General features: G+C 40.2%; 5 protein-coding genes and 2 long non-coding RNA genes across 27 annotated transcripts; 4 read left to right on the forward strand and 3 right to left on the reverse strand.

Moving 5' to 3' along the window:
- Nucleotides 1-18,651: 18,651 nt before the first annotated feature.
- Nucleotides 18,652-22,520, reverse strand: LOC121057091. The gene is made up of 3 exons (XR_005813623.1): nt 22,182-22,520; nt 20,459-20,614; nt 18,652-19,033 (listed from the first exon to the last, which is right to left on the reverse strand). It is a non-coding gene; the product is annotated as an uncharacterized LOC121057091 (long non-coding RNA).
- Nucleotides 22,521-32,874: 10,354 nt separating this feature from the next.
- Nucleotides 32,875-96,389, reverse strand: SPAG9 (sperm associated antigen 9). 12 transcript variants are annotated; one of them, XM_040530769.1, is made up of 33 exons: nt 95,868-96,355; nt 88,968-89,088; nt 77,566-77,636; nt 76,136-76,168; nt 69,062-69,156; nt 64,186-64,339; nt 60,505-60,715; nt 59,670-59,769; nt 58,862-58,983; nt 57,445-57,456; nt 56,321-56,335; nt 55,797-55,854; nt 54,703-54,855; nt 54,569-54,620; nt 54,007-54,137; nt 52,737-52,793; nt 51,698-51,871; nt 50,871-51,000; nt 50,502-50,594; nt 50,041-50,208; nt 49,180-49,351; nt 48,597-48,824; nt 47,823-48,018; nt 46,874-46,996; nt 46,300-46,380; nt 45,752-45,819; nt 44,644-44,792; nt 43,319-43,490; nt 42,197-42,310; nt 40,436-40,474; nt 39,393-39,569; nt 38,460-38,597; nt 32,875-36,520 (listed from the first exon to the last, which is right to left on the reverse strand). In XM_040530769.1, exons 1-33 carry the CDS (start codon nt 96,171-96,173, stop codon nt 36,405-36,407), a joined length of 4,029 nt encoding a protein of 1,342 aa, XP_040386703.1. In that variant the 5' UTR covers nt 96,174-96,355; the 3' UTR covers nt 32,875-36,404. The 12 variants fall into 12 exon arrangements, with proteins under 12 accessions (XP_040386703.1, XP_040386706.1, XP_040386704.1 ...); XM_040530772.1 differs by lacking the exon at nt 76,136-76,168 and having other exon boundaries at nt 95,868-96,357; XM_040530770.1 differs by lacking the exon at nt 56,321-56,335.
- Nucleotides 95,571-109,328, forward strand: LOC121057086 (nucleoside diphosphate kinase). 2 transcript variants are annotated; one of them, XM_040530790.1, is made up of 5 exons: nt 95,571-95,576; nt 107,065-107,223; nt 107,699-107,800; nt 108,548-108,660; nt 109,083-109,328. In XM_040530790.1, the coding sequence occupies exons 2-5, from the start codon at nt 107,095-107,097 to the stop codon at nt 109,198-109,200; spliced, it is 462 nt and encodes a 153-aa protein (XP_040386724.1). In that variant the 5' UTR covers nt 95,571-95,576; nt 107,065-107,094; the 3' UTR covers nt 109,201-109,328. The 2 variants fall into 2 exon arrangements, with proteins under 2 accessions (XP_040386724.1, XP_040386723.1); XM_040530789.1 differs by lacking the exon at nt 95,571-95,576 and adding an exon at nt 106,295-106,779 and having other exon boundaries at nt 107,091-107,223.
- LOC121057089 lies at nt 97,665-118,408 on the forward strand. Its single transcript, XR_005813621.1, has 3 exons — nt 97,665-97,675; nt 110,988-110,994; nt 117,347-118,408. It is a non-coding gene; the product is annotated as an uncharacterized LOC121057089 (long non-coding RNA).
- LOC121057088 (nucleoside diphosphate kinase-like) lies at nt 100,503-105,364 on the forward strand. Of its 3 annotated transcripts, none has more exons than XM_040530792.1 (5): nt 100,503-100,725; nt 102,011-102,143; nt 102,673-102,774; nt 103,552-103,664; nt 103,997-105,364. In XM_040530792.1, the coding sequence occupies exons 2-5, from the start codon at nt 102,015-102,017 to the stop codon at nt 104,112-104,114; spliced, it is 462 nt and encodes a 153-aa protein (XP_040386726.1). In that variant the 5' UTR covers nt 100,503-100,725; nt 102,011-102,014; the 3' UTR covers nt 104,115-105,364. The 3 variants fall into 3 exon arrangements, with proteins under 3 accessions (XP_040386726.1, XP_040386725.1, XP_040386727.1); XM_040530791.1 differs by lacking the exon at nt 100,503-100,725 and adding an exon at nt 100,997-101,242; XM_040530793.1 differs by lacking the exon at nt 100,503-100,725 and adding an exon at nt 101,296-101,372.
- On the reverse strand, nt 109,736-145,049 carry MBTD1 (mbt domain containing 1). Of its 7 annotated transcripts, none has more exons than XM_040530787.1 (18): nt 144,861-145,027; nt 143,233-143,420; nt 139,407-139,520; nt 137,448-137,649; nt 136,617-136,756; nt 135,537-135,651; nt 135,360-135,442; nt 129,638-129,755; nt 128,941-129,075; nt 128,341-128,429; nt 126,943-127,177; nt 125,602-125,657; nt 125,209-125,313; nt 124,238-124,385; nt 121,554-121,636; nt 121,028-121,262; nt 120,311-120,388; nt 109,736-113,740 (listed from the first exon to the last, which is right to left on the reverse strand). In XM_040530787.1, the coding sequence occupies exons 4-18, from the start codon at nt 137,599-137,601 to the stop codon at nt 113,622-113,624; spliced, it is 1,893 nt and encodes a 630-aa protein (XP_040386721.1). In that variant the 5' UTR covers nt 137,602-137,649; nt 139,407-139,520; nt 143,233-143,420; nt 144,861-145,027; the 3' UTR covers nt 109,736-113,621. The 7 variants fall into 7 exon arrangements, with proteins under 7 accessions (XP_040386721.1, XP_040386720.1, XP_040386719.1 ...); XM_040530786.1 differs by lacking the exon at nt 139,407-139,520 and adding an exon at nt 143,754-143,801 and having other exon boundaries at nt 144,861-145,018; XM_040530785.1 differs by lacking the exon at nt 139,407-139,520.
- A 370-nt stretch (nt 145,050-145,419) lies between these two features.
- UTP18 (UTP18 small subunit processome component) lies at nt 145,420-154,727 on the forward strand. The gene is made up of 14 exons (XM_040530154.1): nt 145,420-145,914; nt 146,033-146,160; nt 146,245-146,340; nt 147,030-147,109; nt 147,341-147,426; nt 148,058-148,183; nt 149,004-149,178; nt 149,505-149,605; nt 150,261-150,351; nt 150,621-150,744; nt 151,660-151,834; nt 152,455-152,597; nt 153,447-153,503; nt 154,155-154,727. The coding sequence occupies exons 1-13, from the start codon at nt 145,615-145,617 to the stop codon at nt 153,469-153,471; spliced, it is 1,650 nt and encodes a 549-aa protein (XP_040386088.1). The 5' UTR covers nt 145,420-145,614; the 3' UTR covers nt 153,472-153,503; nt 154,155-154,727.
- The last annotated feature ends 52,288 nt before the right edge of the window (nt 154,728-207,015 follow it).

The following is a 207,015-nucleotide window of genomic DNA, read 5'->3' on the forward strand; positions in this document are numbered from 1 at the left end:
GGAAATTATTCTCCTGATGCTCAACTCTAATCCCCATCTGTCTGTGTTTTTACTTTTCTGCACTTGCAAAGCTCCCTGATCAAAAGGTCTTGAATAGATTCCAGATTTCCAATTTAGTTTGCTTATGCAACCCAAAATATTATGGCAGTCTTTCTTGGGGGCGATTAAGCATATATTTTCAGTTCCTCCAATTCTCTCAGTTCCAAGAGCACTAAAAATGGCATAAAGCTTTAGCTCATTCCATACCATTAGCACCACAAACAACTTTTTTTTTTTTTTTTTTAAGACTTTAAAAAGACAGGAATAGCCAACAGCTTTGCAGAGAAGGAATATATGCTGAAAAAATGCGATTTGTTAAATGTCCCCTGCGCCTTGGCAGAAAAGCAGGCAGTCTATACCGATAGAGCTGCTCAGCCAAGGCAAACAACAGGGGACGAACAGACACAGAGCTGCGCCGTGACCAGGCAGGGCAGATCCCTGAATCCACAAAACTTGAGAGCTCTTTGGATCGAGGCTCTCGCTTTGTCCCATCGTGAGGATGGGCTTCAGCTGCGCTGCTAGGAACGGGTCTGATCTTTCTTGTGGTTTGGACAGTGCTTGGTTCACCCCCATCTGAAAACTGGCACCGACTGCTTTTATTCTTTCTTCTTCCTTCCCATCCTCAGCCCTTCACCTGGTGCTAGGACTATGCGATCACCAGCAGGTTTTGTTTGGGGTAAGAAGGAGAGAGCTTACACTGCAAAATGTGGTTTGTACCCAAAGCACCAATGAATGAACCCAAAGCGTAACTGCAACACCCCCATCCCCACTTCTCAGGATGGTGTCACCCCTTCTGGCCACTGTTCCTATGCTCGTGGCAGCTGTTAAACAACTGCACCACAGCACAGCCCTGGACCAGAAATCCAAAAGGCAGTTTGTCCAAATTCAGGTTGTGGAAGCTGTTATTTAAGGCTGTTGCTGAATCCCAGAAAATACCGACTTCTGGCTCAGCCAGGGCTTGGAGCCTTTCTGCTTTCCAGGATAATTTGATCTGAGAGTCTGAGTGCTGTCAGTCTTACACGTTTCAGAGAAACTCAGCACATGAGATGCCCAGGAACCGATTAGGCAATGGCAGAGGAAGCAATGCAGATCCCAGGCTGTCCACTTTGTGCTGGAATACACTTCAGACCATTTCTGCTGCCTATTTTGATCAGCTGCCAACCTTTTCCCAATAAGCATTCAGAGTGAATTTTCCCTCCAACAATGTCTAGTCTTAAACACACAACTGACAGGCACGCTTGAAACCTTAAAACAGAAAGGGTATTTTAAAAATTGCCACCAAATTTCAGAAATTGCCACCACAAGACCCATGCAGCAAAAGGAACAGCGGCTTGTGTGGCTCAGACATACTCAGCAAAGTGGCTCCACTCGAATCACACGAGCCATTTATTATCTGTGTTTCAGCAACACCCACAGGCTTTGGGGACCTGCACTCTGCGTGTGCAACAACAGCTAAATATAGCGCAAGCAACACTTGGTGCAACCACAAAGCATCACTCACTTGAAAATCATTGCTCCCTTCGCTGCCCTGGAAACTGTCCTTGCAGCCCCAAACCGGGGAGGATGCTGTGGGACAGCCTGTGCTACCAGGGGATGAGCTGCTTTCACTTTACAAAGATTCCTTAAAATATCCTATTGCTGGTAATGTTTTTAGCAGCAGGACAGCTCCAGCAGTGCTAGAAAGTCAAGAGGGTAATCACCCGCCAGAGCTGGTCCGCTTCCAGTTCTGTGGAGCAGCGAAGCATATGCTAAAAATCTCTCATCTCCGTGGTTAAAGCTAAGCAAATTGAAATGCTTTGCTGGGCAGAGGTGGACTTGAGGACACACCTCGCTCCAGGTGGGCACCTAATGAGCTGGTGAAGTTAGAGGGAAGGTAACCAAGTGCTTACACTTCTTGCTGAACTGGGGCCCGAGCGCTACTCAGCCCCCCATCCTCTTAAGCAAGGCATTTTTCACGAACATTTAATTTGACCACATACTCAGAAAATACCATCAAAATAAAAAGTTAAAGAGCTGGGAGCCTTTGGAGAACTGAAATAAATAAATAAGCAACCTGGGAATATCGTTAAACTGCACAAACCGGCAGCAAGCCTTAAAAAGGAACTCCAGCTTACGCTAGCTCAGCGTTTGCACGTAGATGAAAGATGCTCCAGCCCCAGGGACCTGATCCACGACGGCTGCTCCGCACCCCGTGCCACAAACCCTGCCGGGAGGTGGGGTGGGCTCAGCCTCACACCCGTGTCCTTCACCCTTCAGCCCTCCCAGAAGGGGAGGCAGCACACAGGAGGCTAACACACTTGAGGCCAGCCCGCACGACGCAGGAGAGGCCCCGATCAAATGTTGCTGCTCTCAGCGGCGAGCGCCCCGCTTATAAATAATGCCAGATCCAGTTACTCTGTGACCTTTGCTTCTCAGCCCCAGCAAAACCAAGCTTGTCCTGCTCGCACCTCCTCCCCAGGGGAGCAGCCCTGTGTTTTAGGGCTCCCACCCCAATGTGGGGTGACGGTGATGCTCCCATGGTGAACCAGCACCCCAAAAGCCACCATGGGGCAGCAAAGCGGGGGTCTTTGGTGTGCTTTGCTGTGAGATGGGCACCTGTGGGCTCAGCCAGCGTGGAAAAGATTTGATAAATGGGGTTAGTGCCTTCCCAGCACCTTAGCACAAAGTAGTCAGATTTAGATGGAGTCTGCATAAAATGGAGCTGCGCTTTGTAAATCCATTAAAAAAAAATAGCTTTTTTTGAGAACTAACCCAGAGATAAAGCGCACACAGCACGCACAGCACATATAGTGCCCCCTCCCCCTCCCCCGGCTTTCATCAGGAGATTTCCTGGTTCCTCAGACTTTCAAATCTCCGGCCAGGCTGGCAGCATTTCAGACACACTGGGGCTGATTCGCAGCTTGGACGCAAAAACTCAGTGACCTGAAACAAAGGGAGACGTGGCTGCTCCAGCACTCGTCTGAGCCCCAGGCGCTCAGGAGGGCCCGGAATGGCTCCTGCCTGGCCAAAGATCCAAATGTGGGGCCAGGGAGGGGACGGACACACGGTGAGGACACGTGGAGGGAAAGGGCATCCAGGAAAACAAGCTGCGTCCCAACACCTGCCCCAGCACACCCACTGACATACCGTCATCCACACCCCGTGCAGCGTTCCTCAACAGCTTGAGAGGAAAATGTAATTTCTTTAGGAGACTTGCATTTCCTATTAGCTGTAATTGCCCAAATAAATCTCAAGTGCTAGCACAGCTGGTCTTCTGTTGTTTTTTTTGGAGTTTTTTTTTTTTTAAACTCGCCATAAAGTGTTTACTAGCAGGGTTTTTCACAAAATTTGATTTCAAAATTTTATTGGATTAACAATGAAGATGAACAGTGTATGATTCCTTCCCAAGCAATTTGTTGTAAATATTTAAAGGCTTAAAAAAAAAAAAAAAGCTATGTTTGGTATCTCTGAACTGCACAGTGCATTTCTGTCCCTTCACCGGAGCAACATAAACCCACGGATGTTTTTTCACACAGATGAGTGGGGAAAAGTGAACTTTAAGATTTGCTCAGTGCCAGCGTTCCCCAGAGCTGGCTGTAAAACCCCCAGCTCCCACAAACATTCCTGGCAGAGCAAGGGTTTGGAGAAGGCGAGCAAACAGAGCCCCGCGCTGCCAGGGACTCGCATACCCGCAGTATCTGGTGTTATTTACTTCCTCGCAGCACTCGTCAGCTCTGCTAATAGCTGAGCAAAACACTCGAGTATATTTTCATGTTCGCCACTGCAGGAAAATCCCATTTTGAAGACACAGGGGTATCTCATGGGAAAGCTTTTGAGAAACGTGCTGGCTCGAGACAGCCCTGCTTATTTTGGGATACAACACCAGCAGCTCGGTAACTCTTTCTGTACAGGGTGCGGGCTTAAACAGGTCCCCGGTAATCCACTGGCTGTCTTCCCTGCAGCATCCAAATCCAATGAGCAAATGCTAGGCAATAAACTTCTGGGTAAATGGAAAAGCGAAATATCCAAAAAAAGAAAAAAGCTCCCTGCCAGCTCTTGAGGGATTACAGCTTCGCTTCCGTTCTGAAATGTTTCTCGCGACACTGCCAATGCCCAGGGACATTAAATTGGAAAGACAGATAGGCCTTTTAATAGTTTAAGGAAAAGGGGCAGAAATTCTCTTCCCTTATCTGAACTCCTCATTCAAGCGATAATTCCTCATTGAGGGAATAATATAGATATATTTTAGTTGAAGGCTGTGCACACTGTACGTTTCAGTTGATGTTTCCTTCTAGTCAGGGCTTTAGCAATCTGCCTATTTCAGGAACAAAAGCGCCGGGTGAAGCTGGGGTTGCCGGGCATTGATTTGGACACGCAGGTTTCAGAACCGGGCTGTTTGGCAGCCCTGAGTCACCACCGGGCTCAGCCCAAAGCTGGGTGGTGCTGCAGCCATGCCCGCATTTACTGCCCCTGCGCACGCTCTGCTTGTGCTTTGGGCACAAACCCTACCTCGTGCCTCGGGCACAAACCCTTCCTCGTGGGACTCTGAGCACCTGCACAGCCTCCAGCCATGGTAACGTTGAGCTGCTGCTGGACACCGAGCAGCCATCGAGGTACGAACCCGCAGCGTTTGCTCTTGCAGGTTCAAAGCCGTCTTAAATAGCGAGACCGCCAGTGCTATTTGGGACCTCGGAGGGAATCCCAGCTCACCCCTAAAGTATTTTCCTCCCTCACTCGCCCTGACCACCCCGTGACCCCGGGCTGATCGAGCAGGGCTTTGCCAAGGCGGCTGCCAGCAGAGTGCTCCTGCAGTTGTCGCTGCCCGCCCAGAGAGCGGTGATCGCCTGGGGCTCCCCAGGAAGGACGGCGACTTCCACCCCCAAAAATAATGCAGGATCTAAACTGGAGTCCGTGACCATGCTCACTGTCTAAGCCATTATGGTTTTAAAACAGTAACATGACATCAAACAAACAAGAAGACAACCCAAATCACTATTTAATACAAACCTTACTCTGGGTATTTTTCATTCTTATTTTTTTTTTCCATTTCATTCTCCTATTTTCCTCTAAAATAATGATATTCCAGGTCAGACTGTGACTGCTGGAAACACTGCGTGACAATATTTCAGGTAATTTGAAAACGCTCCAGAAAAAAAATAAAGCACTATATAGGACACCGAAGAAAGCTGTGAACCTTCCCATCAAAAAGCCTCCCTCTACTTCTCCCTCTGCGCCCCCCACCCCTCTGAGCCCACCTGCCTCGCCCAGCACAGAGCTGCAGCGGTACAGCCCCACGGGGAGCTACAAGGGACACTTTGCTCCCCTGTGGGCACCAGCTGAGCTGCAGCTGCTCCGGGGACTTTTCACAGACTGGATCAGGCCTCCAGAGCCAAACCCGATGGGCAGTGTCCAAGCAAAATCTGATATTTCCATAGAAAAGGCGCTGACCCCTCCGGTCACCAGTTACAGCACAGACACGCAGGCAGGGGCAGCCCAGAAACCCACCTGCCCCTTCCTGCTGTAACAGGACTTATCAAGAATAGATACAATGGAAAAAAATCCCATACATAACAAACTTTTCCTTTCCTTTCTTCTGGAATTAATTTTCAACACCTTTTGTTGTTGTTTTTGTTTGTTTTTTATTGCTTGATAGCAAAGTCTGAAGTCTGAAAAAAGTTTACGTCTTTAGGTTCATTTGGCTGTAATCTGGTAGCACTCTGGGTCTATCAAAAGCAACAGAAACTTATTTGTGTTTTTCTGTGTTCACAGGAAAAAAATTATACATTTAGATAAACTGAACCATTCTCTTTGAACTTTTCCTTTGTTTGAATTAAATACTGTGGAAGCCAGCACGTTAATCACACTGCAAAATGCACCGAGTTAGCAAGCTCCGATTTTTTGTTTTAATGAGCAAGTGTTCCTTGTGATAACTTGGGGAATTATACTTTCTGAATGGTGGGAAAATACACAATTATGTCACATCCCACCAAACTAAACACACTATTCAGGAAATACGGATATTTTTCCCCCCCAAAAAAATCTTTTTCTTTGCTTATATACTGGAGAACTGTGGTTGGGGATTATAATTCCTTTCAAAGTGTTCTTTCTTAACAATGTTGCTGCTATTCATGTTTCTTTTACAGCATTTTCTGAATTGTTCTAGGTATTTGGATCTCTCTATCTGGAAAATGGATTTTTCTCTCCAGAGTAACACTACCTTAAAATCCTTTCTGTTGGGATGTTACGATGAGGTTCTCTCAACACAACTAGTAATGCCTGGTGGTGCAGTTAATCACCTTGCTATGTTTCCTAGGATAATCGCTGTTCCTGAAAGAGTAAATCACTCGTTTCCATTAACAGCCAAGTGCCTGGTGGGCTGCAGGTTGACTTCCCTCAGATCTTACATGGACAACACAAGCCTCTGCACCGCAAAGGTGCCCCGAGCCTCACAAGAGGCCCGTGGTGCCTGCACCCCAGTCCCAGCCCCCAGGGATGCCAAAGCCCCAGCGGGAAGCAAGGCCAGGTCAGGGCTGCAGGAGGGAGCAGAGCCCCTTTCTGCAAAGCTTCTCGGTGCACCAGCTTGGCACTGTTTGGCCTTCAACCTCTCGGATTCAACTTTTCTGCAAAATTTATTTTGATGGGGATTTTTCTTGTTGCAACAAAAAAGCCATGCCAGCTTCAGGAAAAGCAAAGCCGTTCCAGTCAGGGAAAAAAAAATGTGCAGATTGCAAAACATGGCAAGTTTTTAAGGATGGAACGAGCCCAGATGGATTCTCCTGTTTCATTTGCCAGGAGGAGGAGTGACTCAGAGCTCGTGCGTTTTATGGGAAGTGCTTGGCACGCTGCCGTGGCTGGGGGCCCCAGGGACAGGACCAGGGCCAGAGTGCGATGGCAGAGCCCCCAGCCAGCCACGTCTCAATGACTGGAGACCAAAGAACAGGCCCCGTTGTGCAGAAGTTGAAGGACAAGCATAGCTTTTGTTGCTCATTAGAACCATCTGTTTTTTTCAGAAATCAGCTCCTTGTTTCCTTAGTAACTCCTCTTGGAAGAAGTAAATGCACCTGAGCGTAGCTTAGCAATGTGCAGCGTCTCATCCATTTCCACCCACTCTCAGCATCTCCATAAACTTCCATGTCAGCCCTGCCGCTGCTCGGTACGTGGTCTGATCGCCAGAGGAGTAGGAGCAGCTCGAGCCCGAGAAGCCCGTTAACCAAGGCCGTGGTGAAGAACAGAAATAAACCCGCACCAGGCACCATTGCAAATGTTGCTCCCAAGGGATGGGAGAAATTGTACGCCAAGATGTATGCGCATAAGGCTGCCTACGCCTATGTGTGGGAAGGGGTTTAATGGGGAGCCGAGAAAGAGCCTGCATGTAGGAGGAGAAGAGAGCAGATGTTAGCAGCGCCTTTTTGTTTTCCTGGATGGCATGGCAGCGGGAAGATCGACGGAAAGCTCCCCTTCTGCAGAAATAGGAGCTCGAGGCACAGGCTGCGGGACGTGGCAAGGCTTTGGCCATGCGGCCAGGTCAGGCTCAGGGGCTCTGGCACCAGCATTAGCCACGAGAGGACCGGTGAGACCACACACGGCCCTTCACAGAGCACCAGGCACAGCACGTGCCTTGCTCTGAGGCATCGAACTTGGAAGTGACTTCTCCTTGGGCTTATGGAAGGGCTTCCCCTCACCCTGACCCAGGCACCTGGAGGTGATCACAAATGGCCAGAGGCAGCACTTATAACCAGCGCCTGGTGGGGTCATCGATCAGAAACCCGCTACCAGCTTTCGGAATACCCTGATGGCTTCAGTTCCACTACAGAAACACTGGTGACTTTCCAAAGACTCATCCCTCCCTACAAAACAGCCACGTGCAATGGAAGTACCCACAAATCACCGTGCAGTGCCCAAGGCAGGGAAGGGCTGTACAGCACACATTTGATGCTCACACTGTGCTGCTGGGCTGTATCACCAGGCTGAACACCCGGCATCACGTGCCAGCCCATTTCATAACCCACAACACAAATGGCTGGTGGAGGGCAGTGTCTGGCGAGCTGCAGGTACACCCTGCCCCAGGAGAAGGGGCTGGCAGCTTGGGGAAAACACCAAAATTGGCCCAGAACAGGACCAAGCTGCAGCCCCTGGCGCAGAGTGCAGGACTGGAAGTTAGGAGGGACAAACAACCATTGGGCTTTCCACAAACTCTTCCGCCATTCATTTTGTACCAGAGCAGCTCTTAGAAGCCCTAAAGCCTCATGCCATACTTCACAGAGTCCCCGCTCGAAAGATTTCAGCCTAAGCATCTCCCCGAGCTTCTCAGCGCCCCCACAATGGGTGCCTAGCTCAGAGGGAGGCTGGGGCTGCGTAAATGCCTGGTTGCCAGACACAGAGGCCACTTAGGTGTCATGCTAATGGCCCTGCCCATACTTTTATATATAATTTTCGTTAGCTGGCAGTGGGCGAGCAGCTCAGCTGCCCCATGGGCTCAGTGCAGTGCCTGATCCTGGCCGCATCCGCGCCCTGCTGGTTGTTGCTCTTCTTCCTTTGCAAGGCACAGATACAGGGCCCCTTTAAAGCCTGCATGAATGAGCCTCTCATAAATTCCATATTGGAGAAACTCTGGCTGTATCCTTTGGTCATGAAAAGAAATTAAAGCTGCATATAACATTCAGTACCCTGTAATCCCTCCGCACAGCCTTGTGCCTGCATAAATCAGAGCCTCTCATGAATATTGCACTGTACCTGCAGCTGCCTGACCCACATGGTTAAAAAAGATAAATAAAATGAAAACAAAGCGGCAGTCACGTAAAGGCTTCACAAACAGCACCTGCTTTCTGAGAGCCTGAAAGGTCACAAAACGCAACCTGAGAAGCACACAGCTTTCAGAGCCTTAAAAGGAGGGGAGAGCGTGTTTGTTCTTCCTCTCATGCAGCAGAGAAGGAAGCACGGCGATGCACGGCGAACCCTCTGGCAGGAGCTCTGTGGTCATGCAGAGGGACGAGCCACAGCACCCCGAGGGCAGCACAGAGCAGGGAAGAAATGCTGTTTTATGAGCCTTGGAGGGGGAGCAAGACCCCAGGCCCTTAACTCAACGGGTGAAGGGCTTTTCCCACCAGAACTAACTCACAGGCATCTAGGATTTCAAATTTTGTCTTGATTAAACATAAGGATCTGTTTCATGCCTTTTTTTTTTTTAATCCCAAATCTTACAGGATAAAAATCTAGCTTTTCATCCAGCTCCTGTAGAGAGGCCAGGGACAGTTGCTATTAACAACTTCCCCAGAGACCAACAAAATACATCGTGGTGCCTGGGGTTTTCTGTTGTTTAAACTTCAGTCATGGGCAATGAAAACTGCTGACAAGACATCCCGCTCTGTCCCTTCCATGTTCTCCCTTGTGTTTACTGTCCAGAAAGTCTCCCTCCTTGAATTTGTGTGTGGGAATGGCACAAATGCATAAAAGAAAGGATCACAAGTTCAGCATAGATTCACCTTCTCAGGACTTATCAGAGACCACAGACCAAGCTTGTCACTCTCTGGCCATTTAATTACTTTGCAACCTTTACCAAGGCAGTAGTATGCTCCTGCCTCAGTTTCCCCTGTGGAATAGCAATGCTCTAGCTACCTCAACCTCCCTAGAGCCCACCAAAAGTCCTGGAAGAGATCGGAGTTTTGTCCTGTACAATTTTCTGTAGCAGTCTGTATGTACTTGCTGCATGCTACCTTCCCACCAAATAATGGATTTTTCCTTTAATAACAGTAATTCTCTTTCAGCTCCTTGCTGCCACTCATGCTGCAGCTTCTCCTACATCAACCAGAGACAACACAGCGTTGTGCCCCCCCATCGTTGTACTGCAAAATCCCGTGTCTTAAAGCATTAAGCAAAGGTTTGTATTGCAGCCAATGAACGCTGTTAAAAGGGTATTGAATGCTTTTTCCATTGCCATTAATTGAGTGAAGGGAAAACAGACTCCACTGCTGTCATATCATATCAAAATAATTAGCTCAACTATAAATAGCTCAGCTTACTCACTTCTTTCTTCTCTTTTTTTGTAAGGTCAAGACTGCAGCCAAAAGGAGCAGCAGCACATCCCAGTAGAGCATCCCCATCTTCCACTTGGATTCAGACAAAGCAGGGAGAAAAGGAAGCGCATCTGTAATCAGTGATCCCAAGGCCACACAATTACATCATAATTAGACAAATAATTAGTCACATTTAGATAAGAAGAGGGGGGAAAAGAGTATTAGCAAGCCCACATCTATGCAGATTTACATGAGCTTAATTAACGAGCATTTTCAAATCAATTTTAGCTAAACTGCCTTTGTTTTTGTTGAATGATGCTTCTGCATCGAGTTAAATTATTCTTTAATCACTTCAACATTAAGCACAGCTTCTCCGTGAATAAGATGAGCAGAATAAGCTGTGACACCAAGGCACTTTCTTGACCTTGATTCGGGTTCACGCCCCGGCCTGCTGGGAGCCATGCCCTTGCATTTGCTGCCGCTGACCCTCGTCACCTTGTCACTCGTTAGCGGCTGGCAGGAGCAGCCAGGTGCCTCTACTGCCCAGGGCAGCATCACACCACGGTGCTAGGAGGAGCAATAAGCCTAAGCACTTGGAGCAACACCGAGCACAGTGCAGGCTCCTGGACTTAACAGAACAGACACAGCTGCAAGGCTGAAGGATATTTAGGGCTCGACCCAAACTGCAGCCATGCCCTGTTCCGGTACTTCTCCCACTGTATTAGCCTTGTGATCAGCTCAGAATTATCATTGTATTACAACAATTAGTATCTTCAGTAGCCAAGAGATCAAATCTGGACTTGGAGTGTGTCATTTGTAGATGCGTTCACTAGAAGAGGCCCCTGAAGTTTCTGTGACAGTGCTCGAACAGAGCTGCTTGTGTGCGGATGTTGTTATCCCCTGGAAATCCAGGGTGCTTGGAGGCACTTAGGTACTAAACTCCTTTTGACTGATGTTTATTCTGTGCAGTGCACAGTCTCAGTTCCAGTCCAAGGGCTGCACAACAGCGTATTTAGATCCATGTCTATCCACTGAATGAAACCTGAAATATTCCTTTTCCTCCTTCTAAACTTCCCAACTTGTTGTAGCATCATAAATCACAGAAACCTCACTGTGCTCGCTCGGGGCCTGACTGCAGCGGTGCGGAATGGGGAACTGAAGTCTCTTTCCACTGGTTCTAAGCAAAAGATTTTATGCAGCTTACCAATACACCGAGTTTTCATGGGAGCCAGTGGGAGTTAAATACCCAACTTGAAAAATATATTTGTGCCCAGGCAGGTCTCGGAGGTCTGTAAGTGGATCCTGACCTGCTCACAGATACTTTTCCTGCCGGATCTCACATGCAGCCATATTTTTCCAGATACACTTATCTATCTGCCGTATGTGGCGATATATAACTCTGAAAAAGGCAGAGTAGGTGATTGCCTTTCCCTAGTCAAGTGCAGCAGAAAGGTCAGATTTAATATGAAGCTGAGCGGCAATGAAATGACACAGAAAATGTACAAAAATAGAGTGTAGCCATGCTGAAAGGCAAGCGTGTCTGCTCGTCCGGCTGAAACGCCCAGCAGCACAAACACACCATTCATCTCCACAGAGGCTCTTTATTGCTCCCCACTCTTAGGTTCAGGACACTGGCATCGCTTCCACTGGAGATGCGCTTTCCAGGAGCGCTGGGGATGAAGCAGGTCCCTTCAGACCCCCGGCAGCCCCTGGTGCCACCCAGCACATCGGGGAGCTGCGCTGCGCCTGCGCTGTCCCAGCAAAGGATGTTTTCCCCAGTCCCCCGCTTCTAATGGCTGGGGAGCTGCCGCACGGCTTATGTACAGCCCTACAGCTATTTATTTTAATTTTGGTGGTGTTTTTTTCTAAGCACTGCTGGACTCTTACAAGATGGGCAGATTGTGCACGTAAATGGAAATGAATGCACAACACATTAGCTCCCTGTGTTCGAAGGAATAGTGGCAGTCCCTTCTCGTGCCCTGCATGCAGTGGGATATTTCAGAGCTTCCCTATCTAAATTGCATTATGCTATGCACATTTTTTTCTCAAAGTCACCCCTGAAGTCCACAGCAGATTTCAAGGAGCAGTTCTGACCACTCTCTGTGGTTCAAGCCCCAGATCCTAAGCGCTTACATCAAAGACTCCAGATCAGCCACAGGCCATAGGAGTGCCTTTAAAACTAATTTTACAGCTGACAATGAGCTCCTGCTTTTGCTCGCCTGCCTCATTTGGAGTTCAGGATTCAAAGTGCCTTTCAAAAACATGCTCCATACAGACCTGCTTGAGTTATGGGTAAGGCATCAAGCGGGGAAGTGGTTGTTCTTAAAGCTGAGAGAGGAAACTTTCTGAAGCTATCTATGACATGTAGATACGAAATAATAGAGAATTATTTCTTTTAGGTACAAACTACAACTCAGTCACAGTATGGCTCGTGATAAAGACATTGTGAAAGCTACCAGATGAAACTCTGTGTGCTAAATCTTCTTAATATTGAAGAGAAATGTAACAATTTACTGCCTGTGCTAAAGCCTGGGCTTACAGGAAGCGTATCGCGCCTTGCTTCCCCATATCTGCCTCTGTCTTTTAAATGAGTGCCATGAATCACAGTCGAATAATAATTTTTTTTAAGAAATGCTTCTTTCCTAGGAAATCACATTCAGCCACAGTTTAAAGTAAACTCTGTGCATGCTCCAGACATTTAGAGAATACACTTAAAAGCCAATAGAGATGTGCTTCCTTTATCTACAGGTATTGGGCATGATCCAGTTACCAGGCAGGTCCACACCAGCACTCCCACCATCTCCGGCAGGCCCACAGTGTGTGGCTTACCCGGGGAGTTTTCAAGGAAAAAGAAAAATTACATGTAGAACCACAAAAGCACCATGAGCTAATTCCAGCCAGCTAGAAAGGCAATGCATGATCTAACCCAGTCATCTAGACCTTCCCTACTGAAAGCGTGCTTTCTAGCAGGCCTCTCTGAGCACACATTGCCCGCATCTGAAAGGCAGCACCAGTAACCAAAGAGTCGGTTTCAAACCTCCAAGACCCACGTGAAGTCTGTGCCCTGCAGCCAGTTTGGCAGTCAGAGCTTTAAAAAATAAACCCAGCTACAGAGCGGTGATTTGCATAGCGCATGGTGGCTAAAATTAGCCTGCCTCAACTCCATCTCGAGAGGAAGTCTGACTTGCCACTGCAGCTTCAGGTTTCTTGGCTTTAAAAGCAATGCATAGCATCTGAGGAATACAGACGTGTCTTCTAGGCAGTCCTGCTCCTCTTGGCTGGCGCTGCTCCCCAGCCTGAGGCAGTGCCTACATCTCCAAGCTGTCCTGCAGCACCAGCAAGAGCCTCGTTCTTCCCAACCAGGGAAACCAGAATATGCTGAAACATGTGAATGCCCTCTTTTCAGTATGAAAAGGTTTAGAAGATGATTTATTAAGGAGAGGATGCGTTGCAGGTCACAAGATGGTCTGTCCTGGACACAGGAAGAATAAAACTTCTCTAAGACCTTATCACCACATGAGACAGGGGGGTTCTTGAAGCTTGAGAGAGCAGAAGTGCGGTGAGAGGTGCTCTGCAGAAGACACACATGATGCAAAGTCATTTTAAGAATGGTAGATTAATTTTTGTTAGCTACTGGATTAACTTGAGATACCCCAGCCTGATTCTTAGTCGAGGTCCCACATCATCCTTGCATAACAGTCCATGTTTCTCTGTCATAATTTAATGTTGTTGCAGTGTTGTGATGCAGCTGCCCAAACAACTCACACGCTGTCTCCTTTAATTCTGCAGACGAATGGATGTCCATAGGAGGTTACACAAGTCCACCCTGGATGTCTCTGACCAATGTAAATTATTCAAAAAGTCGATCATCAGCTAAGTGCTAAGCTGTTTTTCATTTCAACTTCAGATGTAGCTATAGCTGCTCCCCCTGAGACATATAAATCATTAATTTAGTTATGTAGTGGGATCACTCAGGACTTGTACTGCCTGGTGCTGCTTGCGCAGGTCCTTTCTCTCCTACTGCACCAACTCTGCCCAGCTGAGCCGTATTTCACACATCCCCACCCAATCTGTGGAGTCGGGGTCTGGGCCCTTGGACCAGGTTTCTTGGGGCTTTTGGCTCCTCTCACCATGAGGTTCCAGATACCTTCAAATCTGAGATCACAGCTACCAGAGCTTTATAGCTGAATGCTTGTATTAAATTTGTGCAAAATAAACTTGCTGCAGCAACAATCCAGTATTGGCTTTTATATTTTACATGAATGTAAGCCAGCATGGCTTTTCATTTTCTGCTGTGTTGTAGAATTGAAAGGTAATGATTCGCTTTTAAAATACAATTAAAATGATTTAGTTACTGCTTTGACTACAATATATACCTTATGGAAGGAGCACAGTGTAAAAGCTCACCGATGGGCTGAGTCCTGGCTGGTTGCAATTAGGAACAGAACAGCCCCATGACATGAAATCTGATGATACACTGAACTTCTGACCTATAGCAGAAATCTGATCGTCACAGCCCAGCTTCTTCTTCATTTCAGCTCTGTTCCAGAAAACAAAAGTCTTCATTCAACATTCAATTTTCCCCACCCTTCACCACTGGAATTTTTATATGATCTGAATTAAATATGCCAGACTTTGAAGGTGAAAGTTGTAAGGGGCCCAGTGAAATCCAGGGTGTCTTTCCATTTCTTTAGCAATTGTCAGTAAGCCTTGTACTGATGTGATGGGGCCCTACAGGAAAATGAGGTTCTTCTGTGTCAAACTTCACTGTGGTTTAAGCAGAATAAAATACTGGATCTAATATTACTGGATTTTTATTTTATTTTTTTCTGGGCTGGAGGCACTCATTGCTTTTTGCCAAAATTAGACACATTCTCTGCTCCAAAATTTAAGACTTAATCCTAAAGTACTTACTCAGGACTTAGGGAAGGAAAAGCTGCTAATATCCAAAGTGAAGTCTGAGCAGAGCACAGACTACCCAAGTTTGGTTACTATGCACCAGTGGCGAGTTGTGGTCAAAGCACCCAATAACCTGGAGTGTGTCACAGCCATGGTGCTGACACCTCCACAGTGTTGTGTGGAGATAATTAGGTCTTAAAAGATGTGCCACCATGCTGGACAGAGTCCAGCTCAGCAGTCCTCCTTATCTGAGTTTCTGCTCAGTTTTAGGCCTGTGCGCTCTTCGCTCAACAATGTCAACAGCCAACCTCCGTGGGCGTCAGGAGTGCACAGGCGGGTGGCTTTACCCACCCATGGCTCTGATAAGCTAAAAACAGATTGAAGGTCTAAGTCAATTACACGTAAGCACGTGATAAAATTCCTTGCTAAACTGGGGCCTAAGTCAGTGTGATCTTAGGGTGGAACTCAAATAAAGGCTCTTGGAGGAGGAAGAACAGGCACAAGAATGGAGCCAAAGGTTCTCCTGGGGTGATGGGCTGGGGTGCGTGGCCAGAGCCCAGGCAAATGGGAAAACAGCGTGATCTGACAGCAGGAGGGATTGTGTGAGTGGCACCGTGGCTGTGGCTTGGGAGGAGGAATTTCCTCATGGGAACATTGCCAGGAGGGTGAGGAAATTGCTTGTTTTTCTAAGCAGAAGCAACTAATAAAGGAGGGGTAGGAACAAAGGTTCTCATCTGTGTTGTAGGCAGTGTCACCGAGACATAGTACTGGTGGTGCTTTGAGTTGTGCTGTTTAAAATAGCTTGCTTTCTTTAGGCTTTTGAAAGCAGGGTGAAGTAATAGAGTTCATCTCTTGCAAGCATCTGTGATAAGCATTCAGGAGGACTATGGCAATGGGTTGTGTAGTGAAGAATAAAAATAGCCCAGGCCTAAGATATCAGTCCCAGATTTCACCTTCAGTTCTGGAGAGTAAGTGTTAGCAAAGTCCAGAAACTAAACACTGGAATTAGTAGAGCTGTGTGTGCAAGAATCCCACTTTACCGTGCAAAGACACGTTAGACAGAGCAAACAATCCATAAAAGACAGAATCAAAGAACCCCCGAAACACTGAGCCCTCCCACTAAGAGGGCCTTGGGGCACTGTGCTGGCCGGAAAGAAGCTTGGAGCTGTGAGGAACAGCTGCTTCTGGAGATACTCCCACTACACAGAGGGAGAGCAGACTTCATGCCTGAAGGATCTCCCTGATTACATCTCCATTTTGCAATCACCATCTACAACTGGTTCAAACATAAAAATGGGAACTTCTGCTCAGAAGAGACGGCAGAGTCTTTACTCCCCTTATATCAGAGAAGTTGTTTTGAACCAGCTCTTCTAGATATATAGCACTTAGAAGAAAGTGTAGCTCTCATGATAAGTCTTGTGTAGGGGTTCTCCGTCAATTTTTATGCCAAGGATCACAAATTAATTAAGAAAATCTTGTCGCTTGGAAACTCTTCTAGTCACAGTTGCATCGAATCACTCTAGCAGTAGCTTGCATGGAAAAATAACATTAGGGATATTTTTATTTTTAGCTGTCTTAATGAAATATAGCAGATGGAAATAAAGAGGAGAAGCCCGTCCTATGTGACTAGCCATCTGTCTGGGGATCAGCAACAAGTACTTCATGGATCACAGCTAGAAAATTACTGGGTAATTAATGTCAGTCTTCAAGCTACCTTACAATTCTTCACTCTCTTTATTCTACTCTGTAAAGTGGATTTCAAATGCCACTCATAACTTACCCGGCCACGAGAGACATGCTTATAGCACCACCCTTAGAGTACTAAACCTCGGGTTGAACACCAGTGGCTGCTGCAATCCCTCCCTCCTTTAGAGGTCTGCAAAGCTGTCAGCGATAACATAGCCATCTACTCAGCATGAGATAAACTACCTGGATCCTCAGGGCTATTCCAGATGATCTAAATTTACCTTTCGGACATGTGTAACCTGCCCTCGGTTCCATGGCACACCAAGCACTAGGACCGCTGGGACCAGCAGAGGACCATCCCCTCTATTAGGCCTGTCATGGAAACCAGGTTATTAACTTGAACACAGGGTAAAGAGCTATTACCCAAAACTAAATTTTGCTAAACTAGATTTTTGTGTTGGGTTTCCTAATGACGTGTAGCTTTTCCAAGTTAGTTAAGTAGCTAGCTAGGAATCTAGCCCTTCAAACTGCTCCAATTACTTCCACGCACTATTCATTTGGAGGAAGCTTGTCATGTTTAATGACATCCTAAACAGACATACAATCCCGAACACTGCTAAAGGTCACAGAGCTCGAGCTCTTGGAGATGAGATACTTATTCAGTGTTGTCATAGCTATCCCCTCTCTGTGCTCACACATGCTGCATTACTGCTGCAGCTTGTTCTCGCTTTCCTTTTTGGGAAAATCGATGCCTTGTCACCAGAAAGTTTGATATTTCACCATTACAGAATATTGGTAATTCTCCTGTAACAGGATATTGTTATAGGACTGTTTTAACCTTGTTTATTACCTCCATACTGCCAGCTCTTACAATTCACTTGATACTGTTTTGGTTATTTTTGTGCTTTGATTTAAGAACACTGTGCTCCAGGACTGCACTTTAAGAAATGCCCCGAGGAGCGGAGCCAAGGGAGTCATTTAGTGGGCTGTGCTGAGCTCTCCGCAGTGGCTTAAGAAATGCCTCCCTTCCTGGAAATCCACTATCTGGTAAAAGTCTACTGTATGGCACAAACACCATTAATTTTCACAGCCCCCTAGACACACCATAACTGAATCTCATGTAGCAGGTGAAAATTGTGTTACTCCTCATGCAGGATGGGAAAGTGACCCCACCCAGATTTAAAAATTGAGAAAATCCCATTTGTAGGCCTAAGTCTTTGGCTATGTCTTCTATTACTTTTGTGTTCATTTTTTTTCTCCTCCTTACTTGTTAAGCAATCTCATTTTGTTGGCATATACCATGTATTTGCAAACACATTTCTGTCCTCTACAAGCCTGCAAGCACATTTGCAAGTGGGGCAACTGTGCCCTGACTCCCTTGTGGTAATGTCACCATCCCATTTGTCCTCCTCCCAGCCCATCCTTGGGGACGGGGGCACCACAGGCTTTATCGCCCAGGACCTTGGGGCTGGCAGCAGAATTGGGATTTCATTAGAACACGGCCATCAATCGGCCACTCCCTTCCAGCTTTCAGCAGACAACCTCTGTAAGGAAATTATTAAAACGAAGCCCCGCTGATCCTCCCGAGCCTCATCCGTGGAGGTGTTAATTGGAGGCACAGCTTGGGTTAGGTGCACACTGGCTTGGGGAGGAACCAAGCATGTCCTGCTTTTTGCAGCACTCTCCAAAAGGCTTCCTGGAGGCTGGAGAGGAGAAGCGAGTGTGCAGAGATGCCTTGTGCCCGCAGAAGTGCGGCCCCTGCTTTCACCCTTCACTGCCCTGCTGGCTGCACTTTGGCAATATGTATGGCCAGAGGACTGAGTCCCCTGGGATTTTATATCCAAATGAAACCAGTAAGCTGGCAGCGCTGGCTCCAGGTCTCTCCCTCCTTCCCCCTCCTCCTAATGTTTCAAGCAGCTGAAGGTTGCACAGAGACCAAGAGGGGGGAGTTCCTTCATGAACTGCAATTAAGCAAAGAAAAACACCAACAAATATAAACAACAACAGCAAGCTAGCAAGTATATTCTGAGGGGACATAAGCTCTTCAGTGTGGTTTCTGTTTTGGCCCCAGGAAGGAGGCTGTGCTGGCTGCCAAACCTTCCCAAACCCACCCAGCTGCATGGCGGTGTCTGGCTGATGGGGAGCACAGGGCTTCAGGGACACGCTCTGCTCCCCGACATATCCCGTTTGCCTTCCAAGGACCATGAGAAGCCTTTGCCGGCTCTTGTGTAGCGTTCCTCTTTCCGCCCGTCTCGGCCCACTGCTGACAGCTCTGCCACCAGCAGCCAGGCAGCACCGAGCCAGGGCCAAAAGCCACCCCTGCTGCCCAGGGAGCAGTAGCGGAGCCTCATCGCTTCGTTCTCGGCTGCCTGGTAGTGACACACAACATTGCTATCCTCCTTCTGCACGCTACCACCCTGCACAAAGAAATCCAAGCCTTTCTATGGCATATTCAACCTGCAGCTCTCCCTCCCTAGCGGGACGTGGCTGGGACTTTCAAAGGAGACCGTTGGGCAGTCGTCCTTCAGGGGATTTGGTAAATAATTCTCAGCCTCTTTTAAAAACTCACAGAATGGCCGTGGAGATAAATTGCAGGTTCTGCACACAGGCAGACTGCTCGAGGTTCATTACAATACCAGTTAAACGTTATTTATCTCATTCATTGTCTCATTCTAGTCACTCATTTCCCCTGAGAAGCCCAAGAGCTGGACACAAGGGCTGGCTGGACACGATTCTCCTTTCAGCTGGCATTCTTAGTTTAGAAATAATCCCTAGAAACATCTTTTTTCCACAGAGTTTTAAGCCAACGGCCAGGGCAAACAAGTACTTATTACAGGAGCTCAGATCCAAAGTTCACCACCATTCTTGGGCAGCTGGATCCAAGGTTTTGGTCTGGCTGAAGAGAGACAAGCACAAGCGGGCTGCGGGGCCTTGCGTGCTCCAGCTCGCCCTCACCACGGGCTGAGCTGAAGAGAACAGAGGTGCTTGGGTACAAAAGCTTTGCTATTACCAGCGGTCAATAAATATACACAGTACTGCTCTCACAGTCTGCTTTCCACAGACCTGCTGTGGTAAAGAGTGATAAAAAATACCTGAGGGGGATATTCTGAGCTCTGTGCTGTAGCTCAGGACCCATGGCCCCGGCCTGCAGGTGGCTGTCACGCCAGGAGGGCAGCTGGTACCTGTCCTGGGCTTTTCTGTGAGAGGCACACATCTCCTGGACCAGTCTCCAGCCAAAAGAGCTGAAACCTCTCTTAAACGACGCATAGCACAGCTTCTCAGGTGCAGGAGAGAGGGAAGAGAAGGAGGCAGAGCTGGCCCTGACCGTTCACATGCTGAGAGCTACAAGTCCCCGGTGTATTTGAAGCCTCAAGGGTTCTGAGGTGCAACAAGTTCCCTGCCAGTGACCTTTTACTGTTAACGTCTGACGATGGTTTTCATTACAGTAATGATAAGAAACCATTAAAGAACCACCCAAGCCCCAGATTTTCTTTCAGTCACACAATGCCAAGAGACATATTTAGAAAAATGACTGCAAGCCTGATCACAAATGTAATTACATGCCAAAAAACTCCATCCTTCTCTTCAGCATTTAAACTCTTTCTTGGCAAAACTTCCCTGTTGAGCTGGGGTGTTTCCCAAATGACAGCAAGTTTGCTGAGCTGTGTTTTCGGATGCCATTCCAATGGGCACATGCGTGAATGCTTTGCTGGATGTCTGTCTCCCACAGTACCTGCCAGCTAAATACCTGGTCACTGCTAGAGCTCACAGCACTCAGGGGCCTGTGGGACAGATCCTGCGTAAGCCAGTGAGAATCAAAAACATAATTTGGCCATTTTTACCTGTCCTTGTCAGATCATCTTCAGTTTCCAAAGCTTCCCACCACCTTTCTTACAACCGGGACGATGACTACGTTCATTAGGCTGGGGGATCGGTGAGTCCAAGCTTCCATCGCTCTTCCTCAGTACTCAGGAATTTTACTCCATGGTAAGTTCAGCCTAAAATAAAAGATGTAACGTGAAAAAGGCAATGAGAGCAGCAGTCTTATCCAAACGCTCTGTGCCCGTGTGTACACACAGCCTGTACCAGCTGTTACGGACTTTGCTTGCTATTGCTCTGGAGGCTGGCACCTCACAGGGTCCTTTCAGTCACCCTTCCAGCCGACAGGGGACACTCACCTAGCAGTACCTGCTGCCTTTCAGGACGTGCGTGGTTTGATTTTACTTATTGATCAAAAATAGCCAACCTGCTTTATTCTCACATCCACTTCAATACTAGGCAGTCAGGTAAGTGCCGCGGCCACCTGAACAGCATCAGAGACCAGCCCAGTCCGGAGGGCTTCTGCGCAATGTCTGTGTGGTGAGAGGAGAGCCCAAGACAGGAGGAAGTCTCTGCTGCTCCCTGTCATGGCTCAGACAACCCCACCATCACCATAGCCCAGACCTAATGCTTTTCACCTTATTTTTTTAATCTCATGAGCAGAAGTTGAAGTTGCCAACCTAGAAAAGCAACATGGAGTCAGTGCTTGCTGCAGCACAGCTCCTGTTTGTCTCACCTGCCTGTTTGGACCTGTTTTCCTTGCCTGGTTTGTGCATGGGGATGTCCTGAGGACTGGCAATCCTCAAAAGAGTGCCTTGCCCAGGGACCTGGTGAACCTCCTTGGACTAATAAAATACAAATACCTTGCCATTGCCACCCAAATTAATGGCTGGGAAGACACAGTGCGTGCATCAAATCACACTTAGCAGTCCCAAGGATCAATCTCCCTGTCTGCACATGGGCTGGGGGAGAAAACAAAGGGTTTAAGTTTTGTCCCCCTTAGGTCGCTGCACCTTGGCCCTCCCACGCCGCCTGCTTTGAGATAAATCTCTCGCACAGGATTTATCGAGAGCCTTCTCTTCCACATGCTGCCTGCAGACAGATCTGTGTGTGTTTGCATGTGTAAGTGCTATACATAACCAGCCTGCACTTTCCAACAAATTAGCAGAAATACCACAGTTTTACATTTGCTGCGATCTGCCTGCCAATCAAGGAGGCTCCCGAGGTCCTTTCTGATATTCATACCAGGATCACAGCCATCCGCTGTTTGCTACTAAAACTTGATTCTCTAGGCACGAAGATTGATGGAAACCTCCAGCTGGTGGCATCTCACAAAGAAACCATGGGCTTGGCCTCACCCCCTGCCTGGAGAGGCTTCAACAGCAGCCAGCAGCAGGGGAGCTAGAGCATAAAAAGTGCAGTAAATAAACCCCATCTTAGCACCAAGGTTGATACAAAAAGCCATAAAAAGCAGGGACAGTAAAAGAGAAAAATGCATGGCAGCCACAAATCCTTGAAGCTGACATGAAAGGATTTTAATTGAAAACGAGTGCCCCAAACTCCCTCTCCTGAAGGTGATCAGCATGCCCTGTCCTAGAAGGATTGTTACTTGCACATACATGCATACGTCAGCTTGTATTCACAGCCCTAAAATGTTCCTGCCAGTTACACACTCCACAGATAACAGCAAGATCTTAGATTCTGCTTCCCCCCAGCCCCTGCTGTTGTTGCATCTACTTGTTTTACCTATCATCCACCCCATCCCCGTCTTTGCCTGAGCATACGCTGCAGGAGGAGAGGTATAAATAAGGTCAGGAACTCATTTCCAGGTAGCCAGATGTGTGGCAGCACCTTGAGCGCATTCCCCACATCTTGGGCTGTCACGGTGCAGGAGAGGACTCCATTTGTGGTGCTCATCACCCAGACACCTGCGTGCTTATATACCTGCTTGAGCCGTTACCTCCCTTTGTTTTGCTTCAGGGCTCCGTGCTTGGTTTACTAAGCTCAGATGAGTGTGGTTACACTGTCCTACGCTGAATCCACGTAGTTAATTTGTGTAGTTACCTCTGAATTCTTGCTGGTTAACTGGTGTTGAATGGACAGTAAAGTAACTGCACCCAGGCACTGCAGTTTATGGAGCTGCATGCATTAAATCGGAATTAGCTGTGTGCCTATTAATGAGGACATCCACCAATAACCCATGCAAATGGCCTTTCTGTCTTACTGCTTTACAAGAAATACCTTGTTATTCTGTAAAATATTGCAGGAGACTCAAGCCTGCCCGTCAGAGCACATAGCTATAGGCCAGCTGCTTGCAGGGAACAGCAGAGCTGCTTTAGCTCTACAAAAATCTTTCGTTCCTCTGCCAAAGCCTTAAATCCCTCTGACGACCTTCAGCTGAACTCCTGGCCTGGCGGGAGGGAAGGAGCTGTGTGGAGGGAGGGGATGGAGCAGGGGACTGGGAGGTGCTGGGAACCCGGGGATGGGGGCGAGCGGCCGGGAGGAGCGGGTACCTGCTGGGAGGGACGGGCACTCTCAGGACAGGTTTTCCTATCTATGTCCATGCTATGTGCCCGCTCTCTAGGGAAGCGGGCACTGGCTATTCCCGGCCCATCCGTCAGCAGCTGGGCGTGAGAGGATTTTCCTTTCCCGGCTCCCTCTTGCCCCTGTGGCCAGGTTTCCTTCTCCTGCCCCGTCCAGCTCCTGGGTCCCTGCCCAAGACACAGAGGAAGAGGAGATGTCTGCTGGGGACGGGCAGGGACACGGTGCTCTTCTGTGCCTGCATCACCCCCTGCTCGCTCTTCTCGCCAGCACCTCTGTGCATCCCATCACCAGTTTGTGCCAGGGGATCACACCAGCACCTCGTTCACAAATGCAGTGTGCCAAGCTGACCCCTCAGCTGTGCAAAACCCCCTAAAACACCCCAAACCCAAACCACTTCTGCATCCCCATCCCTCTGCACTTGCAAGCAGCCCAGGCAGAGACCGCCATTCCCAGCAGTACCTGCACCGGTGCAGGATCTGGCCCAGGACACGGCTCTGGTTTGTGCCCAGCTGCCGCCCCGCTCGGCTTCAGCTGCTCGGCGAGCAAGGCAGCGCCCGGCCCCCCCCGCGGCAGCCCCGTTGTGCCGCACGGAGACAAAAATATTCACCAGCTGCTGCCCACCTGGTGCTGAGACGAGTTTAGGAAACGGCAACGAGAAACTGAAAATAAAAGGCCAAAAAGAGATAGATACGGGCCTCGCACCAGAAGTGAGAGCGCTAAAAATAGCAGTGATGTGATCCATCAGTGCTCTAGGTCGTAATTACTCGCTTGAGTGTCTTTGGGCATGGAGCAAGTGTGTCCAGCAATACGAAACCCGCAGGAGGTGAACAGCCCAGACAGCGCATCCTGGGCTCCCGGCGTGCCACCGCCGAAAATAGAAGACACATGACAGTCCCCCGGGGGGGACAATGCTGGTGGCTGTGCAGTGTCACCCCCTGTGCCCCACCTCGGGGACCACCGGGCTCCATCCACCCCACCACCGTGGTGCAGGACTTTCCCGGGGTGAGCTCCACCAGCACTGGGTGCTTGGCTTGGTTGCGACCCAAGGTTTTGTCCAAACCCTTCCTAGTGCTGGAGGGGGGGGAAGCGGCCACAGCAGTGGGCCTGGATGTGTCCCGTGCCCCCCAGCAAAGCCCCTCGGGTCTCCTGCTCCAGCCCTCCCACCAGCCTCACGTTTGGCAGCGGCAGTCGCAGGGGTGGATCTGGTGGATCAAAATAGCACAGCCAGTTCCAAGGCACCTCTCAAGTCAATTTATGCCTGATATTTAGTTTCTGTAAATATAGGATGTTGTGCATGAGATCAAGTGGAAAGTTTCCTTTTTGATTCCTCCGGAAACAGAATTATTTAACTGAGCTGCTATTCCCTGGAAACATTTGACTCAAACGTTACGACATTGTGATAGAGGAGGAGAAATTGAATGCCACAACAGCAGCCCGCAGCTAATCCATTCTCTCATCTGGGACTGGGAAAGCTCAGACTGGGAGAAGGGCATTTAAAACCAGCCCGGTTCTGAGAGTAGGTAGTATTTAATACCAGAACGAAATAGGCCAGGTTTTAAAAACAAATGTATGACTTAACCCATCGTGATCCTAAACAAAATCAACACAGCTACAAACCATAAAAATCACGGTATCTCATTGCAAAAGCTCATTTCAGCTCTGTTCAGAGCCTTGGGTACCCAGCAAGATGCCATCTCCTTGTCTTTCACCCCCAATACATCTGCCTTAAACCCTGTGCAGCCTCTCCTACCTCTCGGTGTGGATGCCCCTGGGGCTCTCCAGCCTGGCCCAGCAGATGCATGCATCCCATACATCCCTCGGGGTAACGTCACACGGTGGGGAGCGGTGGGGAGCAGATGCTGCCTCCCAGGAGGGGGTGAGCTGAGCACCCAAGGCAAGAAGGCTGTGAACAGCCCAACTCTTTAAAATCCATAGGTATGCTTCTTGCTCTCGCAACTCATCCTGCCTGCCCCAGGTCCCAGTGCTGCAGCATAGAGAACCTACGAGCACACCAGAGGGTGCTGCAGCACCCCAGGGCTGTTTTAGGACTTCAGATTTCATGGGACAGCCAGTACGGTCCTGTCCAGCACAGTCACAGTGCTGGAACCAGGAGAAGACCAGCATCAGCTGCAGGGCCATGGCCAAGGAAGCGTCCCACTGAGGTGGATTTGAGTCAGAAGAACTTTAAAGTCACAATTTTATTTTCTCTCCCTATTTTTGGTTTCAGATTCTTGGATGTCTCCTGCCTACTCCCAAAATGCGTGACAAGGAGTAGGTCTGAGATAGTAACAATATTAAAATGAGTCCAAGTGCAGCATGAGCTGAAAGTTAGCACAAATGCAGAATAAAAGCTCTCAGCAAAAATAACAGCTGAGGAGCAGCCTCAGGAGACCAGGACGCAAGGGAAGGTGGCAGGGAGCCTCGAGGACACGGTAATGTGTATGACGTGCTCTGCTCAGCCCTGCTCAGGCTCAACAACCAAGGAGGCGAAATCCAGAGAGGGATAGAAATGACCAGCAAACACAAGAAACGAGAAGAGAAAGTGAAACAAGCAGGGTCTGCAGATGACCAAGGTAGGTGTGGTAACAGTCTCTAGGAGTTACTGTAAACAAGTAGGGAATAGGACTGTTTTCTGAACACATTATCTATGAAATGGGTAAGAGTGTCCTGCCTTGCTTTGTGCGACCTGAGAAGGCCCAGCTGAAGTGGTGCCCTGCCTGCCAAGCTGCAGCTCACTCCTAATTCCATGGTGAAAAAGCTTCTCAGCTGCTAACATAACCCTCCAGAGCCTGTGTAGGTCCCTCTTCCAGTTCAAATCTCCTGCAGCAAGAACACAGACACCTTTCAGTCAGCTACCACCACATATAATGCCTTCTGGCATCACGGTGAACTGGCCCAATAAAGCCCAGAGGTGGCACCTGAGGAAAGAAAACCAGACCTGATTTCTGGGAAACGCAACTAGAGTAAGAAAGGAACCAACAAACTGTGAAATGCTCGTTTGCCTTGTGCTGATCCTTACCAGAAGTAGGCCTGGGGAGAAGGTGAATCATTTGTGACTTCCAAAATGAAGCGATCTGTGTTAACAACCGCAGTTATTTATTGACTTCTTTGGGGCATGAAGCCTTGTCTATACAAAACACACATTTGTTCTCAGGGATCAGAGTAAAGGCACTGTTCTCGAGCCAGACGTGTGAGAACGGAGCGTTGTAACTGAGATTAACCACAGGATCTGTGGGACAGCACGGGCCTGGGGGAGCAGGGAGAAGAGGGCAAACCAAGGTTAAAACCAAGTGACTCGGTGCCTGCAGGGGTGCCTGCCCTGGGCAGTGCCCATCACACCTGTGCATGGCAAGGAAGAGGCAGGCCAACATCCATCTTCTGGGAAATGAGAGTACACGGGCTTGGGGATAAGTCATTTCATCGAGCCACATACAGGAGAAGGAAGAAAGAAATCAGATGTTTCCCCCCATTTGCCAAAGCTCCTGAAGCTTCATTCGTTGTTGCTGCACTTGTTGTTCGTCTGTGGTAATAAAACACGGCCTCAGACAAGTGCCAGGGGCCCTCAACAAACAACTCAACGTTACTGTGGGGGCAAATCCTACTTCTCTTTTTCCTTCTTGTTCCCTTGATTCAAGGCTTGCAGCTTTCCTAATCCCTAGGGAGTGGAGTGACTTTACGTGCATGCTCTGGAGCTTGCAGGCTCGAAGCTGTCAAGCCCAGGAGTCATTTTTGGCAGGAGTCTCCCTGATGCTCTGAGCACTGGTTGTGGGTATTTTATTCTGTTTTGACTGCTGGAGGCTTACGCAGTTTCCAGCAAGCGTGTAGACCCCAGGGAAAGTTTACAGACAGCTCAACAAGCCGTACAACATTGCTTTGCTTAATTACTATTTATGGATGCTTAAGCATCACCCGCAGCATCCTAAACGTCCCCAAACCATGGTTTCAAAGCCACCCTTCTAGCTGACACGTTGACTGAAGCCTGCCCTGAGAGGCACAATGCATGGCGTGGTCCAGGTGCCCGTCCTCGTGCCATCAGCGCAGCTCTCAGCATTTTGCTCACTTCTGGTGCTCATCCCAGCCCCAAGTGGACCAGGACAGTCCCTGCACAGCTGCTACCAAGAGAAAAGGTTTAGCAATCCCCAAGTGAGTACATTTGATAGAAACATTTCATTACTACTGCAAACACTTCCTAAAGCATCCCAGAAAGCACAGCGCTGTTGGGCAAATAAAGTCTCTAAATAACTCCAAGCTATTAAAAGCCAGTGGGTTCTTGCACCCTCCACAGCCATAAAACCTGCAGAAATAGCGTCTCTGGATGCTGGCGCTATTTAAAGGAAGAGCACAATGCATGTCTTGTTTGTGCCATCGCTGTGTCACCGTATGGTGACGTGGTGCTGGCCAAGTCCCTCAATAAGCACGTGTGCATGGCCGTGCCCCACGCTCTGCTCACCTCCAGCTTTCCCCTCTGAGCATCACCAGGCTTCCTGCAGGCACTGCCAGCACAGGACCGGGGCAGCGTGCCTGCAGGCAGGGCGAGGAGTGCTTCGGAGCCAATATTTGTGTTAAGGGACGATCAATGCTCAGGCTTATTCCAATCACATAGTATTTTGTTGTTGTTGTTTATATTTTTAAACAGAAGCTGTAAAATCCAGGAAACGTGGATTTATGACCTATAAACGACTTAGAGCTACAACCTACTGGCTTATGTAACTTTATTTACTCCGATGGGGCTCCCACCCCAGGTACCTACTAAGCTCATTCTGTGGCATTTCTTTCTTCGGGCTCTGCTAAAAGCACAATGATAGGGGCTGACGGAGGTTTCAGAAATAGGGGCTTACAGACAGGTGGGCAGCTACTGTGAGCAGACAGCGCCGGCGTTCAGCGTGGCTGCAGCACACGAAAAACAAACACGTCAACCTCTGGCCCTGGTGTTTGCTTTGGATGCAAAGTGCTTGCTGTGAGGAATGACAAGAGAGATTTCTTTCTATTTCTATCAAAATCTTTGAAGGGGTAAATTCCCCATGGGGTTGCTGCAGGAGGAGCTGGTCCCAGGGAGGAGGTAACCCAGGGCACTGCAGCTGCTCTGCTGGGGGACCAGGCTGCTCTGCTGGCCGCACCAGGCTTTGCAGCATCATGGAGTTTGTGGTTTTGTTTGTTTTAAAGGAGAAGTGATGAGAGCTGCCCCAGATCAGCAGAGGTGGGGCATGAGATTCGCTTAAAAAGTGTCATTTGTACAAACATGAGAGGAAATTGCAGCAGCCAGGTTGATTAACAAAGACTTCTGTGCCTCTTGCCCAAACACCAACCTTCCCTGGAGGAAGGCATGTGGCACCCTTGGGCCAGTATTTGTGGAGCAGCTGGAGGACAAGAAGAACAGCACCAAAAAGGCTCCAAATCATGCCTTGCTTGAGCTGCAGCTCCTGTGCACCACAGTCAGTTACGGAGATGATCAGGGCCAGAATATGGCACTGAATTGCCACTCACAGGCAGCATGAGCCCAGGTGGTGCCACTCACCTTCCTCCATGAGCTGCAGCCCCTCCTGGGGACCTACATCCTTTCTGGAACAGGAGCCAGTTGCAGCCTGCAGCACGACCACCTCTCTGTTCACAGCTCACTTGCAGCGATTCAGCCGCAGCTTTGGCCCAAAGTTGACATTTGGGGCTTTAGCGCAGGTCCAGGTTGCTATGGTGAAATGACCTTCCCAGCACCCTGAAAAGTTCAGAGATTTGGCTGAGAAACAACTCTTAAAAATGCTTGCAAAAGCCAGACAACCACTTTGCTATTTCAAGCTGACGACAGGTCGTTTTGGCAGCATGTTGGTACCCAAACGGCAAAGCTGTTTCCTTGCCCCTCTTTGCAAGCCTAAAATCTTTACTTTCTCAATAGCAGTAGTACCAGTGGGGAGCATGGGGTGCAGGTTTGCTGGTCGGGCACTGCCAGGGACATTGCTGGTGCCACCTCCCCTCATTTAGACCTTCCCTTGCCACATACAGAAAACCACAGCCCCACAGGAGGTCCAGGACAAGCACCTCGGGCCTGGTGCTCAGCACTGGCAGCTCCCCTGCGGCCCCAGGCCGGGCTGCAGCACCTTCCCTCCCCAGGAGGAACGCAGTACAGCCACATCCCAAAACACAGGAGAGCACTTTTGGTAGGGAGCACCCACACAGTGCTTATTTACAAGCTGAGTCAACCCGACTCTAATGGTTTTGTGGATGCCACCCAACTCACCTCTCTCTTATCCCAGGGATTTTCATTATCTTTTGGGCAATTTTGACAAGAATTCAATTTTCCCTGCCCACGCACGCATCCTGCTGTTCTCTCATTGAGCACATCAATTAGCAGCCAAAAATCTCCTCAGCGCCGTGTCTCTCTGGCATTCAGCCGTAAACACCCTTTCCCACACAATTACCCACCCAAAGCGGTGCCAGCCTTCCCTGGGCATAGCCCTGAGGCCTACGGCCCGGTGAACCTGGGGTCTCTGCTGCCCCAGGGGCTCCAGGATTCAATACAGTCCATGAAGAGGCAGAGCCAGGTCCTCCCGTGGTTCTAGGCTTTGAGGAGGCTGGCTGGGCCTTCTCACCTGACCCCAGGTCTTGTCATCCCCCGAGGTCTCTCTGCCATCCCAGGGAGAAAAACCAGGGCCTGAAGCGAGCAGGGACAGCACCACACGAAGCCCCTGCCTCCACACAGCCCCCAGGGCTCTGGGAGAGGACAGAAGTTAAAGGGCCGTCTCACTCAGTATTTACTGGAGGCAGAGGAACACCCAGAGGCTTCCCAGCTGCTTTTGCACACCAATGAGCTCTCCGATTTCCTGCTTTTTATTCCTGCTAGGCTACAGGCAGCTATACCATCTTCCACAGATCCAGCCCATTCCAGCAGGCAGAGGCTGTTTTCAAGGCCTGAAGGGCAGCAGGCTACAGCATAGCCAACACACCTGGCCCCACTTGCTCTCCTCCAGGCATTTGCCACCCTGATACAGGACATGGGGGCTTTTGGTCTGCCCCAGTGCATCACCTTTTTTTTTTTTTCCTTAACTTTAAAGTAAAGGTAGGCTGATCCTTGCTTTGAAGGGAGTCACCCCCAGGAGCCATGTCTGCAAGCCAGGCCACGGGGTACCACAATGATTACAACTTGGTGCTCTCAAAACCCACACAGGGCCACCACACCAGCCCCCAAGGATGGCCACAGGTCACACACACTGCGCTTGTCCCCATGCACCCATTGCTCCCAGCTGCAGCCTGGGTGAAGAGACCACCAGTCACCACAGCACTGGTCCAGATGCAGGCACCTGGTGGTGGCAGCCCCATCCCCACCAGCACAGAGGGAGGGAGGTTAAAACCCCGACCCCAGCTCTGGTGGCCCCGTGGCCTCTCAGACACAGCACTCCCAGTGCCGGCCCCTCTGCACCAAGGTGGAAGTGAAAAGCAGATGTGGAATCCAGGACAGTTTCCAACCTTCTTTTTTTTCTCCTCGTTTAAGCTCCAGCCCCGAGCCATTAACAAAGCAGGAGCCGCTGGGCACAAACATCTCATGCAGAGAGGGCAGCAGCAGGGGAAGGCAGCAGTCCTTCCCTCGGCCACAGAAGCCACCTGCAAGCCCAAAAGCCTTGGGGCTGTGGGGTGGAGGAGGGCTGAGGTGCTTCTGTTCTTGAAGAGAGGCAAGAGGAGCACCTCCTAATTAAGCCCTGCTCATGCTCCCATGATATTTAAAATAGGAGAAGCATTTTTTTTCCATGCCCCAGCTGCAAGGGGCTGAAGAGGTCCCAGCTCAGGGGCTCCACCACACCGCAGAGCAGCCACACCCGAGGCAGAGAAATCCCCACAACACAACTTAAACCACAACCAAGGGGAAGGCAAGGGCAAGCAATTTTCTGAACCCTTTGATGATCAAATGCCCAAATTCTCCTTTTCTTTTGTTCGACCGCTGACACAAGATCTCCACCCCACCTTGAAGAGCTGCTAGAGGAAACCCAAAACTTGCATGTTGGCAGACAGGCAGGGAGAAGAGCCGTACCCCAGCACAACGACTTCTCCTCCAGGTCTGCATGGAGCCTATGAATTCTTAGAGCACCACCTTGTGTTTAAACACTACACAGGCAGTCCTGAGGGTTCTCATCCCACTTAGTCACAAGCAGCTAATAAACAATCCACATCACACCACCCTGCAAGAGGGTTTCGAAAAGCAGAGAAACAACTCTTCTCAGAATTAGGTTTGTCACTTCAATGTCTTTTAAAGAAGTTAATTGTAACCGGGCAAGATGGCCACAAGTCCTGAATCTGGAGTACGGTCCAAGGCCAAAAAGCCCTCTTCATTCTTCTGCAGAAGATTTGAAGAGGCACTTCTGCCTCAAGAGATGATCATAAAGCTAAATAACATTCACAGACTGTATTGCTCAAACGGCTTTCAAACACATTACAGGATGGTGAAAGGGAAGTGATGGAAGTGATGGCAAAAAGAATGCCTCATTTTGGTTTAACATCCCATTGTAGAAAAAAAAAAGGAAATTCACTCTCTTTCAGTAAGCCTGAGGTTTAATTTCCAGCAAACAAGCACTTTCCAATAAAAAAGCATTCAGGCAAACATTTTCACTTCTTTTGATTATTAACATTTTACATACTATGATTTGAGGTAGGCTGCTTCTTTTTATAGGAGACAGACCACTGAGATTTTTAAAAACCTGCTACAGAAGCTGTGTTTTTCCTGTTATTGTCATGTTCACTGGTGAATGGCTTGGGCATTTACCACAGCTTAAAACTTCAGTTTCCAAATATCATTGATAGAATTGTAAACCACGGTGCTATAAGCACTTTTTAAATAAAAAATCTAAAGAATCAAACTACTTATCCACATGCACAACAGGGCTAGGAGAAGAAAGCTTAAACATTTCCCGAGTAAAGATTTTTTTGATGCTTGTTCATATTTAATACACACTCTTATCAGCACAGTGCACTGACATGCATGTGAACAGATACATCCTGAGAATAAACACTGAAGGATATGTCAGTACATCTGTTCTGGAAAGGCAACAAGGCAGAGATCTTGCAAGAAAATTCCAGTAAACGATCAAAAATAATCTCCGTATATGTTAATACAAGGTATTTGCATCCTAGAGGTAATCAAAAGCAACTTTATGTAGGCTCTTCAACATTGTTTCAGAGAAGCAAGAGTACATCAGCACACACAAGCAAGGGAACAGGGTAGGCAGCAACATGCCACCAGCACACAAGGGGACAAAATGTTGTTGTTGCATAAGGAGGGCTCCATCAGAACCCATTACAACAAAGGTTAACCAAATATTTTCAGTGGCATGGCCACTTGTTACAGACTCAAGATAAAGTGCCGGGACAAACAGGGGTAGAATGTGGCAGATATCCCAGGAAACAACTGAAAACCTGGTTCTAGCCAAGTGCTTTGCTTCTGCAGGAGAAATCGGTCACCCAGCCCTCACTCTTCTGCCTTGTAAATATATCATTTCCTGTGCTGTGCGGTAACTAACCAACATACTTTCGGGCTTAAATGAATGAAGCCAGTTCTTTCGTAAGGTGTTACAAAAATCTGGAAAATAAATTCCAGTGTCAGCAGCTACCTCACCTGAGCTGCAAGTTCAGTGGTTATCCATCCTCTAGTCTTAATCTATGAATCAGCAGGTTTGAAGGCTATATAGGAGATGAAGACAGCATTTAGGATCCAGTCAGTGTACGCAGTTTTTCTTTAGAGTTTTTTGCTTAGAGCCAGTGTGAGATACCAGGATTACAGCAGTTGTGGGATGAATCAAATACATTACCTGTATTTATGATGGCAATATTTACCTGCAAGTATAAAATTATTATGCCTTCTGGTATCATCAAAAGCTTTTGAACTTAACACAAGACCACAAAGAAAACACCAATCAGATGCATGTTTCATATACATATTTATATATATTTCATGTACAAAGTTACATTCTGAACCCCATGGATTCAATAATAGAAATAAATACTGAAATAACTACACTGCTATATGAGCTTTTCTGCTCACAGAAGCCTCAAGTTTTAACAGACAGCAAGTTTAACGCTGTAGTATCCATCTTGGATTACAGAGGCAAGTAAAATTCAGCGTAAAGTGTCCAACAGACAAAACTTTCAAAAATTACAGACCATAAAATGTTTAAAATATGTTTAAAAGATTGAGAAATGTGCATCAACAAAATTAATAAAGGAAACTTAATCTTGTTAGAGGGCGGGAGAGACATTTAGTGTATAGAAAAATGCTTTGAGGTGCAACATAGGTTGTTACAATATGGCATAACCCTGTTAGAAAAAAACATTTAATTTCCCTAAAGAACTGTATTTGAGTTTACCGTGTCTTGTTTTACAGAACAGGGCCTTCACAAGACCCTGTTGAGACAGGGTCACTTACAAGAGTGCTAAGTCAGGTTTAATCCTTTGGTAACTTTTATAATACTCACATGGAAATAAATATTCAGTTACACAGCATTTTAAAAGACACACGTTCTTTAGAACAGTTAGTATAATAAAACAGATTTAACGTTTGTTACTAAGGCAGCCTATGATAAAGTGTCTACGCTCTGCCAGCTCTATCTGATCCAACGCAGGAAGACCTTTACAAGAAATGGACAATGCAGCAGCTTATACAATGCATTTCACCTTTACCATGCAAACACCCTTACCCAGGCAAGTAATGTGCTGCATATTTTGTGCTCGAAATGTTTCCAAACTATTAACAAGCTGTAGCTATCAAAAGATTAGCTCCTATTTATATGATGCTTTAATCATATATGAGTGTATGCATAAACATTCTGGAGACTGATTTTTAGGGGTGTATTGTCATCTCAATGCCTGGGGCTTTCCTTGTTTTACTCACCATTCAAAGTGACCTTAAGTCAGGAGCATATAAATCCCAGTGCACTGTGATGAGAATAAGGATCCATTTAATCTACTGTACCTTAGGACAGGGGATAGTTTTTAGATGAGAAATACAGAGAAGTGCACATGCCTTTTATCTACACCCACAGTGGTACATAGTTAATCTATTATTTTCTTTAAAAACCTGTCTACTTTTGGACAGAAACAGCCGTTGCTGAAAAATCTGCTGAAGTTGGTCCACTGAGGTGACTAAAATGGCACGGTGGACCAGATACATTTGGCAAAAGACCAGGTACACACTTGCCAGATTTTACTGCTCTATTTGACAGCAGTAAAGCCATTCAAAGAAAACTGACCATTAATAATTACAAATAAAATGCTATACAAGAACCAAGGAATGGAATTGTGCGTTTGGTTGTTTTTTTGAGAACACAAGTATGTGACAATTAACCAGTGAGTAAAAGCTTTGGAGACTGTGCTTTCTGAAGAAAAATGAATTTAAGATGGAAGGAGAAGCAATGAAACTGCACCACTCACAGTGAAGATTCTGCACAACTGTAAAAGTTTAGACAGCATTTTTCTTAGACGTCCAATTTCATAAGTTAATTCAGATGTGCTTCAAGTTCAGCATACATTTTTCTACAGGAGATTTAAATAGGTCTCTATAAGAGCATTAAGTCAGTTTAGCTTCTGTATTTGTATAATTTTTAAGAGCTCCCAGACTTTATAATTACGCCAAAGTAGTTTGAGTGACATTAAAGATGAATTTGGAAAGCAAATTATGAACAACAAGCTCTCATCACTTTTGGCATTCTGAAGAGAAAAATACTACCAAGATATTAGACTTCTTTAATAAGGATTTTTTTACTACATAGTTCATGTCCTAAATACATATTTACGAGAGGAACAGCTGTGTACAAAATATGTTGCTTAAAAAGTATTTATACATATAAATCTAACCAATAGACCTGAATGGAGTTTTTCTGGTTTATCAGCTATGATATGCATTTGAAAAAGCTGCCTAAATATATATTTACACAATAGACCTCAGCTAAATGTGTTCATTTAAAAAATTAAGAAAATATATAAACACATGTTTGCCTGATAGACCAGAACTGCTCCTATTGCATAAAAATGTTTAGGCAGTTTTAAAAAAGTGTTTCTACATTTACTCCTCTGAAACTGTTCAGTTCTCTCACATATCAATTTACTAATTCTTCTGCTAATCTGAACAGAACAGTCCCAGCTTTTGGGGGGTAAATGCTGGATGTTTATTAAAACCCCTCAAACCTGTATTTTCTAGCAAATAAATGAAAGAGCAAATCTAGGTTTTAAAATAGTCTGAAGAACAGAAGTCATGAAGTGTTTAACTTAAGTTTGATACTAATGTAGGAAATTCAATGTAAAAGGAAGACAGTCTTCAACTCACACTTATGGTTAAAAAAATAGACAGTGAGTAGACAGAATGTCAGCCTGATATTAGAGTCTCCTGACTTTCAACAATTTCTCAATCCTGCTAACATGGTTAAACTTCTTTTGGGTGGGACTACATGGGGGTATGCAGCTACAAAAAATATACTTTGTACCCTATTATCTGGCACTAAAGTTCCTTTACAATCTCAGTTGGGCAGAATGCATTTTTCCTGTACACTCTCAGTCTTTTCTCATGCTCTACTTGAGGTCTTTAACCTTCACACATGTAGTGCCTCATGAGTTTGACCAGCTAGGCAGAGAAGATCATTCTAGTGCTTAGGACATCAGGAGTTAAGACAAGAAAAAAAAAATGTATCCCCTGGTTCAAGAATTCTGTAATTGTTTTCAAATTTAAATCATCCTAAGGATACCCTTTGGAAACAGTCGTTCACATGTATCCATGTCAGGGAAATGGGAAAACGCTATGCTCAAAATTGCTGATCGAGGGCAGCAGTTCTCAAACTTTAAGGTTCAACAGTGAAAACATGTTGTTTTATTTAAATATTGTCATAATTTCTATACAATCCCTCCCCCCCCCCCCCAATTTTTGATGCAAGTAACAAATTAATCTGTTTACACTACGTAAGCAAGACTTTCCAAGTTTGAAAACAAAAGCTGAAACAGTTTGCTTTAGCCCTCACTGAATATTTGGATGAACCTTGATAATCCATCTGATTAATTTTTTTTTAATACTCTGGGAATAACTTTGCTGTTTTACTTAATGCATTATACAGTGAAATGAAGCTCGGTTGAAATAAAGCCAAACTCAAGTGAGACTACCAAAGAAGTGAACTATATTAGATTGTTGTGGTACAGTAAAACTAATGTCTCGATTGCTTACTATGGTGTGCACACCGGTTTTGAGAAAGTTCTGATTTCATTATACTGTTCCATGTAACAACGTTGCAGTAAAACAGCACAAGATAATTCCTGTATAGTTAAAGGTATGATAGATTTGCAATATAAAGTTAAACAGCAAAGAAATGCTTCATCATGTAGTGAAACATGTTTCACAAAAAAAAAACATGCAGAAGCTTTTTTTTTTCCCTTTTTAGTTTTTAAGGTCTCCAGCTGCATCCTACAGGCTCACTCACTGCCATACATTACTTGCCACACTATCAAGTGACTCCTCTCAGCTTTGGCTACAGAAGGTTCTAGTTGTAGAGCTTCTCCAAGGAGTTCAGATTCTCCACCTTCATCACCTGAAAAACAGCAGCTTTGATTCAGGCAGACAAAAACATTTTAAACACCAAATGAAGCAAAATAAATGACATCTAGATTTACAGCTCACTAAAGACAGTAGTTGCCACATGCTCCTGAAAAAGGAATATTCAGGATCTCAAATATGTAAGTTACAAACTGGAAGTTTGTTGCCTAATTATTTTAAGCCTAGTATTATGACAGTTGCATTCTTGAGACCTAGCTCCATCAGAAATTAACTAGAGTTTTGTGAGTATCTCAACTCTACATATTTCATTACTTCTAGCTCTTCGATGCAAAAAAGAAATGGCCCAACTTGCAAACCTTAAGCATCTTCCAGGAGGAAGTGAAGATGGTTATGCTACAAAGTGCACTAGCATAAACACACAAACCACAAAATGCTCTAGAAATATGAGCAGTAATTGAGCACAAGTAAGACAATACAACATCCACATGTTTGATAAACAGCGGTCCTTTTCTTCTTTTCCTCTTGTTCTAGTTAACCTAGCTTGTCACAACACTGCACACACTGGCACAAGGCATCCTTAAACCTACTCTCCTTTATTACCCTTCAAAAGAGGAGAGCATTTTTACAACTGCATCTAAACTTTGTGATGTGAGCCAACTTGGATCAAAGGTGACAGACTAACCACTAACAAAACCTCATGTAGACAGCAATAAACATCAGTACAGAGGCAGTCTTGTGGTACAGAAGATCAGTTTAATCACATGAAATGGGAACTTACTGACAGCTTCAGGAAGGTTTCAACTCACAATTTGGCTGGGATTCTGGTTAGACTACTTTGCAGCTCTAATGAATCTAAACACAGAATAGACTGAACTTGCTCTTGAGCCAGCTTGCCGCACTGGTGTGGTGAGGGCTGGGTTAATGCAGCTTATACTACACTATGCTTATGTTCAAGTCTTTGCATCATGCCACAAGGACAACAAAACGCACGTTTGGTATGTGGCTATACCAGCTTGCTTAGAACAAGTGCTGAGTTTTCAATACCTTGCTGCAACGTGGCACAGAATTACTAAGTCCTGCCTCCTAGGTAAACTATACCAGGGTTACTAGCAGGAACTTGTTTTGCACTGGGAATAACAGCATTTGGGCTGGCCCTTTTTTTGTGTGTGTGTTTTTTTTGTGTGTGTTTTTTTTTTTGGGGGTGGGGTTGGATTTTTATTGTTGTTTTGAGTAGGTTTTTTTTGCCCCCACCCCCACCCCCCCGAAGATCACTAGAAACAGATTAAGGCAAAAAGGAGTTCAAAATCAGGAGCTGGACTTCCTTTGGGGCACTTTTTTCTCAAACTCTCCCACTGCAGATTCTAAACATTGAATTATAACACTCATTTTGTTACATTTCCCCAAAAGATTCAATTAAAAATAAAAAGGCTTGCACAAGAGATCATTTATTGGCTAGATCATGCAAAAGTGCTGTCCAAAAAAAACAAAAATCAGTGATCAAAATAAGAAGGGCGTCTAAAGATAACAGTGAACTACTCTCTCCCTCTTCCCTCAAACATGAGCAAATCTTGGTTTAAGTGTTGTTCATGTAATACTTAAATATGCAAACTGACCACAAAAGGTCATTTAACTACAGACATTTTTCAGCAGCTTGAGAAAGAAGACCTTAACTTCTCAAAATAAGACTGAATACATAAAAGGTAAGGTGGTACATGACTCCAAAGCAGAGTTTCAAAAATAAACCTTTTCAAACAGTAGTCTCTCAGAGGTCATGGTTTACTGGGAGGAGAAGAGGAAATTGAAGGTGTATATATGAGAATAAAGAGGCTTCTATATACTTAGTAAACATGCACATACTGACTAACCACAGAAATGCACTCCACGATCACAATGGAAGTTTTTATATGGTTAATGACCTTATTTAAGACTTTCAGTATGGAATTATAACTAATTGTAAATTCAGTATTTCTTACCCATTCTGAAGTCAATATATCCCTCTCCACCACTTATCACCAACATTGATTTTAAGGAACTCTGGTTGAAGGACTCTTGGGCTGGTTTATCACCCGTTAGCTCTGTTCCACCACTACTCTGTGGGCAAACCACCTGACCTGTATAAAAACATACAGAACACATTTTTGAGCCCCATCTCACAGAATAAGACCACCTGTAATTTAGTTGTTGGCTGACATACCTAATGCCTAATAATACAGTTAACTTTGGATTCTATTATCTCTACAACGAGCAGCAAAAAAAAAAGCTAGCTATGCTCTGCTTTCACCTCTCTCTAAAGAGATGAAGTCAGGTCAGCTCAGTGCAAGTCAGAATTAAATGCCTCTTGACAGAATTCACAGCACAGGCATGCAGATCTAGAGAATGACACTGAAAGAGACTTAAGGACTTTTTCAGACACAACTGAAATGATTCAGCACATGTCAGCCCATTAAGTAAACTTGTCATTTACTTCCAGCACACCATGTATATGAAGTTGCTGAGAGGGTAATTCCACCAGCACCACAGCTCCTAGAAAACTTAAGCTTTTTCAAACAAGGTTCTTTCTTCTGGGGTCTTCTCCCTTAGTAGTTCCTCATTCCTGCAGGATGTCAGATTCTTAAATCAGACCTTGTTTCAGCTAGCCGTTTACCACCTTCTCAATAGGCAAGTACTCAGTTTCCACAGTACCTTTCCCCAGACAAAAGCAAAAAAAGTAGTCTTTTTTTGGCCAACCCCTTTTTTGCCCCACTAAACAGTACTGCAGTTATGAATCAGAAAAGTCTTACAAAAAGTAAGAAATGTGTTTCCAAAGACAATTTCATACACTTGCTACCTTTGCCTAAAACTCTAGGCTTAAGAAACAAAGGAGGAAAAAAAAAACTTAATTTGAGGAATGACAATAAAAAGCTCACCAGGTACTGCAACAAAGAATTTAACAGCATCACGGTGCCCATGGAAGCAAAGCTGTGCATGTGCCATTGAACAATATGGTATGAAGGTTCCTGGAGTCACTTTGTCACTATTCTCATCTCCATATACACGTATTACGCTCCCTGGACGGTTTCCGGAACCTGCTGCTGCTTTATTAGCTGTAAAAGAAGAAAAGAACTGTTTTCTACTTGAAAGAACAAATTACAGAAATGGTTATTTGTTAAGAAACCTTATGGTACCATCTAAAAGCTAAAGCCAACTTAGATAAAAATGAAACAGGAGGGCAGCAATGCCAATTCAAGACAGAGCTGGAAAGAAAAAAGATTGCATGCTTCGTTATTTTAAGTACATCAGAAAATGGAGCAGGATTCTTATTAGTCTAGCATAAACACCAAATTTTAATATCCTACTTTTGGAAAACAAACAATTTGTGAAAGTTTTATATCTTTCATAGGAAATAAGTACCTCTAATGTATTTCAGTAAGAGCAAATTCAATGTATGTAACATAACTAAAGACACGTTCATTCCAACTAATCATAGGGTATCCCCTTGCAAGTGAAAAAAATCTCTAAAAATAGCCACCTGTGGGCATAAAGAAGCTACCGTATTATAATTGTCTAATTTTTACTGAGAAGTTTTAAAATGCATTAAAACAGAGAAGTACTCATGCTAGACATACAAGCCATCTCCATTCCAAAGACTATCAAAGAAGTGAAAGAAACAGTGATTTGTAACAAGACAGTAAACGATGTGGATTAATGACAAAGTTATAAGATATGGTATCACATTGGCTGGAAGAAAAACAAAGTCTGTATGAAAGTTCAGCTGCAACACAGGATGATATACTAAACTGCTGAGCAGATTGGTGGCCATTTAGCAAACATAAAACTGCTGCAATGCAGTAACTGCAAGTGGAAAAACATTGAGGAACATACAAAGGGTAAATCTATAGGGAGTGGAAAACAGCCTCAAAGTGGCTATTAGAAGCCTGAAAATAGATTTTTGTTCAGGATCTGCACTTACCCCTCAGCCCCAGTAAACGTCCCTGGTGGAGGATTACAGCTAAAGTGAGAAAGGAGGAAAGGGGAAATGGATAGGTACGACAGTAGAGGAGAAGGATTAATGAGAACCCACCATTCTTGTATTTTGGTTTTGATAAGATAGAGCTTAAAATTTTAGCTCCTAAAACAGTAAATATTTAATTACAGAAGATTCAATATAAAGTCAAAGAACAGCATCTTGTTATTAAAGTTTCAGTACAAAATGGACAACAAAAGCACTGTCACCTTCATGTGCTTTATTGCTATAGAGTTTATCATTGATTAGCAATGTTTCCCCTTTCTCTCTTTCCTTGGCAGGAAACTACCGAAGTAATATATAACTACTCTTGTTTTCAAGTGCCCTTTTGAAACAGTATCTGCAGATCTGGAGGGTGCCCTGCTAATGAGACCTAGGGAACTGAGATATGCAATTGATTATGCACGGATGTGACCGTTGTTGAAACCCTGAATATTTATAACAAGGGTTCTCAAACCCACAATCAAGCTATCCACAAATGGTCGTTCCAATTCACGAGCAACTAACAACACTGAAATTAAACCAAGTAACTTTGATAGGGATTTTTTTTTCCCATGTTCACTACGGTTTTAAAACACACTCCTCTGGAAACATTAAAGTACGCTTGATGCAAATTAAGAGCTATAATTTTTGAAAGCATGACTTAAACTATTTCAAATTCCTTGATAGGAAACCTGTCCTTTCCTAGTAGGCTCATGCAATGCAAAAAAAAGACATTTATTGAATGGATGGACAATGTAATGGAACAGTATGAAAAACGCATGTATGTGCTGTTCAACAAAGCAGATACAACATGAAGACCTTTTGCTATTAAGTTACCCTAAAATCTACCCATCAGATTCCACTAGTTTTGATACAAAACACAGTACAATTAAGACTTCGGGTGCTACTTTTTATTTTCTGAAACTTCTGTCCATGTGTTTTATTAGTCTTAGACACAAGTATTGTTTTGTTGTTGTTTGCTTCAAGCAACCAATTTACAGAGAAATTCTTCCAAAGCTTAACCTGTAAGATTCATTTTGCCCTTGAATTCGACCATCATCTTCTCTTATGGTTCAACTGCCCACATCAGAATACTTGCCCCCATTCCCAAGTAGTTTCAGCCTACAACAAGAGTTCAGGGTCTGTTTTTAAGCAGATAGATGGATCTACAGTATTGGAATTTTACCTAGAAGTTGGTGTTCTATTTAATGAATGTGTTTAGAACTCCCAGAGCTTTGAACATGTCCTTAGAAGCAGCTGGTACTAGTGCTGTTCCAGTCCTTTATACAAACTTTGTGAAGAATTCTCAAAAACTATAGCTGAATTGTACTACAACAATACCAACTTGCTCAAATCAAATGGAAAACCTACTCTGGTGATCATATGGCAATCATAACATTAATTACAACACCACGGCTATCTCTTACAAGCAATCAACTCCTACAAACACGGCTAGTACTAAGGCTTCAAGGTGCCTCTTGCATTCAAGCCAGTCCACTTAAATTGAAGCGCAAGCAATTTTGGAGATGGGATTTTTTGCTCAGAATTGTAACCATGGACACAGATTAGGTGCTAAACATTGTGCAGGTCCAATCTGCTACAAACCTGAAAGATTCAGACCTGGCAGTAAAATTTTCTATCCATTATCAAGCATCTGAATAACCTTAATATTATTTTTGCAACTACAGCATATTGCACAGTACTATTCATTTATATTTTACTTACTTTCTGTTAATGGAATGGAGATGATGACACCATTTCCTGTTCCTACCCATAAACGATTACAAGACACCATAAGAGCTGTGATTCTCACAAATGAGAATCCCAGTTTACCAGTACCTAAAAACAAAAGATGCTTTTCATCAAAAATTGTGAGCAAGAATAATTTTACTTCCATAACAGAATCTTAACTTCAACTCCCAACTCATGTTGACAAGTAATTCCCTCCCACTTCACACAAATAAGGCAGAGGAGCACATCCAAGTTGTAAAGGTAAAATAAAAAAAGTTACAGCATTTCTGTGAATTAAGTCATGAATCTATACAGAAAGAAATTAACGTGAACTGTGAGAAAGCACAAAAGATACAACAGCTACACAATGCTGCACAGTAAGTTATTTTGGGGCTTCCAGCGCCATGGAAGCTTTTCAAACAAAAGATGGTGAGCTCACCAGTGTGAAATAGTTTCTCAACCATAAAAATAAATGGTACTGTTTCTTCAAGAAGTGAAGAAGTTTCAAAGACTATCATTAATGCTATGAGGGGAGCAGAAGAAAGCTGTCAAGCTAAAAGGAATGTATGCTACACTAGCCCCGCTTACACTGATGGCATAATAGTTAATTGTGAAGGATTTCCAATGGTCCAATTACCTATATTTGTTACGTAGGTAGTCAAATTGCTCTTATATAAACATAGTGAAAAATCAGAAACCTTATTAGCTTTCACAGCAGTAGGAATTTGCTATTTTGCATTTGTATTGGAAAAGAAACAGCATTTTTTGCAGAAAAGTAATGGGTTCTTCCCACTCAGACTAAAAGAGGCATCATCCTAGTAATACAGTGAAAGATTTTACTTTATCTATTGATTCTTGCCCAAGTACCATTTTTCTCAATAGTTCTGAGTTTTCAGGGACACCTTAGACATCTGGTAGAATCAGACTATACTAGAGACCTATAAGACAGACTTACACTTCTACTTCCAGAATGAAGTTTTCACATCAAACAGGGTTTGACTAGACTTCCACCCACCCATCCAGTTTGTTTGCAATGGGAATTGACTGGCTCATAACAGAATAAGAAAGCTCCAGACATAAAGAGATGTAAGAATGCTACAGTTCTTATCAACTTACCTAGCATTTTGCTTACATAAGGTTCAATGTCCACATCCTGCAGATGCTGATACGTGTGCGCATGATAGAGACGCAGAGTAGAGTCCAAGCGAATAGACACCCATACCCCATCACCCACCCATGCCAGCTGTCTCACTTGGCTTTCTCTTCTTGGGTGTGCATCAAATGACTTCTACAAAAGATTGGATTTTAAATTAGAAAATGAAATGAAGAGTACAAAGGACTTCTCTACTACTCGTACACTGTCAATACCAGCAATTTTCTTAAGTCATCTACTGTTCCCTGATTTGTGAGATTACTAGCAAAAACATTGCTTAGCTTAGGGACAATTACCATGTGATGCTGATAAAGTAATAATAAAAAGGCTGATTCCCTGCCCTGAAGCATGATCTCAAAGCCATAATTTCCTACTACATTCTTATGTAAATAACATTCCCAGCCTACTCTGATTTCCATCTGTTTTATACAGAAGCCTTTTTGGTGTGAGGTCCTCCAGACAATGCACAAAATACATATGCCCCAAAGGTATTTTTCTTCCTAGTTTTGTCAAGCCTTGCTCTTGCATATAAGCTCACCCCTGCAGAATACATGCTATCCACCAGCAAAACAACTCAGTTCTTTATTGCATGAATTCTTTCCATTCAGTTTTCCTACATATGCAACTTGTCACAAAGAACTTATGAATTGGGTGCTTAATGTTTTCAGAAGAGCTAAGCAGTCACCCTGAAAGTCTGGTCCATATCTCAGACCAAGAACCAGAAGCTGAAGTAAAAGCTCAACTACTAATATTGCTAAGAGCTTTCAGAAAACATAGCCAATTCCTGTACTTGCATACATAAAACACTGCAGAAAACAGCTTACACACCTTACATAAACAAAACATTCCTGAACTGGAGAGAGAGTACATTCAAGATTAACACTTACAAACCTCTAGAGAAGGTTCAAACTCTAGAGAAGGTTACAGGGGGTGGAAAACAATGAATATGTAAGTATGCATGAATGTAAAGAATGAGCTGGGAGCTAGCCTTACAAGCCCTGCAAGGATCTACAAGACATTTTCTCGTTTCTGGCCAGGTTGAAATGGAGAACCAAACCCCAAGATAATCACTTTCCACAAATAAAAACTATCTCATCCTACCTTAAACTCTTCCAGAACAATGACAACGACTTAAGAAAATTTAAAACTACTTCCTAAAACAAAGTTGTCTGCCTATTTCTGTGCTGATGAACAAAGAATTGTTCTCCAGAGTTACTCAGGAGTTTGAGCTGTAGCACGAGATAGCTTTAAAACAAAACGTTTATTTGAAACACCATTTTAAACTTGCCTCTATTTTCATGGCCTTCGGTTGAACAACATAGATTTTGTTCCTGTAGCCACACCAGACTTTGTCATGTACCACTGTCATACATCTTATAGAATGATGCGGCCGGCCCAGGTCTAAGAGGTGATAGTTTGTCAAATCCCACTGACCATCTTTAAAAACAGAGGCAAAAAATGAAAAAAAAAAAAAACATAGGTTCCTATAAGTTTAAAAGTAAGTTAAAAGCAAAAATATCTTAAGAGTTTCATTTCTTAAAAGCACTGTAATAATCTGGGTAAGTCAATACAAATTTATGTCTAAGCGCCGCATTAAAGAAAGCAGCTATTAGTTGTATGAACTACCAAACTCCCAACTGCTACTTTGTTTTTATATAATAAGGTTGAACCATGACTCATGTTTAAAACATGTCAAAACATTTTTAAAAACAGCAAGTTACCTAGTGCTAAATGCTTTACTTGGATAGGCATCAGTATATATACATAACAAGCAGCTACCCACACAACACTAGGCACTTGCTGGTTGACTATGCTAAGCATAGAAACATTGGCCAGTGCTTTAAGAATTTAAATATGCCATAAGGGTACTTAAGAGTTAAGTATTTTAACATGTGAAAGAGCATCTGTTAACAGACAGCCAAGTAAATTATAAAGAAACGTAACTATGTGTTGTATAGGTACAGAGGCAGAGGATGCACAGAAGGTGATAGTAACAAAAGCAGTGGGCCAGAGGCTCTCACACTTCATATACCACATTCGATGCTTCATTCACTCTGTAGTCCTTTAAACAATAAAAAGGAACTTTCGAGTCAGAATCTGTGGTGGCAATTTCAAATAGAAGAACCTGGGTGTCTCAGAGCAAGAGGAAGAGAACAGGGGATTCCTAATTGCTGCATTTAAAATTTCCCTGAACTTACACCAAGTGTTATGCTTGGTTAAATAAAGTACTAAAAATCTACATCATACTTGAGATTGCAATTGAAATAAGAGATATTTCTCAATACAATCTGCAAAACAGAGATTGGGGGACCCATTTTCAAAACACTACAAAAGGCATATTTCTTGCAAAAGTACTACTGTAACTTCACTGTTTCAAGACCTAACAGAATGCTTACCAACTCCTCGGTGAAATATTGCTAGTGTTCCATCAGCTAGTGCAACTAATACTATTCCTTTTACATGTCTGGTAAAAGAAAGGAGGTACAAGAATATAAACTATTAGACTGCATTTCTAAAGAAGTATGTTTAAAATAAATTATAAACATTTTAAATATCAGTATACTTTTTATATTTGCATTAGCCTGAGTGTTTTGACTTCTACAATACTGCTCAACAGAACAGACAGTAACAGTGACTCAAAATCTAGTTCAGATAAATTAATATACCAAGCTACAATGCTTGACGGAAACATCGAGGATAACAACCTCTAACTGCTTTGAGTATGCAGCTACAAAGAAACTCAACATTTGAGCGACAGCATTTTCAATATATACAAGATCTCTTAATTTTCCTCACTCGCTAAGCATTTTCCACTGCCCCTCAAAGAATGTGTTCACTTATGGCAGTTGACATTCCCAATACCTAGAGAGGAAATAATAAACTACTTCATATGTACTTTAACAGAAGTTAATTGTAATTTACATGACATTCTTTCAGGACTTACACGATACTGAGAATAGAATCTTTAAGTTTAATGGCATGAATACATTTCCTCCACTGGGCCACTGATGAATGAACATACAGGCTGCAAAGACAAATCAGGAAGGATTAAAAGCACTAAGAAAGGTCTACCAGGCAGGAGAAAAAACAGGTAAAACCCCTATAATTGAAATCCACAATTAAAAAGAAAACACGTTCCACTGAACACTATATAAAGACTGAAAGAAAACTACATTAGCAGGCAGAACAGTTTTTCCAGATACCTAAAACATTACGAAGTTCTTTGTAGATACATCTGCAGTAAAAAAGGCAATATTTTCTAGCATAATATAATATTGAATGGTAAGAACTATCAGACCATTCCTTTCACTACAAAAAGACTTCTCTACAGGTAAGCATTACCTGCCAAAAAGAACTTGCTAATCACTTACAACACTTTCTTTGAAAGTCCTGATGCCCAAATGTAGCCAAGCACACAAGGTTTTAGCTCTTGAGGGCTTTTTGCACTTAATTTTGACTTGAGACAGTTATTAAAATAATTTTTTTTAAATGAATCTAAAAGATTATCGTTTTCTTACCATCCATTCTGTGTTCCAAGCCACATTGTCGGTAAAAGGCTACTCATTTTCTGTGCTTCTTCTCTCACTAGATCTTGCTCATTTGGCAAAATCGCAACATCTTTATATAACTCTGAGTCAGTGCTAAAAAAAACAGTTGAAATACATTGAATAAAGTGCACAGATTATTCAGAGTATAACATGGGTATTTACTTCATTGCTGTTGGCATCTACAGATATTTTTTTAAGTATGTAAAATACTTAAATACAATAACCATACATAAAAGTATGTCAATCATACAGAAACCTAATAACAATGAATTTCTTCAAGCGGACATTTACTTATAAAAGGAAAGTTTAGGTTTCATTCAAGCCTGTTGGTCTCACTGATCTCTCCGGGGCAATGGCAGAAGAGTTGCAACATCAGAGGCATGTAAGAGAAATACTTATAGAAAGGCTGCAACTCCCTGACCTCCCAGTAATATAGTTGTGCCTGTATGCAGGGAGCAAAGATTTCAAGCTCTCAAACTTGCTATCATTTGAAATACTGCTTACTTTCAAGCTTCTCCACTGCTGTAACTACTCAGATTGATTATTCTCAGAAAGGAAACATATTTGAACAACCAGTTGGTCAGGAGAAAACGACAGTTTCACATCAGAACAGGAAATTTCAAAAGGCGTTTCTAGATCAGTGCCATCAAGTCTGTAAGAGAACTTAGTGACAAACTGGTAGACACTCACTACTATATTCTGTAGGTGTGTGTACTCGTGTTCTATGTATTTCACAGATAAAAGACTGTACCTAGATCACCACCTCATGCATGCAGAACATTTTATAACAAGACTACTTACATAAACCTCAATATCCTTTACATGGAAAAAGGTAGTACTTTTGTCACCATGTGATCCTGAAAACATAGTATTTTTATTTTTAAATACATTTTAAGAGGTATAAGTTTCAACTATGTACCTAGGCTGGTACACTGGAGATGCCTCTGTTGTATTCTGTACTCCCAGTGGATCTGTAAAGACATGCTCTGTGTAGACTCCTGTTTGTGCAATATCAGCTGGGTCTTCTCCTGTCCCTGCATTTACTTCTGTTGCTTCTGTTGCCTCCTCTGCAGTTGGAATGTTGTCATCTACTGAATTACTTTCAGTTGCAGTATCTGTGGAACAAAGACTTGAAAAACTGCAAGAGAATTCTGAACTGTTCAAAACAGAGTGTGATACTTAGCATGTAAGTGAAGAGCTGTAACAAGACAATCACAATCCAAGTATCTCATCTAAAAAACCCTCTGATCAGAAACAGAGTAACCTACTGAAGTTTCAGTATCAACAAGGTGTCAAATGCACTTTAAGTAAACAGGTATACTTCAATGTCTATTAAGACTTCGTAGGATAAAGCAAATATCCATATCCTTTGGAGTCATGTGTCAAGAGAAGATCAGCGTTTCAAATACTGGATAACTTAAAAGTTCTCTTTAGACCAGGCATAAGACAGACTTCACTCAAAGGAATTTGAAAGAAGGAACTGTCTACACCTATTTGATACCACTTCCACAAAGTTCTCAGCTCCAATTATGCAACGCAAGTCAGATTTATAAGCCATTTCCCATACAGTACTTGTTTTTATGTCACCACCATTTAAAGGCAGGCTATTGTACTAAATAAACATGCACCATTTGTTCCTCGGCTGCACCTCATGGTGTTTGCCACCCCTGGGATACGTGTATGGTTTTCATACCTGACTGTTTATCTGCCATTGGTGAGCCACCATTTGCATCATGAGCTATAGGTGCTCCTGCAATACCCTCTGCAGTGCAGCCAACCACTGTTATTCCTCCAAGCAAGCTATCAGTTTCCGCAGAGCTGTTGCTAGTCATACTTCCACACAGAGATGACTTGTCCACTTGGCTGGGATCTGCTTCTTGAGACCCTTCTTCTCCTGCAGGATAGTCTGTTTCCCTTGCCCCTGAACAAGATTAAACTTGCATGTTTCTTGTGGGCAAAAAGGAGAGCCACTTTTGTACCGAATAACAAACTATCAATTCCACAAAACAGTGGCACTACAGCACCATTTGTAATACAGCAGACAAAAAACTTGGTCCTAGTTACTGACATCTACCTCTGAGTTAATTTTAGGTCAAGAGCCAATTCTAGAGTGGAACAGTAGAGCAGAAATCCAATAGCTTTCCCTTCAACTAAACATTTCTTATTGCCGTGTTACAGAAATATTTTTATCACACTGATCTTTGATTTTTCCTTGCATAAGAAAATCTGAACAAGATGCACTTAAAAGTAGGAGCTAAAATATCATAAGTCTTTACCTGGTACGCTAGCAATACAAAGCACATGAGAATTGCAAACAATGAAACTGTCCAGAATATTTCCTGGTTGATTAGCATCAATAATGATAACTTTTGTAGCAGAATGTGTGCTAGTACAGATCCAAACCAGACTGGATAATTCTTCCTGATGTTTCAGCTCCTTCTGCTGGTCCTGAAGCAAAATAAAGGCATAACAGACATAAACAACAGAAGGAAAAGGAACAAGAATAAAATGATTGCTGTTGATCTTACATTATCAACTACAGAAATATACTTATCGCATGCGTACATAGCTTTAATGCCATTGTAAAGTTACAGTTACTGACTTGTCCTCTGTGGAGTTTGAGTATTAAAAAAAACATTTTATTCTTGCATAAAAAGAACAAAATAGCTACAACTGCACAATTATACAGCTAAAAAGTATAACGCTAAAAAACAATACTATTTACATGCCAGGTACCATGTTTGGTATCACCACAGATTGAGATGTCCCAATGCACTTCACGCCAAAGTTTTAGTATGATTTCCATTCATTGTGTTAAGTTCATAAACTCATGAAAACTAACACATACTTAAGCATTCTAATTTTTTCCTTCCTCTCCAAAACAGACAGCACTGGCATAAGCAGTGCATCATTTTAATGTAAAATTGACTTACTCCTCATTTACCAACAAGCTGGCACAGAAAATAGAGTCAAAATATTTTAGTTGTTCATTTCAATATCCTAAATATCTTGGGATGATGATTTCCTGAGAGAAGTCTAATAATATATTTGGTAATCAGTTTTTGTAATAATCTACAGATATATGGTAAAGGTGTTTAACTATAAAAACTATTCAACATCCCATATGGTGATCTTACCTTGAGCTCTTGGTCTAGTCTATCTAAGCTACTTTGAGATCCTGTGCGCTGCTTGTTGCCATCTGCATCTGTACCAGTCACATCGTTGTAAAATACGCTAGCACCAACCACAGACCCACCATCTCGCGTTTTCCCTCCTGACAGGTTTACTCCCACAGCACACCACAGCTTGAAAGAAAAATAAATATTTCACTTAAATGTTAAACTAAAGAAAGATAAAGTATGCTAATATCAAAATTATGATCTTTCTGCAGTCCACTTCAAGGAATTCATTAACATTAAAGGCATGTATATTTCCACTGAAGCTTAAGTTCTAATTCATCTATGATTTATTACAACTTATAGAACTTGTTAAATGTATAAGCTTTATTACAGAAAATAATTGAATCTAAAGCTAAAAAAATAATCAAGCTATAGGTCATCCAAAGTACAGTCTTGTATAATACCTCCAAATATCCTACCTTCATAGAGGTATCCTTTTCATCTAAAGGTCTCAGGTAAACAGGTACAGGTAAGTTTTTCATTTTATTGTCACCTTGGCCACCATTTGCTACCTACGCAAAGAAAAAAAAAATCAGAAAAGCTTTGCCCTTTGAAGACATTTACAATCTTCATAATCAGTTGATTAGATTTTGTTAAACATGCTTAAGAGTGTTGCTTTGTGGTTTCCTTTAAAAAACACAAAAATACTGACTTTTAAATGTCAAATTTGAGTACAACAAAAATGCTGGAATCACTCAAACAGCTGTGAAATATCACTGTTCCCTAATCTGTTAGAATTTTCGGGAACAAAGTTGTTACTGTTATACTTGAAAACATAAGCATAATACCTGTTTGTACTTCTGAGGTAAACTCCAGCCAAATGCTTGCACTCTACCATCCTCTTTCTGGACATGTGCTTTCACTTGGCGATACTGTTCTCTTTTCTGCTCTCTGCGTGAGGCTAAACTGGCTTCAGTTCTACAGAAGAATCATTATTAAAAAAACCTGTTACTTATGCTCTTCAAAATTCTGTGTCTATTGAGTTTAATGGAAGTTCCAATGACAAGATCTCTGGAAGTATCAGATTATCAAAGTTTTGCAACATCACCTGTATAACACCAGGCTTCCTGTGGGCTATTTTTAAGGGACCTGGGAAATACATGGCAAAAATCAGGAAGTCTACTATCAGTATCTCTATCGTTAGTATTCTTAAAAAAGAATAACTGCACGGGTTATGCACTTCTACTGGAAGCTGTAAAGTTGTAAACCAAAATGGTGTATTGCCAAAAAGATGCACATGAGAAAAAAAAATACAGATACCAGTTAGCCTAACTCATGTTGTATTTTTCTACTGAATTTCAAGTGATAGTAGTCATACAGCTATTGCTTAGCTACAATGCTTGGGAATAAAAGTGTACTGAATGCTGCCTCCCGTGCCTAAATACACTTTATGGAAGGCGGTGATATTTGCCAAACAAAACACTACTGCCAGCTACCCAGAATAATCATCCACCACTGAGTATTTCAGTTAGCACTATGCTGATTTCTTAAGTATCAACATTCACTTCAGGAGAACATTATACTTCACTTTGCAGCAATGCTGTTTATCTCAGAAGACTAGAAGAGTAATTACTTGATAGATCATATCTAGCATTATAGAACCAAAGTGTCTTACTCTTCACTGAGGAATTCAAAGGCTTTAGATTTGTCACTAGGTAATTGAGATAAGGTGCTGCTTCTTTTCTTGACTGATGGAGTAATATGTGACGTTGGAGCATTGTATTTAACATTGACGGGAGGTTCTGGTTTCTTAGCTGTATTGCTAGATGAGCTGAAGAGCCTGCTAAAACTGGAGTAAGAAAAAAGGAAAAGAAGAAAGATAACAGTTAAGATTTTTAATATACATCCTGACTTTACTGTGCAGGCAAAACACCACACATGCTAGCCTTCTCAAGCCAGTTAAGACTAAAAGTGAAGCCCAACACAGCAGCTACTGCACACTCAGAAATACTCTGAAAGAACAAACACTCATGTCAGTATTAAAAAAATCTTGAAGATTTACTATCCCATTTGTTTATTAAATTTAATGGGATCTTCATCTTGAATGAAGATCTATAAGAAACCAATAAAATTAGGATGTGAATATCACAGCTGGAAGACAGTCTTATGATGCATATTAGTTCATGCACAGTGCATCCTAAAAGCCCCACCGACTCCTAGGCTAGGAAATACATTAGTTATCAGCAAACCACAACATTAAGAGGATTATTTGATAAATAACTTGTCGTGAATAATACCATTTCAGATTTAAAGAGCTTCAAGTTAGAAGGGAAAATTTGACAATCAACTAGACTTCAAAGAAAAACGAAGCTGAAATAATTACAATCCACACAAGCTATTCAAGTTTCTATTTCCATAATAAAAAAGAATCCATTAAAACGTTCAGAACAAGTTCTGGTGCATATTCAGCTAGGAAAGTTACAGCACTTTGGCATTTAACTTCAAAGTGCACAGCCATTCATTAAGTGATGCAGCTTACGATATATTTTGTCTTCAAGAACAGTCTTACCGAGCTGGCATGCTAGGTAACAAGAGGAGAACAATTAAGATATCTCTATCTGCCAAAAGATAATTAGCTAACATATAAAAGTGTGCCAGCTAATTGGTTAGGGTCTTTTATTTATTTTGTTCATGAGTTGTGTTTCAATACTTACAACTGCCAAATACTTGATCTCTTCTTTTCTTGCATGGCTGGATTTTCTCTTGATGCTCTACAAGAGACGAATTTTAAATTTACTGAGTAAGCATTAATAAAAAGGAAAGGAACACAATGTTCAATTTATTTAAAAAAATAGGATAACAGATATTGAAAGTATCAAAGCCTATTTCTTCACATTAGCATTTCTAACCAGAGCGCAAGATTGAAATTCTCACAAGATGAAGCAACACAAACATTTACATTTATTTGCATTGCAAACAACTGGCAAGTACTCTGCAGACAAAAGAAGTCTGTATAATACTTTACAATGAAAACAGCTAGAAAGCAGCAAATCAGAAGGCAGAAGACTTTAAAATGCTTTTTAAAGTATTTTAATCATTGCCTTTATATTTTAAAAAATATTGTTTTTCAACGTATTAGTAAATAAACGATGTAGTGATTGCTCCAGAAGAGAGAGACAAACAGAGGTAAGACAAGAAGATTTCTACAGGAGAGAACAGCTACAAAAAAGCAAGCCATGGCTGCCTGGGAACACACATTTCTCTCTCAGACTCAAAGAGAAAATGGCTCACAGGTATTAAAGACAATGACAAAAACAAATGTCACCATTGTACCTGACCAGCAGGCGGCAGCAAATGACACTTACTACTGGATATAGAACTGACTCGGGGGATGTGGCAAGAATAAGTTGGGGCCGAGTTTCCTTTTTACATCATCCCTTCCAGACAACTCAGTGTTCAGAATGCAAATTAGACCAAATTGCATCTTTACTGGTTAATATTTAACAAACCTTGCAGTTTTCAAATTGTTTCCTCCTGATCTACCAAAATTCTTACACATGAATTACACTCAATCTTGAAGACCAACTGTATTAGTATTTTGGTATCCCAGCTGATAACTGGGAACACTAAGATTTGCACATACATACGCAGTATTTTTTTTTTTTTCCCCTGTACCCCCAAATAATATTACGATTTCAAAGGTTTGTAATTGTTCTAAAGTACATGCATTTCTTCAAGGGATGTTTATTTCACATCACATGAAATAACACATTTTCATGAAGGTTTCATCTAGAACCCATTCTAACAAGGTAAGTTATATGCACGTAACATTAGAACAAACTTATTTGCGGACAAGTAGGGAGACAAGCAGAAGGTTGATTAAGGCCTCAGCCTACTGATCAGATCACTCTGTAGTTAAGATCTTTTTTTCCTTTAAAAAAACTTGTGAAATCTAAAGAGCTCCAAGGATTTTAAGAGTCTTACCTTATCATCTCAGTCCATCGGACAGCTTCCTGAAGTTCCATCAGCCTCTCTTTATACTGATTTCTTTCCATCAGAACACGGGCCATTTCAACACGAGTAAAACGCTTCCGCTGAGCGGTAGGGACATCACTCTGAACACACAAAAAAAGAATGAACAAAGGAGCACAGTACAGCATTGCAGAGTCAGCCTCTGCCTTCAGACAAGAGTCAGTTTACGGCACAATTCCAGATTCCTGAAGGCTCTGAGGCTTTGTAAAATTTGATTTTACCCAGTACCTTCTACCTTCACCTTCCTCTCCTCCCATCCTTTGTAATGTAGTTTAATCTGAATAAAAAGCAGTTCAAGAAGAACGTGACATAGTAAGCAGCAGAGAGGAAAGAAGGAAAGCTAGAGATGGTAAGTCTACTTGTGCTCTTTAGGTCTTCTCTGTTTTAATGTGGTGAAAGTTTGCTACTACTACTTATTAAGCGATAAAGCTTAACTGCACTCACTAAATGCACATGGACTTCTAACAACCAATTCTGAATTATTTATACAAAATACAGATGCACAGACACCTACATCATCATCCTCTTTAGCTTTCTGTCTTGCTTCCTCTGCTTCTGCACGAGCTCTAAATACAAAATAAAAAATAGCCGCATTAGATACCACAATAATTTTTTCCTTCTTTTTCATAACCGTGGTATTTAACTTACTTTTTGAGTTCTTCTTCCAGTTCCTTATTCTTCTCTTCAAGCTTTTGCTTTGCTTGTTTTACAGCCTCCAGTTCACCTTGTAGTACATCCTTCTCACAGGTCAATTCATCCACCTTTGCTATCAAATCATTCTTCACTACATTCAGTGCATTTCTACATAAACATTTAAAACACATCATTACAAGGATTGACTATGGTCTCATAGTTAAGTTAGCTTTATTCTTGAACTTGGAGATTCTCAAACTGAAGTTTCTTACATAAAACTACTATAAAAAGTTAGCTTTCTTCAACAGGCTAAACCCTCCCACAAATCTCAAACACTGACAAAATACATTTGCACCGCTGTATTTGAAAGAAGTAGAGACAACTCAGAACAGTTTGTTTACACGTTGCATTCCTCAACAGGCCTCCAATGGATTAGATTCTGCAGTTACAATTGTGTTTCTAATAAAAGGTATGGAGTTGATCTCATTAGGGCATAGCAACATGCATCCTTACAAGGGAAAGTCATCTTTTGCTCCCAAGGTCTTTAGTTTCTTGAGTACCCATTTAAGCTATGTATTTAGCCAAATCTACCTACAAATGGAAAATATTTATATACCACCAATACTCTTACAAAAGAGCGTATTTCAGATTTTCATGCATGAAGATACAAATTGTTATTGATTTTTTAAATGAGAAGGAGAAAGGAAGACAGCCAGCCATCCATTTCACACAATGTAGTGTCGCATCTTCAGTCCTGATCATGTTACATGCTACTATGGTGTAACTGAATGGTCTCTGCACGTCCCTCACATGGGGTTTCACATCTGCCTCTGTTCCACGTTAAAATCGGAAAACATTCAGAGACTAAATATAAGTCTCCATAGGAAGCATGCCGACAAATTAAGGACAAATCAGATATATGGTTACTTTCCAATGCATGAGTAAAAATGTGCAGCTATGGAGAGCTCTGAGCAGGTATGCTTATCATTTAACACAGAAGTGACAAGAGTTCAGCATTCTTTGATGACAGTTATCTGAGGATTTACTTGGAAGCATAACAAAGTATCAGAGAAGGGCAGGAATTTTTTTACATACACATTCACACTTACTTTGTCTCCAACAGTTGAGTGTTTTCCAAAATAAGGTTTTCTACCTCACGACCCATTCCTTTCCAAAGGAAACAAACACATGAGATTAGCAGATGAAATGGTTATTTTTACAAGCTATGTTTTACTTTATTTGTCTAACAAAAACTGAATGTTAACTATGAAGCTTGGCAGAAGAACTGAGCTATCTGAAGTTTCAGGACCTACCTTCTACAATTAGCTTTCCCCTCCACCTTTTCAACCTGCCTTCAATTGAAGACTAAAAACACCCCTGGCTGACAGCAGGCTAGAGCTACCTCCACCTATTCTATACATATTGAAGATGTTACAGTATTACTAATTAAAAAACAAAAAGAAAAAAAAAATAGCATCATCGGGGAAGTACTAGTCCATTAAAAGTTTAAAATGCTTGGCTGTCTTTTATACCATGTAAGATTCAAAAGCATATAAATGATAGACAAAACGTGCTGAACAAAGCTCAGATTGCAAAAGCCCTGCAGACCTCCCCAGAGCAAATGATACCTTACCAAAGAAATTATGGTCTTTAAAGCCCATGCATTCCATGTAGAGCAAAAACAAGAACAAGAAATATTTCATGTAAGGTGTAGTATGAGTGAAGAGCAATAAAATATTTAGATTTATGAAATAAGAGTGAATTAAAACAAAGCCACCACCAACAATTTGAAGTGAAATGTGATGTGATTAGAAGCAGGATTTACATGAAAGATGTTAAAAAAGAGTTAGGCTCGTCACAACCATTTCTACTGGTTGGACCTCTTACAAAAAAAGAGTAATTTAATAGAAGTTCATCTTGACTTCTGTGAAATAGTTTAGAAGCACAATACTTAGAAATGCTAAACCATTCAGTATAAGATTCAAAGAAATATGCTACTACAAAAAAGTAAACTTAACTCTACGTAACTAATTCAATATTATTTAAAATTCTGGAAATTAGTTTCTTACCCCTACTGTTTGCATGCATAAAGTAGTCAGTTATAGGATTTTTTAAAAGCAACTTTTATAAGAATAATTGCTTTACATCCTGCACAGCAAAATTACTTTCCAATTAAACCTCCCACTGTTATCACATTGATGATAGCAGAAATTATGCTAATTCGAGATCAACACAAGAAAGAAATCTCTAACGGTGGAGGCCTTTTAAAATATTCTACAAGCACAACCTTTCAAGCAACTTTGATAGACTTAAAAGATATTTTGATAACAAAAAATGGTACTTAAACAGGCATGCAAGTCAATTTCCTCTCTTGAAATTCCTCTCTCTGGGTTTAGGATTAAAAATAAATGACATTTAATTCTGAAGGAACTTGGATCACCTGAGGTTACTTTATCAATAACTAGAGAAATTCCTTACACTACAGTCATCAAGGGGTTTTAATCAAATAGATATTGCTTTTTACATGTTTTCAGTATGCATAGATAAAACTAGCTAGGATCACTTCCAACAGGTTTCAGGATCCTTTATAATGCAAGAACAAAAACTAGAAAGCCAAGAGTGCAAGGGCAAAAAAAAATGTTACCAAGCAGGGAAAAAAATGCAGAGAATGTATTTTATGAGAGCAGCAGCCAAGAACGCCTAACTGTAGAAGCAACAGATTTCAAAGAATTTTTTTTAAAAAAGAAGCATACACACCAGAATATTCCCCTGGGTATGCAGCCCAAGAGAAAACAGATTAGAGAATCCCAATTAACTATTTTTACAGATCTCAAAACTAAAAGTAAATGGTCACTTAAAGTGGAGCCAAATGCTTGAAACACACCAACTATCCTGGATGCAGATGTGGTTTTTAAGCACCACAAAGTAGTTCAGACTACGGTTGTATTTAAGTTAAATGGTGATTATGTAGTCAAACTATTAGATCACATTCTGCATAATGTACATTTATAGCAGTATGTTCATTTTCCACATACTGGTATTTATAGCAGGGGTTTTTACCGAAAATGCTAATGAAGACAGTAAAACCTTTGCTACATTATACTAAAAAGTATATTATTTTTGCACACAGAAAAGTATGCATTATAAGGACACCCTGACAGAAATTGGATTTCTTTAAACAATTTATCATTCAGATAAGAGACGGAAGTTGTTATATCTTAATATTTCTCCAGTACCTACATTTTTTTGCACGCAGAATGTGTCATTAGTTGTCCCCGTGACAGGGGGCAAGAGTTTTGGATGAAATATGTTCAGCAAGAATGTGATGGTCCTCACCGCTCAGGATTCAAAGCAGTATAGAATAACATCCATGAAAATACCTCTCTCAGACTAGGCCCATTACTCAAGTGGGAAATACTTGGCAGAAATGTCCCCTACATGATATTAAATAAGTTTCTGGTAGAAAGCAGCCACCAGAAATTCAGACTGCACACACAGTAGTTCTAAATTATTAACAATCTTTATTTCTGGCTTCTGACAGGGCAATTAATGATTTTCTATATGCAATCTAACACATGCACGAGATGCATCTGTATTTTATATGTATTCCATAGTACCAGCTTTCATTAATTCAAAATGAGGCATGCACATTGATATGTCCAAAAATAACTTGTGATAATACTAGACAGTAATTTACAGAAAGATCCATTTTTCCCCCCACATGACCTTTTTGCTCCTGATCAACTCATGTCCCCAAAACCTCCGTTTTCTTCAGTCAGCACACAAGCAGCAGCAAGCCACTTGGTGGGAAGAACACAAGTGTGTTTCTTCCCCTTCCCCTGCTTTTAATTAATAGTTGGATTCTCAAATTACCACTGCTGCATTATACTGCAATTTTCTTACAAACCATAAAATGGTCAAGATGTTATCTGACACAAAGGTTTTATATTATACTATACTCTGTTTCAGTTTTCCCTATAAGTACCTAAAAACATTATGGCTGATAGTATATTTCTTTTTTTTTTTTTTTTTTTGCATAATTCCAATAACCACCTTAGGATGACAGTCAAATATTTTCATGCAAATGACTAACAGTAAGTCTAGTAAGGACAATTAAACACTCCACTAACAAAGAAAACTCCTCTGAACAGGATCTTTAAAGAACCATTCTTACCCAGTAAATCTGCACCTTCATCCACATCTCCAATTAGGCCAGAACCAGCAGACGACAGCTCTTCAAAGAGTGACTCTGTATTACGGTCAAATGCTTTGTTCTCTATGCCTTTGGTAGGAGTACTATTCAAAGAATTAAAACAAACATATCAAAAAAGACAGAAAAAGTCTATTCCCACTCTGAAGAATGCTTTCTCCATTTTTTTTTTTTAACCAATACCTCATTCTTTACCCTATAAAAAGGGAATAAAAAAAATTAGAAGCTTTTCGCTTAAAGCCCTAAATTCTATTTTTATATGTTTTCCTAATGTTACCCTTCATAAGCAAATGCCTGCAAGGAAGCAGACTCAGGCAAAGGCACTCTACCAGCAATGGGATTCTCCCATCAGAATCTGATAAATGCTGTAGCACTTGAGGAGTCAGTCTTAAGTCCAGATTTTAAAGACTGAGTGAAAACACAAGAGGTCAGCTTAGCAAACACTAATATCTTGAAACCCAGATTTGGGGAGAAAAGGCCTCTTGGTACAGACCCTCAAAATATGGAAAGAATATTTAGGTATTATTAAGCCTGCTGTAATATGAAGTACCCTGAACGTTCACTTGAAGTGTAGCGACAGAATGAAGAACTGCTGTTACACTTAAAACCTCCTCAGGAATCTGGGGAAAGAAACAGGGTCACAGAAGTAGGAGATTCATTATATAATGCATGACCTCGGTCTTAAAATTTCAAAACAAGTAAAGAGATCAAAACTGAAGTCTGGTACCTTATAAAATTGGTTTTCCTACTCAAATCACACCACACAGCTTACCTAGAACCCTTATATCCACTGAGATCTTTATCCATATCCAGCTCTGGGGTTGACTCAATGATGGCCTGAACTTCAGATTTTTCTTCATTTTCATTTCCACCTAGGGAAATATCAAGTAGTATGTTTCCATAAATCAAAAATCACTTTAAATTGTGACACACAACATTACAGACATTAATACTGAATTGATCATCAACTTAACAGATTTGTGTTCAGAGACTTATTTAGCAACTAAACAAGATCTATGGATTTTGATACCCTAGCACAAACACTGGAATTTCTAAGCAAGTCTCTCTTATAAATCAAGTGAAATTTAGGAAAGTTGTTGTACAGCAGAAGTTTATTTGAATGCAGTTTTCCAACGCTCTTAGAAGACTTCAGTTTCTTTGGCATCCACACTGAGTAAACACTATTCTTGCCTGTAACTGGATAGCAGTTCCAGTTGCAACTCTCACAAGTAATAGGCAAGAAATCATTTTTTAGAGAAGGCCTCTCTCTAATCACTAAATGGTCATTATTCCTTGCTACTTTTGTATTAGCTACCAAGTAATGTCTACCTCATTTCACGACTTTTTGTGTCTAGATGCGTGTTACTTCTGCTGCTCACAAGGAAATGTCATAAATGACTCCAATTCTAGAAAAATAAGGACTAACACCACCAATAAATAACAGACTTGTATATCTCACCAATACTTCATTCTCGTAAAAATATCAAGCAAAAAACATTTATCACTTCTGGCAGAATTAAGGCATTTCATTAAGGGTTCTGTATAGGTAATTATGATAATAATTCATTTATTCATAATTCATTTACTAAAAAGTAAATGCAGCTCACCAGTGGACACATTTCTTGTCTCTTGAGCTACCTGTACTTCAATATTCTTGCTTACGTCTGGCTTTTCATTCTGCTTATCTGTGCCCTTCGCAAGCCCTTCAACATCTTCCTTCTGAGGAGTTTCAGCAGGCAATGCAGGTACATCTGAAGCAGCTGTGGATGCTGGAGTAGTAGATTTTGAGCCTGCTTGGCTAACATCAGAGAGCTCATCCTAAAATGGATGAATTAGCATTGAAAAATCAACATAAAATATTAGAAGATTCATAGTTGTTTCTAAAGAACAAGTGCCAAAATTCCTCTATTTTTCTGAAGAATAGGCAGATCTAAAGAAATAGGAACAGAAAGAATAACTTAAGCCAGTATTGCCAGATTCATGGCTGTGAATAGCTAATGCTGTGGTTTCACTCCTGTTAAGGAGGTTGTAACTACAAAATACACGTCCTTATTTTAATACTATTTAAAAACCAACAGGTTTATGATGCTTTTCTGTTAAGTATTACACAGCAGTGTGTATTCCCATATTAGAAATCCTCCTAGCTGCACAGTAAATTGCTGACCGTCTTCCCAAAGCTGCTCTAAAATGTGCTTTTCCAAAACTTGTATAATGTCTTAAAATAGCTTCTTAGAGAGTAGATAACTCAAGTACTGATGCAGAACATGCATTTAACTAGTGTAGAACTATAGCATAGAGAACTGTACCAGCATCTTAACCGTGACTTAAACAGTAGCACACCAGTGAACAAGATCTTTCTGTAGATAAAAACACCAACTGGTTATTTAGGCCACTGTTTTCCAAAAGTGTTAGAGAAATATCCTTGGGAAACAGATGAAATACTGAGACTGCTACATGCAAAATGAAGGCAGGAAAGCAAGTCCGGACAAAAAGCTCTTTTATGGTCTTGTTTGTGAATCAGAGGTGAAAGCAAGGCTCCTAGGCATCCCGTGACATCTAACAGCATGCATCTGTTAGCTCAGGAAACCAAAACATGACAAGAAAGAAGGAAGTTTATATTTTGTGAAGCTTTAATTCATTGTACTGCTCGCATCCTTTTTCAAGAAGGAAGTGAAGCTCAATTTTAAGGTTGCTTAAAAAACAAAAAACCTTGCAAACAGACACATTCTTAGATTTGCATTAAGTGCAATATTCATAGCAAGTGCAAGATTACTAGGAGTTGTAACTTCTAAATTTTTTTACTTTTGCTACTTCCTTGCAAAATAAGACTATTTTCTAGGGGCAGGGAGGAAGACACACATTTATGTATATCTGCATAAATGAAAAGCTTGCATCACATAGTAACATCTCCACTTGGAATTTGCAAGTGTTGGAAACAAAACTCTTGCCATCAATACCTTCTTATCAGTTAGGAATTTGATAGCAATTGATTTATTGATCTTGAAATTACCCCAAAAGAGTACATTATTCCACAGCTACTCAAGAAAATGAAACCCAGATTCTAAGGTGTTATATGAGATACTTGGTGTCCATTTCCAAAAAACTACACTATTTACCTATTTGCTTATTGAACTGGTGAAGTTCAGCCACTGGATAATGATTCATACTTCAGCACGTAGTTACAGAAAGCAGGAAATGATACCTCTTACCAAGGGAACCCAGAGATCACACAAACACAGAATAAAGTCTTAAGAGAACCGTTGGCTCTGTTCAAACATCTCTACATCTTTGCATTCCAAAAGCAACCACTAACTGATGCAGTACAGACTGACCACTGACTTTCACACACAAAGCTCAAGAAAAATGTCTTGATAGCAAAAGAAAATAGTGAAGAGAATGGCCCCTTGCTTAGTTTCAGGTAACCCCGTACTTTACATTTCTGACTTAGCTATCTACTGCATTTTTTTTCTTTAGCTAACTCTTAAAAACAATGATCATTAAACTATTGTGAATGTTTGGTCTAAAAACTAATGAAAACAAAATGCAACTCCAAACAGTGCAGAAAAATCAGAATATTTCAAAGACTAAGCATTTGAAAGTCAGTGCTGACTTAGAAAAATAGACCTTTTTGGCAGTGTTGCCAAAAGTCTTCCTGAATACTGCAAAATTAGTTTAAAAATGAGATCATTAACTCTGGAGTAGTTGTGGCTCACCTTCAATACCTTGCAGAAATAAGCAGAAGAGAACGAATGGAACATACACAACTGTACTGAGTAATATTGGAAGACAAGGTAATGTTCCTGCTGTACTGTTCCTTCTGTATTACTACGGATTACCTTGCCTTTTTAGTCCAGGTTTCTCCCTGACACTTACTGTTGTGATACCTTAAGAGGAACTACTGACCAATGAATTGCAAACATACCTGAAAGTAGCAGAACTTTACTAGTACATTGTACTTGTTAAACTATTTGGAGAGAAAAATCAGAATTAAAAGAAAAAATTTCAAATTCTGGATATGACCTCAATATCTCATGTTATCCCACAGGTTCACTTCAGAAATTTTACATTCACAAGTATAAATCTGCTTTGGACCAAAGCTTTGGCTTTATTCTGACTGAATAGGCTTTAAAAGTTAGTTTGCATTATTTTGTAAATTCTTCTAGCAGAATTGAGAGGACCTATACCAAAAAAACTTTTTTTGATGACATATAGTAGCCATTATAATTTTCTAAGGGCACAGGATAGGATCAGAAACTCCCCTTTTTATTCCACCTCCACCTATTCTTAGTCATAACTAATTTGGATTTCAGTCAGCTCTCCTAAAGAGAGCTCTGTCAATTTGTTGAAATCAACTGGCATGGGACAAAGGAAACAGGAAAACTAAGATCCAAGATGGAACAAAGGGAATAGTTTGATAAGTGACATTTTTTAGATTCAAACTCCTGTTGTCACTGATACCTTTTTATAGTTAATCATCACTTATACTTCCTATTACCTCCATATGACCTCTAGATAAAAAAAATCAAGTTCTAGTTGTTTCTGGATTGCTTTTTATTTATTATCAGTTTAGTATTCTTCTGCTGTATATTAAGTTCACTTAGGCGAAGGAATTTCCCCTCAGCTGCACATATCTTCAGAAACAACAGCACATCATGTCTCCTAGAACACCTTGCCAGCATCAGGAGACTGAGGCTTTACACAGCCTGGAGTTCTTCAGCCTGCAGCCCCCTGCTCCTGCTGTGTTCGCGCACCCTAGTCCCAACCACCAGGTTCACCACACTCCCAAACACCACTCCATTTTTCTCCTTTCTGCAGCTTGCTCTATGCCACCTCGCACTGCTGGAACACAGAACAATTGGAGAAATTATAGCCAAGTTACACGTAACGGAAATCACATCACAAGCTAATTTAGGAAAGTTAGGTCACTCAACTCTATGGTATACCACATTATGTGTCTGAGAGAAGGCAGCGGCTGCATTAGAGTACTGCCTGTAGCCAAAGCTTTCCTTCCAAAAGGATATTGAATCAGCAGACCTGTTTACACTACCTACCTACATACCTAGGCTGTAAAGAAAAAGTGACTGGCCTTTGGAAATGGTCCTTGGTCAGAAAAAAACACTCTTGTGAATAAGAGAACTACATTACCACTTGTTTGCAAAATACAAAGCTGTTTAAATGAACGTGATTCAGGGTTCTCTCTCTTCCCTTTCATTTCCATTCTTCTCTCTACTGGCAGCAACCTGTAACCTTTTTATGGGGGGTTTCTCCTAATGCACAAGACAACTCACCTTCAGGCTTGTGTGGGACCGTGGCTGGCTTAGCTCGTGGAATTTCCAGTGCTCTGACCCAGGTGTCTCTCCTGCTTCTCTCTGAGCTTCAGGTGTAAGTAGTGCATCTCCTGGAGGTAATGGGAAGATGCCCAGTGATATTGGACGCTCCTTTCTGTTTGAAAAAGAGACAGATTTTGTCAGTTATTTCAGATGTCACACAGCTTCTTTTCTTGTACACCTCTGAAATCAGCAGGGAAGCAGTAAAATTACAGTTAGAAATGTTCATAGCCTGTTCTCTATTAAACATACAATGCAGCATATGCAGTTTGTATTACAGCACATACTAATTCCCCATATCATGTGATTTGATTAATTGCAGATTGGGCTATTCCCTGGCTTTAGGCAGCAGCATTGATTGCACTGAATCTAATCTATAGCAAACTAACAGAAACATAACACAAACAGCAGTATAAAACAAAAATGTCCACTTCAGAAAAATTACAGTTTTCAGCGGCCACTCAAAATACTTTTTTTTTTTTTTTTTTTTTTACAAGATACACTAACAACTTCAACAGCTATATCATTAATTGAAGCATTTGGGAAAGTCATAAGACATCAACCAAAAGTCCAAATTTAAGGTCACATGAATTAAATTAATTTGTGTAACTGGGTAAAATAAACGGGTCAAGGAATTAAAAGTGTTAAAACTAGCCCAGCTGAAAAGTTTATAGTTTTAACAAAGATCAGTTCAGTACTCTACTTTACTGTAGGGCCACAGAAAAACTTGAAAATAGCAAGAAAAGAGCAGCCAGTGCCATAACATGACTGCTTCCATAAGCAGCAATACTAGCTTAATGTTACATAAACTACAACTTAAGATTTACTTCAACAGCATGGAAGGTAACTTCATCCTAGCTCCTCACTACCTTCGCTAACTTTATCCCTTCTCTACAACAAACAACATTTGGAAGTTCCAAAGCTTTGTATGTTGATCCCTTCCACAAAAGATTCCCAAATCCAATCTTGTTATCAGTGAACAGAAAAAGATTAATTCTTCCTGATAGCAAGAGACAAAAACATTGCGTAGAATGCAATTCATGGGATGCGAGAACCAGCCCTGAAAGGGAAAAATATAAGCCAGACTTAGAATTGAGACAAAACAATGTATTTGTTGAGTTAGAACAATGAAATACAGAAGAAAAAAATGGGACCGTAATCAACTAGTGCAGCTCAAGCAAAGTTTCCAGTATACTGAAGACCAAAAGATAAAAGTGCACACAAGTGATGGCAGAAGACTGTGCTTCATGAGAAAACATTGCCAGTAACTATCCCTACAGAGATAATCCAGACAGTATTATGACCTGAGAAATTTTGTATATTTTAGCATTATAATGAGACAAATCACGTCCTCATCTTTTTTTTAAACCAGGCTTTTCACCAATCAAACATAACTGTGACAGAATTCTATGCAGAATTAGTACCTACTTATAAGTTATATGCAAAACCACAAGAAAGAATGTTAAAAAGCATAGGAAAATTTTCTTTATATTGTAAACCAAGAAAGAAGTTAGTCAAGAAGTAACTGTATTTAGCAATTAATCAGTGAACTCCTTTTGGAAAATTTTGACGTCAGCAAAAATAGCAATATTTGAATAGTAAACAGTTTGGAATGAACCTTCGCAGTACAGAGGCATAAAGATGCTCCCTGTCACAGGAGTCTCAAACTCTCACATTGCTCATATCTTGGTCTTTCATAAATATCATTCCAACTTCAATTGTTAATTCAGGAGTACTTTATCAGCAGCACAAATTAGGCAGCAAAGAAAGTAAAGCAAAATCAACCAGGGTTATAAAATAAAAAGGGTCAGATGGCTTGCATTTCAAAGTTACTGCTCTGATAAGTTTTCATGAAAAAAATAGCCAAAGAGCTAAACAGAATTTGATTCCAGCAGTTACCGCTATTGTAATAGGTGCTGCTTTTCTTTAGATTTCCCACAACTCTAATGCATGCAGGGAACAAAGGACACCACATAAGCTTAAGTTATGATAAAAGCCTGAAAACATTTCATTGGTTAAGAAGTCCGTCAGGGAAAAAAAGGAAAAAAGAATCCCTTCAGTCCAGAAGAAAGCTTATAAAGCATGCATTGTGAAGGGCCCTTTGCTTTGGAAAACGCCTCCTGGAGCAATGGTTCAGAGGAGACATATTTGCTTGCTTTGTAGTCTTCAGAATAGAGAATTGAAACAAAACAGGTACCAGAAAAAGAGTTCTCAGCTGTGAAGTGCTTTTTTGGTGGAATAGTTTTAAATACATTTTATAATGAACCTATTTTGACGTGCTTAAAAATAGTTCAGGTGCATTGCAAGACTGCACAGTAAATTAAGTTTGAAAAGAGGCCTTATTTTGGACATTAAGGCTTATTATGTGGATGCTGGATGCCTGCATTAAAAGAAATTATCTAATTAGACTAAAGCAATCTCAACTTATTTACAGGTTGTTGACTATTCTGAAATAAAGTATTGAAGCATTCACAGGAACCTTTACGATAAACAACCAGATGCTCTGTTTTAACAGCTGGCTAATGTGAAAAATGAGACAATTCTTTTACAACTGGCTTCCTTCCCTATGTTTTTTTGTGTAAAAACCCTATGTTTTTACCTTTTTGATATGAATAATAGACTAAGAAACTAAACTCCAATTCCTGTAATTCCTAAAATATATTACTAGGAAGAGTTGATGGGGGGGGGAAGGGGAAGCTTCCAAAAACACTCAAATCCATTAAATATTTGCCAGGGAAGGAAAAGCACATTACAAAAACATCTTAAACTATCTGACTCCTTAAATACAGGAACTGTAATTAAGTTTTTTGAACCTGAAGTTCAATATTTTGCTGTGCTGCTTTTGTTTTGTTTTTAAGAGTTGGGGGTTATTTATTCTGGGTTTGGGTTTTTTGCTCCTCTTAAACAAATACAGCCTAACTAAATCAGTCTAGATAGTTACACTATTTCTATTTAATATGCACATTTATTTTCATTAATAATAACATGTGGTTTTTAAGCTACTGATGGACTTGAAACCTTTGGAAAAACCCTTCTGTGCTCAGAGACCTAAATTGAAAAGCATACTACCATACAGTGGCTACATGCACAGTGTATCAAGGAGAACATCACATGGCTCTTTCAGAGGACATTTCCCATTTCCAGCATTTTTCACTCTCAAAGTTTGTTTTTGCCCGTTTTTTTTTTTTTAAATTAACTTCACCAATAGTGGAAGTATTTCAAGTTTTCAGGTCAGAAAGCTACATTGTAAGTTTTCCAGTTGCTCTCTTTTTGTAATTATGGCACAAAAGCATATCAAGATTACTTTTGGTAACCATATTCTAATGTATGTCTGGTATTGCTCCAGGCAACTAGGACACAGAACATAACTTGAGGGAGGACAGAGAGCTGGCAGGTTGCCATACAAGTACAGAAGAGAGGAGAGGATAACATTTGGCTGAACAATAGTGAATAGGCTTTAAGAGCTCTAATGCTTAAATAATGAAAGATTTTTTCCCCCCATGAACCAATAAACATTTTTTTTTTAATAGCGTAATCAACTAATTACTATGTATTTGAATAATTATCAATTTGCTGATCTTATGCAATTCTTTAGATTAAAAATGAATGGAATACATTAATACAAGGTCTCAGTCTGCATACATTTATGGCTACACACAGTCAGCCAAGTACCTGACAATACAACAAACATGAGCTTGATCCATGACATTATCACCACAGCTTTTTTTTTTTTTGCAGGTTACCATCAACCAAAACAATAGCTTTTTTAAAAGAACAAAAATACATTAACAGACCTTGTAACTTGCTTAAGCAAAAGGCAGCTGAATTTGAATGTTTAAAAATATTACTATGTCCCAGTCCATAAACATTAAGTTTATAGAAGAATTTGAAATTTATGCACAATTTGCATCTTTAATTTGTCCTTGCTCTTTTTGTTTGACAAGAAAAGAGAAAGCAGAGAAAAAGAAAGAGCAGGAGAAGCTAAGGTTCAGTGGGTCAGAGTACCTGAGTATCCTTGGTAGGTTCTGCGTCAGAGCTGGCACACCAGTAGAAATAGAAAAGTGCACAAGCAGCAAAACAGAGAGAGATACCAAGATAGCCGAATTAATGACCACCGCCCCGCCAACGAAGCCAAATACAAATAGCAGCATGCATCCAGGATTCATGGCGCTGTGCTGGCATGGTGAAACGCCGGAACCAAGAAGGCTACACAGAGACCGAGGGTGTATCTTTGTAGGCAAAGTCTGTCATTCAGCCGCTGCCACAAAAACAATGCCATCAGCAGCAGCTTTCCACTCTTCTGCAGCAGCTCCAAAGCAATGACATCACCTCTCCTCCCCCTCGCACCGAGCCACCGGGCTCCTCGCAGCATCTATGCAGCAACGCAGAGACACAGCCAGCCCAGGAGTTCTTCTCCCCTCCTTCCACGCAGAGTTCATAGGCTAGAAAGCTCAAAATCTGCATAATATATTCACACTGAGCTCTTAGAACAAGTGGGTATCAAGATACACACCATCAACCTGAACACAAAGCAACGGCACGGTATCAATTATTTTGTCACAGCCGCTGACATTTTTTTCCTACCTACCTGAATGTAAACACGAAAAAAAGCTGAAATTGAGATATACTTTGTACATTAGACTTAATGTTTAGCAGTACAACAGCAAAAGCTTTTCTCTACTGATTTCTACGCTATTCTCTTACTGCATTCCAATCATACAACAAATCTTTCTGATTCAGCCAAATCGTTGTTGTAGGATTAAAGAACAAAGTCTTGCAAACACAAACGAATGGATTTTTCTTTCATTTCAGGGTGAGAGCATAATAAATAGCTTACCTAATTCTACTGTGTGTAGTGGATTCTAACTGTTCACCCCCTGTTAGCTGATGAAGTTTGGTTCTTTCCAAGTGCTCCATATAATTGTGAATCATCTGTTTAAAATGACAGAAACAGTAAAATTAATACTATTTACGTTTAGTACAGTTGCATAATTTTTAGCTAATACAGTATAATTTTTCCCTGTAATGCTAAAAATAGGGAAAGCATTCAGAAACATTAAATAGATAAAGAAAGATGTAAAATTATAGTGTGTAAGGCCATAAACCAGCAGAGAATCCCATAATTCAAAAAAAATAGAGAACGTGTGCATTCATGCACAGGAAACATCCTAACAGCATCCAAAGTGCCTGTGGTAAATTCAAAACTCTTGTTTATAAGTGTCATATTCAAATCCATTTTAGGTGCTAAGACCTCTAATTACATCAAAGAGATATTCAAATTTACTATGGCATTTTATTGCCTAATTGCAAAAAATCTGCAAAGGTGAGATAACATACACCTCAAATATTATACAAAATGACTATAAACTAAGAAACCGATTATTTATTTTCTGTGGGCAGAAATACGAAGTCAGCATCTCTTCTTTCTCCCAAGATTTAAATAAACTTAACTTCTCTTATAGAGAATACAGAAAGCTTTAGTTTTGAATCACCTAGATGGACTTCTCATAAAAAGGAGGGAGTGCCTGTGGATTATTAGTCCTTGAGAAGAGCTTTGATCACTTCCTCTCCTTCTGTGAAGAGACAGCCACGGGCCAACATGCTGACTCCTGCAGTCATGACTTATTTAATGAACCCTGATTCCAATCAGCTTAAGGACAATGCTGCTCAGCAGACAACTGATCTGGGTCATGCATGGAGAAAAGTAACAGGTATTGCCACATCACTCTAAAAGGCTAATTTGGACATATATCTTCAGAATGAAAACTAGGAAAGTCTGAAGAGCATTGAAGCCTGAAGAGAAGCCTACATGACTATTTTTAGCATTTCTGTGCTCACATTCAACACTAATAGGGCACTCAGAAAAGGAAAAAAAATCATAGGTATATTGCACAAGAATTCAGTGTAATTTTTTTCTGGGATATATTCAAGCCATGTCAAATGCTTCTTTCTGGAAATTATACCTATTCTGTAAAACCAGAATTTCTTAGAATCACAGAATATCCCAAGTTAGAAGGGATCCAACAAGGACCACCATGTACCATGTCCAATTTGGGTGGATGCATTTTCAGAACAGCTTGATTAACAGATATCTATACAACCAATGTTATATAACCTTTTGTTTGTGAGGACATGTTCAAACTTCAGGACTAAATTCAGCAAGACCTGGAAACCTCCACCTACATGTTTCTGTCAAGTCAGGGTTGATGTGTCCAAGGCTACTAAGACTGGAGTTCAATGCAAACACCAGTTGACAGCACCAGCTACGTATGAATAAATAGTCTAAGATTCTCATATTATGAACTGATTTAAGATATCCTGATTGATAGGTATCATATAAATCAATGTTACATGCCATACAGATCTTTTCCCTGCATTCAATTGAAATACTTTTTTCTGCTTTGAATTGTATTATCTTGCTATTTTTAGAGAAACATTATATAATGTACTTTAACTGCTGTCAAAAGCTTACAAAATTTATCCTCCCAAACGATACAAATGCAGCGTTTTACTACAACCATCTCATTCATTTTCTGAATTATTTTTAAATGCTTGCTTACATGCAGAAGCAAACAAAAAGAACTGAAAGCTCCACCTTCAACTACCCAATGTTTTTTGTTTTTTTCTGTTTCCATCAAGGAATCAAAATCAGGCGTTTCAACATTTCCTGTGCAGAGTTTTACACGGTAACAACTCTATAATTCAAATAAATACAGAAAACCCAGAGAAAAAAAACCAATGTATTAGTTTGAAATGTATATAAGGCCATTCAGTATCGTTTGTGTATCCCCCCATCATAGAAGGGAATTATCATACAAAAGTCAAAGTACCTGGAAAAATGTCGATTTGTAGGGCAGCATTTTTTAAAACTAGTTTTAAACAGAACATCTATTTTTTCTTTTTAAGCCACTGAACAGAAGCTAAGTAACTAGTAGCTTTCCAAGGAACAGTTACCACATGGGAAAAAAGAGTAGGGTCAGGAAAATCTGTCTAACTTCTGTGTTTTTCAAACTGTGTTGTTTAACCTACTTTCTTCCCTCCCCTCAGCCTGGTATTCTTTTGTTTACTGAAATGTCTCATCATATTTATTACCCACATACAGAGGCTAGAGGGCAGGTCAATTTAAAGGACTAAGCAGTTTAGTATTGCTCTGCAGATGAAAATAATGCTGATGGTAAAAGCAGCAAATCCATAGATCTCATGCTTCAGCATAAAGTGTGTGAGCTATAAGAACACAAAAGTAAGATGAGAAAGGCAAACATACGCATCACATGCACACACAATGCAGCACAATCTCCCCACAGATCCAGGCTACAGATGCCTCTGGTGTGCCCAGAGTCAGAAAAAACTATGTAAAGCTGACACACTGCCTTGATCCAGGGTCACAAGCATAAAACCTGACAATATTGGAATATCGTCTGCAAGGAGTTGAATTCCTCATCCTCCTTCCCTATGCACGGGATGAGGGGCTACACAGCTGGTGCCAGAGATCACACAACATGAGACACAGCCCATGGATTCTCAACCTGTAGAAATCCGTATAATCAAAGCCTTGAAATGATAAATGCTGTAATTCACTGAGGAGTTAGCTCAAAGTGCTCCTTTGCAACAAAATTTTGAAGACTCCCTCCAAAACCATTGGGATTTGAACCAGATGACATGCAGCGGCCCTTTCAACCTAAATTACTGAGCCTCAGCATATCCTTGAAGTGCAACATCTTCACCCAAATAAATGTCTCATGAAATAACATGCTAGAAGTCAGAGTGCTCAAAATTCAATCAAGAGTTTTGAGAACACTTAACTATCTCAAGTTTTAATGTTATTGATAACTTCAGAAATGGAGTATCTACTACTCTTACAAAGTTATAGAAAAAGACAGATGATAAATAAAGGACTACAGCTACTCTCTTCTTTCACAGAAGTTGCAGTCAATATTTAATCATTCGTAACCTTCTCCTACTGACAGTGCACTTTGCTGCCTCCAAAGGTCACAAGTATTTTGAATATGACCAATTGCTCCAAAGACAACATAATAAATACCAACCATTCTTCATCATTTTTGTGATTAAATACTTTGCTCAGTTACCATTAGCTGAAGGGATTAAAGAAAGCTCAAAACTTGGAAAGTTAACTTACATAGTTAACAGTATTTCAAAATTCCTATTGGCTCATTTCAGGGCACATGAAGTAGACAACTATAATGACTGTTTGAACACATTACTGTGTCAATACTCAAGTCATTCCCCTCGAACAGAAGCAGCAGCCATCCAATGTCTTTCCATCTCAAAAAACACTCAGTTTTGTTACCGCATACAGCATGTGACAAGTTCTAAAAGTATGAAATATTACAGGTTTTTCTTCCTCAAACTTCTGTGCTCAGTGAAAGATGAACATCCTGGCACTAGTTTGTATTCCTACCCTTACAAACAATCCCTCAATATACACAAGCCTTTTACTTCTTTTGCCACAAACAAAGGTGTACAAATCCATAACCCCAGTCTGGGCATTTTTCTTTAACTGAGTTGAAAGCATCTCCTTTATGCCTTCCTTTCTCTTTCACCTCTCATTCCTTTTTGTGTCAAGGCTACAGCCCCCCGAGGACAGCAGTTGGCAATTCTTTCACTGTCAGACGAGGCTCTGCACAACAGTGCTCACTGTTCAGCCTGCAGATCCAGCCAGGTTTGGCACAAGCAGCTCTTCCCTTTGGGAACGTGTGACCAACTGTGTATATATAGACATTTCTGTGTCCCACATAATCTAGACCTATTAAGGTAATGGACGTTTTTAGAATCTCCTTGATTCAGTACATAAGTCCTAAACATACTTCCATGTAACTCTTTTACCTTTAAGGGTTTGTGATGAGCTTGTCACCTCGGTAACATTCCCACTGATGAACTCGATGCTTCTTTATCCACATAAAAGACGATGTTGCTGGCAGTTACAATAGCATGTAAAGATGCTAAAACCAGGCTTTTACATCAAGGTGCCAATGTTTAGCGTAAGACTTTAGAAAAACGCTGTGTTGAAACAAATACCTGAAGTCTAACCTCAAAGACACCAAGTGTGGTCCCCATGCCTAGCCAAAACTGGAAGCATCCCTCTCCATTTAGCCTTCTCTTCCTGTTTCCCCACACTGTGACCTGCCCAGGACACTTGTTTATCCAACTGAACCTGACAAAGTGCACACCCAATGCCAGGGACAGGCTCACTGTTCTGTCACATTGTATCAGTGCAAAACAGTGAGAAACTTGCATGGCCCAATTATGCTTCATTAAACTAAGCCCATATTCTCTGTGTCAAGAAGAACAATATCGAACCATCTTAGCCTTGTGTTTCCCAAAAGATAAAAAAAGTGCTTGCTTAAGCAGAAGTTTTATTGTGGAAATCTGTGCAGAGAGGTGCTACAGGTGTTAGTCAACTGTCAAGTAAATGCTAAGTAGTGCTTCGCCCTGGTTTCCTGAGTAATAAACATAACAGTCTTTAGACAATTTAGACAAACCTTTAAAAAAAATTGTTGCTACATAGTTGATAGGGCAAAGAAAATATGCCCCTTTACATGCTACTTTAGGGGTTTGCTCTGAGTCACGAGAAGGAGCGCATCACCTCTTTGCAGCACAGGTAAGCAAATTCCAGCAGGTACGTGCAGTTAACAGGTCTGCTCTTATACAGGCAATATAAGAAGTCAATTTTATATTTAATAGAATTGTATTGGAGAAGCTCTAACTGCATACCAGAATTCTTTCCTTACTCTACACAGCAAAGATTAAGAGATTTTTGGATTAGACCATGTCCAACCCTTTAGCTTTTTTAGCACACTGTCATCGTGGCTGCGTGACCATCTCCTGCATCTGGTCTTTTACAGCTCTAGGAAGATGGAAATGATACCTATCTCCAGAAGTTAGACTCCAGGAACTTCTGCTTGCTGCTTTATTGCTCATCCGCTCCGAGTGTTAAAGCACAGCAATATTAGTACAAGACCAAAACCAGCTGTAAGCAGAGCAAAGACAAGGGAGCAGAGCACGTTAGCTAAACACGGAATCACCACAAGGATGTGAGAACATGCTCAGGCTGCATTCATGCATTCTGTTGTGACTGAACAAACCAACATCTCAAGTACCTGCTACAAATGCCTAGCTATGCTCCACCTTCAAATGTGCCAACTAAATGCTGAGGTTATCACGCCCTAACCAATTTAAAATCAAGCCAGTTAGCTCAAGCACAGGCTTAGCAGGGAAGGAAGCTTATGGAATATATGGCACTCACACCCATTAGCTCATCTCCCAGTGTACGTAGAACTGGAAAGACAGACATAGGCTAATTTGACAGAAGGATGAAGAGGGCTAAAGCCTCTTCTGCGAGCTTTAACAAGTCAGGGCAGTCCTGCTGCCTCTGCAGCTGCACAGATGCCCCACTGCCAGGGCAGGCTGGTGCCCTGGGCTGCGACGCAGAGCACCGTCCCTGGCAGGCAGTGCTCTGCAGAGCACTCCTAGCACTTGACAGCATGGCCACGGAGCCTCAGGGAAGTCCAGAGTTAGAAGAGGAAGCCATCCAAGTCTGAAATATTAAGCTGTGATTGAAGAAGCTGGACAGAGGGGGATGAAGGGAAGCAATAGCGAAGCCAGGGAGAATAGAGGAAAAACTGGTAGAAATTAAGATGGCAGAAAATACAGGCAATACAGGCAAGCCGCATCTTTTATGTGACATCTGTCAGAGCAATTCACTGCCAACATCTTAGCTAAAAAAAAAAATAATCTAATGCTCCATTCGTTATTTGGTCAACTGAAAGAAAAACAATTGTCATTTCAGTAAATACCAAAACCAGATCACTTGCAAAGACAATGATGAAGCTGATTCAGAAGGAAAAAAGTATTCCTTCCTAGAAAAAACATCAACGTAAAAAAGGTTTTAGAAATATGTATTGTAACTGAAGTATTTAAACCTGTTCACTTGATAACACTGCTTAAAGTAGGTTGAGTATTTGCCAAAATACCTTGCATTAGGACCTGTAGACCTAAAACATGAAGATTTGTTAGGAGAAGGGGAAGCAGAAAATCACAATGGGGAAGAGGGAAGAATGGGACTATTATCAGTCTCTGCCAGTCCTTAAGTCTCAAACACACACCAGAAATGTGCACTCAAATAATGATCTTCTTCACATACCTCAGACTGTCTCAGAAGTTCACAGATTACAAAATTGGCAATGGTCTTTCTAATTATAACCAAAAATATAGCTACGAGCAAAGATAAGGAATATCTAATTAACTTCCTGAGGGCTGTCACAAGCTGTTAAAAAGACACCTAACCTTTTAAAAACAATCACATTGATGGGAGCTATTCTTTGTCCTTAGTCCTCACTCCAGAGCTGAGCTTTCTCAGCCCACAAATCCATTACCCCGACAACTCTCCATGCTTTATCTTTAATATACTGTTGTATTTCAGTAGATGTCAGCTGATGGCCTGAGAGCTTTGTATGACTTTGTAACATATATACGTCACCTAAAGACAGAGGTCAAAGTCTACATACACAAAAGCAGAAATATCCCACGGCAAGGGTGTTTGTTTTTAGAAATTACATAAAACTTGTTTTTTCTGCACCATCCTGATTTCCTTAGTATTTTGAATTGTAAGAAGTTAGCTAAACAAAGAAAGAGGTGAAACATGAAAAAAAATGCTAAAACAAGGGAACAAATGAAGAACAAAGGCAGCAAGCATGCTGAAAGGAAGCACAGAAAACATGAGACCTGTTTTTAGGAGCACAGAGGTATGGATATACCATATTACATTATAACTCATTTCTTTATGAAGGAAGGACATAGTCACCTCAGTGATAATAAAGCCCAAGGAAACCTCTCCCTACACCAAAGAAAGTGAATGTAAGATGTAAAAGCATTTAATAAATTGGAATCAAACCAGCAGAGGTTGTCCTCCATTTTGGAGCAAAACCTACGTAAAAAGATATTCAGAATGTTCCATTAGCATCTCACTGATTTACTGGTGCCCAATACATTTAGTTACCTCAAACTCTGCAAAAGAAGATTTGATAAAAAATTGTGCCATTTCTATTGTGGTAGTAACTCGTAGGGTCTAACTAAACTAAACCAAGCCTGCGAAGGCACACAGTACTCTGAAGCACTTTCAATTCAAAAGGAAGCAAGCCTTATACAATTAAGCTTTGTCACTTCTTGTTTTACTTAAGTTTCCAGTTTTCAACAGATGCAGCATTCTAAAGTAACTATTTAGTAACAAACATGATCTTAAATACATTAAGATTACAGCAAATACACAAAGATTAAGCAAAGATTAAGATTACAGCAAATACACAATTATAAAAATACAAAAAGTAGAGGTCTTGTCATGCAATACTTGGATGCTATATGCTGGCTGCAGTTCCAAATGACTTTCAGCTGTTGTCAGTATTAAAGCAATTTTAAGATGAGCATGCTAAGTATTAAAGGTAACCAAACCCAACACTGATGCTTGCTTCTCCTTCCCCAGCATCCTTTAAACTACAAATAGTCAATATCACATTCCCCTCTGTTACTAATGTTCCCAAATCAGCCATCTGACCTTTCAAATAAGAAAGGCAAAGCAATCAGGGTAAGGGGAAAAACAAGAACTGTGCTACTGAGTACTTCAGACTGATCAAAATTATTCGGAGAACATAGTGATTTCCTTACTAAAATAAATATACTAACTAGGCAGTAAGCATCCCTGCATGAGAAAAACAGCCTTCAGCTAAAAATCAAAGCACTGCAAGTGCCTTTATGCTATAGAAAGTTCTTTAGCGCTGTGGCTATTTGTTTTTATTTAACTTCATAGACAAAGTCAAACTTGTCCTGTGTTCATCAGCAAGAACTGTTTGTTTGTTTGTTTTTTAACAGCTATCAATAAGTATGGCAAGGTCTTCTGATCACAACATTCAGTAGAAGGACAACTTTTGAAGGTATTTGCTTCTTCAACACCACAAGACCAACACAGAAAAATGCTGGAAAGAGAACTGAAATTGTGATTTTGTTTCTGTTTCTTTGAAGTCTGCTAGTGTGCTTTCAAAAGTTATCTTTAAAATATGAAAAAGCAATTTTTTTTTGTTGTTCTGAAAGTGTGAGAAAGCTATAGAATTGGCAAAGGTATAATCAAATTAACATGGAAAAAAAAACATATGCCTGGATATGAACGAGAAGAAAACCAAATCTCAAGTGACAGCTGGCTACAGCCAACATTAAGAAAACAAATATCCAAGTATCAGGGAATAGATTAAACATCCAGTAATATTCAGTTGCTCGGGATAGGACGTCTTCCTTAGATATACATTTTTATAGTACCTCATTATAATGACCCACCTCTGTATGTCTTGAATGAAGAGCATTGTATTCTTTCTTGAGTTCTGCTTCCCTCTCTTCCAGTCTGCTAACTAGAAGAAAAAAATTGAAAAATGAATTAAAATTATATTCATAAACCTAAAAAAAACTTCTGATTTGTCCAGGATTAGGCAACCAGATCAGAGACAAGAATATTGTTAGCAATGAACAGCAAAGAGCAGAATAGAAAGTACATCAGTTCCTCCTTACCCTCTCATCACTTGAGCTTCCTGAACACACCAACAGGAGCACAATGTTACAAACTGCAGTCCCCATAAGAAAGGCAAAGCACTCTTTTCCCTAGCTGATGCTAGTTCAATGACAGGGGATTTTTATGTTCAAGAACAGCTTGTATCAATCCAGATCTTTTCTGCACATGAACATGCAAAACCCAAGAGGCAGAAGCCACAACATATAGCTACACTCAATCTAGGATGAGAGTTGCAAGCTCCAGTAAAAGTTCTACCTTGCGTTCCTAAAATATGAACGCACATCTCCAGAGGTGTTTAACTGGTAGAAATATAAACAAGGTATTTTGAAATAGCTTCAAGTCATGTGTTGTGGTACAGAAATTAAGGCTTTTATGCTAGCATTCACTCATGTTCCACTGAGGTAATAATAATACAATAATAAATTCAGTGAAAGAAAATATTTGAATACTTGTGTAGGCATTCCAAGATATTAAAGATATGTCTAGCAGATTAAAGTAACATTTCAGAAACTACGTTAATATTAAGAGGAGACGAGCTGGAACAAACTGATTTTTTTCCCCCCTTCAGGAAAAAACTGAAAGAACTTTTTTCCCCATTAAAACAGAAAACACTTTTTGCTGCCAGTCTTAAATGGGAATGACATCTTTTTCTGTGGGTATTTTGTCACATGGTATTTATGTGATATAAGGATGAGTCTCAAATTCTGTAACTGCAGTTCCCTTATTCCACTTGCCATGAAGTAGCTTCCCATACTCCATTTGTTTAAATACCCCTGGGAAACTTAGAATTTATAGTTACTCACCTCCAGAGACTCATTGCCAAACACATTATCTGAAGATGAATGCTAGCATTTTCTTTGGTATTTGCACATTTTGCCATTGCTGACTGGGTATTCTGAAAGTCAGTTCTCATCTCTTTTTGGCTCCATACATCTATACTTTGGCACAGTGCTTTATTGCAAGTAGGTTCCAATCAAAAAACCTTTGCCAGAGTTAAATGCTGGAACCAAAATACACAATTGTCTGTTCACCCAAATCTGTATAAACACTCTGAGCTCCTAATCTAATCTTGCTCTTGTAAGAACAAGAAGTTCCCTGACACAACCTTTTGCACTCTACCTATAAATACCTCACCAAAAATATCAAATCAAACTTTATTTACACTAATGCAAGATTGAATGCTTCCAATTCTGCACCATTTTCAGACTGAACAAAAGCTCTTCGGGTCAAATAACAGGAAGCGATGTAAAAGTGTTTCCACCCCACCATATATTTTACAGCACAATACACACGCCAATGCACAGTTTTGACAGGCAATGCAGGACACAAAAGTGGTATCTAGTGAATGGAAGAATTTAGTTTATTATTTTTAGACAGACATTTTAAACCTCCTCATACAGTTAAAAGGATGCCTATGCTAAGCACCTACAGAAACAAGTGTCAAAATGTGTAATTACAAAGATTGACATAAAAATTTTACCCAGTATCTTAAAATGACAGGCATTCTAGTCAGAAAAAAACTACATCTTGCACCAGACGCCCATCAGAAGCATCCCAGCAGTACCGGGGGGAAGCTGCAGGCCGGGCCGCAGCAGCTCTACCTCCCCATGGCCCCATCAGCGCCTGCAGCCCCGCTTGGCAATGCCCATCTCCGGGCGCCGCACTCGAGTCCCTGCCATCTCTCTGCCCCCCCACAGACCTGGAAGCCTTTCAGCTGTGGAAGACCTGCTTTAGGACAGGCAAACGGCCTGGAAACGATGAAAATGCAAACTGCATTGCTAATTAGCTTCATGTTTTGTGAAACCTGCTCCCTTCCCTAGAAACGGTTTCCAAGTGCCCCGGCAGAGGCCCAGGGGCCCTGCACAGCCCCGCACTGACTAACACGAGCTCCATGCAGATCCCTGCTGCTTCCTGACAGCAACCGAGGCTGCGATTCAAGGCAACCACACCAGGGTTTGGTGGAGACAATGGTGGGGTACCCCCAAACCGCTCGATACACCGGTGTCTGCGCACCGCAACCAACACCGACTCCTGGAGATAAACTTGAGCTGGAAGATTCTGGGAGAATTACTTTATGCAATGTATTTAGTGGAAGTTAAAGTGGTGCTCTAGACATGCTTCTTTCTTCACAGCTGTCCATAACCTTCCTTCATGAAGCCCACAAAAGCACTTCCCATAGTTAGTTACATAGCAAACACTTTCACAAGGGTTGCAGTTCCATAATGAAGCACACTATTTTGTCCTATCATCCAATTTTAATGAGTTCCTGAAATCAAGTCATAGAAAACAGTAGTACATAAATACAGTTACTGAATAGTCAAAGAGGAGATCTTCATAAAAATGCTTATTCGAGATCAGGTTTAATTATGCACGGAAGTCTAAAAAAATATGAGCGCCCTAGAAAGTTGCATTTCTCATTCCTAATTTTCTTCTGGAAGTCATCTCCAGTTTCTTAATGCTCACGTCACACTTCTACAGCTGGCAGTTTCAGCCACACGCAGATGTATGCTCAGTTTATGTACCTCAGATACCATAATAACAGTCCTCAAAACAAGCTTTTCCAATACCAACAGGACAATAAACACTGGAAACTGATTTGACACAGAACATGCTTCCCCAAAGAGATGATCCAAACCAAACATCAGCCAACACAGCACGCTTCCCTTTTCCACTTAAACACCATGGAAGAGATCAGATATTCCCTTGGGATCAGAGATCACCACACTCTTAAACACAGAGGATACCTGCACCTGGTGAAGAACAGCCAGAAAATTTTAGAGGAAGACCATCAGCTTCTGGCCCCCAAACCCTAGAGAAACTAATTAAGTCACTATTAAATACACCTTCCTGTCAGCAGCGAGAGGAAGTTCACAGCAATGAAACAGGAGACAGAAGAAATGCCTTCCAGTGGCACACAGAAGCACATTTAAACTGAATTGTTGTCAGCTCCGTTCTACTCCGCCACACAAAAGAGTGGAAGTCTGGAACCGCTCTGATAACATCCACCCCAAGCAGGAACAGTGCCGGCACTGCCTAACACCGCTGGGTCTGCAAAGAGCCAGCCAGCCAGGGATCCAAGCAAAGGAGTCACATTTTTGTTTAATGTAACAATATTAAAAACACCTCTGATGTTTCCTAAGATGTTGAATTCTTAATGGGTAGTCAAAGTGATGAAATCACTTTGATGATGCACATTGTCTGAATGTTTCAGGGAACAAAGTTAAAAACCCTCTAGCTGTTTAGCACAATCTATCACTGCAACACGTGTGAAGTTTCCTACGTGTTTTGCTATGCAAGAGCATAACCTGAAAGCAAAGTACCCATTGCCTCTGTCATAATGGCTTTATAAAGCCATTATATCCTTGTTACATCATGTGAGATATAATGCAAGTTTATTATAAGATACTACAGGGGCAAAATGTAATACACACTGAAAGAGTGCCACTGCTCACGGCTGCAAGTCTACATTTCAAAAATGGAAAGGTCTTAATATTAAGTCACTGTGGGCTTTGTTGACATTCTACAACAAAAAAGACTCAGCTTTAAAAGTAAGAGCACAAAATGCAAGTACTCTACTATTTTAGGCCACTGTGAAAGCATCCCACTGGCACACCACCACAAATTCATGTTCAAGGTCTGCCTGCAGCCTTCTCCAGCACTATCAATATCCTAACACATTCAATGACCTGAAGTACCAGTCTTAACTGAAGTCCTCTCAAATCAAACCAACTGAATCTAAAAAAAGGAGGTTATACATTAAACTAGACACGCCCCTGGAGTTTCTACCACTTGACAGCATTACGAAGAATTAGGCAGCACAGCTGCCTACCCTGCCTGTTCAAAAATCAGAGCTTACCTCCCAAGTCTGATGGCTTTTACCAAGTTTGGAACACCCTCCATCTGTATGTTGTCCTCTGCCTCAAACTGCTGATAAGCCTGAGGGGGAGAAAGAGAAACAGACCTGCTAGAACGCCAAATCCAACCTGTGTGGCACCTTCAAGAGGAACGGCAAGTTCCTGCTACACAAGCCAGGACGCAGATCCAGCTCACTTGATGAGCCCTTCCTGACACTGAAGCCATCTGAAAGCTCTCCTTGGACAGTTCTCATCCAGATTTGTTCTTAAAAGCAAGTCCCATACCAAAGTTAACTTACAGATCAAGTACAACCAATTCTATGAGCCAGTAGGACCTTATGATCTAGTAAGTTGCTAAAGGACAGATATCAACCATTGCCTGAAACACCAGCACTGAAGCTGCCAAGCAATTATTTAACCCAGAAGTGATACGCCCAGGAAATAATCAGCACAGAAAACAATTTTTTAAAACAAGGGGCAAATTCAATTCCTTGTCAACCAGCATCTTCAAGATCTACTTCTCAGTTCACAAAATAGGACACTAAATCAGGTAACTTAGTTGTCAAGATAATGCTCTACTGATTGCAAATATCAACACACAAAGCTGCAAGGTCTTGTCGCTGCCACCCCTGGACTGTTAAAATACTCACTGTCTCAGCCAAACCTTCAAATCACAGAAATTTATCATCAAAAGCTTGATGTAACTTCAAAAAAAGCTCCTTAAGCTTTCTGCTGCCACCATTTCATTATATTAATGCAGACAGCTGCACTGCCAGGCTCCCTCACAGAGACTGAAGTTCAAATGAACAAGGATACGTACAAGCCAACTTCTATAAAAATCAAGTCAAAAATTGGATCTATCACTAACTTCTCCCTTATTCTCTGGCCAAAATAGTGTTTCACTGAGGAAAGTTTTGAATATTTGTTTTGAAAAGTAATATATTTGCTTATACATTTGGCTACTGAAGCAAGTCACTTTTTCAAAAAAAATCCAAAGTCAACATGAATGCAGAAGACAGCAAACTCGACTCGTGTTTAAAGCCAGACAACCCAGACAACTCAGGAACGTAAGATTTTAAAAAAAAAAGCTTTTAAGGCTTATTTTCTCCATTGCTGCAACATTTACAACAATAGAATTATAATGAAATTCATCACCCAAACCACTGGCATGCCACTCAATTTATAAAATAGATTTACACAAGCAGTTAATTACACGTCAGCAGATTTCAACCTACTCTGACCACTTTTGCTCAGGTATATTAATAGATTAGTTCAAAGCAGACCAATCACTGCTCTTATTTTCTACTCCATTTTGGTTTAGCCTCCAGTCTTGTAGCGTGACTTAGTGCAAACTCCCGAGCTAACTGTACCCTCTGCTCCATCTAGTGGACTACTGATAACCACAACACCAAAACACCAGGTATTGCTATTGCTTCTCAACATAAAGCAGCCCACAGATGCCCATAAAAATTAAGCACTGGAAAATTATTTTAAGAAGGTTAAAAGGAACCATAACTGAAGGTGTAATAGCACTGTTGTTGGTCTTCACCTTTTTCACAGCATAAAGAACTAACAGAGGCGAAATGCACTGCTGGGGGTATAGATGGTAATTCCACACTCGCATTCAAGCGGAAAGGTACCAGATACCTTCAGGTCTGAATTCCCCACAGCAGGAGCTGGTTTGTTTCCTACGTAACAGCAGTGCCTTGTCACAGATGCTCTGGCTGGAGCGGCAGAGCTGGGAAATAAATGTCCCCTCGGTGCAAGAGCAGCCGGAGGGACCCGCATGCCCAAGGAGCTCCTGAAACACCACCAGGCTTGTCACCTCTTCAAGTGACTGAGAAAGGCTTTAGTCAAAAACAAGCGCTCGTTTCTGGCACACTTTGATGCTCACACTCCTCCTCACAGAAGGGTTCTTCAAGTTTAGTAAACGATACCCACGGCACAGTGTAGAAGGAGGGGGAGTATCCGTGCCTTGTCAACAAGCCAACATAGATGAGCAACACTAAGGAGAACCCAGCAAATTAAGGTCCAAATTCATTAATCATGAAATACAGAACTTGATTTGTTCTGTTCCTTTTCTGTTGGAAAAGAGCCTGCTTTCAGTCCTTGAGAAATACATGGGAATAGAGACCTCCCCTGAACAAGCCTTAGCTTCTCATCCCAGCTTCGATGACCTACCAAAAAGCTTTCTTGAATTCCTTAGAAAAACCACTCCAATTGAGCTGTACCTAGAAATAGCATTACCAACAGCTGTATTTCATACCAGTTACTGATATTATCACGTGTGCAGATACTCAAGTCACGAGTGACGTCTCAAACCAATGTTAAGTTTCACAGGTGAAAGTTCATATTAAAGTTCCATTGTTAACTACACACGTCTACATTCAAGTGCTTCTGCAGTGAGGTGTCGGCAGATCTCTAGCACTGGGTGCCTTCAGATTATACATCAAGATGTCCATCTTGGTGTACACTATAATAATGCTGGTATCTGGCAAGCTCAGATGAAAATGAATACCAAACATCTGCAGAAGATTCACAACAGTAACCAGTCCTGTGTTCTCTTGAAATCAGTAAAAGCAATAGCTCTGTTTAGCATAGGAGGAAAACAAATCTGCATGTTTACATCAGCTGCCAAAACATTTGCCTCATATCCCAAATAAAACCTACAGCAAGCGGTATCAATTGCTGCATTATGTCACCTGATGTGGGAAACAGACAACCCAACAGTTGTGGCACAATGTCCACAGCTCTGAAGACAGAGGTTTAATTATATATTTAGTTTTTTTCAAATGAAATCTAACAAGCATACTTAGGAAGTTTATGTTTGATAAACTTATGAGGTATGGAAACATATCTGTGCTTCAGTTGTCCTGTCAAATGTGGCATGATACCTTGGTTATATTTAAGCACTAGGCAGATCCAGAAAAGAAACCAAATCTCTCAATTCCCAGAGCCTACCATCACTATCAGAAAGCACTTGATCCATCCAGATGCCTTTTTTCCCCCCAATTTCTCTTGCAACTAAACCCAACTATCCTTGTTAATAAGTTACCCTGAAAGCAATTCCTCCAGAAATCACATCCCAAAGCTGTTCACTTACGCAATAAGCCACAAGATATACTAGTTGTCTTTTACAAAACAAACAAACCAAGCCACCTGACATTCCCAGAGAGTGATGCAAGGAGGGAAAAGAGTAAACTTCTCTAGCTCCCACAGAATTCGCTGGGGCACCGAGTGAGCACTGCAAGGCTCACACCCCCGTTTAGTAACCAGACCGAGCAATACCCACAGCAACATGGCATGTGCCGTTGTGGAGCTCGGATGGACAAGCAAGGTATGCATTTGTGCTACAAGTTTTTAAACAGCACTGTGAGCCTGATTTTCCAAATTCAAGGTTGAAATTTGAAACCTCTTAACGCTGCAAGCTAGTGGCATTGCTACAATCAAGACTTAAAATAACGTGAAACTGTTAGGCAGTTATCTAAAGCTCTTGATAAAGATGTTCAGGGTTATCAAAGACTAGTGCCAGCCCCAGACACTTGTCTGAAGTGTGAGGGATGGGAAGGGGAAGAGAAGAATTGAAGTGTTAAAGCTTCTAATTTGAAAGAAGAAACACCAGCACGTCCATGCCGGGCCCACCCCTGCAATGTTCACAGGTGCCCTCTGCTGTCGAGAAAAAAATCCAGAAGTCTACTCGAGCAATAAAGCCAAAGACATCTTCTCAGAGTAAAATTTTTCTTAATACTGACAGCAAGAGCTTCTGAAACTGCCTGTACTGACATCGTCCCAAGACGAGTATCATGAAGATAAATCCTGGAGATGTAATTTACTTTAACTTCCACACGCCACAGGGACAGACTTCCCTGTGCTGCCTGCACAGGTAACAATGACAGCTGAGGCCACCAACGCAAGGCTGGAGAGGAGCAGACAACGCAAAATCATGGAGAAAAGCAGCAGTGCAAAATGAGACGAGTAGATGGATGACAGGCCAAAGGGCCACGCCACAGCAGCACATTCCTGCACTCAAATAGAAAGCACAAATCCTTACCCCTTTGCTCTACTTTAAGCAGTCGTAAAGTTTACCAAAATATCCCAGGATGCAACTTGCCACTCCAATTTTCCGGCAGCGGACTTGACTTCGACAACCACCACAACCCACCAAAAACAAGGATCAAGTGCTTTATATTGTGCAAGCGATAACTAGACATGCATCTGCCCCTGCCACTCAGGCTTTCATCATCTACAGCAGCTCAGAACCCTCTCAGCAGTGCCACCAGGCCAAGCTGTCCCCCTCTGCCCCTTCCCCGTTCCTCCGACAAATCCGTTTTGTCATGGTAGGTCACTGGTCCAGGCTGCAGCTGACAGCAAATGTTTAAATTGGTAACATGGTGGGTGGGAAGTGAACCACAATAACGTAGAAACTAGTTGACAGAAACTAAGCTTCCTTTTCCACTTCTGTCATTTCAAATGGCAGACTTACTCCAGCCCAGCTGGTTGAATATGTGGCTATGAATGTAATCCCACGTGATACTTAAGTTGAAAGAAAGATTTTTATTTTTTTTTTTAGTGTGAAGATCACTAAGACTAAGTGTTTTCAAAGCAGTTCATTTTATTTGTAAAGCATTTCAACTGCTGTGAGGAGCAACATTTAAACTCTTTAGCAGAAGGGAGTATCATTTATCCTGCTCAAGGTTTGGATACCATCTAGCAGATGAAATTACCTTCAAAGATGTAGTCCCATGTCTTACTTGGGTTTTATTCTAAAAAAAAAAATCAGTCAATTATTAAAATGCCAATAAGCTCTATTGTGAGATTTTACCGACTTGAACTTCAGTGTTATCTGTAACTTAAGTAAAAGCCTAGATTCTGAGTCAAAATCTTATTGACTTACGTTACTGACAAAAAAAAATACTTATTTTGAGTCAAAACAAACCCATGACTCATTCTTGCTGTCATTCTTCACCAGGAGGCACAAAGTAAGTCACCCAACATCTGAACTCCTGTATCTGTATTGTATTTTGACAGCAAGAATTAAAATATACAAGGCCTAAACCCCTGGGTCTGCATTTAGTTCACAAGACTGACATTTCCATCTTTGACCCAACTCACACCACTGTTCTCAGATGAAAACAAAACACAGACCTCCCACATACTTTTAGGCAGTTCAACAGCAGCCAAACACCAGTGCAGCCACTTGGTGAATCTCTGTGATGTAACATGCACAGAAGTGCTTAAACATAAACCCTAGGTTTGTGCCTGTGGCAAAACTGCATGGCGTCTCACAAAGATGTTTGCCACGCACAAGAGTGCTTTGATTCTGAGACCGGAAAGTGGATTCCTAAGAAAATGGGATGTAAAAAATGGTTAATCTAGTATCTATCACATTCCACTGATAGTAAGTAATCTAGTATCCATCACATTCCACTGATAGTAAGTACAAAGTAATACATGAAGTATTTTCCGATAAACTGATGTTGCTATCTCAGCCTCTGTACTCTGACCCAGAAGAGCCAAGCCAGGTTTCACTTGCTTACTCGCCCTGTGCCAGGCATTGGCACGTCCCATTACCGGTGATAACAGCACCACTGTTTGGAATGTTGGTGTGGTAACAGCTGGCAATACCACAGACCGATTTAAGTGCACAGACAGTACCAGATGTAGAGAAAAAGAAATATAACTAGATGGTTCATATCTGCATCCAGTGAATTCAAGTGACATACTTCTATTTTTGGTGACACAGGACATACAAATTGCCTTGTCTATGGAATAGAAAAGATAATACAGCAAAGTTAGACTTCAAGAATCTGTATACCTGCATGGTTTTCATACCCTAGAAATTCAGATCACTGAAAAATCAGTTCAGTTGCATAATATTCATTAGGTGTTCACAACTGTGTTTACGTCTCCTTTGATCTTACTCTGCATCAGCAGCATTTCAAATATTTGTAACACTTCCATGTTGTCCTAGACAAGCTACCAACCCACATCATAAGCCAAACCCAGTGTTCCGTACAGCTCTGTTGTTTCTCAAAAGTTAGGTATCTACCCTTACTCATAACACTGAAAACCAAACTTCACAGAAGATTATTATAACTTAGGATGAAAAAAGAAAGCTCTAACTTCTTGCATTACAGGCATGGAAGGTGGCTGACAAGAAACAAAGGAGGAAAGAGCAGTGGAAAAGAGCTATTTGACAACTGGCAGCTCGCTTTTAGAAGCTGATCTTATCCCAGCCTGATCAGGCTTGATAACACTGTCACTGCATTTGTGGATGGGTCAGCAATAAACGCTGTATATTAACAGCCAGGCATACTAGTCTTAGGTGAACAGAAATCAGCTCAGAAGCACCTGTCATCAGTTTGACAAAAACACTAATTCACGGTAATTGACATTTCTATACTGTGCCCAAAAATGTTAAATGAAAACACAAAAAAATCAGAACCTTCACTGAACCCTTAGACTCAAAGCAAAAAAAAAAAAAAAAAAAGAATCCATGATTAGCAACATAGCTTTCATTTTCACTTTCAGACTGGGAGTGGGGGAGATGAAATGAGAGAATATTTTTTGTGGTTTTGAGGGGTTTTTTTGTTATTATTTCTTTACCCTTTCCTCAACTACAAGTAGAAAAACTCATGATGAAGTTTTGATCAACCACTGAATCCACCTGGATAAGAAGAAGCAGTCCAGCAAAAAGCTACATTATATTCGTTTTTATAACTTTCCATATTTCAAACAAACTAAACATTGCTGTGTTTTTCCAAAATTTACAAAAATCTTGGTGAATTGCACAGAACATCTCAAAGTAGAAGTACACTTCCTCAACTCATTTTCTGTAAATACTAAATGTCTTAAAAATAATTCTGCAAAGTTTTACAAACGCTAATTAGAATCAGAAGCAGAGGTATTCCTATCCCAGTAACACTTCTAAACCTAAAGACTACATTTATTTTTAGCACAGACAACAGTTTAATAAGACGCAAATTTATTTGTGGGGAAGAAAGTTAGCTTATTCTCTTGTTACCGATTGCAAAATAAGTTCTAAAAGCTCCTGAAAAAGTTGCTAAAGAAGAAGCTAGCACGATTTAAAAGGAAAACAAACAACAAATAAGATGCCAGAAGAATCACATTATAAATCATATGCATGCATCTAATTTTTTTTGCCTTAATTGTAAGGAGAACAAACTTGCACAGGAGTTAAAAGTTATTAAAATGCACACATCAGTACAGATACTCGGCATGTGTGTTAACATTTTACAGAACAAAATTCTAACACACTATTATCACATTAATCACGGTGCAATATGTTTTTTACTTACTTTGATCAGCATAGTTTTTTGCTTTTAGTTCAAGCTGTCGAGTTTGTGATTCTAATGCTTCCACTCTGGTCTGCAAGTCCTTTTTCTCTTGTTCTTGAGAATCTTCAAACTCAATGAATTTCTAGACAGGAAAATATAGTAAAATTAGATTTAAGTTCAAAAAAATTTAAAAGACATAAGCAAAGTTCTTTCACCAAGTAGAAGCAACAGATGCACAGTCATTACTAGATTTGTTTTTAAGTAGAATGACTTTCACTTCAAGCAGCATGTAGGAGACAATACAGAGATCTTCACGGCAAAGAAGGGCACAACTGGGTTCCCAAAATAACACAACTACAGCCCACATTCAAACATGAAGGACACTAATGACATTCCAGTCTTGTGTCCGCTGGTCATGTATCCCATCTATCTAGCACACTTTCCATAATCACCATCAACTAAGTACCAACTTCTTCAGAGAATGCCGCTCAGGACTAACACGAACACAAATTATTTCATTCTATCCCAGCTTCACACACTGCCTGCCAACCTCTCATGGGAATACAGAAGGTCTCGTTATCCTTCGATTTGACTTAACATCTATGAAATACACCTTCACCAGGAAGCCATGAAAACACAGCCACTGCAGTACACACCTCCCAAGTGCCAGCCAAAAATAACACGTTTTTTTCCATCCCCACCCAATTGCTTCTAGTGTCCAACGAGTTATAAAATGTTCAAGTCTTTATCAAATGCTTAATAACCATCTCCTCCAATCTGTCAACCGCTTAGCCAACCACTTACAGACACTGCAATAGTGCTGGTCACACCACCTTCTGCTACTGTGGTTTACTAAAGTGTGTCACTCGACATTCTGGAGTTCACTAACAAATATCAGCATTTATATTCTGTAATGTACAAGTTACCAATTCATCACTATGGAAGTTTTAAAAGCTTTTTTCCCCCTATTTATCTTAACCAAAACCTGAAGAAATTGAGCATGTCCTGGCAGCACAAAGACTACCTCGAACAGCCAAAGATGGATTAGGCCACACAGAGCTCCATTCAGTGCTGCGAAAAGGCCAAGGCCATGAAGAGAAGCTACAAAGACAGCTAATGACACAAAGAGAAGTGTACCAGAGGTCTTCGCAGAGAAAAACAGCCCAGGCAGCAATGGGGTTCAGCAAGAAAGCTGCAGCTGGATACCACAGGGAAGCAGAGAGAAGGAGCCCAGATACTAGGGAGGAGGCACCAAGTTAAAAACAGATTATTAATTTCACCTTGTCAGCAGGATTAATCGAAAGAGGACAGACAGCCCACTTCCCTCCTTTCCTTCAGTCCTCCCAATGAAGTGGGAAAATCATCCACTTGATGGGACTGAGCAGAAGGAGGTGTCTAATGGGAAGGATTCCCTTGGAGCAGTCACAAGGTTACCACCTATGTGACTATGTGGGGATCAGTTTAACTGGTAACCTTTAACAACCCTCAGAAGGAAAAGCAAAGTGCACAAGCAGAATAAAAGGCACGTGAGCCCATTACAAATCAGCTTTTCAAATAGTAATGCTACAGGTCATTTGAATATAACCATGTCCTGTGTGTTTCTAGGAGAATTTAGTGGAAAAAATAATTCAGATGCTCACACACCAACTTTTAATAAGCTGGTAAATTTTAACAAACATACGGATTATAGCTTCTTACCCTATGGAAGGGCTTCAGCTTAGCAGGGTCATCAGAAGAGATTTTTATTAAAAATTACTTCAAATGTACAAACGCATCAAAAACTATGTAGTAGATCAAGAGCTCCTTTCAGACAAACTCTACATGGCTATCACAGGACTCCGAATGGTGTTCATATGACTGTGCCTGCAGCAAAAGTCATGAAACAATCGAGGAGCAGCTGACACTAACCTAGGTAGGACTGCTTTGGGTTCTGCAATTTAAAGACGAGTTCTTCCCCCACTTCCAAAAGACAGATGTGAAAGTCTTTGCACATCATGCCCTCCAAAAAAAGTTTAGGATTATTAATTTGACAGCGTATTACCAAAAATCTCAAACTTGTAACTTGCTCAATCTCTCCTTTGCAGCAGATGATATAATAGTTTTGCCCCTTTTATATTGAAAATTCAAGTCAAGTCTGGCTTATTCATTCTTAACAGACTTCCTTTTTAAGAAGGGCTTCAAAGTTGGACACAAATTTGGCACCAGGGCTAAATACCACCATGGTCTGGTACACAAAACATGGGAAAACATGAAAGAAGAATTATGAAACAGAACTGTAACATCTTCGTTTGGGAAATCATCAGAGAACCAACTAAAGTCAGATGTGTTTCATAATTTGCAAAAGGCCAGTGACAATTATACTTTTGACTAAGCAGCCGTTCAAAGCCATCAATGCCACTGTTACTCACAAAACTGTGGACAGAGTCCTTCATTATTTCATATTTCCTCTCATGTTCTTCAATTGCACGCAACAGAAGTGGTTTTGCATTAAAGTTAAATGATTTGTTAGTTTTTCACTCATTTACCTTCACTTTGTTAGAGCAAGGATTTAAGTTAGATATCTTCAAAAAACTTTTTGATTCAAGATGGATCTTTTTTTCCCTCTGCTGAGAACTGTACCAGATCAAGCCACAGACCAAGTCCTTGAGGCCGAGTGTGTCTGTGCTGTTTCATCTCCCCTTCCTGCGATGGGGCAGGCCCAGGCAGAGCCCCAGGAGCTGGTCACCCTGCCTTGACTAAGCCTGCATGACTAGGATGGAAAGACCAGTCAGATAAGCAGTCACTGCAGCCAAGCACACTGACAGCACACTTAAATCCTGCACGCTTTCTGCACTGCTTAAAGTGAATGCAGCAGCACACATAGGAACATACTGGCCACTCGATATATGGATTTCTCATTTCAACCTGAGCTGCTAATTACACAAAATACTCAGGCAGACAGAAAACCTAGCGTTCCTCGTCACAAGCAACTTCCTCCATAGGCCACAAAGCTGTATCTTACAAATCTAAGGAGAAGTGAGTTTGGGGGCTTTTTTTTTTTTTAAAAAAAAGAAAAAAAGAAAAAAGAACAAGCTGAAGGACACCAATGCATCTTTAAAAGAATGAGTCTGATTACAGTAGACTCTAATCTAAAGGCTCAAGCTGTCCTCAGAAGGTCATCCTGTTTCAAGGCTCTTAATCTGCAATGATCAATGCCGGTGTCTGCATCCTAACTTTGATATATAACAATGTGTAAGCACAGGATATGATGCACACTTCCTTCTGCATGTGCCTACTGCTGAAATTCAAGCCTGAGATACCTTCATAAGCTATGTTTGGTAACTCCCATTTAATCCTTCCCATTTTCTCTAGGCGGTATCAACTACGTCACTTCAGACAGACATTTGTCTGACCTGTTCTTAAAGACTTCCAATAAAAAGTATGAGTGCTTTGCAAATAAGTTTCAGAAGTCTTCACATAGATTAAAAATTGATTATATCAAATTTACAGCAATAATCATTGCAATAAACATGAACTCAGATCACAAAATAAACCAGCACAGCATATACATTTTGAACAATCCCTCAAGCACATGCCCATTTAGTGACCTGGTAATATAGTACCAGAAAAATTAAACATTTCTTCCTATGTGTGTCTTCATCTTCTGTTTCCTTATATATTAACTTGTTTTCCTGTCACATGATCCAGGTGCAGTACTAAGCACATCTGATTTGAGGGTACCACCTACTTGGCAGCCTTTATTACCCTATGACGCAGACTTGAGTAACTTTTATTGCAATGATGCCAGCTTTTCAGCCAAAGGCATGCTCTTCCTTGAGTATCCTATAGATAGGGACAGTCAAAAACCAGCTCAGCTAGACTTCGTGTAGATAATGTGGAGCTGAAAACAACTGAGTATAAAGTTGATGCTATTTTAGTAAGCTCTGGGACCTACAAGAAAAGTTAGCTATCAAGTTCGTGCTATTACTTAAACTAATCTTCATGGTGGTGAATCCTTTTTTGTGGCTGTAGAAGTAGCAGCTACATATTCAATATCAGACTTGGAAAACAGCTCAATCCCACCAATAGCAGAAAAACTGAAAGGGAAGTTAGGTTGCTTGACGCCGCTAGACAGTGACAGATTTCATCTGTTTCCAAGTCCACCTGAAACTCCTGCTAGCCATGCACACCCAAGTACAAAGTAGTATAGTGATTTTTGCTTCCTGCAGAAGTAATGGGTAAGATAGCAGAACTCCAAACTCTTCCTCCTCTCCCACTTCTGTTGCAGGGCACGCTGCCTCTCATTTACGAGGTGGGAAGATAAGTTATGCACTACTGTAAGCAGAACAGCAGACTAGCGAGTTCCTCTATTTCTCCAGCCCTACACAAAGCACACCATGTTAAAAGTCAGACAAATGACTTCATAGCAATTAACAAGATCATGACTACTATCTGAAGGACTGAGAAGCAGGTCTGGTACTTCTGAAATCTTTTATTTTAAAGCCACCATAACAGAAGCCCACAGACAACAGCTTCCAGAACATTTCCTAGCACAAGTTCAAGAATTAAAGGAGGCAAATTAGGACAGTGGTATAAAGAGATTGCTATTCAAACAGTAAGCCATTCATCTTCCTGGAGATATTACTGCAAATAAATACTTCTGCAGTGGCGAACAGAAAGTAAAAAGACGGGACATTACTTCTCCAGGGTAGTCAGAACAGACAGTATGGAACATTGAACTTTGTAGCTCACAGGTCTCCATTTTGCTATCAGAGCAAACAACCTCCAAAATGAAAGAAAATAAAAACACAAAGCCAGTAACTTGTTGTCCGAGAAAAACAGCGCTACATTCGCGTTCCCTCCTTTTGTTTCAGCGATACAGCACCCATCAGGTTACCTCAACATTCAAAAATAAGTCACAACGATCAATCAAGTCTGAATAAAACACACACCTCATGGACATACCATGCTTTATGGGACAATTTCACAAATGTACGGCAGAACTGACCCCAGCACATACCAAAAAGATGACCCTGGTGCTCACCATGGAACATACCGTCTTTGATCTAATTGCGCTTTAGAAAGCATCAATGAGCTGTCTTGCAGCACAAGTAGTAGTTTTTAAGACAGCGTAACTCTTGTCCCCTTAATTTATCATGACACAAAGAAACAGTGATCACAGTGATCACAAATATAACGTATGTGCAGCTTCTGAAGAGCCGCAATAACACAATTTATACCATATTCTATTTCATCATACTGTTATGGTTTCTGTTCAGCTGCTCAAGGCCTGCTTTTTTCAATCTGGCAAGTGCTTCCTGGGTTTCAAACTTGATTGACTTTCTCACCAACTAGTTCAGAAAAACATCTGTATCTGTCCCTTCCACTGACACTCTTAATAAATATATATATTTAAATAAAAGCCTTTTACACGCAGCTTGTGTCAGGATTAGTGATTTATGGCAACAGTCTCGCTAGACTGAAGTCCAGAAAGCACTGTAAAACAACTAAACGTCTGACAAGGACAACAAATGGTTCATGGGTACGAGAGTCTGGGGACGCTGTTGATAGCACCTTAGTTTGCAGCAAACTACTGAAGCCCTGGAGCAACTTGAAAGACAACATTTCTCGCTCACTTATAGGCATAATAAATGCCAACATCTGCACAGGGCAAACAATGTTTTCCAAATTAAGTTTTCCTCATCATGATTGCCTTTACCTTCAGTGTTGTTATTTTTCTAATCTGGAAAAAGGTAAGCACGACCACAGAGACAAGCATGGGACATGACGTCTGGAAATAGACTTATAAGATGACTTGCTCTATTACAGATAATGCTGTCAATCCAATTTCCTACAAGAGTTTGGCAGGACAATGGGCTGAAAGCAGCTATCCTGCGTAGCTGCCTTCTATTGTATTTTCCTTATAACCTAGCAGACAAAAAAATCCAGTTAACAAGTTTACAAGGAGGAAATTCTTAGGCATTTTCACTTCGTTTTTTGTAGTCACATCCAAACTCTGAGCTTGCCATTGAGCAACCCACACCACCTGTTGCCAGCTGCAGCTTTTATATACAGACTCTGCACAGCTCCAGTGCAGACAGCGCCTATTTCCATAGGTTTTGCAGCGTATCCTTTCCGTCAAACCTTGAGCCCGGAGAGCCCAGTGCTGGCCAGCTCCCACCAGGCATTAAGCACAGCGGGGAAGAGGCTGGGATCTCGGTCCCAGGCCTGTGCGAGCCGTGCGGGGCTGAGGCCTCCCAGGCTCCTCCTTAAGCAGTGAGTTCAGTTTTGGGCCCCTCACTACAAGAACATCAAGGCCCTGGAGTGTGTCCAGAGAAGGGCCTGGAACACAAGTCCTGTGAGGAGCGGCTGAGGGAACTGGGGGTGTTTAGTCTAGAGAAGAGGAGGCTCAGACCCTATTGCTCTCTACAACTACCTGAAAGGAAGGTGTGGGGAGCTGGGGGTCAGCCTCTTCTCACAGGTAGAGAGTGACAGGACAAGAGGGAATGGCCTCAAGGTGGTAAGGGGAGGTTCAGGTTAAAAATTAGGAGATACTTGTTTTCAGGAGGGGTGGTCAGGCGTTGGGACGGGTTGCCCAGGGAGGTGGTGGAATCACTGTCCCTGGGGGCGTTCAAGGAAGGGCTGGACGTGGTGCTTAGGGACATGGTTTGGTGGGCGATGGTGGTGGTAGGGGACAATTGGACCAGATGATCTTGAAGGCTTTTTCCAACCTTAACGACTCTAGGATTCTCCTCTAGACTGCTGAGTAAGGCCGGAGCCTCATGGCAGGAGCCCATGGCAGAGCAGCCCCAGCCCATCGCGGGCAGGGATCCCCCCGGTTCCTCCTCAGCCCCGGTCCCGCCGATTTCCCATGCCCCCAAGTTCCCCCAGTAACCCCCCTCACCCCCCAGCCCCGGGCAGCCCGTCCCGGCCGCCCCTCACCTCCTCGGCCTGCTTGCGCAGCGCCTTCTCCCGCTCGTACTGCGTGAGGAGCTGCTCGTTGTCGTCCCGCAGCAGCTCCAGCTCCACGCTGGTCTCCTGGCTGTGCGCGCACACCGAGTCCAGGTTCTCCAGCACGGCCACCACCAGCGGCATCAGCTCGGCCACCACCTCCTCGTCGTAGCGTCCGATCAGCCGCTCGAACTCGCGGTAGATGGAGCCGGCCAGCCCCGACACCCGCTCCGACATCATGGCGGGGCCGGGGCCGCCGGGGTCCTCCTGGTACACCACGCCGTCCGCCAGCTCCATGGCTCTGAGGGGAGCGCCGGGACCGGAGGGGGGGGGGGGGGGAGCGGCTCCGCGGCGGGGCCTCGGCGGCGGCCGGGAGAAGAAGAAGAGGAGGAGGAGGAGGAGGAGGAGGAGGAGGAGGGGGGGGAGCGGGGCGGGGGGGGGGGGGCGGAGAGCAACGGCGGCGGCGCGCGGCACTGACCTCAGCCGCCGCGCCGGGGCGGAGCCGCGCGTCACGCGGGTGGGGGATCACGTGGGTGAGGAATGGGCGGGAAGGAGGCGGGGGGATGAGGTGGGGGGGGCCGCGCCTAGTCTGAGGGAAATGGTTGCGGAGGGAGGCGGCGGCGGGTGTGTGAGGAAATAGTGCGCACAACGGGAGGGTTTGGGGAGATCTGGACTCCCTTTGGCAGCGTTTTACACAGTTCCACTCTCAACAGGACTCTGTGCTTTCTCTAAATCCGGACCCTAACTATCACCCTAATTATCATCCTGAGCCCACAGAAGTCTCCCAGGAAGCAGTCCTCCCAACGGAAGCCTTTTGGGAGACCTGAACTCATTTCTGCAGCCTTTACACAGACCCACGCACAAGAGGCCTCTGCGCTTTCTTTCTCTTCAAACCCAAACCAGAACTCTAACCCTAACCCAAACCCTAACCTTACCCGTTACCATTACCCTAATCATGACCCTAACCCCACACTAAGCCCACCTAAGTCTCCCAGGAAGCAGTCCTCCCAACGGAAGCCTTTTGGGAGACCTCAGCTTCCTTTGGCAGGATTTACACAGCTCCAGACACAACAGCACTCTGTGCTTCCTCTCTCTCAAATCCAAATCCAAACCCTAATCATGCAGCTTGGGGTGCTGGTGGCCCCTGTGGGCAGGCGGGTGACTGCACAGGGAATCTTTCTCTTTTAATAGATTTGCAGAAATGCCCTCCAATAGTTCACGTGAAAGCATTATTATTTATTTATTACATGTAGAGAGGCATAAATAGATCAAGTGAATGGGTTAGGGATGAATGGCAGAGCTAAAACTATTTTTTTAGGACTTACCAGCTCTGCAGCAATGCTGAGTTCTCTGTGTTTCTTCATTTCCGAGAACAAGACCTCTTGTTTTCAATGAGGCCTAATCGGTTTGTGTCAGAAAACCTGCTCTGTTACTGGGAACGTGGTTCAGAAAGCATGTTGTGCTTGGCAGGGGAGGTTGGTTTTCCTGGGGTTTGGAATGGCGATCATGTGTTTTGTCAGGGGAATGAAGTCAGCTATTTCAGACACTGTAAATTTGAGAACATCTACAGAGATTCAAAAAAAAAAATTAGAGAAGCTTCACATTCTTCATTTTTATCATATAATCCACGGTTGGGGAAATCAGCATTTTTCATTACATTAATGTAGTTCATGTGCAGTGGAGCTAAGGAACCAGGTGGCCTAGCAGCAGTATGGTAACAAAGAAATAAAAAAATGCAAAACCTTGAGAAGTGATGAAACTTCAACTGTAGTGACTGCAATAATTTCCACTGGAGTGCAGTAGAGGTTTGCACTGTATTTTCCCTCATTTGGGCTGATTCTAAGGCAGTAAATATGCTTAAATTCATATACTGCATTGTGTTTACATACTAAGCTAATGGCTGTGCACAGGAAGGACAAAGATAAAGATTTCAGTCCCCTGTGTTGGGTTTACATGTGAGTTCTGTTCAGATATAACTAATAGTTCATATTTAAACTAAAATAATATTTAATATAGGGCAGCCAGTACAGCTAAACTACACATTTGTTTGTAAACATGGCAAAAGGAAAGAAAAGTTGTTTGCCTTTGAATTATGACCAAAAAATTAAGTCATTTTAGCTTAAAAAAAAAATGTATAGTGTCCTACTCTAATCATCTCAAGTGAAATTTTCATTTAAATTGTTGGAAATGACCCCTATGAAAATATTATTTTGTATTTCTCTTTAGCAGTTGTCCACTGAGAGAAAAACTGCGACTTCCCCATGTTTACCAGCTGTCTGCCATGGATTACTGTCTTTACTTGATGCTGGGGTGTTGAGGGACAATGTCTTTCAGAATTTCTCTCTCCCTTTGTACCACAGTTTCACATTTGCCTCAGTTGTTTGTATTGAGGAAGACGCTGAAAGCCTTTGGGGTGGGGGTTGCTGGCTTGTGTTTGTTATTTTTCTTTAAGTGAGCCTGAATAAATCTTGTAGGAAGAGTCCAGATGTCCAAAGTAATTCCATTCTGCTCTCAGGACAAGTTTGGTAGGCCATATCTAATTGCATCTAGACCTTACTGCATTATTCATGTGTAATACTGAATGACGTGAGGACATCTGTAAACAACTGCAGATGATTATAAAGATAACAATACTGATCATCTTGAATTGTTGCAAATGCTCTTTTGTCTATATGGTTTTATAGTTATTGTCATCATGCTTGGCAAATTGCACAAATACATTAGCTCAAAAGACATTCCTTTTGGCAGACAGCAAAAATGGGTCAAGGTGTCCGCTGACGGCCTTTAAGGGAAGGGGTCTCTAAGGATATACTATTTTTGTCCTCTTTCTATTAGCAAAGTTGATAGATGTGGTTTTCTTTCAAATAGCTGGAGCAAGTCCGTCAGTGAATGGGCAGGCTGTTGCTGCTAGGGTTGCAGTTAGACTGAGTACAGGAGAAAGAGAGTTTGTGCTCCATTTGCTCCATTTCTGCTCCATTGTGCTCCATTTGTGCTCCTGTTTCATTTCTAGTAACCTGGAAGTTTTCTAGCATGGATAAATGAAGTATTTAAGAATATGAACATTAGAAAAACTACCTTGGACAAGTTTCAACTGGTGTAGAGATGTATCCTGTGGGCAGTCTTACTATTCTGATCGTTTTTTATCACGTGCACCTCACAGTCAGTGTGAGATCAGAAACTCAAGGTTGGATTAAAAATACAAGATAAGGAATTATATCCTAGTTGCTTGCAGAAAGATTAAGAAACCTTAATGGTCTGTCAATTTAGTAAACTAATCATGCATAAGAAACAGCACAAGAGACACAACAGTGTTGTCTGTGTTGCTTGAGAACAGTGGCTGTCTGTGGTGACAACTAGAGTAAAATATAATTCATACACATGGGGAAAGAACTACCTGAAAACAAAGTAGTTTTCTGGATAATAAAAGTTACATACTGCATTCCTATAAATATCAATTTATTTGAAAGTAAATTGATTTGTAATTTACCATTAGCCATTGAATCAGTTGGGGATGAGAAGAACTTAACTTGGGCTTTACCCAGAGGAAGAAATTAGTTAGTTCTGTAGTCCTTTATGTCTTAAAGCACAACAGAAATCAAGCCAGAAGAAGATGAAGGATCATGGTTACAATAATCAAATGGTAGCAATACGTAGCTAAATGAGGAGTTGCATAGCCAAGAGCAACAAAGCGCGTCAGACTTCCCAGTCTGGTTATGAGCAGCAAGAGTTGCATAGCACAGAATACAAGTCCAGACGAGAACTCACCAGGTGTTTGTTTGGAGTGGTACAGATACAGGCTTTTATCTGAGATCTTCCTAAAGCTCGGGCCAAAATGTGAAAGCCAAGAGCTATGTTTAAATTCTCCTGAAGTTTGGAGACATTCACAGTCAGTCTGTTGCCTCAGGCCCATTTAAAAAAATCTCTGCTCGTTTAAGTAATGGGTAAACAGCTTGAGCTCAGTAATGGCATTTCACTCATTCATTCACACTCTACATTGTCTGAAGACTTTGAAGATTTTCTTTTCTCTTCCCATGAACTCTCAACTTTTAGAAAATTATTTGTCTAGACTGTCTCAGACCTTGCATTTTAGGTGAACACGTAATTTCAATCTAATCTGTAATTTTGGTAGAATTTCTAACTATAGCAAAAAGATGCTCATTTATACATTAAAAATAACAAGCAAGTATGCTTCTGTGGTGGTTTATGTACTATATAATGCACAACATGTTCTGCTAATCATGGATTAATCTCAAAAGTGACAAAGATGACCCTTATTTAATGAGGTTAAAAGACTTGGCAAAGATCACATGGCAGGCCTACGGTAAAGCTGCAGACAGTTCTTACCCACCTTACAGCAAGTCCTAAGCTTTAATGATTAAATAGCATGGTTTTAGCAAGGCTATAAATAGATGTCCTATTGCTGCTTTTGACTGAATATTTTTCTAAACATCCTGTTTCTGGGGACATTTTTCTATTTATAAATACTGTTTTGCCTTTGCGAGGATTATGCATTAGTTTGCATTAGTAATGTGAAATATCTTAAATAAAGGTGTATTGGAACAATGGAATATACCTGACAGAATTTCTGAGTATTCTCCTGATAAAGCTGAACTTACTCCTGGTAAGTGGCAGCTAAGTCCTGCCCAGAAGGAAGGGGAGCCTACATTGTTTTGCTTTCAAGAAAATCCATGGAGTAAAGCCCAGGAAATTCATCCATCCCAGTTTCAGAACCAAGAACAGGACAAGAATGGGTTTCCTCTCGACAGCACATGCACCATGAAGATTAGGGCATTGCAGATGTTTTATCCTCACATCTGTCAAAGGACATAAAACCCTCAAGAAGAAACAGGTAAGTGTTGAATGGGGTTTTGCCTCTGAGAGCTGATATGTAAAATGTAATGCCTTCTTTAAAGGAGAAACATACAGAAAAAGAGACGCTGTGATGATGAGGCTTATTGAAATAATTCCGTCATGGTTTATAAAGCAAAAAACGGAATTGGGCTGCAAAGACTCAATGCTTAAAAAAGTATTTCCCTAGCACCCCACTTTAAATAACCCGAAAAGCAGCAAGCAGGCAGATGACGGCACAACCCCCCCCAAAATACCCCGGGCTTCGGAGGAAACGAGTGGGGATGTCCGGGGGTGAAGGGTCACGGCGGGCCAGGCCACCGGCGGGGGATGACACGGGAAGGCGGCACCAAATCCCCTGAGCGGATTAGGAGCCGGGGGCAGGCCTAAGGAGGCCCCGGGAAGGGTTAAGGGGCAGCCCGGCAGCGGCGCGGCCCCCGGGGGCGGCTCGGGGCTAAGCCGCGCTCGGCCGGGAGCGGCCGCCGGGGGAGCGCCGGGGCCAGGCGGGGCCGGACCAGGTGGGACGGGGCGGGGGGCACGGGGGGAACGGGGGGCGAGGGGGGGATGGCCCGGCCGGGGAACCCTCCGCCCACACGGGGATGGGGCGGTGCGAAGGGGTAGCCCGCAGCAGGCTGAGCGCCGGCTGCTGTGAGTGTGCACGGGGGGCGAGTGTGCACAGGGGTGTGCTTGTGAGCGCGGGTGTGCGTGTGCACAGGTGTGAGTGTGCACAGGTGTGAGTGTGCACAGGTGCGTGTGTGCACAAATGTGCAAGTGCACGAGTGAGTGCACTTGCGCGTGAGTGCACTTGTGTGTGCATGGGTTGTGAGTGTGCACAGGTGTGTGACCGCAGTTGCGTGTGCGCACGTTGTACTTGCAGAAAACCACGTGCCAAAAAAATAGAGATAATAGCTGTTTATAGATTAAAATGATGTTTATGGATTTATTCAACGTACTTTGTCCTAAATTGCCGGCAGCAGCCCCTTGCTGCACCTGCAGTAGCTCTTCGCTCTCGTTCCATTTAGAGCTTTTCTGATTTTAATATTTGCTAATTGCTTGGTTCTGTATTTGGCAAACCATTATTGTTTTAAAGTTGTTTTTGTTGCGCTTGTAAAAACCCTGGTGGGGAGTGATTGATTTATCAAATCAGTGCAGATCACGGGGTGACAGCCTGCAGACACAGCCAATGCAGTCATTACAATATCATAGCTGATGGCACACACGACTCGGGGCTGGGATCACACTTGCCTGCTGGTCCTGGAATAACAGCTCTTGTTCTTCCTCGCTAGGACGATGGCCGCTGTCGCAGAGCGCACCTTCATCGCCATCAAGCCTGATGGGGTCCAGCGGGGACTGGTGGGAGAGATCATCAAGCGGTTCGAGCAGAAGGGATTCAAACTGGTGGCCATGAAACTGATACACGTAAGCTGTCCTTAACTTGCACATCTCCTTTTCATAGAAACATCAACCTGAAAATAAAGTAGCAGACAATAATGAGAAATAGACCGTTCAGAAAATTTAAACCTGGAATTTTGATAAGTCTTTGGCTATTTTGGAAAACTTCCAATTCTCAGCTCTGGCTAAATGCTTTAGACATGCTAAGTATGCTAATTTTAGTAACTTGATGTCCTTAGTCCAAAGAGAATATTCTTTTAGGTGCATCCTATGCCTAATAAATATCTCTGGGTATCTTCAACAAATACCAGTTCACATACCTGTGTTAGCAAAAGGTCTTTTTTGAGTTCAGGTGTAGTTAAAACAAACAGCTCAAATTCATGTTTACTATAAATACTTAAAGGAAGTTGATAGAAATGATGAATTTTGAGGTGTATGCATGTTTTAGGATTGATAGTGCTCTGCAATTAATCTATCTGATTTCAGTATGCTCTTAAGTTCTTAGAGGAAGCTTTTTGTTGTGGCGTTTTTTCTTTTCGTTTGTTTTTTAATGCAGGCCTCTGAAGACCTTCTGAGAGAACACTACATTGATCTAAAAGACCGTCCGTTCTATGATGGTCTGGTGCAGTACATGCACTCTGGACCTGTTGTAGCTATGGTGAGTTCTTAAAAACAAAGCTTAGCTAAGAAAAATACACTGTTTAGTTGTCTTACCTGCAAATAAGCTCGTGGTACCTAATGAATGCTAGTTTACTTTTGAAAGGATTAAAATAATCAAATAATATAGTTTGAAAGATGTACTTCTGACTTGTTTTTTTTATGTATCTTTTTATCACAATCTTTCTCTCCTTTGATCTTTTGAGTCAGTATGTTGAGGAAGAGGGCAGGGGGAAAGGGAGAGCTTAAGCTGAAATTTTGAGAAACAGTAAACCTGCACACAAAAAAAACACTGTGGAATGCCATGTATTAATCAAGTTGAGAAGTGATGATTAAATATTTTTACAATACTCTCACGTTAAAGTAACTTTGAAAATCTTGTTTAGTTTAATTTAATTAGAAGGAATTTTCCTTTTTTTTTTTTTCCTTTAACAGCGTGTTTGTAAAATAGTTGAGCTGGAGGTTTAGATCTTCAATGAGCAGAGAGCTTTGGAAGGCTGTTTACCATACTGAGATTTAAAATAGTTCTCTTTCCATCCTTGGGGAGGAAAGGTATGTTGCAGAAGGGCGGGGAAGGGCAGAACTGCACTAAATGCTTCAAGAATTTGACAGAGAAATTGGAAATAAAATATGACTTGCTATTAGGAATATAGGGATGGTGACTTGTGCTATGATGGACAGCACTGCATAATTCTGGAAGATGTTATTAATTCTTGCTACTTTGTCTACTGCTAAGATTTTATAATCTCAGTGGATTTTTTTTTTTTTTTTTACTAAGGTGTGGGAAGGTCTTAATGTGGTTAAAACTGGAAGGGTGATGCTGGGGGAAACTAATCCAGTGGATTCAAAGCCTGGCACTATTCGTGGTGACCTCTGTGTTCAAGTTGGAAGGTATATTTTGAAAGTACTGATTTAAACTGAAGCCCCTAAAGCTCCAGTGGTATGTCGTGATACACATAGGAAAAGTGCTCTAGTCTTCTTCATTTTATGCATGGAGCTGCCTTCCCCATGATAATGTAACAGGATCTAAAGGTGGAAGTAGAATTGCAGTCTTCCCATTGACAAAAATGGTGAGCAAAGCTGTCATGGCCTACTCCATGCCTATTACTACTTTACAATTTCTTACGACTTCTCTTTGTAATGGAGACCACTTAACAATGAAGTTGACTTTGCTTTGCACTTGATGATTGTATTAATTTTATATCCACCTTTTCTTTTTGTAGGAACATCATTCATGGAAGTGATTCTGTAGAAAGTGCTGAGACAGAGATCAATCTGTGGTTCAATCCTGAAGAACTGGTTGATTACAGAAGCTGTGCTCATGAATGGATCTATGAGTAGAACTGAGCCTATACCTTTTGATATCCTTACTATCTGTTATCAGTTATTTTAAAGTCCTTCATATCAACTAGTAGAAACCTGTTTCAGAAACCTCTGATATACGCTGTTGTGCATATTAAATATAATCAGTGTTTGTTGCTGTTTTGGTTAAAAAGCTATCAACTTATGGATAGGATTGTATTTTTAAAAAATTTTTAGCTACGTATGGGAGTGAGAGAGGTGAGATTCAAACACAGAGAAGCAAAACATTCCTTGTTAATAATACAGAACGTATATTTTCCTGAAACACTCCCCAGTCAAAGAGGAGATTTTGGTAAGTAGAAGCTAATGCAAATCTCTCAGTGTTAAAGGTGCATCAGTTTGTTAAAATTTTAGTGGACAACCAGTGGTATGTAAATATATTGATTGTGTGCTCAGATGTTGAGGGTTGAGCTTGATATCAAATCAAGTGAATCCCCATGCCTAAAGCGGGTGCAGAAAATCTGTTTTATTTCTCTTTCCAAAAGGTGCTGTGCCTGTACACAGAGCATGATAAAATAATAACTTTTCTCTACATTGACATGTTTTCATTTTTTTTCTGCACAGGATTTATTTAGCATTTTAAGGAAGGATTAATAGGCCAGGCTTTTTGAAATGCTCTTTTATGTGAAAAGGAGATTAATGAGAGAATGGATGAGCGTGATCCATTTTCAGTCACTGTACTGTAGCAGTCCTCTAACATTGCATAGAGGAACAATGGAGTGATGTTTGCTTTACTGACCAAACAGCTGATAATTTAGCTCCATCTGTACTTCTACATCCATACTTCCTTAATAGCTGGAACTCCAAAGCAAGGAGCAAGGTGATTTTGGATAAGGTATTTCAGAAGTGACGCCAGCATTATTTATTTATTTATTTATTTAATCGTGTCAACAAATACATTCATAATAATGCTAAACCTATTTCAGTAGAGGCGTCTGCTTCCATCACAGAAAACAGCCTCTTGCTGAAATATTTTGCCACAAACACTCAACAGAGGTTTGGGATGTAGGAACAAAAAGTGAGTTGGAGTCAATGTAATGTATTTATTTACTTGTAACACTGTATTCATTAAAAGCAGGAGTTTTGTGAAACTAGTTGTTCAAACTCCTCTATTTTTGCCTACAGTGAGTTGTTGTTTCAGAGTAAACTGCAATGAATATTGAATTTGATGCTTATGATATGTTATGAAGATACCCAACTCCTAAAACGAGATGCTCCAAAATAAAACATTTGCTGTTTCTTAAGTTAAACAAAAGGTTTGTTCATTATATTGCCTTAGGGCTAATTAAGGAGTCTAAGGAGAGGGAACAAATTCCCTAACTACCAAACTGTAGATGAGGTTTGTAGCCTCTTTCCTAAAAATAGTCAGTGCTACAGAAGGTAAATAATTAAGGTAAAGGTTGTCAGAACAAAGGGAACACGTAACAAACCTGTGCACTGGATGAGTAGTAGTCTTGAGTTCCATTTTTGCCTGAAGGATTAGGTTTCTTTCTCTTGATTGCTTACTACAAAACAGAAATTTGGGATGAAATGTGGTTTACATGGAGGTGTGGGGGGTTGTCAGAAAGCTACTGATTAGTATTTCTAATGCATTTAGACTGAGAGGAGGTGGAAGTCAGCCACCTCTCGGAAGAAATGCAGTATTCCTCTTGCACATCTGAGCTGTCTGACTCAGCATTTCCAGTTTCACTAATTTAAGTTGCCTGTCAATAAGAGACTGCATATGTACTGCAGAGGGTATTGCTTTCATGTTACAGCTGCAGTGGTGGTATCAAATTAGACCTAGTTTAGGAAAAGAAAATGTAGTTTGTAAATTATATCAACTAGTAAGCACTATAAAAAGTAATAACATTTTTCATAATTCTCACTAAGGTGCAGGTTTGGGAACTGTTAAGTTTTACATGTATGTTTTGACACTTTGCAGCTTCACCTTCTAATATCCTAGCAAAAGAAATATCCCAGGTAACTTCCCTGGGTTACAGCTGCCACATCTCTTTTCTGGGGGAGACGTAGTGCCCAGGCAGCGTGAGGCATGCTGCTTCTGCTGAGCTAATTCGGCCACCGTTTGATAGGAGACAGCAGGGTTGTCTGTGAAAACAGCAAAGCAAGGCCTCTTAGTAAAGAAAGGATTTAGCACGGTTCAACATCCTTAATTGTCTTACTTTTCATTGTGAAAAACACGCGTTTTGATGCCTAGTGTTAGGCGCTGTTTACCAAGCGTTCAATTTACAGCCCCATGCTCCTGTCAGCTCGGTTCTGTACCCCTGGGGAGGGAGAGTTGGGGCAGGAGGGGCAGCGGGAACTTTGAGGGGCTTCGAGGGCAGCTCTGGAGGAGGCCGGGTGCCTCCAGCTGGCACAGCGAGGCCCCGCCAGCTGCCTCCGTCCCGGGCGGGCGGCCAGGCGCTGAGGCAACGCGGCCACCGCGAAGCCCGGCGGCTTCCCGGCTTCTCCTCAGCGGCCCGGCCCGGCCCCCCTCCCTCAGCGGGCAGGGGCTGGCGGCAGCGGGCGGCAGGCGCAGACGAGCCCCCAGCCCCGCCGGGCCCGCCCCTAAGCGCCGCGGGGCGGCCGTGTGGAGAGGAGGAGCCGCCCGCCCGCCTCCTCCTCCTCTTCCTGCGGCGGCTGCGGAGCGGGAGGCTGCGGAGAGGTAGGCAGCGGCCGGGCCCTCCGTCAGGGGAGGCCGGAGGGGGGGCGGGATGCGCCGTGCCGACAGCCGGCGCCTCACGGGGGGCTCGGGGGGGTTCGTCTCGCCTCGGCCCCGGTGGCGGCGGAGGGGAAGGGGATGAGGGGACGGGAGCGGGCCCGGCGCCACGTGGGCCCGGGCGTGGCGGGCAGGGCGCCGCCATGGACGTGGGGCTGCCGGCTGCCGGCCGACCTTGAGCCGCCCCTCGGCCCCGGGATGTGTGTAAATACGCGTGTGGGTGTGTGTAAGTGCGGGGGTGTATTTGTGTCCCGCAGCGCCATGGCTGCCAACTGCGAGCGCACCTTCATCGCCATCAAGCCCGACGGCGTCCAGCGGGGGCTGGTGGGGGAGATCATCAAGCGCTTCGAGCAGAAGGGATTCCGCCTGGTCGCCATGAAGTTCGTGCACGTAAGTCCCCGCGCTGCCAGCTCGCTTTTAAATGCCTTCTTTCAGCTGCCTGAATAGGTAAAGGTACAATTTTCCTATGGTGCCGTTCTCATATTACAATGGGAATCTGGACAAGAGCTGGATGCCCATCGGGCCGAGCCTTCTACCAGCCACGAACGTCCGAGCTCTTTCTTCCCTTCCCTAAGGAAAGGGCTCTGCTAGCTTAATGCAGCCCGAGTGAGCCGAATGACCTTGACTGAAAGGTTGTAGCCAACAACATCCATCAGACACCTTGCCCACAGCTTGTTGCCAAGGATTACTGTAGCGCACAAAAGTAATCTTGCCCGCTTGAAACACTGAAGCCCCTAACCCCCCGCCCCCCATCCTGCACTCCTTTAATTTTATAGCAGGAACTCATCTCCTAACAGTAGTAACATCTTTTGTGTTATGGTATTTTGAAAGCAATATATTTAATGTTACATCTGCTCTTTTAAAGGCCTCTGAAGACCTTCTCAAACAACATTACATTGACCTGAAAGATCGACCATTCTACCCTGGTTTGGTTAAATACATGAACTCTGGACCTATTGTGGCGATGGTACGTGGCTTCTTTTTTTTTTTTTTTTTTTTTTAGAAACTGTTTTCTTGAATACTTTTGTTCCACACTACAAATTATTTTAAAATAGTAAGATGTACTGGTTGTTACAGGAACACTACAAAACTACTCAGTTCTGATACTAATACAATTAAGACAGTTTAGTGTAAGTTCTTTATTAAAAAGAAGGAAAATGTGCATGTTTAAAATGCTCATTAAAATACTTGAAAATTCTTGACAGCTTCATTTCCACCCAAAAGAACCTTCTATTGGGGGGGGGGGAAGGGAGAGAAGTTTAGTTACTGCTTTCTTCCACAGATATCCATCTTCTGTGTCATTCTTTATGCTTTCCCCAGAACAATAAAACTACCCTAGAAGCATCAGAACACACATTTAACTACACATTCCTGCAAGTCTTTGGGTTGTTCATTTTCTAACAGAAGTGTTTTAAGGTTGGCTTTACATATCAAGTAATTTTAAGGCTTGTTAAAGTGTCTCACTTAACTGGAATGACAGTGCTGATAAACTGGAATTTCTTATTTAAAAAAAAAAAGAAAGGGCTTTCCTAGATGTTTTTTTCCCCCTTTTTAAACAAGCTAAGGAGAGAATCTAGACTTTTTTTTTGAGATAAAACCCTCATTTCTTTACAAAATGTAAATTATTACTGAAGATTAATCTTTGAAATTTTGTGTAAGCAAGAATTAATAGGTTTGATTTGTCTTGTCTTTTTCTTGTTTTTTGTCACTGAAGGTATGGGAAGGTCTCAACGTGGTTAAAACCGGTAGAGTAATGCTAGGGGAAACCAACCCAGCAGACTCAAAGCCTGGTACCATCCGTGGTGACTTCTGCATTCAAGTAGGAAGGTTTGTGTGTTCAGTTTGTTATCGATAGAGATTAAACTTAATGGTGGTAGTCTTTTCTTCAAGAAAGTCAAATTATTGATAGATACGCTAGTATGATTCTTTTTTATTTGCAGGTTGCATTTCATAACAGCTACTTAGGAAAATGGCTTGGTACAAAATACTTTATTTTTTGAAATACTCATCAGCTACTCATCAAAGCTTCATGTAAGATCAGTCAGTGGCATTGGCTGTTGTAGTCAAATAGCCCTAGTCGCCCCCTGCTAGGCTTAATTAGCTTTTAGAGTGGGGCTGTTTAAATACTGTAGCTGACATAGTAGCCCTGCAGCTCTTGGTGCTTCATCCAAGTTTTTCCATTTGGTGAACTACTAGCTTGCTAGACTTTTTTCTCTCTCCTATGAAACAATGTTTGTCTTCTTCCACAGAAACATCATTCATGGCAGTGACTCAGTAGAAAGTGCTCAGAAGGAGATCAACCTGTGGTTTAAACCTGCAGAGCTCGTTGACTTCAAGTCTTGTGCACATGACTGGATCTATGAGTGAAATGAGCTTCCACAAGGAACTGTGCCTTCCTAACGTGTCATCTCATTCCAGCTATTGATCTGGGAGCAATTATCACCACGGTTAGCTTAGTCATTTTTCAGCACTATCAAATAAAAGGATGATACAAATTAACTCCTTGTGGTGCATTTACTATGAAAGACTTGTCCTATTGAACTACTCAGTAAAGTGGGATGAATATTTCAGTATTTTCCCTGTGCAGAAGGTGGAGCGGTGTTAAAATACAGATTTCCCTATACAGGTATATGAGCATAAAACTTCAGTGACTGTTCACTGCAATGTTGCTTCGCAGGCTACTGAAATACCTTCAGTTGCAGTCCAAAGCCAACTTGCAGAGGGAAGGGGTGGGGGAGCTACTTCGAGCATGGAACTACACTGAAAAGAGTGACATTATCCCATGACAAGATTTCTATCCCCATGCACAACTATTTATATCAGCTGTGAAATACAAGGCCGAGTACTGTTAGATGCTTATCTAGTACCCCATTCCCCTTTAAGAAAACAAAATACAGGAAGAGATTTTAACATTTTTATTTTGTGTAAAAAAAGGCAAATTTAGTGAATTATTTTCATCTTGTACACAAAGTTATAATTTTAATGCTTTTCACATCCATGCTGAAAATCTGCGGTCTCATAAAAATGAAAGGAACATTAATTTCTCCAAAAGCATTTTTTCACTTAGTTATGTACATTGCATGAGAAAGTTTTAAATACTCTCTCATCGACCACACAAATTACCAAGAAAATAAAAGATTAAATTTGTACAGATATTGATTTATATATCAAATACATACAGAAATGATGTAAAAACCCTATCTGTTTAATCTTGATTCCCGCCCCAACATTTTCCCAGGGGCCAGAGCTGATACCTTTTGTATAAATGGCTGTGGCTTTTTCTTTTAAATATGAAAATTAAAAGGAAGAAAAATTCAGTTTAAATCACAGTTTTTTTAAAATCCCTTCCCAATAAAGGATTGTTACCAAATATATTAGCACCATCGTACAAATATTGACGGGAGAGGGTATTCACATCACATAAAACAACAATCATAAACAAACAAACACTGAAACCCGTGTTAGTATCCGTAGAACAAAGAATTGATAACTGCTTTAGCTTTCCTCAGATGCAGCAAGGAAAAGGTTAAAGAGTTGTATTTAAAATAACAGATCAGCAGAAAGATTTTGAGCAACAGAAGGGCAGCTGCAAAGGTGCATAACTTGTGCTACCTTATGGTTAAAAAAAAAAAAAATCTGCTATGCCAAATACTGAAGTTTGACCCCATTGAAGATTTCAGATGTCTAACACTGCTCTTCTGTTAGCCAAGTAACATGGCTTAAAGTGAAAATAAAAAATACCTAGAGCCATGTTACTAACGAATGCTTTACAAATACAGTGAAGCCTGTACTATGGATACCACAGCCAATCTGTAACCCACTTTTTGGGGAATCCATTCTCAATACCCAGTAGAATTTTGCTCGGGCTTTCCTTAAGCCTATCCTGAGCAAATGACTTCAATTAATTCCTTACATGGTCTGCTTAGGACAGATTTCACTATACTTGACAAACAACATGGGTATATTCTGAATTCAGAAACAGAGGAGAGATTTCATCCGTAAGTCTCAACAAGCAACTCCTAGTGAAGTCACCTGTATCTGAGAATGCAAGTCAACTCCTGTACTTTAGTGTTTTAATTAAAAGTATACCTGTTTTTAAAGAACATTATAAAGACTGACAGACTTCAAATCTGATTGTTATTCTTCCAACACAGGAAGTGTGTTCACGTTAAGTGCTATTTTTGCCTCTTCACATTTGAAGACTATAGCTCAAAAGTCAGACTGGGAAACCAAGTTCTGAGTCTGGGCAATATACAGAAGTCCAAGGTTCCAGGTTTCCTGGCTTTGCAATATACCTTGCTCATTATAGCCCAAATTTTCACATTATGAAACACAAATTAATGCAAGTTTTTCTACTGTATTCAGAAGCTATCAATGAGAGAAGAATGCAAGATTGCGCCAACCTCATTCCAGCTGTGACAATTTGCAAGTTGTCACATTAAAAAAATAAAACAATAAAAATAATAATCATAATAAAATGAATAGTGATGTACTTACCAAACCAAATCAATGCTTGCAGAACTGGATTTTACAGCAGAATAAATGGAGAGCACAGGAAAATAAAAATCAAGGCTCACCAAAGTGTCATTAACAATGGTCTCTAATCCTACTTCTCCAATCCAGGCTGTGTAAAAGAAATGTCACATGTGGGTCAGAATCTGAGAGAACGTATTTGAAGTCTACCAACCGTGATAAAGTCCCTTCACTGCGGCTATTTTAGAGAGCAAAAGTGTCTTCACCACCTGAAGTTACAGAAACTTAATAGTCTGATAACCAGATTCTGTTAATGTAAGAAGCTGTTAAAAGGGGGTCAGTATTAAAGAAATTTCACTAGTAAGGGAGAAGAAAATTCCAGACATTCCTACGCTATACGGGACATTTTAAAATTCCAGTAGTAAATACAAAACTTTACATACTTAACCCCTCTTGCATAGAATGAGGTAAACCTGTGCATATTACCAATACTATGTACCCAAAGTTAGAGCAATATTTTAGAAAATAATCAAATTGCTGGTTTTCAACTTTCTATGCACTTTTTTTTTTTTTTTTAAATTCAAACAACAATATACAAAAAAATGGTCTCCTGGGGCTCTGTGGGTTGATATCCTTAAAGCATTTCTTAGGCTGTAGGAACAAAAAGTTTTTTTTTTTTTTAAGCCCTAACTTATAGTCAAGAGTCAGATGATCATTGTACTGCTCTGAAGGGGACCTACTAAGACCCAGAAGCACTTATAGAACATATGCAATTAATTCCTGAGAGTTTAGTTAATGAACCTTACTGGTAAAAGCTAAAGCTCTTGATGCACATTTTTCCAGTCACAGCTCTGCAGGGCTGATAAATAACTTTACTAATCAACTCCATAAATGAAGCCATCTAAATAAACATACAAAGTTTAAAAATATGGAAAGAAAATCCAAATAATTAAGAGTTCATGCAAAAGTACTTTGTATTTTACTATTAGTCATTTTCACCCTTCTGCATGACATTTGCCTTTAAAACCGCTGGACAGTTAAACAGGTGGGGTTAACGGGATACTTGACACAAAGATTCCAGGCAATAAACAAATCCAGTTTGTGAATTATATGCTAGATTGTATATTATTTATATACTTTTCAAATCTCAACTTCCATATTACACTGCTGCAGCAAGAAAGGAACACTGCAGGCTGTGCACGAGTGAACTTTTTTTTTTTTTTTAAATTTGCAATGCTTGGCTCATTTTAGCTCAACTGAAATCACATGGAACATCGGTTTTGAATGTTCAGAAATAAATATTTAAGATGGCAAGGAAACATCTAGGTCTTTCTGAATGGAAAAAAAAATAATCAGAAGAATACTCTGAAGTTCCTTCCCACTCCCAAGGGAAGGCCTGAGTTACTAAGTAAGTTTCTTTAGCCTAAATTCAGACTAAACTTAATCTTCCAAATGTGGGAATTTTCTGAAGTTCCAGTTTGGCGTAGGGCTCTCTAAACAGTTGCTGGAGCATTCCAAGACTACACACATCCACGTACAGACAAGAGCTTTATAGTCCCAATCCAATGTCCACTGCAGTCACTGAAGACAAGGCTACTGATATTAATGGGCACTGATTCAGACCCTAAGGAACTTTTTAAAATTACAAAACGTCTTATATAAAAAAAAAACACGTTTAAAACTAAATAAAAACATCTTGAAAAGTTAAAAACCTCCTTCACGTGATGGCTCCATTGCAACTGGGGCTACTCACTGAGTAGAGCTTTACAGGACTATCTTCCATGTACAATTTATGCCTCTAAATCAGAGCTTAAATGCCTTATTTTCACCATAAGAAAACAGAGGCGTGACCAGTGCAGTTCGCAAGAGTCTGTAAGTCTCCCAACTTGTACCAAAAAGGTTCATTTGTCATGACAGTTCATCTGTACTTGCAACTATATCTTCCTCCAACCGCTTCCCACAATCGTGCTAATTAAACTTTAATCTTACCAAAAAAATTAGATTTTCAGTTCTTGTTAACAATGCACAATAAATCTGAACTTGAAAATATTACAAAATTCTTTCAAAAGCTTCAAATACAACACAAAAAAGTGTCCATTCTTGTTTTTAATAAATTGAAAAATCTTTTTTCACTAAAATAGTTTCCCCGCCCTTCCAAAAAATTCTGAACTGAGTCTAACTCATCTACAGTTAGCAAAGTGCCCCAGGTACAGTCATCCAAACTGTACCATCAAAGTGGGAACGAGATCAGTCAGTCTTGGAGAAAGGCTCTTTTCCTATCACCAATACTCTGCCCCTCACTTTTCTGAGCTGCCTTATGGTTCTTGTTTAATGTAGTAACTGGCAGATCCATTGCTTTCCTGATCTGATGCTCCTTGAAGGAAGCTATATTCTTCTCCATCTAGCAACTCCTCCTTCAGCTGCAATGAAGACACTAAAAACAAAAGACGAACATTAAAGATATGTAACATTCAAAAGAAGTACAACTTTCTCTTAAATCTACTTAATGTAATTTAAATTGGGAACAGACTCAAGATTTCCCATTTTCTTACATTCTGCATTTTAGCGGTTGTTCTTTTAACATGCAATATCCCACAGAAAACAGATCCTTTCTGACCTTACACTGAACCTTAAGTTATGCTCTAATATTAATATATTTGAATGAGCAATTTACAATAATATATTCTCTATATAATTTTTCTTCCAAGAATTTACTATTTTAAAACTCTGGTTTAAGAGGGCAACAAAATGTTGCTAAGAAGAATTCTTTTTTTTACTGCTTACTTTTTTGTTTACTGTCTACTTCCAATTTAGTCTTTAGCCTAGTTACAATGAACTACTTGCCATTTACAATCTCTGAATCACATTACTTGCCTGATTACTGTAAGCAGTCTACACAAGACAAGAAAAAAACATTGATAAAGATTTCTCAATATATCATTAAATTTTTAAGATCCCAGGTTTCATTCAAGACATTTTTAGTAGTTGTAATCTTCTCCCCTTTCTTTTGTATAAAGAAAATAGAAATGAGATCTGAGACATAGAAAGAACGATGTTATGAATAGCAATAATGTCACAATTACTTCTCCAATTTCATTAATGGACAGTGGTAATTATCGAAATATGAGCACAATGAAAAGAATACTGAAAACAAAGTATGCCAGTACTTTCATTAAAGGTGCAGTACCCACATTAAAGGGTTGATTATACAATAAAAAATGATTTGCTGTGACCAAATGAATGAGAAGACTACTAAAGTTTATGATTACTGAATATAAAGTTTATATGCACATCAATGTATCTTGAAATGCAGAAATATTATGCAGTGAAGCTAAAAATAAATTCCATAACCTGTTACTATTTGTAGCCCTGCTATAACTTACAAGCCATTTGATAATTCTTTTATTATTTTTCTATGTCATCTTCCATATTGGAAACACTCGTGCTAAATAAAAATAAAATTTGAAAATAAAGATATTAAAAAAAGTCCAGAAGTTGCAGCATAATGCAAGCTCTCCTCATTCATTTAACAAATGCCCTCTCACCACCTATATAGCCCACAATCTCTTGCCTTAAAAGACAAACAAACAAAACCAACAACACTTCTCCCTGCATTATGTCCAGCTCTCGTCAAGAGCTCTAGTCTGTGGAGACAACAAAAGTCCTGTTTAAATTGCAAGACACACAATTGTATACTTGGGTATGCTGCTAGTACCTTAAGCAAAGGCTACACCCAAAACATCAATACAGCATGGAGCGATGGTCTATCTGTACACAAGAAATAGGGCGAGTCTCTCAGAGCAGTCTCCTCCAAAACACTGGCTACTGACTCTTTTTAAAGTGAAGCTGTTCTACAATTGCATTTCACTGCTTAAGGATCATTTCATATGACTCAAAGAGACAAAGTACTCATCTACATTAAAGAAGCAGCACAATTTTGCTAGAGAACAAAAGCACTTTGTACTGTAAATGAGATAAAGCACTACCGAAACCTTCTCCAACATGTGGCAGTAGGAAAGGGGAAAAAGACATTTAGCGAATCTTACCAAATTCTCTGATAGACAAGAAGTTTTACAGTAGGTATCTGTCTTGTCAGTAATCTTCCACTATTTTCATTCAAAACCATATAGGTATTTCCTGCAAAGCACCTACATCCTAGCTATGGCTACTAAAACAAGGCAGTGTTAAATGTTACAGAATACATATGCAATTTATTAATTATGGCTAACCTCAAATGTGTTTTGAGCTTACATGTTGTTGGGGTATACCTCCCTCTTCCCCAGACTTAAAAGGTGTGGTCCTTCTGGTTTCTATTTAAACACCTTTGGTCTACGACAAGGCTACACCACAAAACTAATTTTGTCTCAACACTTCATAATTCAGAACTTTGGCATCTGAAAAGTTCCTGAAGATGTTAACGGAAAGCATCAGGTCCCCAAACCCAAAGAACACCAGGGTTTTGTAGGAATTCAGAGATCTAATGACACACAAAACTCAGCCTGTGCACGTCTGTGCACTAAATAAACACTTGAGCTGTAGATTTGCAGTAAGAGAAGACAAGTTGTGCAAAAACACAATCCAGAAATCCTCTCTCCTACACCAGGCTTACAGCATCCTTGATGCAAAAGAGAAAAGAGACATTTCTTTTTACTTCAGCTTGCTACTCTTGTGTACGTCAGTTACTGAGAAACACTGAGGTGTACACAGAAGAGAGTCGAGATTTGTCCTCCGAGCCTCGAAAAGGCATGTGGGTTATAGCGTCCCATTCCACAGAAAGATACCACATGGACAAAGGAACTGTTCTGGATGTACTCTGCAGCCAATGAAAAGTGGCAACACTGCAGCATAATCAGACTAAAGGAAGTTTTAAAAACAGTAAATCAAGGAAATTTGAAGCTATATGTATTAACCTGGCAACTGTCCTGCATGTAGAGCACAATCTGGTTTGTCTGATGAATTATACTGCTGCACTGTATTAGTTAGCGATAATTAATGTATCTACTATACCTCCATACATATTAAGAAAAGATGAGAGGAATAACTACCAGATCTTGTACAGTAATCTATAATCAAAAGATTGATTACATTACACAAGCTATCCTTAAATAAGCTCAAAATTTTAATATGCTTCCTCAATATCACTGATGATTTTAGTGTTTTTCTCTGCTCACTCATATGGATGCATAATTATACCATCGATACTTCAACCAAACAGATTTTATAGCAAAAAGAGGGAAAAAGACTCATCTTAAAGGACAAACTCATTTCAAATATAATCCCTATATCAGTAACTCAAAAAATGTCAACTAACACCTCCATTCTATGCATCTTTTCCCAGATAACTGTCTTTTTCTGACACAAAGGCAAAAATCACTCCTCATCTATTACGTACTGCTATTTTCTCTACAAAAGATGATGCACACTAACTTCCTGCTGTCAAACATTCCCAAAACACACTGCCATTCAGTTAAGTTTAACGGAATGCACTTCTGTATTTTAAAACTTTGCAGAGCTCCTCTGTGCCTCAATAACCTTCAGTTGGACTGCTATGAAATTTTCAAACAATTAGAGTCCTTCTTTCCTATGATTAATTCAGTGATGTGGTGCATCAGTGAGAATGAAAAGCTCTCTAAGGGTGGGGTGGGGGAATTAAAAATAAAAACAAAATTTAAAAAAAGAAAGAGAAAAAAAATATTGATGAGTCAGCATGTTCCATGCTAGCCCATGCTCAGTTCCCCACCCTGTCCATCACTTCCCTCTGCAGTAAGCAAGGCTGACATGTCTAGTTACCTGTTTTGAGGCTGGGACTGAAATCTTGGCTAGTCCTGGGAGGCCGGAAGGCCTCCGGGGCTGTCTGTGCAGGAAAGGTTCGATATGGAGGAGGAGTCAACTCGTCATCACCAGAGAAGCTCCTCCGCACCCCACCTGCCATGGGTAGGCTGGACAAACTGACAGGTTTCTTCCCAACTGGTATCTTCCTCTCTAAACATCAAGTCAAACTAAAATAAACGCTTGGGTTAAAGTGCATTAGGTAACTCAGACTCTTCAACTGAGAAATGGCTCTGCTTCATATTCACAGATTCTGGAAAACAAGGGCCTTACATACAATGGTACCATTCCCTTATTAGTGGGAATATTCTTCCATTTCTCAACCACCACATTTTTACTTACTGAATTCTAGAGACTGCTTGGTAGGACTCTAAGCACATCATCTTACCAATGAAATACAACTGCTGTAAATTCCTACTGCTGCAGCTACACCACACAGTCACAATACAATCCTCTGGTCAGACACCCAGGTCATACAGTTTGAAACTGTAGTTGTTTCTGTGTGTGTACCTAGCAGAGATAGGAAATACGGTTCTTGGGAAATAAATCCAGTCGAGACAAGATTTATCCTCTCCTAAAGCCTAGGTTTAAAAATATATACTCATGAGTACTTTAGAATGATGCTTACCATTTTTATAGTGCCTTACAAGCATTGATGAGCATTCTGGTGTTTAGAAAATTTCTTCTAAAATTCCTTCAAATTATTAAGCATTGCTTTCATGAAAAAATGTTATGAAACCATTTTCCATGCCAGTTGTGAATCTGTTCCTCCTATGTTACCTAGGAGACACTCTGATTCCGTGACTGAGGAAACCTCTCATTACAATATCAGGGATGCAAACACTTTAATACATCATCTCCACTACTTTCAGCTATATCAAAATTACGGTTGGTAATGCTTAAATATTCTCAGCACTGTCAAATAAAGACCGTATCATTAACAAAAGCCTAGCTCTTAAAGTAAAAAGGTAATGAGACTATGCATAAGCTCAAGGTATCACACATACATTTTTCTTACTAGAAGACTTCAGTGTGGGGACCCCAACTGAGCTTTTTAGATAGCAGGAAGTTGGAACAGGCATAACTCAGTTTAGCTTCACGTCCTACTCAGGTATCTTTTTTTTTCCTGTCCCAGTCCAAGGGCCTCTTCCCTTATAGCTAGATCTGTGATGGAACAAAAATCAGCGGATGCAGCTTATTTCAATACAACATCTACTGGTCAAAGATTTAAAGATTTGAAATAAGGGAGGTTGGTGACAGGTGATTTCTTATGTTAGATTGATTCCCTGAAAAAATATTTAATAACTATTCTGATTTAAACCAAATTACTTTAAGATACATCAGCAGCTGTCTATAGACCCACTGTTCCATGCTTTATATGAGGATTTTCTCAGAGGCAGGTAGTTCACCTTGTACTTTACAATTGAGCGTTTGAACTATATGCGAGTCTTTTCTCCCTCACTGTGTTTAAAGCTGTATTTTTATGAAATTTTACCTTACCTTATTTTCCTCTCACACCTATTCTTTACCTAGGACCAGTGGCCAAAGGCACTTGATAATCCTTAGAAATCCACCTTTGGAAGTCTCTGATGACAGCACTGGCAGTAACATGGAAATCATCAAAATTCATACTTTGAGATAAGACTAGCCAGAAGTTAGAAAGACCACAAAAGAAAGCAGCTGTACTTCACATATATAGAATAGCATAGTTCAGATTTCAACAGCCTCTGTATTATAAGGTCAGTTTTAAAGGGATGGGGGAAAACCGTTCTGTCTTTCAGACTTCAAATTTTAGTTCTATTCTTGAATGAACTCAACTCTCAGAGCAACAAAATTCTCTGGAAATAAGCCTAAAGAAGTCAAGATGATATGGATTCTAATGGTAAGAAAGGCCTAACTTTCTTGCTTAGAACAGGATTTTGTATAATAAAATCTCTCCTGATGTCACCTTATGGACTATTAAAGATTTTTAGTTCAGTTTGCCAACTTGCAGGGGAATAAAAAAAACTTTCAGCATTATCAAAACTGTTTTTATTGTTTGCTAGGCTGTCACACTAGAAAATAGCTTGACCAAGACGCAAGACCAAATGAAGATAACAGATTACAGACTTTTTCTGTAGCTGATCTGTCCATGTGTTGGCAATATAAAATACTGCACCTTCTTTTCAACACTCCACTCTTTCTAAGAAAACACCAGAAGAATGAGTCAGCATAAAGAGCTGATGCTCCAAATATAATAAACACAGTTAGGCTGTCCTGTACTAAGCCACTGACTTCTATCAAGACAAACCATTCTTATGTGGCAGAACTGGTTCTTCTTTCAGGACAGAAAGCAGATCTGATTTTCAGTCAATGATGGGAGAAGGCACAAGGTCCTCTTGCGACTGGCTATCTCTGCTCCATTTATTTTACTCATACAAAAAAGACTTTCTGCTTAAACAGTTAGTGTCATGGAAATAAATATGGAGGAATGCAAGATGTGCATTTGTGCAAAAGAAACTTCAAATTGGTTGTGATTTTAAAGAAAAATTGATCCCAAGGGAAACAATAACTACGGGAAGAACCTGAATAGTTCTGTTAAAAAGCTCAGATTCTTAAAAATCGTCATGTGACAAGAACAGTCACAAATTGCAATGCTATTTATTGTCTCTGAAAGTAGTCATATAAAAGTAGTTTTATTTACATACTGCTTCCCACAGATGTCTCATCAAAAAAAAGTCACTTTTTCTTTTCAAAAGGATCCAGCTAGACAGTAATTTCAATTTTCTACATGTAGTTCTTTAGACCCAAGTAACTTGAATCTTATTTTTACATCTGTTTTACAAAAGCAGAGTCAAAACCGTATTAACGGATACCTGAGGATTTTGTATAAGGCACTCTTCCAACTTACTTAACGTATTCTTTAAAATAATGTCTGGATTCTGAAATTGCTATAACATTTGTTCATCTACAATTCACAGACCATTAACAGCATCAATCCTGTTGCAAGTTACAAAAAAAAAATAAATATATATATTCTTAGTTATTTTAAGAGTTCCTTTTATGGCATACTGCACCTTTAAGCTTAACACCCGTTTTACACACAAACAGCACTTCCAAATAGAAAAGGGACTTAAGGAGAGACCACAAGCTTTTTAAAAAACGAGAAAAGTGCAAATGCTATTTTGTCACCCACTTTTCTTATGTCCTTTGTACTGTTGTGATTTTGATTTTTTCTTCTGTTTTGATGAACTTGACTGGTTATCTCTTGATGCTGCAAAAAAAATTAAGAGTACAAAATTAAAGTTTACTATTTTGGAAAAACACTTCAAAATGTGTCAAAGCTGCTACAGATTTCTCTGTAGTGACCGAATGAAGGCAGAATACCTTTATTGAGGAAAAAACCCTCCCATTAAACTACTAACAGTAACTAATACTACCTTCCCAATAAACAACAGTTCTTGAAACACAATTATCATTTAACTTGACCTGACAAGCCACGTGTTGATGCAGTAAATGAACTGTAGTCTTCTCACATAAATACTTGTGCATGTGAATAGCTATGAACACACTGAGTTCCATCCAATTCAGTATGTAAAGCACATATATTTGCAAACTTCATGCAATATAAATTCTGTCTCCAGACCTTGTAAGTAAATAACAAGCTTTTTTTTCCTAGATTAAATAAGCACTTGGCAGGAAAAATAGAAAACTTAAGTAGCCACAGAAATGCTGAGAAATACTTTGAAAGTCAATGTGGAAGAGATTAGAACTGTGCACTCCTGTGCATTAACAAGAGTTTGTTCCGTTTTTGTTATGCCTGGTGACCAAACTTGGAAAGGATGCAGTTAGGAAAATCATCACATGTTGATAAGGACCAGTAAACTGTTTTTATTTACACGACAGAACTTACACTGTGGTGCTGGAGGCTGTAGTTGATATCCAGTTAGCTGACACCATCCCACTGGATAGAGGTCTGGGGACTCGCAATCCACCCACTGATCATATTCATCTTCCCACCCATCAAAGTGTATCCTCAACAGACGATGGATAATGCGAGTTACTGTGGCCACACATACCAGGCGAGGTTCCATCAGATCAACAGCCTCCAGTTTCATTCCAACATGAAACCCATGGTTTGGAACTTCCTGGAAAAGTAAGCACATTGACAAGTCGAACATCAACAAACAAACATGTTATATCAGTAAAGCACACTCACGAAGCAAATATCATTTATGAAGTTTCATGTAGCCCTGTATTTAACATTTCAGAAATATTCAAGCTTAATATATTCAAATGGTTCCTATTTCTAAAGAGTCCCTGGTGCCTTAGTTTTCCACAATTCTACTCAAAGAACTGGGTCAATCCCATGGAGTATGCAGACAAATCTAAAGAAAATACTAACTGCAATTCAAATACACATGCATAATATTTATTACCTTATTGAAGAGCTTTACAGGTGCTGCTATTGAGTCAGTTTCCCTGAGGTAGTCAAACCATTTGAAAGGGAGTTTTGCATACCCTGTGAATTTTAAACAACATTTTCATACATCAACTGCAAGCTTCATGTATTGAAACATCAACAAGAACAGTATATTGGCACTGTGTTATGGCTAAAAAGACAACAAAGAAGCAAAATATTAACATCAGAAACTTCCACTCTCTTAGCTTTCGTCTAAGGGACAAGACAGTCAACCGGACACTGCCCGTTTGCAACAAAGATGAATGAACTTCTAGATAATACAGAAAGTGTCATTTGATGTTAAGATTAATCATTCACACTTGAAGCTTTCTGTCCACGTAGATCCTTGATCTCTACAATGCCCCACACAAATGACCCAGAACAGATCATGTAATTAAGCACATCCAGTGTCTTTCCTGTGGGGAAAGAGCTCCACTATTGAAAAATTTGATGCGTTAGGAACAGACTTGTAAGAACATGTAGAGATATTTTAAAACTTAAATAATAAGGTTAAAGATAGCAAGAATAGGATAAATTACAGGATTTTTTTTTCCAATCTTAAAAGCTATTGTAAAGGTAAGAAAATTTATTTTATATTCAGCTTTTGTTCGTCTAATGAATATGCCTAAAAGATGTAGGACTTTTTTGTTTGGTTGGTTTTTTGTTTGTTTGCAACTCCTATAGCTGCTTAGACTCCCAATTCTCAAATTCTAACTCCTAGAGCAACAACAGCTTGAAAGATTTCTTTGTGGTAGCATCCAATGTCGGACATTCTGAACAATCACAGTGCATTGGGTATAGCATGGGGAGAGAGCTATGGGAATTGTTTTCATCTCATTTGTGTGTGTGTAGAGAGCTCCCACTGAGTCACAGCTCAGTACTGAAGGACCAGACTCAACAGGTAGCTGCCACTCACAGCTCAAAATACAATCTCAGCCTTAGAAGCGTCTAAGCATCTTCAGCTTCTGTTGATTTCAGCACGGGATCAAGATGTTTGAAAGGAATGAGCTTACAAACAAGTCCAGTGACTTCATTGCAACTCATTTAAGTTATCCACATTGCTAATTGTAATTTGAAAAAGGGTGTTCACATCAGGTATGTGGTATCTGCGTGAACAGATGTAGCTGGATAGCTAGCAATTGGTAAGGGTAGTAATATACCACTTTTTGTGTGCTAATACTTTCCTCATTTATGTACAGTTCCTCTGGCTAGACCAACATATTTGTATACGAGTCCGTTAATTTACTTTTCACCACACAGAGACATGTGCATGTGGTCTTTTTTAAAGTAGTCAGATTTAAGAAACTGTCCCTTTTCTAGCTCATAATGTGGAGAGTGGAATATACGTCATAAGAACTAGGAAACTTTGATCACTTTGATCCTATTAAATCAGTAACAAAACGTTTAAGTATGTTAATGCACATTATGGTCTGTATTTTACTCCTAACTCCTCATTCAAATGACATTTAGATTAATGCATGTGCGATTTTAAATCGTCTCTCAGAGGGACGATACAGGACTGTTGTGGAAAACTGCAATAAAAGGGAAAAAATACATGTAGGTAAAAAAGTTGCCACAATACAAAAAAACAATAGTATGATAAAGGTGTTAATAATACAATTTGCACACCATGTAAATAATGTTTGAAGAGTAAAAAGGAGGTCGTCGTAAAAGGGAATGTTTTCTATTCTGTATCATTTAATGCATTTATTTCTAAATTAGCTGATATTGATACACACACTTTTTCCCCATGCAACAATGATTATTATTGCAAGAGACTCCTGCAGCACATTTTTTGAGGAGTGATCATGCCCATGAATTCCTATGCAATAAATTCAATAAATGAGCTGACTGTGAAAAATAGTAAATCTGTCTAACTGCAGTTTACAAATACTTAAGGAACCCTTTAGTGTGCAGTAATGAAAATGATATGAAATTATTTTCTTCATGTTGCATTACACTGTCTGTGTAGTTACCTAGAAAATCATTCAATAAATACAAGTAGAAGCCTGCAAAGAGGAAAATGAAGAAAAAATCCATAAAAATCATCTGCTGTGACACACTTAATTGCAATCCTCTTTATAAATTGCTAGAGCAAGATAATGAAATGGAAAGATGAAGGCAGTAAGGTACTTCTATAGGCACATATGCTAGTGGACAGACAGCTTTTTCCTTACAGTAGGGATTATGAAGCATACAGCTCTAATGGATACTTCCCTGAAGTTCAAGTTTGTGCATATTCCTAGAAATTTACTGTCATCGTCATCAATTAACCTAAGCCTGAGATAATTTAACGTTTGTTACTCCTCTGGCAGTCAGGACTTTCCAAGCAATGACATATTACGAACTGTTCAGTGACTAGCATATTTACACCTCCCATTCACTTAATGGCTATACTATTCAAGTGGCTATCCTCAATTTATGACAGCAAAAGCAGATTTTAGTCAGTGATCCATACAGATGTTCAATTTCATTTTTTCTAAATGAAAAGTTTGTTATCTTTAAGATTACTTTGAAGTTACGCTGCTGTATTTGTTTCTGACTTGAGTCCTAAAAAGTGACATGAATTTTGTAGACTGAATTAAGAAACAAAGCATATGGCACATACAATATCACTGAAAAAATATTCAAAGTAAAATGTGGTCAGAATGCTATATGTACCTCTGGGTGGAGTTAGTTCAATCATGTTAATTTCACAGAAACCAACAGGGAAAATAGAAGGGGAAGTGGCATGGTAACAAAACCAATCAGACCCATCTGCTGCTTCTGAGCCATCAATCCCAATCATAAGATAGCCATCTGCTAAAACCTTTGTAAAGAAAAACAAAATTTTACATTAAATACCTTTAACTGTGTGATAAGGCTAGAAAGAAAGCATGCCATGTTTCAAGAGTGAAAAAATAACTGAGTAATAACGAAAATACTTAGAAGAACATTCAATTATAATATAGCAAACAAAAAAAATTCATACCTGTCTCCTCGATGGTGTGTGCTACTGTCAAATGTACCTTTGTTAACTGCAAAGTTATGAGATGAACATTTCCTTTCACTAAGCTCTAGTTTGTTTATTTTTCTGTGAACACTACTTCTACTTTTAAAGCTTTGTAATTCAGTTTACTCTAGCCTGTAAGGATATTCTGCACACTATTAATAAAAAAAGATTCAAAATAATTACCACAATCATTGGTAAGGTTATGCTAGGCTGCTAAGCTACTTTTTACATTTTTTTCCCTTTTAGTAAGTATATCACATATATAGGGTCCTTTTCAACTAAGCTAGGAAGAAAAGATCATCCTTGAAGTGTCTTCGTAGACTTCAGAAAGTAAGCAAGATGAGGCTTTTTTTCTTTTCGGAACAGAATTGCAAAATATTTAAGATAGTTAGCAGAAGACTGTCCTGAAAATTAATCTCACAAGCTATTACATCCAAATTAAAGATAAGGCTGAATTTCCAGAGATCAAAAATCAAAAAGTTACATGAGTATATTCTTTTTCATAGGACTTGCATATAAACAATTAATGGATGCATTCAATAAACAATGAATTTATTTTTTCTTTATTTCAAACCTGAATAAAGGTAAATGAAAAACGGACTCCTGTCCATCTTCCCAATACATACGTTTGTTTTCTTACCTTTCTAATAGTTGCCACACATATTGCTGAAAGGTTTAAGGGGTCTATAGCTTCCAATTTCATTCCTTCTTTAAACCATTCTCCAGCTGTGTCAACCTCTTTTACCTAAAAAATAAATAAATCAGATAACAGCATCAGAAGCTAAGAATCTAATAAGCTTTGAACAATATAAAACCACACACAGTCAAAAGAACAGATTAAAATACTTGTACTGTCACCCCTGTTTATGTTAAGAAGGTCAAATTAGTTAACTGTATGAATAAAAAACACCAGTGATTTTGCTGGGCATATTTCCAGGACTTAAACAGAGTTTCAGATCTATTTTTATAAATATCAGGAACTAAAGGTCCTCAATTGACTCTGAGAAAAGACTGCTCTTGCTAGCAAGCTCACCTTCATAAATAAATGTGGGGGTGCATCAAAATGTGCATCCTGTTTCTTTGTAATATCTACAAGGAATAAGAGTACATGTTAATTGGAGGTTTTGTTAGTAGAGCGAGCAAACAGTATGTTTTTTTCTGAATATGTAAACTACTAGAATGCAATCACCTTATTAGTGTGGGAGGCCCATAGTTTATGATAAGATCACCCTAAAAAAACTGGGGGACATACTCTGCTTTCCTCATTGAAATTGAATTTTCCTCATTTCCTCATCCTCCCTGAAACACCTCTAACACAACCTCATTTATGAAAAAAAATATCCAATCTTCACAAGACAGCTCAATTATGTCACCAAATTGCTACTAACACATAGACACTTTTGCAAAAAAAAAAAAAAAAGGCAAGTTAACCTCTCTGCACTATGTTATGATAGAAAATTACATTTATGTAATTACATATAATTTTGTATACAATTATGTCTAATCATTCTATATACATAACTGATTTTTGCCAGCTGTTGAATCCCTGAAACCCTGCTAGAGACATTATATATAGGAAACAGCACTGTTCTTGATTTCTCTAACTACTCTTATGTATAAACAGTTTCAGTGAAAGTTTAAGTGCTAAAACTGTCCTGAAGGGATGCCTTGTGAATTGTTTTACAGAAATTCTCTTTCAGACAAGGGCCACAGTCACAGCGCAACAGGAAAATATTCAAAAGCAGACTCTTTTTTTCCATTTAGAAGCCTTAAATATTTCAAATTACAATCACTTTTGTGTTTTAAATAATAAGGGTCTTAACCACATATCATCTATTATACTGTCTTATCTTTCCTTCCCATGGATTTCTAAAACATATAAATCTTTCAAAAAAAATTATAGTCCTTAAACTTGAGAGGGGAAAAAAGAAATGCATCCCATATGATACTTGCTCATGTTGTACTGTATAAGAGACAAACACAAAGAAACTAGTGGAGCAGGACAGTGCAATTCCAGATATCTGTATGAAAAATGAAGTTTACCATGCTTGAATACTGCAGTTCAAGGTTTTCCTTCAGAGACAATTTGTTAACCGCTACTTAAGACTGAATCCCTCTAGATATTGATATACTACAACTCAACTAAAACTTATTATGGCTTTTTCAACACTGTAGAAAATGCTAGTTATACTTTTAACTGAAACTCTGGAATGACAGTATAATTGCTAAAAGTCCCTATACCCCATCATATGTACTTTTAAAGATAACTGCTAAAGCTAGTTTTATTAGCTTTATGAAGTGACAGTATTGCTTAAGTCAGGTCTCTCCAAGCCAATACTGCCCCAAAGACACCTCTGAAGTGCAAAAGGCTTACCAGATCTTTTGAATCTATGTCCTATACTTCGAGACCAACCAATGTGATGAATGAGTGGACTGTACATATGGCACCAGAAGTCATCGGTTTTGTCTTCGCTTTCTTCATATACCAATCTTAACCGTCCCCCAATGACACTCTCTACAACCGCTACCCTTGTTCGACAAAGGTGTGTTTTATCAACAACTTCTACTCTCATGGAAGTTTTGAACGGATACTGCATACTTTCAGACACCTTAAAATAAGGGGAAAAAAGAAATTCTGTAAAATGTTTCAGCTTAGTCATCTGTCTTCTACTGTTAAAGCACAGTATCAAAGCATTTTCCATTTAATTCAAGTACTTGTTAATCCACCTGGAGAAGTGACACAAATGATTTCTCTTGTATTTCATTGTCAAAATATAACATTTTCACAAGACTAACTAGAATAGATCCTACAACAGTGTAACCTTTATCAAGTACAGCCCTAACACAGCTCTCATAAAGGTTAAATGAATTTTCTTTTGACTTGATGAAAGTTTGTTCAGTTAATAACAATGAATAAAATTACCTTGAGTAACAATTTTAACAACATAAACCCCTTTTGCTTTGGCATCTTTAAACACAGAATTAAAATTATTATGAGGCATGAAAAAGAATGTTCAAACATAATTAAAACTGACCACTCACAAACATAATTTCATCATATACCAAAAAGAAAGGAACAGAATGGAAATAGATGTTATCCTGCCTCAAGACTTTGCCAACTTAATTTGGCTTCCAACAGAGCCAGTTTTTAAATACAAATGAACATCTTCAGAAAAAAACGAGGCGGGTGAGGTTATTAGATGCAATGATAAGACAACAAAAACAATACTTCATATATTCCTACTAAAACCTATGTACCATCTCATAATAATTAATTTAACTTAGAGCATACCATACAGGCAGCTGCCATACGACTTAGACAGGAAATCTAATCTAGAGCAGATGAAAAATATTAAAAGCATCCTTTTTTTTGCATCTAGATACGTGTTATATTAACTAATTTTGCTTAGTTTCTTGTAACAGTGCACAATAAAAATCATTGTTGAATTAGATCAGATTTAATTTTTCTTATATCACAGGGTAGCTTATTAGCACTTTTTTAATTGGGGTATTTTAAAATTAAAGTAGACTAACTAGTTTTTAAAAGAAAATTACTTCTGTTCTGAGGAAACAGTTTTCCAAACAGCATCACATTGACAAGTGTGGAGATAAACAAAGAATAGAGATTCTCAGGAAAACTGTTTCAAGGGAAGAAACTACTTTATCATCTTCACTACAAAAGGAGCTACTGTGCCATTGTAAAATATTTTGGCTCTTCACTCTGTGCTGCAATTTTGTTCACAGTACATCATTGATATTGCATCAGCCTTACCTTCTGAGAAAAGTCAGGAGGAAGTGTTTTGGCACCAGTAAGTCGTTTCACTAGAAAAGCTTTCCAGTTTGTGTATTTGTGTTGGATGGCTGTTGCAAATGAAGGGGACAAAATAAGCCACTGATTTTTAATTGTGTCCGTTAGAGACAATGTTATAGTCTGGAATATGTAAAGAAGAAATCCTAGACGACTGTTAAAAAGCCTGAATGAAAATAATGACAAAAACCTCTTTAGAGAATAAATGCTACCCAAGATTAAATGTATGGGTATGTCAGGGCAAAGAATTTAATAACAAAATATGGATATAAATCAGTGCATGTTCACATCACTGATTAGCTAACCGCTTCCACCTTGATCTTAAAAAGTAAGTTGTACCAGAGGGGCTACCACAAGAAACACTTCCAATGCAAGCCAAATCCTTATTTTTCCAATAGATCAAATGATTTATTTTTAACTGTTGAAATCATTGCTATGGTAAAAAAAAAAAAAAAAAAAAAAAAAAAAAAAAAAAAAAAACCACTTGGATATCAGAACCATAAGCAAATTTAGTAAGAAAAGACTTTGTAATTATAGTAATCAGTGAGGCTACTATTTACATACTTCGAGGAGGGACTAGAGGCTTTCCACTGGTAGCACACCAACCAACGGGGTGGATATCAGACCCACAAACGTTGCACCAGAAGTCAAGGCTTGAATCATTTTCAAAGCCTTCATATCTTAGCAGAGCATTGTAGCCTGAAATAAAATAATTATAAAAAAAATCTATTAGTATTTCTTTACCTAGCATAAATTACATCGGATTTTCTAGACTGGAACTTTTTCTAGAACATTATTCTTAAGACACATTGCTTTATGTTATCAGCGCATTTGAAATAAAATTAAAATTCTTGTACTATAAGCTTTTAGAGATTATATATAGGGAAATAATTGTTTCTTTACCTGCAGTCTGTGCTTTTTCATATTTTAGCTATATAACCCTCATTTTTTAACTTTACTTTTAATCAATAAAAGTGATTTTTTTTTTAACAAGGCTCGCTATCATGCAATTGCTTATCCTCTCATCCAGCACTGCTCTTAGTGAATTCCAGCAATATAAAAAACAGATGCTCTCAACTCTCTTTGAAGCTACTGTAAAAGTGTGACAGGGGTAATGCTAAAACACATAACCTAGCAATACAGCACTGACACCCTAACTAGCGTTGATATTCTACTAACCAGGTGACTACTGACTATATTATCAGCTCCCTTCACAGCATTATTTTGAGTATTTCAATAATTTCAATTAAAATATATTCACCTGCTAATTTTACAATTCCAGCTATCCAGAAGACTTTGGTAGGTAGGCTGCAGTCCGTGTTTGGAACCTCCACTCGTACTCCTTCTGAGATATCACCCCAGCATGTTCCCATAGGTGCCTAACGTTTAAGGTAGGGGGGGAAGGGAACAGTTCACCACTTTATTTACAGCACATGAAAATAACTATTATTTTTTTTAATCATATTAGTGTTTTGTGAGTAACTTTCAAATAAAATACGACAATCAATACACATCAGACAAACATGGTTAGAAAATAATCTATGAAAACCTAATTTGGATATTTATCTAAAGCTTAAGTGTTGCTCTGCTACACTACAATTACTGTGTATTTCCTACCACAGCTTTAGGATCCCAAGTTTAAACACCTATAAAGCATAAGCACGAATTGTATATGCTCAGAGGTCAGCTTTGTTCCATTATGTTTCAACTAGGTGCTACCTACTGATTTTAGTGAGAACAGTATAATTCCCTCTTCAACTCTGTTAGCAGAAAATTATGGCACTTTAAACTCATACTTGTGCCACAGACATAAAAATCTTTATATTCTGTAAATCAGTAACGTGCCTGAAAAACGCTTACAAGTTATTTCTTGAATCTATTCTGAAGTTTTATTATGGTGGGTTTTATCACCCATTGGTTCAGATCCTCTCACAGGAACAGGCTTTCATATCATCTGTAAGTAATTATTCTATCAATAAATCAAAAAAAACAGAAGGCTGAGTTTAATTTTTTAATGAATGCTAAAGGGAAACACATATGCTGTCCTGAAAGCTTAGACTAATGTGTTAATAACAAAAAGAAATAGAAGCTTGATGAATTCCTAAGGAGCCTGGGAAACTGGAAATAAAAACCAACATTTAGTTTGCTCTGTCAGGAAGAATGTTTTGTTGAACAGAGCATCATGAAAGATAGTCAAAGATGGTATAGTAGAGATATAAGAAATGCACAGTGCTAAAGATTTTAAAACCTTAAAAGTTACTCAGCTAAAGTTAACAGTAACAAAATATAAATTGAGCCAGTCTAAGCTAGAGACCACTAAGAATGGGAAGATTCAGATTTTGGCTATTTTAAAACAACAGGTATATCGAATGTAACGTATTCCGAGAAAAGTAAATTCTGATCAGTTCAGACAATGTCCATATACAGGGACAGTTAAAGAAACCCCCTGGTTATATATTGTATTCTAAGGCTGTGTTTCATTTACAAGGTCAAGGTTCTTTGCAAATGTAGAGAACTTCACAGCTCACTGGGAATAGCCTCTAACTTCACAGATTTTTGGCTGTGAGCCACAGGAGAGGAAAACTGGATTAATCCTGCCTGAATGATTGGAAATCACAATACTGGAATTTTGCTGGCAATCAGCAATGGCCAGCTAGTAGCTCTAAAGACTAAAGTTATCTTAAAAAGGGATACCATTCACTTGTAGAAATATTTGAGGCTAGGCATGCAAAACTTCAAACAAGTTTTAACTATTAAAGTTAGTCAGAGCAAATATGCTAATTTCTTATTCTTGAAGCCTGGTCTCTTCATGTTCTGCTATGTCCCATCTACACCAGTCTAGACTGTAAAGTTCTTTTCTGCCATCTGGCAGACATAAAGAAAACTTGCAAGCTGATGGTTTATTTTCATGTACAAAATATGCAGATGCAGCTTCTTAATCAAGTCCTATTGCATATTCACTATCATCTCTAAATTGACATTTGTAGCTTTTTGAATTGAAATGGGGAAATAAACTTTTCAAATTGCATATTTTAGTAAATCTTGTTGCCTTGTATAGAGATACAGATGATCCAAACCATCAAAAATAGCAGTGCTGAATAACTTCCTAATCCAGCTGCACTACATTAAAATATATTTTACTGCCTGCTCATTTATTCAGTTGATTCAGAGAAAAAGTATAGAAAAGCACTTCTCCTCCCATCAACTGATAATAGAAATGTCACAAATATTTTTATTGCTAGAATGTGGATTGGTATAGAGGGAAATAGCAGAAAGTTAAATTTGTCCTTGTCTGTGAAAATATTGGTTCTGCTAGTTCTCCTACACCAACCCATATGGCTCACCCTTTAGAAGAAGGAAGCCATCCTGTGCAGCATCATTACTGAAAAGCCAGATAACATTACTGTTCTGAAGTGATGGTTTACAGTATACCTGGTATACTGCACATCTTTTCTTTTTTCACTCATAATATTCTTACAGAAGGAAGACTGGATAAACCAGGGCTATAGCAGCCATCTTCCTTATTGTCTTCTCTGTCTTTGTCCAATTAATTAATGTTCACACAATGCTTTGAAAAAATAAAAATCAAAGCACTATATAAGCATCAAGTTTTATTTATCTGCTGGCTGGAAAGGTAACTCTGAAGTCTGGATTGGCATAGTAAGAACTAGCAGAACCATAATTTACAGGTAAGAACAAATTTACCTTTCAGACTCATGACGAAGAGATCCGCTTCACGTTACTCCCAAACAAGGAAGATCTGCTTCATCGCTTCCTGCTCCGGGAGATGACCTGGGAGGGTTTATCTGTGAGCGGCAGCTGCCTTTTCTGCAAGGTAAGTTGCAATCAGGAAGGTCCTGTTTGACAGGGTTTGAAAGGAATGCCTGAGCGCTCAGTATCCCCACATGCTTAGCTGAACAAAGAGCTCATAGGTTAAATTATTTGCTTCTAAAGGTTTTGGATGGCATCCATATTGCCATGATTTCAGATTTGAAACTGGAATCAGGATTTTCATGTCAGACATGCTTCAGTTCCTGAAGCGTAAGGATACAATGCTGCTACCGTGTGTAAACTGTAACCCCACAAAAGGTAATGCAGAGAAGACAATGTGTACAATGGTTTAAAAGCTAGAAGCAAAGCACTGCCACCTAGTGCAAAATCCTGGCAATGCTCCCAAATAATTCAAATGTTTTTTGTTATTGTTGGTGTTTTTTTTTTTTTTTAGTAACAAAAGAAACAAAGAGTAAAAATACTTCAGTTCAGAATAGAATTCAACTGGAATAAAGACCGATAAAATGCATAACTTCAGAAAATGTGTCTCAACAGCAGAGTGGGAAAAGAATAATTACTGTTAACGTACAACTTAATGCACCATTAAGTAGTACTGACACATGATTCAAATCACTACATGCTTTCAGCTAATAAAAGCAAAAGCATAAAAAAGTAGAAACTTTAAGAAAATAATGAAACCAGAATGCAAGTTACCAATGGAGATAGCAAATAGAGCACATTGTATGTTGCTAAATTATAACAAAATGCATAGTAAAAATTCAGCAATTAAAAAAGAGGCAAGGTGCACAAACTGTAATTCTGGCTCTGCCACAGTCTTCCTATACAAAAAACTAACAAACAAAACAGCTTCTCTGTTTCAGTTTACTGACCTAGAAAGTGGACATGGCAGTAGTATTGCTAGTGAATTTTGTTAGCGTTAGTCAACACTGAAATGTCAAGGTGTCTGGAATGAAGGTAACAAGGAAATGCAAAAGCCACATTAAGGGCATCAAAAAAGCCTCTGAAGTTAATTCCTCTCATACAGAAAAAGCCATAAAGAGAATTTCAATTATTTTGTTTCTAAAATGTGATAAATTGAAGAGTAAATAAATCCCCACATTACGCAAGAAAATGGCAAATCTGGGAAAATTACACCAGACCTGAAATACTGAAGTATGCTGGGTTATGAAATGAACAAACAAACAAAAGGGAATAAGACATGGGATTTTGCTTAAGTTTTCTTTAACATTGATCCCAATGTTCCCTAATAAATATCCAAGCAGATAAATAATCAGGTACACATTTCATCTAATAATAAACTTAGGGGAAGATGTGTCATTATTTTACTGTAGTGTCAATTCTACACCTTTATCTTGGACAGGATAATAAACTTGATATACTCAGTCTTGTGGACACACACAAAATGTGCATGTAATCTATAATATGAATTGTAAAGAAACATCAATTAATACAAAGTTTTACAAATTAAAGAATCTATCACATAGAAAAAATAGCAATGAGCTTTCCAGACAGACAAAAGGAATATTTTTTATTTTAATTATCAACAGAAAGAATGGGAGAGAGGGAAGGATCTACCAAGAAGAAGGTACTAATGTGTTTTCTGATTTTGACTGGCTTAAATATGCTTTTCACAGAAAACTACAGTAAGGGTAAATGTAAATCACACTATTCCAAAGCTAAATAACGTCCACCAAAAAAGAAGTTTCCAAATGAGACTGCAGCAGTTGCATTTTACTTCTACAAAAAAGGAAAATATAGGGAGAAAAGAAATACCATTCTGGTTTAGTAGTACTGTTGCCATAAAGCTCGTGAAATTTTCCAAGGTAAACTCTGAATATTAATATTGTGCCTGTTCACATTACTGGCATACTATTCAGGTCAATGAATGAAGCAGTAAGAAAGGAAGATCTGACTCCTTTTAATATGGAATGTTACAGCTTAATGTACCAATGTATAACTATTGTAGATGTATCCTAATTAAGCACGAAGCATTTGCTGTTATAATTGCACAGGTCACATTATCAAACAACACCTTTTGATATGTACTTATGAAATTACTTGTTACAACACATACATAATTGTGAAAGGAAAGGGCTAACATGCTTACTTAAGCACATGGAATTTGATACAAATTCATGAATCTATACTAATACAAGGCTCTGTTCTGGGCAATAGTAAAGGCCTCTAAGCATAAAGGGTACTATTCAGAAAGCGCCAACTGCCAAGAGCCCTCAACTCTTACTGATTTATGAATTGACAGGGCTCAGCATGAATTCCAGAACTGGCCAGAAAATACGTCTCTCTTCCCCCTTATGAAGGGCTTCTATGAAGCTGAAATTTTCAGCAGATAATCTCGAGCAAAATAAAACTCTTGTAAGAAGCTGAAACGCTAGCTTCTGAAATAAAAAAAAAATACAGCATGCTGAGAAAAGAGACGGTGAAAGTTTTTACTTAGAGATACCTTTACACCAGAAACTACTGGCAATATTTTAAACAACATGTAATCAATGGATTTTAACAAACACACTAAAGACAGATGCTGATAAATATTTTCCTAATTCCCCAAGCTACATTCTGTCATGACAAGAATGACTGAGGACCTTTTGTTTGGAATCTTCATAATTATAACGCAAAGAAAAGCATGCTTTTTCATTTCAGATTTATGAAGAAGCTCAATTTTCCTTTATTTCTACACTACCTAGCAGCACAACTGACAGGAAGAATGACTAAAAACCAAGATTAAAAAAAATACCAAACCCAAATATGTAATGGAAAGATCAGTTCCTATGTACTGGAGCAAGCCTCAATCTAGTAAGGTATTTTATAACTTTATCTAGCATTGCATGACCTAGTTGGTTTGACACTCTATAGCATATACCACAATTTTGTGCCCAGAACGTTTTAAAAATAATTTCACAAGTGTTTAAGACTCCTTTTATTTTTTTCTTTGTGAAAGCATGCACGATGAGTGTAACAGAGCATTCAGAATGATTTAAAGAACAAACAGAAACATACATATGTATTTAAAAGTGGTCATACGCATACAGTTTACAGGTTTCGCACTCCAAGGCTTGGAAACAAGTTTGGGTATGCATGTTTTGCAAAAACAAATTCAAGAATTAATGTGGATTCTCTCCCTCATGCATGCATGCAGATACACACAAAAGACTAACGCATTGAAAAATACTTACATGTTTAAAACAGGTGACAGGAGCTGCTGTAAAGCTATTGCTATTGATGTAGTTACCCCAGCTGAAACCTTCCACAGGGACAGCTGTTAAGAGAAAGTTATTTCATTTAGGAAGCTGCTAATGAAACATAAATCTTGTATTGCTCAGAATTTGTTTTAGCTGTTTATGTGCCATTACCTGCTTTAGTCTTTGCCTGGTTTTGTAAAGTTGCTTGGTACTGAGCATATGCTGCTAATTTAGCCACCAATGGTTGTTTTTGTAGAACTTTAGCCTTTTTTGTTGGAGGTTTACCCTAAAACAACAACAAAAAGCTAAGTAAATAAAGCCTTTCCAAACTCCAACCCGAAAATTTCCGTAGATCTGTAGCATATTTCTGATGCAACTTTTTTGAAAAAAAATCACTGTGGGGGAAAAAAAAAAGAAAACACTTAAGTTTTAAAAATAATTTATCACGTATTTTTCTCTGGTAGATTTAACTAAAATTAACACAACATAGTATGGAAGTTGACCAAGTACCACAAAACTACATATAATATTAAAGACATTCAAACACCAACAGGAAAACAATTCCTAAAAGATTACTTTTGTACTAGTATTCCAACTTGAAAAACATATATACTCATTATTTTACCTGGAAAAAAAAAGATACCTTTGGAAAGCAGGTTAGAAGGAAGATTTTTTAAATCTAATTTATATCAATGCAGTTTCTTGGCCTTTGTTGCATATGCAATGAATATGAGCAAAGATATAATATTTCTCTACATCTCCAGTTCTTTTATTCAATGTTACAGAAATGTTTTCCTGATTATTTGATTAATATTTTAAGTGAACAGATCAAACCCCATTTTGTAAGACTGTATAGTTAAGAAAACCCTCAAAAGCAAAACACGACAGTGCTAAATAAACCTTTATTCTCTCTAAAGCCTGAAAGTATCTTGGGGATGAGATGCATGGATTTTCAAATCACTACATATATAGACTAATTGTTGGTTGCATGATCTTTTTCTTGCAGATAAAAGTGGGCCGCTGCAGCAGAAATAAGGAGTCAATATTCTGTGTAATTTGCTCTGCTGAGCAAAGCAATTTGCTCATTAGTGATATGGTTTTGAATTTCAGCTTAGAAATCATTTATGTGACAATTTTACTGTGTTTAGAAACTTGACTTAGTTGTTTTAAGAACATCATGCAAGTTTTACAAGTGCACATATTTTACAAAGACAGACTATAATAAGTATATAAAGAAAATGGTGTCTGTACCGCTACCTGAAGTCTGGCCAGAATGCTGGCCTTCTTGGAGTTTGATGAATAGCTTCTGGAACATGATACACTGCAGAAGCGTTTCGTTTTAGAGTAAAAAGCGTCACGGACACCAACCATTCCACACATCTCGCATGTAGCTAATCAGAGGAGAGAAAGAACAAAATGTTTGGGGTGTAAAAAAGCCACAGTAAAAATTCAGAACAAAGCATGAGAAAGGTCCTGTAGGTGGCACCAAACTGATCCATTTCTACCAAATCCAAAATTTTACCCAGAGAAATCTCTGCTAATCACTAATAATCGCGTCCAAAATATTTTTCCCCATTGGTAAAAGCAATCTTTCCCCTCCTCCCCGCCCTTTTATTTTTCTGGTAAACTGCAGTTCATAGCTAGGTAATAGTGAACAGGGACACACTGACAGGCTTTATACAGCAGTGGTAATGAAGTTTTCCTAGTATTGGGAGAAATATTTTTATATATTGTATATATAAACAAGATAAAGGGTAGAGAGATATACTTCCAAGTGTAAGAGAACAGAATGACACTTTCAAAAAAGCTCAAAGCACAAAAACAATGTGCATGAGAACACATACTTGTGTGTATATTATACACAATACATGTTATAAGGGGGGAAATGTTTATAAACTATTTCTTTCCTGACAGCAAGATTCACATTCTATCTTATTACAGTTTTGCAAAACCCAAACAATCCACTTCCATTCAACTATTTTGGTCAATTTTCAAGGGGAACAAACACTTGGGACTGGACACTCACAAATCACAGCAGAAGTTGAAAAACAAAGTCTTGGTACTCACACACCACTTACTTACCCATGCCAGATTTACCGTCTGGATAAGTATAGACCTGTCCATTGTTCTTTATGATTGGGAGACTGGATGGCAAAGGAGCAACCTCTTCTTCACTCTCATCTGAACTGGAGCTGCTGCTGGTGTCCTCACTACAACTATCATAACCGTCAAACATCCCGAATGAATCACGTCTTTTCCTTTCTGTTCGTGAAGTATGTTCTGTCTAAAAATAATAATAATAAAAAAAAGAAATAAAAAAATAAAAGCAAACAAAACAAAGAATAGCAGAGCATTCTGTATACAAAAAATATCAAAGGCAAACTTAAAAAGTTTCAAAGGTCAAAGTCAACCTTTAAATGTAGAACTACTACAAACTGCTCAATCAGCACAGAAATATGAGCTACATATTGCCAATTGAATTAGTATTAGTAGAGCCAAAACTAGCCAATTTTTGGTATTATGACAAACAGGAAGAAAAATCTCTCTTGGTCCACTGAGAATACACAGTATCAGCCCATACGTTCCTTTTTCTTGGTATCTTCAGAGTTCATTAATCCTGATGTGCTGATTAATGACAGCTACACGGATCTTACATGTAAATGAGCACCTTCCAGATGGCTGCAGCCAATTTCACCTGAATTCATTCATTTGAGAAAGCTGGGCAGAGAAGAGACAGTTCAATGAGGAGGGCACTATTCCACCGAGCAGGAATGAGGCTCTCTCTGCTACTACTGGCTTGCAGGGTTACAGATAAATCACTCAGCTTCCCTAGGATTCAGTTTCTCATGGACGAGCTAGGAATACTTCTCTACCTCATGGGGATGTTCTGAGGATTAATACATTAACAATTATGAAGAGCTCAGTTACTATGGCAATAGGGTCTGAATAAATACTAAAAGATAGAAAGGTGACTAATTTGCCACTGTCATCTACAAAACCCTGTTACATAATAGTTTTGCTATAAACTATAAATCTGAGGTCAAGTGAAAACATACAGATTTGAAGAATGCAAAACAGTTGAGCAATTTCCGAAGACATTAAAGAGGCATAAACAACAGATTAACTGGTCTTTTTCTGATGCACATCCACTACATGCATTGTAATAGTCACATCTTTCACTTGATCACTATTTTAAACAGCTCTACTGAAACAAGGTTACTGCTACATAAGTGAGCTGCCTTCATCAAGCTAAAAAAAAAAATTTCAAAGTATTTCCATTACTCTTAATATCTACTAAGAATGAGAGGTATTAATAAATAAAAAAAAGAAAAATTCTACAACGGAAGCACAAGTTAGGGAAACGAACTACAGCAAGAAAACAGAAAAATAAATAAGAAAGCCTTTGCTTCTACTTCCTTCCCACTCCCATCCAAGAGCTAGTTTTATTTAAAAATCACTGTAGACAAAAAGAAATGTGACTGGACTTTTCCTTCTTAAATTGCATTTGGATTCATAGCTTTAAGATTTCATCACAGTAATTCCCCAAATCCCTTTCCTAGAGAGTATATGCCTGAACATCTTTATTGTTGGATTTTATCCAAGCATTTTTCTGCCATGCTATCCTTTTATTATAATATTCTCTATTCTCCTTTTCAATCTAAGTCCTATTATAGAAGGATTTCTTCATAGTTAAAAGGGAAAACTGATTCCCACACTGACTCAATCCTAGCATCCAACTAACAAAAAAACAAACCCCACATCCTGTAAGCGTAAAAGATTATAAAATAAGATACACAAATCGCTTAAAGCACTTTGAAACTTAAATTCAATGTAATGTTAACTGTGCACACGTCCCACAGCCAACCACTCAAAGTTATATTAAAACCAACCAAAACTTAGGACAGGGCATAACTCCACATCTCCTTGAAGAAACTGAGAGCTGCTGGAAGCAGCTAGGACAACAGCTGCAATCATCAGAGGAAATGCAGGGAGAGGGCAGAACAAAACCTCATCCTAAGCTACGCTGGTAGCAAGCCTTACCTGTACACTATCACTGATACTATTACCAGCAAGATGCAAGATCAGTTATTCGTTTGTGTGCACGTGTGCGTAGATTAAGACAGAAGTTGAACACGTTGCCATGGATACAGTGTTCTGCAAAAAGTGGCAGTAATTTACAGATCAGAACATGAAGACTCGTTACCTTCCCCAGAATCTCAAACTCTGTCATGCCCCAGTTTGGCTTTCCTTGACCATTGCCTCCACCAGGAAATAAGACACAGCACCATCCTAACCATTCACAGCAGTAACACCGCGTTGCCTCCTGGTATTACGGACAGATTTTGGTGGTGTACCAGAGCCCATGGACAGTATATCCAGCCTCATCCATGCATCCTCCGTCAATCGGCTGACCTCATTTCACTTAGGGACCAGGGTCCTGTCCTACAGAAAGGAGGGCTTCAACCCTTAGTGGAACCTGCAGCACAGGGTGGTCTCAGCACACTTCTTTTTCTTTTCAAACCAGAGACCTCCGGACACACACGGCCCTTCTGTTTCACACAGTGCTTTGCTGCCAGGGGTGTGAAATGCTGGAGCAGCTCAGGAGGAAGAGAAGCACAGCCCGCTCCCAGTCCCACCAACTCCCAGCGCCACAGCAGAGAAACCCCAGAGCCAGTGCAGCTCCCACTGCGAGGGCAGGAGCAGAAATGGAAAGCTGTAGGCAAGCTGAAGCTCCAGCGGCACAGGAGGGAAGGAAGAAAGGCTGCTGTAGGCAAGCTGAAGCATGGTGCAAGATTACAATCACAGATACCACAACAGAACGGTTGACTCTTTTTATTTTTTTATTTTTTATTTTTCCTATCACATAAATTTAGAACTTTAGCATCACTGCCAAGCCCTCTCTGCCAAAATATTCACAGATGAGAAAGAAAACATTTCCAATTTCTCTAGAGAAATTGGGACCTCTAAAAAAATCGTTCTTCAGCATTACAGAGGTTTCTAAGGAGCAATCATCAAGAGCTAGTTAAGCTTAACTAAAATGTCAAAAGAAGTCCCATATTCCACCTTTCCATTTACTTTATATTTGGTCAAATTGTCTCAGCTCAAGTTATGAGCAACTCCAAATAGCAGCTTTACTGATTAAAATAATACTATAGTTTTTATATAACATTTTCATCCAAGCTTTTGCCAGAAGATAAGCATGCTTGCCAGATAATTTGCATAGGACATTCCTAATGTTAATTTATAGTTATTATCTGGATTGTAATTCTTGGGAAATTACTCAAAATACATTTTGTGTAGCTTGGAAAGCATACAGTTTTTCAATAGAAAAAATACAAACTACTTTGTTTATAGAAGTAGGTGGAAGCTAGGGAAGAAAATATGCAAATACCTATGCTGGAATTTTGCTAGAGCACATCAAAACACTTCTATTTTGATAATAAACACCTCTAAGGTTCTTTTCAACCCATGTTGAGACAGCATTTGTAAAAACAAGTGAATAATGTGTGGAATCTCTGATAGCCCTTCCTGCCGAAATGAAAGGTCCTATTATTTTCCAAGCTCTAATATCTGAAACAGAAAATAGTTAGGGTACAACTCTCAACTCAAAGGTCAAAAACTGCATCCTCATATAAAGGGCAACATATACCTCCAACAGAACCATAATTGAGGAAAAGGCATCTGCTTCGGTAACAGCAGCAGCTTGCAACTCCTGTTGCGTTCTTGCAAGTGCCGAGCAGCAGCATGCCTTACCAGCTGACTAGCCACACCGTCTGACAGAGGAGCACTTAGCTGCTACCTGCAGCACCTCTGTGAATGGAAGCCTCGGAGAGAGCAGCTTACACTCTACCAGGTGCTCCCACTGGATTTTGAGACACACTGTCCATGAGAATGCAGTCCTCCACCCAAATAAGTAGCATGTTAGTTACAGCACCGAAGTGATCCGTCATAACCACAGAACTGTGGGTCACCACTGTCAGCAGAGGGGGAGTAAGCTTAAATTTTATATTTACAGGCTTTAATAATCAACATTTGGTAATCTTTCTCCTAAAATTCATTTTCCGGCTACTAGAGACAGTATCAGGAACTCGATCCAACAATTACAACCGTAACAAGATCAATCAACATGTTTCAAAATACAGACATAAAAGAAAAGGATGGATCCAGGAGCTTGGATTTAGCATGAAAAATGACATTGAGGAGGAAAATTACCCTTCCCTCAAAACTGAAACAGATTAGTGCTCTTTACCTCCTAATGTGAGGGAATGCACCCTGCCTATCTGCAAAGCTTGCTCCGAGCAGGAGAGGAGGCCTGGCTTGCCATAAGCCTCAGAGCCGCGCAACCAGTCATTAGCCAAAGAGCAGTAGCTGCTGCACTACAGGATAACCCAGTAGGTCAGTGAGCAGAAGCAATACGCATACAGGCCAAACATTTAGGTATACTGGCTAAGCTTATTTTCCTAGTAAGATTACCAGCTCCTCAACAGGAAAGGTTTTTAGACAGAGCGACACAAGATCTAGGCGAAGCAGGACTGGCAAATCCAAGTCTGCACGATTATTTGCTTGGGGGTTTCTTGCATAGTTCTTACTGAAGGGGTGGGTGGAGAAAGGAACCCTAAAAAACTGCTTTCTTATTATGCCCAACTTCCCATTTTCCTGTTCTTCCTCTCCCCTCTGAGAGTACTTGGCAACGATGTATTTTTAAGAAATACTCTTAATTAACTATTACACAAGGCAAATGGCATGATAAAAGAATATAGTTAAGGAAACCGGTTTCCTTAAAAGCAGGAAGGCAACTCTAAACAAATATGATTAATAACCAGTTTCTCACTCCTTTAGCATATAGTTACACAGTTGATTTTAGTCAGCACATTATAGCATACGCTCTTGGAGAATAGCAACTACTTTTTCAGTACAAAAAGTTGGTCACAAAAGGCGGATAATGCAGGGCCAAATCACAAAATAAAACCATTTAATGTTAATTAGACATCAAATACTTACTCAGGAGATTGCTTTAGTGGTTCAATGAAAACTATGGTCAAGTATCAGCAAAATTTAGGAGAAAGCGTTTTTGAAGGCGAGAACTTGCTATAGAAATTTTACCCCGTTATTAAGTGACCAACCCCCTTGCCTCCAAGTAAGCAAACCTCGGCAAAAGGAGACTGATACAAAATCACAGAAAGGTCTCAACCTGCTCAAAACGTTTGTCAGTACTTCTGAATCAATTTGGTGCTTGAATTCAGAAAGGCAGCAATTTAGAACTGAGTAGGAGAGCTGTAGCTTAACGGAAGCCTGCCGGCACCTACACAGATAGGCATCTCTTTCAATACTCAGATCTGACTCCCAGAAACGTGACAGAAGTTGGAGCAGATGGTATTTGAGGCCAAGGTCAACAATGAGGTCATTATAACCTTCAGGCCATGGGTCTGTGATAAGTCATGTTTACTTTAATCACATATCCTTAACAGATCATACGTTTCCCATAGTATACTTCGAAGTCGGTATTAAATTTGACGCATGGTTTTTAAATTCATTCATTGATGTTTTATGCCACAAGCTCAGTTTTAGCTCCGGATATCAGCATTAAGGCACCAAGACGACAGAACTTATTTATTACAACTCTTCTGAACTTAAGTTGGCCAGAGTACTTCAGTGCAGTAATACTAGCTCACCCCTGACAGAACTGAAGATCTACTTGTGCCTGAGTGTGACAAAAAAGGAAAAATCAAACACAGTACCAATTTAAAGAAAACACACTTTCAGCTTTCATTAAAAATAAACAAACAGAAAACTCCAAAGCTAAACATCTCGGGATTCCTGGAAATCAGAACCGACCAAACTTACTTTTTTTATATAAGCAACTCACCTCTATCTGGAAATGTGCCTTCCACTCTTATTATAAGTAAAATCTCAGCTGGAAAATTACAGAAATGTTTTTCCTGTCTCTTCATTTGCTATGTATGACAGCATTTTGTCTGAAGCCAGTTTCTGCTGTTTGCCAATGGTTTTGTCCATAGCCTCTTCCCCAGGGGGTTTCACACAAGAGGGGAGACTCTTTTACAAAAAAATATATCAAATTAGCAGGCAATTTGGAGGGGGAGGGGTAATGTAAATATGTGAAATATCTGAGTTTTGAAAAAAAAATGAAAATCTGTTACAAATTCCATTACGTGTTTACAAAGCTCTTATATACAGGAATACCCAGAAGAGGCAAAGTCTAGAAGGCAAATACTTTGTTTTAACCATCCTGTTAACATTAAAAAACAAAAACAAACCAAAAACCCAACACTAACCCAAAACCATGGTGTGCTACACCTCAATTCCTTCTATGTGCTCAGAGCTGGATTCAGCAAAAACATCGCACGTGTCTGATGTGTGCCGACTTACCTGAGAAGTGAAGGTATGTTGGAGTAGTTTGCAGAAGGTATCAAGAACCTTACAAAATTAAATTAAATTTTAGAAGGTAAGAGAACTGAAAGCTAATGAGGAGGAACTTCTTTTGTAAACATTATTAACACCGCTAACGTCGTCTAGCTCTTTAGGGAGCAAAAATGAAGATAATTCTTATTTTCAGGCTACAAGCCTTTCGTATGTGTACAGGTCTCCATGCTCTCAAGAACACCTGAACCATTCTTGTGGCATAAGCAGTGACATCCACCTAGGGGAGTTTTTACCTCAGCTGTGCTGCCCTATAGCTTAGGCTACGCGCTTCCTCAAACCCATCCCTAGGCAGAACTAACAAGCAAAGACAACTGCACACACCTATCAACTTTGTCGGCTTTTGTGAAGAATACACTTTTAGATCCCATTTAAAGATCCAGATTAGTCTCTCCCATACCCTTTTTACTCTGCTCCCTACAAGTCAGGACCAGACTGCTCCAAGCAGCTGTAACGAGCAAACAAATAAACGCAGCTCCTCACGCATGCAAAACAATCTGCATTTAAACCACAGAGAATTGCCCTGCAGCTTTCAGAGTGTTGACTGGGATTGAAAGTTAAGGATCCCAATGGCTACCACCCACGTTTTAAACTTTTTTTTTTTTTGTTAAAGGAGTCGCTTTTTCACACGCGGCCGCTCCTCCCAGGACCTGACAGAACCGGGCTGACAGAACCCTTGCGAACCCTTCCAGCACCGACCTGAAAGCGAAACTGGTCGCATGGGTTTGCGGCACGGGTCGGGAACAAAGCCACAACAACACAGCCGCGACTTGGGGGGGATCGCGACACAGAGAAGGTCGCGACAGAAGAGTGGGTCACAGCGTGTGGGTGGTCGCGGCAGAGGAGGGAATCGCGACAAAGGGGGAGGATTACGACAGAGGAGGGGGATCACGACGGAGGGGAGGTCTCCCCCTCCTCCCCCACTGCTCCCCTCTCTCACAGCCCCCCCCGGAGCCCCCCTCTCCCCACCACCCCGTTCCCCAGCCCCGCCCCGCACCCCGCGGACCACGGGGGCTCCCCGCGGCGCCTCTCCCCCCGCCAGCCCCCGGCACTCACCAGCTCCTTTGTGTCTTCCATCAGGCCCTGGCGGGCAGCAGGCAGCGGCCGCCACGGCCCCCTCGGCTGGGCTCGGCCCTCAGGGCGCCCCCAGCCCCAGCCCCAGCCCCCGCCCCCGCCACCCGCCCCTGCCGGGGCCCCGGGGCGGCCCCGCGGAGTTCAGCGCCGCGCCGGGGGAGCGGGGCCCCGCGCCCTGCGCCGGGACAGCAACAACATGAGCGGGCGCGCACTGCGCAGGCGCCGAGCCCCGCCCCCCGCGCGCCCTCATTGGGCGCCCCGCGGGATGGGGCTGCCTCGCTCGCCGTACCCCCCCCGGCCTGTCGGGGAAACCATTTAGAAGCTGGGGGGGAGAGAGAATGAGAAAGAGATGAAAGGGAGGAGCAGCCCAGACTGGGACTGCTTTAGTTTTATGACGGGTGGTGGGGAATGCGGGATCGCTGCTGAGCTGAGGAGGAAAGCTGCTCGTTGTCAAGCCCCGGGGTGCAGCACTTCCCCGCGCACGCAGTGGTGCGGCCCGACCGCCTCTGAGTCACGTGGGACGCGGGGCAGGCGGGGCGAAAGGGAGGCAAAGAAAGAAGGCCACGTGACCACGCCTTGCAGCCGGACTCACGTGGGCCGAGCGAGGGGAGAGGGAGGTGCAGCGGCGGGGGCCTATCGGGAGAGGAGGTGGGGCGGTCACGTGGGCGGTCCGTACGCGAGCAGCCAGCAGGGCTTCCGCTTCCGGTCGGTGCGCGCGGCGGCCCCGTGAGGAGCGATGCGGCCGGGGCCGGGGGCGGCCCGCGGGGGGGAGGCCGGGCCGCGGCGGGCGGGGCCGCTGAAGCTGTCGGTGGGGAAGACGCAAGTCGGCAGCGGTAAAAAGAAGAAGAAGAAGAAGAAGATGGCGAAGCAGCTCTGGCGGCGCGCGGAGGAGGAGGAGGCGGCGCGGCGCGGCCGGCATCTGCGGGCCCTGTCCGGAGCCACGGGCGCGGAGCGGGAGCTGGAGGAGCTGCTCTTCGGGGACTGTCTCGCCGCCGAGGAGGGCGAGCTGCTGCAGCGCCTGGCCGGCCCGCGGCAGGTAGGGCCGGGGGGCGGGCGGGAGCTGCGGTGGCGGCACCTTTCTGTCTGCGGGTCCCCCCCGAGGGGCGGTCGTCGCCCCGCGGCTGGGCTAAAAGGGCCCGCTTGGTTGTTTCCAGCACGCTGCTACAGAGGGAGGAAGCCTTCTCAGAGACTCCAGCGATTCGGAGGTAGAGAATGAAGCGAAAAGCACTTTCGTGTCTAAAGCGCCGGCCTGGGTGGATGAGGATGATGAAGCTGAGGAAAAGTAAGTTCAAGCTCGCGGGTAGGAGTGGCTATAAGGGGCTTCAGTGGGAATGATCTTCGTGTTTTGTGTGTTTTTGTTCCCTAGGGTTGATATGACACACAGGTACAGGAGAGATTTGATGAAAAGTGATGCTGAGAAAATTCTTACCAAGAAAAAGCTGAAAATAAGACTTGAAGAGCAGTGAGTATCATTAATACTTCTCTGGCAAGCTTTATTAAATTAAGAGTGTGTGGTTTTCTAAGTCCCGTTGTGGACTGCTCTCCATGGAAATGTTATTGTGTTAATGTGAGTTGTTTAGAGCTAGTGCTTCTTATGGTGCTTCTGGTATTTTTATATCCAAAAATAATACTGAGAGTAGTAGTAAATAAAATGTGAATTGGGTTTTTCTTCGTTGTTTAATGCTTGTTTTTGTAGAGATAAATTAGTTCTTCTAATAAATTATACCGAAAGCTATTTGTAGAGACTTGTTGTGTTTTAATTAGGGTGACAAAATACCTGAATTTAGTAAGGAATATAAGAAAGAATAGCAATAGCATAATGATGTAGAAATACAGATGGGCTTCAGCTGAAGCGTGCATCACTCTGAAGAACAGTGCCTTAATGATTGGTATCAATTTTGCTTTACAATCACATTCTATGAGTTAGCACTAATAAAGGAAGCTATTTTATTATGTTATTTTATTATATTAGTTACACGAATAAAGGAAGCTGAATGAAATTTGAGGTGAGCTTTGCATAGCATTTTAAGTGAAAGTAATCTTGCAAATTTTTAACTGTGTGTTGCAAGACATACACGTATCTAATGTGTAGAAAGAAATAATTGTGTTAAAAGATTTCTTCCTTCTCTCCCCTCACCATTATCTTGCTAGATTTCAGCGAGCTATGGGAGGAGTTCCTGCCTGGGCTGACAGAGAAAACAGGAAGAAATCCAAGACGACTACAAGTGATAGTAAAGAAACCCATTACAACCCTAACATGCCTTTCTGTGCTTTCCTATTCAGCTGCTTAAAAAATGATTGATGTTTGATCGATTTCTGTGATGTGTTGATATGCTGGCTTAATCAGCTTTGTTTCCTTTAGCATGCTTTGATTTGTTTTATTGTTTCAGTAAGGAATTTATAGATTGTGATCTGTGAGTGTTTGGTGAATTAACCTTTTCAATATGCTTTGTTTTAATTAGGTGGCAGTGATGATGATGATGATCTGCTATGCAGAACTGGTAATTTCATATCAACCTCGGAATCCCTGCCAAGAGGTATTTTGGAGGTAAAGGCAAGCCTGGTTGTGCACCTTAGTCTGAGGTGCAAAATATACACGCTTTGCTTTTTTGCTCTTTGGGCAGTGATTGCATGAGTTTCTTGTTTGTTTCTGTAATTGTAATGTTTCAGTATTTACACAACTTGATAGGTCACCTTATGAAAGCATGAAACAAATTGAGGTGTATTGTTTGCTGCAGGGATTACTTTATGTATTCTTAAATAACATCTGGTAGTGGGATTTCAATCTGTGTGGGAAGGATGGAAATCTCCCATAACTTTGAGGTTATTGAAGTGGTTTTTGAAAAGTGAGCCTTAAGATTTTCTTACATAATTTCATTTACAATCATTTTCTTTCTTATGTCATCTCATTTGCAATTATTTCAGGTAGTGAGAATGAAGAGTTTTACATAGGCTTTCTACTACAACTAGTAGTCCAACTAGCTTTTTATTATATCTGCCATGTGGAAACAGCTTGCCAAGCTTACTGTGTGTGTGAGTTCTGCTTGTATCTGTTGCCTAATGTCAGCATAGGGTTTGAGATCTCTTGTAGAACAAAGAATAAATAAGTTGACTGTTCATCAGCATAAATAAATGCATAAACTTAGTTGTTTTTTCAAACTGTTTGATCTGTTTCCTAGATGAAGAGCTGCTTGCCTGCTAATCAGGAACGTCTTGCTGATGGAAAACTGTCAACTGTGCAGTTCCATCCGTCTGCTCAAGTTGTTATGACTGCTGGACGTGATCGATCTGTGTCACTCTTTCAGGTGAAGAAATTCAATTTACATGATGTAGATAGCCACTAGTACTGAATACTCTTTTGTTGAATGTACCTGAAATAGCTTGGGATGATAAACTTGCTTTTCATTCTTCCTACGGTGGCATGCACAGAGTGGTTGTAATGTCTGTGATTAGAATGGAATTGGATTTTTTGGGAAGATTTCAGTGGAAGATTTCAATCAGTGACTTCATACCAACTATTTGCAGAGTATAAGTAAATTAGTTCTATGAGGCTTTTTAGTTGATGAGTAACAAGGGCTGGTGAGGTTGTGGTGTTTGTTTTTTAAGTTGTTTGTAAAACCTGTAGTGAGGAGCAATCCACTTACGTTTACAATTGTAATATTGCTGAGAAATTATTTTGGGGATGGAGATGCTGTACTGCAGAAGGAAGTCCTGGGACACTCCTGTCTTGCTCCTCTGAACACTAAAAATCATAACTGTTAGGAACTTTCTGGGTGGCCCAGCATCAGGGAAGTGGTCAAAGACACAAGTTGAATTTGACTTCCACAAGTCTGCAGGAGAGGAAAATGCAAAGCAAACATTTCCATTTGGAAAAGCGTGTTAGAAATTACAGTTTGAACAAAGCATGGGCTAGGCAGGAAGGCTAAGAAGTAATCCAGGAAGGCTGGGAGTGCCTAGTGTATAGGGTGAGGGGTGAGACGTGGGCTATTTGTAAATTTGGAAGAAAGGGAGAGACTCATTTCCAACTGGTGTATTTTTACTTTCTTTTATACTGGTGAGTCAATAAGAATTTACTCTGTAGAATTATTTGGTATGTTCCTTAATGTGATGATGTTTTTATTGAAGGTTGATGGTATAAGGAATCCAAAAATACAGAGCATCTATTTAGAGAGTTTTCCGATCTATAAAGCTCGTTTCAGTGCTGATGGAGAACAAGTTATAGCCACTGGTACTCATCATAAAATGTTTTACGTGTACGACATGATGGGTGGAAGCATTATTCCTGTACATCAAGTAAGAGGTATGTTTGTTAGTCCTTTAAGAGTTTTCAGTATTGTTAAATAGACATAACTGCCATTTAGATGGCATATGAATTTGCTTTAAAAGGAAGTGTAGCGAATTGTTGGAGGTAGCGATACTTATTAGAGTATGTTTAGCTTTAGTTTGTCAAGGATATAGCCCTAGGTTTGTGTGATATCTAACTAGTAATGTTATTTATGGGGACAGTATATTACAGAACCAAAAAGCTCAAGTACAATCAGGTCTTGCTCCTATTCGTTGTAGGTGTGAAAGTTAAGGAGAAAGAATAAATTGTGCCAGCATGATGATCTAATTCTCTTTTTAAAGGCATGGAGGACAAATTTGTCAAAAACTTTGAAGTCTCTCCAGATGGATCATTTATGCTTCTAACTGGAACTTCGGGTTATCTTCACTTGCTGTCAATGAAGGTGGTTTTTATTTCCATAATGCATGTAACTTCAGTTTCTTGGTACCCTTTTCCTTTTAAGTCTGCTTGCAATCTAGCTTTTTAGTTGAAACAGGTATGATGTACTATGACAGCCTTTGTGAGTGAGCTATTAACTACCTGTAGCATTAGAAAATGATTTGGGGATGTTTAGAATTTTCTCAGTGAAGTTGTCTTTGGGACTGGTGATGTAGTTAAATCCAGAGTATCATGGATTTTTTTGTTGCTGTTCTATTAAAAAGAAAATTATATGTCGATGATGTGTTTCATCTAATTGCACGAACACTGCTAACAAAATTAATGGCCTCAGTATGGAAACAGGAATCTGAGGGTGGATGATAATAGGACTTGTTTTTTTTTTTTGGAATAGCACTAGCATGTGTTGGTGTACCTTTGTCATGAATTATTCTGTCTACTGTGATTCATAATGAATCTAGAACTTTTTTCAGTTATATTTTAAAATGCCATATCATAGCACCTGGAAATTGCTATATGATAGCAACTTGGAAATAACTAGGAAAAATACCTTTATAAAATAAAGCTCATTTCCTTTATGTAGTAAGATCCCTCTGTGAGGGAGCAAAAACAAGTGTTGAAATGCCAGATTCATAGTCACCACTGTTAATTTCATCCTACAGACAAAGGAACTGATCAGCACTATGAAGGTAAATGGAAGATCCACTGCCTCTGCTTTCACTTCAGACAGCAGTAAAATATATAGCTATTCAAGTAAGTGTTCTCCCTAATAGCACTGATTGTAATTCCATTTATATTATTCTTTGTAAATCAACTGTTTTGCCAAGTTAATTGGCAAATTAAGTGATCAATCATGTAAAAAATGAACTGCTTTAGTATATTCTTAGATTAAAGAAATCCTATATTTGATACTTGTAAATGAGTTAACAGCTGTCTTTTTCTGAAATTTATTTTATCAAGACAGACAAATGAATGTGTCTTCTGTATACATGGCTTCTATAATCTTCGATTTCATTCTGCAGAGGAAGGTGAAGTTTTCATTTGGGATGTAAGAAGCAGAAAGTGTCTACACAAATTTGAAGATGAAGGTTCTTTGGAAGGAAAGTGTATTGCTGTTTCAAAAAATAACCAATATGTGGCATGTGGGTGAGTAACGTGGATGTTTCAGTTTCTTTCTATCTCATTTCGAAGCTCTTCAGTAAGTTTATTTGGGGCTAGTAGGAGTGCAGGAATACAGAAAAAGTTCACTTTTAATGAAGCTCCAGTAGAGGTGAATGGATGAACCATTGCCTTTTCTATGATAATCATTTTTTTTGTTCCATGTATATATAAAATACCATACACACTGAATACTGGTATCACTCTTAATGTATTACTATTGCCTTGCAATAGGTCTAGCAGTTAATTTTAAAATAATACTGAGTGAAATTGCATAACATGTAGTACAGATGTCAGTTTGGTGCCCCGTTTCTTTCACCTTTTTTTCTAGTTTACTCTTATACTTCTGATTTGGTTGCTGTAAGAGAACATGTTATCACTTTAAAAAATGTCTTAACTCAGCTGCACCAACAGAGCCTTAATGCTGCTTGAAAGTGTTTCTGAAATAAGCTTGCTGAGATGCAACTTCAGCTAGTGGTATCACTTCGTTACAATGAGACTGCAAAATATTCAAGTACAGCATGCGTTTTCTTAGCCCACTGCAGAAGAGGATTTTTAAGTAGAGTTGCTCTGCACAGAGGGTGTTTTTAGTTGTTGTATTTTGTATAAAAGCAAACACAAAAGAACTCTAAATGATTTCTGAATCTTTGATAGTAAGCTGTCACTGCTTTGAATTCATATAACAGACCAGTTAATGAAGTATCTCCAGTTAAGTGTCTCAGATACCCCACCTGCCCCTTGCAACCCTCCACTAAATACTGTTGCAAACTTTAAAGCAAACTGCAAGCTTCAAACAAAATATTACAAACTGATCTTCTTAAGTTGAACGTTGGCTATGGATAACAAATGAATATGTACTGTAGATGCTATTTCTTGATATAGTCTGTTAATTTCTCTTTTTAGTTCAGTTTCTGGAGTTGTAAACTTATATACTACTGATGTCTGTCTCAAAGAAAATAATCCTAAACCAGTTAAAGCCATAATGAATCTAGTTACATCTGCTACATCTGTGACCTTCAGTCCCACCACGGAAATCTTGGCTGTGGCTTCCAATGAAGCTGATGAGGCTGTCAAATTGGTATGTTCAGCTTCTTGCATGGTATCTTGGTGGAAAAATTTTCCTGCTGATGTAATAAAACTGATACTGAGTAGATACGTGTACTGCAGAATTTGCTAGACAGAGCAGATCAGAGTGTGTACAAGGCACTGTACATCTAAGAAAATTGTTTTTTTCTTTGAAGCACGTTCTGAATGTAGTCTAATTCACCTAACTCACCTGTTATTTTTCTCTCTTTAAAATGCCTTTTTTTACAGTGCTGTAAATACAACAACTTAGCAACAAATCTGATTTTTCAGTATCTGTTAACTGTTACAGTCCTACTGTGTGGTACTAGCTCATTCAGAATTCTGCCAGCCTTGTCAGAATTCTGGTCAACAGTAGATCTATTCAATTAATCTGAGGATTTGGAAGCCTATTTTTACTCTTTAGATGTAATTACTCAAAAATAAATTAGGTGCAATAAATGATTTCTTAGTGTGTTCCCTGCACCTTGTTTCTTCAGTAGAACACTACCTAGAGTGGGGTAGGATAGGAATAGAACTGATCATTTGAAATCAATGTTGAATTTAGACGTTAAATTTTTACTTTAATGTGATTTTTTTTTGTTCCCAACTGATGAGTTACGTATTTCTTCATAGATACACATTCCGTCATATACTGTATTCTCAAACTTCCCAGTGTTCAGAAGAAAACAAATTTATCTTACTCAGTCTATGGACTTTTCTCCTAGAAGTGGATTTTTCTCTATAGCAAACAACAAAGGCAAAGCTTTATTATATAGGTATGTACTAAATTAGGCTGATAAATGCTAGGTAGCACACTTTCCTTTGGTAAGGTGGGGCAGATGACTGGTAAATGATAAATTGGTCTACTTGGTCTGATTTTTACTTAAGAGAGTATGATGCTGACTTCCTATTCTGGGGAATAAACCTAGTTGTTTTCTGATGATAAACTATACTTTGCTGCAGACATGTATGTCAAAATTTTTGTTTCTTGCTGAAATAAAAAGAATAAAAATAAAATAAAATAATAAAAAATAAAAATAAATAAAAATAAATAAAATTAAAAAATGAAATAAAAATGGAAAGAAAAAGCCAGATACTGGATGTTCTTCCATTTTTTTTCCATTTTAAAATAGTTCGGAAGACTAAAACAAGATACGAATTTCCATACTACCATCTGCATCTGCCATGGGTTTGTTCTAGCTGTGAAGGCAGGATGAAGAGCATCCTTTGGGGGAGGGGGGGTGGTGGTGCACTGGCACAGGTTGTCCAGAGAGGTTGTTCAATCTCTGTCCTTTCAGATACTCAAAGCAATCTGGATGTCTGTTGAGTAGCTTAAGATAAACTTGATTTTAATGTGAGATCTGATTTATGAGGTCTGACAGGGAGAACTTATGAAAAAACCTCCTAAGGAAGAATGTAAAAATGAGAAATCTTGTAATGTAATTGTCCTTTATTTAAATTTGAACTGCATATTGTAATGGCACTTCAGGTAAATCCATTAAGCTGATGATTGCTGTCTTTTACTACATATATGTTTCAGCTACTGAATAGTTCTCATTTCTTACGTCATTTGCTCAACAGGTTACTGAAGTTTTAAACCTGTCTCAACTTTGTTTTTTCTTCAGGCTGAAACATTATTCAGATTTTTAAAAGATAGAGGAGAAAATGGGCTCGTAACTCAGGTAAGAGTAGCACTAGAACTATTGATAAGATTCTCTTGAGGAATCTTGGTTTTGTTTTGCTGTTTCCACCACTTCATAGGTGGCAACAAGAAGTTCTTAGTGTGTAATTTGAAATGGTATTGTTTGGATCATTTGTACACACAGTGGGCTACTTTAATGGGCAAGATTTATACTTGTCTTGTTAATCTCAGCTTTTCTAATACTCGTAATACTCTTAAAGGCAGTAGGTAGTTTAACGAAACTTGCTCAGTCCTGTTGACAGCAATTTAAAGAAAATCTGAATATATTTAAATCACACTCCTGGGCAGTGGTGGTAAAAGCAACTGTGGGCTGGCTTAGCTTGGTCCTGTTGTGAAGTCATGTTAAGCCTGCATAATTGAAAATTTAGGTTACATAAATAAGCTCGAAGTACAGCTTGTGTGCAGGCATCTTATTGTAGACTTTAACCTCTTCCTGGGAAAGGAGAATGTCCTGTAGCCTTGTCAGTAACATAGTAGTGCTATTTGACCCAAAACATGATAATGATTGAAAGCTCAGGCTATTCAAACTGGAGGCAGATTAATCTTCTGCATGTTAAGCTTGCATAAAACTTTGTGATGGCTAAATATTCTGAAGATACTAACAAAATTATCTGTACTGGTCTTTCTGCAGGTGTTGTAACCTGGAACTACAAGAATGGAACTACATAATCAAGCAAATTTTTTATATGGAAGTTGAAAAATAATATAACTTTTATGGTTTTTTGAATGTTTTTACTTAATAAATGTACCTGATAAGTTTCCAGGCATGTTATTTCAACTTTTTCATTTTTTTTTGCATAAGCAAATGACTATAGATTTTAATGGTTGATACTCAAGTTAATGTCTTAAAAAAAATGCTTAATGTCTTTAGTTATTATGAGAATGTAAAGTATTGCACTGTTAATACAAGTATTGGCTTTACGTGAAGTGTGAGCTCTGCTTTGTGCATTTGGCTTGAGCTTTGCCACCAGCCAGATCCCTTTGTGGCTGGAAACACGGTTTTGCTGACCGGGGGGAGCAAAGAAGTAACCTGAAGAACCCCGTTGGTGCAATGGGCCAGCTGTGGGTTAGGAGGAATGCCAGCCACCATCATTTGTGCTTAACGTCTCACAAATATCACGAAGCAAACTGTTGTACTGTTGTTTTAATTCTTCAGGAAGGCTCCATTCTTACCTTTCTGTGAAAGTAAAGCATCCTGAATCACCCTGAGTGTCACTTCATTTGATTTTTCAATCAGTTGCAAAATCCTGACCTCATTAGGGTCACCTAGCAAGGATTACTTTACAGCTGCTGTTGCTGGTTCTTTCTGATATGCCTCTGATCATTGTTTTCCTGAATTGGCCACATGTTTTAAAATACATACAGGACAAAGTTGGCTAGGAGTATGCTACAACATAAGTAAAGTCTCTGTTTTGAGAATAAATTGTGACTAATGACATCTGTCCATTTCACAGGAGGGAGCTTTTGGAGCAGTAATATCAAGAGCAAGGTGTTCCAGTAAGCGTTAGTGAAGGTCAATATTAAGCAGTCAGTGAAAGTGTAATTACAAAGAAGGTACTCAGAGCATGAGGAAAAGCTAATTCTAGAAACCTGTCAAAGGTATGAATTTATTGCTAAGTACTTGTCATAACTGTTTTCAAAAACAGGATAGTGTTCTCTGAAGTACTGTTTTTTTAACACAGCTTTATCAGTGATGCTTCTTTACAAATCATGAAAAAGCAGATCATGCTATGAAGGTGTTAAACTGACTAGAGTATTTAAACTTATTGCAGTGTTAAACCTAAATATCTTTGGAAGAGGAAAAATAAGCACGCTTTATTAAGATGCTTGATGTAGGAGTCTTCTGTTACAACCAAATCTAGTTTAAAATCTAGATGGGACTAAAAATTTGTTGAATTTCAGAAAACCAGAAGCTGAAACTGGTTGATACTTCACTAGAGGGCAGCACTTAATCACTTATTTGGACATTTGATTGCTTTATGCAATGTATCAGTTTGTCCTGTGACAGCCCTGCTCCTGAGTAGCATTGTGGTTCTCAACATGACTCAGCTTTTTTTTATAATTTCTGTATTTCACCACTAGGTTTAAATAGCGTGACCTAATCCACAAAACTATTACATCTTTTTTCAGATAGGTCCAATGACTTCTAAAAAGGTAGGTTTTTAATAAGTTAGATTGACTAATCTCATTTAAATAGCTGTGAAGTATTTCAGTATGCTTAATCTACTTGACTCTCTGCCCCTCTTCTTCCAGTGTGTGTCTCCTCTCTTTCCATAAAGAAATAATTCTGAACCTAGTGTTTCAAAGCCATATAGCAAGCCCTGAACAGATCTCAAACTAGGAATTAAGGGATGCCTGGCCTTGTTAAGTTAACAAGTCCAAGATCCCCAGATTGGATGGGACAGGAAAGCGAATGGAAAAGGTGTTATATAGCATGGTGTGGTGCTGTATACTGTCATATCACTGCAAATGCTTCCAAATAGCACCAGAAAGGAAGGAGAGATTAAACATTTTAAACAAATTCTGTGATGTAGTTAGCAAATATTAAGCTTTATAATGAGTTAACAGGAACGCTGAAGAACAAACAAGTTTAGCCTTTGCACTAAATATCTTAGTTCTTGCTGTTGCATTTTGTCTTTTGCAAAACATAGCTTACAGCTCCATTCAACATAGAATAATGGAGACATTTGCCTAATGAGAAATGAAGAAAACCTCCATGTACTTGTGGCATTTTGTAATGTGTTTTCAGTAATGACTCTTTCAGGTACTGACCAGGTTTAAAAAGTTGGATGTTGATAAGTATTGCAAGAAGTTGACATTGTTACTAACGTGTCCAGGATATTTATTTGCAATTCATTTGTAGTTCATTTGTGGATGAATTACCACATTTTAGATATACATATCACAGTACTCATCTCAAATGAAAAATTCAGCTTTGTCAGTTTGCTATGCGTTAATAGTACTTATGCTTCTGACCTATTTAAAACCTTTGTGTTTAATTCCTTTTTTCCTAGCATGGCCTTTTTTTTTTTACTGGCATTGCTCAGCTGAAGTTCTTTTAATGAATTATTTCTCTGCTTTTTCCTCTTCTTCCATTCTCCTTGGCAAAATAAATTTTATTGATGTAGCCCATTAAATATTTATCACCACAGCCTTTCCCCTTCAGGCTGTGATCTTGTCCAATTTTGCAAGCTAAAGACAATTAGTCTGGTGCTTAGAAAGGAAATCTGAAAGGAAAAAAGACTGACTAGATGCCAGAGTAACACTGGTTACTTGCAACATTATTAGGTTTACTACTAAGCCTGTCTTGAAACTACCATTTGCATCTGTTTTTGGAACTAGATTTGTAGTGAAAGTGTTTTAGCAAAAGTTTAAAGGATAGAAATGATTTTCACCATGTCTTAATTCAAGGTCCAAGAGTGCTTCTCTCAAAATTAGTTGGAAAGTTAGTTCCATAAATCTTTTCCCTGTGGAACGGTTTCAACCACTACCTGATTTTTCTAGCTATTGGCTGATTAGGGAGAGCAAATAATATCTTCTCTGGATGTAGTGCTGTAGATGTGGCAGTCATAGAACACCTTGAAAAGAAGCTGGTTTCTCACCTAACAGTGCTTCTCAAAGTATTTGAAGGTCTCAGGTAACGCCCTAACATGCACACACACACACACACCCCTCCCTGCCCTTTTTTTTTTTGTTGTTGGTTTTGGTGGGGGGCTGTGATTTGTGAGTCCTGGTGGAGGATATGGAGCTCTTCTGAAGGATGTCAGCAGTAAAAGCCTGTACTGGACAAAATGCTCAGGTTACTGCTATCTAGGCATCCAGCTAGCATTCAGTAGACCACACTGTCACTTACTCTGACACTCAGTTCTTCTGTATTTACATTGCATTTTCGAGCAGCAGTGTGCTAGGCACTTAATGACTTACTACTGTTGTTTGGCTTTCTGTTGTTGAAACTATGGAACAATGATTGGGTTTTCTGGAACAAAATATCTCTTGGGTGCTCAAATATGACATTTGTCCTGTGTTTGTATGACAGTGAATACAGTCTAATGCATTCTGGGACACTCACTGAGGCAGTCTGCACCTGTGTATTTTCTTCTGGTGACTAAAACCATTAAGTTACAGATCTTGTCAAATTACTTTGAGCTCCCTTAACCTGAACGAAATCTTATAAGCTGATTATACACTTTGAACTGACTGTAGCCTGATTTGATTTTCATAATATATATTTCAATATGTGCCTGAAAACTCAAGATCACTATACTGAGATAAAGTCTGGAAATGAGTGGAAAAGTCCTTGTTAATAGGAAATTCAAGGTTACATTTAATTGAGAAGACACAAGAAGTGTCTGGGTAAATATGCCAGTCACATGGGATTCAAGAATAACAGGCAAATTTGTGTAAGTTAATTTTGTATTTAACAAAGCCCTTTATTGCCTATAAAAATGTTTATATCTATGTTAACATAATCCAGCTGTCAGTTCTCAAACCTACACTTAGTGCTGGTGTATTTCAGCTGTGTATTATACCACATACTGAGCTGAGGCTATAAAGTGATGTATACCAATTAAGATTAATTATTGTAAGATTTAGAATGGACAGATAGCTGGTCAAAATGGAGCAAATCTCCAATTAAAGTGTTTTTCCTTTTTTCTTTCTCAAAGAATGCTGTTTGGCAGAACAATGCTGATTATCTGTGTCTAAATTTATCTTGACCTATTTGAATTGGATATAATGACTTTAATGTAGTTGTGGAACAGAGAACAGAGGCTGTCCTTGGGATCCCTCGAGGGTACAGGTTTCAGTTGCAGAAAAAGCAAAGTTTAAATGCTGTTTCCAGTTGAATGGAAGACTCTTGAGATTTGTGACTCTTATTCATGGTTTAAGTGATGTGTCACATCAGACCTGATAGCAAGTGGCTTTCTCTAAAGATACTGAGGAATTCAGAAGTACACCGATTATAATAAAGTCAAGGAAAAGTTTGAAACTTCGTGTAGTTAAACTTCCCAATCAGACCTATGTAAATTTGGAGTAAGCGTGAGTTGTTGAAGGCTTATGAAAACCTTTTTTTCAAATTCAGGACTATAAACAATACGCTTTCCCTGTGTAGGATGGAGATTATAGATCTTACTTTTTCTTGTAGATTTTTGAAAAAGATGCTGTAGCTTCACTGTGGTAAAGTTGAATTGTGTTTCTAATTTTCCTCAAGGTATTTGAATGAAAGGCGTGACAGGCATAGAGCAGCAAGGTGCAGATTATTACGGTCAGAAAAGAAACCAGTGTTTTGCTTAAAATTCATCCTGTTGTGATTAACATAATAACAATTTGTACTTGCAGGTACGCTGTCCACTTAGTAATCTTAAAGTAGAGGTGCTATATAATTCAAAACAGTGTCTTGAAGCCCAGCAGGGCTAAATTATCGAAAAATGTTAGTGTCTTCCTTGATTGTAATCATCTGTACTTGCAGCCCATTCAGTTTGAAGATCTAAAAGGGCTTTATTAAGGGATGTAATCATGTGTAGTAAGTAGTATTAGGTTTGTGGGGGGAAGGGGAGAGGAGAGGTACAGAGGTGAAATAAATGATATGCTGAGTTTGAACTGGGATCTTAAGCTTAGTTGCTTGATTTCCTGTCATTTTTTCTAAAACACTGGATTAGCTTTTCTCATTGGAAGTTACACCTTGGCCTGTTTTTGCATGTGCACCTGCTATTCCCTTTTTTACTGGCTTGTAGTTTTGAAATGATACTTAAGGTGTTCCTTTCATTCTCCAGTCTATTCTCCTGCAGATACTTAAAAGTCACTCTGCTGATGAATATGGTGTTTAGATTTTGTGAAGAATACTAGTTCTGTGGGAACTGATGTATTTCTGTATTTCAGTATTTCTAACCTGTCAGCTTTGGCAGATTTCTGCAGATAGTCACTAAAGTTGAGATTGTTGCAGAAAATTAAAGCTTGCACAGAAATTCATAGATTCCTGTGTCTCTTTTGAATATGGATGAAAATGCAATCCAGGAAAATGGGAGGGGGGATGTCATAAAGTTGGCTATAGTCAGGGCCATCTAAAAATAATTACCTTTATTATAAACTTACATAAATATCTTGCTATCTGTATGTCTAATAATGCCAGAGCTGCTTTTCCACAGTGAAATTTTACTTGTCTAATTTTCTAAACACTTTGTGACCATCTGTCTTCACTCTGGATATGAGACATTAATTAAAGCCTTTAAGAGATGTGCAGTAAACCTCCCCTCAAATCTCTGAGAAGTCAGTTTTTTACACACGGCTTAAAGGAGACCATTAGCTGTTTGGATTCCTGTCAATAAAACAAACTCGTGATGCTAGGGGTAAGTCCAATAATTAGGGGTAGTGACATACTGAACAGCAGAAAAATTCCCAGCAGTTAGCAAAATGTCTAGAAGAATCCAGATGTGGGAGATTCAGTATGATGATTTCTATGGGTTACATCGGTGCACTGCAGAAAATGCAAATGACAAACTAAAAGAAGTGTTCAGTAACGCAGTCAGTTGTATTTATTGCTAAAGTAATTGCTTGATACTGTTTTGCTGATATAAACTCAGGGCATCTCTGTAAACAGCTGTCTTGTAACAATACATACAGAATCCTGCCCTACATTCAGTGTACTGATGCTTCTACCCAGAAAGAAGCTAACCAAGAAATACCTTTGGAAATTGCATTTTGGGGGGTGTACCTTAAAAAAAAATAATGCAGCTGAATTTGTTTGAATATATCCTCCAGCAAATCATGTCTTCACCTTTGAGCAATTAAAACAGTAGAACAGAATTTCACTTGAATGCATTTAATGCTTTTTTCTTGGTTTTGCCATATGCTGATTTCTCCTGGAGGGAGAAAATCTCAGAGTATCATGTAACATTTTTCCAAATAGGATAATAAATGAGTGGGTGTTTGAGATTTGAAAGGATATGAATCTCTGAAGCTGGCTTAGATAATTCGTTTTTTTAGTTGCACGGAGCAAGTCCAATGTTTTCAGGAGCATTTTCAGCTCAGATAACTGTGTGCTTATGCAAAACATGGCCAAGAACAGATGAAGGTGAAATATGGTAAATTAACGAATGGGTCAGGTCTCTAGTTTTTCCCAAGTCTGGAAGACTTGACTAACTTCAAACAGCAGTAAAATAGCCTGATCTGCTGAAGGGCTCTGTGAGAACAGGACCTCCCCGCCCCAGCTCTGCACCTCCGAGTGCCTGGCACTGGGCGCAGCTCCGTGGCACAAGCTGCTCTTTTTCTTCCAAGCTTTGCCGTCTTCCTGATCTATCCTCTGGGAACTTCTTCCTTGTTTTTTCAGACAGACTTACCTAAGTCCCCTGGAAAAAAAAAGTCTTCAGCTCAGCTGGCACTCTTAATCTAAAAATATGAGGCACGTAATTGCTGTTAACACTCATAACAGTTTTAAGTTCATGGAAAGTTAGCCAGTATTTTTAATGGAGCTACTTCACAGTTAGATTATGTTCCTGATGAGCGTGTCATTGCTTCATTAGGTTTCTCCCCTCATAGTTTTCCTGCATTTTGATAGCAAATGATCCTTTGCTCTCAAGGACATAGCCAGGGCTGATGTTTCTGTGAAACACATGGTGATACCACCTGCAGATGCATTTCATCTTCTAAGTGTCCATGCCACTTTCAGAGATCGGCCTAGTAAGAAGGGTTAGGGAAGAAAACTTGCAAAAAATGAGTTTATTAAATTTTTATGGTAATGATCTTAAGTGCTTATGTATAGTGGTAGTGAAAATTATGAGATTGATATACTCCAGCTACTAACTTATACTTCATTAACTTTATTAGGCAAAATTACTTAAGACTTCATAAATATCAAATGCTAGTCCCTGCACACAGAGCGGTATCATAACATTTATAAGCATCATTAAGTGCTAGAGTGCACATTCGCACACGTGTTGTAGCAGAAGTGAGATCACTAAACAACGGAGATGTATTTATTTTCTGGGAAACAATTTTGTGAATTCATGGGAGTTTTAGAAATCTTTCAAGGAGTTCTGCATTTCCATAATCAGCCGTACAAGTGCCTTATTCTGAAGTTTTTACCCAGCAAAACATCAGCTGGGTATGTCAGGTGTTCCTGGGTTGGGTGACGGTTTATGGGGTCATGGTCTTAGATTGCAGCAGTCCTTCATTTCTGAGAGGCTGGACACCTGTGCTGTGGCTGAAGCTGGGGAGGTGCAGCAGGAGGCACTTGCACTGTGCTGTTATGGGGGCCTGGTGTTCGCTCCTCTCTGCGCTCGCAGGATGGAGCAGTCATGGGGTTAAACATTAAAGGTCTACTTAATGTCAGTCATTCACGTCTAAGCCGTCAAAGTGAAGCGCAAAGTCCTTTCAAAAAGTAAAAAAGCTTTCATAATGATGAGGCTGTGTCTTGTTCCCACAGAATTCAGAAGGAACAAGTACATATTCTTCCATTTCAGACTTTTTCTTTAATTATAGCCCCAGATTTTTCATCACAGTGGTCAAAAAGCATCTCTTAGTAGTACAAAGAACTATGCCCATCCAAGGTATTTTAGAAATGGCTACGTAAATGGATTTGTCTGAAGATAAAGACAGGTTGAGCTTGTTAAAACCAAGCTGACAAGTTAAGTGGAGAAGCCTGTCTTAAAGTGGCGTGTGATGGGACACACGTGCAGGCAGCTATAGCTGAGTGGAAGCAAAGCAGAGGTTCTTTTTTACGGATGAATTCAGTTTGGGTCAAGATATGCCTGAGTGTGGGAAGAAAGGTAAGAGTTTCCTTATGGTATAATACTTTTCTGAATTCCTGGGGGGTGAAGCTTTGCTCATTGGTATATTTGTGTGATGGTGATGAGTTTCTCTGCAGCAACTTGGAGCTGGAATTTGAGCCAGTCCTGAGCTGCTGTTTCTCTTCAAGTTTTGGTTTCAGTAGTTTGATGATAGCTGAGTTCTGGGAAAGGTATTCCCAAGGGAATCTAAAGTTTTTTTTTTTTTTTTTTTTTTTCCTGAAAGCTCTAGGGATAGCTTAGTTAATCTAATCTGGTGAGCTGTTTGGAATGCAGTATTCTTAGTAGGGCTGTAGAAGTTGCCTGTGCAGAGATGGATTGAAACAGGACCTCTTTCCTGAGCGATGTTTGCCTTCTCAGGTTTATAATAGGAAAGCTGTGGGGATGCAGGCTGAAGGGAATTCCTGCCAGGATGAGCAATTGCATCTTTTGTGTACCTGGTTCTTGGTATTTTCCCGAATTCCTGGTTTCTTGTTGTTGGTTTTGGTTCTGCTGCCGTCACCATTGAGCTGCAGGCTGCTAGTTTACAGAAGGGGGAGCAGTTGCGCTCCTTTCTCACCTTTCTGCTCCTCTTGGCTTCCCTCAATATAATCTGATGAAACAGGTGTTTTTGTTTTTTTTTTGAGTGCGTACTAATGAACAGTTAAAGAACAAAGAAATGAATGTTAACGTACTGATGTGACTATATCACTGTATGTATGTGACTGAGTAAGCCCTGCCATGCCTGCAGTGTGCTTAGCTGCGGGGCTTCTAAAATCAGGAAGGGCTCACGAGAGACAGGCAGCCGTTGGGGGAGGCAGAAATGCTGCAGCAGCGCGTGCAGGAGCAGAGATGCATTCCTTATGCCCTTCTCTAAAAGCCTATCATATAGTTTGCTTTATTAGTATGGAGCCATTTCACTGCTCTTGATGGGTGTAAATGCTACCACAAGCTCTTGCTGTGTAGTAATTCTTAACCCTGCTAGGTGTATTTCCCTGAATTATGGTGACGAGGTTGCCTAATGTTGCTTTACAGCGCCTATTGCCTATTTAAGGATGGAGCAGGCTGTTTGGGGTGTGGCTTTTACAGAGGCAACAATGAGCTGCTGAACAGATTTGCCACTAATACCTGGGTGCATTCTAGGTAATCTATTTCGCAGTATTTTTTACTGACATGGTTCCTCTAAAGCTGAGAGAGTAACGGGTGATTTGTAAGCCTGAAAAAAGACCTCCAACCTCCATTTTGTCAGGTGGGGGAAGAAAAAAAGTTGTACTTGGTCTGCGAAGAGGCTTCGTAATTTTTACATGTGAGTGTCTTTGGAAAATTTCAGGGGGGGAAAATCAAGCTTTTATTTAAAAAAAAAAAAAACAACAAAACCTTCTGGTATGCTTACTCAGAAGAGCCATATGTACCGCAGTCAGTGTGGATAAACCTCCTCGGCTGAACCCTGCTACCCGAGGGAACAGGGTGTTCTTTAAAGTTCAAATCAGAATTTAAATTTTTCATATGCTCTTCTTGTCTAATAGTACGTACAAACACACAGCTCTGATGTAGGGTAGTTTTTTCTTCTTTCCATCTCTGCTCAGGCAGAAGGATTCTCATTCTGGTAAATACTCAACTGGATGAACACATCGATTAGGGGGGACAAAAAAAGTTTTGAGGACTGCTCAGCTGGGTTAGGCCTGTACAGGCTGATAGGACACGAGAGATGCTTGCCTGCTGTGAGAGCAGCATGAATCCAGGATCATCTGATGATGAGGAGATGAGATTTTTGCCACCTAATGCTCAGGAGGAGCTCTAGGTCAGGTGGCAGAAATTCTTCCCCAGTGTGGTTTTTGGATCCCTGTGAATGCAGGCAAAACACCTGTGGGGCTGTGCTGGGCTCTCCTTTCAGACACCATCCCTGTGGCCATGTCTGTGATCCCATGTGCTGTGCTGGTCTCGGGTTCCATGTCGGGCTGCGGGGCTTCCCTTCCAAGGGGGTTCTGGCTCTCCTGCTTTTGATAAAACTCATTTGCAGGCTAAATCCTTCTCACTGTGATAAATTGTTTTTTCTTTTCTGCATCTTTGCCTTCCAGTCTCCCTTCTTTCTTTTTAATATAACCAGCACAGGTGGGATAAAGGCAAAGAGCAAGTTGCTGCACCCTAGGTGAAATTTATAGCTTTTGAAAAGCTCCTGTGGCTCAGGATGTTAATCCTAACCTGGGACTGTTGCTTAAAGAAGCAAATGTTTAATAACCTAACCTAATGCTCTGCTGCTGGCAAGGGGAAAAAGTCTGAGCAGTCTTCCCCCAGACATGCCACTGTAATATCTCATTGCAGCAGTTTTAGTGATGGCACAGAGCTTGGAATTTTTTTAAATACTAAAAGTGGTCCCAAGCACATATATACGTACCAAGGCTGTCTCTGATTTTTCCAGAGTTCATGCAAAATTTAGTTTAATAATAGTGAGACTGGGAAGGCGAGGGGTCGCACGAGCAGTATCTGTTGAGGAAGGGGTGGGAGGCCTTAGTGGGATTGCTTGATGAAGGTTGGAAAAGGAGGGCTAAAGGGGTTGCTGTGTGGAAGGTGGTTTCATCCTTTTTGGTTGTTTGGCCTCCTGGCTTTCCCCCTCCCCATCCACTTGCCCTGTAAAAACCATTTCTCCTTTGCCATGTGTTCCCTTCCCTCCACAGAGGAGTCTCCTTGGCTTTGCCCCGAGCTTGTTTTGCTTGTGTTTTTTTACGGTGCTTTAAGATGGAATCTCTAAGTCCAGCCAGAGACCAGAGTCCCCTTGCTCTAGGCATGCACAAAATGATGTTTTCTGCCCCTGAAAGGTTTTGAAGGTTATATTTTTGCAGAAGTCCACTTCTGTGGTTTCAGTTTTCATTCTGGGGGTGGTAAGTTGATCTAGTTTGCTGTTTAGCCCAGTGTAAAGCTCTGAAGTCACTTGAAGAATGTGGATGAGGGTTTAAGAAAATGTAGCTATCTTCTAAAAATTTAAAACGAGCAGGTTTCGTGACCCAGCAGATTAATTCAGAGAGAATCAAGTGATACATGGCAGAGGTAAGACATCTGATGAACAGCTCCAGTACAGGAGGGCAAATGATGTCAGCTTCATTTGAAAGTAATTGTTTTTGTACATGGCTAGCATATAAACTATGATAACCTGACATTACAATAACCTGACACTACAACGTGCTCCTCAGTACAAATGGGTGGTGAAAGCAGATGTTTTATTTTAGTATTCAACCAGCAGCACTTCAATGGCACCTAATTAGCTTATATATAGATACAGCTATTTGAGACAAAACCACTGTAGAGCAGAAATGTCTCTACAAGTCCTGGTCTGCGACTTTTCTGGACTTCCAGCATGTGAGTTTATTGCTGGACTAGCTGTGCTGAGAAAACAGTAAATAGTTCAAAACCCGGACAAGAGAGAGGTTCTCCAAGACAATTTCTTGTTGGTAAATGGAAAATAATTACCACTTGATGGCTGCTCATTCCAGTCTTTGAAATAAGCTCTTGATCTCATTTTGTCCTTTAGTAGACAGGTATACTCATGCAAAAAAGTGATCACCAGATTTAGTGCTAATTAGCTGCCTTGCTTGGCAGTCTTTGTCCAGAGACGTGAGAGGACAGCAGATGTTAAAATATCCTTTTATTCTCAGTTTGCTCCTTTTGTCTTGTACTTTGTTGTCATTTACATCTGTACATTGTGAAGGTTAAAGAATGTGATCCATCATTTTTACGTTTCTGTGGAAATTGCTGTGAATGGCACAAGGTGTAAGGCAATGCAGGACTGGGCACGGTATTTCTAGAAGGGATGTGGGGAGTTGGCAACATGTAGAGTTTACAGGCTGCCACTTGTAATATTTTCCTTTTTCTTTCAGTAAAGTGACTTTTGCAAACACTAAGTAATGTGTTTTTATGAAGCCTTGTGATCTGCTGGTGCCCAGTGGGCCAAAGTGTTACCAGGCTGATCACTTGTAGGTGGGGCGTTTTAGTGAGGTGAACTCATGGGTGTGGATGATTTTTTGCAAGCTCTGTTGAAGTCTGGTATGCAGAAGAACTTTGTGAAAAGAGGCAAATTCGAGGCATCCCTTCAAGATGTTTGTATTCCTCCTATTGTGCATAAACACCTTGCATTGGAGGAACTTCGTGTTAGCAAATACGTGGGGAGTGCTGTGAGCACTGGAATCCATCTTCAGCATTCAGACAGACCTAAACATGAGTAAATCTCATGTTCTTTTCAATCCTTAAAAATGTTTAAGTATTGCGGTCTTGTTTTGCAAATTTCCCTTTTTCGAAGTTGTTCCAAGTGCTCCTTGCAGATAAGGGTTCTCCAGACAAGTGTATCAGGGAAACACGGGGCCCTGTGTGCTTTGGGTGATACCAGAACCTGTGATGTTGAACAGGATTTAGGTGGTGGTGTGTTGGTAACTTAATGCCATCATGTATGCAGGGTGTTGGCTTAGTACACTTTTGAAAGCAAGATATTTTTGTGAAGTTTAAAACTCCGCTGGCTATTTGGGTGGCTTAATGAAAACCTTGACAGTTCTAACTTGTGTCTTTGTTTTCTGTTAAATTACTTTTATTGGATTTTACTTTATGCCATAGCCTTATCACAGACTGAAATGAATTTATCCCTTTTTCTCCTTCCTCAGACAGAAGCTGATGAGGTCTCAATTTTCCAAATAGGCTTCATTTACAGGCACAGAAACCTCTGAAAATTCAGGCTGCTTTCATTCCCCCATTTCAAGTTCCAGACAGTAAATAGTGTGCAGTAGTATGGGGAACACAACACAGAGCTTTTCATTTACAAAGCCCTATTTGCAGAGGTGGGGAGATGTCCTTTGTCTGGCAATGGAACAAGTGCAGTGAGAAGCAATGGCTTTTCATTTTCTTTGATCCAATAATTTACTGACGGTACAGTCCCAAGAATGCCCTTGCGGTGCTTGTATCATGGTGCGGCGTTGCATCAGCTGCTTCTAACCTACATGGAGTGGGAGCTAATGTAAAGTGGGGGTGGGGAAGCACATTTCCTATTACTATGCGGCATATATCTGACTTTATATAGCACTTTAAATATTAAAAAAGAACTCATTAAGCAATTTCTTCAAATTAGGCTTTTCGTGGCATAGCATGGACTTGCTCTATTTTCTGTACTGACTGCTATGGCTGTGATTGTGTATCCATGTGTTTCTCTGCTGCTATTTGGAAGGAGTCATATTTTTACAGCAACATAACCCATTTTCCCTTTATTGTAATTGTTTTGGAATAAGAAGTAATCATCCAGGACTGACCAACTTGCTCTACCAAACATTCTGTTCTCAATTCTAGTAAATTGCTTTGAGAATTGAACAAAGCGCTGTTCAATCATGCAAGATATCCATTCTGAACAACGCCAGGAAAGTAAACCTACTTTAGCCCGTTGCAATCATGTCTTTTTCTGCATCTTGAAGATAAAACTGTAAGAGCATGATACCAAATGTGCAGAACTTATGAATCTCCATTCATTCAATAAGGAACTTAGTTTGATAAAGTAACTCTATGTTCCTCGTTCAAATCCCCAGACTTGGCAAGTGTTTAACTCTCAATTATTACTAATAGAGTAAGACTTCTTTGATAGAAACTTCTATCAGTGGATATCAGTGTTCTGCAGTTATGACTGAAGCTGTCAGACTCTTTGAAGGGGCCTGTACGGGGTTGGCAGGTGTCAACAAGGCATACCCCTACCTCCTTTAGGATCTTTTTGTGCCTCTGGGTTCCTGCTTTCCTTTCTTTGTCCATACAGGTGTAAACAAGGGTTATCTGCTGGGTGGCTGCTCTTGTGTCCCTGTAATCCTCTATATTTGAGCTTGTGCTTTCAGGATGGCCAGAACTTGAAAACTTTGTATGTCAGTGTGTAATATTAAACTAACATAGATCAAACAAAAGCTTGCAGTGATATGTCAGCCAGACCTAAAGTGATAAATCATTTTTCATCTACCCGTTACAGAATGGTTGATCACTGAATGATCAGTTTGGATTGCCTGTTGGGCTAGAGTCTAAGAGCTGATCTTTCCAACTTCATCTCTCAGCAGCTGCAGCACGGTGTGCTGTAGGGGTGGTGCATATCATAGCAGTACAGGGCAGAAGGAATTGGCCTGCAGGTTTTATTTCAGTTTATCTCCAAATGCTGTCCATATCCCCTGTGCTCCATGCTAAACCTCACAGGGAAAATGCTGTCTAGGGAAAGCCTTGTTTGCTGTTCTTGCTGTTAGTGTTAAGCAGGTATTTGTACAGATGGGGAAAGATCCCCTGTGATCTTCACTCTTTCAAACATGGTAGCACATTACACAAGACTGAGATCAATATCTTTCAACTTTTTTCATTTCATTTGTTGGTTTTATTTGTTCGATGTCATAGTTGGTTAAGTCTGAAATTAAGTGTACAGGCTTCAGTGTCATGTCATATTCTTGCACTGATGCACAGTGTGGCCACTGGCACGTGCTCTCCCGTCTTGTTTGGGTGAGGGGAAAAAAAGTAATGGAAGTCTTTACAGGTATAAGAAAAGTGATATTGAAGATGGTTATTGTTCACAGAAACACTACCTTTTCCAGAAATACTGTATGAGGTTTTCCTATGCTTCTATTTGTATGGAAGATAGGTAGTGACTGCTTGAAAGAAACCAACCGCCTCTTGAGTAAATAATACTTTATAGGCTTTTATAGACTTTCTTTCCTTTTTCTTTAAAAGATTATAAAATAGTAATATGACAGGAACAAGAAGTTAGGGCTTTGAAATCGCTCGACTGTAACAAGCTAATAGTGATAGAGCCTTTGAAAAGGGCAGCTTACATGGGAAAATGCTGGCATTTTCAGGGCAAGTGTAAATTCAAGTTAGTAAACCAACTAAATAATGTTATTAATTTTATCACTACAAGTGCCTTCAAACACTGGACAGAGCACTGCTATGTCTTTTAGTTGCTTTTTCAAAACAAGTCTTAAGGAGAAATAGCAGCATCTTTCATTAGTAGAAGTGGTAGGTTCTTTCTGTCTTTACCAAAGCAACACGTCCACTGAAAGTCTTTGCAATAGCCTTTTAGTTTTGAATGAAATTATGAAAAGCAGATCTGATTTGTTTATGTAAGCCCTTTAAAGATAGGCAGAAATGCATTTATTAAAATCAATATTTTTAAGGGTTGTCCCTTTCAAATGAGACTGTAAATAGGAGGTAGTTAATGCCTGAGATAACAAGTGCAGTCTAACATTCAAGTTCTAGAAATATTTTCACACATGGAAATGGAACTATATGTTCTCTTTATGTACTGTTTACACACACAGTACACTTTAATATTGCAAACAACTTTAAAAAAATCAATAGTACTTAGAAGAGAGGAGGGGAAGAGGATGATACTAACTCAGCAAAAGAAATACCCGTCTAGGAGAGAATCCCGGAGTTGGTCTGTGCATACTTGTGATACTTGCCAGTGCTTTTTCAGGCTTATGCACCTATGGCATCAGCGCACCTGCACAGGTGATTCCTTGTCTTGTCTCATACTGAGCTCTGGAAGGAGCGTGTTCAGATACAGGTGGTGGCTGCTGCTGCCAGAGCAAGTGCTGTAGGCTGCTTCTAGGGGCTCTGTGGGACTGGGAGAAACAGTGCCCCAGAGCAAGTGAATTGTCCTTGCAAGTTGCAGACAGCTTGCAACCTGTTGGACACTGGAGTGTGGACTGTGTGTGCTCTAGGAGCATTACCTTCTGTAAATGATATCCTTTTTCCAAAGCTTTTAACTTTGCATCATGGAGACTTGCCTTGCTAGGTTTTAAGTAGTGGCTAGAAGTAGGGGCTGAGGGAAGTCCCGTTTTGTGGGCTGGGATCTGGAGTTTACATGTCAGTTTGGAAGTCAGCATGGCAGAATGAGTCAAACTTCAAGATCATAGGCTTTGGCTGAAGGGACCTTAGGTAATCTCTGTATATTAATGATGTCAGCACATATAAATTAGAAGCTGTAAATGAAGTGTAGCAATTTCCCTTTGGATAATGGAAAAATAGATCAGAAACAGGTGAACAACCTTCTCATGCTTTTAACTAATACTTTTCTTGTATCTTGCAATTAAAATTAATTGCTCCAATTTTTCATTTGTGTAGAAAATAGATGGATGAATCATTATATATTTGTTACTGTTGCAGACTTCTGCTACGTATTTTATGCTTGCTTGTATACAATACCTTACTGCCTTGAAAGTGTCTTTCAATATTGCATCTTTATGGGATGGTAATTCAGCAGAATTGCACTGATAAAAGAGGGTCTCTGGTCTTTGACTGCTGTTGAACAGTTTGTCTTCTAGGGAGAGGTGGAATAGTGCCATTCCAAACTAGCGTTAACAGGGAACCCCATTAAGGGATACCATGGGTGTAACTGAACTGCTTCATAACCATTGCTTTCAGTATTGCTGTAGCAGAAGGTAGTGAAGTGCGGGTATTTAAACCTACCAAAAAGAATAAATCATTAGGCTACACTGTCAGTAATAGGACAGTGCTTAATCCGGTTAGGTTCTGGCTGAGGTCAGGGAAAAGGCATTACTCAGTGCTATCTATGTATTGACATCTGGAATTTGGGCAAGGGAATGAAATGATAGTGTTTAATCTACACAAAGGGTTGCAGGGACCATTGGTGTCATGAGATCTAGGTAGACTGTTGCTGTGTTGGGCATCCTTTTGTAAAATTGAACCAGGAGAGCAAATAAAGCAAAGGAAATACGGTATCCAAACAGGACAACAGTGATGGTACAGGGACAGAAGTGTTTCTGCATGTCGTTCATAGATAAATTTATGGTAGAAGAGAAACTTGTAACCATTGATGCAATGAAGTTTTGAAACAGCCTTCCTGTTGAAGAAGGAAGAAATCTTATCCAATTTTTAAGGTAATGCTTGGTGGTTTTATGAATGGGATTACAATGCTATGGTTTTTTGTCACAGGAGGAGTTACAACAGGAATCCAAAGCTTGACATGCTGCAGCATATTCAGGATTTCTTTTCCTGTTCCTGCTATTCATGTTAATTTGGGAACACATCGTGTGTCTAAGCACTGGCCGTTGCTAATCCTACTTTAGTGTTTATCTTTCTTTGATGGAAGTTATATTATTGCATTTTGAATGTACTTGAGAAAAGCAGCTCATGATTTGTGCTGTCCCCGAAGGGAGTCCTTGTTATCTTTTTTAAACAATGCTCATTGTTTGAGTTGTTAATGTGTTCATCATTTATATATGGTAAATCCTCCAGACACTGTATTGTCACTATTGTAATTGGGCTTACGGATTTACCCAAGGGTGTTTCTGTTGCATTGCTCTGTTTCTTTCTTCTTGATGCTAGATTGCTAAAGGACTGAGATATGATTGCAAGACTCCCATTTCCTGGGGGTAAAGTGACTGTGAGGCTGGAGGGTGGTGTTTGTTCCAATTCCAGCTGTCTGCAGCCTCCAAAGCTTGACTTTATATTGTAATTATGACTTTCTACTTAGCTCTTGATTTTCTTGAACCAAGGGGACCTTTCTGAGTAGGGCTTTAATGAAAGATATCTGGTTTATTTGCTCTGCAGTCTGTGTTTATATCCCTTTAGGAAGGGTGTGACTGGGCAGCAGGGGGAAAGGTTGTCTTTGCCTTCCCTGGTTGTGCCAGAGGCAAGACGATATTGCAGACTACTGTAAGAAGCTTATTGTTCTAGGTCACCTAAAAGAAAGCTTTAAAGATGGGGAAAGAAACATTGTGTGGTGCTGTTTTAAGGAATTACTGTAGCAGCAGAAGTGGCTGCTGGATGCTTCTACAGAGCTGGGGGCTGAGGGGCTGAAGGGAGCTACAGCTTCTGGAAAGCCCTGAGCTCCCTTAGCTCTCTCATGTGTGTCTGAGGCACAGCCCAGACTGAGCTGGTGCAGAACTGTGTGGCTTTTTTGATTACATTTGTTACTAGTTGCTTTTCCTAATACAGCTTTTCTTCACTTTTTTTCTAACATACTGCAAAGCGTCATTTTCTTTATAATCAGAGTTTGTTTTTCACAAAGAGCCAAATTCACTCCTAACGTTGTGGAGCCTTTTGTCTGTAAAGAATTAAATTTTTTTAATCTGAAAGTTAGGGAGTATTTGTGGTGTAGGAAAGAGGAGCGCTGATTGGGTGGGTTTGGCTGGGTGTTAAAGCAATGTATGTCTTAAGATGAATACAGTGAGGCTTGTATTGCAAAATACTTCAGATTCTCTAATCACACAGCTTGAGGAAACCATAAAAAATGAGACTAAAGATTTGCATTTCCCTTTTGAGAACTTCATGTTGCCTGTTCTCTAGATGTGTGTAGGGAACACAAGGTCTCTCTGCCCTCTGCTCATCTCAGTAGTGAGGAAGAACATCCATTTGTGTGTGCAGTCATCACCACTTACTAGCATTAGGCTTAAGAGTAGATTTTGCTCCCTTGTGGTTAGGAAGCAGGGTGAACCTGAAGAGCCTTGCTTTTTTGTGCTTGGCAGATCAGTGCTGACCTCAGTCAATTAAAAGCAAGCTCTACCTAACATAGTTTTTAAATAACCGAGGAAGTTATTTATAATAAATACTTATTTATATAACTGAGGAAGAGAATAACCGGAAGATACTAGGATGAGAAAGAAATACGGGAAAGTGTCTTGTGGTATTTTGTTATAGCTGCAGTGATATACAGGGTAAGATATGCATGTGACATAATTTATTAGAATAACTGGTCTAACAAAACTAGGGTAGCTCTGGAGCACAATGCTAACTGCAGATCTTAAGAGGGCTAAGGAGGAAAGTCTACCAGATAACCCTAACAGAGTTAGGCAAAGCCATCATGCAGTGAATCGTTAGGATAACAACATCTTTTTAAAAGTGTAATTATTTCTATATAACACCTGCCAATGAACACTAAAATAGAAATAAATCTGTTCTTCCCTGCTCTGTTTTCTTCTCTTTTGGTAAGCTGTGAGGTTTTGTGATGTTTTCCTTTCTCTCACTCTCTGCTCTGCTTTGGCCTTCCTTTTTCTGACGTTGGCCAGTATTCTTGTCTCAGACTTTTTGGCCTCCTGGACCTCCACCTTCTTTGACCTTCGTCTTCCAAGACTTCTCCACTTCTCCCTTTCTTTATGTCTGATGTTCTGTTCCCTAACCTACCTGGATTCTGTTGTTCTTTTGGATCATTTTGGTGTTTTTTTCCTCTGCTTGACCTTCTCTGCTTGACCTTTTTCCCCCTGCATTGTCAGACCTCTTATCCTGACCTCCTCCTTTCCCCTCTGTTCACTTTCTTTTTTTAAGATCTTTTCTAATCCATATTTTTCCAGCATATTTATGGCCTGTTGTGATGTTCTCTGAACTTGGATTTTTCTCTGACCTTTGACCTTCTAAAAGGTGAGGTGTGTGTCCCTAGCTGTGTTTTGTGTCATCAAATGATGATTTTTCAGGTGTCATGAATTTTGTTTCTATTATTAGTATTAATATTATTACTGTTATTTGCTGTTGGGGGGTACTAAACTAGCTGTATTTAAAAAAAAAAAAGATTTAGCCACTTCTTGGTAATGAGTGCTGAATTGGTTCAGACTGTCCAAATGACCCTCTGATAGCCAGTGAGTTGGCAGCAAAAGCAACATGGGAAAGTCTTCAGCTGCCCAGCTGGGCTGGAGTGGATTACTGAAGATTAGATGATGACAAAAAAGGGAGTCAAAATTTTTTTGTTGTTGTTGTTGCTTCTTTGTTTTGGTGGTTCTAGAACAGGTGTATGTGTAAGGTAGAACAGACTCGATTGCTTCTGTGAGTCCTTGGTACGAAAGGTGTGAATATAATAAACTAAGGAAGAGTTTCACTTCTGATAATGAATAGAGGCAGTTCCATGCCCCTGGGAAAGCGCAGGCAGCTTCTGCCCCTGCTCCACTTTTGTTGGAGCCAAGGAGCAGACGTTTGGGAGCAGCTCACCTTAATCCTTTCTTAAACTAATGCACAGGGCTCGTGGGGTTTGGTGAAGCTTTTCACTAGGACACCACACCCTGATTCTTCAATAGCCAGAGCCCTAAACTATCCCTTATGGCTCAAGGAATAGCGAAAATGTGAATGTTTTCCAAGATGGATTTGTTTTTGAGCAGTGAACAGCAAGGAAGACAGGTTTGTGTGGCCACAAGGTGGCAATCACAGAGCAAACTTCAAACTGATGCTCTTTGTGGCATGCATGATGGCAATTAGCACTGTGCTCCTTGAATTACAGATGCCTATAAGACAAAAATAGTGTAGCAGGTGGGGAAAGTTACCGTGCAATGTATATGTAAAGTGTACGTGTGTTTATTTAAATGGTATTTCTTCCTTAAACCCCACAAAAACGTGGTGCTGTGTGTAAATATACCTTTCACTGATTAAGGAAATCACTAGGGGTAGCTCTTCCCAGTTAATCTTGATCGCTTTAGGACTGAGGCAGGTGGAAAGCAGTGGTATTAAACTAATATATGCATAATCATTCCAGTATACTGTAGCTCTTTAAAGCTGCTTAATAGTGGCCTCTTTATTTCAGCTTTTTCACTAGAAGCTGCACAAATTGTCTGGTTACTTTCATACTTCAGTCTTGAGGGGAAAAAAATCGCTGTAAAAATCGGTTTGGAATGTTCCCTGTTAAACTATTTTCATGGGTCAGAGGCATGACATGAAATATTTCTACAGAGAAAATAACAAATTCTGCAGTATGTCACTGCTATAGGCTCCATTTTCACGTTCTGCAAAATAGTTCCTCTCCTTTTTCCCCATTTTTATTGCTGTGAGAAAGGAAATAGAAGTATTATCCAAGTTGGCTGAGGTGCTGTGTGCTGATTTTGATGAAACTATTACAGAAACAACAGTGAGCTTTAGCCTCTTCTGTTGGGATTTGAGTAGAGAGCTCCCATGATGTGATCACTGCTTTAAAACATCTCTCTCCATCCTGGGTCTGCTTCTGTTAATTTGCAAAGGTCAGGTATCACTTCATGTGGCTGTAGAAATGATTGGAGTTAAGGATATTGCTTCGGAGGCTGTCGTCCTCTGAAGCAGAGGCACGCTGCGGGGTGGGCAGCCAGGTATTTCTGTGAGCTTGGTTGGAAATCCTGGTTGCAGCCCCCAGACTTTGTGCATGTGCGGAGTCTCCTGGCTACCTTGGCGTGCACACCCATGTATTTGGACAGCACAGTGCCTCCCCACAGGCTTGTTCCCCCTCTGGAGGTAGGATTCAGTGCTTAATAAGCACCTTCTCACGTAACTCCATTCCGCTTGCAGTAGAAGACCCTTGTGTCCCCAAAATAGGGATGAACTTAGGATCTGATACTCAGTGGTCTTGTGCTGTTGCTTACTAGAAGAAATGGTTGCAAAAGAACTTTGGGGAAGTATAGGGGTGGGGTGACAGGGTGTGCTTCTCCCTTTTGTCTTGAATAAAGATAATGGTATGAGAAAGCAACTCCAATAGCCTTGATACCAGATTTCCTTCTGAGTGAAGGGATCCCTCAGAGTTCTGATAGCGTTCTGTTTAGTAGCACAGCTGCTAAAACAGCCTTGTAACACACTGACAGGTGGATTTTATTGGGTGACTTTTTAAGCTTGGAAGCTAGCCTGCCTTACCTATGATGCTATTAAAATAAAAAGCACCTAATAAGATGTCTAGTCTATTTCTATCTTCAACCTGCTGTAGGCTGACGTGCTAGGATAGTGAGGACATGACTAAGAGCATACAGATCTGCAGCTGCTGGGCCAGGCACGTACCAGACTGAAGTGCTTCACTACAGAGTCAAAGCAGGGAGTGAGGGGTTTCTCTCTGCTCTCAGACGCAGTGCCCATAAGCACCCTCATCATCTTGGTGAGTCTGGGAAAACAATTATAGAAATAAACATCAGCGGGAGGAAGTCCAGCTTCTTTCTCTGGTATTTGCATCGGCTTTTCCAACACTGAGCTTGTGGCTTGGTGAAACACCACACAGAGGCTTCCTGACCTCTCCTTTAACTGCTCTCCTGACATTATTTCAGTTAAATTGCTCGTATGTAAACTTGTGCCAGACTGAAACCTGGAAGAATGACATTTTCTGGCTTTATGCGGTGCATGTGCGATACTGGCAGGCTAAATATAGATACGTATACATCTCTCTATATAGATACCGTTAAACAATAACTGGAAAAAAGGAATCTATTGATGTACTTCTGGGTCTTTCCCTTTCGGTTGATTTCTGCCTCTTCTCTCTGCAGCCCAGAGCTTGCAGTGCTGCCTTCTGCTCTCCTTCCCTGGTCCCACCAGTTGGATGCTCTAGTTCGTGGGCATATAGAGAGCAACTGGAAAAATGAGGTGGTGGAGTAGGGAAGCAGAGGTGGCCTTGTGACAAGGCAGGAGTATAATGAAGCGAGTTAGAAAGAGAAACCAGAACTCAAGAGGAAGGACTAGGGGCAGTATGGTAAAGAAGCACCTACAGAGATGGGAAATCTGAATCTAACAGTAAATTAGCAATGTACAATACACAGCAGCCCAAATAAGTATTAGTTATAAATATTGATATATATTTAAGTAAACAGTCCGAAGTCTACAAAGCCTAAATATGAGTAGTGATAGTGCCAGCATCTCCATTCTATTTACTAATATCTCAAGTTTAACTAATGATGATTTCCTGTAGAATAGGAATCAAGGCACAGTAGACATGATGGCCTTGAAAGAAATAACTTTTACTTGGTTGGAATATGGCAGGTATGAGAAGATTTAGTTTTTTAAGAACTTGTCTCTTGCTTCATTGTTTTGATTAAAAGAAGGTAGAGTAATAAGGTGTTGCATTGAATCTTCTCCGTTGTGTGATCCGAGTTGTAAACAAGGTAGGCAAAGTGAAATACGTAGATCAAAGCTGAACATGGAACATGCTATCTCTATCTTTCACTGTAGCTGCTATCCAGAGCACATCTCTATTTTGTTTCAGTTTTGACATTGAATGGAACATGGCTCAGGCTCCCTAATAGAGCTGGCACAATTTCAGGCTGATATGGCTGTCCTGGCAGTGTCAAGTCTAGCTTGAGCCATCAAGGCACAGTGGCTCGTTACATACTCATTTTTATCATCTCCTGCTTTATTCTATTGGAAGTTTACAGCAGAGGTTAAAAACATCGTCTGCACTGGGATTCCTCTCCAGTTGCTACAGGCTCATTTTATCCCTGACCCTTTAAGATACTAAAGCCAGTCTGCTTCATCTGTCACTGGCTTGAAAGGAAGCCTGGTCCCAAGACATGCTACATCATTTATTCCATTTTTTTTTCCTGATCCAGTGGACTTGAAATCCATTCTATTTCCCATTAATAAGGGTTCTACCAGATGCACAGAAAGGGTAGGGACCTTCTGACATCAGAGAAGCATCTAACCTCTGCTGGGCTGCTATCAGATATTTTTCCATGGTACAGCATCAATAACTAAAAAATAATCTGTAGCTTTGTAATGAGGAAATACGCTACTAGGTGTTCTAAATAACAAAGATGGTTGCTTATTAGCTCTGTTGGCCTGACTTTGTAAAAGGCTATACTGTGAACATTTCGTAATTAGGTCTGCATGCTGTGAGCAGTGTTCTGCATGTACTTTTTTGGGCCAAAGCTGTACTTTATGAATTCCCGGTTTGAAGTTGGTGAGAAGAGAAGCCTGAGGCTCATGCAGTATAGCAAGCTTAGACATTACAATAGGAATGGCAATAAACATGGCTATAAAAGGTACTTTAAATCAGCAGTCTCTTTTTTTCCTTCCTGAAAACATTTGAAGAGTTTCCACAGTCTTCTGCCAGTACTGCTGCTTAGGTGCAGTTAAGGACTTTTCCTATTTTGCAGCTTGTCCAATTAAAATATAAACATTAAACTTTGAGAGGTCTTTGTTTCACCGTAAGGACTTATATTTGCAATAATTGTGGTTCTCTTGAGGATCCTTTTAAATAGGAAAATTGGCCCAAATAATTTGAGGTTGCATCAGAAATTGCACCTGTTTCTCTGCATCAGCTTAGATATTGCCTCTCATTGTCCATCATACAGCCTGGGCTCACATGAGGCTAAACTGAGCACAGCTTCCCAAATCTTGTCTGTGTTGTACTTGCCAGAGCCAAGAGTATACAGATGTGCATCAGTTTTAGAAATGCAAGCATGTTGTGAAATTTTAGTGTCAATGGCAGAGCTCTAGTCTGAAGTGAAATAAGATACAAATCTGCACTGAAAACCAACTGGATTAAATTTCCATGGAGGATAACTTTGAAGAGCTGATTTAGTTCCAAAGCGTTACTGTCCAGAAGGTGGCCCCCACTAGTGGATGGGCTCTTTTTTTTTTTTCCTGTGGCCTGGGCCATACTCTTGCCAAGTGGTTCTTATTTGCATGCAGAGTAAAGTTGAGGAAAAATGGAGTGCTCTTCGGAAAACACTGGTCCTTCCATGTGTCAAGACTACCAAATAGGGCTTTTCAACCAGCTTTCTGAAGTCTGGCAACATGGCTAAATTAGCTGTGCCTTCCTGTCACCTTGTGGACTTGGAACTGTTTTATTGGTCAAAAAACTCCACCTTCAGTGCAGAAGTGATTTCTAAACTTTTCCAAAATAATCTTTCTCTGTGTGTGTACAGCAAGCATACATCCCTCAAGCTACAGGTGTTACGAGTTCAAAAGAGAAAGCTTTTGTATTGGATCCAGTGCTTGGACTCCATCCCCAAGCACCCAGGGTGAACAAATAAACACTTGGCTATCAATACTGAAACTTGTTATAAAGGTATGAAGTCTGTTCAGAAGGTGATATGCCAGCTTTGCTGAGGGACAAATGTGACCCAGGGATGGGTTAAGCTGTGTTGGTAGCCTGCTCAGGGCTAGAGATGCTTGCTTTTTGGCAGAAGTGTACCTTTTGCTGTAGGAATACCGTCTATGTGCAACAAAGTCCATCTTGCTTCCTACCTTTTTCTTCTGTACAAATGCAGTTTGGTGTTTGGACATGTTATGGAACAATTAATTGCATTGCCTGCCATGCAAATCTTCACCAATGTACTGGGGGGGGAAAAAGGCACACTTGAAGGGTGTGCTCCTCACATAGCTTAGGTGGAGTCAGTGCAAGTTAGTTGGTAGAGAATGGCAGCTGGAAGGTGTGATGTGGGGCAGAGCATGGTTCATCCTCAAAGCACCAAACAGCATCTCATTAAATGCTTGCTCACCTCAGAGAACCCAGGAACTCAGCATGACTGATGGTGGAGGGACTTTTCCAGTAACTTAAAATTGAGGTGGATCGGAGGCACGGCTGGCTCTGCTGGCTAGCCCGTGTCATCAGTTGTGTACCCAAACACGGGCTGGGTGTGCTGCTGCTCTACAGTGATGAAGTCAGTAGCATGTCATAATGGTTACAGCTGGTTAAAGCATTTTGATTGTAACTTATGGTACTTTTGTCTTCATAAATGTACTTCTGCAAGATGTAAACTCCCTGCCCATGTTCACCAGGAAGATGGTTATAAAAAGTGTCCAGGCAACCTGGTCCCAGTGTCCTCATAAAGTCCTGAACCACATTTCCTTTTCATCCTACCCAACAAATGTCTAAAGAACACTTTTGACTCTGGAATGGTAAAGCCGGGAAACAGGAGTTTATGAACAATCTCAAATTAAATAACGTAGCACTGCAGTGAAGCCGCTTTATGAATTAAGTGAGAAAGAGTAATAGGATGTTACTGGTTTGTATAATACTGATGAAAATATGGGTTTTGCATTTTGGTAGAATGTTACCTATGTTTCCCGTTTGGTAAGATTTTAAAACACTCTACTGAAACAAGGTCTTTAGTACAACATTAGGGAAATACTTTTTATTAGCTATATTGCTTCCTTTCTGTGGTAGGGGATAATGACTTTAAACTTAAATTCAGTTAATTGCAGGGAGGATCTTCAGGTACAAAGTGCTGAGAATGATACTGTCTAATGATATGGTACATTTTTTTTGTATTTTAAATCAGCGTTTAACTCTAAACTTGAAGACAATTGCATTCTGTGAATTTTTTCTGGTTAGCTCAGCTGAGTCTCAGACTCTAAAACACGTAAAGATACTTTCTGTACCCCATGTCTAAAAGTCTTCAGCTTGTGTTTTAGCTTCCTGTAGGTATAGGGCTACCTTTTGAGACCAGAAACGTTTTCCTGTCTCAGCATAAACTGTAGCCAGTTTGAATCCAGAGGAGTATTTTTCTAAGTGTTTTCTGTTAGTATAAATATCCAAATGTCACATGCTTCAAAATAAAAGTAAGCCTAGGAGCTGATTGGAGTGTTTGTTTAGATTTTTACCATGTTTTTTATTCTCTGCATAAAATTATTTCCAGTGGACCCAACAATGCAAACTGAGTTACTGCATCAGGATATATGGTCCCTAAGACATCAATCCATGTATGTATGGCTTGGAAGTGAGCTGTTGTGGTTGTGGCATGTGTCTGTGAGCAGTTCCAGTAAAGGGTAAGGTTGAGCTCCATTTAAGAAGTTCGGAATGTTCCTGTTGGTTTCTGGGAGGAAAACCAAACTTTTCAGTGTAGTATCTAAACTATGACTAAACTAAAATTTAATATTATTAAATTGGGACTTCCTCCTCCAGCGATGCATGATTTCAGTTATGCTGGGATGATGAAACTAACTGCTCTGCATTATCGTAGCAATATTTAGTAACATATGTTGTCTGTAAGTGATGCGTTAGGGATTAATGGTGCAAGGTGTACAGAAAGATAGGGAAGAGAAATGAAAGGTTGGCTTTGTGAATGAAACTTCTGGTGCAGCTCTTTTGAAATGGAGTTTCAGCAGATGGTGTTTTTTTTTTATATCTGAGTCAAGTTGACAATTGCATTGCAGGCAACTTAGTATTGGTCACCTCTGCTGTACTGGTGCAGGTCCAAGCCTTTTGTATTACATGTCCGTATCAGTTGGGGTTACATATCTTCGTAATATTTCTTCCCATCATCAATGACCTTATTTGAAGCAGTGCTTGACTTAAGATTTGAACCTTTTGCAGTAATCTCTCCTAGTACAAGCATATACTACAATTTAAAAAAAAAAAATAAAAATATGGCTTTAGCTTACAGTTATAAAATAAATCCATGTGTTTTTTTTCTGGCTAAAAAAATTTTTTTTTCCTTTTAACAAATTTGCTTTATATCTGATCATGCCAAGACTGAAGAATGTATTTAGATAGTTTTACCTATTCTTGTGCTACCTGGAGGAACCATCTCAGTGGTATTAAAGAAATTATTTTATTTAAAGAGTAAAGGTTGAAGTGCAAATGTCAAATAATCTCTAACAGCTATACATCAACTGATAAACCGATGGGCTTTGCTGGTGGAAGGGATTTAAAATAATAACCAGTGACAATATTATGTGGTATCTAGTGGAATCCACGCTTGAGTAGAAATGGGTATTGATGATTCTGGTCAAAAACAATGAATTTTAATGTTGCATCTTCTCTCTTTTTTATGACTTTTTCCGTACTTCAAAATAATAGTTTTAGAAAGCATACAACTGAATAAACACTGAAGTTCTAATTAGGAGATGAACGTCAGGCACTGGACTGCTGGACAGGGTTATGGAAGAGTTAGACTTGAACTCTGACTTTTTTTTTTGGTGACCTTGAACATATCATTTCAACTAGTGGTGCATGACATGGTCTTCAGCACGATGGGGATAACACTTTCCTTTCTTGAAGAAATGAGTGTTAGGTTTTATCTGTCAGTACCTAGGAAACACTATTGTTACTTTTGCACTGATAGCAGGTAGCCAGCAGCCAGCTCAGGACTTGGTGCAATAACTCAACTCAAAAAAAAAAAAAAAAAAAAACCAACAAAAAAAAGGCAGCTACAGAAATTAACTTAACTGAACAAAGGGGAAGGAGTCTGCGACTGCATCACTTTACATTCCTTGGCAGTTGAGCTGCTTGCAGTGGTGGGTGTCTAGCAGTGCTTGCTGTTTTTTTTTTTTTTTTTTTATTTTAACTAAAACCCAAGCTCCTGGAACAACGAGAATTTCAGTTTTAAATAAAAGAAAAAAAGCAAACCCTAATCCTTGTGGCTTTGCTCATGGTTTATGAATGTGTGGAGTTGGCTGTATTGAATTTGCTGTAGTGATGTGTTCTGATCTCCTGAAAATGTATTAAACAATTTGCTTATCTCTTGCTAACTCTTCTATGTTGTCACAGCATTGTGATTTTTTAAATGTGCATGGATTGAAGTTATTTTTGGGACCTTAAGCTGTGAATTTCTTCTTAAAAGCTGTCAGAAAAATGTAGGCAGCCTTTCTTCGTGTGTTGCCAGCTGTGAAGAAATGTTTTTTGATAGTTTTGATATTTTTCACGGAAAATTGTCCCTTTGTCATGATGGTGTTGGCTGGCTTCTCTCAGGGGGTGTGGTGGTGGTACAGCAAGGGTTTTAAATACTGTTGGTTTAATCAGACTGAATTTTCCTCAGTGGTAGGTGTGTGCTGGGAACAGTCCAAGAAACTCAGTGATTGCCTTAGCATCTCCTGCCTGTTAGAGAGCAGTCACCTTTCCCTCACTGGCATAGGTTTCCTAAGGGCTTTCATATGCAGAAGAAACTTCTACAGTCGGCTCTGCTCTCCTGCTCCTACCCCTTAGCAACATGGAAAAGAAGGGAAAACAGCTTGGGAGCTCTGTGATGGTGAAGAATGAACCTACTCAGGAGTGCTGTAGGTCTCCTCTCCTTTAGACACTTATGGGTACAAACCTAGGATAGACCATGAAAAGGCTGGAAAATGCCTTCCTAACAAGTTGAGCTCAGAATCCCCATCAGTGTTTTTAGTGGAGATTTAAGTCTGGCTTTGTGGTACCTGAGTACTCTTGAATTTTGGAGAAAGCTCAATACTGAGTTGCGTAGCTTAAGCAGTTCTCTAGCAAATGTTGTGTGTTTTAAAAAGAGGAAAAAACAACAGCATTAGACTACAAAGCAAAACGTTACCTCCCCCCCCCCCCCCCCAAGAGGCAACTTTTTATATGTTTGTGTCTTTATATACAAATTACTTTTTCCTCTGACTGTTGGAGAACACCAAATAGCAAGTGACATTGTAAGAAACAAAAAAAGCTAGCTATCCTTTTAGATTTAATGGTGGCTGGGTTTCAGCCTGGCATTCTCTACCTGACACTACTTATTTTCTTGAGGCTGTTTTTATAGGAGACGCATCAAACTTACTGAATGTTTCCTTTCCTCTAGCTCCTGACAAAACCAAAGCGCAGCTTGCAATTTAACCAAGTTATATCACTCCAGAAGGGTCACAGTATTTCTACTGTAACTGCTTCTAGATAAAGATCAGAACTGTTGTCATATATTGGGAGAAAATAATTTTTATATTTTGCTTCCTTTTGTCAGCTTAGTATTTTTTTAAGGCAAACTGTAACAGGAAGTCTTTCATGTTTTTATTTTTTAGGTACCTATAACAGTGGATTCACGTATCCACGTTTGTTTTCTGCGTTAATAATCTGATTTTTTCCATGGAGGCATACAAAATTTTGAAGCATGTTGATTCAGGTTGTTTTGATTTAAAACAAATATGTGGAACTTGATGAAATATTGTGCAAGGCTTTGTCAAGGAAGCTGCCTTATGTTGTGCTAAGTAAAGCACCAGAACTCTGCCAATACAGGACACTGGTGGCACATTTTTAGCTGGGGGTTTAAAGACAAATCTCTTGATTTAATAGTGACTGGTGGCTAATTTCTGGTGCACAAAAAACTTACTGCTTGGTTACTGAGAGCAGACAAGGTAAGAGTATGAAGCCATTTGCCGTGTCTAGTTAGATTTAGAGCTTTAGAAGCCTAAACCTGCTGGGTCACATTCCTGACAGACATGCTGAGGACCGGGGTGCCATTAGATAAGTAATGGTATAGTTTGCATTTCCTGTGAGTGCCTTAATGGGGATCTTAAAGTACCTTAATTGTGCTTTAGCCCCATTGTATTAAGGGTTATCGAGTGTAATCTCCATCACAGGAGTGAGGCCCGAAGTGGTGAAGAGATTTGAGCAGTGGTGCACAGCAAATCTACTGAGCCATGAAAGCGATTCTCCAGTTTTTGATCCCATTTCTGTGCCCTAATCCAAAGACCACAATTGAGTTTGGGTTGCAAAAATAACTAGAGCAACCTGTAAGCACAGAGACCTGCAGCTTCCTTCATGCTTGTCAGTGCCACTGCTCAGTTCCATAGATAGAAGTGGTTAGAAAAATGTTTTTCTTAACTGCAATAGGTGTGCGTTTTTATCAAGGGAGTTAATGCAGCTTCTTATTGTGACCATCTGTTCAGTAAATTTAAAGGGAGAATGGTGCATGAAATCTGTACCCTGTAAGCTTTTAATTGTGGGATGTGGGGGTAGAAGCTTTCCCAGAATAAATATGTAAGTGTCCATTGAAACACTTTTTAAAGAGGACTTTAATTCAAGCAGTGTTAATAGCCTATAGTCTGTAACATACTGTTAGTCACTTAATAAATGATGATCCAGAAGTTAAATGATGTGGCTCAGTTTGTATTGCGCTAGCTGAACAAATTGTAATTGGCTAACATAGTGTAGAGTGAATGTACATACTGGAAAACCAACAAAACCTCACCATAAGACTCCTCCTTGGTCCTGACCACAGTTTAGTATACCTAAAATACAAGCTTCATGCAGTGATACCGCTTATGAATTCCCCTTGTATGGGTTTTGTGCTGGCTCCTGCACAACAGGCAGACGTACAAACCCCCGTGCTTTGCTCTGCTTCTATAGGCTTCGTGGCTCATCTCACCTCTGCATCAAACATTTGCACTATGTTTTGTGGAATTACTGATGTTAAATCAAAAAAAGAAATGTATAAGGGTATGGTTTATTCTGCACATAGGTAAAGGAATGGAGATGAAAACAAAGAAATCCATTTCTCCTCATTAAAAACAGAAGGAAAACACCCTGTCCTGGGCTGGGGGAAGCAGCAGAACTCGCTCATCATACTTCAACATCTCTCTCCTCGTTGCCTGTTCTCAGTGGTGTGGTTGAGGCTGGTGAGATAACTTGTGTGTGAGCAATTTCTGCAGCAAAGGCTTCTGAAGAGTGTTAGAAACATAGTTCCCCATGTTCCTATTTACATGCCGTGGCATCCCTGTGTCTCCTTGCATTCCCCCAGCCATTGAGGATTAGACACAAACGTATTTTAATACATATTTATATAAAGAAATAATGTGAGCTGTAACCAATTTTTATAAAACAGGAAGTATTAGGAGTGGTGGTTCCATTGTTGCGTGCTGTGTTGCTAATGTCCCCTGAGCACAACAAATACCAGTTTGAAAAATGAAAACTATCCAGCTGAGAATCATCTGCATGACTTCACTCATGAGAGGAATTTATCCCTCACTGTTTGGAAGAGCCTTAATATGTCCGATTGTGCCAGTGCTGGGCTAACTGTAAAGGAACACTCCATAAAAGGTGAACCTTCAGTGTTTGTAATTCATTTAATTAACTCGTTTTGATGAATATGACAATTATAAGCCTTTTTACTATACATAGATTTGAGCTTCTGTAAAGGGGCTCTTTTAGTGGTTGCAGTTATTTAGCTAAGCTTTTATGAAAGGTATCAGGTAATAAAAGCTTTTGAAATACTCAATTTTTACTATACTGGGAAATAGGTTGGCAGGATTTCATGTAATGGTCTTGCATTAGAAAACTGGAATAGAAGAAAAAGATATTTCAAGTATTCATATGTATTGGTAAGGTCCTGGAAAGATGGTGATGTTAGCACTTGACCATTAAGATTACCTGATGCCCTAGTTACTGGCAAGTCCTTAATTAAGTGATTTTCATACTCTCTTGCTTTCCTCAATGATCTTACACAGGGGACTAGGAGGGAACTGATCAGTGAGACAGCTGCCCAAGTTCCCTTTTTGTTCCCCAAACTGCACATCTTAGTGGAGGGAATTGCGTTCATTTGAATTAGGAAGGCAACTGATAACGAAGCTGTGTGTATCCCCAAACGCAGTTCTTCTTTTTTCTTCTGAACTTTTGCACTGATACAAAATCTATCACTTTTATTCTTGTGAGTACTTAATTTTTACTGTAATGTGGGAACAGAAGAACATGAGGAAACTGCACAGGCATAGCTGAGCGCTAAGCAATCACCTGTATTAACGAGGCTGAAATGTAGATGCTGTGACACACAGACCTTGTTGTCCTAACTTGTCGTGGCAGATTTCTGAAGTGTACACTGAGGGCTCATAAATGAAAACAATGATGTACCTCTCCGTGGAGAAAGTAGAACACATTACAAGTAGGCTTTTTTCCTCTGCATGTTCAGCTCCTTCACTGACTCCGTACTGTTTTGTGGAGTTCTGTGTACCCTAGAGAGAGCGTGGTTTTCATCATCTGTGACTTGAAAACACAGCTCCTGGACTTTTGTATATTTAAAAAGAAACAACAAAAAACAGCACCAAAGAAGTCCTGGAACATCTGTTCTTGTGAACACTGCTGCTTGTCATTTCCATGTCCTAAATTCTTTCTATTCTTACCATGTTGTCTGTTTGCACTAAGTATTACTGCGTATTGGCATGTGATATGCTTTAAGATACAGAGTTGTTTCATAGAATGGTAAAGGTTTTGTTTTACGGATCATTGGCTTTGATCAAGAGTATGAGCTCAAATTAAAATGGAAGGGGTTTTTATACTTCAAATCTAATGGCAGGAAATAATAATAATAAAAAGCTTAAATGAGAATATAGCTCTGGAAATGTGTGTGCAGAACTTGTCTTCTGTATTCATAACCTGCAACTGCCCTGAAGGGATTTATTAAAATTCAGTGCATGCTGATCCCAGACTGTTGGATTTCAAACATAAAATTGGGACCTGACTTTGATTTTGTTTATATATTTATATACGTATAAGTATATAAAATGTGTGTGTGTCTAAATACAAAAACTGGGAATCAAAATGTAGATTGTTCTATGAAGATATATTCATTCATACTGCATCTAGTAGAATAACAGACTAGCACTGATACAGGAATCATAAATCTAGAGAACAAGAACCAACCGGTCTTTTAACTTTGATTTTCTTCATTGTTTTAGTGTGAAAAACATGCAGATTATTTTCAGTATGTGTAGTTGATTATGACTAGTGGAGCCCTCCTTCTCCTGATAGCTGCAAATATTCTGTGAATTGATGGCGTGTAAGAAGTTTGCCTATCTCAGGTAAAAACGGGCTCAGGAGATGGAGTTGGACAGAAATCTGGACTTCTAGGATTCAACATTTAGCAGTGTTGATTAGGTAATATTACCGCCTATCTCTATATCCAAGAGCCAGATTAGCTTCAAAACTCAAATATAGCCTTCTGTAATTAATTCTTCCATGTACGCTCAGATCATGTTGGAGGAAGAGGTTTAATCTGAATCAGTTTATAGTATTAAATGGTACTTGGGGGGGGGGGGGAGTGTTTAAAACACTGTATATTGACCAAATCAGTAAATATGAAATAACATTAGTGATACTCGTTTTGTCTGTTACTGCTGCAGAAGTTACTGTGCTTGCTTAATAAATCGTCATCACATATGAAATGCATCCTAAAAATTGCAGTTCATATCTTGGTGAAAATGTGGTTGAAGAGAACTGGCACTTAATTTCATTCATTTACACTTGGGTCTTTTGTATACTTGTCCCTTAATGCATTTGAGTTTTTGCTCTTCTTCCATTTGAAATGTGCTGTCTTGAAGGATGGCGATGCTGCAGGAAAAAAGATTTAATGGAATTACGTATTCAAGGAGGTGCTGCTAAAAGGTAGGGATGACAAAGTAGTTTTCCCTAATAAATCCACGAGGGCTTAACCAGGGAAGTTCTGCTCATTTCTATTTATTGCATTTATCTTCCTGAGGGAGTTGGCCAAAACAGGGAAATCTGTAGTATTTAAATTTTTCAGGGTATGGGAAAAGTTGGATACCACATCTCTTCTGGCAGATGAGTAAAGCTCAGCTCGAGTGAATCAATAATTTCTTTATGCTCAGGCTAATGACACTTAAGTCTATAACGTTTTTTCTTTTTTTTTTTTTTTTTTTAACCTTATGCTAAAACTTAGCTGATTCCAAAGTCCTGACTCTGAATAAGAAACTAAAATGAATTACAGTTTTACAGTTTTCACCTGTATTTGGAAAACTAGAGCAAGAGTCTAGGTGGCCTGGGTTGTATGCATTTATTTCCTTCTGTGGAGATATTATTTTGCCCCTTAAACATGAACCATTGCTGAAAAGATTTTTGGAAAGCATCCAGTTCTGGTCCTAATCTGGTATCCGCTTTTGTTTTCTGCTCTTTTAAATCAAATTTGTGAAGAATCTTTTTGAGGTGGGGTTGTACAGCTCTATTTTATGGTAATTGGAAAATATTAGTGAAAAATAGTTTTTGCCGGAGGGATCTGTTCTTTGCAATAGGCTGTACAGATCAAACAAGTTGTTATTAAAAACAGATTCCTGACTGATAATATCCACCATCTGGGAGCAGTGATTGCAGAGACAAAATTGGATTCACCAGGGGAGGTGGCTGTGGTGCTTGATGTTGAAATAGCCTTTGATAGAATAGGAAGAAGAGCTGTTTACTGCAGATAGAATTCTGTGAATTTCTTGCACGAGTCCATTAAAACTCTCCATCTTATCCTGGGGGCAGTGGTGATAAGCCGGTATTTTCCAATATCATTTCAAATCGTGACTGGGGGAGGAAGGTTAGGTAAACAAATATTTCCCTTTCTTATCATCACATTTCCTTGTTTATTATTGAGTCCTAGCAGAGTAGGTTAGAACAACCACCAGATTAATAACACTTAAATGGATTTTTCCTTGTGTACAGAATCTTTTTTTCTTTTAAGTGCTGAATACTTAGAGCTATCAGCAGATGTTGAACACATCTCTGTGTGACTTATCCTTGTTTTCTAAGGCTACAGAAAGATTTTGAAAAAGCGGATGAGAAGTGAGAGGATTTTAGCATTCCGGTGCTCACACTGCTAGCCCTGAAACCATTATCTTTTTTCCCACTGGGGGAATATGTTGAATTGCCCTTATGTGCTTGCTTTGCATTTGAATGACAAACATCGTGGGTAGAAAAAATGGTGAACATTTTGGTTTGTGTTTCCTAAGCTGTATTTTTATAATTTGTGCAATTTTGGTCAAGTCAAACTTTTCCAGAGACAAAAGGCTAATAATAAAGGGCAAAAGTAGAGGCAGCAAGCAGAGCATGGACTTGGATCAAATCACGCTGCATAGAACTTCACTTTGTGAAAAATTCAGCAGGTCTTCCCACCTTTACTCTCACAAGTAATACAGTTTTTTAACTTTTGTGCAGAAATGGAGTGCATTGCTTCCCTTTGCTAAGTCCCAAACTATCATATAACATTCTAGAGCAAAATTGTGAAAGGCATTCATGTTTTATTTCTGCTTCATGCTAGCAAGGTGCCCACGTATCCCTTCAACTTACGAACATTTTATCTTGTGAAAACAAAGCTCGTTTGTTTTGCCTTCCACTTGCAGAAGTAATCCTCTAGGTGCTCCCTGTCCAACTTGTGAATAACTGTCAGCTCAGCTGTGCACAGTACATCTGAGAGGCTAGGACTAGGTTGTCTCTGCTCTGGGTCCAACAGCCTCATGTAGACACAGCAGCTTTAGATGTCAGTTCCAGATGACTCTGGAGACATAATAGGCAAAAAGAGGTGCAAAATGTATACTTTAAAAAAAAAAAAAAATCCAGTCTGGGTATATCAGAATGAGCAACTTCTTGCTTTCTTGCGTGGCCGTATTTAACCTCTTCCTAGCTCCAGTTATTCTTTTAAATAATAATATGTTAGTGCATGTCACAGTCCATGACTTTTGACTCTTAAAGGATTCTAATATGTAGAATATTTGGCCAGACTAAACCTTGCACACATGTTTAATGAGTAGACCCCAGCGTTGTTGGGTTGTGAGTTATGTAAAGTTGGATATGAAGAACAAAACTACATTATTATTTCAAATATTTATCAGGCAATCTAACATGTTAGAAGATGGAACTGAAAAGGTGGTGGAGATATCCCTGACCTTTCCATCCCTCAGTCTGGTCATAGCTAAAGTGTTTATAGGAATGTTTTGTTTTCTAAAGATCTAATTGTCCTGCAGGCAGGATAAGCCTTTAGCTCAAAAAGAATGTGGCGTAGGGTTATGCCTTCCTTTAATGCTTACTATTCGAAAATTATTACATAGGTGCGAAGTCAAAAGCAGTTTCATCTTTCATTTCTTGCCATAATACTATTTAAGAACTTAACACTTCATTTAATAAAAAAATAAAAACTAAAAATTTAAAAAGTTTAAAAATCTTAAAAATTAAATAATATTTCAGAAAATATGAAAACTTAAAAGGAAGTTAAACGCAGACACGAAAAGGAATGATTTTTAAGATTAGTATTCTGGAAATTTACCTGGGAAGGTGACTGTTAAGAGTGGAATTTATATGCCTTTACGTTCAGCTGGAGCTGAAGTTGGTGACAAGAACCTACACAGACAGCTTTGCTAAAAATAACTGTATTCAGACAGGAAAATAAATGCTGATATAAGTAATTAAAACTATATCCTGTTGTCTCTTCAAATACCTTGAAGGATTTGCAAGGGAAAAACAGGCTTGTAACTGAAATGAAGCTACTCATTTTTTTTTTTCCATGAAATGTATGGGAAATAGTATCTTTTAATTAAGACTCCTGCCCCTTTGATTTTATTAAGGCTAGGCAATGGGTTAAATCATTTTCAAGGAGTGTTAGACACACGGGTACAGTAATTGTTAAAACCTCATTTCCGTAGGAAATTAGGCCGAAAATAGTATGGAGAAACCTCCAACTGGCAAGCCTTGTGGAGCAGTGGTTGGAATTTTCCGCAACAAGGCCCATTAGAATCAAATTGCATGCATCAGTGATTGTCCTTTCTTAGCAAATAATGGTAAAAATGTACATGTTTCTAACCCTATTATCTTTGTACTTCCCATCTCTGATCAGTATAAAGAATTTATGAGCAACAGAAGATACAATATTTTAAGCCCTTGATGTTCTGCCATCTTTCTACTTTCTCATTAAAAGCAATAAAGTGGTAGGTGTGTTAGAACTTCCCACAGATGTTTAACCATCACCACACCTGTTCCTTTGTGGGAAGATCTCACACAGTAATATGATAAATCTCCAGAGGGGAAAATACTTAGCATCTGTATTCAATTAATTGTTTTCACAGATCAGCTTCTGCAGTGTGCTTCCTGTCCCTCACCTTTGTTATTAAAAACGCTAATAGTGGAGGACTGTTCTTGTCCAAAAAAAGGAAATACAGATGTCAAGGGGTTTAAAGCACTTCTCATTCAAACTTCTTTATATATGGCTGAAGATTAAAAAAAAGTGATTTATTCCACATCTTTACTTCACTTAAAATGAAGTTTTATTTACAGTTCTAGGGTTCGATATGTGGATGTGAATGAATTAACCAAAATTAGCAACATAATTCCATATAGGAAAAAAAAAACACATTGTTGCGGAGGAAAGTTATTTTGATTGTACTCTAATTAGCATTATTATGTAAATGCTCAAAATTACTGCTGAAGGTGGAGTAATACTGTGCTTTAAAGAAAGTAAGGTAAGCTTGGGAACCCTCATGTTTCAAGCTTCCATTTTCTGTGTCTAGCTCATCCAAAATTCATCTTTCTCTAAATCTTATGAGAGGGGTAGAGTGGAAGACAAGGGTTGGGTCAGAATTTTGCTTCTAAACTGGCCACAATAAGCTAAAAGATTTTCAGCAACCTCTCTGAAATTTCTCGTAATCCTGCCCGCTGTTCAGGTTGGAAACACCATGAAAATACTTGAGTATTGCTCTTCTGGTTTGCTTTGAGTTTAAAATGGTGTGGATGTATCTAAACAAGGTGGAAGAGTTGTGAATTTCTTGAACAGCAATGGTATCCAGTTACAGATTTGTTAGATTTGTCATGTCCAGGCTGACTTTCTGATTTTGTTAATTAGTTTATAGTCTCCTATTGCAAGAAAGTAACTGAGTAAATCATAACGTCAGGCATTTTTGTTTTTTAATCAGATTTTTTAGCCTTTCAACAAGAAGACCAATTTAAAAAAAAAATCATAAGGATTCTCAAATTCTGGAAAAGCTAGATAATAACTGTAGCTCAATTCTCCATCATTGTGCAAGACCAACAGTATGAACGTTTCGTCCTAAAATTCATACTGCTGTAAAATCCTGCATCTATTCCTTACCGTTACCAAAATCTGGAGACTATGGTTAACTTCGGTTTCAGGTATTTTTTCCCCTCTGCTTCCCTGCGTACTCCTATTTCCCTTAATAAGTGACTGGGGAAAAATATCTGACGCCAAAACAAAACGAGGCAAGAAAAACATGGCATAACATCCCATTTGAAAAATGTCTTGTAGGTACAATAGAATAATTTAAAAATAATGGTGCAGAAGGTATGAAATATTTTAAGGCTTCCTGAAGAAATTGTTCTAGGAAAAAAAAAGAAAATCATATGAGAAAATAGACAGCAGAACACAAGTCCACATTGTGTCCTATGCTATAAATACCATAGCATTGATTCTCAGGCAGACCTTGTGATGGTGCTGGCTGTGGTGGCAGTGTGCGTGCTTGTGCTCCCTGCTGTGAGGTGACCTCTGAAAAGGATTCCCCATGTTCACACCTGTCCATTGTTTCCACCTGTTGTAGTATGAAATAGCAAGAAGAAAGGTGGGAGATGTTTTGTGTCCTCACCCTTTATCTGCAGGTCACAGAGCATATTGCATGGTCCTTCAAACATTAAATGCACTGAAATTGTTTGGGGGCTTAGATTCTACTGGATTTGTATGTAATGGAGATTTGCAGGTTTCATATACGTTTACTGCTGAGGCTCACTGAGGTGCCATTTTCTTATCTTCTGAGAGAATTATCCTCTCAGAAATAAGATAAATTAGGTTATGCTATTCCAGTGCAGGCATATAGCCTATCCCTGTCACAGAATCATTTACTCAGTTACCCACCAACTAATTTGTGCTAACTCCAGGTCAATGTTGGTCTAAGATTCAATTTTTGTGAAGTATATATAAAATCCACTTTCCCATAGCATATGGGTGAATTTGTCCTGCTCCAGCTCAGACTGGCTGGGCAAGGAGGCAAAAGGGATACGATGGGCCTATTGTTGTCCATTCAGTTTTGGAAAAATAACAACTGGGATATTGCTTCAACTGATTTCAGGTAGGAAGATTTTTTTTTTAATGCTTTTTGGTGCTTCTCACAGTTAACCTCCATTTGGTTGTCTAACATACTGGTGTGGGACTGAACCTCTTCCCGCCTTAAAAGGCCTGTGCAGCATCCTGTCAGGCCCAGCGCTGCCTGGGGAAGGGTTGGTCCCCTCACGGCAGAGCAAAACTCGTCCTCAGGCCTACCCAAAGCATCATAATGAAGGAGGGAAAGTCTGTCAGAATGGAGTAGCTGTTTTTAGAACAAAAGGCATTTTTGAGGACGTGGGTTTCCAGCATTTTCCCCAGAGGTGTAGGGAGAGGCATTTTGCTTCTCTCACCTCCTCTGGCCCAGCTCCCTGCTTGTCTGCCTCTGACAGGTAGGTGTGTGCTTCTGTACATATATGCACATAGATTCATGAACAATAGTAATTTTTGGTCAGTTTTTAATGTTAAAAGTGGCTTGGTGAAAACGCCCATGTGGCTGTTGTGTGACAGTGTGTGAAGCTCAGGTGGAGGCTGTGAGGAGCCATGAGGTGTGGGGGCATTGCCTAGCAACAGCAGCCCCCTCATGGCCAGGCCTACTGCAGCCCCTGGGGCCTGTGGGTGAGGATTTTGAAGATGTAAATTTAAGGTGTTTATGTGTTTCTATGTGTGTGTGTTTATATAGTTGTGTATATACACAAAGGTATGCATAAGTGTGCGTACATATGTTTACGTATGTTCTGGTTCACTGTCCTGTAGAAAGTGCTCATTATTCCTTTCCTCTAAAGGAAACAAAGTACTGCTTTGCAAGCTCCCTTTACTTTATGCAAAAAAAGCCTTAATACAGGGTAGCTCCTTCTGTTGGGTGCCTGCTGACACGTGGAGGTTTGGCTTCACAGATTGTATTGATATTTTGCACCAGCCTCTGCAGCTGGGCTTGCTAAAAATATCTTTGGAGATAATTCAGCTAGGAAAAACATCTAACTGCATAGAAGGATGTTATTTATTTTTATAGGTCTGGATTGCTGTTAAATTTCATCCCTCTTTCTGTTTCTCTCAAATATGCATTGAGTGCTCTGTGTAATGCTGATAAGCATCTGGATGCTAATGAGTCCTAGACAGCTGTGTGTCAGTCACTTCAGATTAGGTGGGATGGTATACTTACTGAAGTGGAAGAAAAATCTAAGAAAACAGGCAATTGTCATGGTGAGGATCATCGCTGTCTTGTTAAGAGTAACAGCATTAGACCTTTCCACATTTGAGCTTTCCTTTGCTGTCTTGCAAGCAGTTACTTTTTACTGGCCTCCTTACCCTGCTCCAGTGTGAATTCCAGTCCTGTGTCCGTCCCTACAGCAAGTAATTAGCAGTAACATCATTCTCCTCAGGAGCCATTTCTCTCTTATGTGTTCTCATTGTCAGCTGCTTAAACGTAGGACTTTTCTGCCTCCTAAGAAGCTTTCTTGTGTGGAAGCACAATCATTGCTTTGGGCCAAGATTTAGGGGGGGGGGGGGGAGAATAGGAAGGTGTGGTGGGAGTTCTACTATAGCAGATTAGGCAAAGTAATGATAGAAATAGGAGCTTGCTGTACCAAATAAGAACCACCTGGAGCTTGCCGTACCAAATAAGAACTACCTGGAAGATGAGTACTTGGAATACATCCCCCCCCCCTTTTTTTTTTTTTTTTTTTTTTGCTGTCTGACAGCTTTTCCTCTGCTATTGTCTGTGGAGTTCAGGGAGATTTTCAGTGTAGGATGAATAATCAAGAAGACAACTCACCTGGCAGAAGAATTTGTTAAACTTGAAGTATGTTATGCAACAGAAACTCTATGCCTGTGATCTGGGTACTCACAACCTCTTCTAAAACAATGTATCCCCACTCTCTGTTCCAGGCTGCCTGAAAGTTAGAGGGAAAATTTTTTCCTATTACGTGGTACTTGTGCTATTTCAAGTGTACTGACCCTACTGCTTCTCCTTACGTGGTAGATCCAAGATACAGATCTAATGCTGTTGTGGACAGGCTGTAGGCACAGCTCAAACTCCTTCATTCCATGGAAATTCTTTCATATCAAACAAGAAATGATTGAGCCTTCCTCATTAAATCCTCTCTTGGTCTATTGCATTGATTTTGTGAAGCTATGAGTCTGCCTGTTCGTACAATATCTACTTGATTGTGTTTTGATGTTGCAGTATATTGTTGTATCAAATATTCAGCTATTTCATCAAAGACAATGTCTATATCCTCATCCTCTGCTTTTTACTGGTCACTGAAGTATGTGATTTATAATTGGATAAAATATGTGGTATGATTGCTTTACCTGAATATCCATCGTAAGTCATGAGTAGCCAGTAACTTATTTCCTTTTGTGCATTTGGATGAAATACCCAAATAAATAAATTGCTATCTGAGGAACTGATTTAGAAGTAGGAAGCAAGTAAGAAAGTTGATACTTCTCTTGACTTTTAAGGAGAATTTGTGGCAAAGAAAAAAAATAAATTAGGGAGGTCTCTCAGGGCATATTGTACTGGTAGAATATAAATGCAGAGAGGATTGTGCATGCAGCAGAAGGAAGGCTGTATGCTTATGAGAAATGTACTGTACAAAGCACCAAGTTTTGCTAGTGTTCTCGATTAGATTGGGCTGGTTTTGTGGTTAATAGGACTCTTGCTGTTGATTTCAGTGGGAACAGAACTTGACGCATGATTTGAGAAGTGATGCTTAAGCTGCTTTTTCAGGGGATGTGCTGTTCTTATACAAATGTCTCACAAAGGGAGAGTCTAATAGATCTGATGTAAATTTCTATCTTGCTATGGGACTTCATTTTGTAAATGAGTGAATGTGGCCTAGGAGAACTGGGGGGGGGATGATAAAATCATTTTCTGAAGCTGTTTTGCTGGATAATTTAGTAACAATGATTTCCAAATGATCTTCCCAAATAGAAGGGAAAATTTGGATAGTGATCTCAGTGGTATGACTCCAAGCCCTTTTAAGGTAAGGCTGTGCTAACATACCTTAATGTTGATTCTCTTAGGGCCCCAGTGGTTTTTGACTGGTGGGGAGGGTCTTCAGTGGGCCCCCTTATATAGAAAGGGATGAATGAAATTATTTCTTTTATTCCTGCTGCAGCTGTGCTTTCTTAGTTCTTTTTTTTTTTTTCCCATAAGATGGTGCTGCTAAATATACGGCATATACTGTATTAACATAACTTTTCACGTTTTATTTGCAAACTGTTGACTGCCTAATCTTGGCTAATGTCAAACATTTCCTCTTTTGTAGTATGATCTCTAAAGCTGCAACTTTCCTATTGTTCTAGAGGTTGTCTAATTAAATGTAAATTACTTTTATTTCTGCAGATAGTATGTTGTGGGAGCTTGCTTTGGGTACTGTCATTTTACAGTTGTTCTGCACTAAATTGTCATGGGTGTAAGCTGTGACAGGCAACCATGACCTCTAAACTGTTCACCTCTTCCGGCAGATTTGAAGAACTGAAACCCTGATATAGACATACCTTGTTCTGAAACAGCGTATTTACCCACTTGAATTCTTTATCCATCAGATCATGGCACTGTTAACTTAAAAATATCCTTTTGACTCTTCTTGTGCTCCATTACTGCATCTACTTTATGGTTTCTTTTGCGTGTGGTCACAAGCAGAAACTTTTTTTCCTCTCTTCTGTATTTATAATCTTGCAATCTTTGTCAAAGGTTCAGTTAGATTTACCAAACTTCAGAGAGCTCAGTTTTGTGTGAAGGTAGAGAGAAGAGTCTGATATTTGCTGTACATAAAGTGCTTTATAACTGAAAATGTCTTTTGGACTGCTGCTCTGCCTGCTTTGTTCTTGAAAAGTGTAACTATTTTAGGGGTTCTCTAAGTTTCTGATCTAATTCCTGGATTTTCATTGTAAATAAGGGATGACCAAAGCAAAAATTAGGTCCCAACTCCATCTAACTTTGGGAAAATTCAGACCTAGATTTGCAGAAGAAAGTTTTGCTTTATTACGTCAGTAATTGCTGCTGATCTGGTACAGGATGTATACCCATGTCAAGTAGGGTAGAACTGAAGCTCTGAAGCTTTTGAGGTTTCACTTTACTTCAGCAAGCATTTGCTCGTGCTCAGCCCACCTCAGAGTCAGGCCTTAAATGTCAGATTTTTTTTAATCGCATTTATAGAGGTGACTCATTGTGAGCGGCTTATTGTATGTTGGGCTGCAAAGGATAGATAATGGAGTTCTGATAACAAAGTACCTGAAAGAGATCTCATTATTGCAAGAGTTGGGAAGTTAAGATATTTCTTATAGTTCTGACAGTTGTGACAGTCATGCTTGCCTGTAAATGTCAGTGCATTATAAACTTCCATAGCTTCCTTCTCATTCCGCAGACTCCTGTCAATCAGTGCAATTATTACATGAATTGAAAGTCACCACAAACTGTCCTTATTTTTCTGCTGCATTGTTTTTTAGCCTTAATATGTGATGGAAACGGATTTTTTTCCCCAGGAATGTGACCACCAGTTACTATTAAATAAGGTGTTAATGACAGCATTGACTTTAAGCCCTGCACACTGCTCTAAATGCCCAGCCACACCGGGGTTGCCCAGCTTTATTGCTGCTATTGCACATGGATTTTGACAAAATATTGTAGTCAGGACAGCACAGAATGTTATGTGGAGAAATCTATTCTGCATCGTCCTCTGATCGCATCTTTCTAATCCATAATGCAAAATGACTAACCAGAACTTTATTTTTTTTTAATTAGTCACTTCTGCAGCAACATGTTGCAGAATAAATCCTGATGCAGCTGAGTTGAGATGCTGAGGACAAAACATACTGAGGCTTCCCCAGCAGCTTACAGGTGTGGAAAGAGATATAGTTCGTAAGTTGTTCATTGAAATGTTTGCCCACTGAAAGGAGTATTAGTTTGCTTTTTTTTTTTTTTCATTTAAACTGTCTTTAATGCCCCTGTTGAATAGTGCATCTAGAAATTTAAAATGAATGAGTTAAAATAGTTTCCAAATCCTTGATGTTGCATGATTGCAGTCAGTGGAGACTTACGTATTTACTTCAGTGAATGTAACATCAAACTGTAAAGGAGGCTATTCTACTGCTGCTGAAACAATTCAGTATGTCATATCAATCTTTCAGAGGTACATACATGTAGACTAGCAGAGTCTAAGCTGTGTTTATAGTTTTTCTATTTCTTATGCAATCTGATGGATGTGCACCAATAGTTCCCAAATTAAAGCTTTACAGTTTTTGTTTGCGTATGGTTTCTAAGCTTCAAAACTGAAATGAACTTTCAGGCCAACAGTTAAGTTACTGTTTTACTTCAATATTTATCTAGAGTATGAAAGGTTTTGTGTTTTTTCAGAGGTTGGTTTCCCAGTAAATTAATTTTTCAGTACTTACTCTGGCAAAAGCCAACTGGCAAAGATTTCTTGATTTGGCACTGTATACTTCTTTTCCAAGCTCTATCTATATTTACATCTAAAAAAGAAACAATTGGTCTGTTAGAAAATAGTTAAGTAAAGGTATAATAGACAAATCCTTTTTACTGCTTATTTGGTCTCTCATGAACTTGGTTGTGTGGAGTTCCTTGGACCAATTTCACCCTCTGTCTTCATGTAATATTTATTGAGTTTTGGCTGTGTAGAGTAAATAAAGAAGTTTTACTTTTTTTTTTTTTTTGAAATGTCAAACTTCTGTAGCTCATAATCTTCCTAATTTATATGTGTGTACCAAGGACTAATTTTCATGGAACAGCATCTTTAAGTGATTAAATAATTTGATTAGGCATACAACTTGATTATGGAAAGCTGAATTTTTTTATCATGAGTATGAATTATAAAAAAAAAAATGGTTCAAAGCAGTTGAATAGATTTTTAAAAAACAAACAAAAATGACAAACAGGTAGGCTGAATACCTGATATATTGTTGATTTGTTGGCTTTCCCCTTTTATAGGAATTGAATCATTCTCTAGATAAGAATATTTTCTTATTAGCAGAATGTTGTAGAAAAATCTGTGTACCTAGGAATGCCAGCACCATGTCCAGGAAGAAAGGCATTCTTTCAGTAACTAATGCTCTGCTTTGAATATCCCATTCCCAACGTTTTCCCCTCTTCCCTGGACACCCAGTCCGAGTGGTTCAGAGCAATGACAGTGAGGGGGGCCACACGCTGCTAGCACTGAACCTAGATTTGTTCCTTCCTTGGTGTCAGGCTGCTCAGCCTGAGAGTAGGCAAATCCAGATGCCAATTATCTAAATTAACTCTGCAGTGAAAAATACACCCCCAACAAGCCAAGCTCCTCATGCATGATTAGGTAATTGATACTGTTCCATCGTTGTTATTTAAAAGGAGAGCATATGTAAGTTAGCTTCAGAGAAGGTGGTGGTGGGGGGCGGAGTCTATTGTCTAAAACAGCTGTTTTCTCTCTGTCTTGCTACAATTCCTAAATAGAAATGTGGTGGTTTGAGAAGGTTTCTGTTCAGTATCACTGGTCACAGTTTCCAAAGATGACAAAAGAAAGGTGTCCTCCTGGCCCCATGAGTTTGGTGTGTGCAGGATAAATATCATCTATCTAAATTCAGGTAAATAAAATATGAAGTATGTTGTTTTAGTTGCAGAGTGTGACACAGAATATGATTTAATAGTGAATTTTTGTTTTGCCAACATCTTATGCTTTTTTTAAAAGTGTAATCTGAATCGTATTTGTCTTTCTGTACGTAACCAGCAGCCAGATCTATTGCTTTGTCATTCACCTGTAAAATAAAATCAATGAATATTGGCAGCTTTTCCTGTCTAGTCATTGGCAATTAACTTAAATCATTTGCTGATGACTTTGTAGACTCAGTCACTCTTACAAGTTTATCTTGTACAAATCAAGAAAATAGTGGGTGAAGACTTTGATGTTCTAATGATAAAATTAGGCAATTTACATTTTCTGTGAAAAGGTCTGGATTGTGCTGGCATTACAGGTAGTGTGACAGACATCACAGCAGTGTTGATACACCACGGTCAGGATGTCACAGTGGTGCAATGTGGTATGATTACAATATATTGTGGCTGATAAGGCCATAATTAATTCCACTTGAGTACTGATACAATGTCACAATAAACTTGCCAATGAGCAGGTTCCTCTGAAAGGGTGCCTGCCTAACTCTTCATGCCAGGCTTCACTAAACATCGTTACTGCTTTCCCAGTGTATCGTTTTCTTGCCCATGGTAATTTGCTGTGTTAGAGTAGCATATCCGAGGGCTGCTGTAGTCTAGGCTCTGCTGGCGTTTTCAGTATAGAACCTGTTCCTCATAGGCTTGTATCTCTTCTGTAAAAAAAGAAACTGCTGTAGGAAGGCATCTGACCACTGATGTCTTCAGACTGTCTGTTTTCAAACCAGTCAGGCAAATGGGTTAGAGCCTTGGACTCCCTATGTACCTGTGAAGGTTTGTAGTACCTTTAAAGGATTGTCCCTGAAGTGTTTGATGGGTGGTTCTGTGACTTTACAAAAATAAAAATTAGAATCAACTGCAACTTTGGACATAACGCTCTTCCTTTATGTACCTATTTTCTGGCTTTGGGGAGAAATCCTAGCTGTGAGATGTAAATGGGAAGTGAGTCAAAACCATCTACCAGAGAGGGGAAGGTCTTATTTTGACACTGATAGCCATCCATGTCCTCACAGGTTGTTCTGTTCTCACATGGGTGAATGTGCAGTTGATGGCAATAAACAGTAACTGCCATCCTGACGAAACTATTATTTTTGTTTGCTGAGCAACAACTGACGTAAATGGCAGGAATGTACAAAACCGACTTAGCTGACTTTGAATTATAAGATACGGCTGGAGATTTCATTGGAGTGAGAATATCAGGGACTGATTGAAGACCTGGGTTTGCCTTATCAAATTGTGCTTGCGCTACCCCGTTTCACTTGCTGTTCTTCCAGTCTGCCTATAAGCCTGAGTAGATCTGTGATGTCTGTGTTCTTGATGAACCATCTGGAAACTAAAACTTTGATAATCTGGAAGTGTTGGAAAGATTCTAAGTCTGTAATGGATCATTCTTCTAAGCCTTATGCTACTGTGCAACTGATTAATAATCCTTTGAATTGTTATATAATACTTTGTTATATAACTACAAATTATTTACACCTAAAATAAGAAAATGATGTTTTATGAGACTTAGGTGATTCTCAGGAAGTGATATCATCCAATTCAGTGTGACTGACTCACCAGAAATGTCTCGTACTGATGCAGTAAATGGGCTAAGGGAACACAAATATTCACAAGTGCTACTGAAATAAAGACACAATTATGACTAAAATATATTTTCATGTTGTCTCATACACTCTTATGGACAGTTTTTTATAGTTTTTTAGTTTCTATGTTCAGCTTAGTGCATTGAAGTCAGGTTTTCTATTTAGAGAGTATCAAGCAATACTGTTCGCAGTCAGTCTTTCCTAAGCCAATACATGTATTTTTCTCTGACTGGGTTATATTTTTCTTCAAGTTAAACAAAATGTTAAGTGCTTTGAGAGGATGATTAAACAGACTGCTTTGGTAAATGATTCTGACCTTGTCATTTACTTTAAAAACAGGCTGTACAGCCAGGCCATATTCTTGTTCCATTTCACTGGGGATGTTCTCAACTTAGAGGCTGTGCATATATTTGTTATAAGATTTTCCACCAAATTGAAAGCTGTATGTAAATAGCTGCCTCTGGAGGAAGGATTTGAAAAGAGGAGGAAAAAAAAAAAAGGCATTGAGTAGTTCTGGTAAGGTACACCAATACTGTAGGTGAGTGTAGGAACAGCAGTGGCTTTTTTCTGAAACTTGAAAAGAATATATTAATGGTTCTGTAGTAAAATTCCACTTTACAACAACAACAACAACAAAAAAAACAAAGAAACAGACACAATGCCTTGAGCCTTGTCCCTCTCCAGTAAAATAACAAATATATGCTTGTCTTCCTCTTTTTTCTTCCTTTTTTAAAATTCCTAAACCAGAACTCTTTCTGTACCGTCAATGATATAAAGGGCACAACAAATCTCAAATGTGTGTTCTGAAGCCTTAGGAAGTTGATGAGAACAAGTAGTCTTGAATAGTAAAAGAGGTAACAATTATTAAGCCTTGTCATTTACAACTTTTTCTGTCGCTCCTCATCTGCATCCCCAAATTTGGATTTCAAGGTAAATAGATTGGCAGTCTAATCAAGAGCACAATGTAGTTGTTCTTTTATTTTTCTTTAATGAGTAAACATCATATGAATTTTGGAACCCTTATGAAGAGAGAGAGTTTAATATTTTAAACTGTTTTTCATGTTGCTTGCTAACCAGAGCTTCAGTTATAATGAATGAGAAATTATTCCTGAACTTAGAACCTGAAGTGTCTTTCTCTATCCAGTTTTTGGTAACATTTTGTTCTACAGCTAAATTATAATTTAAGTCCCTATTATAATTAGTGTCACTTGATTTTCAGAATGTTGAACTATTAGAAATGCTCTAACAGTTTAAAAGATTACGTAGTACGTAAGCCAGCTGGCAAAAAAACTAAAAATGGAATATCTGTTGTGATGCTCTTGGAAACAGCTGAGTCCCCTCTTGTATTTGGGTGTTTTTTTAGGATTCTAATTCCTTCATAATACACCATATGAGCTGTTTTAATTGAAACGCATTTTTACATTGGGAGATGTTTTTATTTTCCATCTTGACATTTTGGTATTTGAGATGAGGAAAACTTCCAGCGTAGTACGCTGTATTCCCCCCTTTTCTTCCTGAAGATACCTTTGTGTACCACTCAAGAGTTGTTTGGTGTGCTCTTACCTATTCTTTTTTTTTTTTTCTGTTGGACGGACCAGGCAGAGTCTCATTCTCATGAATGAGTCTCGCTTGAATTTGTGAATGAAAGGAAGTCTTGTCACAAAAATGAAGTCAAGCTGGGTAGTTGTATTCAGCTCAGTGGAGGCACTTGGCAAGTAGATTCTGCTCCATGGTTCAGATTGTTCAGATTTTATTCATGATCCTGGCCCCTTATTCATAGAAGCAATTCCTCTGAAATCAGTAACATCGCTAGTGTGTTTCCTTATCCTGTGAAGAGGTAAATTGCCAGTTCATTCTAAAGCAAAAGTCAAAACTTGGCTTATTTTAGTATGCTAGAGGGTTAGCTTTGTAGCTGCTGTGCACTTAGTTTTTCCTCTTGAATTCCTCTGTAAATTATATGTGTGAGTCTGGTTATTTGTTAATTGTAAGCTGGGCAGGTCATGGGCTGCTTTTGTCTTACAGTCATGTACAATCAATAATACAGCAAGTAACTCCTGACAATTATTAAATGAATTTTGGCATCCTTCTGTTGGCAAATTGCTTGTGAACAGATGGCAAAACTTTAAAATTTAGTAAAACATCAAAGTTTTTCCTACTATGCCACCTGAAACAATCAGATCTGAAGTCAGTTGGGTAAGTGTAAATTTACTGCCAATGTGTGGTGGAATAATTTATGCTCTTCAGTCTTCTAGATGACTTGCATACATAACTAATATGAACTTTATGGCAAAGGAGGATTTTTATGAGAGTTAGAGAGAGATCTCTAGTGGTTAGCTTTGTGGCTGTGTGTTGGTGAGTTCAATCTGTATTTCATGAACTTTGTTTCCCATGCTTTTCACTTAGTCTGATCTAACTTCCAGTGAATTAACAAGCTGCTATCTTCAATGAAAAATGCATTTATTCAAGTTCTTTAATGTGTATAGCATTTCTGTGATGGCATACGCCAAGCCACACTTCACAAGTTGAGTGCTGTGGACAGCAAGAGAGGGGTAACGCATCCTGTACCCCAGAAGTTGTCATGAGCTGAGGTGTCAAATACATTAAATATACGTTCAAGTGATTGATAAACACTTTGAATAGTATTAAAATAACAAATGTATTGATGTAAAATAGATGCTTTACCCTAATTCTTCTGTAAATCACTGCCTGCTAACTTTATTCCGCTCCCCTGTCCTGTCTTGCAGTTGTTGCAGTGTAGTACCAAACTGAATAAATCCCAAACTATTTTTTTAATTAAGCGTGTGGACAAAATCTTGTTTGTGAGCAAAATTTATGGACAAAACTATTGGCTGCGTAAGTTATGACTGTTTTTCTACTTGCATGTATAAATTGTTTTTGCATATGCACTAGGTCAAATACATCTACGTGTGAGTAGTAAACTATGAAATGGTAGTTTGGCAAGCTGAAAAGGGAGTGTCATTAGAGAAAGCATATTACCTTTTTGCATAAAAGAACCCCTGGCTATTCTTTTTCAATGTATTTGCAGAGCAACATTTTAGACATTCATCTCTTCACACACAGTCAAAATAGTCCTCATGGATACCAATGATGGAGATGGAAAACCCTCTGCTATGTGTCGTTTTGAGAGTTTTGAATAGAAAGAGAAGCAGATCAAACTGAGACACAAAGAAAACACAGCATAGGTGGTGTGTTTCATGAATAAATTGACTGCAGGACCTGCATTCCTCCTAAGCAGCTCTTTTATTCCTAGTTTTGCCCAAGAAAACCTGCAGCCAAATTCTTCAGTGAGGTAGTTTTAATTGTAGATTATTCTTGATTAATTTTTTTTGTAGTAGAGAGAGTAGAGACTTCTGGATGAAAATAAGTGCCATTGTATACTCAAGAGAGAAATCTGGTTTAGAAAAACAAGCTTTTTGTGCATTGTGTGCGTTTTTGCATTGACATGGAATTGACATTTATCAAAGGTCATTGACTCTGTTGCTGATTCATCACTCAGTACGGAACCATCTACAAGATAATCACAAGCTATGGGTAGTCATTTATATGACAGGTGGACTTGGATGAGACTGGACTTGAAATTTAGAGGCTGTGTTGGTAACATAACACAGATGCTGTTTCAGTGCTCAAGGGAAAGCCAGCATGGCCATGTCAAGTAAGAGTTGCACGAAGCAATTAATGGTGTGTATTTCCATTCTTTTTTGTACTTCTGTGCATTTTGAACAATCTCAGTCTTTTCAAGTTCTAGGATACATCTCTGCATGATAAATTTGTGATTATCTAATCCAATTTCCATGGTAAAAGGGTAATTTCTTTATCCTCTGCATTACAATTCTTATCCATGATTTGGTAACTCCCTGTGAAGGACAGGTTCTTTTTCAGGGTGCTTAAGTCTGATTCTAATCTAATGTAAAAATCTAAAGGAAATAGAAAGTTCATAAAATAATACTTAAACTAGCCATAGCCATATGTATTGTTTTAAAGTAAATTGTAAACAAATTACTTCCTGTGACAATGTAATAAGCATAGCATTAATGATCTTGATAAACTGGAACTTTTCAAGCTGTGATCATTGTAATTCAGATGACCAGCACTGTGCATAGAGAGGGTGTGAGTGTGGATCTGCTGAGTGCATGCACTGCTGCACCCAGGATCACTCCTGGGATCTGATTTTCCAAGGGAGACTGTGAAATAAGGACAGGGTTGGGAGGCTGAAGAAATGGAGATGTGACCTGGCCTTGGGGGTCACCCAAGGGTTGGAGGAGAGGAGGAGGCTGTAAGACAGAGTGAAAGCAGGGCCCATGGTTATGGGGTGGAGGCTATGGAAGTGGTCTTGCGGAATTGAAGCTGAATTGTTTTGAGAGGCTTGTCAGATGGTGCTTTATTATTATTATAAAATTAACTATTTTTTAGGACTACTTATAGCCCAGTGTCCAAGTCTTGCTTGGAGTGTTGCTCTCTATCACAGATCATGAGTATGATCTCAGTGCACTTCCAGACTGGTATTGGAGCCTCTAGTGACTACTTTGCTGTCTAGCAGTGTTCACTTTGCTTATGAGCTTGTAAGCATTTTTGGCTTTCAGCTCCAATTTTTCTCCTCCCCTGTCTCTTCAATTATGCCATGTTAGATTGTAGAAGATTTATCTACTTTCTCTATACTGTAGGATGAAGGCACCTTCAGAGCTGCAGCTAATAATGCAGCATCTGACAAAATCTCTGCCCTGGAAATATGTGTGTGTCCTTGTGTGCGTAGAAAAGAAAAGAATGGTAGGCAAGAAAGGAATTAAATTAGTTTTCTATGAACTTTAGAGGTCATACACAGTCATAGCACACTACATATAACTGAGATCTTGTGTGCAGGGAGTTTTATAAAGTTCAGATTATGTGTTTTAAGTGTAATCACATAAATGAAACAATAGAGGAAGAAAAAATAACACTAGTCAATTCTAAACACAAATTTCAAGTGCATGTTGAAAACTGCAATTCTTTATTGAGACTTGCCACCCAACTCCTAAATACTTTAAGGGCGTTCAAAGAAAACATGAATTCTACTGCTGAGTTTCTAATGTATGATGGAAAAAAGTAATTTAATATTTTAGGCCAGATCACGTTGTCCAGCATTTAGAAATTCTTCTGAAACAGAATGGTGGGGTAGGAAGACAGTTGGGCTGTAATGATCTTGTAGATGTTTCTGCACCCTGCCCAGCTGTCATGTCAAAGCCCAGTCATTGCTAATAATTTTTTCCTGCCCTGCTGTAACCCCTCATGCCTGTCTGTTCTTCAGCTGTCCATCCAG

Source organism: Cygnus olor, chromosome 18 (assembly GCF_009769625.2).
Source record: "Cygnus olor isolate bCygOlo1 chromosome 18, bCygOlo1.pri.v2, whole genome shotgun sequence".
NCBI lineage: Eukaryota > Metazoa > Chordata > Aves > Anseriformes > Anatidae > Cygnus > Cygnus olor.

Bases quoted from the DNA above. Each gene is read 5' to 3' on its own strand.
- MBTD1 (XM_040530782.1), bottom strand. From the start codon at position 144,881: ATGGAAGACACAAAGGAGCTG. The intron at 135,652-136,616 runs GTACAGACACCA...TTGTTGTTTTAG, and splicing joins TGGCCAGACTTCAGGTAGCG to GGTAAACCTCCAACAAAAAA. The intron at 125,658-126,942 runs GTAAGCCTTTTG...TATTCCTTGTAG, and splicing joins ACATAGATTCAAAAGATCTG to ATATTACAAAGAAACAGGAT.
- UTP18 (XM_040530154.1), top strand. From the start codon at position 145,615: ATGCGGCCGGGGCCGGGGGCGGCCCGCGGGGGGGAGGCCGGGCCGCGG. The intron at 149,179-149,504 runs GTATGTTTGTTA...CTCTTTTTAAAG, and splicing joins TCCTGTACATCAAGTAAGAG to GCATGGAGGACAAATTTGTC. The intron at 152,598-153,446 runs GTATGTACTAAA...TTTTTTCTTCAG, and splicing joins GGCAAAGCTTTATTATATAG to GCTGAAACATTATTCAGATT.
- LOC121057088 (XM_040530792.1), top strand. From the start codon at position 102,015: ATGGCCGCTGTCGCAGAGCGCACCTTCATCGCCATCAAGCCTGATGGG. The intron at 102,144-102,672 runs GTAAGCTGTCCT...TTTTTAATGCAG, and splicing joins TGGCCATGAAACTGATACAC to GCCTCTGAAGACCTTCTGAG. The intron at 102,775-103,551 runs GTGAGTTCTTAA...TTTTTTACTAAG, and splicing joins CTGGACCTGTTGTAGCTATG to GTGTGGGAAGGTCTTAATGT.
- SPAG9 (XM_040530769.1), bottom strand. From the start codon at position 96,173: ATGGAGCTGGCGGACGGCGTGGTGTACCAGGAGGACCCCGGCGGCCCC. The intron at 69,157-76,135 runs GTTTGATTCCAA...CATTTTAAACAG, and splicing joins ATGGAGGACAACCTCTGCTG to ATGATTCACAATTATATGGA. The intron at 60,716-64,185 runs GTGAGTTGTCTT...CATCCATTTTAG, and splicing joins GGTCCCACACAAGCCTGAAG to GATGAGCTCTCTGATGTTAG.
- LOC121057086 (XM_040530789.1), top strand. From the start codon at position 106,325: ATGCCTAGTGTTAGGCGCTGTTTACCAAGCGTTCAATTTACAGCCCCA. The intron at 106,780-107,090 runs GTAGGCAGCGGC...TGTGTCCCGCAG, and splicing joins GAGCGGGAGGCTGCGGAGAG to CGCCATGGCTGCCAACTGCG. The intron at 108,661-109,082 runs GTTTGTGTGTTC...CTTCTTCCACAG, and splicing joins TTCTGCATTCAAGTAGGAAG to AAACATCATTCATGGCAGTG.